Source organism: Lepisosteus oculatus, chromosome 8, assembly GCF_040954835.1.
Source record: "Lepisosteus oculatus isolate fLepOcu1 chromosome 8, fLepOcu1.hap2, whole genome shotgun sequence".
NCBI classification, from domain to species: domain Eukaryota; kingdom Metazoa; phylum Chordata; class Actinopteri; order Semionotiformes; family Lepisosteidae; genus Lepisosteus; species Lepisosteus oculatus.
In genome coordinates this window covers 8,290,340-8,573,720 of record NC_090703.1, presented here as the reverse complement: position 1 = coordinate 8,573,720, position 283,381 = coordinate 8,290,340, and the positions used below count along the sequence as shown (strand labels likewise).

Below are 283,381 nucleotides of genomic sequence, written 5' to 3'. Positions count from 1 at the left end.
ACATGCAACACGTACTCAAACACTGAAGCGCTTTGAATGAGAAACCCACTTTATTTTGGAACCAAGAAAAAAAACTATGAAACCCCTTCTTTAAGACGGGAACTCGCGTTTGTGTTTATTACAAAGGGCGAGGACATAGATGGAAAATGGTTTTGAGTTTGTCATTTCTGGAAAATCTCTACCACGGACTCAACCGCAGGTAAAACGCACGGTAAGACGATGCACGACTCTGCGAATCTGTGCACCGTCCTTTGCATGAGAAAAGATCTTTAAAAAAAAAAGACATTGTTTTAACCAAAACATTCGCCCGCACACGCTGTTCTCACACCCACTGAGCAACATTCGAGGAATACGACTGGAGACTGTGGCTGATCCCATCTATTCCAGAACTACACAAAACAGCTTCTAGCTAAACGGGAGAGACACCCGGGTATCTAGCACTGGTAATGAAATGGATGCAAGCAAGCAATTGGGTTCTAGATACAGACTTTAATTGTCTGCTCAAATACCGTCTAAAATGGAAAACAAAGTCGCCGCGTAGATGGTGCTTACTGGCTGGCTAGCTGCCCTTGTACAGTACATTCTTTGTGTCTCAATATCGCTTCTGTGCAAAGAAATGTTCGCAACACGCCGCAAAAACACTTAAATAGAATCTTCTCACGCGTAGTTTGTTGAAATGTTTTGAAGTTCCTAATCCTCCCCATGAGTGTCTTCGCTAGGCGTGCGACTGTACCTCCTGCGGTCTTCACCTGGAAGACAATCGATTACCGTAAGCGCACGGTCTTCAGTTTCAAATTTTTGACGAACCCCACATAACATGCTAACTAGGAATCTACGCTAAAACGTAAGAAAAGCTTATGCTCCCCTCCCCCTCTCTGGAGAAAACTATGTGTCACCCAAAATTCCTAAGTCTGTAGGTAGGAGTCAGAAAGCTCACTCTCTCAATCACACCGAAAAGCTATGCAAATCTCTTCAAACCGTGAGGCTTGCACTTCATCACTGAGCTGCAAAGCCATTCCCAGGCTCCGAGGATACATCAACTGCCAGAACGACAAGGCAGGCAAAGCTAAGGCCTTTGTAACCTTCACCAGTAGCATTTTTTTTCATTTTGGTATCATCAAAGTGCAACGCTGAGATGTCAGAGCAATGAGATGTACAGGTTTGCTTTGTAGTTATGAAGCTGAGCTCTTATCAGGACCCCTTGAACCCTGAGGGCTCCTGACATGAGATCCCAGGATCCCCAGATCTGTTCGGAGCCTCCCAGAGAACCTGTAAGCCTCTGACAGCAGAACAGCGGGAAACAAAAACGACATTGAACATGTCATGATCAATTCCGTTTGAGTGTTAGAAACCACCTCCAAATAATGATTGTTTGGAACCTTTCTTATGTTTTATCTGTCACTCTCTATTAAGAAGTGCAGATTTTTTACAACAGAAATAGTGCACTGCAGGCAGTATCCGTGGTTAGTAATGGCTAGCAGACAGCTCCCCAGCTTGAGGAATCTGAGGAAATAAAAAGAAGAATCCTGTGTTCTGATCACTGGCATGCTTGCTGTTACGTACTGGAGTAGCCCACACCGCCATTAACCAAACGGATCTGAATTGACGGTAGTTCTATTTTTATAGCAAACTATCACTGTCAACACTTCCTTCCTTCCTATCTGCTGCTTTCCTTCCAGAAGCACCTAGACAAAATAACTTCCTTTCAGTGTGCATAGCGTCCTGTAAAAATCCCGTGTGCAGGTTAACCTTTCACTTTAAACTGCATCCAGGACATGTGTAACAATAACCCTACGGACGCAGACAGCAGCCTTTTCTGTCACCCCCTTCAGTTTACCAGAAAAACGTTGCAACAAAGGTTCACAAATAAAACACGTGTCATGGTGTAATTCTGAAAGTGTACAGGTTAAAACAGTTAATTGCTCAGGGGGTGGAGAGATGCCCTTACAATCTAACACTTTTGGTGCAGGGCACTTGAAAGCAGACAGCATCTTTCATTTCAGGTTAGTATTTTGTTTCACGTTTATTATAATGTTTGCAACATGCTAGTGAAATGTCATGTTGATGTCCCCTCAAACTAAAACACAGGATTGCTCATTGCCATCTGTTCATCTTGAGGAATTTACATCTTCTGATAGACTGAACATTGATAGCTGTTCAGTTTGACATTTACCTTCTTGATTTATTGGTATAGACTTGAGTGCTAAAAAGCTCTCTGGGCAAGCTTTTCATGTTGTCTTTTTTGTAATACCATTTTTTTGTAAGGCTCTTGGAGGCACATACAACATTTATGAAGGTGGTCTGCAGAAAGAGACTGATTCCTTTAGCACACGAATGAAGAAAGAAAATGATTCAATGGTTGTACACCGATATCATTATACACTGAACAATGCAATGTAGAGCAGAGCAATTGCAGTCTGTGTTAACCGGTGTCTTTCCACTTAATTAGGGTTTATTAGTTAAAAACATGTGCCGCCCACTTTTAACCACCAGAGTGTGACATCACTACCTGCACAGCGGAAAGTTTAGGGCCAGCCATCAGCCGATCCTTTGAAAAAATCCCTTCACGACCACTGACATTTCAAAGCAGGAAAACACGACAAGACCCAAACCAGAGCTGTGCAGCAGCACATACGCTACAGTGACACAGCTATGGTCTGAAGGAAATAAATCCACTCACTTTTAAGTCTATTCCCCTTATCTGTACATCTCACAAGAGCCACAAAGTGTCTGGTCTCTAGAGCAATACTTGTGCTTTTTTCTTTGCTTTCCGTTTTACAAGAACAGTACAGACTGGCTGCAGTCCTGCTCAATACTGGGATGGGAGACCTCTGAGGAAACTCAGGTTTCTGCTGCTGTAAGTGGAGCAATGGCAGCGCTCTTCAATCTGAACCAGAATGTCCAAACTAATTCCCTAGCACAGTGACAAGGTCCTGACTACTGGTCTTTTAAGATCCTATGGCACTTTTCATGAAAGCCAGTCCGCTTTGGGCATGTATGACCTGACCTCCTTGAATTTCCTCCTTCTTTGGAGAATGAAATTCCTTTCTTTGGAGAATTCTTACTTCCCAGCTGATGTGCTGTGTACTGCTGCTGATACAGAATAACTGCCATGTGTCCCCTAAGTCGGTGCTGCACTTCAATGATGGATAAAGTGGGTTCTCTCCTATGTGGGCAGTGGTTTGTGAAGTAGAAAAACACTTATATATATTATTGATGGGATATATATATATAATTTATCTGTATTCAACACTACAGTGTTGGTTCAGGCGCATTGTGTAATATGTCGGCTGTTTTAACATATCTTAAGCAGCTCCAACAATTACAGCTACACATCAAAAGGACAAGACTTGGGACAGCACTAGGTCAACTCATGTTACATATCAAAGGACAAGACGAATACACATGAAGCGGTGAAACAAAACATCTTCCTGAGATCATATTGTATATAGGAGCTGGGAAACCCTTGCGGTTTGTCTGTCCTGCAGGGCAGACCCAACGCGCGTTGATGTCATTATTGAGCTCAATAAAACAACTGAATCCACGCAAGACTGTGTCCAACTCCTTTGATGAAGGATTTCCCACAACGTTTGTAATCCTTTCAGATGAAAAGTACAAGAGCAATACAAGCAATTCTTGGTATTGGAGTAAGTAATCAGACATAGTGGCTTTTGACAAGTGCTTAAGGGCCTTCACAAGCCCTTAAATCCTGTTGTGCTGAAAACTGATATTGGGGAGACAAAGACGATGAAAACTACTGTTTTTGTTTTCTAAAATTAAAGCTTAACTCGCTGCAGCTTGGAGGCATTATTGTAAATAAAGGAGGATTTGAAAGAAACCCAAATGGGGTTTCAGCGTCTTCACCATCACAGGTAATGTGATCGCAGTTAAGTGTGGTAGCAATTTAAAAAAGTCATGAAATACAGTTAAAATTGTAGAATTTAAATCAGAGGATGTTAATCTTGTTCAATAAGCTAGTAAGACCACGTTTAGAATATCGTGTGTAATTGTGCCCTCCTCATTCCCCACCCCACTGGCTCCCTGTGATCCTGATTTTAATGAAGCTGTTAGAAAATGTGTTTTCTATGTATTACATGTATTTATGTATTTGTATATGTATTTATAAATGTATTATAACAAGGATATTGCTACTCTGGTATCTGCGCAGAGAAAACTGAAAAGATACCTCCCCACATTTAACCAAAAGTCCTACTCTGACATGCTAAAAGACCAGAATCTTTTAAGCTATGAACTTCAAAGGGGACTAAGTAAAGTTTTCAGTATCCTCAAAGTCATCGATAAAGTCAACCATCCTTCCATTTTCTAAGCACTTCTTCCAATTCTGGGCCAAGGGGGAGCTGGAGCCTATCCTAGCAAGCAACCCTGCACAGGGTGCCAGTCCATCGCAGGGCAGACAGATGCAAACAGGGCCAATTTTCCCAGAGGCCAATTAACCTACTAGTATGTTTTTGGACTGTGGGAGGAAACCAGAGCACCTAGAGGAAACCCACACGAACATGGGAAGAAGATACTAACTCCACACAGACAGCACCCCAGAAATTGAACCCAGGGCCCCAGCACTGCACCACCATGCCACCCTGAAGTCAACTCAGTGGACGTCTATAGAATCAACAATAACTGACAGACCAGGGGACACAAGAGGAAGCGATGAAAAAGTCTTGAACACATTCCCTAGCCTTGCTATTGGAGCAGATACCATCTGTCAAGAAACATCTGGATTAGATTCTAATCAATCAATTGATGAAGGGGGATTTGATTCTAATCAATCAATTGATGAAGGAGGATCTCTCTAGATGCAAAGCAATTTGAAATCCTTTGGGATAAAAAGTATAAAAAATGAATATATATAAAATGCAAGATATTAGTAATTAGCTCGTTGCAACCAAACAACTGGCTGATTTTTCATAGATCATGCCTTCAGGCTGTTAGTATGTGGAGTCACCTAGTGGTTATACTGAACAAAAGCACCCGCATACCAAAGTACAGTCTTCATGCTTCATGGGTTGAGTGTGAAATGAATGAAATGTCAGACGTAACAGTTCCTCTTTAATAGTTCAGGTGGGGAGCTGCGTCAGCGTGCGTAGGCTGCAAAGGAACAAGTCAAGGTTTATTCCAGGCTGAAAAGAGAAGAAAAGAAACACAACCTTTCAGCTGTGGAGCCTTCTTCGAGTGTGTGTCAATGGCTTCTGCATCCTGGAGATAATCTTGAGTCTTTCCTCTGTCTCGTCTAAGCTGGTACTGTTTAATATGGGACTTGTCTTTGCAGCCCGAGGTATGTTCTTTCCTTAGTGAACGCCTGAGTGAAATACTTTTCAATGCATCAGTCCCCTTTCATTGTCTAGTATTTAACCACTGTTGTCTCTGATACATTTTGCTTCACCCTTAATGCTTCACCTTTTGCTGTTGTAGTACTGCAAGCACATTTTAATATCTTAGACCCCCCTTGCAATATTCCTTTCCATCTCTCTTGGCCTTTCCAACATGTTTTGTAAGCTGAAGTTACAATTCTTTGTACAGCTTTTCTTTAACTGGATCCTGCTGCGCTTTAACCCTCAGAGTTTTCTTTCCCTCTATATTTTTTCCTAATCTGTTGCACTATTTGGATACTTAGCTTCTGCTGCTGCTCAGTCTGTTGTCATCCATTCTCCTCTGATTCCATGTCTCTCCCGTCCCAGTCGGCTGCTCGCATTCTCTGCCTCAGCCCTTCAGGCTTTCCTGGAATTGCAAACGTTTGATTTGGGCTTCACTCTGTCCAGCTTCAAAACATGCTTCAAAGCACAACATATTATGATTACAGTTCCCTGGTGAGTCTCTCACCTGTGTCTCACTCTGTCTTGGTTGTTTGAAAAGACAACATCAGTACGAGCACTTACTCTACTGTCTGCTCCAACTAGCTGGATAAGAAGGTTCTTAACCTTGTCTAACAAGTCCCATAAAAAGGATGTCTTCCTCTGCACATTATTCTTCATTTTAAGATACAGTTGATTTATACTCAACATTTGCATTTGGTGATCTATAGCATACCCTGGACTCTATATATTTGGTCTGACCATCCTCTAACAGTGTGTATCTGCTACATTCCTTTCCATAGCTTTCAGTTAGCAATGTTTCTGTGGTCCCAGTGATATCATAATTGCCTGCTAATGTGGTAGCTTCTATGTCATGTATTTTGTTTTGAATTCTTGCACTATTTAGGTATTAATATTCCCTGTTTCCCCTTTGGTTCTGTCGTGGGATTTTCTTTGCCTATTCACAAAACAAATAAAAATAGAATAATAGCAGCCATATCACCCTGCAACTCACAACTGGCAACCCACTGAAGCTAAGCAGGTGTGAGCCTGGTCCGTACCTGGATGGGAGACCTCCTGGGAAAAACTAAGGTTGCTGCTGGAAGAGATGTTAGTGGGGCCAGCAGGGGGCGCTCACCCTGCGGTCTGTGTGGGTCCTAATGCCCCAGTACAGTGACGGGGACACTATACTGTAAACAGGCGCCGTCCTTCGGATGAGACGTAAAACCGAGGTCCTGACTCTCTGTGGTCATTAAAAATCCCAGGGCGCTTCTCGAAAAGAGTAGGGGTGTAACCCCGGTGTCCTGGCCAAATTTTCCCCCTGGCCTTTACCCCATCATGGCCTCCTAATAATCCCCTTCTATGAATTGGCTACATTACTCTGCTCTCCTCCCCACTGATAGCTGATGTGTGGTGAGCGTTCTGGCGCACTATGGCTGCCGTCGCATCATCCAGGTGGGGCTGCACATTGGTGGTGGTGGAGGGGAGTCCCCATTACCTGTAAAGCGCTTTGAGTGGAGTGTCCAGAAAAGCGCTATATAAGTGTAAGCAATTATTATTATTATTAATATGGATTTATTCAAATAAATATAATTAATCTCTAATTAAAAGATTAGTTTACAACCATTTCTTGTGCAATATATGCCAGGGACCTGTGCAATACATTTATATTTATATCTATATTTATATTCATATGTGTGATACGATTTTTCTGTGTACTGTTCTGTACTAGTTTGTTCTTTGTGTGTCCGGACTGTGAGTAACTCTTGTATTGCATTGTATGTATTGTACTATTATTATATAATTCATCACACTGTGGCTGTGTTGTGTGTGTTAAGCTGCTGTTGCACTGCAATTTCCCTCACGGGATCAATAAAGTATCTATCTATCTAAAAGCTATACTGTTCTATTATTTTTCACTACGGCATCCTTGCCCAACAGTGTCTCCTTGTGGATCTGCTCAGCACTGCACTTCACAAAATATGTTAAGAGGATGAGTCCAGTAGGGGGCAGACAAGCAAAGCGCTAGTAATGCGGGTACCTCGGAATTCTGTACATAGTAAGGTAAATATTATTCACATATAACATTGTGTCGCGCTGTACAGTGGGTTAACAACAGCAATCTAACCGGTGTTATTGTTTTACTATCTAATGCTGTGATTTTAGAAATTCACTTCTAATAAAAAAAACTATTACAAACGCGATTATTCCCAAAACAAGGCTGTGCGTGTGTTTCAAAACTCCAAAAAGTTTTATTTTCACATTTTGAAAGCAAAAGACTGAGTCCCGCTATATTGCTCAGGCTGCACTGCAGCGTCTATTCACAGGCGCGATCCCACTACTGAGCGGCACGGGGGCTTTGGCCTGCTCCGTTTCCGACCTGGGCCGGTGCACCCCTCCTTAGGCGACCTGGTGGTCCCGGGCTCCCCCAGGAGCACCATATCGATACCGAACTTAGTGCGGACACCCGATCGGCATAGTCCGCTGCAGCTCAGAACTCCTGAGCTCAAGCGATCCGCCAGCCTCAGCCTCCCAGTAGCTTGGATTACAGGCGCGCGCCACCGTGCCCGGCGAGAGAGAGCTGCGCTTGTAGAGCTCTTCACTTGCCGCCACCCGTGACGTCACAGGTTTCAGAATGCATTGCCTAGCGCTGCCTAGCGGTGGAAGATTGAACTTAAACGTACTTTGAATGTAACAGCTTAATTTTCCGCAATATTTTAACGAACACTAAGTGTGTTTTGATAATACATAACGGTAATTGTCTGATAACAACACTAATCATATGAAATTCTCTACATTTAGTTGACTTCTAAAGGGTTATTATAAAATGTCCGAAATAATCACAACGGATTTAAATGGTTCTGTTGATTTCCGATTACGTGGAAAGTTATGTATGTATATCCTAGTGACACAGGACTTTTATTTCGTTCTGGTACTCGCAAAATATACTGGCAGACAACAGTATTGAGTTCTACTGCATGTCAGAAGAGATTTAAAAAGGCTACCACCTAGAACTTGGTGGACAATCACAGAGCCTGCAGTTTCATTCCATCACACCTCTAAACGACTTAAATCATATCAATCCTTATCAATTGTCCTTATGGGATCAATTTAACAGCATTTCTCAGCTCTTAGGGAGCTTGGGCTTTGAAGAAATGCATTGTGCAGACACACTGACCTCTCCAGGAGCGGGACTGGACAGCCCTGCTGCAGGCACACTGACCCCTCCACGACCGGGACTGGACAGCCCTCCTGCAGGCACACTGACCCCTCCACAACCGGGACTGGACAGCCCTCCTGCACGTACACTGACCCCACCAGGACTGGGACTGGACAGCTGTGCTGCAGACACACTGACCCCACCAGGACTGGGACCGGACGGCCCTGATGCAGGCACACTGTTGTTGATTTTGAAGAAATTCACTGGATTGACCATCAGCGGCTTTGAGGATTCTAAATACTTATATCACCCCCAATAGTCTCTGCTGTTCAGTATGATAAGGTTCAGGTACTCTAGCCCGACAGTGCAGGACACTCCCTTAGACCCGGGCAGAGCTCTAGATTCTTGCTAGTTTAATAAAACATCACTTGATTTCTATGCTATGCTTCACATTCACCGAGTCCCGAGTGGCTCCTTCTTAGGGGTGTGTGCAGAGATTGCAATGCATCCTGTAAAGCCCTTTGAGTGGAGTATCCAGAAAAGCACTATATAAGTGTAAGCAGTTATTATTATTATCCCGTCTTCGTGTCTTCTGCAACCCTCACAAGTGTTCTGGGCCAGAGCCCTGACCAGGGATGACAGGAACTCCAGGGCCAATGGCACATTCCCTCTCCCTTTCCAAATGCAGCAGCGAGATGGGGAAACAGTCAAAGCCTTACAACTTTACTCATTATTAACCCCTCAGTATGCAAGAACGCCCCTACTGGTCACATCCTAGTACCACAAGTTACTGATTTTCAAATTCAATAACAATTGTAACCGATAGTCCAAGTACTGTGCTCAAGTTTAAATTTTACACCAACTAGCCCTTCTATATTTCCCCAACATATGCCTATACCAACTACCTCAGCTTAAGCCAGCATCTATCCTGTCGGAGTTATGCAGAAGAGCCCACATTCCCACTGCTTACCTGCAGGTGGCTTCAGAAGACCCTGGGAACGTCAGACTTCCTCTCCGCCGCATCAGCGCGTTTTCCAGAAAACGTGTTCATTTACAACAAAGACACACACACCTTTAGTTTTTTTTAAAATAACATTTAATTAGTATGGAACAGGGTAACCAAGACATACATGTTGGGGGAAAAAAAAATACAAAAAGGAGAGATCACAGAGCTCCTTCGTAGCCCCCCAAAAAAAAAAACGAACACTAAAAATCGGACACACAACACGGAATAAAAAAAAAGCTATATCTGTTCGTAACAGAAATGTAAATTGTATCACATCTAGTGATTACACATCATATATATTTTTAATATATATTGCAGTATAAAAAATTCATAAAAATACATTGTAAAACTGGAAGTAACAATGATGTAACAGCAAGACTGTAAACAATAGATATATATATATATGTGCTTTAATGACGCCAGCGCCAATAGAGCCGGTTCAACCGGAGATTGCCTTACTCAAGGGCAGGATATAATCAATATTATAAAATACTACAGCTGTTATTTAAACCAGTATACATTGGCAAAAGGAAGGAAGTTGCTGTCTGAGTACCTGAGACCAGGACAGATCTTCTGAACCTCGTTAGAGTGTTTCGCTGACGGACAGACATGACTGTTTGTTGTGTTTGTAGTGACGGCAGCAATAATCTCGTGGACTGAATCCGAGGGACGGGGAAGACCAAACCAGCCCCCCCCCGCTGCCAGCCCCTAGTCTCGCGCAGCTAACCTCAGACCCCCAGAACTCGCCAGGAATCTCAACTTCCTTCAAATCCTTCTCATGCAGATCGCAGTGCTGCCGGCTCCAGCAGCTTTTCGTTTTGTTTCGTTTGTTTTAAAGTCCAGGGTGCGAGAGGGTGCCCCCAGCAGCCAAGCCAGTCCCCTCACTTGGCAGCCAGCTGCTCCAGCAGGGGGTTGGCCTCGCTGTCGGGGGTCTTGACGCTGTCGGTCCGCACGATGCAGGTGGGCCGGTGCCGGTTCAGCATGACGATGAGCTGCTGCCTCTCGTGCTTCAGCTCCTCGATCTGGGCCTTCAGCTCCGCGTTCATCACTTCCAGGCGCTCCGACTCCTGCAAGGGAATTCCAGACGCGTCACACGCTGGGAGTGCCCAACTCTCAGGGGCGGCGGCGATGAAGCTGGACCAAAGGGATCTCTTTTTAAAAATTGGACCTCAAAGGGCACCCATTTTCTGATTTTCACCCCAGCTTTCACGTTTTTAACTGACAGTCTACGTCTGTTATTAATTCCGCCCAACAAATGATTTTTAACAAGATAATTAGTCTAGTTAAGCATTTTAAGCATGGCCAGCAGCCATATCACCCTGCAACTCACAACTGGCAACCCACTGAAGCTAAACAGGTGTGAGCCTGGTCAGTACCTGGATGGGAGACCTCCTGGGAAAAACTAAGGTTGCTGCTGGAAGAGGTGTTAGTGGGGCCAGCAGGGGGCGCTCACCCTGTGGCTCATGTGGGTCCTAATGCCCCAGTGTAGTGACGGGGACACTATACTGTAAACAGGTGCTGTCCTTCGGATGAGATGTAAAACAGAGGTCCTGACTCTCTGTGGTCATTAAAAATCCCAGGGTGTCTCTCAAAAAGAGTAGGGGTGTAACCCCGGCGTCCTGGCCAAATTTCCCATTGGCCTTAACCAATCATGGCCTCCTAATAATCCCCATCTATGAATTGGCTTCATTACTCTGCTCTCCTCCCCACTGATAGCTGATGTGTGGTGAGTGTTCTGGTGCACTATCCATCATCGCATCATCCAGGTGGGGCTGCACATTGGTGGTGGTGGATGGGAGTCCCCATTACCTGTAAAGCGCTTTGAGTGGAGTGTCCAGAAAAAGCGCTATATTAGTGTAAGCAATTATTATTGTATCATATTATTGAGGTGTCAGATAACAGGGGAACAGAGGAAATGTTGAAAATGGATTATAACTTAGTTATCAAGATGTTAATTTTAATGTTAATGTTAATTCCTCCCTGCACAGCCAGGAGCTGGAAAGGGACAACTGTACATGTCAAGCCTGCTCCTGGCCTTTAAACAAGGCCTCTGGGCATGAGCTGGCTGGGGCGTGATCCCAGGAGGAGTGGGTCAGAGTGCTGCTTCACCCTGGGAAATGAGACCGCTGGGGCACACAGCACCTGCGCCGAGCTCTGCACGCACTTTCCGAGAGTGAGCCATGGGGAGCGAACCCCCACCCACAGACCCCCAGAGCCAGGCCCACACATCGCCCGCCCCAGCGCCAGCGCTCACCCGCTGCAGAAACTCCGTCCGCTCTTTCTTCTTGTTTCGACAGCGCGCCGCGGCCACCTTGTTCTTCTCTCGCCTCCTTTTCCTTCGCTCCTCTTCCTCGTCCATCTGCGGGGCACACAAGGAGAGGACGCGGTCAAGCCAACGCCTCGGCCCAGGGACTGGGCCTGCAGCCGCCCAGGAGAAGTGTGTGCGAGTGGGGAAGGGGAGGGGGGTTTTAAAGAAAAGCCCCCCAAAGTTGGGAAACTACAGGTTTTAATAAAACACTACTTTCTCAGTACCAGCTGAAAGCCTTTGACTGCTCATAAGGGGGAAATATCAATTAAAGGTGATATTTTGTTTGGTTTCCAAAACTGCCTGTGCCCAAACAAACAAACAAACAAACAGTAAGTGCTCTATGGAAAAGATAGTACGTTGAGTTTTCGAGAAGATGGAATTAGAATTTGACATCCCCCCACCAAAAAAATAACGACGTAGTTCTCATTCGGACCTGCAGAGGGCGGTAGTAGCTAATGTTAGCTAACTTCACACAGCGCGTTAGAAAAAAAATATGTAGGAGGAAAATGTCAGTTTTTCCCCAAGTGCCAGAAAAAAAAATTAAACCTTTTCCTTTTCAACGGCCCTGCCTGCTTATTGAAATTTATTTTAAATATGCATGGTCTTGTAACACCCTAATTCACAGGTCCACAGAACAAAGCAGGCACCTGTATATAAACTGACACAGTATTTCTAAACACAGACCTTTGTGCAACAGTACCTAGCACAAGGCCAGACTTCTGAGAAAACCCCTGTGCACTTTCCTCTCATACGACACACACAGGGTGGACTCCTGCGGGCGCAGAGCTTGTGCCAGCTCTCTCCAAGTGTCCAACAGCCACTTCTGCAACAGAGTTTCTCTTTGAAAGCATACGAGACGAAGGTGCCTGTGCCTGGAGGACAGGGCCAGTCTCACCTCTCCCTTGATGGGCGCCGGTCTCTTGCCCAGCTTCACGCCCAGGAAGTGCAGTGGGGACAGCATGGCGCCGATGTTGCGGAGGTCGGCGTACTTCAGCTCGTCGGCCGTCAGGGTGGCGGCGGCGGGGATGCCGGCCAGCGGCCCGAGGCTGGGGAGGGAGCCCGCCGTCAGCGAGGGGTCGGGGATCTGACCGGGCATCATGTCAGGCTCAGCTCCACGCGCAGCTGCCGGGCAGAGGAGGGGCAACAGAAACCGTTACCAGGGGGGCTGCTGCCGCCACGGCGACCGGCCCCACCCGCGTCCAGCTCTGGACCCAGCATCCCAACACCCGACGCGAGACGCCACAGCGACACAGAGCAGAGCCGGGGTGGGGAGACTGGAAGGAAACAGCAATCGCGCCGTCCCACCTTGGAGGGAGCAGAAACCGCGCCGCAGCCAAACCTGCTAGACACACAGCAGCTACAGAAGCACCAAGGCCTTCCTTCCAGAGAGCCTCCTCCTGCCATTTCTCCTCCCACACCCAACCCATCCACCGAGCCAAGCAGCCCCCATCACACCAGCAACATTGCAATATCATCATTGACTACCTCTGCAACACTAGAGGAGACACGACCTGCCAACTTAAATTTTCAGATTGCCCTAGTCTCTCGAGCAACTGCAATGGCCTCTGAGGCCCTCTCTGTCTGCGGTGAAGGGACCCACAGCAAGGGATCCGTTTTTAGATGAGATATTACAAACGGAACCGTCTCTGAAGTTCAAGAAAAGCACTAGGTACCCATGAGGTGACAAAGATATGGCTTCTCAGTTTTAGCACAGCTGACCCTTGTCGGTGTTAAGTTTAATTTTAAAAAGACAAGATCATTTCTGAATTTCTTGTAAATACAAGAGACCGGTTGTATTTGCAAGAAAATGCTTGTATTTAAATGCAAAAATTTACAGGATGTTATTTCACTGCAGATATTTTTTTTCCCCCCACAAAAGCAAAATGTGAAATAACTTGTGAAGCAAGCCAGGCTTTGATAAATCCACCCTACAGTTTAAAATGTAAAAAAGAACAACAAATTGCATTAAGTATAATTTAGGGGAATGCAGCTTTAATGCACAGAGGAAATAGCTCAAGAAGCAAGGAATCTTTGTAATTATCGTAAGAGAAGGTCTTGGTAAAGACTATCGGTTAAATTAAAAACAAATGTTACAAACGACATAATACTGCAACCTGAGACCTACTCTGGGTATTCCACCCCTGCACCAAGAAGAGAAAAAAAAAAGTTATAATGATGTCTTGGCAAGGCCGGACCATCATTGCAAAATTGATTAGTGAAAAGCTGCAATTGAATCATCTTAATAATGGCAGTAAACTGCCTGACAGCACTGGGCAGGGAACCAAATCTGGGACAGCAGGTCTCCAACAAAAAAAGTAAATGAAGCTTTTTCCCTTATTACCTAATCGCGCTTTGCTGCAGCACATTATTAAAGAATACAGGGTTATGCAACCTCTTTTTTTTTAATGTTAAAAGATACCACCCCACACTCCACCCCATCCAGTGCTGTTTTAATCCGCGGGGAGATCCCGGCTTCAGTCTTTTCTCGTTACAGAGTCTCGTCGCTGCCGGACTGCACGGTGGCAGAACCAGTCCGTTTCCCCGAGCGCTCATCACGCAGACACCCTTGTTCAACACGACACTCTCCCTGGGTCAGCCGGGACCGAGCCAGCAGCAGAGGCATGAATTGTTGGCCTGGGACCGAGTGGGAGATCCAAGCCAGTTTCCAGCAAACCACTTTATTGTTATTAATTTTTTATTTTACAGTATCTATACTTCCATTTACAGCGCTCTTGGCAAAGCAAATGTGTTTTTACTGGAGCTGTAATGAAGAGCTCGACTCACAGGCAGACACAGACGCATTCCCCATTTAGCCCAAGGAGATTTGTGGAGAGCAGTGCCAAGAAACATGCTCTCCCTAGGTTTGCACAGTACAAGGTTTTCTGTGTGTGCAGGTCTGTGTGGGTGGCTGTCAATGTGAGGCGGACATACCAGCCTCACTGTTTTGTCCCCATCCTCAGCTTTCAACATCCTAACAGCCAGATCAGCAAAATTGACAATCACAGCGAGTTAGGCTGTTCATCTTAAATTTCACAAAGCTCTGCCTTCTCTTTCCTCAAAGTTCATTGTGCAGAGGGATTACTACAAAGGTTTCTCCTTGCTCATGCGGTTTTTCATACCTCACCTGTCCTGACTTGCCAAGCAAACTCAGCCACTCATTATCTGTCTGGTTTAAAGCCTAATTCAACTCCAATTTCAAGCCACAGTGCTTCTAGAACAGGATATTATGAAACAAGCCCAGTCTGTTTACCAACTGTTCCTCGGTTTCAAAAGTGCCAAGTCTGATTTCCAGAAACCATCTTAAGAGCTTGTGTGTGTATAGTACACAAAGTCAATAACGATACAAATTTCACAAATCCACCTAGGGAGGTAAAATTCCTTAGGAAAAAAAACAGACACCAACTTGAGACCTCTGTGGTTTTTGATAACTTCTGTTTCCATGCCAGACACGGCATTATCAAATCACTTTGAACAGATCAACTGCCCACTGGAACCACAAGGTTAAGGACAGGTACCCTAAATCCCTCAAACCTCCCCAGAAAACATTCAGAACTATGGTTAGTCTACAGCAGAGCTTTTGTATACATTTATCATCTCCTCCCCACTGCACTCAACAGGCTGGGCTTTCCTTTTTCCTCTTGCTGGCTGAAACATGATTGGAGCAGGTTTTTAAGGGCACAGGTACCTCTGGAGTCATTCTACTAGACATAACAGATTTCTCACATGCTCATGTTCTTGTTAGCCAAATGCTACTGAAATAAGTTGAGACTCCAATTGAAAAGCCAGCACAGACCCAGCACTGAGGACAGATGTCAGACACCCTGATCCCAATTGCTAAGAACTGGCCTGCTATAGCATTGCATTCTCATTACAGACAGTCCTGTCCTGACACCAAAACACCTACTGACTGGCCAGTATGGGCAAGCAGGTACTCGAGCAGTAAAAATAAAAAAATAACAACTTTTGTGTGTTGTTTTTACAGTTTAAATGGATAAACAAGACATCTTCACTGAACTTTGTTTGCAACCTATGAAACAAATGCCAGACTGGGAAGGAACTGACTGGGAGGCAGCTGGGGTGTTGACGCTCAAGATCTCGAACCTAAAAGCTTTCCTTACTGAGGTTAACAGAGAATGAGCTTTCATTTTGATGACGCAACAGCCCTGCTATGTTTTTGCAGCGAAGCAGAAAAAGCAATGCCACTGCAGAGGCCTGAAGAATGTGCCTGAAACAAAGAGTCTCACTCAAGAGGTACTAGGCTTGCAGGCACTGCTTTCTAGGACTGAGCAGTGGCAGCAGTGTCCGAAGTCTAGAGGGGAACAGAGCGGAAATGTTATGTACTAGTTATGAAATAGAATAAAACTGCACTCAAGAAATTCTGGCTGCTTGCCAGAACAAGCATACTTGGGGTTTTGGCTTTTTTCGGACATGTGTGTGCTTCAGAATTTTTTTTTATTATTTTTCCTGCACATTTTCTACAAAATACTGCACAAGCCTTTAGATCACTCCAGTTGCATAATTCATCTATGTCTAAACCCCGCGCCTGTCGAAATGGGACTATTTCCTGCTCCATTCCTCCAGGCAATTAACAGCTCCAGCTCTGAAGGAACCTTTAGCATAAAGAGAGCATTCTGATTCTTGGAAGATGAATGTTAAAAAACAACATTGCTAACAGGAGCAAGCTGAATAAAGGGAGCAGGCACTGAGTTTCCAGGCTCTGTTTAAATTCCTCTTATGTATTCCACATTGCAGACCCTGAATAAGTCAAATAAACACTTAAACTATCAGCATATCAATTGAGAGCTCATTAGGAAGAACATAAATGCACCAAAATTATTTCCACATCGTATGTTTAGAAAAATGAGGGAAACACTGGAGACAAAGGCAATGAACCCAAAACCCCTCCAAAAATGACTTCTTTCAGCAGCGAAAGGCTATGAAAACATAGCCACAATTTATTCTCGCTATTTATCTTCGCTCGTCTCCATTTCAGGCCTTTCTCGCACCAGAAGAGACACGGACATCTCATGTATCGATTTACTGCTGCAGAGGGAGGGTGAACTGTGAATTTTTCCCCTTTTTTTGTAAAGGGGCAAAAGATCACAACTGAAAATTGCACCGAATTTAAAACCTGTTATCAGACTACAATCAAGCCTATGATTTGTTGTACCCCACTTTTAGGAACTGTTCTGAGTGGAACGGTTTTATAGCACAAGCAAAATCTAAAAAGCTACAAAAAGAGACTTAATTAAGTGTGCAACCAATAAATGTTTTCCCATCAAAATTGTGGCAACCACATTTTATCAGAGACCCCAACAGAGGGTATGAGGGGCACCTCTGGAAACAATTGCCCCACCCCCAAAGTCTGCAGCACAGCTTAATGTCCACAAACCCAAGTTGTTCTGGGAACAAGAGTATATTTTCTGTGGTCTTAATCCTCCTTTCCTCTCTTGTCCAGACAGACAGAGTCTGACAAAGATTATTCAGCTCAGCAGCTGCAGAGCCAATGGCGTTCCCTAGCAAAAATAGGTTTTTTATTAAGCAACAGCAACTTGTTGGCCACTGTAAATTGTGTACTGACCACAAAAGACTCTCCTTTGTCCCTTTTGTCTCTTCCACACTGGTAGCTTTCAACACCAGCAAAGACCCAGCTAATGTCTACCGCTGGTGAGGCACATTTTAATGATATCCTAGTCTTTCAACTAAAGAGCGTTAGAAACTGTAAGAATTCAGAATTAAACATCTGCAGTGCATGCAGGCGTCACTGCTTCATAATGAAACCGGACTTGGCAGACATCACGTCTGAAAGGGTCGTTTTTTTGGCGTTGGAGGGTGGTTCAAATTCAGCTCTTAGTTTGCGAATCTGGAGAGGCTTGTACTGTACATGCAGCCTGGGTTCGTACATTTACTCACCACCAGCAGTCTTACAGAGGATTCCCCTGAGCGGGATCACTGTTCCACGAGAGCAGGAACCAGGGTGTACACTGTTTTCTGCCCCGTGCAAGACTTTGAAACTTCAACCAAGATCTTCTCGTGCCAGATTTACAACACCCATTCAAAAGTTTATTTAAGCTATCCAGGCAACTCCATGTCATTCATGGGAGTCAGTCAAGTTATTCTGGTGCATTACATTGCAAAAGAGCTGGCTAAGGAAACACCTTGTGTCTTATGTAACACACTGAACAGGTTTACGCAAGCAGAATGGGTTTCATTAACAAGCAACCAGCAGATCTGAAAAGGACGGCATGGTTTTGTTTAGGAGTCCATATGCTGAATACACACAGCATACGAAGCCAACAGATGAAACTACTATTGAGCTAAGAACCTGCGCAAAAGTGGCGAACCTGGTAAAAGCTCACAGAGACATCTTTTTTGGAGAAACAAATCTTTGCTGCATTTCGGAATGTTCTTTTTCACACTTTCCTGCGACAGAAGAAAATAATTGTATCCTTCAAAAACAAACAAAGGCATCCGGGCTATATGGATTGCCTTGTGATAAACAGGGTTTGGCATCTGCCATGACACAAACTGCACGCAGGGCAAACCTTAACACGGGCAGGCAGCCCCCGCGGGGTTCAGAGAGGACTGCACTGCTTTGTGAAAGCAGTCTCCAGGTTCCAGGTTTCTATGACACTCCTACTCCTCGGTGCACCCCTGAGCAGATAGGGGTTCGACCAACCATTCAAGAGAAAGCTATGTAGGGAAAATTAACATTGCATGCATCACTTTGGCAAGTTTAAAATTAAACTTTGTTCACAATCTGTTTAAAACAAACACAAGGCCTGAAAATCTGGAAGACACATGTGGGATACAATTTAACCTGCTTAGCTGTGCAATTATATTAATAAGCCAAAGTAATAAAGGCTTTAATGACTTTGACCTTTAAGGCATCTCAAAGCTGTTGTAATTTTATATACTTCTGAAATATCACCAAAACGATATCTTAATAGGCGAACTAACGAATGTTTGTGGCTTATTGTTGGATTGCTAGGAGTGTTCCCTTTAAAGACATGTTGGGAAACAGTTTTCAGATTAAGGCACTGAAAGTATTTTTGTTGGAATGACTGGAAGAAATCAGGAGCTTAACACCTTGACTTGCGTCATGAACCAAGCTCAACCTGCAATATCGCTGATGCGCAGGTGAGGTGTCAAATTCTGGCAATTAATCATTAATTGCTATCTTTTCTGGTTCTTGCCTGAAAAAAACAACAACATAGGACTCCTTAACATTACCCAAACATAAACACAAAATTACCCAAAATATTTTAAGTCTCTTCTCCTTAATTAAGAGCAATGTCATCTTTTTTCACAAAAATACAACAGATGGCTTTTAATAGCTGTCCTTGTCCCTTTGAATAAACCAGAGGCTTCAGGGTTTTGAAATATTTTCCTACCATTTATGTCCATTGCTTCCTTTGTCATTTAGAGGCTGACCGTAACATTTTGGGTGTACACCTTACAAGTTCTAGAACTGGAATTAAAAACCTGAAAATGTTCAACTTAAACATTCAATTCCTATAGATGTTTGTTTTCAAACAAAATCACTCATTCAGGCCACAATGGAATAAATACATAGGCTAACTACAGTATACTGACATCATATTGAAACTGTTGAGGTCTCACTTAAATAAATTGATGGGGTTTCAATGATAAAAGACCTGACAGCAACAAGATCATTAATAGGGCCCATATGACTTTTGTAACACCAATTATTTTAAACCATTTTGACTTGCTTGGACACCCACAAAGAGAACGAAGGGGGAAAAATCTTAAAGCAAAACATCTTATTTCACCATCTACTGAGGACATTTTTTTTGGTCCTGCTGGTACATCTCCATGACTGCATTTATTAAGCTTCATGAGTTTTCTGATCCTTTTCTCTTCAGGTGTTGCCAGAATGCTTAGTAAATAGTTTTAGTAAAAATCTGTTTTCTGAATTTGAACTGATCAGACACTTACACCCAAATAAATAAACTCCATCTCGTTTTCCACAAAGACATCTAATTTAAAAAAAAATGGTTTTCTTTTAGGTACTTATGAGACGTTTTCTTAGGAACACCTGTCTTTAAATATTCAAAATGTTTCCCTGGAAGAGTTAAGCAAACTCTGCACTAGAGCACAAGGGTTTCACCATTATACCGTAGTTTTATTAGAAATATCAAAAGAAACAACAGTCTAAATCACAGCCCTCAGCTATAGCATATCATACTAAATCCCAAATGTTAAGGTAAATTCAATTTGCTGGAATACTCCGAGGAGGGATGGATCTTTTTTTTTTTTTTAAATCGCTTCGAGGCAGTCAAAAGTATATGAAGAACACATGACGTCCCATAATCGTTAAACTTGTACTTGTCCTCCGTGATCGTGCAAACAAAAAAATATAGTGTATTAAGTTTTCTGAGTGCAAAGTGTTTTAATATAACATTGGGGAAAAAACATACGCACGTATAGTACATAACACGATGTTACTAGACCTCCGTGACTATGACAGAAAAGCGTAATTTCAGCATTTTTACAGGAAGCCATGTTCATGAAACTCGGTTCCAAGGGGAAATGCTTTCATTCCAAATGAACCAAGTGTGACAAACCCAGTTATTGATACATAAGCAGTGCCACACTGTAGAAAACTGCCTACTAGCACAGACATGGCACATTAAGCTTGGGTCATCGCACCGCACAGGAAATATTTCTGAAGAATTCGCCGGGAAAGCAAGTTGAGCTGCACAGATTTATGTTCCATTCCTGCGTTTCACGGGGAAAACGCTTCATCTCATAGCAGTTCATCTGCGTTTAGCCCCGCAAAGGATGCATCAACTACAGAACGCCCACATTAATTCGACCATTTAAAATGTGTATATATACACATTTTTAAAGCTGCGGCCCTTTGATATCAAAGCATGAATCATGTGTTTCACGAACACCTACACAAGTAATACCCAAATTAATACCTGCACGGAATTCTCATGTTCCTGCTGTGCATTATTTTTCACAACCACATCTGTTACAGCTTTCAGCGATTCAGCAGGCATGTAGCACATTGTCATTTTTTGACAAACATTAGTCGAACAGCTAAGTTGAATTCCTTATTATTGCAAGTGCAAAAACGATTTACTTCTGTGGTCTTTAAGTCACTTATTAAACATGCTTCCTACCCTACTCTATTCGCTTTAGAGGAGTTCCAATTTGTTTTTAGAGACAATCCTCACTTGAAAAAGACACATTGTGTAAAGACAAATTTGTAATAAGTTCTAAGAACTAAAGAATTGCAAAAACCGAACGTGTAAAAAGAATGATGAAGCAGTAACAACTTTGAAGTACTTGTGACATTTCATCTCAAGGCAAATTAACTTGAAAATGTGCTCAACTCAAATCATCATCTGCTCTAGAAGGGGCAAAACGTTTTCCTCCATTTGTGGATAAACGTTCACAAAACCCATTTTTAAAAAACTACACCAAACAACTTCCAAAGCGGAAGTTGTTGTTCAATTAGTAATGTTCTCTGTCTTACGTAACGTCGTGTAACTTCTGTAGCTAATTAAACGCCGTTAACTTTAATGGTCTAACAACAGAGCTCACACTAATGCAAACAAGTCTACGTAAAAAAAAACCGGATCGACACGCATTTTCATGTTTCATCTGACTCTCATTAGTTACTTTTCTGTCTCAAATCTCTAGTTATTATTGCTGGAAAAAAGCAAGCGAAAGTGCCGAGTACTCAATATTGTGCAACATATTGCAAAAAATGTGCAGACGAAGAAAGGGCACCCAGCTACACAATGCATGCAAAACAATAGTATTGCTTACAAAAAAAATAGATAATATAACTGACAATCCTACACCCAGATAGGCATGACGCTTGTTCTGTTCATACACCAGGCACTGCAGTCCGAAACCTTGTTTTAAAAAAAGTGGCCAAACTTTATTCAAACTCGGTGCGTGACTCTAACTGATAGATGTCCAATTATAATATTTTTTGTCAAAAAAAAAAAAGATCTCTTCTATTTACCTGACTTTACTCCTAAATCCGATAGACGTTCTTTTTTCAGGTCAGCTGAAGGTCGGACGTAGGTTTTAAAGAGTGGAAAGCGTTGCATCAGCCCGTTTTTATACCGATCCCTATCTGGGAGGGTTTGGGAATGCGGAACCGACTTAAGCCTCCGCCATACGTAAGCAGGGATGTAAAAATACAGTACAACGCAGAAGAGAGGGAGAAGAAGAGAGAAAAAAATCTGGGTGGCTCCACCCCTAGCGACCAGAAAACAAACAACACGGCAACTGTTTCAGCTTCCAGCTGGAGAGACCTCGTGCAGTCCACCCACGCGAGGCACACGGGAATCCCTTGTAAATAAATGCACCACACCTGACGTACGTAACGTGTCACCACGGGACCGAAAAAGAAACTAAACATGATGCAATTAAATCAATACTAAAACAAAGCAGCGCCGGTATCAAACAAAACTAAAAATCTTCCATTTTGCCGTCGTGCATCCTCCACTGGTATTGCAGACCTATGACAAAAATGAGAAACTCACAAAACGAAAGTGGTTGTTCAAAATAAAGCTGTTAGTGAAGCCATCAGCTGTCCCAACAGGACAAGCATATTAGTAATACCCTGTATGTAGCAGGGACACCGAAGCTACACACTAAAGTACTCACGCACAACGTCTAACGAGGTCTATTTCTCTGCGATAGCGGTTTGTGGTCTTCCTTTTCTGCCCAGATGAAACTGACATCGTGCACGAGGTTCTCACTACAACATAACTTCTGCGTGTGTGATACGAGCTCGCTTGCGATTTCACACTCTCCTGTGTCGTGGTCGCTGGGGGGTGTGTGTGTGAGAAATAACTCCACGGAAAACGCTGCCCTGGCGCAGAGAACGCAGAAAGTCTCGAGTAAGAAGCAGCTGGAAGCCAAACGGTTATGTTTTAATTTTCAAGGAGCCCAGCACCTTCATTATAAACTAACATTTCGATCCCGGAATCCCTGAATTCTCTATTTACACATGACTGTGTGGGCTAGATTTAACAGCAACCGCACCTGTGATGACACCACAGTAAACGGTCTTATCAGCAACAATGATGAAACCGCATACAGGAGCGAGGTAGCAGAGCTGGTGGAGTGATGCCACAACAGCAACCCCACACGTAACATCGGCAAAACAAAAGGGATTATAGTGGACTTCAGGAGGCGCTGTGGACGTCGGACTCCCATCATCATTCACTGGGCTCCAGTCGAAACTGTCAGCACCTTCAGGTTCCTCGGTCTCCAGATCACTGAGGGGCTGAGCTGGCCAGAGAACACTGCTGCCATCCTCACTAAAGCCCACCAGCGCCTTCACTTCCTGAGACAGTTAAGGAAGTGGGGGTTGAGCAAGACAACACTCACCAATTTTTACCGTAATACCATTGAGAGTGTCCTGACCGGTGGTATTACGGTGTGGTGTGGTGGAGCCACAGTACAGGAGAGAAAAGCCATACAGAGGGTTGTGAGGTCCGCGCAGAAGATCACTGGGACCGAGCTACCCTCCATCGACCAGATATATCTCGATCGCTGCCACAACCGGGCTCGAGCTACACTTCGGGACCCAATTCACCCTGGCCACGATCTGTTTTCACCCCTGGGTTCTGGTAGGAGGTATCTCAGTATCAGAACACTGACAAATAGATGCAAAAACAGTTTCTTCCCCCAAACAGTCCGCATCTTAAATAGCTCAAATTGGCACCTGCACATATTAGCACCTGCACTTTAAGGTACTGCACTGTTGGCACTATGTCCTGTCTTGGCTGTATTATCATGTCTATTGTCTAAACTTATTTTCCATGTCTGTTTGTCATTTGTGCCTAATTTTTTTTCTCTAATGTTACTGGGTACAGCTGAACGAGTAAGCATTCCAATACACTTGTTGTATATGGCAAATAAAGAAATCTTAAATCTTAAATCTTGAATCGTGAATCGTGAATCGTGAATCGTGAATCTTGCCAGGTTTCTCTTCAATTTGAATTCTCGCTGAGTACTATAATGGAAGTCCCTTTTTCCCCTCTCATCACAGAGTCTCCAGTGTGTGCTTTTAACGGTGACTGGACTGAAATTCAGCAGCTACAGCTGAAGCAAGCCCGATCAACTACTGAGGGGCAAGAGACACAGCTTCAACCCGCAGGAGATAAAAAGGGGGTTTTACAATTCAGTATAAAAGGCACATCCAGAGAAATAAGTACTGTGACCTTTATTTCTCAAAAGAGGGGATAGTATCAAACTTCTATAATATTCCTGTGCAATTATCATCATTTACATTCAAGAGTTTCATTATTACGGTTTTTGAGGATGTTAACAGAAACTGCACGAAAAGGGAGAAACTGGACAAACAGGCCCCTGTTGTTTCCTTTATAGATGCAGATGTAAGACCGTGGAAATATTGATATTTTTATATATTAAGAGGGATGAAGCCAGGTTTTATGCAATTACTATATAACAATCTTTTATCCTTTAACGCAGCATTTGTAAGATAATATGATATTAGAGTGCCATGTTTAAGGCACTGAAGAAAGGCACTGAGTGTTTTGGAAAGGGAAATACTGGGTATTATAAGAAAGGCCCTATTACTGATGCCGTGCCCATATAGTGCAAGTACAAAGACTGCACTATATGGGCCAGCACGAGGTATAAATCACTTAGGTCTGCTAAGATGCAGTTTATGGAAGGAACCTTCTCTCAATGATAGCGTGAGAGAGCTGGACAATCAATCACTGCAGTATTTATTTTCCTCCACATAAATTAAAGTAAGGATATAAAGGAAGGACTTTTCCACGAGGTTACAATAAAATAATTCGTCTGTACGGAGGGCAGACATAACAGTAACATTTAAACTCATTTTTGTTCTGCTTTAGGTTTAAAAGCACTTACTCTGGAAGAAAATAAGAACCTCTTTGTGATGAAAAACAATTCTAAGATACCCTGACAGACTTCAACCAACACTCAAAGTTGAGTTATTTTTTATCTGATTTGTTTTCCAGTAACAAACCAAAGAGCGTATTTCCTCAGCACTGAAACGGTTCAGTGGCCTGAAATGGTTGAATCTCTGGTGCCTGCTGAAATATTGGAGAATGCCCCTGGACTATGCAAAAGCCCTTTCCACCCTAAAACTCTGTGCAGTAGAGCCAGCCTTCTTGTCTCTGGCTATGGAGGCTCTTTCTAAGGAAAGACAAAGAACTCATGTATACAATGATTATCAAACTACCTTCTACTGCCATACCTTGGACTGCTGCCACCACAGAACTCTACTAATTTTCCAAATCAAACGTGGGCATAAGTTTTTTCTTGCTCCCTGCATGAACCAATTTCCTCTTCAGAATTTTGTACCTGTAGACTCATCTTAGGACCATCTGCACCAGTGACTGTGTAGCAAAAACGCAAAGACTGTTGCTCTGAAGAAAATTACAACCAAAGCACTTTTTGATGAATCTGCTTGCATGATTCACAAGCTAGCATTAACAAATGTGGATTTAATTTAGCGAAAAAGTCCAGTCTAAAGTAACAGCCTTGTTATCGCCAAGTTGAAGGAACGTTTTTTGATTGTGAGAGTGTTAGTCAGCAGAGCTTTTGCTTAATCTTCCAGACACATGTCCTGTATTCACATCATCATCTCAATGGCACAGACAGTTGTGGTGTCTGCCTGGGCGACACACCACAGTACTCAGACAACTGCGGTTTATTATCCACACCAAAATACACCTATAAGTTGTTCTCTAAAAAAATTCTAAACTGGGGCCATCAGTGATTTATGTCCTCTTCCTGGGAGAATTGATGCGTCAGTTTATCTAAATATAGATAATGATTTACGAAAGAAACCAAAGAAAAAGCAGAACAGCAATCTATAAAAGTTGTGCAACTGTTCGAAAAAAAATTGATTTATCAAAATCACTTACACAAGCCCTTCAGCTGTCAGGGGATGTTTTCAATTTCATTGTTTTTGTAAAGGATTTTTCATTTTTCAGACTTTTCAGATTAATCCATCAGCCTCAAGGAATTGTTCTTCACATGATGTGTGAGCAAACCCAGACGTGATTGTATAAGGAAGGCTACAATACTCACTAAAAAACAATCATCACTTTGAATCAGGTTTTTGTGAAAATATACAATGTTGTTTGAAGCTAAGCGCAAAATATGTAATTAATATAAATGAATGTACTCTATTTAATCTCAATATCATCAGCACAAAGCACAGTACACCCTTCAGCTGTGTGCTCAGATTATTTACATTACAATGGAAAGAGCCAATTATCTCTTTTGAGTGCAGCCAGAACAAAACTTGAGCTGTTTCTACTGAGGAAACATGGAACCTTCTGATGAGAGATTTGTCTATTTTAACTGGACTCATTTGAACATGAGAAGCAGAGTGTCTCAGGCATACATCACTGTGCACAACTCAACAAAGCCGGGGTTGACATCTTTCTGCAATATGAGGAAGATAAAAGCCAGAATTAATGTTCACATTATTGTGGCTAATAGGCTGTGATTGCATGTGTGGTGCATGTATTTCAATAACCTACAGCTTTCAATAAGGACAAATGTGAGATGAGCACTGTGCTGAATTGTTCTTACTCTAAATCTCAGATTTCAATTATTACTGCATCTTTACTGAACATGTTTTTTTTATTTTTCATGTGACTGTTTGCATTCATTTGGCCATTTTCACCAAAGGCTTTAGGACCCAGTCGTATTTTTGTAGTGGTTCAATCCAGTTTCATTAGTTTGATGAACAACAGTAAGAATGTCGATATGCAAGGCATCAATGTAGTATCATTGGTTCCAGCTACTTTTTCATTGAATGTTCTTGCATTTTCTGTGAACATTTCTGATTCTGATAAAACTGATTTGATTCTTTTGGTAGAGGGGGGGACAAAGGCTTTTAAGTGTGTTGAGAAATCTTTATTGATTGAACACTTTCACTGTGACTCTACAACTTCTCAATCAAATAGTCAAATCTGTTCTCTGGAGCCGTAGTTGAAGTGGAGATGAATACAAAAGCCTGCACACCAGAGGAGGCCTTTCAGCCAGTGTTTGAATCGAATTGGCCTGAGCGTCTCATCTAACCCTCGAAAGAAGGCAGGGCTTCAACAACATGGCAGGTAGCGTCTCCCACGCTCCCACAACCCCCGGAGTTTTCCCTCAGTCCATCATGAGAGACGGGTTCTGGTGGTGCTCAACAGATTTCCACAGAGGCTTGTGCTTTTCCAGTGGGCAGAAATGTAGTGTAAAACGAAGTTGAACAAAAATGTACACAAAGCGTTTCAGTGGTTTCATGTTGTTTAATGATCTTACACCTGATACTCGTTTGTTCTAGTATTTGTTACTTGTTAGAAAGTTTAGTTGTGTTTTTATTTACTTATAGGAATGTTACTTAGAAACGTGGACGTTTCTTTTTCCACGGTGGGTCTAATGTGAGACATATTCAGGTTAACATGTTCAGTGTTTTGTGTGTGGTAATTTGTTTGTTCTCAGACCTAGTGAAAAGCGTGGTGTGGACGGTTTGAGGAGAGAATGCAGGCTCACGCTGTGTCCGTTATTCTACTTCTTCTTCTGGCTTGGTCGGCTAGTTCTGTTTTTGTTTTTATCAATAAAGTTCGATAATCGGCCAGTGAAAGCCCTGTTGTCCTTCACATGAACGCCTGAAACACTATACCGAACCCAGGATTTTACAGTGGTGTCTGCAGATCTGGACAGGCGCTAGAACTGTGAATGTTCAGGAGAAGGGAAATACCCCTGGAACAGGTCTTAACACCCAGCATTGACTCACAGGCCGTCTGCCCACAGCCCTCAGACACACCATTATTAGCAATGTATTTTTAACACAATAGTTTCCTCCCACGGCTTCCACTTTAGCTTAAAAATACCTACACGAGTGCCACGGGACTGCCATCGCTGTGATTTCCTCCTTTCCGGTTTGTCCAAATTCCTCTAGTCCCGTCTTTTCTGTTGCATTCAATTGGCTTTTCTGTCCAAGCTGTCCTTTGCGTTGTCTGTCCCTCGGCCTGTCCCGGCACACGTGACGCGGGGAGAAAAACGGAAACACACACCTGCCATCCAATCCCAGTCCAGTATCGCTGAGACATCGACTGCACCTGTAACTCTGCCCGGCCTCACTTTGCCCTCCACTCAAAGCCACACACGTGTCCCAGCAGTCTCGGTCAGCTGTGACAGAGACAGGAGAAACGCACCTGTGAAAGAGGATGTATTCACAGGTTGAGGGAAGAGTCCTGGAAAGTTAGACATGGAAAAATAGGGAGAATTAAAAAAGGAAAGTGTGATCATTTGGCATAGCCAGCCGTTTTTAGTTAGTGGTAAGCTGAATTTCCGACACTGATTGGGTTGGGCTACGGTTTGAAGCCATGGTCCCGGAGAACCACGGTCCAGATCTTAGTTCACCGTTGTGAAGACTTGGAACACCTGGGTTTTGATCAATTTAGTGAGTCGATTGGTTCTGTTAAGTCAGGGATGGGATTCAAGTTCTTTCTTAACAGTGCAATTGAACAAATCCTCCAGTTCAGTGTTTCATGTCTTGGAGAAATTCACAATTTAAAGGTGACTCATGAAACTTGCTGGATTGTGGGTTTTCCTAATATTGTTGTTGTTGTTGCTGCTGCTGATATCGCTCAAACACTGACACGTTACAGGATAGGTTTTCATTGGGAAATAGACGCATTACCAGTGAAGAAATCAAATCCATACCCATATCCAATTGCAGGGAGTCTAATCCTGGTCTTGGAGGGTCAGGTGTTCATTCCAACTCACCACTTAACAAACAAGCTAAACCATCTAGTTCCTGTCTGAACTGTCCAGTTGAACAGCTTCTCCCAGCTCTGCATGTGCTCCTTCTGTAACGAGACCTTGAAAACCGTTAGGAACAATTTCCTCTAGAAACAGGACTGGACACCCCTGAGTGAGCAAAATTCCAGTACCAGTACTGCAAATGATATACTGTGAAAGACTTGAAATAAAGGGTTTTATTGATGTTTGCTTTTTTGTTTCCTTACAATAATATTAGTTCTTAGATTTACTGCGTCTCTGCCAGGAAAGACGAAAAAAGAGACAAAAATTGGGAAAAAAAACAAGCACACTCCCAGTATTAAGTTGTCAAAAACACATGACGAAAACCAGGTTCAACAGTGGCATCCAAGAAATCATTATGATAAAATTCCACAGATCTAGCTCAGTGCACAGTGCAGAGCTCAGGCTCTAGAAAAAGAGTGTCATTGTGTGACGCTGTTCATGTGTCCATTTATACCTTAGCCTTGCTGAAGGTGGGTGAATAGGTAAGAATCTGCCACTAATGGAAAAACTGAAAAGTTGTCTGCATTCATTGAAAAATTGATTTTGCAGACATATAGTAGTTGCTTAATGATAATTAAAACCTCACAAGCCTTTGATACCACCTGTTTCTGTAATCACATTTTGTGAGAATATTCTTCTTTTCTTTCTTTTTCATTTAGTCGTTAAACAGAAATGAAAAACTCCACAAAGCACCTTCCAGTGCAAAACCAGAAAGTTCAGCACCAACATTGACAAGAGAAGTCCTGTGTCTTAATAACCCCAGAGAGGCCCAGGACTGCACTCATCAAGAGTATGAAGGCGTTTTAAAATGACAGAGACCGCATGCTACAGACAGGAAACAGTGGCTGGAAGGTAAGGCGCTCACAGGAGCTTGTCTTCGTGTTTTTCCTCTCTGATTAAGAAGTCATCAATCATCACTCAGATCTTATGACATAGCCTGGCCATCTGTTTAATACACCGCATGAGGAATAAATGAGAAACTCTGGAAAACTTGTGATGTGCGTAAATTTGAAATTAATTAACCAAGCAATTAGTCTTACCTGACACACGCATACTACAGGCACATTCTCACTTCTACTGTACATGCACATACTGTATGTAAAGTTCTGAACAGTGTAAATCTTCCTGGCATAAGATAGGACCTGACGTAGTGTCTGGAGATGTTAGTTGTTCATGGGGCTTCTGTTTAATTTGTTCTTTTCCTGCAGGTGACCTGAGGAATGATGTAATCTATGCAAACGTTCCTGAGCCTGGGGAGGGGGAGCCTCTCTGGGATCTGACACCTCCGTCCCTTGGCTGCCTCCCCGCATTCCACCAGCAGAGCTGGCTGTCATCCGGCCCGCTCAGCGGGTCACTCTCAGGGAAACCTCAAAACAAACAGACGGCACCACAGCACTAAATTATCAGCAGCCACCTTATCCACATTCCCCCATTTAGAAGGAGATTTTCGAAACTGGCGGAGACGAGGAGCGCCAATTCCGCCCCATCGGGGATGCAGGCATGGTAGAAGAACACTTTGCAGCGACGAGATCATCTTTAACATGTGTCTAGGTAGTGGTACACACTCTCAGGCAAAGACAAATGAAAACCAGTACAAATTTATCAGAAACAGTCAAGATGATGTAGATTAGCTGTGCTTAACCATCATCCATTGTGGAGAAGCATCCACTGCCACAGCCTTTGTATTTTTTAAGATCCATGCTGAAGCTGCAATGTACAGCCTGCCGAGTTTTATTCGGGTTCAGTGGTGTGTTTCAAGTTCTAACGAGTGGATCTAGGATCTCTAAGAAGACTTCCAATCATCCCTTGGAAACTGTAAGTAGGATTGACACTGCTTGACACTGAGACCAGGAGATCATATGCTGGAAAAGGAGAGTATCCAGGAAAAAAAAAAACAATGCACATCAAATTTTCCTGCAAAAAGAAACAAATAACTTAATGATAAAGAGTATGATGAATACGATTCAGAATTTTCCACCCTAAGTGGAAATTGGTGAGGTTACAAATGCATGTGTAATGAGATAATAAATTGAAAGTGTGTATTAATAGTTGAGCAGAAGTCCGCTCTTTCAGTGCAATGGGTATTTATAGATATCTACAACTCAACAGTAAATTCTGACAGCTGCAGTGATAGTATATGTCCCATAAAAATGGGTTGGAACACATATTTTCGATTCGAAGTTCACTTACTGCCCACATCTGCTATTCTGAAGTGCCCACAAAGCTCCACCACTGCCCTGCTCTCCTGCACTGAACCCAGCTTGAGCACTCTGCAGAATCAAATCTTCTGGAAGTTTTTTTTTTCTTTCGGTACATTTAACTATGTGTATTGTTAATGCTGTAAAATGCTTTTTTGTTCAAGCTTTGAGTTGAAAACTTTCCAAAAGGTGCTCCCCAGCAAAAGCCTACTTCAATATTGATGACTACAATTTCAAAAACCCCAATGCTGAGATTTAGTATCATTTTCAGTCATTCTAAGAAAATTATGCATATTCTATGCGAGGACATTTTTAAAATAACAATATGCATATTTCTGTTAAGGTTTAGGCCTTAATATTAACTCAAACCTCCAAACCTCAATTTAAATTAGAAATATCATTCTTGCTTAATAATTGTGCCATATTTTCATTTAAGTGCATTTTTCATGATGTTTGTATTAATATTTCTTTTCATGAAAAGTATGTTTTATTAATCAGTTCATACCCATGCAACATTCAGGAGTCCTAGAAACCTTTAGCTAACTCTAAAAATATAAATTGTGATGGTCCTACTGTTTTATATTTCACAGGAACAGAACCTTCTATATTTTTACCTCAGCTTGATTATTTACCCTTAGTTTGAAGAAATATGAGAATTTTGACAGAAATCTGAGAACCTAAAGCCAGAGGCAATTAAATGAGACATCACTAAAGGTACGAGCCCTGCTGACCACTGTATCGCGTACAGTTATGATCTGTCATTATGATGTCTCATTTTTTGAACATGCCTTTGCTGGCGGTAACATACACAACTATGCACATCCAAGTCCACTTGAATGTTTTCAGCTTCTATGATCTCTTGGGTAGCGCTAGTTGTCTCAGCACATATCGTTCCTGTTTGGAATGATATGGGAAACGGAAAACTGGAGTACCGTTCTGTACACTTACAGTATCTCGCACTTCGCCAGGACTATACGTTTATAGCCCTTTGTGCTAGTCTACATGGGGTTTACATTATCCAGGGAGACTTGTTCCAGCTTTGTGTTTTGCCCGCACATAAGAACCAAGACAACGAACTCCACACCGAAGGCTTCCCAGTTCAGAGGTGAGCCGGGAAAACGTTTAGCTATGTTTATAAAATGTGATAACCACACATTAATACATGGCTCCACAGCGTACAAAACGCAAACATGTTTCTTTGTTCACTAAGAAATTAAAAGTCAGTGTGTATATACAATGTCCTCCGCTGTATCTATGCAGTTATTCTTTTACTCACTAGAGAAACATGAATCACAAGGGAATTTAAGAAATAATTAAAACTAACATTTACTGAGGATATTCAGCTATTTAAACATTACAGTTCTAAAATTAGCTACTAGCAAGATGCCGTGGTCTGCAAACTCAAAGTTACTTGTACTCCATTCTATAGGCAAACTTTGTGCTTATTTATTTTATTCACTAAAACATTTGTGATACTTTTAACTCGGCTGGAGACCGGTAAATATTGTGATTCCATTTTAAGAGTCTTTTTAAATCATTTGCTTCCCGTAAAACAAGAACAACGATCCCAGCTTTCCTATACTGTTTCCGGGAAAACATCCCATCCCTACATGCCAGCAAACGAGAACTCCAATCCAGAGAGTCTCCATGGAGACAAAACAGCTATTCAAGAGCTCAGTTTCCCGGAGGATCGGCCTTCCCAGGATTCCAGAACAATCCAGGAACAGAAGCGCGCAGCGCAGCCCACGACAAGAAGCCAAGAACTTTCCAAATATGGGCACGGAAGTAAGACGTAATTACGTGCCATGCCGCACCAAGACAGCAAATACGCCGTGACGTCATGCTCTGCACGCTACGTGCTTGGAAACTAAACAAGCAAAGCTGCGCGACATCTAGAGATAAAAGGGTAGGTTTTGTTGTGGAAAACAAAAACTAAACAAAAGCCACAAATACTTCACGAAAATATTAAATGTCTGTGCGCTTCACTGAGAACGTGTATGTTCTGGGAAAGTTCATGTATCTAATGTATGTACATATTACGAAGGTGTACAATGAACCGCTTGCTATATGAAAAGATAAAAGCGGGATTCAATTGATTTTTTTCTGAAAAATGCAAGACATTTTATATTATGATAATTTCCCTTCTTGAGATTGTGCTGCATTACTTTTGTAACACTCAAGAGTACAATCGCCCTGAGTATAAATGTGAAGTGTAAAAGTAGTGGTATTCTGTTTGTTCGAATGTTAATTGTCTTGTTTGAGAGTCTTATGTATAATGTCAGAGTTTAGGATTAGTGGTCAAGTCCATAGAAGATCTTTTTAAAAATCTAATCCACAGATTTGTAAACTGTTTGCTGTGTTTACTGCAGTCATGCATGAGTACGACAGTTAAAGCAAGTGCAACTGTTTCAGTGAGAAGCCAGTATGTTCTTTAAAAACTAAATACCCAAGACGGAAATAAGACAGAAATACCTATATTATGCACTAATATAAAACCTCAACAACTGACCTTTGCCACTATAGATAACATGTAAAAGAAATAAATGATGCAATGTTATGACAGCTATGCTATTAAGTAAAGCTATGTCTGGGCATGTCTGTCATGTTAGCACAACAGACACATTGTTAACATTCCGTACACCTGCACTTAGAGAGTGGCAGCTGTATTCAACTTTATTATTTTTTTGAAAGGCAGGGTTTGAAACTGGGCATGCTTTATAGTTACAAATGGAACATTATCTTTCAATCCAATACATTCAGAATGGAGTCACAGTGAATATGATATTGAAATGTTTGCTAGTGGATTTAGTGGATATACTCCTGGATATGGGTGTACAATACATGTTGTACTTGGTTTTTATGACATTTAAGAATAGTTTTGAAAAGGAACAATTATGTTGAAAGTATAAGGCAATGAAAGGGCAACAGTAGTGATTTTCTTTGAAGTAAGTGAGTGTTAAAAAAACACAAGGCACAAGGCATCAATTCAAATATATTTAATGAACATATTGTTTCAATAAGCAATCAATGCTTATGATTTTATACTTGACAAACAAGTCAAAACTCTGAAGGTAGAAAAATAAACTATATCATAAAATACATCTTGATAAATAATAGCACAGTAGATGTTTTCATGGAAAACTAATTAAATACAGTAAACCACTTTAAAACAATGTCAATCACAGGCAGAACAATGGAGATTGAGGTATGCCAGTACAGTACGTCACGTATATATCTAAACTACGTTATTTTTAGACAGTAACATACTATTGCTATTAAAACACAAAACGGCACTCAAACTGTCAATAGCTCCACAATACATTGTTTAATCTAGCACCAGGGAAACAGATAATGCTATTTTCAATTCATTAAAATAAATGGTACTGCTCAGCATGCTATTAATACCAGACCATAATTAAAATCTCAGTCATTAACATGACTACCCATGCTTTAAGCTACATAGTGTTTCTGGAAGAAGTAATACTGGTTTGATCACAGTAAACATTTTATGGATGTAACCACTGGATCTAGATCATTGCCAATATCAGATCCAGTAGAAAGTGGTCATTATGTTGTCCAATTAGTAATCTCTATGCATTACAAGGCTAAAAGGGTCGGAGAATTGAGAATATCTAATGCAGAATCAGTCTTGCCTATTCCACCTTTGTGATTTTCTCCACTGTCAGCAAAAGAATCAAACTCTGGGTAGGTAAATGCAAAAGCAGATAAGTAACTGGCACACGTTGGGGTGGAAGTCACTATAGGAGTGCTGAGGGGCTCGAGGTCATTTGAAACTGATTTATAAAGGGTTTCCCAGTCTGTTATTCCAAAGGAGTTGGTCAAGTCTATGTCTGGAACAGATCTGGCAGTCTCTGTGGAGTTTTTCTCCATGGCGGGAAGGAGATCTTCAAGGGGCTCTTCTTTTAGATCTAAAGAAGGCTCCAAATCGCAAACATTTACTTCAGCACTGGAACACAGCAAGATGTTCGAATTCCCTGAAATGACTGCATTAGGAAGGCTGGGAATCTCCAGGTCCTGCAGTGTGGAAGCTTCTCCCGCATTTTCTTCCTGGACTTTGGAAGTCTCCATATTTGTGACGAGTTGAGGGGAGCCCATAGGCTCGTGGAAGATAGTGTCTAGATCTTCTGAGATTTTGCAAACTGGTTTATGTGCAGCAAGGATGAGCTCCAGCTTTTCCTTCTCTTTCAGAAGATTGGCAATTTCGGTTTGGAGAGCTGCCTTGTCATCTTCCAGTTTGTCTGTTTCCTACGGAAACATAAAACATTAAAATGTGAACATGCTTGGTCTCTTTTACACATGCACATCTTAGGAATCTTAAATGCCAGTTTCTTTTAGAAGGTGATAAATCCGTACTTACAGCTTGCAGGGTGTCCGTGAGTTCTCTCCTCCTGTTACGGCACTTTGCTGCAGCCATTTTATTCCTCTCCCTCCTGATCCTTTTTTTCTCTTCCTCTTCTGGGGAAAGCTGTTTGACGGAAATACAAAATGATGAATTAAAAACAAAAACTTTTATAAATTCACTTATTAATCCTTTCCTTCCCTTATCAATTCATTCTCTTAGGAGAGCAGCAAATCGGTCTTTCGCTGCAGTGCTTCTAAAAATAGAGCATTGTTGCAGACTCTTCATGACCTGAATTTAAATTGGGTACCTCAGCAAGGCATACAGCCAATACCAGGCTGTTTAGCGCATGTACTGAGATGCTGCACTAATGGGAAACCAAACAGGCTTTTTTTTTTGTTAAAATAAGATATGCACATCCAGATTTTTTTTAGAAAACAATAAATGATTTATAATGTTTAACTATAAAAAAGGACAATCACCTGCTCAGATTTTCCTTTTCTGCCATTGGTTTGTCCTCTGTTCCCAGTGGATCTGGGAGTAGTCTGGACAGAATTCCGTGCTTTGTAGGGGTGAGTCCTAGCCTGAGAAGGAGAAATGGATGTAATCACGGCTGGTTGAACCATCCACTGGAGATCTGGGGTCGTTGAAATTGCAGTTACAGTAGGGACAAAAGGAAAGGCAGACGCATCCATTTCTGTGCAAAACTCCTGCAAATAAATAAGGTTGCATTTTACAAGGAAGCCCTCTATGGGCATTTTAACTTTAAAATACTAAGACCAAAGTGGAATAGTTGTGCGTGTCTGATCTTCCATCACCGTTGAAATGTTGGACGTTATGGCATTAATGTTAATGCAAAATTACTTTTACATTCTGTGAATAGCATTTTATAAATACTAAATCCGCATTTAGCCCTCTTTCCCTCTCAATATTGGGGAATATAAATGCTGCTGACGTCTGTAATGACGCAAGATAGCCGAGGAGTCTCCTGAATGATTTTTCATCAATGAACTGCTGTACAAACACGCACACTCTCCCTGTCGAGATCACAAGAGTAAAAATAGCTATTCTCTTGTTCTTTTTTATTATTCATAGCTGCAGACTGAAACTTTGGTTTTGTGTGTGCCTTTCTCAAATACTTATTTTCTTATTACCGCGACCCCTTGATACAGTGTGTGAAATAAACTATTTCAACAATAAAGGGAATATTTAATGGGTTTTTTTTCTGCAAGCATACCATTCTTCAAATGTTACGTACCGATGTCATGTCTTGTCCTTTAAATATGCATAAAAAGGTATACATATGAATCCCCACGGAAGCAAGAAGCATTGAAAACTCAGTGTTGCATTGCTCAAGGTGCGAATTGGGCAGCTGCATGTACAGTACAGAACATGTTTACGCTATGCAGGTCATTTTAAGAAGTGCTGGTATTTACCTGTCGGTTGTTCATCGGAGACGCCGAAGCGCTCGAGAAGGAGCCGGCGGGAGACGGCTGGAAGTAAGCTGGGGTCTCCCCGCCGGGAGAAGCCGTACTGCAGCGAGAGGAAGAATCGTAGTCGGTGGCAGAAAAGTTGGGAAACATGTCAGTACACAATTGCAACAAGCGTCTGGCGTTTCAAAAAAAAAAAAATAACTGTAAGCCAGAATTCCTTCAGGTGGATTTTGCTATTCGGCGAAGAGTCCGTCCACGTATAATTCTTCCTATTCCTTCTGCCGGTTTACAAACCCCGTAACTGCTGGATTAGTTTGCTAGCTCCTCCTTTTATACTGTGCCAGAATTTTATGAATGAAATCTGTGCGGTAAGACTGTACCATTCACAGTCCGGGGGTGTGGTAGCTCCGATAAAGCAAACCCTTATCTGATGGACATGTATACATAGGGAAAGTGTGCAATCGATCAAAACATTCTAGTACGTATGTTTTCATTTCATCTTAAATGGCAAAACTATCTGTAATTTATAATTGCGGGATTCCCCCTCTTGAAAAAGAATAGTGTTGGGGATTGTCACGTGAGCCATGTCAGTCTTAAGAATACTGTATTTACAGATATGACACCCACGCACGGCAATAACACAAACGTTATAAACCATCTCTCGCATCTCTTCTGTTGAACGTTAATTTTTTAAATAAAAACACGCGCATGCGAAATTGTCGCATACAAATCATCGAACCTTGTGCAACTGTTAAACTCGGCGTTTATCAATGACATTGAGTTACAAAGCACGTCATGACTGACCGCCCGAATAAGAGAAATATCAAAACGGTGGGGGGAAAAAAGAAAAAAATGTCATTTATCTATCTCTCTTTACCCCTGCGTGGGTATATCTCAGGTGTTACAGAGGAGAAAAACGTAGTCTAGCCACTTGACATTTCAATGTCTTCATGATCCTGCAGTAGTCATTTAAAATGGTCTGAGTTTATGTTATAGCCTTTATTCTTAAGCGCTTCTGAGCACTTACATAAATGATTATTTTTGCATTCATTACATTTTATTACATTAACACATTTGGGTGATATTAGTACAATTCCGATGATTTTTCCCCCAATATTGCATGTTGGGTAACGAATATGGGATGTTCTATAAATACATTACGGAGGCGCCCCGCGGGAATGGTGTTTTTTTTTTTAAACACCCCCTCATTACGGTCATTTGAAGTCAGATTTTGGGAACAACTGTCTTTATGCCTCCCGTCCCATTATCTTAGTTCATGCGTGAGATAATCGTCCGGCACAATTAACTCTAGCAGGGTGCAAAGAATGGAGCCACAGCAATTTACATAGCGCTGACCACCCAGCCAATCAGAAGGCAGACACTCCGCACCATATATGGCACATCCTGTTCACATGGCTTGGAGTTGCCGGGAATTGCATTAGCTAGCGGTCAGAGGAACGTGTTTGATCTTTTTGTAGTACAAAGGTCATTCGACTGCAAACTGCAACCCCTGTTATTTAATTCAGTATGACCTGTGTATGAAACCATCATCACATGAGTCCATTGATTTCACTGTCATATCAAAGAGCCCCCAGACAATGCCGGAGAAAGCCTTTTTTTGTAGTCGTTTCATGCTACAGTGCACGTATTAATCGTTCGTCCCTCCGGTTTCTAAGATGTCAAACACAGTGGCACAAGAGTTTCAAAATATTTAATGAGCTCTAAGATAGACAACCAACATTTTCTTTTTTTAAAAAATGTTATCGATCTTTTACATAAGGATTATACGAATTAAAAAAAATGTCTTTACATTTCTTAAACAATCTCATCAGACAACGTTATTTTTAGTGTCACATTATCTTGATCACGGGTGGGAGGGGACGGCCGTGGGTTAGAGGAAAGTTATTTTCAGTGTGTTTGCTGCTTTCTTGGTGGATCTGCCTCTTGTTTACAGAACAGGCGAAAATAATCATGTTTGCTCGAGGACTTCTCGGCAATGACGTTCCGGGTCAGGGAACGGAATTCCAGCACGGGACGGCTCGCGCTGGAGAGGAATGCCTCCCGTCTCTGCACACGTGTCCCGTTTATTGATATAGATTGTTATGTCCCATAAAGATTATAGACGACAGGTTGCGATAAACGATCGTATGTTGTGCGGATCCCGGAAACGCACCCTGGGGAACGGGACATATGAAGTACACGGGCCAATAAGATGCGTGTGTTTAAATACTTGTTTAGATATACGTACGTATTCTTTGATGTATGTAACGCGCATAATTATCCAGTTTTTATAATGACCTCCTTTTGCTTCATAATAATAGCATGGTAACAGTTGTCCTGCTGCGAAAGACTGTACATTTCCATGTGGGACGTAACTCAGAATAAGCAGCTTCTTATTGTTATTCTGAAAGGAAATGTTAATGTATTTTTTCCTATTCGATGTAAGGAATCATAGCGGGACATAATGACATTTACAATAACCATCATTCCAAAATATTGTGCATGCATCATTTTTTTATTTCTCAGCTCTCATTTATCTACATTTTCCTATATTGACAAAACTAAAATGAAGTTTAGGAATGAGCACCTCGGAACATCGTCTGCTCTTTGTGGGCTTTTCCTCCTGATTCTCTATTCTTTGCAGGTTATGCACGTTTGTGAAACATGAATGATTAATAATATTCTAATGAAAAACAGATAACCATCCTCATGAAGTGGCTTTTTTTTTTGCTTACATATTAGGAACCCCGAGCTGAAATGAAACTGTGCCATATGGAAGTTCAGAGCAACACTTGAGTTTATTAAGCCGTAAAAGTATGTAAAACGCTGTGCTACAGCAATCTCCAAAGGCGGACAAAGGCTCCCGATTCTGTAGAGTTTATTTACTATCGTGTTTTTAGGGGGGGGAAAAAATGAAAAAGGGGAAAAAAATATTAGTTCTGTACTTCATGCTTTCGGCTCTTGCGCCTCTTCACGCTGTTTACGTTCCGTCGCAGAGCCTGGTTACTGAAACGTCATTGATGCGAAGGGGGTGGGGCGTTACCGTGGCAACCCGCAGCGTTTGGGCTAAACACAGACGAGGCAATACCAAGCGCAGCGCTATCCAAGTATGAAACACCACCCCTGGGAACCGCTGAGAAGACAGATTTAACCCAGGCAACAAATAAAAGAAAACACTGCCGCTTGTTTGACTTGAAATAACGGCCAAATAAAACAATAAACAAAAAAGAAAAGGATGCTTACGCTAAAACAAAAATGCGAATAGTTGGTCGTGGAATGGAAGACGGACGTTTAAAATTTCTCCCCGGTTTTGAAGGAATTCCACTCTTCAATTCATTCAAAACCCCGTAAACAGTGAATAAGAAAAACACCTCAACACTATCTCGCTTTCTGTCGTTGATTATAATGCAACGCAGGAGTCTGAGGCCCAGACATCGAGGGTCGACGTGTACGAAAGATTTGACAGTTCCGGTCTATTGTCTTCTGCTGCTCATCCATTCGAGCTCTGGGTTACATAACTGGTCCACTTCTTGCCTTTTTAAACTGCATATTTGTGATACCTCTAAACAAACGTGTTTTATAGGCAATATTGCCTTAACGAAGGGAATGTTTTGAGTAATCAACAGTAAAAGCGCTTTAGAAACACTGTGTATGAGGGGCTAAGAAAACAATCGCCAATTATTTAAGTTAGATTGGAAGAAAACCTAGAAGACAGCAGGTCATCCATGAATTGAGTCTGAGATACCTACTGTCACATTCCATATGTAAACAGTGCTCCTAATTTCAGGTTTTATATACTAAATACAAAAACCGTGTCTAATGTCAAGCTGTTGAAAGAAACTCATGCCTTCCAGCTAATGTAGGTCAAATGTCCTATACTGTGATTCCGTCATAAGCAGTGATAGAATATTTCTGCGTAAACACCTCACGAAAACAAAAGAAAGACATAACCAAAGGGGGGAAGACTGACATCGGCAAGTTTAGACTGGTTTGCAACAGGTTTGCTTTTAGCTGACGGACACACCCACTTGCCTAGGTACAGGGACAGCCTTAGGACTGCACACCTGCTTCTCTTTTGCATGAAGACTCAACTGGTTTACTCTTGTCAGCTGCTGTAACAGAGTGCTATGCTATGATGAAACATGGGTTCGCAAATATACAAACCCGCCGGGTGAAAGAATTGGCTTCCAGGCCTGTTTCCCAGAGACTTCACTCCTAGACAACGCGGTGAAGAGACGAGTCAGAATGCACAGCCTGCAGAAGGAAGTGTAGTTTCTGAGCTGAACGTGATAAAAGCGGGGTTCTTTTTACTGAATCATAGCCAAGCAATTCCAGTTTTACTGTTATCCAAAGTACCAAATTACCGTGGTCAACATTTTTATAAAACACGAGCTTTTAAGATCATATGGAAAGATATTCATTTCCTTTATGACTCTTACGTGAAAAAAAAAACATACGGATAATATTAACAATTAGGTTACTGAAGACCTTTCACACGCTTTACAAAAAAAATCAGTTCCTTCAAATAAACATCTAATTCAAAAATGTATACTGTACTGTATATTGATATAATCTAAATATTTGAACACGAAATAACTGTGGCGGGTCTTTTCAACGTGTATGATACCTTTTAGTTTTAAAAACGTCTATTTCGGTTAGAAACGGTGCAGAACAATGTTAAATTTTGTCTTGAAGAATCAGCTGCATATCAGTTTTAACATACCTCAAATAACGAGTAGGGTTTTATTCTGTACTTATGTAATTTCTGAACTGTGCCCCTGTTTTCATATACCGAGGCCTCTTGTGTATACGTATTTAAAAATATCTTTTGTTAATAGCGATCAGCTTTGGAGCATATTCTCAGGGGCAGTTGCTCTATCTTCCCCCCTTCGATTTAATTTTGCAGTTATTACGCCTTCCCCGTTTCAGCCAATCATATCAGTCTGCAGCCCAGTCTCTGAGGCAGGGTATGATTCCCATAACTGACCCGCCCCCTGACAGGATGCATTCCATATAAGGATAATTACGTATGGGGATCCCCTGTTTTTTTTTTTTCGCGAGCGAACTATAAAAGAGCTGCTGGCTGTTACCGCTGTCATACACTTCGAGCTGGGAGTCGCAACGCGTCGGAGAGCACCAGAAAACTAAGGGGGCGTGAGACGACAGCCAACACGGAAACATTCTAAAGAAAGAACAGCCTTAACATTTACATTTCTTCAAACATTCCTGTTTTCTCGGCAATCTTGAAAGCGGGCTTGCTTTTAGATTCCGACCACGATGATGTACACAAGTTTCGGGACGGAGTGCGACTCCTCTTCGCGCTGCAGTACCGCTTCGCCAGCGGATAATCTCGCCTATTTTCACTCTCCGGCGGACTCTTACTCCAGTATGGGCTCCCCTGCAAACAAAACTCAGGTAAGAAGCAGATGCAGAGTTAACGCGATCATGTGCTATTTTGTTTTTCTGAAAAGCTTTAGATGTTAAGTGTATTTACAACTTTTGAACTTTCACTAGAGTGACAGTTCTCGGTAGCGACAACAATGCAAGCTACAATAAATGTGCTTATGGTTTTATTTTCCACTACATCGTACAATAACACTTAAATCTATCTTCTCCAATCGATTTTTTTCCATAATGCTGGAATTACACGCGTGCCTTGAAATATTGCATTGAGCATGTGTGGCCGTTTCTGACTCCGATACGGCGATAGTTTTGTACCGCCTGTCTGAGAGAGCCAGTCTGCTGGAGCACTGTGCACAGCGGTTTGTAGAGAACGTGTTTCATTCAGGAGACTCCAGAGCAAACTCCTGCGTCACGACTGACATCATATTGAGTTTTAAATAACTCGCTCCTTGCATCGTACACAAGTGCCTTTGAAATGTTCATTCTTAATTACAGCTTTTGGCTAGAAGAGATCAAACGCCTTCACAGCACGATACAATCAAGCTTAAAGATTTAAATGATTTGTATGCTTATTGGTGCATTTTTTCTTGTTCTGTCAACAGGATTTCAATGACCTGACTGTCTCAAGTGCCTCTTTCATCCCGACTGTCACGGCCATTTCTACAAGCCCGGATCTCCAGTGGATGGTACAGCCAACCACCCTGACTTCCTCTGTGGCCCCCTCCCATAGCAGAGCGCACCCTTACAGCGCCCAGGGTTCGAGGCCCACCTACGCTCAGAGTGGGATGTTCAAGACAGCTGGAACCAGAGGCCACAGCAGTGGGAGAAGAGGCAAAAACGAACAGGTGATTAGAGATGGAAACCGTCTAATGCAATTCGAGAGGGCATCCCCACCAGTATTTCTAAAAGCTGGTGAATGGAGGTTTGCATTATGCAGCATCGCTGTCTCCTGCTGAGACTCCTGTTTAAAATTCAGGTCGTGTAGAGTCTGCAATAGCTATTCTATATATAGCACGGCTGCAGAGACCTGCAGTCAAGTCCCTTCCCCTCTAATGGAATTGACTGGAGCAGTGAGGTTGGGGAAAAAGTGCTCTAAAAAGTGTTGTTTTTTTTTTTTGCCATCTGTAGCTTTCCCCTGAAGAAGAAGAAAAGAGAAGGGTTCGCAGAGAAAGGAATAAAATGGCTGCAGCCAAGTGCCGAAACAGAAGGAGAGAACTCACTGATACTCTGCAAGCAGTAAGTATATTTCAGATCTTTCCCAATTAAACTGGGGAGGGAGAAATTGCAATGTTGATATGTGATTAGCTGTGCAGAAATTCTCAACCTAACGATATTTCTTTCTTGGCAGGAAACTGATGGTCTGGAGGACCAGAAGTCGGCTCTGCAGACTGAAATCGCGAACCTCATGAAGGAAAAGGAGAAGCTGGAGTTCATCCTGGCTGCTCACAAGCCCGCTTGCAAGATCCCTGCCGATCTGGACACGAGCTTCCCCGAGACTGCAGTCTCCCCTTCTCTCAGCATCCACGAAGATCCGGCTTCCCAGATCCAGAGTCCTTTTGCAGGGGCTTCCAACCTCAGCGAGCCTATGCCCGCCTCTTCCAAAGCATCCCTGTTTTCTTCCACTTCTGCTCCAGACGCCTGTGCTCCAACAGTGCAGGTGTCCGATCTGGACAGCTCCTTGGAGTTGAAAGACGACTCGTTCGATCTGTTCGCTTCGTTCAAGAAGAACCCGGCAGAAACAGCCCGATCGGTTCCTGACATGGACTTGTCCAGCTCCTTCTATGCACCTGATTGGGAACCCCTGTACACATCGGCCGCTGCCGACCTGGAGTCCCTGTGCACCCCAGTGGTGACGTGCACCCCATCTTGCACGACGTACACGTCTTCCTTTGTCTTCACCTACCCGGAGGCCGAGCCCCTGCCTAACTGCGGAGTAGCCCACAGAAGAGGAAGCAGCAGCAATGACCAGTCCTCCGACTCACTCAGCTCTCCAACGCTGCTCGCCTTGTAATGGACTTCCAGAGCACTTTCTTGTCTAATGCAGGTTAAATCATCTTAGGGCTATGGCATGGACAAACCTAAAAGGCTTTTATTTTTATCCTTTAAGCGTAAAAAAAAAAAACCCATACTTGCCTCTTCCAAGTATGTAGCAAAAAAAAAAAAAAGAATTACAGATTCTACCAATTCTGTCAATTGTTTGTAGTATTACAAATTTAGACTTTAAATCTTCTTGGTGCTAGATATTTGAAGTTGTGTTAGTGCAGCTGACTTTGAAGTGTTAATGGCAATAGTGATAACCCAATAAATACTGGTAACCTTTTTGTTTTGTTTATGGAGTATGTACTGTACACTATTCTGTGTCTGTGATACTTATAAATGCTGTGCTTTGTCAAAACAAACCATGGTCTGGGTGGTCAAAATCTGAGTTTGAAAGTTTTCTGTGAAAACGTTTTTATTGTTTATTTATGAAAACTAACTTTTTTCTGATATTTATATTTTAGTTTTATTTTTCTACTTTAGAAGTTATACAATGTTCGTCAAACTAAATGAACAATCCAAGCTTGTTTGGTTCTTGTAACAGACAATAAAGATTATAACGGTGTTTTATTTTGGTCTTCGCTGGGTTTTTAATGTCTGGTCATAGTGTAACACTTGCACGTTATGAAACGGTTTGGATTCTAAAATGAGAGAGGGATAATGACTATAGCTTTTATATTTTTCCTGGTTATTTTACGATGGCGGTCTCGTTTTTTTTTGTTTCTCTCCAAAACGAAGCTTAAAAATCGAGTAGACAAAAAAAAACGCGTTTGTTTGTAGAAGGTGCATCACACGTGAGTCGATGCTTTTTTTGAAAAGTTGCAAAATCCAAATGCGTCCCATCCTTACACGACAATCTCTTCACGCTAAACAAACGTTTTGGGGATAAAAGAAGTTTGTTGTGCCTCTCTGACTCAAATGCCATACTTTGCTCTAGGAGTCGTACCATCGATATCCTTTTCAAACACAAAAAAATCTCAAGACCGCAATTGAATAACTATTATAGATTTACAAATAAAGGTCATTTCTCTAATCTTCACCTTATCAACACCCTTATAGACAAGAAAGCCTAATCATTCATCCATTACATTCTCCAGAATACCCTACAGCTACTGCTGTTTACTGTTCCGTTTCTATGGCTGTCCTAAAACGTCAGAGCACAAACGTCAATGCGTGTTACCATTTTTTCTCAACCCCTGATATGCGAACGCCATGACGTCTCACTTCCGTGCCCAAATATAGAGAAAACCAGTTAACTTCTACCGTGTTGGAAAATTCTGGAAACTCGAGACGCAAGAGTACGGAAGGACGGCTCTCAGTTGCGTCTGGCCAACCAGTTGCGCCGTTTCCATGGTGACTAGAAAAGTGTTTTCATCAGTTGCTACAGGATATAACTGTGAGAAGATGGTCAACGTCTCGCGCGAAACACGCGGGCGCGATAGCAAGGGTGGAGAAACGGAGATGTTATCACCTATCTTTTATAGCAAGCGCGAATTGTTATTCTTCTTACTACATTATTTTAAAATGAACCTTTCAGTAAGTTGCATGAATTATTTCCATGTGTAAGTCTCCGTATTTGTTGGTATGACCAAAGAACTATTAAACATTTCGTGAAGTCCTGACAAAATATCCCCAGCAAATCTGTCATCGTCATGAAAAGTGAGTGCATTTTCATTGACAGTGCAGTAGGTTTTAAATGTTTCCCAACACAAGAAATAAACCGATTTAAAAAAACAAAAGGTTTTGCTGATACTGCTCAAGTTATGATGAGGGGTTCCTCTGTCCTTAAATGCCCCCCAGCTAGCACATATCAAAGAAGTTCAAACAGATTGTATATTCTATGATTTTACAGAATTGGGATAGGATGAATACTATTTTCAGCAACGGGGCGCAGCTTCTTGGTGGATGTTTAGTAGCAAGAAGAAAATAAAAGGGATGGCAAACAAGCTATACATTTTAAAATACATATATGTGCAATTTCAATAGCACGTTTATACAAGGAAAGAAATATGTTATTTCAAAAGAGCATTCCATCGGCACGCCATCATTATGGAAACCGAAAATATATGTACAGTACGAGCCGAATGATCTGTAACAGCTCTTCTGAATGCGACTCAATGCAATGGAACAAGCGGGCCTTGTGCAAATATTTGCATACAGAACGCTGGGTATGACATCTCATCCTCACTATTGACGACTCGTGGATCTTTCCATGCTGTTGTGTCAACCGTCTTTAAAAGTTTATAGAACTAGTCTTTCCTACCGAAAGAAACGCGCTTTTTACCGGCAGCTCTTTGAAGGAAGGCTATACTTCATGCAGTGTTTCTAAGTATTGTAATATACCTCTGCTCCTCCCATTTCTTTTTCTTCGGTAGAACACGGAAAATTTAATTCCATGTATTTATTTGGTTGGAAAGTTGTTGTGGTTTTTTTTTTGTCGTATATATATTTAATTTTCTCAACATTTTAAACAATTTTCTCAACAATTTTAAAGCCTAAATCTCGGATTCTGGCGTTTCTGCCATTAAAATCTCATTTTCATTTGGGTTTTGGTTTCGAACCATGTCCATGTTTGTTGGTGTCTGATGTTAAGAAGCTTGAATATTCTTTCTCTAGAATCGATTATTGTAAAAGCTTTGCTGGTCAGCATTTAAAACATAACGGACATAACGGAGGATCACTTGTGACTTTTGCCATCACTCCAGTGGTTATCTGTAAAATTTACAGTGGATTTAAAATTATTATATTTTTAACTTAAAAAGGTTTATATAGCCTTACTCCACTGGATCTAAATTTCTACCATACGACAGGTTGAAAACAACAGGTAACTTTTTTTCTAGGTACCACCTCTTGTATCTTTTTGTTTTATTTTAACAGATATTTATTTTTTATTATACATGTTTTTGTATAGCACTTCAAGACTCAATAAGGCATAAAAACAGCCCTTAGAAATGAGACTTTATTTGACTTACGTGTCAGTCATGTGTGAACATTATGTTTGAATTATGTTGGACCCACACCGAGTGCCTCTGAATCCTGAACATTGAATCGCAGATTACAGTTTTGAAGGTTCAAGAAACCCAAAGATTACTTGAAGGGCAGTTCCTCACCCTTGGTTCTGACATGTTGCCCACTGGGAACCAGCTGACTGTCTCCATGCGCTCTCTTAGCTGTGCGGTGTAGCCCAGCTCTTCCTCAGCGGGGCCTTGTTCCAGGGGCTAACGACGTCCCCCTCTGCTGGAGCTCCTAACCGAGCTTAAGGGAGGTGGGTTTGGACTACTGGACCACTGAGCTGCAGGTGTGGAGCAGAAGGGGCAGTTGCAGATCCCAGTCTTCTGAGTGCTGTGCAGAGACCAAGGACCAAGGACCAAGCTGTGCTGTGTGCCCAGCTGTCCCTGGAGTCTGTTGCAGTGGGGGTGCAGGGGCATGGGCCGAATCTCTGGCATGCCCAGACACTCAGCCTCTCCAAGGGGGCTGGGGCATTACCTTAAACTGCCACAGCCCATTCCCTGTGGAGAAGGCTGCCTAGGAGTGGGAGCCTGGTGCCAGCTGCATGTGCCAATACCAGCTCTTCGGGTCGAGGGACGACCTCTGGTGTACGAGGTAGGAGTCTTTCTACATTACAGCATTCAGGTGCTGGTAGTCAACACAGAACCTCCAGGTTCTGTCCTTCTTGGGCAGCATGACAATTCATTATTCATTATCATACTCCAGGGTTCATTATCCCTGTGTGCAGTATCTCCTCTAGGGCCCTCTGGGCAGCCTGTCTTCACTGTGCCCACAGGCAGTGGGGCTGGTGCCCGATGGGGTGGGCATCACCGGTGTCAATGGGGCGCTTGCGGCACCCAGCAGAGGAACTACAGGAGAAGAGTCCCAGGATGCTCACCTTGGCTGGGTGACAGGTCCTTGGCTGGTTCTTTCCTACACAGCTCTGAGCACAGCCTTGAGCGCTCCACCATACCTGCTATTGAAGATCTGCCGTCTCCTCCAGGTGCTTCCTCACCACGGATGAATCCACCCTTTCTTCGGTGCCGGGTTCCACGCCAGGTGAAGGTTACCCCACTCTGACACCAGTGTGATGTTGGGTGTGCTTGGGCAGCGAGTGGAAGGAAGGAAGCTGGTGTTCGGGGTCGTGAGGAAGCTTTATTGCCCTTTCTGTTTCCAGCGAGAGTGCTACTCTCATGTGGGGGGGGTAGGAAAAGCAGAGATGCTGCTCCTGAAAGATTCCAGGCGGGAAGAGAGGGTCTCTCAGTCCTTCTATAGGCGGGAAAGGGGGAGCCAGAGGGTAAAGGGGTAGGGTTACAGAAAAACACCATGTCAGAGAGGAGCAGATCTCTACAATATGAAAGAGTTACATTTGGGTATTATGATATTTCCACAATTAAAATGCACGGCCTCACTTTCCCTGGTTTGTTGTAAGCATCAGCTGTCATTTTAATGTTAATGTGCTCTTTTCAGAAATGATACGCCTGCAAATGATATGAAATATATGCAAAACAATCATGATGCTGACTGTCCTAACTCAACGCTCAGAAACCACAGATCGGCACTGTGGATATTTATGGAACTTAAAGCAATATGCTTTGTGCTGTGAGCACAACTTAAAGAGTTGTTTCTATCATACCAAGGGAGAGCTAATGCACTAGATGCGGGTATTTTGAGAACCTTTCGATCATATTTTATTTATCGCATTGTGGATTCTAAGTGAATATTCGGGGTTTTGTTGCGCAGTCGGTGTAGTACGTTAATTGAACTTACTGGTGAATGACGTGTGCCCCCGCGCATTTATAATTATTTACTGAGCGAATTAGCGCTCAGTAAATTTAGAAAAAAAAGTACCGAAATTAAAGACTATGTCTAATAAGCAAAATACATATTTCTATAATAACTAATTGCATTTATTATAGCACTTGTTATCACCATGGATTATGCACTATCTTGCGTGTAGGAGGGAGCACTTTCCTCCCCCGATCTCAACTTGAGGTGCAGAAGTCAGGAAACACCACATGAATTCGGAGGGAAGGGAAGTCACACTCTACAAATTCGGACTGGAGTTTATCCAGGACACCAGGATAATTCACTGCCAAACACTCCTACTCTGCTGAAGTGTCAACAGCATGTTTCAACAACCAAGAAATCAGACGGTTTTCCAGGCTTGTCGCTGGAGGGCCGGTGTGTCTGCAGGTTTTCAGTCCCAGCGAGCTCTTCACAACCTAACGCAGCCCCACCATTATACCGTATTGTCCCGGACATGTCCTCCTTTTTGGTTCGTAATTCTGCGTCCGGGAGGAATTTTCAATGATATTAATGACGATTCTTCCTTTTTCTCTTGTTCGAACGCTAAGCGCACGGGTGATTAAGAGAGAGAGAGAGCTGACCATCCCAGAGAGAGAGAGAGACTGTGTTGATGATAGTGCTGGACCGGTCCAGTCTGCTGCCCCGTTGAATTGTCTAAACAGGTACAGGTTTTCCACAGCCTCTACCCCCGGCTCGACCACGGCGCTAATTTCACTGTCCGCTTACCCGATCCCGTCCTGCGCACAGTAGCGTTTCTATAGGAGATCTTTATTTAATACTTTATTTTGCTGTTTCTAAACAAGATTCAGAAAGGCTAAGAGCAAATCTTACAGAAGAACGGGAAGCTGAGTGCTTGTATGTAGACCAAGAAGAGGTACTTACAGGTACCTGTATGTCTCTGTAATATATTGTTACATATTACATACATATATGCAACCTACTGTATATATACATAATGGCGAATTATATCTCACAAACACAGCACTGTTCAATAGATATTGATACAAATCCCTGGCTCCCCTGTGACCCTGTACTGGGTAAAGCGATTCGAAAATTGATCTGTTCTAATGACTCCCCTTTCAACGAAGTGTCATTTTTTTAATGTTCTCATATGGCAACCTAACATTATTGGCTTAGTCTGTCAAGTTTAATAACTTCAATGGCTGGGGCTGTAAAGAGCTCTAGAAAACCTAGATAGAAAAACAGGGATTTGACATCCCTAGTTAAATTTGCCACCTGCAGGAGGGCGCCCCCTACAGGATGGTGTACCCGTTTTCCTAACTGGGTCGTTGGTTTGGAATATCTGAGACAGGCTGAAAAGTATCACCCTCTGGTCCATTGTGTGTAGATAATATATGCTTATTCATTCACGAAATCTGAATGTTCTCACCTGCTAATGTATTTTCTCATTTAAAAATATTTTTTTTACTACCCCGTGACATTTATTCCTAGCTCTTTCATGTATTTAAGCCCAGAGAAGATGTGTTCGAGTGCTCAATGAGATGGCCTGTTATCCACTTATTTTGAGACGTGTGTTAGGCTGCTGGAGATGAAAACAAAGCTTACACACTTAATGAACTGCACCTTGTGTGAAAAAGATGAAAACATTTGCTTAAAACAGCTTATTTCCAGAAATGGCCGGATGACATTCTCAGATCAATTAATTAGCTATTAGCAACCTGTTCACAGGAGCTTGTAAATGAGTTTATGTTTTTTTTCTTCCTAACCTCTATTACTGCCTAGTATGGGTCATCAGATAGACCACTGTATTAACTTCAGCATCTGCTGCATTTGTTGTAGATGTAATATCAGAAAGTGACACATTACATATCAGAAAGTGACACATTACATATAATCTAGAAACTTTGTCAATATCGATGTTTACACCTTTGTATTATTTTCATATTTTCTGATGTGTACTGTCAGTATTTAAAACTGACTTAAGCAAAAGCAACATATTATAAACATATGATATGTTGACAAAAGAGAAATCAATTTCTTTAAATCATATTTTATTTATCATATTAAGGGTTCTAAGTGTAAAATAATCAATGAGAGAGAACATACACACAGCAGCATTGCTTAACTGTTAACATTATCTGCACTCAGTCTTATTAATGGGCAAACATTCCTAAATCATATTGGTAACTTTCCAATATTGCATCATTCACAAAGGCAATACAGGATGTTTAGACTGCTAGGTAAAAATTTTCACAGATGTAAAAAGCTCCTTACAGATGACATAATTGACATTTCTAATTTTCAGTTAAATTCAGAATGACAAGATAAAAATGTGTTTCTTTCAAGTGTTTACAATGAGCAGGTTTACAATGATCAGGGTCCATTAAGGCTCATGGACCTTGTCTCCAAACTACTGTATTTCAGTTCCTAAGCCTCTACTTGTAACGCTGGTACTGTACCTCTGCGACAATTTGAACTCGCACTCACCAGTTTGGAACATTAACACACATTGAATATCAACATTGACTGGCAAGGGTGTTGTCCTTTACCATGCATGTAGTACTGGAGTTAAAAAAACAATTACATTGGGCTGGTATACGTCTTTGGCTGATATTACTACTTTAAGTGGGCAGCTGCGTCAGCGTGCGTAGTCTGCAAAGAAACAAGTAATAGGTTTACTCCATGCTGAAAAGAGAAGAGAGAAGACACAATGTTCTGGCTTTGAAGAAGGCTTCTTACGCCTGAAGAAGGCCACAAGGGTGAAACGTTGTGTCTTCTCTCTTCTCTTTTCAGCATGGAATAAACCTATTACTTGTTCCTTTGCATTACTACTTTAATGTTAGTGAATGGTATTTTCGTTTTTATTGTGATTAATACTCCCAAATATTATGATGCTTTACTATAGTGAATCCAGATCCTACTTTACATTGCTCCTGTAGCAATATTTAAAATGTAATTGCATTGCTTTAAAATGACAATATTGCTTATGCAAATCAAAAGCTAGAATTCAAAGTTGTCTTAAAGATGTTCATAATGATCAGCCCTGTAGAGCAGTGAGTTTTCAATGGTGCTGTAGGTCAAATACATGTTTTATTTTTTAGGCTAGGTTGCAGAGTGAGACCCTTATTTTTGTTTATGGTCTGGCTGTATTTTTTTGTTTTTGTTTTTTGTGTGGTTTTTTAATATGTTTTTTTTGTTGTTGTTGTTTTTGTCGTCTTACAAATTTCAAAACTCCTTGAATAAAAAACAAGAGCCCAGGCAGCTGCTTCAATTGCTATTGTACCTAAACTATAATGTAGGGTGAGGCTCTTATGTTTTCAGTACTCTTCTCTAGTATTCAGGATGGTACATCTGAGCTGAGACACAGCTATATTCATGGAAACTGGATGTTTCCCTTTTTCTAGTGATCAGACATTCCCTCAATTAAATTCCAACTTCTTAAAAACACACTGTAGTGCATGAAGCTTCTTTCTTCAGCTGTGTTTTTCGAAACAGGGAAGTAGTGGCGCAGGGTGGAAAAGGCATGACTAAATATTTTGCTTGTGAAATTCAGGTGTAGCACAGAACATATTTTAAACAGAATCTTCTTGCATATTGCTTATATTGCTTCACCGGAACAAAGTGAATTAATGCACAGAAGACAGCTCACTCAAGTTGTCAGTACAGGTTCCAGCTAGTTCTAGACTAGACATGCCCTACTTGTACAGAGTGTATTGGGCTCAGACATCTGTGGCTGATTGCAGAACATGACTTACCTCCCAGTTGATAAAAATATAACACGAATGCAATCACACCTCAACTCTTGGGTCATAAACCTGTCAATATGAGACAATATTTTGTAAAAGATTTTAATCTACAAGAATTAGGCTGTTGTTTTTATTCTTTCAGTTGTTCTGGTTGTGAGTTTTGTTGAAAGCCACATAAGACAACATTCACTCTTTGTGTGATAAAAGAAGCAGAGATTGACTCAGTTGGTCAGTATGATGTCACTACCTATGTTACGTTAAACAAATGTTTCCTAAGCTGTGTACATGTGCCATCTGTCTGTTTCTTCAGGTATTTATATCTGTTACTGATAAAGCTAAAGTGCATTTATGACTTTGCTCATGATGTAATTCTTCTTTGCTGTCGTGGAGGAAAAACTGAGTGCATGGATAATGTTTTTATGTTTCTGTCTTAGACAGGCTATTTATTTATAAATATATAGTATCTTATTTTCAAGTTCTCTCCCATACATATTAATCTTTGTGTAGTAAGCTGCACAGTTCACATTAACATCATTTTTAGCGCTGAATTTCAGTCTACGTCTCTAATAATACTCAGGAGTACTTGGGAACTCCATGATTAGTATCAATAAACAACAAAGTGTGTCCTCTTTAGCTGCATCACCGGATAATGACTTCATTGTCTGTTTTATCAATCTGTGCTGAAGTACAATTCGATATAGTTCAAGGCACGCCTTACTTAGAAAGGGGCAATAAATAAGACTTTTGCAAGAACAGGACAAATCTCTTGACTACTCCGGCATTTAAAGGATTCAGTTTTGATTCAGCGTGCTCCCTTGGACTCTATTTACAGTGAATTTTCTCAATCAGTAAGCAGAACTCCGACACAGGAAATGCGTAACATGTGCGAGATAGTTGTGTAGAAGCAGGCGGTAAACCTTATCCAGAACGTTGCAATATCTAACTTGGCTCTGTTGTAATCAAACAATCAAGTAATGAGACACACACCCTGTGAAGTGTTTTCCTGACTACTGAGGTCTTGCTGACCTTCAATGACTGTAGAAATACTATACCTCTGTTTGATGGCTGTGTGTCTTCCATGAATTAAAGTCCTCTAATATCTCTTATCTTTGCATGTCTGAAATTCTAGAGGAAGCAATTTATCAGCTTCCACTAGTCATGTAGCAAGAGCAGAAACATTCAATTCAAGGAAGAAAATAAATGCTGTAATAATTTAACATGTATTTCACTCATTTCATCCCGATTGCTCCAAACTGAGCCCGGTAATGAAAAATGGGACAATCACTACCTTTATGTATACATGACTGAAAAAAGTTTTGAAAAAGTACAGATCTCTGACAGTGATGAGGAAGCCAACTGTACTGCAAAAACAACAGACCGTGAAACAGACCACATTAACAAAACTAAGTGTATTGGAAAACACAAAAGCATTAAAATGCGTTAGTTTTTAACCAAAACATAGTTAATCCTCTTAACTGGCAACTGGACATTTAATAGCACTTGAAGCCATTATCTGTTCAAATCCCTCTGCTCTGTTAGGAAGGATGAAAAAGCACAGGCCCAGCATACTGTTTTACCATCCATCAGGGCTGGGCTTGAAAGACTGACCAAATTGCATTCTATTTTTTTTTAAGTGTGTGCACAGTGTGATTTGATCATAGTAATTCCATTCTTTCACACCGAACTCTGGTGCTACAATCCACTCTGGCTCCCGACTGTGAAATCATGCAGCGTAAAATTACTCTTTCTATTTATACCACCTGCCAGCCCCAGAGAGAGATGGAGCCGCAGAAATAGCAGGTGCCAGTAGCTTCTTTTAACATCAGCATCAACAGCAGTAAAATTAGAACGGTGACGCAGACCTGCGTCTGCACTCAAGCCCTGAGGGAGGAAGCAGACAACGTCTGCCTGGAGAAAACAAATTAAAAGTCGGGGGGAAAAAAAAATCCTGGCCTTTCAGGTGAGCTTGAGTGGGAGGTGGAATTAACTTCTCTTTTGGATGCCTGGGAACGTTACCAAACTTTAAAATATTCTGCAGGTTCCTTCTCACCTCTGAACAGAGAAGCAACAGATCTCCACACAGAGACACTCAGTGCTCGGGATATTGACCATTTCCTTCCCTGACGTTAGATAGTGATTAATGCAGGTGCACCTTTCAGGACACTATCTTTGTTCTCAACGCTAAAAGCTGACTATAATGAAACAGATGTAAGTGAGGATACACTGTATTTCACATGTGCAGTATCTTGTCATGATTTGTCTCAAAAAAACTCCATTAACAAAACAATTAGGTGGCCAGCGTCTTATAATCCTCTGTGTCTGAAACAGATCAGTTACCCTTTTCCGTTAACAAGAAAACAGGAGAGTCTGTCATTCCTCGGCCATGTTTTCTAATACGCAATTAAAAGGGAGCTTTGGTATGGTGAGAGCAGTAAGTCATTTTACTAGTTAATATGGTCTGCAAGAATCAGGGTGACTGCGGAACCAATGGAGAAAAGCACAAAGCGGGGTTCGAGCAGTGATTTCTCTGGGGAACAACGGACTAAGCAACACTAATCTGTGGGAGTGTTTGGATTTCATATCGGTTTGTTTCTTAAGCATCTCAGGAGGGAGGTATCCCTGGCAACAGGACAAATCAGACTTGATGTAACTGGGTAATCCATAAAATAGCAGCAGAATACCACTGTGCTTTCCTTTAAAAATGAAAATAATAAGATCTTCAGCTATTATTTACAGAGTACTTACAGGGCCAGATGTTATAATCCAGAGAGCTCCCTCTGAATTGGTTGGATTCTGTAATCTTTTTGATCATCTGTTTCACAAGCCAGTTTTGCCATTTCTCTCACGGGATCAATAAAGTATGTATTAATCTAGTTTTTTGAAATACCAATTCTGAAAATACAATTGTCTTAATTAAACAGGATTTAAAATTCTCATTTAAATAAGAAGTTTTTTTTACACTTATTGCCGGTCAAAACATAGACTGGGTGTTGGATCACTTGTTTAAAAACCTTAGAAATATGACAAACCCCTTCTGCTGTTACTAGGAATCAAACCACCTATTTTCATAGATCAATATTAATAAAAAAAAAAACAAAAAAAAAACAGTATTCATCATCAATCAGAAAAAAATGATCTGCAAGGCAATTCAGACAGAAAGAAGGAATCGATTCTGCACAGGTGTCTTCAAGGCCAGTACACAGCAAAGACACAATTTTACATTTTACATGACGATACATTATATAATGTGATAAGGAATATACAATCACATCTCAAATTGCAACCGAACACTAAGTATTCCGCATGCAAAAAATGTACATGATTGTACAATCACGATCATTTGTACATTTGCAAAAATATAAAATTGCAAAACTGTCACGGTATCTTTAATTATTTTTGCAAACGTCTGATGGCAGATGATGATTTCGAGGCATATCTAGATGATAATAAGTGAATTTGCCACACTGGGCCGAAATAGATCGTGTCTGAAATTTGTAAAACTGTCGCGTATTCTCTGATGACATTTCACCCTGTCTAAATAATGTTCGACCAATCCTACTAAGACGTTATACCAGACATTTATGTTAATAAATGCATTTCGCCTCCCAGTCAAAGTCGGCGCTGTTGCTGGTGCATTTTGCTGTTAGTTGAGCCATTAAGTTTAGCATTACGCTGCATTAACTCGCCCTTTCGGTTTGGTATCCGGCTCTCAGTAGCCATGGTTCGGGTTTCGGCGTTGCTGTTTCTCCCGGTCCTCTTTGGATCGGCTTTATCCATCTCTTTCTATTTACCAGTAAATTCTCGAAAATGCTTGCGGGAAGAGATACACAAAGACGTGTTGGTCACCGGTGAATACGAGGTGACGGAGCAGCCCAACACCAAAACCAACCTGAAGGTGAGCCCAGTTGGGCGAATGCAGATGCAGGAAAGACCGAGGATGTGTGTGCAGGCCTGGGTGGGGGGGATAAGTATCTCTGTGGCTTAACGGAGGAGTCCTGGGCAGTTAAATGATCTTTTACAACGGTCTGGGGGGGAAGTCTGCGTTCAACAGTATCTTGTGTGTTCAACAAAATGAAAAAAACAAATCGTAAAAATGCTGAAAGTTAAGCTGTCGTGCTGGCTGACAAGGCCTCGTACGTTTATTATAGATAGTCCCGATTTTTTTTTAAACTTGAGTAGCGCGATTGCACTGTACGTTTTAGGATGTGAAATGCAAAAAAAAAGGAAGAAAATGGTTACATTTTATTTTGCAATTGCAGTGTGGGTTTGGGTCGTCTGGTCTCGGTACGCGAGTTCCTTTCATTCAGATAGTTACACGTCACTTAAAACGAGTTCCACGTACGGACAGCACTTCTGGTTGAAATTAATGGTTCACCCTCCTACGGTTAATCTGTCCACCCACGATGAGAATGCCATTAACTTTAGTTACCTTGTATAAACATTTGGATGAAATAATTTTAAAATTCTGTGTTTGAAAGGTTTACTACAACATCGACTGGTATGTTTTGCACTGTGGGGAAAAAAAAAACGTTTGCAGGAATGTAATGAATAGCGCCATGTATCATTAAAAATACTATCTTAAATTTAAGGATGTGAATACACCTCAAGGTATTGTTAGAAATCCTCCCCCAAGAAGCGTTAAGAATATTGTTTGATGCAGAGAAATAGAAAGATGATTGCACTTTTCTTGTTTTACTTTTTAAAATATTTTAACTTAATCCTCACATTGACAGTTGTCTCTGCCGTCTGAAGTAGTTTCATTTGTGAAAAGTGAAATCAACGTTGCAGAAACGTTTGATTGACACATTTAGTTTGTTCTTTATTAGCATATGTTGGAATAAATCAGCTTTGTTTTATATAGTGCCTTTAAAGGTGGATTCTCAAAGCACTTGACAGATTTACAACAAAAAATACTCAAGATGTATACAATGAAACGATAGAATGAGAGGAAACAACAGATGGGTACTGAATATGGTAGGAGCAAAGGGGTATATAACAGAACCAGTTAGATAAAAGCCCTTCTAAAGAAGAAGGTTTTGGGTCTGGATTTGAAGGTGTTGAGGAGGCGACTCTCTGATATCCTTGGGCAGAGAGTTCCAGAGCTTTGAGGCAGAACAGGCCCTGTCACCCCTAGTGTTGAGAAGAGTGAAGGTTGTAAGGTGGGGAGTAGGACGATAGTAGCTCAGACAGGTACTGAGGTGCCACGCCATGCAGAGCCTTAGAGCTGAGCATGAGGAGTTTGAAGGATTTGTAACAATATAACACTCAGGTCACGTCTTCTTTAGATTAAAAAAAAATGCAACAAAAAGGTGGAGTCTACAATAACTGTGTTTTTTTTTTAAAGTGCAAAAACCCCATTCAGGTCTTGTTCTGTTGCTTATTATGTTTGCTGGATGTGAATTTAAAGTTTGGTTGATAAATGACCGTGCTCTTACCTCACGTGTAAGGAAATCAAACATGCGTGTTTGCCTTTTGGTTTTCTTTAAAATAATTCACTATCGCTTTTCTGTACTTGCATGTTAAATGGCCATATCCTTTACACAGGGGTGAGCCTTGAATTTTGCTGACAGGTGTGGCTGATTGCTCTTGGCTTCTTCTGTGTACGGGTATGGGTTCAAATTCAAATTGATTTGCACGTGCTGCGAATCGCGTCTACTACTTGCTATCCATGATTGCCAGTCAGACTTGATCTTCTCAGCTCGTTTGCAGAAACTGTCATCCTTCAAGTCTAGGAGGATCACAGCCATGGGATCTGGAGTGAAATAGACAGCAATTGATAGAGGGGGCGATGAGCTGTATCCTTATGATCCATTCAGAAATTTTGTTGGCAAGTACCTGCAGTCTTCTGTCGGTTTTGTAAACAAGTTAAAATGGCTGCAGACTTCGAGGGAGAAGAGGATGAAATACGGTCAGTGTAGCAGTTTACAGCATCGAAACCTGTGACTTCTGTGGCGTAACTTTCTGTGTTTCTATGCAAGTAGAAAACTGATGCATAAGCAGAAACGCCGCTTTAGAAAGTACTTTCAGTTCTGTTGAGGTCTTCTGAAAACGCAGTCATCGTCAATGCACGAACAATGTGCTGTTCCCTTTCCTTTCTCCTGTGCAGATCACCGACTCATCCGGCCACATCTTGTATTCGAAAGAAGATGCATCGAAAGGGAAGTTTGCCTTCACCACAGAGGATTACGACATGTTTGAAGTTTGTTTTGAGAGTAAATTCCCCATGGGTACGTGTGGATCAGGCTCATTTTTCATTTTGTAGTTTTTTTTTGGGGGGGGGGCCAAGATGCCCCTGAAAGTTGTTCATGCTGCTCAATTGTTAATCAAGAGATTAATAAATCTATGCAAATAAATATTTTGAAATTGGAAAAAATGTAAGGGTCAGTGTAGCAGTGTGGCTGTTGGGTGCAAAACTCAGAAATGAGATAGCTGGAATTGCTTTTAAACAAGACATTGTGCGTGTCTTTTTTATTTCCTTCCCTGTCTGCCTGTCCAGATGTAGTTTTCCTGTTTTGAAATTCAAATTAAAGACCATAGTGAAGTTTAAAAAAAAATGTGGAGGACTTCCGATCCATCAGATCAGTCCTGACTTACTCAAGTTTTACTTGCATACATAAAATGATGTGAGTTTTACTATTGCAAATCTGACCTTTTATTATTTCCAATTGTATCTGCTTTGTCGCATATTCGGCTCTTCGGAGATTTAGAGAGGGTGTTTGCTGAAAGGGTGTTTTCCAAGTGTGCTGTTCTCCTGGGATCAGGCCTGGCTGTGTCGAGTGGGGCTGCGGAAGGCAGGGTCGGGGGATGGGAGTGGATGAGCAGGAGTGGGAGCTGGAGGCTGGGATTGGGAGAGAGTGGGTGGGATACGGAGTGGGGGTTAGATTTAGTGGGGGTGGTCATTTCCCGGAATGCTTGGTGCCTTCACAATAAATCTTTTCATTCTGGTTCCAGGAACTGGGCGGGTCCCAGACCAGCTGGTCAATTTAGACATGAAGCATGGCGTGGAGGCTAAGAATTACGAGGAGGTAAGTGATGAGAGAGGGAGGGCCAGCGCAGAAGTGGTGGGTATGGGAACTGCCAGGGTTGCTTGCTCTTAATTCTGTTGCCTTTTGATCTTTCTGCTTTGGTCTGGCATGGATTTATGCTAGCGTTCTTCCCGTGCAGCAGTCATGAGCAAACGGGCACATGCCATTTTACACTTACTTTAGGAACGAAAGTGCTCTGCTGTAGCTTTCAAGGCAGACATCCAGTTCACCTGAGTGAGCGTAATCTTCAGAAGTGCTTGTAATCTTCTGCAGCGCTGTTACAGAACAGAAGATGCCCTCCTCCTCCGCGCACTTATTTTATGTTCACAAGAAGATCTTAAATGGTTTCAGCTGTGACTGTGCTAATCAGAATCATACGTTTCAGTGGCAAGCAGGATATGTAGCCTCCCTGGTGATGGAAAATAAACTGTAGCTTGACCAGCAACCAGTATGGTTTTTACCACTTCAGTGCCTATTTTTTCAATTAAGTCTGAGGCTTTAGAAGACTTTTTTCTGCTTTTTGGAAGGTGTTCCAAACGTTAGTATAATTATGGTCTCTTAACATTTTTTTGAGACTGAAGTTTCAGTTTTTAACAGTTAATTTTAATATCGTACAGTTTGTTTTCCTCTATCACACATGTAATAGTAGGGCATACGTAATTGGAACAAGGTGTTTTTTGAAGGATTAGTATTTCAGAGTGAAATCTCTGTAAAAACAGCGTGATGAGGGGCAGTGGTTACATAGCAATATTAAATACTCCTAACAGAAAAAGTGATGTGCTTTTGTTTCCAGAGTTGCGTCAGTGTCGAAATAGTTTAAAGTCCTTTACGCTTTGTGAGTTTATTAAAAGTTTTTTTCTTTTTGGACAGTGCATTGTTTGACAAAGTTTAAATTTTAGGTTTAATTGTTTTTAAGTGTTCTCCTTGTACATGGGCAAGGAAAAAGGTCTGTAAAAAGGATAACACAGCTGTTGGTTCTCTTCATTGTTTACATACCAAGTCGAAATGGAAGGCACGGACTTCTTAACTGTGTTTAATACTTTCTTCAATAGTTGGAATATTTCAGTGGTCCTCCTGCGTGACTAAAGGCTGAGTTACGTGATCAAGGGAGTCAGATGAGAAGCCTGTATTGTGTCACTGGCCAATTGTAATTGGGATTTCCCAGGTGGAGCTTAGGGCAGGTTTTTTGTACCTGAATGTCCCTGGGGCCTCCCAGGTGACCCTTCCCTGAGGTCGCCATTTTGCCCTTTGATATGAGGCGCACATCTTTCCTTAAAACATTGAACAGCGAAGGGCTGTTCCAAATCGGGTGGGTACGACAAAAACAATTGGTCATTCTACATTTTAGGAAATACTTATACTTTTATGTAAGTAATATAAACTTTTTTCACATTTATGTATACATCTCAGTGCTTTAGAGGCTTTGTGAGGCGTTGTAGGCAATACCTCCAGACTTAAGGAGAAAGAACTAATCTTTTTGAGCTATGTTTATTGGCATTCATGAAGAAACACCAGCGACTTCAGATTTGAACATGTTATAAATTATTATACAGGCAACACCTTGAGATTCTAGGTAGCTCCCAGCATGTGTGGGGATGTGTTTTTTAATGGGTAAGAGGCGCTTAGTGGTCAGTGAGAAAGGTGGGAGACTAATTTCAGGCCAGTAACACCTTCTGCCTCTTTCTGTTATTCAGTTCGTCTCGCTCCTCGTTCCTGGCAGTGATAGGTATAGAATTCTTCTGCAGCATTCTTCAGGCCAAGTTAATAGTTGGCACTGAGGTAGTGGCAGGACTAACGAACCTTCCTGTCAGCTCGCTGTATGTGTGTGGGGGGGCACTGGCGTCTGCATACCAGACGAATTGTGTTAAGCGTGTCTGCTAACAGCTGCAACGTGTCCGTTTATATTTGTGAGAAACACTGACATCTGCTGGAAGGATTTTTTTCAGCTTGAACATAGATGTAGCAGACATTTTTTGTGTTTCAAAACGTACTTAGTGATTCTTTTTTTTTTAACGCTACAAAGGCATTGTCTGTCCTGTGACAGTCTGAACCTGGCAGCAGGTGTTTGGAAAGCGAGGTGCACAGGGAATGGGTTTGTCAAATACAGTCTGTGCCTCTGTCTCCGCCCTCAGATCGCCAAGGTGGAGAAGCTGAAGCCGCTGGAGGTGGAGCTTCGTCGGCTGGAAGACCTGTCCGAGTCCATCGTGAACGACTTTGCGTACATGAAGAAACGAGAGGAGGAGATGAGGGATACAAATGGTAAGGATCCAGACGCCTGAGAAATAAAAGCATGAAATCCAAAATGTAAATATAGTCCCTGATCTTTAATTCTAGGTGATCCTTCCAGACAGGATAATGCGAGAAGCAGAAATATTGTGCATAGCTCAGGCTAACTACACCCGTGTTAAGTAAATAGCTAACATAGTCATTTGATCACCAAGTGCCATAGGCCTTTACTTTAGTTTCACATTGTGCCTGTATTGTATGTTTCCCGAATGGTAAAGGATAAGTTTTTAGTACCTCTGTTGCACTGAAACAGATTTCTGTGTATCGCAAAACGTTTTATTGTTCAGTTTTCGAATAGGAAAAGACCATCGTTGTACGCCACAGAAATGGAGGATTGTATCTTATTGCACGTACTGTTCGTTTTTTGCAGAGTCCACCAACACCCGGGTTCTGTACTTCAGCATCTTTTCCATGTGCTGCCTGATCGGTCTGGCCACATGGCAGGTCTTCTACTTGCGACGCTTCTTCAAGGCAAAGAAGCTCATCGAGTAACAATTTTCTGCTTCATTTGGGAACAGGCAAATGGATGGGCTCTTTGTCGATTCAACAGGAGAAGAGCTGGAGTATTCAATAATCTAGTATGGGGAGATAATTGAAGGGATTCTCAAACAGCTGGTGTAATGTTATTCTGAAGAGGATTATACTTACCACTGAAATGCTTTTTTTCCACTCTCTTGTCATGTCAGTGTCACAGAGTAACATCATTTCAGACATGATGTTTTATACATTTTGTTTTGTAAATATTGTTTTCAGAAATGTCTATGACTGAAAGAAAATGACTCCTGGGTATAAGGAATTTCTTAAAAGAAATTCTCTTCAAAGTTATCTTCTTTCAAAATTAAAATTCCCATCAATGTTTTAATCTAGTGTCAATTGCAGGATTTATTGTGAATACAAAAAGGTCATATTAGGGATTTGTTATGCAATTGGACTCATTATCTGTACTATTCCTTTTTTGTGTAAAGTACTTTTCCCCCCTATATATTGACCCCTCCCTAGAAGTTTACATTTGTAGACTCTTATTAGTGAGATCCAAAGTCAAATCAAACTAGAACACTTTTGTAGTTTAAGTACAAATTTTGGAAGCTGAATGTTGCTAGAACTGTTGACAAAATTCAGCCCTCTGACGTTCTCGGGAACATTTTCACATCGGGGTTTTTACTTGTTTCAGAATAATTGTACATAGGTTTAAATACTTTACACGTCAGATGATTCAGCATAAGTTATTTGGGTTCTTGGGAGGTACATTATGCTTAATTGTATAATTCTTGCAAATGAAGCCTAAAACTTAATTTAGAATAACCCCTACCCAATTTTTAAGTCCTAGATTATAATAGCGAGACAGAAAATGCATCTTACAGCTATTATAGGCTTGTGGTCTTTTGCTCCATAAAGGGTAAATTGTCTTTCTTGGGCAGAGTTTTCTTTTCCTCCCTGTGGCTGTGGGAATCGGTCCTGTGGGTAATTCTGTTTTAAACAGTGAAGGATATTTTCACTGTGGATAATTGATTGATTTGATTTGACCATTTTAAATAAAAAAATCTTAAACTTTGTTTCCTTGTTTTTTTCTACATGAAAATGGATTTATACTTTTTAAGGATTTTCTTTCAAGAAATGGATTGCCATTTCTATACAAATAACATTTAGAAACATTAGCTTTTCTGTTGGATCTGAGTAAATTCATAAGCTTACTGTACACTAGAGCTAGCTTTAAAAATAATGCAGAATCTATTATCACTGCAGAAGAATTTCAGATGGCAGAACTTTCAAATATATCTGGTATATATCTTGCCCTTTTAAGTGTTATATACTATAACAATGAGCATAGACTGAAATATAATTATAATTGAAAATATAATTTGTAATGTGGATTTTGCGTTTTAATCATAGGCGAAAAGATTAAACAAGTCTAAGTGTTTCTATATGACTCACTATGCATTTTAGATATCGCATCTAACGAAACTGCCATTGATTTCGTGACATCTGTTGAAGAGATGTCACGAACATGTCAGTTATCTTCTGCAATTTTCATTAAACTGCTAAAGTTTTCTATTTCAAAGTTTTACAACTAAGCGTTTTCATAAATAACCATGTTCCTCTGCTGTGCTGAGCACGAGTAAAGCAAAACAAGATGCTTGTCGACTTGGTTGCATTAGCCTGCTCTGAGATAGGTTGCTCTGCGCTCAAATGTTCTGTAGAAAATGAGAAAAGTACACAGAAGTAAAAAAATAGCAAGAAGAACATAATTTTCATTATTGTGTCAGTTAATGCTGTTAGGGCCAGGCAGATGATATGCTAAATATGAGGTTAACGAAGAGCAGTCGTGACTTCCGGTACCCGGTAGTGACATGACCTGGAAGTGTTCTCCTGTATTTCATTCCGTGCGGTGGACAGTTGTCTGACGAGAATAGTTCCTACCACTTCCCCTGGTGCTTAGAAAGTTAACAAGCGCCTCTCGTTGCAACTGCGGGCGAAGAAGATGCCGAGAGCGGATAAAGAAACCGATCTTTCCGAACGGCTGGAATCTTTCCTGTCGGACCTGAAGCGGGGAGGCAGCGGCTCTGGGCCGCCGCGGGGATCTGGAGAAACTGCCCGAGAAACAGCGGCTTTGCTCCGCAAGATAACAGCCCAAGCCCGCTGGAGCAGCGCAGGTCAGAGCCCGGAAAGCAGAGCGCTGTGGCAGGGAGTAGCCTGCACGGCTTATCGGGGATTTGGGGCCCGGGTTGAATAAGGATATTCGTTTTTTTTTATCACACATAATATTTTTAATGCGAGAACGATCCCGAGGAGTTGATATTTCAGACGAGTTGGATGCGTCATTCTTAGCGTAAACGTCGAGGCACAACGTGTATTGCATCTGTGTTACACGCGCTCTTGTGTCTGTGTATTTTTCTTAATCATTGTAACACATGCGTTTCTAATGTGTGTAGGCGATCTCATGGAAATCATACGCAAAGAAGGTAGGAGGATGACAGCTGCCCAGCCTTCAGAGACCACCGTGGGTAACATGGTGCGGAGAGTGTTAAAAATCATCAGAGAGGAGTACGCCAGGTGAGGCCGGAGGAGGGTCGTAGGCTCACTAACAGCCCCCGAGTTGCGCACACAGGTGGGAGCTCGCTGCAGCTGTACATGCATGGCTGTGCGTCATCTTACGAGGCGTTGGGCAAAAACTCTTACACAACGAGAGGGGGGAGAGAGTGTGCAACTGACCCGCGAGGAAACGTGGAATTCTGTACACGACGAGTTGTTCGTGACGGAGCGTGAGTGCAAGGCAATGGGAAAAGTCAAGTTTGTAGGATGGATTCTCAAATACCAAAACAAAGAAATACATTTTGCCCAGTTGTCGCCAGAAGATTCAATCTGAAACAGGTCAAGTGCATTAAGTAGACACTGACATTTCCAGGGCAGCATTTTTTAACAATGCAATGAGAAAATCATTTTCCCATTAGATGATTCATTGAGAATCTTTAAATATGAAATATTGTGTAAAATCATCTTTGAAGTGGTGCTAAAAAGCAGCAGAGAAAGAACATGTGGAGCGATCAGTTGTCCCGCTTAAATTTCGGTGCGTTTTATTATGTTTTATGATCATATGGATATCACATTTCAAGCATTAGAGCGCAGCTGGCACCAGTGAAGTGGTATTTGACTTAAGGCTGGCATTGTGCTACAAATAAGCCACTTCACTCCGGGTGTACTTAGCACAATATTTCAGTTATGATTGATGCTGTTGTATTATACAGTGAGCCGGACACTTAAGATGGGCTCCCTTACACAATGAGTAGAATATTTGTAAAGTTAAACCTTTTTCTGTAAACCTGATGTGCATCCCTGTGTAAATTCTGGGAGCAGTGCCCCAAACATTATGTCCTGACTTGCATTTTTCACCTGCCCTCCTGTGGGAAGGTGTGTTCCAGCACGGATGAGACCCTTTTCTCCCTGTTCTGTCGTCAGGTCCCGTGGCAGCAGTGAGGAGACTGACCAGCAGGAGTCGCTGCATAAACTCCTGACCACGGGCGGCCTGAGTGAGGAGAACTTCAGGCAGCACTTCCCCCCTCTCAAAGCCAATGTGATAGAGGCCATCAACGAGCTCCTCACAGAGCTGGGTAAGGCAGCTTGTATCAGGGATCTCCAGCCGCAGTTTGTTGATCACCACTAAATCGCCAGTTCTGAAAACTGCGCGCATTGTCCAGGGAGCTTTGTGGGGACTTCAGTACACGTTGTATGAATTTCCAGTCTTGGAAACAGGTTTTGTTGTCATTATCAACTTTTCTAATCGAGAATTTCCTTACTGTCCCCATGCACTTGGACTAAAGGATAGATGATGCCTCTCGCAGTGGCAGAAACAGCTCTGGTTGGCTGGTCTTCTCTGGGAAATGTTGGTGCTTAGTTGGGAGCTTCCAGCATCCCCTGTCCCAAGGATCAGTGAATGCTCTCCTCTCTCTGTAATGATTATGTGCAGTTTTGTGTTGCCGAGTTCCATGGGGCTGGATCTGAGCACTAGGTGGGCTTGGAGAACTGCTGCTGAAATAGTTAAACCCGTATTTCCCCGATATGCCTGTGCCGCAGTTGTCTGATGTAAGGGTAAGGTCCTTTGGGTGGAGACTTGGAAACAGTAATGATGAGGGGGGGTGGAGGGTCTGTTGTATTGTACAGTTCCATTATGGTTGTTCTGTTTTGGGGAGATTTGAAACAAAAAAAAAAAGAAAAGAAACCTCTTGGCCTTTTTAAGTCCGGTGTTTAAAATAAAAGAAGTGAGAGCAAGGCCAGGAATCCGGGCTTGGTTGAGAAAGGACCTGTGTTCTTCCTCTTGCCCAGAGGGGACCACGGACAACATCGCCATGCAGGCGCTGGAGCACATCCACTCCAACGAGGTCATCATGACGATCGGCCGCTCCCGCACGGTGGAGGCCTTCCTGAAGGACGCGGCGCGCAAGCGCAGCTTCCACGTCATCGTGGCCGAGTGCGCGCCCTTCTGTCAGGTACACCGCTCCGGGGCAGCGCGGGGCCGCCGCGTGCGGTTTCCTTCTCGAATTCCGAACGCTGGGGGCAAAGCAGAAGCTTCACCTGTCATCTCTCCCTCCCTCCTGCTTTTCCCCAGGGCCATGAAATGGCAACCAGTCTAGCCGAGGCGGAGATTGAAACGACCGTCATTACAGACGCCGCAATATTTGCTGTAATGTCTCGCGTCAACAAGGTAAAAAAAAGATGACACTGAAGACTGAACACCTGCAGTGTTATAGCTTTATTCTTTCATGGTTTATAACACTGCTTCAGCCAGTTCCTGGCAGTAGTCTTTAATTCCACGCGAGATGTTCCCTCCCTGTGTGGACGTGTGAAGTGTGGTGTTGTTCTTGCCAGGTCATCATTGGCACACAGACTGTGTTGGCCAACGGCGGTCTGAGGGCGGTCAATGGGACTCACACCCTGGCTCTCGCGGCGAAGCACCACTCTACACCTCTCATTGTGTGCGCTCCCATGTTCAAGCTGTCTCCACAGGTACGGCAAAACCGCAGGTCTCTAGCTGTTGGTGCAAGGTCCAGTGAAAGTGTTTTCATTCTGTACTTCCAGGCCTGTTTTTAATCAAGCCCCCAAGTGAATGGAACACATCGGCTCCATTATCAGAAACTTGCTATTTCCTGAAGAGGGCTGATGCAGCCCGGAGCTTGTTCCTGAGGTTTAGGGCACAAGGGAAGGACTGGTGCTCAGGACTGACCCTCCCATCTCCTTCTTGACTGCCCTGGGCAGGACACTGGCCCCCTCGCAGGACCACGGAGAAAGGGGATAATTTAGATTAGCCGGTCAGTCCTATTCAGCAGGTGGGAGGAAGTTGAGGCATCAGGAAAACACCCATGTGAATACGTGGTGAACATGCAAGCTTCACATAGACAGATACACAGGCCAGACCCCAGAACCTGCAGCTGTGAAATTCACCACCATGCCACACAAGAGAATTAAAATGTTTTTTTTTTCCAGTTTCCAAATGAAGAGGACACATTCCACAAATTCGTATCTCCACAGGAGGTGTTGCCCTTTACAGAAGGTACTTTTTACCGTTTCATACACAGTATGAATGACGAACAAAAGGTGAAGAATAAGACAAAAGTAGAATGTTGCCACTGTCATGCTTTTATTACAAATTACTCCAACCTTTGAAATATCTGTCTAGAAGGCCCTATAGACTTGTTTTTTATATCAACCGTTTACAAGTTTGCTTTTGTATTGTTAGAGAGGCTGAATGACATAAGCATAGCATCATTTGTTTTGTATCATTTGGATTTTTTGCCTTATGGTAGATAGCTTATGTAGTATAAACATACAGTATATTAACCATTTGTTAACATTATTCTCATTTCAAACACTATTAATAATCATTATTTGGCATTGCTACCCTATAAAGTAGCATTTGCATTATGTCTAATTTAAAATCTGCTTTTGTCTTCCAGGTGAAATTCTATCAAAGGTAAATGTGCACTGCCCCGTCTTTGACTATGTGCCTCCTGAACTCATCACTTTGTTCATTTCCAATATTGGGGGGAATGCTCCATCCTATATCTACCGCTTGATGAGTGAACTTTACCACCCTGAAGATCATGAACTGTGATGTCTGACATTATTTAACATTAAATATTTAATCAGTAACTCTGTATCCATGTCTTGAATAAGATCAGTTCAGATGTGACTCTGATGTTTGACCTGGAGAAGTTTTGGCATCGGCTTTGTTACAAAGAGGACAACCATAGAAAGTGGTGGCAGACTGTAAATTTATTACAGAAACTGTACATCTAATAAATAGTATATGTTTAAAATACTTACAAATTTATATTTAACTGGCTTAGCATAAATAGCTGTGCAAATATCACTTAAGATTACAGTTTGTTTCCCTGTAAGTCCAACTTATTGCTTTCCAAAGAGTTTCCAAGCACGGTACATCTTTCGGAGTTTCAGTAGGTTTGGTTTTGGAGGCTCCTGTAAATAAAATTAGACATGAATTTAAGATATGAAAATGCTCTAAATTCTCAAGTTCTGGAGAAATTTTGGTAGGGGATTTAATTTTATTTCATTACAAGCTTTTATTGAAGGAGTATATTAATAAAGTACAGAATGATAATGTGGCAACCAACCTGTACTGTAAATTAGTTTCACGTTAATAATTACACCCTTTGCTTAGTCACAGTGCCCACTACCCTTAGGTTATTTGTAGAAAGTATCTTGCTCCACCTATGATACTTAATAGTTTAAGAGTTAGATTTATCCTGTGATAAAGTGTAAATGTGATACCCTTACTCTAAAGCCTGCCTGAAATTTTACTTCTGTACAGAAAATAAACTGTAATAAACTCACTTGTACAGAAATTTGAATTTTGAATTTTATCAGCTAAATACCTAATTCTTGGATTTCGGCATGTAAGGTAAAAATCACACTTGGTGAGACTGAGCGTCATAAAGATTCAGTTCATTTTGGGTCACACAGTTCAACAGAATGAATTCACTTTGTGCTTGAACAATTTGAACTGAAATATAGAACTAAATAAAAAGAAACATTGTAATTAATCACTGGGACCAAAGCCCTTTCCGAGTGACTTTACGAATGGGAGCAAATGCCGAGATTCCCAAAACCTAGTGTTGTGCGTTGGGTCCTGCTGGCGCACATACATACCCGGATCTCTGTGTCCAGGTGGTCCAGGTCAGCCAGAGGCAACATGGAGGGCCTGCCATGCGCACACTGAAAGGGCAGCTGGCAGGTGGAGAGAGATTCCACTAAGCTGCAGCATTCCTCCTTACTCAGGCTGTCGTTGAATTTGATGGCTCCTGTCAATTTAACATAAGTAACGTCAGCTCGCCAGAAACCTCAGACAGGTTAGTCTTGGGCAACACTTTGGAAGGGCGTGTGGATAAATTCAATCCGCTGCTCTGAGAGAGCTTCCGAGACTTCTCTCCAGCCTGCCATCATGAGTTTCTGTAAGCGCTCTACAAGCGCACGCGTGTTCTGTGTACAGTTCCTAGTTTCAATCCCAGCTTCGTGACTCACCGTGGCAAGCCTGAGAAGCAAGAACTTTCAACACTGTCAGGGGCAGTGTTCCTCTCACTCGGCCTGTGGAGCGCACCAGCTATGACAAAAATACACAACTGTGAAATTAGAAATACTGTAGTGGTCAAACAAATGTATTATATAATGTAGTATCGCCACCTAGTGTTTAATTACGGAAATACAGACAGAATTTATACAGCTAAGCTACAATTATGATATACTAAAGGACAGTGTTTTCAAAAGTTGTTCTCTGAACACTTTTTTTAGTCACAATAATAATCATCAATGTAACAAACAGCATAAAACTTACCTCTATCTGTTCCCTTATATATTCCTGAAAGAAACAGGAATAATTACATGAAAAACAGACTGTATATTGACCATTAAATCCTGATTTAAATTAAAAAGTCTTTCACAATTTAGCCATCTTAGACTAAGTTATTTCAAGGTGACAGAATGAAGCAGCCTCAAATCAGATTTTTTAATAAAAAGGGACATGTCCGGAATAAAGCCTGATCAGCTACTCAAATAAACTCAGTAAAAATAAAAGATCAATAATTAATCACTGTAATGGATATTTAAATTCATGTTGAACATTATGAAATTGACCTAATGAGAAATGAACATATAGGTATAGGTGTGCAAGAGCATTAGAAAATCGGGTAAGGTTCCTGGCACCTCAGTTCTGTCTTCGTCAGGCTACTGGGGCTCCTTCCTCACCTCCACAATGGCTCTGGTGACAGTCTGCCTCCCCCGGCGCAGCTCGTTGGCCTCTCTCTCTAAAAAGCACACCGGCACTTTCCCCACCAGAATCCTGGGGGCCCCCGTTTCCACAAAAGTCACCTCCAGTCCAAGGTCTCTCAGGAAAGGCTGACAGGATCTGGAGAATCCCAAGGTTTCCGAAGTGAGCAAGGTCTGCCTTTGCAACATCACATGATGTGCAACCTCATGTTTTGCCACACACGAGTTTTATAAAAGTCGCTTGAATGCCCTGATCTTTTTTGACACATGGTTTAAATATTCTATTGAGACTGAAAACAGTTATGAGTTTTGTGGCTGTAAAGTTCTGTACGCAATTTTGTCTTTTTCCTCTCGAACTGGCAATGAAGTAACTGTAGTGTCTTCTCCTGCCCAGAAGTGGTTCCTGGGTGGTTAGAGGTGCGGTCCAGGGCCGCTGGAGCCCTGTGCCCGGTACTGACCGCAGCAGCCGGAGCTCCTCCTCGGTGACGTCAATCTCCAGGGGTGGACACACTCTGGAGGAGCACAGCCGTCTCTGGCCCGGGGCCTCGGGGTGAACTTCGTAGGAATCTGCAATTTTGCAAATGTTTGCACTGAATGCACTGTACTCCCTCATGAGAAGTTACTTCAGTGAATTTGCAAGACATTTTTGCAGTTTAGCATGGTTTGATCATAGTAATGCCAAGCACATAGCGTGTCATGCTGCTGTGCCCTGTGATGGACTGGCGTCCCATCAAGGGTGTATCCTGCCTTAGGCCCAACACTTCCTGGGATAGGCTCCGCGCCAGCATGGCCCTGAAATGGTTGAGCAGTTCATGAAAGTGCTGCAATGATGTCATGCTGTCCTATACCTCTCTATGTTACTCTGCGAGATTACTACGATTTCAGTATGACCTAATCTGTGTTAACCTTGCTAAATCCACAGTGAACTTTTATAAGAATTGAAACAACCACAGTTCTCTTAGGAAAATCCAATAACATACTGCAATTCTCCCGACAATCCAAGCACAGAGCTGACAATTTCAGCCGTGAAGGGTCCCAATCCAGCAGGTTTATCACATGCTTTCAAGTATCAGCAGTTAAGACCGTGGAAATGGGACAAGTTAACAGAAACGATTCTGTAATCAGTGAATCAGAGTGAAGATCAGACCATGGATTTCAAGGTCCAAAACTGTGCATCCCTGACATGATACAAAATAAATCTGCTGCAGTGCAAACAGAGCAACTGTGTCAGTGAAAGGACATTACCTGTAACAAGGTTCTCCAGACGGATCCTCTCGTGAGCTGCGTGCTGGTCCACCAAAACAAGCAGATTACCCTCTACTGAAGAACGCACACGCAAAGTTAGTTTCTGGAGACCAGGGTCCTGCTTTCACACACATACGTACTCTGTATCTTTACTTAACATACAGTATTATACCACAACCATGTTGAAATTTCACAAAGTCTAGCTTGTAAGTTTGTAAAAGCTTATTTGAATTACAGTGAATCAGAATTCACACCAGAATTAAATTAAACTAAAGGTATTCCTAGACTCAGTAGCAATAATGTTATTATGTATTTGTAGCCCATCCCTCCCATAAACAAGCAATTTATATTTGTGTTGGCTTTTCATGGGTTCAATCTCTATTATTACTTACTATTTCCAAATCCATGAAATGAAAGTTCATAGAGGCAACAGACTTCATACAAATGTTTGGGGCACTTCTAGAGTTCAAAGAGAGTCCTATATGGTTTATATAAAAAAAGTAATCACTTTGTGTGTTTATCAGGACTTCCTATGTTTGTGGGAACATTTACTCAGTTCTTGGCTAGAGAAACGTGCTGCTGCACCGCTCTCAAGATACGTACACACTTCTCACCTGAACGCAAAGAATACAGAACAGCTCACCTGCAGAGTCTGTGCTTCCTCCATCCCCTTTGTCTTTTGTGTTGATAAGGCAAGCCAGGAACTTCTTATCCACTTGCTGGACAATCTGCAGAAAAGGTACGTAATCAGAAACACAAATTCCTGTTCAGTCTTCCTGGTCACTACATGATCGGGCTTACTTGTTAGGCTGTTAATGTATGATACATTAACCCCTGAGAGTTGGATCTCATTTGCTATTTATTTTTGTCTTATATATTACCAGCAACATTGAACAGAGCCGCACTGTGTCTGGATAGTAATACATCAACTCATTCTAGGTGTCAATATGAGGAAGATATGCTTGCCTTCATAGAGTGGATCATTTCCTTTGTGAAGCGGTAGGGGTAGAGAATGCTGTGGATCTTCACAGCCAGCCCTTCAGCCTGCCCACAGCTCACATCCAGGCCAACCTTCCAGACAATTATCAGAGAGCCATTACATTAAGAAACTGTACCACTGGGCACTGAGATCCTCTCAAACTACCAGATTAGTGTTTTTAACCTTTGTCACACCATTGGTAGCAGCCATGCTGTAGGTAAACCAAATATCAGACTATGTCTATCTATAAAGCTCAGAAGACCAGTAGAGATGTAAAATCAATAAAATACATGCCCAATTGAATGATTTTAGAAAACACATATATTTTATTCCAGAAGCTAATAATTAATTACTTATTGTCTAATTTACCTCTGGTTTCCGAACAAAGACCGGGTTCTCCCACTCGGAAAACAGAGACCAGACTGACTCGGCAGCGCTGGGATCATCTGGAATCAAAAATGATTAACGTGAAGGAGCACAGGTACCAAGGACCACCTTGAGCTGCAGGGAGCAAGTGCAGTAACGTCAGGTCATTTTCAGCCTGGGCTAGTGTACTGTATGTGACTCCTCACCTGTGCCGTCTCGCCCTGAGCTAACTCTCTCTCCCTTGGGCCGAGGCAGGAAAGGCAGAACGGCCTCTGTCTGAAAGGGGTAACACCTGTACTCAAACCCTACAGGGAAAACACACTCAATACAGACTGCCAGGTACACACATCATCATCCTAATACTTTATACCCTTTACTAATGTGCCACCTTTTCAAATGCATTTTATTCATATTTAACCTGTTTATACTTCCTAAACGAACTTGAACAGTTATTTTACTTTCTATTCACAATGTTACAGGCCATAAAAAGGCAAAACACAGCCCGACACGTTCTATTTGAAACAAGTTTGTGTTTTTAAATGAGGAAAACCCTACCTCTTGGTTACTTTGCAACTGTGGCCACTTACCTTTGCTGGAGACCACGTTCACTGCCATGGTTGTGATGTCTGTGGTACAGAGTGCCTGGGGTGCTTCAGCTGGAGGAGCCTCATACTTGCTGAGTCCTGTCACTGGGTTTATGTAGACCATCTTCCCCACGCACTCATCGAAATGCTCCACCCAGTCAGAAGAACCTGCTGCCAAACCTGGACTTTCATTCTCCTGCATCCGTCCTGGAGATGTGTCTGCCGCAAAGCGATAGGCGTCTCTCGAGACTTCTTTCCCTGGGCTGTCCACAGCCTCACAGGAAGGCTGGTTTTCGCTGTGGCCTGTAACGGCTTTGTCTGGGCGGCCACCTTCACAAAGGGTATCTCCATTGATAGTGACAGAAGAACACGATTCTTTGGAAGTTACTAGAGTGACTTTCTTTAATGGGTTTAATTCAACAGTTGTATCACCTGGACAACTCAGAGTCTCTTTGCATTTTCTGACCTCAGTTGTCTCCGTATTTGGGTTGATGTCATCAGGGGAAGGAATGTGAAAGTGGGAAGGCTGCTTGACTTCACTGCCGCTCTTCTGTGACTCTGTGTCTAGTCCGAAGTCACTGATACGACTGGTGTCTGCGCCTTCCATCAGTTGCTCCTGTAACACCTTGCCCTTGTCCTCCTTCTGCTGGTTTCTTAACCGTGAGAGCTTGGTAGCAAGTGTTCGTTTGCTGTGTGCTAAAACTGGTTTCATTTTAGTAAACTCCAAAAGACTAATAGGACTATCATTAAGCTGCATAAGTGAAATTCTATGAGTGCCATTTGCTCCACAGCCATCAGTACTGCAAGGAAATAGTTTTTCAACATTGGCAGTCCCACAGATCTTCATACGAGATGTGATGGCATCTGGTGAATTTTGATTGTTGTTTGCATCTTGAGCCCGGAAATCTTTTTCTATGGGGTGCTGCTTTCCATAGATCCTTCTGAACCTGTCTAAAGATCCAGTGTCTGCTGGTAAGGACAGCTTTGGCCGTGCTGTCATGTTGGAGATTTCTGAAGCACTGCCAATGCTGAACTCAGGCCCCTCACAGCTGCTTTCACTAGTGTCTGTAGACTCCGGCAAAGATATCTTTCTCTTTGGTGCTTCTGAAGAGTTTACCTTAACTGTAAAAGTAGCAATCGTATGTTCGTGGTAAATGTCAGGTTGTTGCAAAGACTTGCAAGGCTCATTTGCTGTGGTTTGAGATGCCTCCTTTCCTAAAAATGAATATTTGTGTTGTGTACTGTTGCACTGCTTCTCTCTGAGGATGTCCTGGTCACTGCTTGGGCCTTGTCGACAGAATCTTCTCAGCCCCTCTTGGACTTCACTCTCATTTTCATTTGCACGCAGTTTAGGTATCACGTGCCTTATGAACCCTGTTGAACCCAGCTGAAACTGCACTGATCTAGAATCATTTGCTCTTTCTGTTTTATGTCCCAGGCTACTTCTGTCAAATGGTGTTTCTTCTTGGAATTTGGGAGGCATTTCAGGGGGCACATCCCTGGAAATGACACTTTCTGTGTTTTTCTCAGGTTCTTTGCGATTGTCTATCAAGTTAAGGCAGTGATTCTCAGGTTCCTTTGCTGTTTTTGTATTTACACTGAGTTTTGCTCTTTTGCTATTGGAGCACAGAGAGACAGAAAGCCCCAGCTGTGCTACACCACTGCACTCTTCCTTCAAGTCCCTGTCAGAAACGTCCGTCAAAGATTCATCATCTCTTCTGGCTTCTGTCGGTGTGTTAGGTGTCACTGATGCAGAGCCAAGCATTTCAGTGATTTTGATTTCTTTGCTTTCTGAACTTGAGGAGGTGACTTTGTGTGAGTCAGGGGAAGCAAGTGTTTTTTCACTTTCTGGGGGGCATGTGGATTCGGGGTTCCTAATTTCTGTTTCACCTTGACCTGCTGTGTCATCTTCATCTCCTGCCTGCCAGACACTTCCTGTCAGATTGAAATCCACTGCCAATGCTCTGTGCACATCTTTAGACTGCAGAGTCTTCCCCTCACCTGGGTCCCTAGTACAGCTTGAAGCGGGTTTAAGACTGCCAGCGCCAGGCCCTCCTTCAGTACTGTCGGCCCAGGCCGATGGGTCATTGAAGGTGTTCTCATGGACAAATTCACTCATGTCCTCAGGAGACACCTCAGCCACCAAGTTCTCCTTCACCAGGAACTTTTTGACTCCTTCTTCCACGCAGAGCAACACACCATCCCAGTCCCGAAACTCAATGAGTGTTTTTGCAGGCTCCATGCACACATCGTACTCTGAATAATGGCACTTAATATTAATGACATAAACCCCATGGAGCTCTGAACCACCCCTCTGCTTTGGACTGTGCACAGCGATGGACACAACGGGGATGCTGTTCTGCCTGCTGGCAACTCTCACCTTCTTTAGTAAGAAATTTAGGAGTTTATGAATCCGCGTTCTCAAGACTAGTCTGCTGTTTACGTAGAGAAACTGCATGCTGTTGTTGTAGTGACCCTCACGCCCTATGTGGCCACTCATTTCAAACTGGTTGTGGCAATGACTGATCTCCCCAAGCTTCTGAGCTCTGCCCAGTCCGTGAATCTGGGTGAACCTATAGTACGTGGCCCGCGACTTGGAGAGCTGGAGCACCGTGCATCCGGTGGAGTCATTTCTCAGAGAGAAGGAGACGGAGGGGTGCATGAGGGAGACTGCTTCGATCCTCTGCCTGATCCGCTCGCATTCCAGAACCGGGTCGAGCCTTTTCCTCCTCACGGGCAGATTGTGGAAGACGTCGCAGGCCACCACCGTCGTGCCGGCTGCGGGCCGGGTGGTTGCTGCCTCGGACACATCTAAGCCCCTCCCGTTCTTGAACACTTTCACGAAGGTCTTCACGGACTCTGGGGTCCTTGACGAGACCTCCAGCAGGGTGGCTAAGCCGGCTATGCTTGCCAGTGCCTCCCCTCGGAATCCGTAAAACCGCAGGGCTTCCAGATCATCCAGAGAGCCGCACTTGCTGGTGAAGTACCTGTTGCCCACCTGCTCCAGGTCTTGCCTGTCCATCCCAGAGCCATTGTCCAGAACCTGCACTTTTCCCGCCTCAATGTCCACTCTCACAGCCACGCAGCTGGCCCCAGCGTCGATGCTGTTGAGCAGGAGCTCCTCCACACACTGCGTCAGTGAGAAAATGGCTATCCCAGAGCGAAGCTTCGCCTGCACGTCCTCGGACAAACGTCTAATCATAGTTCTGACGCTATCGGAAACCTAAACCGCCTCTTTGCTGTAAAAATTATCTCAGCAAGCGCTCCTAGGCCCGTCAGACATTTCTGCACATTTAAGAGGAATTCGGAGCTCCGTCCTAATGGGACTTTTCTGCAAATAAATACTTCCAACACATTTTACTTAACTCCCGGTCTAATAAATTTTACATTCTACATCAAGGGTGCCGTTTCATAACAGTTTCTACTGTCGCCATCTACTATAATTTGAGATTCCCGGCTGCCGCCGGGAACAATCGCAGACTGACAGCTTCAACCCTCTTATCATGTTGGGAACTATTCTTTTAACAATGACGGTTTAAAAAAAAAGTTAAAAAATAACATTCTGACGAGTTTGATAAACAAAACTACGCACTACGGTGCTGGACAAAACGCACGCTAAAACCTATTATCCAACCATTCAAAACTACTACTCTACTTTTGAAAGAGGGGGAAGAAAAACGGTGCTATAATTATCTTAGGGGAAACGACATTCAGCCGTGACATCGACAAGACCGTATTTCAACTTTGTTCTTCTTCATATTTAAAAAAATAATTTACACTGACTTTTTTCTAGCTGAATGTCCTTCCAAAGTGTCCGTTTCCATGGCTTCCGGTTACTATGGTGATGCGCGAATTAAAAGCAGCATTCGTGGACAGTGAAATGCAGGCCATCTCTAATTTCACTCTAATTTCTAACATTCACAGAGCAAGAGCAATCCTAATCCATCCTGCGTGGTATTGTTTGTATGTCTTCACATCCGCATCCGGGCCCGAGCGTTTGTGTTCAGCTCTTTGCTGCCCCTACCGCAAGAAATACAAATTTCGAGTCTCAGGGTTTTTTTTTAATTATCGGTATCCATTTCTTATGTACGGTTTACCTTACCAAAATAAAATTCATAATATAACATATTTGAACAGTTTTTGACGTTTCGGACATAAACGTATTGAGAAATATCTCGAAAGACTCAATTTTGTAATGATGCATATTTTATTGACCAATTGTTGAGTTGATGATTACATCTCAAAAATAAACATAGGGCTAGCGTATTTTTTACAAAGTACCGTCATTAAGCTGCCCTCTCAGTAACTATATTAACAAAATTAAACAGTACACAAATGGTTCTTCAAAATAAATAGGGATTTAATAAACACACAGAGGGAACGTAGAATGTTCAAAACATCCTCAAGCACTTATGTACAAGATTCAGATTTGGAGACGGTATGCGTATTTAGCAGTTTAAGCCTTCACTGATGTTATCTGCAGTACATTTACAAAAAAGCATTCCAACACAGTGACATCTTGAAACCAAATGACCAAACATCTTGATTCTAGGAAGATGTTTATGCCTTTTTTTTAAATAATAATAAAAAAGAAAACAGAAAAACACATCACATTTGGGAGGTTAGGGCCGGACGATCCTGAAATCCTTGTGATCCAGACTCTCCACTTTCTTCTCGTTGGAGAACTCCGCCTTGGCGATCTGGGACTTGGGGCTGCCTTTCTTCCTCAGCCACTCCTGCATCTCTCGCACCCTGCTGCCGGGTCCCTGGAGCTGGCCTCTCACTGTCCCTTCCCTGGTGTTCTGCACCCAGCCTGTCAAGCCCAGCCTCTTGCCCTCAGCCTGGGGGAAGGGCAGCCACACAGAAATACAGCACACTCCTGCTACCGGACCGGCTGATCTGAGATTGTGCGCGCACGGAGACCCAGGGCTGTCGAACCCAGCTCCAGGTTCCATACCTAATTCTCAGCGACTGATTACTTCATTAACTGGGAAAGAGAGTGGTTCTATCCTGTACACATTCTGTACTTTGACTTGGGTACTGTTAATTTCTCAGCTCGGCACAAACACTACACAATGCCCACATGTGCCACAAAATATTTAAATGATAGTCATCGAGAAGCAACAGCAAAACACAACATATATGTATAGCATGCATACAAAGAGATTGCAATCTCACATGCACATTTATAGCAGACGGCTGTTCTGTGGTTGCTATGGCAACTCACTAAGAGTGCCCAATAGGAAGTATATACTGTACTGCCACATAGGGAAGCACAACTGAATGATAGCTGTCCACGCATTTTCAATGTCTTCATCCAAGACAGGGCTGGAGAACAGCCAATGAGGTCAAGACCAGATACATCCTAGACAAGCTGCCAGTCCTGAGCAGGAGGTATGTGTATACACACAAACTCGGAGGATGATTTCCATACTCCAAAAAATCTGGACAGGATAGATAAATCTGTACTGTGGGGGGAAACAGGAGTCCCAGGGTGAAAACCCAGCAATGGGCAGAACATGCAAACCGGGCACAGGCATACTGGGCAGGAAGCAAGCCGAGGGCTCAGGAAGTGTGGGGCAGCACTGTTAACTGCATTGCCACCGTCACACCCATCCTTAAAGGGCTTTACATTCCCAGGACAATCATGCCTGTGCTGCCTCAAGCCTCATTTTCATTTTCCTGTGTTGGGTGGGCGAATGAAATCCGAGTTTCCGATCGCCGAATTTAACTAGATGTTCTATAATTGAGAAGCTGGTATTAGTCATAAATAAACACACACAAATAAAGGAAAGGGCTCTACCTGAGTGTACTTTCGGAAAAAAACACCCTGCACTCTGCCATAGATTTCATAATCCACTGAAATCAGATCTTCTTTACCGGACATGGCAGAGACCTAGACAAAATAATGTAAAAACACAGCGTCAGGAACAGTAGAAGTACATTTTAAATATTTCAGCGTGGACTGAAGTCTTTCCAGATCAACTTTTATTTTGCATTTTGCGTTCGAAATAAAAAAAAAACAAACTTGTTTTTTCAAAACTAAAAGGATGTTTGAATTCTATATCGCTCTTAAATATCAGGGGGCAGAGCTCATTAGGGGCATTATATCCGAAGCTTCGTCTTCATCCCAGATCAACTAAACGCTAGCATATTCATCATATGTCTCAATCTATTATCCAACATAATTAAACATTAGATATAGCCTCATGATTTGCCCGAGCTATCCCTGCACATTGGAGACGAAACATCATATACTCACATTACGATAAATAGCAACCACGAAAGACAAATCACGCACACACATTAAAATATCACTAACCAGTATTAAAAACACCCATACGACAAATGTGTGTATGTATAGCGCATCTCTTTCAAAACGAAGGGCTTAATCCAGACCGGTACATCCGGGGCATCTCACAACTTCCGGATGACTTTCCACGTGGTTTGTCTGCGCCCAATCACAAACAGAGCCCCTTGACAACTGAATGTTACGATGCCAAGGAACCCCGTGGCGTCTCCCGGTTTCCAGGCAACGCATGCCAACAAACCCTATTGTTAAACTCTTACCGGAGAATACCCTCTGATGACCGACCTGCGAGGACAAAGGGCTCGCCTACTGTGACGCTGGGGGTGATGTTGTGAAGGGCATCACTTTAGCTCGGGGAAAAACTCGTCACTCTCTGTGCCTTTGCAGGCTTGGTGACTGTATTTCAAGGGGAGACTGTAAAGTTTCATAAAACCATACGAGGGGGGATTTTCTCCTACTTTTTTTTTGTAAAAAGCGCTGTTTAAAGTCGGCTTTCTATAACAGTTTTAACTGCAGGTTTAAGATACCAGTGAACAAACCCAAAAAGTTAAGGAGAGAAAGAAAACCCTGCCACGCAAGTGTTTATTCATGCTTTTCAAAGGACGCCAGATCGTGACAAACTCCCCAGAGCTCTGACGAAGGATTAGAGCAGAAATCTGTCGACAAAACCAAAGAAAGTTTTTTGGTGAGTAAATTATGATGAACTAGCACGTTTTTTTGGACTGTCGTGTAAGTAAATATATAATGTGTCATATACAGTGACTTCTGAATTATTTATAAGGTTTTGCCCAGAAATATATGTTGTTTTTTCCTCTTCCACGTCTGCAGCCGAAGAAATGTTGAATGAACGACCAGTGTCACGTCTCACTCGGGGATGCTGGGAAATAAATACAAACGAATTTCATTGGCCACGGGGGTGATTTATGATCAAAACTGAATATAGATTTCCAGTTGAAAATAACGGGCATAATGCTTGCGTTGCATCCAGCCTGCGTTTTAAGCTTAAAACTCAGTGTGCAACATTTAGTCGTTTTATAGTCTTTAGGAGAATCTGCAAACAGGATAATTACATTGTAACACAAATGGTTCTTCTGCCAGAAGGACAGCTACCTCATTTTTATAGTTTCTTAAAAGTATGATGCATGTATTGTTGTTTGAGGTGAAGAAAATGTTTAATATGTAATATAATTTTTTTTTGTGTATGTGGTTTTTTCAAGAATAGGCCTTTTCCTGTATTCACTGTAGGTATACATTAATATCATTACATTTCACTCCCAATCAGACACTTGGAAGAAAATAACCTGCCTGTCTCCTCTGCAAATGGTACCACATCTTAGACCTCGAGCTCCCCCTTCCTCGGTAAAAAGATGCAAACCGATAAACTTCCACCCCTGAGGCCCGGTGGACGGAACCCAGCTCTGCACCCGTCCAAGTTACAGCTGCTGCAGAGCAACTTCCAGCAGAAACTTGGGGAGGAGAAGGAGAAGAAGCTGATCGCTCTGTACCGGCAGCAACAGCAGGCCGTGCTGCAGAAAGCCAGGATTGGTTCCCAGCACGACCAGCAGTCTGCATTGCAAACCATGGCGAACAACAGGGGTGGAACTGGCCTGCACAGGGAACATAGATCTGCTGGGAATCTGCCCAGAAATGGCCATCTCCATCACGTTGCCCCTGGAAAGAAGACAGCTGGGGTGGATAGGTCCTGCCCACTGAAGCCTGTGTACCACAGGAAAGCCTTCAGTCTCAATCACATCTTCAGTCCAGGTGATGTTGAGGCTGTGAAGCCTATAGGAGCACCGAGGAATATCCCAGTGGCTCCTTCTCTGCCTGCAGATCACCCAGAAGGGAGTCATTTGCAAGTGGACAGGAGACACCCTAGAGCACGAATCCCCAGGGATAAGACATCCCCTCTAGATGTGGCCCACTCCCCAGATGAAAACTCCTCCAGGGTGAATTTAAGTGGTCTCCACTGGCTGCAAGGGGAACAACGAAGACTAGCAGAGGTAGAGGCCAACCTGGCGGAAGAGATAAGGAGGAAGGAGCTCCTGCTCAGGGCAAAACTGAAAAGGACCGAGGAAGAGCTGAGGAGGATTCAGATAGAGATGGAAGATTCTGACGAAGAGGAGGAGTGGGAGGAGAGAGGAAAAATGGCCCAGCAAAGGAGAGCTCAGGAGAGACAGCACGATGGTGCTCCAAAAGGGCACCTGGGCAGTGCCAGTGGCAGGGGTGTGCCTGCAGAGCCCTATAGTTCCTCAAGACACTCAGTTCAGGACAAGCAACCGGTCGATGCAAGAAGAAAAACTCAAGTCCTGCCTCTTATTGAAAATAACACAGAGCTTCACACTCAATCTCTGCTCAATCACTCAAGTTCTGCTCCATCACACTTCAAGAAACATGAAAAGGCCTCTAACGCCGGCCAGTCACAGGATGTGCCCTACAGATATGAAACACACGTCAGGAATCGAGGGAAGCATGCCGAACCAATTCCTCTGGACAGCCGCATTCCACAAGCAAGCTATGAAATGAGCAATGGAAATTGTGCTGAAGAAAGGCTGCCTCAGGGGAGCGGAGACTTATCACCAAGACGTTTTCCACTCTCTGTCGAAGAAGCACCCCAGGCGGAGCAGAGACCGACGTACAATCAGGAAGGGAACTCGCAGCTGTTGCCCTGCACGCTCTGCAACAGGACATTTGCAGCAGAAAGATTGGAGAAACACCGTAGAGTCTGTGAGAAAATGCAGAATTCCCGCCGGAAGGTGTTTGACTCTTCCAAGCACAGAGCCAAGGGAACCGACCTGGAGCAATACATCAACTTAAAGAAGAAAAGTACAACGCCAGAGGTAGGAAGTGACTTTAGAATTCCTTCCCACAAATAAAACGAATGTGTGAATATGATTGTTACCCAATCCAGAACATAAAGCAGCCCTTAAAGATCCTCCGAGTGTGGCAAAGGGGTTCCAGGAATCAGAGGTTTTCCCCAGGCAGTCTAGTAGTGTGTAAAACCTTACACAGTGGGTCTGTTCACCAGCAGGTTTGGCTTTTAAATCATAGTAACAAATAGCACCATTTTGGCAAACAGTTGCTTATGCATAAATTTGGGTTCCTTACAAGAAGGGATTTATTGAAAAAGTGTCCCCCAACCAGAAAAGGCTGAAAACCCCTGACATAAGAACTCAAGGAAAACCTAGGAAATGAGAGGAGGCCATTGGGCCTCTCTAGCTCATATGATAATCAATAACTAATCGATCCAAGGATCTCAACCAGTTTCTTGAAGGGAACCAGTTTCTTTATTGGTGTCCACAACAGGTTTTGTGGTTGGGTGGCTTGTTCCATACTCTCACAAACTGTTGGGTAAAGAGGTGCCTTCCTTCTCCGTTTGACTTGCACTTGTGTCCTCTGGTTCACCGTTTGCTCTGAAGAGTTCTGCTGGGCCCATTCTGTCAATGCCCATGAGGAATTTAACTTGCATCAGGACCCCCTGTAGTCTTCTCTGTTCCCAACTAAAAAGGTTCAGGTCCTTCAGCCCGTCATGCAAAACCCTGCACTAGTCTACGCTAAACACCACCGGCCCGAGGTTTGTCCAGTCTTGAATTTCACCTAGATGTTTTTTAATTTAATTTTTTGCTATTAAGAGTGATTGCTGATGCTCCTAATTTGGTATCATCTGCAAACTTGAGTTTACCTACTATACCAGTATCTAGTTGATGGCTATAAATGAGGAAGAACGGCACAGAACCTTGTGGTACTCCTTTAATTAGATCATCCCAGTTTGAGGACTCACCCCTTATCGGTATTATTTTCTATTAACCAATTCTCAGTCCACTTGCTTTTCCCTGAATGCCGACTGCTGGCATTTTGAGAATGAAACCTTCATGAGCAACGTATTTAAAAGCTTTCTAAATATCAAAAGGCACCATTATCGTATACCTTGTGTTTCCATTACAGCTGTTGCTCTAACATGTTGGTTAGGCAAGACCTACCTTTCCTAAATCCATGTTGACGGTTCTGTAGGATATTTCCCACAAAGGTTCCAAATTGGATCCAAAATTACATGGTTCAGTTTTCTTAGCCTCCTTATTGACGTACACTCCATGAAAAATTTCCCCAGTCCCTGGGTACGAGTCCTGTCTTGAGTGACTGCTGGAAGAGGCCTCAACAGCTTCTGACGTCTCAGAGCTGTTGGGACTTTATTTGATCACCACCACCACTGCCGCCTCCAAAGAAAACAAGGTTGTAAATGAGCTTTTTTACCGAAAAAAATCTGTAAGGAAAAAAAAGTTTCCAGTGATTTCTAATTCAATTTAAAAAATGCAAAACAAATGGTTTGAAACTATTTTGGGATGAGTTCCCATTGTGCCAGCTTCTATATTAGTTGCTGCCAGCCTGACGGGCCTGGCCCACAGGCATGCGCGTACTGCGGACACGTGGCTCATTCCGGGCGTCTCCCCATCGCTCTCCCGCTTTGCTCCCCTCCCAGCCGAAGAGGAGCACCTGGCGGCAGAAGCACGAGGACTTCGTCCGGAACGTCAGGCAGGCCAGCGAGGTGCAGGAGGACCTGCCCCCGCCCCCCCCCACTGGCGACAACCCCGACTACGTGCCCTGCCCCCACTGCGGCCGGCGCTTCGCCCCCCGCCCCGCGGAGAGGCACATCCCCCTGTGTCAGAACCTCAGGAGCCGCCCCCCTCCTCCTCCTCCCCGGCGGAGGCCGCGATGAAGAGCCGGGACCCGCTGGGGAGACCAGCCTGCTCCCAGACCTTTACACCACAGTTACTTAAGCTACAAAAAGCAAAAAACAAAAACTGCCTTTCTATTAAAGTATTGCCTTTGAGCTGGCATTTTGATAATCCTGATATTTTAAATGAAAATAAGTTTACTTTCTACACTGATGTATAGACAAAAATGTGCAATGGCCTGAAATCATGAAAATGTAAATGAACAATCATTAACAATGCTCCTTACAAGACAGACCTTGACATAGTGAATGTATCATCTCCTGGAACATGTAAACTTTTTATTGAGTAATTCTAAGTAGTGGCTCACAGAACACTTTATTCAAGCTCCTAAACCACACAGTCCACTCCGGTGGTCAATTTTGACATTAAAGACCATACATACCATTTTAAACAATTTTCTAATAAAAGTACTATTGTCATTTTAAGAAACTGACCACAAGTAGTAATGTAAATAAAAAATCATGTGGGTCTTATGCCGATTTACTACTGAAATCATAAAATATTGGGTGCGTGATGTGGCATTGTAAAATAATTGAATTCTAACCTTCATTATAAAATTATAAATTGTTCAAAACGCAATTATAACATTACTTTTTTGACAACTAGCATATTCCTAGAACTATAACGTTTTTTCAAACATACATTTCTCTATACATAAACTTCTGAAAAAAAAGACAAACTTATCCTTTAATGCTTGATAGAGATTTGCAACAGATTATAATCTTTAAGAAACGTTTTCCGTGTGTTGGTATGCTCCGTTTTCTTTAAAATAAAATAAAAATCCTCAAGGCTGTTTAGAACTTTATTTCGACAATAAGCACACAACAATAAAAACAGGAAGAGATCTGTAGTGTTCAGGTGAAGTTGCAAGTCTTGTAAAACGTTTAAGCTTTGAACCGTGGCACTATGATTGGCAGTCAGAACGCTCATTTTAAACAACAGGATGCAACTGCTTCCCAAAACTTCGCAGACAATTTTAAATTTCAGTTGGTACGGGCCAACAGCACAATATAACTGAAAACAAAAATGGGCAAGTCCTTAATGAAAACTGTTCAAAATTAATCTTGCCAGGTTATCCTTGCAGAACAGGACACAGGAACATTTTCTGTTTGAACTCTTTACGGTTCAAACAGAAGATGTTTGCATGCAATTCTTTGAACTGTCAGTTCAATTTCTGGGCCTGCGGAGTGGGAAAAGACCATCATGTTCCATTGGACTGGATGGATATAATTTAAAGGTTTTTGTTTGGCTTTCATTTAGTACAGTCCATAACAGGAAAAATGGCACTTTAAATTAGGCTTTATGACCCTTTACTCATGGAAGAAAAAGTCCCTTATCGTACAATTCACAAAATATGTTAAAAAAAGAGATGTCTAGCAAATGTCTTAATCTGTATTGATCTGATTGTAAGACATTTTTAACCAGAACAGGGTAAAGTGCGTCTTGCACCAATGTCTCATAAGCACCAAACCGGGAAACAGGCACACTTGAATTACACTAAACACTAAAACAAAGCCGGCCATTAAGGAAATACTAGTATCATGAGGATGAAAAACAGATGGGGCAAGAAATAACCCAAAAAGTGTTTTGATTCTGTGAGGGTGCTTTGTTACACACAGTGCACAAAGAAAATAAGTTAGGTTCCTATCTGTGAGCCTCACGCTGGCAATGAGGGGAAGTGCACATGAAGGAAAAAATAGTTGTTCATTATACTCTCGCTTAATCAGCAGCCCCTTCCCAAACCAATACAGGTAAATCCTGTGTAAAAGAACTCCAGGCTGCTGCCTCGTCATTGAAGTATCACACTGTAAAACCACAGAAAGACATGCACTACCATCTGTTATCATGTCAGTGGGAAGAATTAAACCTCACTGCAATCTCTTTCATCCATTTCATTACTCATTAAGGCTGGTTACTGCCATCCTCAAGACCACAGGAAAAAGAAATACAATTTCCCCAAGAAAAGTAAATAAGAACAAGAGAAACAAACAATAAAACAAGTATTTATCAGTAGTACAACAGTGGCATATCCTTGTACTAAGGTGCACAAGGCAGGCAAGTCTCAATTTCTTTCACCCACACCTAAACAAATGTGTATCTGGAGTGTACTCAGCACAGTAACTGAAAATCACACCAACATACATTTGGTTGTTGGTTCATAATATAATCATGGTTTATTTTTTTTAAGTGTAAAAAAATTGCACTGTTACTATAAAAATCCATTGTTCTGCAAGCATATTTATGCTGAAAATGTTATGCATACTTACAAAATAAGAACGTTCATACTCTGTACTTGCCTTAGCAAAATGTGCTTTATCTTCACAAAGTAAATTAAGACACCTTTAAAATACCTCTCTTTATACATATATGTACTGCAACCTATGTCTTTTAATTCAGTTATTTTGGGAAATCTGCTCATTTTATCAGTTTAGGGGCTGCTTTCACTTTGTTAAATTAAAAACCGAATGCTGTACCAAGCTCCTTGAGACTGCAGCCAGCAGTCTGCTCATCAAAGGGCAAACTTCCTTCTGCAATTTTAAAAGTTCCTTAAGAACAAGTGATGCATGGAGTGGGACAGAGAGTTGCTAGGATGTTGGTCAAGAAAACATCATCAAACTATAACAGGTAAAGATAACTTATGAGCCTTGTGCAGTACACCGAGGTAATAATAAATGCATGTTTTAATTGACCGGAGACAAAGCAGCAAATTACCAAAAGACAAAGCATGCATTGCTGAAATTCGAACATTATGCAGCTTTATAAATACTAACTGGTAACCACTGCAACTCGCAGTCTGGAAACAAACCATTTAAACAGTAGCAGGATATGATATAATCTACACGCAGGCTTTGGCCATCAGAAGAATATTCTCCCTCAACCAGATGTGCCGGAAACACTCACTTTGAGTCATGCAAATATAAAAAGGCACACAGTAGCAGCCAACTCTACTTTCATCCTAATGAAAATCTGTCATCCTCGATCTTACATTCCAGACCGATACCAAGTCATGGCCAGAGGGCTCTATCTCAATACAGAATTCTGCCATTAAGCTATTAAACCCCTCAAAATGACAAAATCATACTTCATCAAAACCTCTGGAGAAAGGCACGTTTGTTCAGTTAGACTGTAACAGTGACTGTTTGCGGATAAATCTTCTCTAATGCTACTCCCGCATAACCCAGTCAGAGAGCATGTATGGCTTCATTTTTCCTGTGTATATTACAGTTTTATGTAATTCCCACATATGCTTATAAGAAGGCGTAGCAATTTTAAAACAACTATCATTAAGGAATTTAAACGTAAATTTTGGTGGTTAGCGTGACAATCCGAACAGGTGTTGATATTCAAAAACGTTACTCTGAGTCCCCTCTGGAATTACGACTATTTCTTACCTGACACAACCTTTAAACTTGCCTCGCCATCCCTAGTTGCTGTGTCCACCTCTCCACAATATCAATCCTTCCAGCTTCCTCATCATCTAACCTCCTCCTGGCATGCACTAGCGCAACGTTATCAGTGACTCGGAAACCCCTGTGGATTTCAGAACATCCTTTCCATGTGAACCCTCCTCCTGCCCTGTAAAAGAATCCTCTTTCCCCCGGAGCTGACCCACATCTCGGAAACCTGCACCGTAGGAATGCGCCGAGATGGGACAGCGTCCGGAGTCTCTCAATCTGCATCAGGCCAGTGGAAAGGAGCTCCGCGTTACTGGCTGGGCTCTGCTCCATCACCCTCGGTATCGGTATCGCCTTGGCGATAGTTCGTTTCGGCCCCCGCGGTCCGCAGCGTCAGACTCTCGATCGCCGCCCAGAGCCTCTTGTTTTCTTCCAGCTGATCGCTGAACTACGAGACGTACAGAAAACCCACAAATGTTGCGTCGGCACATGTTCAGTTTATTTGTCATATGCACAAACTCAATGATATACGCAGATTTTCTTTCCCCGATACAAAGATATTAAGGAATCACCAAAACATAAACACAGAACAGCTGCAGCAACAACAAGTGAAATAACATACAACTTTAAAAAAATACAAACACAAACAGATGCAACCCACCTGCTTCTGTAACATCTGGATCACTGCTTCCTGTCGACTGACCGTCTCTCTTAGCTGTAAAACAAAACCATCTGAGATTAGGCTGAATGTGGTCAGGGGAACAGCTACTGAAGCACAAGGCCTCAACATGCAAAACCAGAAAAGTGGATGGTAACAACCATCTATCCTTCCTCTCTTCCACGATGCCCACACCTGTGCCAGTTCGGTGCCCTCTGTGCCCGCGCTCTGGTGCCCAGCACTGCAGCGGGCGCTCACTGGCTCGTTGGACCCGCCCTCGCACTGCAGCCCGCCGTTCGTCTTGCAGTCGCCGGGAACCGCGTCCACCCCGTTCACCGCCTCACAGCCCACCCGGGCGGTCTGCAGGGGACACAGGACGGACCCTTACAAAGTGTCTGACGTCGGCTCTTCATCGCGCAGATGTAGACAAACCCCAGGCTCAGGGTTATTGAAGCATCAAGTGACAGGAAAATCTCCTCCGCGGCGGCGGACAGTACCGGGAGCTCCTTCTCTGCGGCGGCGGCTACGGCCGCCGTCAGCTCCTGCAGCTCGTCGTACGGCAGAGTGGCGCTCTCCGAGAAAACGGCGTTCGCTGGGATGGGCGTGGAGTCCCCAGGGCTCTGCGGCATAGGGATGAACTCGGCTTCCTGGAGCTCCTGCGGGGAGAGAGAGAGAGGGGGCACTCCTGCCATGAGCACTCGAGAACAGACCGGGAGCACGGCGCCTCACACTGACACTAAACAGTACTGCACACTGAGGAAAAGCAGAAAGGAGAGATCACTCTGCACTGAACAATCATTTCGCACTTTCCACCGATTTGTTTTTTCCCCTTCTTTGTTTACTGATGTTGTTTTTTTGTTACCAATACAATTTAAGCAGGGCAACAGCAGTTCGCTGCAGTAACTGGCAATGACAATAATGAAGAGGAGGTTTTAATTTCTCCACCCACGAACAGACCTGGCGCAGCCAGAAAGGGCAGGAGCTGTCGGTCGGGTCCTGGAGGGACATCATGGAGGTCCGGATCCCACGCACCCCCGTGTCCGCCTCCACCGTGCCCCCCGAGCCGCCGTCCCGCAGCGGGGCCTCTGACCCCTGCTCGCTGTCCAGGCCCACGGTGGACGTGGAGCCCTGTCCCACTGGACACACAGAGAGGTGCTCGTCAGGAGCTCGTCTGCGCTTTGCAAACCCACAACATCAGACCAGAGGTCCCCCAGGGGTCCCGAGTCTTAGGAACAATTAACAGGACAGGTAAGGAGACTGTGTCTGAGGCACCAGGGTGCCAGTCCTTGACATCTCTCCTTTATTAACTATCTCAAGGTAAAAATAAACTGGCAAAAGATATAGGCGGTGGATAGTTTTCATGAACTACTAAACCCCATACAAAATTCTGGAGTTTCTCTGACGAGTTGACCCCCCCCCCCACACACACACACACGCAACACGCAACACGCAACACGCAACACGCAACACGCAACACAAGCAATCGCACCCACTGCACGTGTTACGGCTCCGTCTGTGCTGGGCTGTGCTGCTGAAACTCAGTTTGAAGCCACTCGGCCCTCCTACACCTGCGACAAGAGTCATGTGCCTGAAGACGTAAGGCGCTGTGTCTGGGGAATGAAAGCAGCACCAAGGCCACTTTCAACAGCACGAGCCAGCACAGACAGAGCACGAACGAAGGCGGCGGGCTTCACCGTTTCTGCTGTTTGTAGTGGAAGCAAATTGACCGAGCCCAACTACGTCCCCAGGGGGAAGCCATTATCTGCAACGCGGCCTTCCCCATCACTGGGGTCAATGTGGGATGCAGACCTCTCCCAGGTGACCGTCCTCCCCCGCTCCCATCTCCCAGTAACTGGGCCCTCGACGAGTGACTCAATCACACAATTGGGGATTCATTTAAACTCTGCGATTTAACAGATAACCTTAATCTTGACTTCAAAAGACAGAACAGGATTTGAAAAGGTTCCAATCAAGCAGCCTGCTAGTGGGACCAGGGTGTGAAGTCCTACACTAGACGAAAGAGGTTTGTCTGTGCAGGGGCGTCATTTTTGCACGGTTCAGAAAGTCTGGATGAGTTTGAAAAGCAGAGTGGGTGGGATTGGGCTCCCAGCCCAGTAATGCTATTTTCATTGTTGTGACATCTCCCTGTGCCTCAGGGCAGTGTCTGATGTTGCGGTTGTTGTTGGAATAATTTCCATTTTAAATGAAAATCATGACAGACTTTCCTGTTCCTTAGAGAACAGCCACATCTGTTCCATCTTTAGCTTGATCTAGCTAAAGAGAACGGAGAGGGCCTGGCACAAAACCACCATCTTCAAAAAGTGGGAGCAAACTTTTTGCCACCATTTCAGGTCCTGGTGATAGCTCGTGGTTTCTCTTACCACTGCCGATGGAGAGCCCGCTGCTGTTTGACCGGATAGTCTTGGAATTCAGGACTTTTTCTGAAAAGTAAAAAGGACAGAGGGAGAAATAAAGGTTCCATTCCCAGTTCGTGGCGACGCTGCTTCCTGGCACAGCGTTGGCACGGCAACCAGAACTGACAAAGACGCACCCACGATCAGGATGGTGTGCCACCCGCGGCAGGACAGGTCGGGCACGTGGTGCAGGGAGCCGAAAATGGGGCGGGGCAGAGAAGGGCAGACTTCCGAGCCGTATCCCTTGTCCGGCGGCATTCCCAGGCGGCCGTTCCCTGCGTTCCCCCAGGCGAAAATCTGATTGTCTGGGAAACATAAATACCAGCATGCTTTGCTCTGAGCCTCCAGACGTGCCATCAAGATGAACAGTCGCCCTGTTCACCAGTGTCTGCACTCCTTATATTTGCCTGTGCAGGAACTTCACCCAAATTCCCAAAAGAGATAAAACATTGGCCCGCACAGAATGTCTCCTGGGGTCACATTGGCAACAAAAGGAACAATGTATTATCTTAAACAAAAGCATGTCAACCTATCGGCACATTCACTTGTAGCTGAAAGTACTGCGGCTGACCACAGCCTTGAATGATTTCTGAAACAAGTGGTAACACACGAGCATGAAAGACTTCGATAAATATTTTGCAAAAACACATTTCGCTGACATCAGAGCGCGCTTCTGATGAGCTCCTGAAATAACTCCACCTTTGGCTTGTGAGAAAAAGACACGGCCTCGCTTACCTTCTGTAGCAGCAATCGTGAAGCCATCTCCACAGGACACCTTGGTCACCGCATTGCCTCCGAACGGCCCCACCAGCAGGCTGACGCCCTGGTGCTTCTTGTAGTCCCTCACGCCCAGCTGCCCAAACTTATTACAGCCGAAGGTCAAGAGCCGCCCACGTTCTGAGAGCCAGCAAGGGGAGCACATGGAATAAATCATGGAAATCGTTAATGTGCCTCAAGCAGTCTTCCCATCCATTATTCCCAAGCCCTCACCCTGTGCACTTCACCATCATCTTGCTTTATCTTCTACGAAAGCTGATATTCCTGATCTACGCGGACTGGCGTCAGAATAAAACTGCCCCTCTCTTTAACGCACCAGGCTTCGTGTGTGCTTAAAGCCTGCTCTCTCACACTTCACACAGTGCGTTTTTACGAGCGCCAGGTGCCCTGCGCCCCGCCAGCCGTCTCTCGCCCTCAGCATCGGGAGAGGGGCTGGCGTGGAGCCGCGAGCTCGCAGGCCCTGCCTACCGTCGATGGCCGCAGTGTGGGTCTTGCCCGGCGCGATGGTTCTGATCTTGAAGCGGGCCAGCTGCTTGACCAGTGTGAGAGACGTGGTGTAGGGGATCTCCTGGTACACCTGGCCAGGGGCGGGAGGAGAAAGAGCCCTCTGTCAGCTGAAGTCAGCCCTAGCACAACATTCTACTGCACAACTAACCCGTGTGGTCCCCAATTTCACACCCGTCATAAAACATCTCTATATGTACTTGCCTTAAATGAATCCATCTTAAGTTACGGGGCAAAAAAAGTATTTTCTCTCTCAGACCTTCGGTACTGCGGTCTGCAGACTGTCAATTTAGAAATGCTACTGTAGTCCTCCAGGAGGTAGGATTCCTCGCAAGGAGTGTGCGTGGATTCACAAAAGCCCTTGTGAAGGCATAAATCAACACCACGCTTAACCATAAGCACCATAAAGGGACAATCTGGCAACCAGAGCTCAGGACCTTAGGCTACAGCAAGGAAAAACAAAGCATTCTGCCCCCTAAGTACCAGCTTACTCTAGTAGTCAAGTCGGTGCTCTGTGGGGGGAGTACTGCAGTGTTATCATGCAAGTACGTTTCAAACAAACAACTCACTTGCATGTCGTTATCCCTCAAAAGCAACAAATTAAAAAAATAATTCCATTGAACTCTAGCACAGTTAAAAGGGCCAGCGTTAGATGACCTTGAATGTTCTACTTCTGCCCAAGGACAGGCCTGGGGTGCTTCAGTTAGGTGCTCTGATCCCAGTTCCGGGGCATGCTGCCGGCCTCCTCACCTCTCCCGCGTGGTTCATGATCCCGGAGATGCTCTGGTTCAGCCCCAGCTTGTTCATCTCGTTGCTCCCGCACGCCAGCACCTTGCGGGTCTCCGTCAGGAAGAAGGTCCCGTCGGCGCCGCAGTGAACGGAGCCGATGCTGACGCCCGCCGGAACGCGCACCTGCGACCAGAGGCGGGCGGGAAAGCGTCACCCTGCGCCCCCCAGCCCGCTGCTGCCGCCGGCACGAGCCCCCGAGACCCCTCCACCGTGAAAGAGCTACGCAGAACGATAACCGAACATCGTTTTCCTTCTCATCAAAAGAGTTCTGATCTCAGTGACGACAACGGCGCTTTCGTGGCCTGACCCTGAAACATCAGGACACCACTCCCGTCTACAGCCCTACAGAGTACAGACGTCCTGACCTGCTGCGGAGAGGCCCAGTCATCCTCCGAGTCCAGCCCAAGGCGACCTTCACAAAGGAAAACACAGACAGGGTTTTGCCAAGCACTAACAGAGACCAGGGACTGGTTTAAAAAAAACATCAAGTAGAGGCAGAGATGCGGTGTTTAATCCCAGACATTGGGATCGCAATCGAATGTGCAGGTGTTGTGGTGCAGGGAGACCAGTGGGAAGCCCAGGCGAGACTTCCTTGTCTGGGGGCGCAGTCTTTCAGTTTTGCACTCTAACTAAAAGCACCGATTTCTTTTTGCGGAGCAGAACTTCCAAAAAATTACGTTGTGCTGAAGCAGAGGTGCTGCTCAGACATTCAGCAGTGACCCACTAAACGGCACCAGAGCATAAACACATACCAATTACTAGACCATAACAAAGAGCCAGCATGATTTAAGAGCCCCATTAAATCAAGATAGGGACATCTGCCTTTTGCCAATTCCAAACATGGCAAGAGACCAAAGCTTTGTATTTGTCTGGATGTTCGCAAGTCGTTTCAGAGGACAGTTGCCATCAGTCAGGCAGCGGGTTTGTTATTCTCATCCGGCGGACAGGTTAAACTTGTGATTGAATCCTGGCTTTAGTTAACAAGGGTAAACGTCGGCGTATTGTCAAATATGCACAGATGTTGCGTTTCCCATTTATTTTAGTTTATGATCATAAAAAAACCTAACCTTTGATAAATTATGTAGCCGCAGTGGTCTGCAGTACATTTAATACTGAGAACAGAAGAGAGCTCTTTACACAAAGGGTTGTGGAGGTGTGGAACAAGCCACCCCGCCCTACTGTTGAAGCTGATGCCCTGCTCTCTCCGAGACCCGCCTGGCTGACAGCCCGCACCAGCCTCCCCTGCTCTGCGGCGTGTACTTGCCGTGCTCTCCGCAGCCCCACGCGTACACCTCCCTGCCGTGGGTGAGCGCCACCACGTGGTTGTCCCCGCAGGACACCTGCCTCACGGGCCGGGACAGGAAGAAGTCCAGCAGCACGGGCTCCAGCACCTCCGCCGCCAGCTCGTTCTCCACACCGATGCAGCCGTAGTAGTCCGAGCCGAACATGTACATCTGGTCTTCGTCTGCAACGGCCGGGAGCACGCGAGAAATGCAAAATGAAAAAAAAAAAAAAGGAATGACCAAGATGAAAACTAAAGATGAAAGAACAAAACCTACCAAACTGACAAGGGTGAGAACAGTCGGAAAATATTTTCATCTTTACATTTACAGCTCTGGGGTCCTAAGCTCAATTCCTGGGGTGATACCTGTATGTTCTCCCTGTGGTTGTGTGGGTTTCCTCCCATAGTCTAAAGGCACACTGGTGGGTTAATTGGCTTCTGAGAAAACAGGCCCTAGTGCGAGCGTGTCTGTGTCTCTGTGATGGACTGGCGTCCTGACCAGGGTGTACCCTGCCTTGTGCCTGTTGCTTGCTGGGATAGGCTCCACCTCCCCCATGACCCTGTACTGAATAGAGTGGTCAGAAAATGGATAGATGGCAGGATTATAAAGTCTTGTGATTAAATTTTTTTTCTGTCTGCGATACCATTATTATCCTTTTCACCACAGTGGATGGTAGTATTGGATCTGAAAAGGCTGATGGGGATACTCTGGCTGCACCGGAAAAAAACCAAACTGAACTGCAGTTAATTCCTCTAATCATGCCGCTATGATTGCGATGTAGACGAATCGCGTCCTCTGACTCACTGATATTCCCGAGGACTGCTGAGAAGCTAGCGTCACCGATTGCTTCCTGGAGAATGCAGGTGGAGAGTAACCATCCACCCATTTTCAATCACCGCCGGGTCCTCAGAGGCCGGAGCCTACCGCAGTGGGCACAGGTGGCACCACCCTCTCGAAGGGACACCGGCCGAATGTTGGATGCGCGACGCGGGCTGCGCCCCGCCCCGGGAAGGGGGACACCCCGGGGGAGGGAACCCAGTCGGGGTGCAGACGGGAGCCGCCAAGAGCCCCCACTCACCGGTGACGCAGGCGGTGAAGTCGGCCCCGCAGGCCACCTGCCGAATGGCCTTGCCCTGCAGCCTCTCCACCCTGCGGGGCTGCCGGTACGAAGCCTGGTCCCCGTGGCCCAGCTGGCCCACCATCTTCGCCCCGCCCTGCACGCTCTGCACACCAGGAGGGAAGGAAGAGCGAGGTCAGGGCTGGCACTGCGGACGGCCGACTCGGGGCCAGGATGAGCACGGCGCTCTGTAGCACGTCACCAGGATCATTCGACAGGCCTTTGCTTTAACATCTGGAGGGCACAGGTGAAAACCACTGTTCTCCCGCTGTGAGAGCAAGTACTGGCTCTGAGGGAAGCGTCTCAGGATTAACCTACAGGAATCCATGTTTATAGCTCAGAATAGGGGCTGAACATCATCCATCTGTAACTGACACTAAAGGGGAACTGCGGTCCCAGTTTCTCAGACCGCTTATTATATCTCAGACTGGCAAGACTTACAAAAACAATTCATTAACGTCATAGAAGAAATCGACATATTTCGAATTAAGCATTGTAAGAATTGTGAACGTTGTGAAAGTACCGAGTCGCCATGTTGTCACAAACTCGCGTTTCAACCGTATGCAGTCCTTCCTGCTCACTAGTCCCCGTAAGGACTAACGTGCTGTGATGTACGAATGAATAAATACAGGTTGTGCAGCAGATGTTTCTCCATAGAAATGTTCCAACGTGATTTGCATGCAGAGTTAGCAGGTATGTAGTATTTGTCCGCAAAACCATCTCAAAAGTGAAACCAGTATTTCTATTGGATTAAAAGAGATGTATTCACAAGCCTGCTTGTTTACAATGTAATAGGGCTGCTTCACCTCACCAGAAGTTTTGTTGCCTTGTTCTGAATCCCAGAACATGGTGCTGTGCATACCTGGAAACTTAATCTATTTTGTAAATTACACATAACTGTGTAGATTTTCCTTTTAAATCTGTGTAGATTTTACTTTTGCAGTTTGAAATGCACTCATCAAAGCCGATTCTTTCTAACCCTGAAATATAAAAATGGCGTCGCAGTTCCCCTTTAATGTTTGAAGGGCGCTTGTGAAAGCCTCTCAGGATTAACTTACGTGAATTCATGTTTACAGCTCAAAATAGGAACTGAACACCATCCGGCTGTAAACGACATGAACACTGCTCCGACTCTTGGGACGATCTGCATTTTGAATGTCTCACAGCCACAGACACCCCACCAACATGGCTGCCTGCACCTGTTCTCTGCCTTTATCCCAGAGCGCATAAGGGAGGCGCCGGTACTCACAGCCCAGGTGTACAGCTCCTTCTCCACAGTGACCACAGCGAAGTGATTCTCCCCAGCGCACACGTGCTGGGCGCTGCTGCCTCCCTTGAAGGCGTCCAGCTTCTGGGGAGTAAACTTCCCGCCACCCCAGAAATAGACCTCTCTGGACCGAGTGGTCACCACGGCGACGGAGCTCTCCGTCGCTGTGCTCAACCTGGCGGCAAGTTAAGCCACATGAGCCTTTTCTCCTTTGGTCAACATGATGATAAACATTTTTTTTTTACAGTTGATACTTTGGCTGGTAGAATGTACTGGGTTTATTTTGGACATTTAAAGGCTCTGTAAGGAAACAAGTGCCAGAAGTCACCTGCCATGCCTTAGGAGTTTCCTGGAATGACTATAAATGAACATGCAAATAACTCACTTGGGTTTTTTGTTGGCCAAATTGAGCAGTGCAACCTTCTCTTCCAGTTGTCTGAAACAGAAATGCAATGTTTTAAACTTCATAAATAAATATCAGCACCTCAGGAACGTCTTGTACTGCACTGACTGCCACAACTTTCATGGAAAAATAAACACGTTGTGGAGCTGTGGCCGATTACTGCTGGTCTCGTCTTTGTCGAAACGTGACCTGGCTGGCGTGGGTGTTGTGAGACCCTTCTCCCCGCCCACTCAGCTGTCTGCTCCAGCAGCAGCAGACCCAGGGAGGCCACACTCACTGCCGCTTGCAGGAAACGATGGGCTGCTCCAGGATCTGATCTGCAGTGGGCCTCTTCTCTGGGTCCTGGAAGACAGAAAAACAAACGACAACTGGGGTCAAAGTTTGCACCTCCATGCTGTGTGGCTCCGCCTACGAGCACAAGCCATCAGTCGGGGAATCTGCACGTGCACTTTAATTTTGTTTTAACACGACATCGAGAGCAGGTTACTTCATTTGGCCCAAGTCTGATACCCAGCTGTTTCCCCACAGGAGCAGGTCATTCAGCAGATCCTCTTTCCATGTGAATAAAAAGATAAGGCGGGGTCTAGTATGCAAATTAGCCATGTGCCACACCTTGCTTGAGATAAACAGTGGAAGTCCGGTGTAATAAATCTGTGATTTGTAACACAATTGTGCCTGGTTGTTTAAAAATGTGTCTCACTACACATGCGCTGCTTGTGTGGCATAAATTGTTTTAACTGAACCATAACCCATTCACTCCATGACGTTTTGAATGAAAGAAGGAACGAAAACATACATTCATTCCCAAAGGAATGAAATGCAACTTCCAAAAACCTGAAACCCAGCCGACACAAGTCAGATCCTCCCACACAAGCTCCTGAGGCACCTATAGTGCAAAACAGGTGTGGATTTTCCATGTCATGTCATGCAGGTGGGAATGATATTTTACTCGTCCATTTCTGTGGCTTTTTTCCCCAGCCACAGATCTGAACAATTTCCCCCAGATCGAGCCCACGCCTCTCCAGTTCGTAGAAACACTCCCGGAGTTCTTCACAGATCCAAACCAGGACTTGCTTTGATGTGCAAAGCACGTCTTCGCAACTAAACAGCTGACTGGCAGGTGCAAGGCTAGTTTTACACCCAAATTTTAGTGCAGCTGCTACCCCAGAAATCTCAAAATGGGGTGCTGCAGGGTTCTGCCCAGAGCCAGCCTTCTCCAACAGTCCCTGAGCGTTCTGGCCTTCCTATACCCACCTGATCCAGGCACTCGTACACCAGCTTGATGAGCTCCGAGGAGTACACGTCAGAATTCACCTCCATGGTCCAGTTGCCCTGAACGATCTTCACACACAGGTTCAGCGGGTTCTGAACAGTGGCGATAAGAGACATTTACATTTCCTATAATCAAGTCACTCCTGGTTTCACAACTTTGTGGACTCCGAGGTAATTATGAAAAGGGCACTACAGCCGTGCCAATTATTAAGGGGTAGTGAAAGATACAGCGGATCGATGGTATACACCGGGGATCGCTGGCCCTGGTCCCGAGGAGCCCCAGTCTAGTTATTCTTACAGGTCACTCTAAGTCATTTGCTATTTAAAGACAAGGTAAACTCGTTTCAGCAACTGATCAATTAAACAAGTAATGGCTCAATGAAGGGAACAGTGCTCCTCGAGAGCTGAAGGATATTCTGAGCTTTGTAGCAAATGACGTCTGAATTACTTCACTGAACACCCCACTGATCATTATCCGGTCATAGCTAAACTGTTCCAGTGCTTTAGAAATTGCCACCTTTAAGTCTACCGATAGAAGCCGCTGGACCGGGGGCTCTGCAGGACCAGGGAGAGAGACCCCCTGCCGCGCACGGGGGGGATTCAAGTTTAAAGGGTAGTACCGTAGCATCGAACGTCCGGGTCAGTGTGAGAACCTCAAAGATGACGCAGCCCATTGCCCAGATGTCCGATTTGAAGTTATACTTCACCCCCTGGCACAGCTCTGGAGACATGTAATATGGCGTTCCCACACACTGCAGCGAGAGGGAGAACTGTCAAACGTCAGCGTGTCCAATAAAAAAGTCACTGCACATATTTAAACAAGGAAAGCCATAGACTTTCTTATAACGGGCAATACCATTTTCTCTATGAGCACACGTACAGTATATAGTAAACTTTCTACACTGGGAAGTAAAAAGAATCAGATCTTAGTCGTATTATTTATTATTATTATTATTATTTGATTGTCTTTGATCCTACTAGCCCTTAATCATATAATTTAATATTTTACATGGGAAAGACCAGCAACCATTTTCTCCCGCAGGTCATAGTCAAGATGAGGCTGGTATGAAATACTGCCATTAACCAGGCGAAAAGAGGAAAGGTTATGTTGTTAATGCCTTACGCTTTCTTACTCCTGCACAATAAATGAATATACACGCAGAAGAGTTCTCGTATTTTGCTTAGCCCTTTGTAACCCACACAAAGCTGCCGTTGCAGTTTTTTTAATTCTGGTTTTACAGCCAGAAAGCCATAAGCAGTGCGTGCCGAGTGCCGAGCGCCGAGCTGGAGAGGGAAAGAGGAGATGGACTTTGTAGACACACGTCGCAATTCAGGCCGTGAGATACAAAGCCTGGGTGGCTAAAAATAGCTGCAGGAGAAATGAGGGCTTCGCCTCCAGCTGTTGCCCTGGACCCACAGGACACAGGAATAGAACATGAAGTGGTCAAGGACAATGGATAATGAGGCCTCTACAGCCCCCCCCCTCATTACTGCACTGCACCTTCAGAGGAATGGCTTTTGTCAGGCACAAGCCAAGCGGCTACAGTACGTCACAACAAAATCCCTCGTCAACTGCTGAGCTGCTCGGGCAAACACAACACCGAGCGAATAGGTCACTCTGACCGGAACGAAACGCACTCAAGGAGCCAACAGCAGTTCGAATTTGACAGGCATTTGTAGAATGCAGCAACACAAACACTAGAAAGGTTGAGCGCGGATTTGAGTTTACAGAACAATATGACAGACTTAGCTTTATATAAACAGAGATGCTGCACGTAAAGGTACAAATATACACATGCACAATACACAAATATATACTCACAGTCTCAGCCATGGAATACTGAGAGTCCAACTTTTTGGCCAGCCCATAGTCTCCTAACTTAATCAGGTTTGTTTTGGTGAGGAAAATATTCAGGGTTTTTATATCCCTTTGAAAGAGAAGACAATAGCATTGAAAAAATGACATGAAGTTGAGGTGTTTTTTCTTTTTCTTAGCAAAATCAGCTTCAGGAAACTGAGGACGTTCTGATTAATGGACTACTGAATTCCACAGAAAGTCGTAATTAATGGTCTACTGAAGTCAATAGAAATTCATGATAAATGGACTACTCAAAGCACTTGTTTAATTACCTGTGAAGAATTCCTGCTTTGTGAATATGGGCTACAGCTGAAGCTATCTGGTACAGGTACCATATCACAATCTGTAAACGTGAACAAAATTGATCAGATTTTAGCAAAAAGACAACACAGTTAAAGGAGACAGGACAAAAAGCTATACTGTGTAAGGGTGAAAGTTTTCATCCTGTTACCGAATTTCTTTGTGAAGGGCTACAGCATTATGACAGATGCAACATTGTATTACTGCATTTTAGAATGCTGCATTTTTCTAAAAAGACTTAGAAATAAAACCAGCTCTGTTTTACCTCTTCTGAAAAGAGTTGTCCTTTCTGTTGGTTTATTTTGTCATACAGGTTCCCACCTGGGGAAAAAAAAACAAACGTTAAGATTTTACAGTGACAGCAGTTCACCATCAAGACCCACGCATGAAACATCGCTCGCTGCGGTAACTAACTTCCCCTTCCAGAATGATATCCCGTGCGGAAATGCAATAAAGTCAATATGCATCCGCAGAGAACGATTTCTGCATCACAATTAATGAGGTAATTAAAGATGATGGGAAGTCACATCAAGGAACAGCAACAAGCCATTTTTCATCTGTCTCAGGGCATCCTAACAGACTCACCATTGCAGTACTCCAACTCAATCAACAAGGTATCCTTGTCCAGGAAGTGGTTGTAATAAGCTATTATATTGTTGTGCTGCAGAATGGACAGGATATTGATCTCGTTCATGACATCACGGCGTTCCTTGTCCGAGAGGCAATTCAAATCCACTTCCTTCCACACCACGAGAGAGTTGTCCTGGAAAAGAGAAAACAAGCCAGCATTTTCTTTTTTGCTTCCAACACATGGCCTGGTTTGCTAAACAGTACTTCGTTTTTTTAATTATTTAATTGTATTGTGACAGCGCACACCTAAAAAATAACAAGGACGTGCTCTACACAGAAGGTTAAGAATGCTTTGCAAAGCAGCACGTTTCCTCTCTAGTCGATATAACCTCACACCCGGATCCTGGAGAGAGAGAGGCGTCTATTTTATGTCTTAATTCAGCTGTCACTTCATCTTAAAAAAGGAAACACCTAAGCCAGAGTTGACAAGTTCAAAAGGCAGTGTTTTAAAACAACAACAACAGGACCTGGTTGGACAAGCAGACTGATTATTCTGCTTCTCGAACCCAAATACTGTATATTGACACCCAGAAACGCGCTGGGACATCTTGTGACATCAGTGCATACGTCTATTTTAGTCCACATGTCAAATATAAAACAGGTCAACCAAATCTGAGCACCACTCCGGATCTACAGCCTGAAGTTCATTTTGAGGGAGGTTCCCACAGTATGAATTAAAAAACCTAACACCTCAAAGCGTCAGCGAGTTCGGATTCATCGGGGATGTGACTAATGGCCTTTGATCCGAACCTGCCGAAGGCAATGCGGGTTTTTTTTTTCCCCAATGACTTGCCTCGGTTCTTCTATATAAAGTCGCTTCTCCGAAGGCTCCCCTTCCGAGTATTCGGATAGGGATGTAGTGCAGCTTCTCCTCCTCGGCGCTGCAACCGCCGGCCGCAGACCTGCCCTCGCTGCCGCCCAGCTCGCTACCGAAGTCCGAGTTCAGGGAGCTGTAGCGCCTCTCGTAGTCTTCCAAAGACATCGCGTCCCCCACCCCCGCAAGGCCAAAACTAAAATCAATCCTCCTTTAGGAACTTCCCAGGTAGCCGACGGGGATCCAGGCAGCTTAGAACAGAAGAAAATGAAACAATCAGGATGGTGCTCAGTGACGTTTTTAAGCTCGTTTTAGGGGAAAAAAAATAAAGAACATCCCCCCCCCCCATCTATCTTTTTTAGCCCCCAAAACGCCAATGAGACCTGCATATGGTAATTACGCCTCAGGTGTGATTATTCTTGTTGTGGAAACGTTTTTACAGAGTTGCAGTGAAAAACAAAAAGTTTTCTAGCAAGTCCCAGGAGGAGGGAGATCTGTGCCTGGCCAACGGGAAACTAGCACCCAGACGCAACATCGTCCTCGGCGTCCCCCTTCACTCGCGAGGTGCTGTCTCTGTGCTCTCTCGTTTCCACTTCGCCGAGGTGTTGGAGAGCGGCTGCATGCCCCAGCAGAGCTGGGATATCTCCATTCACGTCCCAGACTGCGCCGCCCGCTCCCGTACCCTACCCCCGGCCCGGGTCTAAATCCTCGGCGCTCCGCCATGTCGCGTCCCCAGCCGCACTTTCAGCTGACGTCTTACCAGGTCTGTTGACACTTCTGGAGCTCAGGCTGCCGCTGCTAACTTTTTTCACGGCCACCTCGCTCCCCGCGGAGACTCCATCTTACCCTGGCCGAGTTCAAGACCCGGAAACACTAGCTTGCATTACTGCAGCGCACGGAGTGTCACCCCGGTACGGCACGGATTGTGCTGCTTTTTGCACAGATTCAGAGCCTTGTACCTCGCAGAGCCCCACCGCTGAAGCAGACGTCTTTGCACAAACCGCCGCGGCTTCGTTTTATTTTGAATGCAAAGTTGCACTTCTTTTTATTAGTAACTGCTACGACGACCCGTCATGTCGCTCTTAAGTTGTTCTGACGCTCAAAACAGTCCAGGAAAGAGGTGAATGACAGACGTAACAACTGAAACTTTGTTTTGCAGTTTCGCCAAATACGGTAGAAAGTATTCAGGTGCGAGACAGAACGTAGAGAACTCCTGGACATTTAATGCATCTTCATTTTAATTAGTGTTTAGTATTAGAAAAAAGTTTTTAAAATAATGAAACTATAATTCTTCGTAATCAAATCCCCGTAGCTATGCTCAAAGATCGCCCCCTTCTGCATTCCTGTATAATTACAATTTTTATTCGGTTGGTGTAGCACTCTTACCCTTAGGCGGCACTGCAGTTACTGATTTGGCAAATCGTTAGTGTGAAATAACATCAATAACAGTAGTAATAAAAATAAAATCCCAAGTCGAGCGTGAACACTGTCTTATTTTCAAAGCAGGAGCAAGTTCTAAATTCATGTAATCAGTTTAATTTTCTATTCTCAGACTGAGAATCCTGTCTCATCGGAGGAGTCATGCGATGCCCGGAGAATGAGCCGAGTCCTGCCCAAAGCAAGGCGCAAGCAACTACATTCATTCGTTTTAATAATTCATTAGGGAATTTTGTTTTAAAACAAAATTAATTTCACTTTTTTTCCCCACCTTTGCAAAAGACTGAGTCCCGCTATATTGCTCAGGCTGCACTGCAGCGTCTATTCACAGGCGCGATCCCACTACTGAGCGGCACGGGGGCTTTGGCCTGCTCCGTTTCCGACCTGGGCCGGTGCACCCCTCCTTAGGCGACCTGGTGGTCCCGGGCTCCCCCAGGAGCACCATATCGATACCGAACTTAGTGCGGACACCCGATCGGCATAGTCCGCTGCAGCTCAGAACTCCTGAGCTCAAGCGATCCGCCAGCCTCAGCCTCCCAGTAGCTTGGATTACAGGCGCGCGCCACCGTGCCCGGCGAGAGAGAGCTGCGCTTGTAGAGCTCTTCACTTGCCGCCACCCCTGACGTCACAGCGCTTTTCCAGCGCCCACGCACTGCCACCTAGCGGCGGAATCTGTCACTGCTCAAAGATTGGTCTCGTCCAGGACAGAGGAAGGCTTGACGGTTTCATGGCTTCATGACAACTTTAACATCGATTTTTTTTTCACGGAACAAAAAAAAAACACAGTCTGTTACAGCTTTAGGTGACTTAGAAGTGTCTCTTAGATTTGAGATAAGGTTTGTGACACTGGGATTAGTAAATACTTCTAACTTCAAAGAAGAGAGGATGTTTGCTGAGGTCTGGGAGGTCCCTTGAGCAGAAACAATGGAAGAGTTTACCTTAGTATATCCAGGGAAGTTGTGGATTTATGATTGGCTAGGAGCAGTACAGATACACACACTATAAGATCACTTTAAGAGCAGGGAGAAGAGACAGGCGCCCAGAGGAGTTGGGACTCCCAGCTTGTAACAGATGAGAGCCCCTACTTCTTGATCGTTCAAACCAAACCTGACTGGAGCTCAGTATTCGAACCTTGTTAGTGAGAGCATGCTTTTCTGTGTTTTTAGGGAACTTGGGTTTCCTGGGTAAAAGATACCTCAGAACGTCTTTCCTGATTAGGGTGCATGTTTATGGATAGGGATATAGGCTCCCATTTATGTTGTGGCATCCAGGGTGCAGAGAGAGAGATTGAACTGCAGGTTGCTCTGTATTTAGTTAGAAGGCAGCTCATCTCTTGTGTGGCCTCTGTAGGCATATTAAGAGTTTAGTGCTTAGTAGCAGTCTGGGTTTTTCTGGGTGACTAGAATGTTAGGCCTCTGAAATTACTTGTCTGTAAATACTGTATATAATGTAACTTTGTGTGTTGAATGTTTTGTGTCTTGTGTAGTTTATTGTAATAAATATTTGTTTTCGCCAAGTGTGCCTGTATTATTAGTCCTCTCAGTAAAGCTGTGTCAGCTGTGCCTCTAGTTATACGAGCCGCTCCGGTATATCGTTAGAAACCACGTACAAGTTGGGGGTTACGAATAATTATTTAACTGATTGACTAAATCGCTCAGTCAATTCCTGATTTTCACCTGTTTCATAACCCTCCATTTGTAAAAATAGAATATTTTCAAAATTCTACAAGCATGACACTCAGAAAATTATTTTTCCCATTTGTAATGAAGTTAATCTATTTTGCACATTTAAGAAAATCTGGTTAGAGATTATACTAGTGAACTTAAAATATAGAACGGTCTTTTGGCAGGAAAAATAGATGCACCTCTTGTACTGTATATCTTTTATGCAGAAAAATCCATGGAACTGTTCATACTTACGCATTAACAACATAAGCAGAATTAACCTTTAGGCTCAATTATTCATAACTGTTGGTAACATGACCAAAAAAAGACCAAAAGCTTTTACAGCTTTCAAAGGCTACAGATCCTTTATTCTGGAATTTTTAAATACCATATACAACATGACAATACAGACACATATTCAATAACTCATATGCTAAACATACTTTTTTCCTATAGTAATATAAAAAATAAAATAAAAAAATCAAAAGAGTACCTTTGAAAAGTTAATTTAAATCTAATGAGTTAAAGACATGCACTATTGCAACATACATTTATTCTTTTAGCGCTAAAGTCTGTACAAAATGTTTTAGACCATCAATAATATATAAATATATATTTGTAATCCATCATAAAAAGAGACATAAGTATTTACTTTACACAAGGGGCAAAAAAAAGTACTGTATCAATTTGAGGTTCAGAACAGCAGATCCTTAAGAGGAACATCTGAAGACAGAACTTAGATCTTAAAGACAGATCTTCCATAAGCGTTTTGCCTGAAATGCAAGCTGCAGGTTCACAGCATGGCAAAATGTTGCCGAAGGTGCTTCAGGATTTGCTGCGTGTCCACATGGTCTGGGAAGGCTACCTCTGACTTCTGAGCAGCAGTGTAACTGCTCTGCAGATCTCCCACCTGCAGACAGAAACAGCACACAGGAGGAGTTCAGTGTTCAGTTCAGTTCAGTTCCAGCAGCCATATCACTCTGCAACTCACAACTGGCAACCCACTGAAGCTCAGCAGGTGTGAGCCTGGTCAGTACCTGGATGGGAGACCTCCTGGGAAAAACTAAGGTTGCTGCTGGAAGAGGTGTTAGTGGGGCCAGCAGGGGGCGCTCACCCTGCGGTCCATGTGGGTCCTAATGCCCCAGTATAGTGACGGGGACACTATACTGTAAACAGGTGCCGTCCTTCGGATGAGACATAAAACCGAGGTCCTGACTCTCTGTGGTCATTAAAAAATCCCAGGGCGTTTCTCAAAAAGAGTAGGGGTGTAACCCCAGCTCCTGGCCAAATTTCCCATTGGCCCTTACCAATCATGGCCTCCTAATAATCCCCATCTATGAATTGGCTACATTACTCTGCTCTCCTCCCCACTGATAGCTGATGTGTGGCGAGCGTTCTGGTGCACTATGGCTGCTGTCGCATCATCCAGGTGGATGCTGCACACTGGTGGTGGTGGAGGGGAGTCCCCATTACCTGTAAAGCGCTTTGAGTGGAGTGTCCAGAAAAGCGCAATTATTATTATTCAGTGAACACAGTCAGTCAGTGCCTGTGAAAGACGAACACCACGTGTGAGCAGTTCACGGGATTACAAGTTGCACATTTTCAGGATGGCTTCTTGATCATTTTCAGCAGGCATGGGTATGTGTAATTTTAAAGAAACAATACTGTGATTAAATAATTGTAAATGACACACTACATTTACTGGGATTTTCCAAGAAATGGCAAATCATATCCTTTGATCAATAAGCTAATTGCAGCCAAATATTAAAAATGGGCCAGTTGGTCTCCCCTCGTTTGTGGTCTTTATGATGGTTGTAACAGTGTTTTGTGTTTATTAAGCACAAGACTAAGGCTAATGCAGCCCAGCTCCACTCCTGAACTCCCGCAGTGTCTGCATGTGCTTTTAACTACCTGACTAGCCTAATTATGGGCTTAATTGGGGCCATTTTATGCCCTTCCTGAGTTCTTCATGTGCTGGGGATCAACAAGCAGGTGAGGAAAGCAGAAAGACAGACCTGCTGCACTGCTCTCCTCCAGACCTGAAGCTGTGCAAAATTAGAAGCAAAAGGTTTGTTAGGTCGTAAAAGCTCATTACCTTATCAGACAGTGCAGCAAAGTTAAAGTGAGGCTCGTACATGTGAGGCGCCAGAGAAGAGGCCGTCTGCAGAAAAGCTTTTGCCTGAGAAAAGAAAAAAAAGGGGGAAGTGTTTTTCCAAGTCAGATTTGCTTTTTGTATTAAACAGTAGAAAACTATGTAGTTCAAGTCATTCAAATTCTAGCCCAGATAGTCTTATGCTTATACTCAAACATTTACTTTTTTCTCCCCTATGTACTATGGTATAGGTACAGTATATACTATGCAGTCCTCAGCTCTATTCAAAGGCCTAGAGTCTTTGATATAGTACCTTCAGTACAATTAACACTTTATAATTTGAGTGGTTGGTGAACTATGTGGTTGAAATAATAAAGGCTGAGAGAGGCCTGCTTTGTATCCCCTGCCCAAATCTCACCTGCTCCACACGTCCCTTGCGTAGTTCTAAGACGGCCAAGTTATTGTACGCTTCAGCGTGGTCATTGTTGTTCGCCAAAGCCAATTTAAAACACTGATAGGCTAGATTCAGATCTCCGATTCCCTGTTCAAAACAAGGATGACATCCTCAAAAATGGGTAAATTTCCAACTGTCAAACAATATTTCAGAACTCATTTATGTTCTGAGCAATGCTACTTATAATCTAATGGTTACATAGGTTTCTTGTAGAATTTGACCAATGACATGTTATTAAACAAAAGACTAATAGGTGTTCCAAAGTTTGTTCTTGCAAAAGACGATACATTTCCAGCTTAATTAACTCGCAAATGCGTCAGTATCAACTTAACAGCTGTTACAAAACATGTTGCCCTGCAGATATCCAGTACACGTCAGGACAAGGGGTGGATGCTAACGTGATGATGATTTTTATAAAAGAAAAATTAATTGCTGCGATTATTGATAAGACTTACTGTCTGATCTACAAAACAAGGTATGTATCAAAGTCTGAAAGCACAATATGAATTTGATAGGAAAATACATACAACTGCCACATGGCCCAGGTTGTACCAAACATCTGCCAATTCTTCATCATTTGCTACCAAGGAAAGAGCTCTTTCAAACGAGGTCAGAGTCATGTCATACTGCTGGGCATAAAAGCAGCAGAGTCCCAGGTTGTTGTAGAGCTGGCAGTTGTAAACTCCCATTTGCAGTAGTCGTCTGTTTCAGAAAAGAAAGGATGTGGTATATTTAAATTGTGCTAAGTGGCAAGCAGATCACATATTTCTTCTTTTGCAGTACTCTGCCAAACTCCTTCTCAGATTTATTAGTAGCCGAATGGCGTTTGTGGTGATCTGATAGCACAAAATCCCAAATGCTTAATGAAAGCAGTCTGCCAAGTTTTTTATGTGCTGTTTCATGGCTGATCTAACCAAAGGAAATGAGTAGCTGTCCACAAAGAGCAAAAGAGCAATTACATTTAAGATGGCAAAACACATCAATACCAAGAGGCAAGCTGTACTTCTTATGTCAAGATGTTTTAAGGGGGTGATTTTTCATCAGAACATAATGCAAGCATTAAGTAATTGGTAAGCCAGGCTCTGTGAATGATGGAAGGTGTGTGTATATACAGTAGCTGTGTGGTTCTTCCTGGGATGCACCGTGCTCACCTGTAAAACCGCAGGGCAATCTCAGGCTGGTCTGTGTAGAAATGATTACTGCCGATACAAGCTATAGCTTCCACATGGGTATTGTCCTGCTTCAGAACTTCCTTATAATACTCTGTGGCTGAGGCAATATTGTTCATTTCCTGTTAAACAATGAAAACAGCAGTAGCAGCGCGTTCCTGATCAGATCATTCATTAGAGCATGCAGACAGGTTTTAAATGACAGTCATTACACATGCCTCGTGAATCCGAGCTATTCCCGTAAGAAGAGTGACCTCGCCAGGAAAGCGATCCAGACCTTGCTTGAAAAGGTTTAAAGCTGTTAAAGGCTGATCCAAACGTTGATAGACCTATTAAAAAATGCAAGGCATGCAATTAATATCTTGGTAACGATCAAAGTAAGCAAACAATTCAAGTGACAATCTTTGTTATTTTAAAAAATCCAAGCAAAAAAAAGTCAGACTGACTTGGTTTCCTATACAGTTCTTTCAAAAACTCAAGACAATTTAATTCTCAAGGATCAGTAGTATTATAACACCTGCTCTGAATAAGCAACTTTGAAAACAAAAGAGAAAAATGTATATTTGATTAATACTTCTTAGGGAATTGTTGCCTTATGCTACAAAAATGGAGAAACAGTGACTTTATGGGAGGGGTTCTTAGTCTCCAGTGGTACACTACCTTCGCTAAGTAGAGGAATGCATCAACCATTTCCTGTTGACTGAGAGCAGATTTGAACTGTTTCTCTGCTTCACGGTGCAGACCCAGCCTGTGAATACAGATCATTTTAGCTACCTCAATACATTAGCAGCACCTATAAGACTCAGTTACATTGTTACTAATTAAATACTGATCACAATAATTGTGTAAGAATAAACACATATTCAATTTTTCAGTTACAGCTTTATTTGTCATGTTTATGCTTTAAGAATTTGATAAATTTATAAATGTGATCCACTTTTTACCAGGACAATGTTGAAAAATAATGATAGGCTATTATTGAATGAAGGGCTCGGGCTCTGCTCGCCAAACCCCTAACCTTGAACTTGCAGAAGTGTAGCTCACTAACAAGCATGGGAAGGATGTACTATCAAGAGGCACATGAGATAGGCAGGAAAGAAAAGACAAGGAGAGTGTAATTGGGAAGTACAAGACAAGGTGCACTTGACTGGGTTCCTGGGATATGATAACGTACAGTAAAAACATCTGTTTGAATGAGTAGTTTTCTTGGAAAATGAACAAGCTTTGTGACGCAGATAAGATATCCTTCAGCAGCTGTCTGCTTCTGATTTTTGAGAATTGTTCCTGTGATGGAGGTTTCTGTTGCTGTACAATCTCCCTATCTGCACACTGGAAAAAAAGCTGACTCTGTTGAACTCGCTCTCTGAAGATTTTTATTTCTGGTTTGGATTCTATCATTGCAATTATAACCTCAATTTACAATACAGCTGTAAATGCGATTTTCAATTAACTATCAAGTACTGGGTTACTAAGTGATCTCCATCCTGCTATGTGATAGTCCCTTCTGACATAAGTACTGTAGCAATCTGAAGACTATACTTACCCTTGAAAAATGTATGTAAAACTTTATTTTGTTGCCTTTCTGCACCCATTGCTTCGCACAATTAACATGCTGACTCTACAATGTTCTGTGCAATACTCTAAATGTATAGAATTAGCATAAAAGTCCACTGAATGAAGAAAATCACACTCTAATATATCTCAATATAACTCAATTATTTTCAATAAGGAAATCATGTATACATTATACTGTATGTTTAGTTTAAATGTCTAAAAAATAGTCAGTGTAGATAAAATGTGCAGTGACTGGAGAAAGCAGAGTTACCTGTAGTAGCATTTTCCCAGTTGGACTTTCCACCACCAGTCTTTGAACTGAGCATGCTCAGTAGCAAGAGCTGCAAGATCTGTAGCCTGCCCCCCCAAAGACATAAGTAGATTACAACCTGTGTTTGAAGCCTGCTTCCAAAGGGCGCTTATACTCATTTATCTTAGTATTTCAAATAAATATATATGTTATGATAGGAGACAATGTCCAGCACTTTCTAATCCTAGATCAAACATCATATCAATCTCAATACAAAAAAGCTCAACAATATCCGTATTTCTCAGGAATAGTATGTCGACACGCTTCCTGGGTTTGCTGAGAAGAGTCACGGCAGGGGTTTGCTTCCCAGTTATACTGTCGGTAAGTGCAGTGCTGAGGTCCTGAGGCTGTCAGGCTCGCTGCAAATGGAGCAGTGCGCACAGGCCTTCTGTGGACCAGAGCCCCTCTCACAAAACAACCTGAACTCAGAATTAGTTCACCAATGAGCATTTCATATGGAGCTGTGAAATACAGGAGCATCACGGTCAGTCGATCCTTCTGTTTTTTGTAATTTATCGCCCATTTATTTTTTCCTGACCATGTTTTGAGTAATTTGGAAAATTGAATTGCATCATTTCACAGCAACCTAGGGCACATCTTGAACATCCCAGCTGTTCACTCTAGGAATTCATTTTTGCATTATGCCCCTGTTTTGGCAGCAACATTTATTTCTGCTTTCAAACCGTTCTCTAGTCCAAATGTGTGAAATAACAAGTACATTTTCTATCCAATTATCACAATTCGGTTCAATGGCAAAATCACATGATAAACACTGAGACATCAGTCTGGTTTTCTATATGTATAAATCGTTGTATATGTTTATAATTGTATATATGCTAAAGGTTTGAAAAGAAAACAATACTCACATTTTTTATATCATTTTCATGATGGAAGATATATTCAAACAAAGACTGCAGGAAAGAATATTCGATCAGTACAATAGCAAATACACCTTTTACGATGCTACCTCCAATATACAACCTAGCCTACCTGCACATGTGAAAATCACAACAAGAATGATGCTTTTCACAACATATTAGGGTGATATTGGTGCCTGATGACATGAGTGTAAAAGTGAACATACCTTTGATAAATTGGGCATCTGGGCATATTTTGACAGGTTTAATCTGGACATGTTTAGAAATGGGCCCTCAGGACTGGTAAGCATGGAAGCCTGAGGAAATGCAGCACAAATAGACACAGGCTTTTAAAATAGGAAGACAGTTACAAACAGCACAATACAGAGCACACTCGTCCGCAATGCTTCAAATTTAAAACCCCTGATTCCTATTAAAGTTTTACCAAAATCATCTGAGCATTGCAACTGCTTAGAAACGAGGACTGCTTAGAAAATCCTAAGAATGCAATGCATTTCCATTTTCATGAATTTAAAATCAATAGTTTCTTCTACAGCTGCTTTTGGCAGAACCACAGTTTTCAATCATTTACATTGTATGGTACCTGTAAAGGTCTTTGACATTATATAATGAATGACTTGTCACAACTACAGTAGGTTTAAGCAGATCCGCGAAAACTCAACACTTGTAAAGGGCAGCAAGTTGTGCTGGACCTTTTATTTGTCTGTACTAGCACTGAGCTCGTTAACATGCACACACACTCCTGCTGGCACACTTAAAGGCTGAGGAATGGATTTGTGTGAAGAAGCAGAGGAAAGGCCTACCGTTCCCAGCCTCACGTATCTTCCAGACGCGCTGGTGACAGGGCGAGCCGTGTGCCCGGTCCGGGGGGTTTTGATAGCCTGCTCCATTGTCCCGGGTCTGCCGGACTGTGTGCTGGGCCGAACAAACCCAGTAACGGGCCGCCCTGCATGAGTCATAGGCCTATAGAGACAAGCACCATGTGAACATTTCCACACAGTAACCCACTCACATGAGGGAGAGTGAAGGTGAAGATGAACACTCCAGACCAGAACAGCATTGAATGCAACCTGTTTCTTCACACATGATTAATGTGTTATTAATTATTAATGAACTATTTAATTGATTGATTGACTAGAATTTATACATTAAAGAATACCTGACAGATGGGGTTGGACCTCCTCCTTGACTTGTACCTGGAAGCTTTAATGATGTTCCAGGACCTGAAAATCAGACATTATTCTACTTGGGATTTGTAAACAATAAAACGTTGTTATGTTACGTGTTAAATAATACCATTTCTAAACAACACAATATTATTTCCCTTGCAGTAACGACCTGAACACTCCCATCAGAAACACCACACAGTAGGGAGAGCATTTGGCCATATTTTGACCTGCACAGTTAGTTTTCAAGCACTGAGAACTTTAAATATACTTAATTTTCTAAAGGTCTTTGAACTCACTCCCAGTGAAAAGGGATCTGAAAAAAGTAGAAATCATCAGTCAGACAAGCAATTACCATGCCTTAAGAATGGACTTCAGAGCCCAGCAGGTTGTTTTTAATGACTATTTTTTGTAGTTCTAAGTATAAAACCAAATGCATCAACTCTCAGATGAACAATTAGAGCTGCATTCGCAGCTCAACATGGGTGCATTCTTATCTCGCTAATCTCAGCATTTGATTTTTGCAAGGCCCTTTGAAGCTATTTTGCTCCCCTGGTTCTCTCTCCGTGATCACACTAGACAACACGTACGTGCAACCTGAGCAATCGCGTTTTCGTCCAGGATTTCTGCTATTCCCTCATGGTCTACATCCACTTCGTCGATGTAAACCGTCTCTGTCAGAGCCCGCGTCTTCAGACTCCATGCAGCCTTGGATAGAGAGAAGAACAATAAGCACCCAGGAAATTCAAGTTTACCAACTGTTACTCCAGTTCAGCAATAAAATGACTGTGGTATTCTCTGTGTACCAGCAATTCCTCAGAAGTTCAGATACATGTAACACACAGTGCTTGAAGCACAAACTATAGGAGCAAGAACTAATATTGCTTTGAGATAGAGAGCAAGCACACATTAGAATTCCTGTGATGTATTTGTTACAAACCTTGCAGAGAAACGTGAAAGCCTGTGTAGAGGACCTTTCAATCTTAACTGTACCATGGCCCACCCTAACTGCATACACGAATGAAAGATCCAACCATAGCCCTCTCATAGGCTACAGGCTGACCCAGTTTTCACTTGTAAATTGATAGCACGCATGTTTCATGACACCGTATGACACCTAGTGAGGAGCAGGTGTAGCATTCCTGCTTGCGAAGGGTGATTATTTCATAGCCACTCCAGAGTTTGGGAGGAAATCCGATCCAACCGAAGTCACTGGCAAATGCCCGACGACAACACCATTTGTTTTACTTTCAGATCTGTGACAACACCGATGACTGATTTCTGTTATGGCGGCTCAAGAGGTATCTAGCCAAATGCCCTGCCGATGTCTTCTTATCTAAAAAGCTGGTGAAAGGTATACAGGCAGCTGCATAATAGGCTTTAAGTGTGAGCTCTCAGGAGTGGAGGTAAGGGGTCTGTTACACAGGAAAAGAACTAAATACCTGAGAGAGCGTGGTACTCATGGAATAGTGCAGGCAAGGCAATGACAACGACCTTTACTTCTGTGAATAATTGAACACAGAAGGGACAAGCTAGCAAGTCCCTAGACTGAAACTCTGGGAATATGAAAATTTCCATGCTGCTGATAGCATACTGGATTTCATGTGAGCATTTTTCTATGAGCATTCCCTTCTAGAGCACTGTGCTGTACTTTTTGTACAAACTCACAACCACAGATTAAGACAGACTAATATAACAAAGCATACATTATACAAATATATACATTTTTCCACATGCATCTTCAACAAGTAAGAAGGAAACAGTGGCTTTATTTAAAACACAGTCATCTGTGTTTTTGTTAAACCACTGGTATTTAATGGTATTTAACAATATTTAAACAATGAGATATACACTGAAATATCAAGGTAATTACATTATTACAGTAAATCATGTCTAATCTGTTCTCCTGCCAATTGTAAGAGGTGAACAAGGTCTGCTTGCCATCATAACTGCCTTATAAAAATTAAAATATTAAATGCTTCAAACACCATTTATAGTGATATAGTGGTATGATAATACAACAATGTAGAAAACGAGCAGTTACTGTAATAAGATATGATCACCAACAAGTCGGCTTGCTTGTAAAAAGTTAATGTAGGTTTCTGATTTCCTATACTGTACTTTGTGACAGAATGTCTCCTACTTTCCCAGAAACCGATCTGTGCTGAAAAGAAAAAAATCATTCTGCACTGCTCAGGTAACACATTATGAAATTTAAAAAAAAATATTCCATACACAAAAGTGTTTTTCTAATGATTCACATTGTATCTTGCTGTGCAGACAGCAAAGAGAAATAAAACAATGACACTAGAAGATATCATACTTAGTGTTCACAAGTATGACCTGCACCTCTCCAGAACACATATCGATGCTGAGCACAACCCATTTCAGCCTTTTCACTGGGCACATTATTGTTGCTGCCAATAACAGGAGCAATCTGAAAGGTGAGCTGCAACTTTGCATCTGAGGGTGTTTTAGGCTGGATGAGTAAAGCTCTTCTGACAGACACTGGCACGTCTTGTCATGATGTATTGATTGTCCTTTTCCTTATTCTGTCTTCATCGTCTGTGTGACACTGGTTTACACTTCCTGGCCAGGTCATCTCTGTAAACGAATATCTGCTCTCTATTTGATTTATTAGATTAATTGAAGGATTAATACTACCAGAATATTTTATGTGCATACAATGCATTAAGCTTATAAAGCCTTGAAAACACAAAAAAAGACTCCTACAAAATCCTTCCAATCACCATGACCTGGCACAAACGAGAAAACAAAGGATAAGAAATAAGAATTGCAAGTGTGGTCAAAGGGAAGGAAACTAGTTACCTCTGAAGCAAGAGAAGTATTTTCAGCATCCTTCGTAAGCAATAGGAAGGAAATAATGACAGCAAAATGAAAGTATAGCCATGCAAGAAGATGAAGACTTCCTAACACATGCAAAACCAAAGATTATATAAGAAAGATGTGAAATGGGAAAGAGAAGCGATTACATTGTACATCCATCCATTTTCACTTCCGCTTTTCCTGGTGAGGGTCGCGTTGAAGCCGGAGACTACCCAGCAAGCTACGAGCGCAAGGCCAGTGTACACCCTGGACGGGGCGCCAGTCCATCGCAGGGCCAGTGCAAGCCAATCATACATGGGGACAATTTGGAGGCCACGGTAATGCCCTAGAGGGGAGATTTGCCCCGGACAAAGGGATAACTCCCCACTCTTCCCGAGAAATGCTCGGGGATCTTTAATGACCACTGAGAATCAGTACCTCGGTTTAACGTCTCATCTGAAATACGGGATTACTGTACATTGTACAGGAAACTGAAAATACCCAATCTGTGGATGGACAGCGTAAAACTATGCATAAAACAAAATATACTAAAAGGGTATTATTCCCCGTGTAAAGCTCATATATAAATATAGTAGTTATTATATGAAATAACATTACATTTCAATACAATTCGTTAGTATTTAGACAGTACACATCCAGGCTTTCTGAATCTTTATACAAAAATGCCACTAGTGTGCGAGTACACATTTACGACTTCGCTAAATTTCCATGTTTATGTTTCAAATACAAAGTTTAGAGCATTGACATGGTCACAATTATAAACAACATTTGTCGATCTAGTGTCATGGGGAATGTCTGTCTTGCCTAGGCTGAGTCATAACCATGAATCATATCACATGAATTTATCAACACAACAAAGACAAATGAGGTTTTAAGACTGTCACATCCAAATCGGTAACTTACAAAAAATATGACATAGCGTCTATGTCACAGTAAAGCGTGTGACTGCGAGGAAATCATTTTTACTGTAAAATATGTACTATTAAACATCCCGAAAGGACTGACGTCGGCAAAATAATTAATGCATTCTGTGCGATTTCACCAGACTAATTTCTGTTTATTTCTCCGAGGCCTGATCATTACCGCTTTTAATTAGATAAAACACGTCCTTTCTATCCAGTATGTCGAAAACACTTCGTAAATTTTAAATTGTCCGTCGCAGTTTTTAGTAAAACGGTTCGGGGTAGAGTTTATATTGAACAGCTGGCGCTAAACCACAAATCCAATACAGCAGGATTACGAAGACTGAAATAATACCTGATCGAACGGATTTTCCTCCAGTATTTTAGAGCACACATCAGCACAGAGCTGGAATTTACGTCTCCTAAAATAGCTCCATGCTAAAAATAACGGATCCATATTGATGATAGTTTTCTGTTACTCAAAAGTGTATTAAACTTAAATCATATTAGCATCTACACATTCCCAAAGAGTTCCAAGCGCGACTACAGTAAACAGATCACGGCAGTAGCGTCCCGTCACTCCCAGCAACGGAGCACGGGGTCCTAATCGACCATGGGGGTCCAGAAATATGCCTGATAGCAGGGATGCTACAAACCGAAACGCCCGCCCTTTACCAGAGAAATATTCACATGGACACCGTGTATTCTCTAATACCGAGTTTTTAAAATGTGCTCTGTCGATATTTCCTTTGCCTTGGCGAACATGGAAATATCATTTTTGAGGAGGGCCAGCGAAAAGCGTCTCTTTCTTCTCTCAGCAGAAGTTAAACCCTTAATCCTCTTTTTAAAATAAATTCGGGTTTATACGCGAATAATTGCGCTTGTGTGTTGTGACGTGTATGTTTGTCATTGTGGTTGTAATTCTTTACCTGTAACTTGCATTTATGATTTATATTCACCCTTTCTTGTAGCAAAAAGAAAATACTTGACACATTTAGGCTGTATTTGCCATATCAAACGCTTAAGAATCAGGATTGAGTTGTAACATTTTTCTGTATATAATAATGAAATTGCCCCGGTGCTGAATGCGTTTTGTAGTATGAGTCTCCTAAATTGAGAGGGGGAAGAGACACATTTATTCTATTCGGCGGGTTTAATGCATAATCATTGTGAAATGTTTTGGAAAAGTTCGTTATTGTATGTTGTCAGGGACTGCACAGAACTGCAAGTTGTGCAAGTCTACAGACTGGGTTCGGAGTCTCTAGCAAGTCTGGTGAGGGCAGTGATTTTACGATGCAGTCATATCTGTAACTAGTGTACAACAGAGACAGGGCGCCTTGCGTGTCGCTGATTAAAGCAGGATTTAAACGCACTCGTGTAAGTGGCTAAGCTTTCGAATAAGTTGCAATAACGCCGAAGACTACAGAAAATTGGAACTAGAGCTTATATATCCCGGCAGCGGGGGGTGTCCCATAAGGCACTCTTGGTATAGCCCATAGTTATTTTAGCCATACCACGGCGACCAGCGTATCAGCATTTACCTTTTCGCCAAATGTCGTTATTAAAAAGTTCACATGTCACCGAATTATCACCGCAGGAGGCAATTAGTCTAACACGACTGCGGCGGGGCGGGTAAATAGAGACAGACGTGTGGAAAACATCAGCAACACGTCCTTAGCAACAGCCGTTACTACGTGCCTGTGTGTGCCGCCTCCAGGTAACATTTGCTAGCACGAACGAGGGGCGTAAAATGCAACAACAGTAGCAACTGACATGGTTTATAGACACTGACTAATCGATTGCTAGTATCTAGGGGGGGGGATGAAGACATTTAGAGCATACGGCAGGGTTATATAATCTGGCTGTCGTTCCTAGCCTACATACAGAGACATCCACAGAAGGTACCATCCCTTTGGCATCAATTGAAAGGGTTCACAGCCTCCCGTCCGCTCCCTATTGGAGAAAGACGAAGACGAAGGGGGGGGCGTTAGGCCCCGCCTCTGATGGGCTGCTATTGGTCAGTCGACCTTCCCTTATTTGCCTCGCGGTTCTCTGGGGACTTGATTGGACAGTTCGTTAATCGGTCAGCGGTTAAGATGGATTTGTGGGCGGTGCTGGAAACTAATGCGAAAACCCCATGTTTATAGGATTTGACAGGAGCTGGAGTCTGCCTTGAGCTCAGCTGCTCACACAGGTTTGGAGTGGTCGGGGAGTGCGCCTGGGCTGTACTATTAGAGAAGTGTTTAGGTATTCTAAAGCACCCCCTACCCAAAATAAAAAAAAGATGCAGTGATGACAGTGTATTTGAAAATATAAACCGCACCTTAAACTGATTTAAATAGTGTTTTATTCCGGATTAAATGTCGTTTTATAAAGTGCAAAAGTGCAGGTGCACCAGCATCAGCAGGGAAGGGTCAGAGTAAGGACTTGAGAGTGTGTTAAATGAAAAAATAAGTTCTTGCGTCAGAGAGATTTAAAAAAAAAAAGAAATAATTCACCAGGACATGGGAGACAGAACAGCTCCAAATGGTCACCTCCGGCTGGAATGGGTCTACGGCTACCGAGGACACCAGTGCCGCAACAACCTGTACTACACGGCGGCGAAGGAAATTGTCTATTTCGTCGCCGGAGTGGGGGTAGTTTATAACACAAGGGAACACAAGCAAAAATTTTATTTGGGACACAACGATGACATAATCAGGTAAGCCTCGTTCGAGATTTTTTTTTTTAAAAAGAATTCTTATGCCTCTGCCGTGTATAACTGGAAAAGGAAAACAAAATACTGCCCGCAATCACTATCCTTCTTTTATTGAGATACACCGGGGAAAAGCAAGGTTGCCCACCTTTACTGTAACTACGTATGTAGGTGTTTGCGTTGTAAGCTAATCAGATACTTGATAATTATTTTTTTATCTCGTTTAGCTGGGGGGAAAGTAATAATTAATTCCGCAAATATAAAACAAAAACGCCGAGGGTTAATCTTAGACGGTATACAAATTCTTAGTTAACCTTCATGAAGTACAGAAGCCTTCCTTTGTGGAAAAAATATAATTAAATAAGGCCTTGCTCCCTGCGTCTGGATGTTAGTTGTCCGTGTTCGCTTCTGCCCAAAAGTACTGTACGTTCTTCAAAAGCCCACGTCTGTTCATTTTTAAGAAAGCTTTCTGTAGCAACTTCCTATCACTTTACCAAGACGACGTTATTGTGAAACTACAATAAACAGTTTTAATGCGATGACCGTTACAAACCTGTGTTCATCTAATCTCATCATCTGCGTTTGCTTTATTTAAATAAGCGTCGACACATGACTGCTTTTAGAATAACAGGCCGTTACAGTATCAGAAGGCAGATAAGGTATCACATTCGAAAAACATTTCACACTTGTTTTCTCCTCTATGTCTCTGATGGCTTTGCCGTGTTCTTCCGCTATGATGGCTTTATGGTGGTGTCTTGACGGTAATTTAGCAATGTGAACCTAGACATGATGTACAGTTAATGCTATACATTATTAACATGAGATGGAGATGGAGATGGATTGGGCAGATCTGCGAACACGGTTGCTGACATGAATATGTTCTCTTGCTCCCGGTACCGCAGGTAAAATGATCGTTTTCAAAGATCCGTGTTGTAACACACTGAGGACTGCTTCGCATATTTAAGGGGTCAGAGTCAAACTGCTCATCAGTCGGTAGTCGTTGTAGTTAAGAAGAGGGAGCGTGTTTTCTGGGACGCAAAGAATATGGTGTGTAATTTACTCAGAGTCCTTGAAAGTGCCCTGCACACCCTCTGTTTGTGTGGGTTCTGTGGTGGGTTTAATGTGGGGTTTGGGTGCGCGCTGTGTACGTGAAAGTGAGAGTGCCCGGCGCGCGAGTGTCACACAGAGGCCCGAGACCGGACTCTGAGCTGTAGACTGCCGCACGTGCGGCTCTGGAGGAGCGGGCGGGCGGGGGGGGCAGCGCGCTCGCGGTCAGCGCTGCCGGCGACAGCAGCACCAAACCGTGTCATCCAGATTCCCTGTGCCGTTCGCGTGCGCTTGTGTGCCCGTGCGCATGTTGTTCTCTTGCACGCTTTTTTTTAAAGTATAATGTGGTGCACGCTTGTGTAAATTCTGCAAGATCACCATGCAACTTGGCATTTGGAATTAGAGAAGTCTGTGCCCATTATCTTGGACGCAAGTCATTTCCATTGGATAGACATGGTGCTTGGCAGTCATTTTCAGGGCGGCCCCGTGAAAGAGTGGGGTTGATACTGTCATGTTGGACACAACTGCAATGCCACGTATTGAGTAGCAACCACTGCATGGCTGTGGTGAGCTTGGCTCCTCCTGTCCAGTGTTATTCCCACAGAAGATGACTAGGACACAGTCCTATAGCACACCCCGTCCTCCTGGGCTGGACTCCAATTTCAAATGTTTATTTTGTTTACCTCCGTAATTCTTGTTAAGACTTTAACAGGTCAAAGGATGTCCGTTTTATGGTACCAGAAAAAGCTGCAGCATCTTGGAAACTGGGAAGGATGCTCAGACAAATTTAATTTCTTGTAATCGCATTATTGGTTACATCGCCCATAATTCATTATATTTAACACAATCCCCTTGATTTATGAATGACTTAGGAATAATAAAGAGCTAATCTTGTTTTGCCTTTCCTATTTCTAAAAGAGTTAGGCCTAATTTATGGCTACTGTATGAAGGAACATGCCTTTCAATAACAACCATTTAATGTTGTTTTTCCATACAAAGACCAGAACTGCAGTAATAGGGAACAGATCAATTGCCATCCTGCCTTGAAAGATAAAACACAGCCCTTTTCAATGCTAGCAGCACTTCTGCAGGCTGTGGAAAACAGACTTGAAAAGGCAGAACAGTGTGATTAGTGAGGCCTGTCCAGCCTGGAGTTAATTGTGGTGCACAGTCCTGTAATTGTCTGTACTGCAAGATTAAAAGAAGGCCCAATAAATATGGAAATTGGGTTGAATGTATACAGTGTGAATCCAAAAAGGCCCTGTGTAATTGTGCATGTTGTGAGGTGTAATTTTGGGCTTTTTAAAAAAAAAAAAATCAGGATTTATTTTGGAAAATTAATATGTGACCCTCTTGGGATGGAAAGTAAGCAAGGAATGCTAATTAGTTTAATTAGTAAGTTAATTAGTAAGCAAGGAATGCTAATTGTACCAGACTGACTAGAAGTGCTTAACCAGAATACCTTTGTTTTTTCTACAATTCAGAATTGCAAGTCATTTTGTATCCTGCTGTGTACCCACACAGCCTGGGATCCGGTGTGTCTCCACATCTGGGCTCGCAGGATAATAATAATAATAATAATAATTCCTTACAATTATATAGTGCTTTTCTGGACACTCCACTCAAAGCGCTTTACAGGTAATGGGGACTCCCCTCCACCACCAATAATGTGCAGCCCCACCTGGATGATGCGACGGCAGCCAGAACGCTCACCACACATCAGCGATCAGTGGGGAGGAGAGCAGAGTAATGTAGCCAATTCATAGAGGGGGATTATTAGGAGGCCATGATTGGTAAGGGCCAATGGGATATTTGGCCAAGACGCCGGGGTTACACCCCTACACTTTTCGAGAAACGCCCTGGGATTTTTAATGACCACAGAGAGTCAGGACCTCGGTTTTACGTCTCATCCGAAGGACGGCGCCTGTTTACAGTATAGTATCCCTGTCACTATACTGGGGCATTAGGACCCACATGAGCTGCAGGGTGAGCGCCCCCTGCTGGCCCCACTAACCAGCAGCAACCTTAGTTTTTCCCAGGAGGTCTCCCATCCAGGTACTGACCAGGCTCACACCTGCTGAGCTTCAGTGGGCTGCCAGTTGTGAGTTGCAGGGTGATATGACTGCTGGCTACCGGTACCCATAAGGGGAGAAGGAGGACGTAAGGACAGGCTTCTCCACCTCACCTATCTGTCACTTTGTTCACTCATCTCCTGACACTGTAGGTTCTTCAGCAGTGTGTGAGGTTCAGTGCCCCCTGTAGGAGAGGGGCATGCATTACTGCTCCACTACTGTGCCACTGCTGGGGTGAACTGGCAGCACAGCACTGCTGCCACACAGCATTTCCGTCCTGGGTCAATTACAGCCTGGACTGCCTTCAGTACGGAGTTTGCACAATTCCCCCTTGTCTGCACCTCTCTCCATTTCCTCAGAGAGAAATCCTGTTTCCTCCCACAGCCTGAATAATCAGCATCTTTAAATTTTCCTCACTTGTGCACGTGCCCTGTGATGGACCAGTGTCCCATCCAGAGTCTAGTCCTGCCTCGTGCCGCGTGCCTGTCAGGTTAGGCTCCTGCCCAGTGATAAAGAGGTTTCTGAGAATGGAAGGATGGGCTCGTGAGAAATCCCAGTCACAATTCGGTAGTGAAGAGGACCCAGGCTTGAGGTTGTGATGTCTGGAATGTAGACTGAAACGTACGTTGGGAACAAACGAGCGTTAAGGAAAAAAAAAGTAATGTACATCTTTGCAAGTTATGAGAACATTTCCTAATTGTCACTAAAATAAAATCCCTGTTGCATCCACATTAGGCCACATGCAAACATGCCCAAGCTGATATCCACAGGCCTGTCTGTAACATGCATTATTGTACACTTGCCCTTTAACTATTTTGACAGCAAAATTCAGAGAAGGTCTTCCAGCTGAAGTCTGTGGCTCTTTCACAGAGACCTCTCACTGAGGTTTGGCGCCTGTTCTTACCATTGTGCTGGGAGATTCTAAATTGCTAAGCTTAAGCCTTGGCATGTGGCAGCCGGCTTCCCTCCTGTATTATTAATGTAGCGATGGGAGGATGTCACCTGGGTTTGCCTTATGGCCTGGACCCCTCTGTGCGAACACCACTGAGCTCTCGTTACACATTCGAAAACAATTCCTTGTGCTTATGAGCACAACACAGGGACCAGTATACTGCTCAAGTGACTCCTGATTCTGTTTTTGATTGCAGAGCTTTGGCATTTGTAGGTTTTGCGATGAGTGAAGCACATTTGTCTTCTTATTAGTAGAGTCACGCAAGTCAGGACTCTAATCTGACAGGTATCGTCTACCTAAATTTCTAGTCTACCCACAGTACAAATCTATTTTGTTCTATTTTATGTGGCCCTTGCAGCTTCTGTAACATGTCGCGTAAGTCAGATATCTATTTTTTCTGCTTGGTTCCTATAAAGTGAGGTGTCTCGCTAGGTAAACATGAGAGGTGAGATCATTATGAAAATGCAGATGAACATTACTCTCTACGGCAAGATGACAGGTAGTGCGTTTTTCTTTTCTACTACCCAGCAAGAATTTAGGGACATATGTCATGCGCACCTATCAAATTACGACATCAAGGGTGGATAATTTCTCTTTTATTCACATCTGTGCGTTTGAAAGAGGTGAGCGTGTGAGCTGCACAGGAACAAGCAGAGGTGAATTCCAAATAGAGTAGAAGAGAAAACTCTGCGCGCTGGCTGTGGAGCCTCTTCTGTGTGGAGAGAGAGCAGAAACAGGAGGCAGGGAACCAGGTTAGAGATAAAAGACAGAGAATTGGCAAAGGGACGTGTGATAATGGGGCTAAAGAAACAAAAACGTGTTGATTACACAAAGGGCTCTATGCTTAACATCCCAGCTGGCCAAGCAACACCACTTCTCCTTCAAAGTCATTTCTGGTACATCAGAACCACAGCTGTGTGGCTTTTCTGACCATCTAGGTACGCTTTACAACAGCGTTTTCTTAGTATTGCACACACAGTATCTACTGCACTAGGTATATTCTTTACTAAAAAAAATGAAGAAACGCTAGATCAGTGAGTGGTTTTCCTCCAGCTGAAAAAGCTTGTGTTTTGGAGAAAACAGTTTTGCATAGATCGCAGAACCTGATACCTGAACAGGCAGACATCCTTGCACTGCAGGCAAACAGGTGTGATGGCTATAGTGACTGTATAAGCTGGGAGGCAGCAGAGGCAGGAACTGGACTGAACCTGAGATTGTTCTCAGTGAAGCTGGTTCTGCACAAAATCATCAGGCTCTTACAGGCCGTGTATCTGTGAGAGCTGTGATCACCTTTAGGGCAGTTGTAGTTCAAACTGACCTGTTATTGGTTTGTTTTTGGTCTCATGATGATTCTATCCTTCAGTTTTTAAAGAGATTTCAAGAAGAGTATTTTTTTTTCTTTCTGAAGAATTTTGCATTTTACAATTCTTTTAAAAAATCAGGTGTTTCCAGTATTTAAATAACACCAATAAACAGCTTGAATAAGCAGATTACAGTTTTTGGCTAATCCCTCTGTATCTTCGAGTGAGATTTGGTCCACTCTGTTTTTAAATCAGTTTATATAAATCATCCATGTTGTGGTTGCCTTAATAATCAGTATGTGAATCACTTTTTTTACATTGCTTTGTAATTAGATTGTTACATCTGTTTTTTCCCCCCACAGCTTCTGAAATGAAAATTAAAGCCCAGCATTTGTAGAGCAGTCTCTCATTCTGTTCTCCAGATTTTATGTGAGAGATCACTTTGTTTTAACTCATGTGCGAAAGACAGGGCCTTCGGCACAGATACACTCAGGTAATTCATGCTGGTTTTCTGTGCTGATGGTTTCCAATTTAAAGAGACATGCCAGTATGGCGGTCAGGTCAGGTTATTGATGATGCTCAACGATCTACTTACACAATGGTATTGTCCATCCATTGTAGTGGCATCTTTTCATAGCTCTGTTTCAGTGTCTTTTGGACAACCTTTCATTGATTTACCTCTGTATATCTTAAGGTGGATTCAGAAAGGTGATCTTGGGAGGTAGTGAGGGTCTAGCGATATGATGCAGTGAACCCAGTGAAGGAATAAATAGGATATTCTTATGTTTTAAGTCATTATATTCTGTAGAAAGCAGGGAACTGGGAAAAGATGTTTGGGTAAGAGGGTGGTAGGTGTAATTTAAAAATATATCAATATTTGTCTTAAGTTAGCCATCTGTTTCAGCTTTCAGGCTGAAGTATTTTTGCACTTTCCAGACCCAGAATTACTTAATGGGTTAATCCAAGGTTACGTTATAAACTCACATCAGCATAAGAATTTATTTAAACATATACTGAACTTTTCTATAGAGATAAGTGTCTCGGGTTACCGTTTGTTCATTTTGTAAATGTGTTTGGTCAATTTGTTTTTGCTGCTATATATATATATTTATTTTTTGTTGGTCTACTTCTTGCAAACTATGAAAAAAAATCCACAGGCATGAATTGATCTTCTTTTCTCTGGCAGATTGTTATTTGCAACCCTGTGAAAGCTGTTGGCTGCCACCTGGGTTGTTATTCTTGAAATTGGACCACACGGTCTATACTGTATACGGACAGCTGGACTGAAATCAAGGGGCTGCGGATGCTGTTGTGTTAAAAAGGTCTTTTGTCAGGAAGGATATATATACATACAACAGTTAAAATACTATAACCTGAAGATACTGCAGATGTGCAATTACTGTATATGTGTACAAAAATAATCCTAGATCAGGATTTTCCCAGCACAAGAAGGTGAGCAAGTTGACATTACTGTCACGGACGTCCAAAGTGACAAACCGTGGGGAGCAGGAGAGCAGAAAAAGACCCATATGCGTAGGGGCGAGACGGGAAAAAGGCCCGGGCTCATTAGTGCAAAGAGTTCAGGAATGCCGTATAGAAACCTATGCCCTCAGGGAGCGGACGTGGGGCGCCCTGGTGCTAGGCGGGTCTCAGGACATCCGAACCTCAATGCTGAGCAAGGACAGAGTGCAAGACCCGGAAATATATAGCCCAAGGGAAAGAGAGGGACAGGAAGGACAGCAGACCGGAAACTAGGGACAGGACAGAGAAGGAGCGCCCTCTGGCTGCAGAGGGCGTGACAATTACATGCTCCAGTCTGTTGGATATTCAGCAACTTGAATGCAAAGTTTTGTGTCTTAGACTTTAAGGGGCTGTTTTCTGAACTACTAAACGGCATTTTTCTGTGCAAAAGCATGAGGAAAAGTGTGACATCAGGACAGCGAGGAAGCAAACAAGGTTGAGTTGGACGGTAGGAAGCCTGAAGAGGAGGAATGAGTAGGATTTCATTTACGGGGAGTCATGCACTGTGTTTAATTAAAGTGTGCTTCATTTTTCTACTATTACATCAGCTGTGTGCTCAAAGCTTTTTTTTTTACATTTTTGAGAGGAAGGGGGAGGGGGCTAGGCTTCATTTAGCCACAGGATCTAATCTGAGAAGCAAAACCCATCTCTCTCTCTCTGCAGCTCATTCTGTTTTATGATCCATTGCTGTGCCCATCTGTAAGCCATGTGTGCTCACACGCACTCATTTCTAATGTAATCCTTAATCCTTTGTGGCTCCTGATGCTCTTTATTCTAATAGTATCAATGAGGGTCTGCAGTGTGTCTGCATTACTTGCTGTTTCTGGGGATGCCTCAATATTCCAACACGGCACTGTCTGTTTGCATTACTTGTCCTCCCCCTGTCTCTTTAACAGCCTCCTTATCTCCTTTAAAACCTCAAATAATTTATTGAATGCTCAATTTTTTTTTATTAATTTGTCCACAACATTAATTAACAGCCTTGATCCTGCTGGACTGTGTTATGGAATGACTGCCACGTTTATTTTTTTTTACTGTTCTGGTACTCCAAATCAGATTGCTTGAGAAGATGTGAATTTAACAGATCACCTTTGCCGGGATCATCTTGTGAATCAGCAGTGTCTTGTAGGAATGATTTCTGAAGCCTGGTAAAACTCTGAAATTCCCATTCCCCTCAAGCCTAGTCTGCTACATGCTATCAAACATCGGTGTTATTTATAGAGGCATTTAATGGCATGGCATGCTTACAATTTGCTCAAAGCTAGAGCTTTCAGGACCTCTTTCATTATGTTCAATGTGGGAGCTGTGAAAACTAAACACTGAAACCATGAACACTGTGAAAAATGCTAGAAAACATGCCAAAGGAAATAAACGTTTCCACAGCTAGGTCATACACACCATCACAGCCTTTCCAGTCACCTGAACTAAACCCATGACACCTATGGGAATGGGTGGTCATCCCCAAAATTGTGATCACAGTGTGTGTGTCTCTCTACTTTGCAAAGAACACGGATTCAGGTTTTGGTGTGTTTTAAGAGCATGCAGTTGCTATGAATTATGGGAACGAATATTACTACATTTTTGCCGTTTCACAACCACCATCTCTAGAGAAGTTTTTAGAGTAAGTTGGCCTGCTGTTTGTAAATGAAATGATTGGAAAGAAAAGGAAAACTGCAAGTTGCAGAGAAGATTAAAATGCTTTTTGAAAAAGGAGGTTTTGGACAAAATTCCTTCCTCGGCTGTTTAGATCTATCTATATGTGCCCCAGTTTTATGAAAAGACTGTTACTATGGAGATCAATTCCCATCTGGTTTTGGACTTAAGAAAGAACGTCAAAACGTGCTTTTGGGTAAAGCAGTCCTCAGTGTCTACTCAAATTAGATGTGACCCATAATTGTTTGATGTGCGGGAGCTATCATTAGCTCTGGTGGGAGTATTTGTATTCTAGGTGTCCTGGGACTCTGAAGCTTTAGCAGCTTTGAAGATGAAATGGAAAAATGTATAGCATGTACAACAACAGACTAGTTCTCTTTTTGTATGATGTGCGTCATTGCTATGTTTTAAATATGCCAAAGCGTATTTGAGCAATATGGATCAAAACATCTTTATATTTTCATTTTGGTCATACGTGAAGTAAAAGCAGAACTAAAGGTTTTCGTACCTTCGTTCAGAATATTTCAGACCTCTTTTCACTGCTATTGGTACCACGTTCTTAACTTTTCATTAAACGTATCGCAAAACAGTTGCTAGGTGCCATAATAATCCATTTCCTTACGGGTATTCTCTAAAAAAAATATTACTCTAAAATAAAATCTGTATTAAATGCTTTGCCTAGTTTTCTCAGTCCTTAATATTTAAGAAAAGAAATAGTACATTGCTGTTGTAAAAGCCTTGTAATCTGTTGCCTATTGTAAAGGTTCTGTGTTTCATGCTTTAAAAATTTTAGCCGCAGGACCAAGTGTGGTGCCAGCTGGGACTGAGAACACAGAGAGCTCTTTTCCTGGATGAGACCTCAGTCCATTGCAGACCCATGGCGGTTGAGAAAAGCTCATCGTTATGTCTTTGGAGGTGGGCAGAAACCGGAGCACCCGGAGGAATCCCGGGCAGGCATTCCCAAAAAATGCAAACGCCACACAGAAGGCACCTCAATCCACAATCGTACCCGGGACCCAGGAGCTGTGAGGCACCAGTGCTACCCAACACAGTACCAGTCCGCCTTGGAACCTAAAAGGATCTCCTTTATACATTAACGATCCTGCTGTTTTTACTCATGTTTCTCCTCAAGTATCTTAAAAAAGGAGAAGTGCTCTCTTTTGTTTCCTAAACACGCAATTACTTATCCTGGCTAATTGCTCACAACGTCTTGGTGGTGTTTCATTTCTGCAGTGCTCCGGTGCAGGATGACAGCGAACCTGCTGCCTTATCTATGAGTGGATTAGAGGTGCTTTATAGAAGCCAAGGGGGATAGAAATTGACTTTTAGAAATGTGCTAATCCTCCTCCTTCTTTATAATCCCCGGCAAGAGCAAGCAAGGTGAATACTGCTTTAGTGGGGATCAAGCCTGGCTTGCAGACTCTCCGTGGCTCGATTGAGGATTTGCTGTTGGTGGTGAGTGACTTCAGGGGCCTCCTCATGCAAAACTGGTTCCCTGCCACCCTGTGCAAACACAGGCACAGCAGCCAAGGAGTCACTGTAGACGAAGGGGCAGGCCCATGTAGCGGGACTGGAAAAAAATCTGTTGATTTTTATGGGTGTGGTGTAGAGGCCGAGCTTGCCTGAAAAAAACAAGGACAGAATATATTTGCTTATTTAGCTTTTTGATGGAACTGTCATTTTCTGTCATCTAAGACTAGAATTGAGACTTATTGTAACGCACAGCAGATGGGAGAGCTTCTCATCCCACAAACTGATGCTTAGTCAAAGTACAGTAAGACAATTAAACATTTGCTGTTCACAATAAATAAACACATGAGCAAATCAATTAACCAAGTGTTTTGTTTTTACACTGGGTGGAAAACTATTCCCTAATCATAAATACAGTAAGCGTCTGCATTCCTCACACATGCTGGACTTTGTTTCGTTTCATTTTTCTATTAGTTCTTCCATTTTAACCCCATACTTGTTTGCAGCAGCTGCACTGGGAGACAGTGGATGTTTCCCTTGGCTGTGTGCGGGAGTTCCTCTGTGGACCACCCTCTGCCACAAGACCGAACGCGATTCCACTGTCAATATTTAGACTCGAATACGAGTCGAGCAGATTTGATTGTATTTACTTTTTGACCGTGGCAAAGAGTTGCTTCTGGTTGAACACATGAATCTCTGAAAAGCACGTCATGTTAGCAGTTTAATCGAGACGCTGGGGCTGTCAGTAAGGTCCATTTAGTGCTTACTACAAATGAACCTGCGTGCTGGTGATGACAGTACCATGCACTGTGGTTGAGTGAAGTTAATTGTTTTTTGTTGTAGTCTTGATTTTGATGCAAGAAAACCTGAGTGCAGTGCATTCCTGTGATGTAGCCATGACCAATCTCCATTTTCCTTTTGAAGAAAGCCTTTTTCTCTGCAATATGATAACTTGGGTCGTGATGGGAACGTACCCCTACTGCTGTTCAGTTGAGTGTCAGAACTTGCAAAGAGGCAGTAGGGAGCAGTCCAGGAGGATTTCTTTAATTTGTTTAAAAGGATTACCTACTGTCATTAGCTCATAAATGTGCCACTGAAGCTGTTATATTATTGCGCCTAAAGGACTGCGAGGGGACAGCATTTGTTCTATTAAAACTGCAGACAAAAGATGCACTTGGTGGTCTGCTGTAAAAGGTTTAAAAAAGGAGGTCCCAATATTTTAGGAGCATGTGGTAATTCTAAATTATTTATAACTAAATGTGAGAATAGGCTTGATTTCAATAAACAGTCATGGTTTCAATAGATTTAGCTCATGTTGCTGCAGGCAGGGTATCATTTTGTCACAGTAGATAAAGGGTTATTGAAAGGGCAGTGGCTAGGTGGAGTTACCCTTTAGGTAAATAATTAAGCAATTTCATCTTCTTTGTGTCTTTCCAGTCTACTTTTTAGACTTGCTCTCCACCCCTTTATTTTTTTGTCATGTATTATTAAGCGGAGGTTCACTTTTTACTTCACTTTGACATTTTTAAGGAATTTATAATCAGTTATTTTTGATCTGGCCCTCCCGACTGGGGTAGGTATGTTGTGATTCCTCAGTGGCAGTCACGATTCCTGGACATGTCACATGGCGGGGGGAATGAGGAAGTGTAGGGACACTCCCCTGACCACGCCCACCCCCAAGCTCCTCCCATTTACCACGTGACAGACAGCACAGCCCCCTGCTGGAGGTTCTGCACCAACTGGAGGAGGAGCCAGCAACCGGGATGTGGCTGCTAGCTATGGGACCCTCTTCTCTGACTTTGAGTAACAGCCATTGGTGAGGATACTCTGAATCCTGCAGGGAACTGTTTGCTATTTAATCTGGTTTTTGCTGGGTTTTTTTTTTGTCTTGGCAAGAAATTCTTTTCTCATGAGGGCTGAGCCCAGTGTGGTGAAGAAAACGAATCTGGGACTCTAGTGCTCTTTCCCGAGCATGTGGATCAGTGAAGGGATCTCGGGAAGAAACAGTATGTCTTCCACCTTGTTACAGGTTGATGCTGTCTTCCCATTTCCTGCAACAGGGTTCTTTATAGTAAACAGGTGTGCTGTTTCTACATTGTGCAAAGCTCACAGCTGCTCTGAGGTTTTTTTTTGGAAGAGCTTCACTTGTAATTGTTTGGGAGCGATCTTTTTTTCAGTGACTGTCTTCAAACAGAATTCAGCTTGCTTCCCTAACCCAGGAAGGGTTAACCCACACCGTGCTCTCAGAGAGGTCTTGACAACAGCTGGCGGCTGACAGAAGCAAGCATATGCCCAAAATTAAGATCTGTCAAAACGCATACGAGAGGTTTAAGGAAACAGTAGTATCAAATCTTCGAAAAAGGGTTTGTGAAAATGTGCAGACCAGCCTTGTACTCTGTTTTTGCTGTGTTGGTTTCGAAGATGGTGCACTAAGGCCGTTCATTTCTGCAAACTGCATGGTGTCAGAGAGATGGAGGGGTTCAGCATCGCAGCTCAGGTATTCTTTGATCTTCTGAGTCAATGAAAGGCAGACGACAAGAAAAAAAGAAGTTCTTGAATTTCTTTATGTTCAAGGAAACACATTTGTCTACTGGGAATAACCTTTTTTTATACAGTGAGCACAAAGCCCCAGCAGAAGTGTAATGTGAGATGAAAGCAAGCGAAGAAGACATCTAAAATGTTTTTACTTATTTATATGATTCACGTATTTGCACAGCTTAACCATTTTTTTTTCAGGGAGATGGAATACATCTGAAGAGTGCGAGTTCAGTCTTCATTCTCTCCCCGTTAGTTTTTATTTTGCTCTGTTGCCTTAATCTTTTGTGTTACACACAGGTTTGGAGTCACATTGTAGAACATATTTCATTTCCTAATTAAAATGAGTAGAAGGGGATGATCACAGGATGATGGCTCTCTAGTATGTGCTGTGTGGTGTTTCTGAACAGGGCTAGCTGTTTCCTGTAATCTGCAGATACACTGAGAGAGAATCTGCTGGACCAGTCTTTTACGGATAGGGCCTCCCCTTGTTGTTGGGTTACTAGGAACCACCCTTTGATTACACAACAAAACTACCCGGCGGACAGCTGTGAGGTTCCTCTCATTATGCTTTTAAGTATAAATGAAGTTTGGCCCCTGTAATGACCAGTTTTGTGTGGCGAGGCAGAAATGTCTTGTGGTTCAGCATGGAAATAAATTGGATTGCAGAAGCATCTCCGCCATTCCTGCGCACTTTTAGAACATTCTTTGGTCACTAAACTAGTAAAGGTGAATTAAAAATGTCTTTCTAGTTTTCTGCATGGAATCACCCTTTATACCTTTGCAGCCAACACATGGCTGACCCCACACAAACGTCTTGAGTCACAGCCTCATGGGTCAGCAGGACATAGTACATTAGTGAGCCTCTTATTTTCCTTTCATTGCCACTGAAGATAAGGTGCTGGTTTTCCCAGAATGCATACAGTACTTGATGAAAGAGCTTTTCCCTCATATTAAAATGTTATCTCACTTGTTGTAGACTACTGAGAGAAACACACCAGTATAAAAGCCACCCAGTGTTTTGAATTCACAATCAAGGTCATTTCATTGAAATTTGCGTTAGTCAGAGTATCTGTAGTTTCTTTCCACCCCTGTGGTCATAATGATATTACTGAAGATTTGCCGCCTGGAAATTCTCCTTACAACCAAACGGTCAGCCTGTCCTCCTGTTCTCCTGTCATGGTGTGCTTGCAATCAGCAATTTGTCTGACACAACACCTGATTATGGAACCTAAAGTTTATGCTGCAGTGCCTTCAACACTCTTGTCATATTTCCACGCAAGAAGACAAACAAATAGAAATAATTCTTGAAGATATTGAATTATGTACTCTTATTATTTCACAGAGGGGATGCTCTCTTCCACTGCTTGCTAATTATGTTGGCTGACCATGGATTCTCAGGCAATGTGCACAGTTGACTGACCAATGCAGGCGTTATACAGAAGTCATTATACAACCGAAATCAAGAAAAAGTTATAAGCTTGGTCGCGGTAAAAACAAACTCTGGTCATCTCTGCAGTCATTCATCAGTCATCAACACGTGAAAAACTTGCCATGATCCAGTTTCACAGATACAGTAAGTAAGCAGACCAACTACATTTTGAGCCATTGTAGGACCTAGTGCATGAAGCAGATTTGTCCAGCTTAATACTTGATATTCCACTTATTAAGTGTTTTGATTTTCTGCTGTTAAAGTAAAAGGGAGGAAGGTTGTTAATAGTGCCTGAACAGGCCAGAGCTGCTTCAGGTCACAGGCATCCTTACTGCTGCCGAGAGGACCAGGTTAAGCTTTACAAGCCAGAGCCTTCAATTTCGTTTTGTGACTTTTAAAATAACTGATTTATTCTGTGCCAGTGAAGCCCCCTTACAGAATCACCTAGAGGTCCCGCCTGGGTGCCGTGCAAGATGCTGTAAAGGTGTACAGAGCTCACTGTTTGCAGCCCTGATGTGTCAGGATATTTTAAAGGGCACCTTCAGATATGTATCTCTCCATACATTTGCAGTTCCTGCAACTGAGACGTGACTCTCGTCAGCTATAGATAATGGCACATGTACAGTACATGCTGTCAATTGTGTGTATTTATAGCTAACTTTGGGGGTGGGGGGAAAGTACTGTAAAACAAAATGCATTCAGTCTTATATGTACCAAAAAATGTTAAGATGTTGGTGAAAGTCAAGGACATTTATGCTAAACGTCCTACAGACCAAGATGGCAGGAGAGTTAACCTGCTGCTTGTTACCTTTAGGAGAGCTGGAAACTCCCTGCTGGACTGCAGCCCTTGAGGACCACAGTTGTGTACAGGGAAATGCACTGGGAATTGGGAATGGGAATTGTGTATGAGACTCATTTCCTCAGGGTCTGCTTGAGCTATTGAGAGCAAATGGAACTGACCCCCTGACCCACACTGGTCTCACTGTGAGTCGTGTCCTGGGAATTTCTCCATGACCAGGAGGCTGTGTTTCCAACACTTACGATCAGTTTCCAGGCATATCCAAGGCCAAGGACTTTAAAAATTCCTCTCCTGTTTTATGTGGTTTATTTTTTTGCTGGTGTTACCTGTTCCGCTGTTTGAGGAAGAGACCTGTTATTAGTACCTGTTCGTTAAGGAGCATGAGTAAATATGGCAGCTCTGTGGCACTGATACTGAATTTCCGTCTCTGCCTTTAATGACTGGCCTTCACGCAGGAAACCCATCAACACTCATCTTCAGATTGAGTTTCACATATTAATTCTTGAAACCTGGCCTACTCATCAAAGACCATCTTAGATTAAGGAGGGCAGCATGGTCGTCTGGCAGTGGGCTCTGGTACCTCAAGGCTCTTGGGTCCTGGGTTTGATTCTGGGCTGGGACGGCTTCTTTGTGGAGTTTACTAATCCACGCTGTCTGTGTTTGATCAGTTGTTCTAAAATGTTCCTGTACTTTTGGGATAATCTCTGGGTTTGCCACAGGACTCACCAGGAAAAGAGGCTTTTTGATGACAGATGAGTGGATGAATTTTAATAAAGCAATGGTTATAAAAACAAAGTGCCATTGGAAGTACTTTACTTATCCAAACATAGCACATCTAATACCTTAGAAGCACTACTGGTATACAGGACAAACTACCACCTAATACAGTACATCTTTGCGAAATGAAAAACGTTATGAGAATATTCTTACAAAGAATCATCATTTTCATAGCCCAGCTATTTCTGTAAATTCTGAAAAAAACAGTAGGTGTCCATAAGACATTGAAGGAAATGGGAAATACTATTCTACTGGCTTGGTAAGATAACTATATGGTCTGTTGTTAGTCACACCCAAAGGGATAATAAGATGAAAGCTCTGTTACCTTAAGTTCAAAGCATCAATCTTTGTGCACGAGTTAAGACATATGCTAATGAACTGTGAGGTGGATCACCTTTGCCCTGCCTTCACCTTTTCTGTTTCTTTAGTTCAACCACACTGATTCCTCAGAGCACAAAAGCACAGTACAGACTGCTGATGGATTCCACCTGAGAGCTGCACTGAGCAGGAATCTCACGATGTGAATGCAGCTGGCATTCAGCACTTGGAAGAATATCCTTGTTCTGCCTCATCAATATACAGTACAGGCTGACTTATTCCTGTTGAGATTAATTCCATGTTCTGTGATGCCTTTATCCTGTAACTTTAGAAAAGGGCATTTGTTACATTAGGATTCCATAAGTGCTCTATCTTAAGTTATTTTTCCCAGAAATATTAGTTGCATGGCCTGTGTTTTTTTTTGAGAGGCATGCCTAGAAATTGGATGAAAAGACTCTACCTCTTTTGCAAGGCTGAATTAACTCCATCCATTATGTAAAAAAGCCAGACACTTCAGACCAGTGGCCAGTCAAAATTTACCTTGATTCAGCATATGGCTTTTATAAATATTAAAGTAGTGGTGTCTATTACAGCTGCCTATAATACATGGTACATGTGTTACATGTGACTGAATGGCCATTTTAATGTTGAATATAAATGCATTTGCAGGTGGAATAAGTCAATTGTTTGCAATGAAACATGGTAAGTGTTAGCGGACACAGAGGTGACTTGTCTGGCAGGCAGGTGCATGGTGCTTGTTTGTTTTTGTCCCCTGACGTACAGTGTGTCAGAGATTCCAGAGACGCTACAGTGCAGCAGTGAGTCTATAGTGGGGGAACTGTTTGTTTGTGACTCAGTGCTGGATATTCAGAAGAAGTAAAGGTTTTGCCTGATGTTGTTTACCGAGGGGCAGATTTTGTGTGTACCAGCTCAGATGACATTAATTTTACCCAGGAGGGTCAGACTGCATCTGTCCCATCTGTCCAGAATTTCCCCCTTTTTTTCGTAAAGGTTTCGAATTAATCCTTATTGCGCTCTGCACCCGTACAGAAAATGAAAACGTAGCTGTAGAGGTTGGGGGACAGCTGCAGGGATAGCTGTCAGTTCTGTCATTTGAAAAACTGGGAGAACAACAGCAGCACACAAGTCCTGGGTTTTCTGATATCACTATTCCTTACCTCATACCTTATGTTCTCTGGGTGTAATTCCCGAGGCTGTAATTAAAGACTTCTTTGCAGCTAATATGCCCACAGTGTAAGGGAGAAGTGAGACTTGCACATTAGGCCACAAAGCTTGGAAAGGATAGTTTTTTTTTAAATAGCGCAGAAACATTTCCAGCTAGAAATGTCACTGAGAGACCTTTCTGCTTTTTGAAGGAGAGATTCAGGTCCCATTGCTCTGGGGGTTCCTGTCAGCACAGGAAGAAAGGATGGGTTTAGTACTGCTGTGAAGAATGCAGTTCACAGCAAGCAGCTGAGCTGTTGAGAGAAAAAGATATTACTTTTATTGTTGTCTATTTTGAGATGTTTGTTCCTTTGATTTGATTGCCTTTAGTTTTTCCTGTCTAGGATAGAAGACCTAGGGGGCTTTCTAACCAGGTGAAGAGCCTGGTTTGAAGTGGAAACACAAGTTTAGTTGCTCATTTGCTTAAGCAAATAAGAGCAACAATTTAACAGAGCTCAGGAACAAAACACAACCCACTGAGCCTCCAGGAATTGGGTATTAGACCCCTGCTGGAACTATGTTTTAGACTCCCATCTTAATGAAAACTAGGATCTTGTACTTGAAATACATAGAACAGGGATTGTTGTTAGGGTACTTTTGTAAAAATTTTTTGTAGCGGAATGTTCCATTTGGCAACGACCTTTTTCATGCAAAGTTACAAACATTACATTTCTTTCTGCCATTATGGTCACAGGATGTCTTCTCTGAAAAAAAACATTCACTGGAAGACATGCAATAGTTCTCAACTGATTGTAGTGAAGTTGACATTGAGCTGGTTTTCATCTATATGATAATCTGGATCATTTTGCTATTACATTATTTTAGAATGATATTTAAATGATCTCCAATCCGTTGGACAGATGTTTGAAGTACCCAACCGGTAGCATGTTTTATAAAACACCAGTTGTGTGATTTGTACCTTCCTGCTCACAGCCACAATCTCTACGACCTCACACAGAGGAGGGAGTGTAAGCAGACTGCTCGGCCAGCCCCAGCCTCAGAGCGCCCCCCCTTTTGAAAAGTCACAGAGCCCCATACTGGAGAATTGAGGAGGAATGTGTTCTTCCCCCCACGGTACTGCAGGGGGTGTTGTGTCACTGAGAGCCCAGATAGGTCTGGCTGACTAATACCACCCTGCCTTTGACATGGCTTGGGGAATCCCCATCACAGACAGTGAGATGACCCAGGCTTGAGCTCACAATTATAGAACTCAACCTTTACCCATTGAGCACCTCAGGGGGTCCTGCAATTATCCAGTTCATTTGTACAACTTGTTTTCCAGTACTGTAGTTAGAAGGTAACACACCTGAAGGTGACACACCTGAAGAAGGCTCCACGGCCGAAACGTTGTGTTTTCTTTTTTTCTCTTTTCAGCATGGAATAAACCTATTACTTATTCCTTTGCAGCCTATGCATGCTGACGCAGCTACCCACCTGAACTATAGTTAGAAGTACCTGTTCAGGGCAATCAAGAATTTGGCACCAACCCTAAAAGTGCTCAGCAGTGGAAAAGCAAAGGCTTAAATGGACTGTGAATCTCAAACCTGAGCTCAGCCATCCTTCCGGCTGTAGGCTGGTTATCAGACTTAAAATTTGGAGAAGGCTTTGGCTGTGCCTCTCCTAGACACCTTAATCTGAAACAGCTGAGGAGAAGCCTTTGTTCTGATTTGACATTGTAAGGTCAGGCGTCCTCACAGGCCCCAGATATGTGCTGTTACCTGACAGCACTGTGTCCAGACACCTGGGAAATGAAACGATAACACAGAATCAGCTGTATTTGTGGAAGAGACAAAGATTCCCCTATAAATCCTCTTTTGCATAGATTACATTTGGAAAGGTATTTATGCACTAATGTGTTGTACAGAATGGTATTTTTTTAACTGATCAGTATAAAATTAAAAATATTTTATGCAATATTTGGCTTTAATAATTAAAGCCTGCTTAGAGCAGTTTAGTATTGTGTGGTGTTGCTGCCTTTTCAGTAAAAAAAAAGGTTTATACATGGATCATACTTCCTGTTCGGTTATGAAATGGGACCTTTTAACTTCAGACTTAAACAAGCAATGACTTTATTAAACATTTTTTGCCCTTTGTAATTGTTGGCTTGAATGGAAATACTGTGATTTTTCTACAGTGATTATTATTATTATTATATATTTAATAATTATTTATTATTTAAGATGGATCATTTTTATTAGGCATAAGGGCTATAATATCTGATGTATTAATTTACTCACTGTGAGTTAACGAATGTCAAAAGCTGGAAGAGCATGTAAGATGGAGATTCTCTTGATGCTGTACAGAACCAATACATTATCATAAATGTCAGTGTCCCTCAGCAGTTAGCAGTGAAATGCAGCGTCTGCTGTATGAGCAGGGTGTTTTAAGTAGATTGGCATTCTGGGCTGCACAGCGATGTGGCAGTCAGCACTGCAACATTACAGCTCTGGAGTTCTGGGTCTGACTCCAGTCTGGTGCATCTACGAGGGGATTTCATGGTGATCATGCCTGCATGTTTTTTTTCCAGGTGCTGCGCTTCCTGTATAATTTGGCTAAGTTGGTTTATAAGGCACAAGTAAAGGTTTATTCCAGGCTGAAAGGAGAAGAACAGAAACACGTTTCAGCTGTGGGGCCTTCTTCAGGTGTTTTGGAGTTCTGCTTTCTGGTTTGGGTCAGGACTGCACGCCGTAGTGAATACATGAAGAAGTCTCACACTTGACGCCTGAAGAGGGCTACACAGCTGAAACCTTATTGTTCTCTTTTCAGCCTGGAATAAACCTTTACTTGTTCCTTTGCAGCCTGCACATTCTGACACAGCTCCCTACTTGAACCAGGTTGGTTTATGTCGCTAAATTGCCCTGCAATACTGGCATGCCATCCAGGGTCTGGTCTCCCTTGTGCCCTCTGCTTCCAGGGCCAGTTCTGGGATTCCACACGGGGCATTCAGATCATGGATAGATCAATATATTGGCTTTGGGTGTGTCCAATGTTAAGTGGTGAATTCAAACTAGAAATGAAAGTTCAGGAGATTCCAAATAAAGATCAAGTTGCTGCAATGTTGTGACCCAAAAAAAAATATCAGTTTTATATTCTGTGTCTAAAAATATCGGCAACGTTTTTGATGCATTCATTTCATTCCGGGAAGAATGAGACTGTGATAAGAGTTTTTCTTCTCCAGGCCCATTGCATACAGCATGTATTGCCAGCAGCAGCAGGAAAAGATAAGGTTAAAACTGTGAATTAATTTTAAATCCAGGCTCACCACAACTGAACTTCAGCCTTATCGTCCAGCTAATAACCCTCTCTGTCTTTTGAGATCACAGTGCCTCAGAACAGTGGAGTAGCACTATCAGGGGACGTTCAATTTAGAAAGTTATCTTAATGTGGACTAAACAGCCATCATGCCATCAAGATAAAATACAAATATTCACTAATGCATGCAGTCCTGACGCAACCCAGAAAGCAGAATCCTTTCAGTATTTTATACCATTCTTGCTGGCTGCAGCCTACGAGCTGAATAAACATTGAAAGAGATTACAGCTTCTATTATGTACTTGCCAAAACAGTTCTTTTGATTATAACGGAGGGAGCTCTACTGCAGCATTAAATGTATAAAAGGACAAGGCAGGAAGACAAATTGCTTGCTGAAGCGTTCTGCCTCGCTCAGAATGAGCTGCACACAAAGGGCAGTAATATTGTGCATTAGATGCATCAAACGCTGCACTGTACTAAATCAGTGAGGTGGCTTAGACCACCTAGACATGGGTTTGCTGGGCTTGGCCCTGGCTGAGCCAAGAAAGGTAGCAGCGGAGCTGTCACGGCCAGATGAGAAATCATCTGGTTTATCAGTGGGCTTGGGCTCATTTCGCAAAGGTAAAGAACAAAGCAACCACAGAAGGGTTTGCCTTGGCATTAATGGGTCAATGTTTTGGGCAGAATTTACTCACCAGAGCTGTGGGAAGCACAGGGACATCCAGCAACCCCCAGTGAATTCCCCACTGTCTTTTCTTCATGTTGTTACCTCATCCACAGCGCCCTCAAGACAAGTGGCTCTCTCCAGCAGGATAAAGAGCAAGCATTATGTAACTTCTGACGGCTGTGAATATGTTGTGCTTGTGGATTGCATACTGAATAATTCAAGGATGAAGATGTTTGAGTAATGACATCCAACATTTGTTGTGACATCTGAGGATGAAAGCACTGCACCCATGTCACGCAGGCTTCCCTGAAGTGGTCTTGTCCACTTAAATTAAAATTAGTGAGGGTCACGAAAGCACAGAATTAACCAGTCTTCTGGTCATCTATGACCTGTAACAATGGGAGTCTCACACACCTAAGTCCTGTCGACTTTTCATGACTGTCATCAAATGATGGTGGTTGAGTGGTATAGTGCTCCCTGCAGCTGCCCAGACTAGACAGAGCTGAGACCGCAAACTCGCTGTAACAGGCCTGCAGTCGTGTTCATCTTGCAACTTTAATGGGTCCTAACGTGTCTAATTGTGAATCAGAAACAGATCAGTGATGATGGTTTTATGACAAATTTCCACAGTAGTGGCCAATAAAGTATCTATCATGTTATTTACTGCAAATGAAAAGCTTGCCGTGGTTTACCAAACAAAAAAAAGCTTCTGATAGAAGTCGTGGAAGACTACGTCGTGCAGGGCGAATCATTGAAAAGATGTATGTGTCCTGTAAGTGTTCTGTAGTTGAGCAACCCAGTTTTCTCTAAGCCATCGGGACCTTTCTTTATGCTGCATTTGCTGACAGTAAGTGCAGAGCATCTGGGTTTCCATGGGGTGGACACAGCTATGGGGCTCGCTAAATTGCAGCAAGCCAGGCACTCTCCAGTCACTTCCTATCAAACACCCAAGAGTAGTCTGCCAAATGTGTACTGTATCGTCATGACCGTGGTCAGTCAGTGCTAGCAATCTGCAGCCTTGGCTGTTCTATCCCATTTCACTCTCTTTGTTCCTGCCGAATCTTAAAAACTGAAGCGATTGCCAGCAGTATGGTCACTTTGGTCAGTATGGTCATCGAATGCGATCCATCTCTTGATCTAGTGACCAATCCAAAGCAGAGGGCTTTAATCTGATGAGGCACCCGGGAGCCTGTGCAATTCATGTTGATATTGGTTGCTTTGATATTCCTTGTTCTATGTACTCTTAAGCTTGTTTTTGTCCCATGGTGTTTGAAAGGTATGACAAAGTACTCTCTGCAGACATTCGAATGGTGTTTTGTGTGGGAGAGGCTGGGATGTTAATAGAAGTGTCATCACTACCATACATCAGTAATACACAACTGTCAGATCATTTTTTCACTTGTAATTCGTAAAAGTGATTGAACATGTTTAGCTTGTATAAGAACAGTAAGCTCAAATATAGCCTGACTGTGACTCCTGGAAAAATGGTTTTAGAAAAAAAAAAACATAAATCCTAAGCTTCTTCTGTTAAAGATGACCCTTTTCGCAAGAAATTCATTTCAACCTGGTCTTTGACAAGCACTTCAAAAAGCACTCCAATTAAAACTGCACCTAATCATTTATGCTGTTAGTTCTGGAGGCTTAGTGTCACCACTTGCAGTAGACTCAGAGCTTAATTTATGACATGTTAATTTATCTCTATGATTTGTGAAATAATTCAAAAAAATTACTACTAATGTGATTGAAAAATGTTGTAGCATGATAGCTGGTCTTGAAGTCTCTTAGGTGAATTGGGGTGTAAGATAATGGAAATATTTTAACAAGGAACATTTAAAGTGTTTTCACTTTGTGCAATATTGCTTTCATATGTGAGGCATGATGCCAGGCTCCAGCATATTTTCCATGGTATCTATGGTACATTTTTAATAACATAATCCTAAGGAAGAAAACTGCACAATGTTAGGGTTGAGACTGCATCATTAAATGCAGCAGTTACTTTTGCTATCTAACTAAGCCTTTCTTTGTGAATAATCCACATTTACTGTAAAGATCAGGATTTAAATCTTCTAAACGTTTATACCTTGGTAAAACAGAGTGAATTGTATGAGAGCACAGTAAAAGCATGGTGAAAACAATGCAAAGCGCACATAACCATGAGCTTTCCATATGACACAGCTATGAGAAACCATGGATTGCAAGCGTAGGAAAACAAAGGAAAGTCAGCACAAATATTGAGCATGTTCATTGTGGTAGACTTTCAGAAGGAAGAGGCTGTGGTTCCCATTTTCTGTAACAAAAAAAAAACACACGCCTTCACCTTGTGAATTTGCATCGTAGGCTAGAGGAGAGGATCCAGTCCTGCTCCGGGAGGCTCACACACCTGCGGCTTTTCATTCCAGCTGAGATGAATTACCTAATTGCAGCCTTAATTGGACCGACAAGTTCCTAGATTGATGTTTGTGCAAGTTCTAAAAATATAAATAGTTCCATTTTAATGTGAGTTTAAATACAGCTAGCTAAAGATTCTGATTGTTTTTTTCTTCAGTTGTATCTGCTGTTTTCTGCTTCATTACTTCCTTAATCATGTTCAGAATGACAAAGTTAATGTGGGGCTAACAGCCTTATGAGTGTCTGAGTCCTGTCCTGTCTCACTGGTGATCTCGTTGGTGCGATTTAAATCGAAGCTCTTTTAACGACCCCACCAAGTGAAAAGTAAAAATCCTGGAGCCCTTTGGCTAGAAAATGTCTCCGTCAGACACTGGGCTTCTAATTCCTGGTTGCTGAGTGAGTTGAGGCCTTGTCCTTAATTTTTTTTAAATCCCCTTAATTTTTTTCTGCTGTTTATTAGCGGTAGTTTCCCCGATCGTTTTTTTTTTTTTAAACCTAACTATGTAAAATTTGGTGTTCAATGTTCCTAGTAAGGACCGAAGAATGTTGCCTGAGAAGTTTAGTGCTCATTGACTGTGATTCCATTTCTCCTGAGCTGCAGAGCTGCAGAGCTGACAGAGTCATTTGCAAGCACCTTTCTGTATTGATGTCCAGAATGTTTATTGCATTTGTTTTCTATACAGTTTAGCTCTGCATCCTGAACGAGTGCTGGTGGCGACTGGACAGGTGGGAAAGGAGCCATATATCTGTGTGTGGGACTCCTACACCGTGCAGACGGTCTCCATTTTAAAGGACATCCACACGCATGGGATTGCGTGCCTGGCCTTTGACCTGGAGGGACAGGTAGGGATTCCCCGAGGAAGCGTGCCTTCCATCTCAACTGAGGTCTCCGTTACCTTTTCCGCATTGCTTTGTGTTTGCATTGTTTGGCTGCTCGGGTTAGACTGCAAAAAGCGTTCGCAATAAGTACTTGATAAGAGCTGAATGATGAAAACATAAGAGTTTGTCCACCAGGTTGACTTTGTCCAAGAATGCCCTATCAAGCTATAGACTGTTGTATCGGATATACAGTAATCTATGCTGATTTGCTGGAAACACGGTGCAAATCAACAGTTACTATTTGATTAACATTTGCTTTCTGTGTGGTTTATCTATTCTGTATTTTATTGCGTCTTGGGAGAGTTGTATATTACTTCAGTTTTACCGATATGTCACCTTAACAAATGTCAGTGTGAATGCACTTTGCTTATTTGTCTTCGCAGTGTTTAGTATCAGTGGGTTTGGATTCGAAAAACACGATCTGCGTGTGGGACTGGCGGAGGGGGAAAGTACTTGCTGCAGCTCCAGGCCACACAGACAGGGTATTGTGACTTTCTCATTTCTCACAGAGGGTCGTGGTGAGACAGAGCCTCACCTTGTAATCACAGGGCTCAAGTCCCAGCCCAGTGCAGGGCACACACACGCACACACACGTGGGGGTGGGGGAACCTAACTTGGAAAGTACGTCTTTGGACTGTAGTGGAGAACCCGAGTACCCAGAGATCCAAAGCGAAGACACCCCAGGCAGGTATTGAACAGAGGACTCGAGGGCTGTGAGGCAGCAGCTCCAGCTGCCCTGTCATCACCTCATCGTACTTTCCGAATGAAATATTGATTTCACAGCTTGCCGAATTGGTACCATGCCCTGCACAGAAGAATAAGAATCGCAGGAAGCTATAGATAGATGTGTTTGAGGTTATTGATTCCAAGCACTTAAGATAAATGCTTATAAAGTGCTTAATTAAATGGAAAAAAAAAACAAAGAGTGGTTACAATTTTTCATAAATCCAATTCTTTAGAGGCAAGTATTTCCCAAACCACAAAAGGCTGTGTGTCTAAACGCTGCTGATCGAACAGGGCAACAGATGTGTAATATACAGTCGAAAAATAATAATCTGGGGATGATCTTTACAGCACAAAGGAACAGTGGAAACTGGCAGGTCAAAATAATATCCTCGACCTGCAGAAGAGTCCACTAGCAATTAAGTCAACTGCAAATGTTCAAAACCACCGCGTGTTCATCGATGATTTTTCAAAGCCTTACTCGGGATTCTTTACTGAGAGATTATGGTTGCGTGCTTCATGGCTACTATAGAGTCCATCTTATACGCATTATTGCTTTTTGACAGCTTTCATGTCACTGTGGGTTGGAACCTTTTGAAGATTTATAATCACAAATTGTCATCGGGTAATTGAATTCTGTCTCTTCACAGATATTTGACATCTCATGGGATTTGTACCAGCCAAGCAAGCTAGTGAGCTGTGGAGTCAAACACATCAAGGTACTTACAAATGGAGTTCAGTGTTTCAAGGCTTCATTGACTTTTCTTAAGAAAAACTGTAATGTAGGAATATGGCAATCACAGACTGTTTCTGAAGTTAACTATTATTTTGGGTCAAGGGATATCGTTTGAATATCCGGGTAGGGATTTTTTGTTGGTTTGCAAGCAAAGCGAGAGTTTTACTCAGGTTCTTAAACACCAGATGTAATGAGAGAATTATGTGACTTTTTCTTTAAGCTTCTGTAAGATTTCAATCTGAACCAAGTCCCTCTGTGGTTTGATCCATGTGCAAACTTTTCTACATTATAATTAGCTCATATTATGTTTGTTGTCAGCTGAGAGCTCGTAAGTTTGAAAACATTTGAAAGATTTGAATACACAGTTCAATACTTTTTGGAAACTGGATATCAGTAATGACACCTAGCTTTTGGAACATCAGTCTTGTCTTGAACCATGTGTGATCTCAATGATGGGGATAGTGCCTGGTGGTGCTGCCTTTTATATTTTGCAAGACAGTCATGAATTTAGGCCTCTGTAGATTAAGTCAGTTCTCAAATAGTTAGTAGTGAAATAGAGCCCATTCCAATGGAGCATAACCTTTTTAAGAAATGAGTCTAGCACTATGGTTGTGAATTTGGTCTGGTGACCGGCATGTAACTCCCAGTACAGTACTGAACAAACCGGCCCTCTGGTGTTAGATGTAGGTCTGTTGGTATCACACACTGAGGCCAAAGTGAACAGTCTCTGTGATGAACAGGGAAATATCACCAGATGTGTATACTGTATAGATGGACTGTATGGCTCCACACAGTCATCATGAAATGTATGAGTATCAGTGTTTTCTCCCTTTTCTACTTGCAAAATTAGCTAATTCTGCTGACATCTTTGTTTTGTGTGCTACAGATGGCAATGTTAGAGACTTGCTAAGTGCACCCTAGATACTGTATTTGCGGAAAATAAATTATTAAAGAGAAATGGCTTTTTAATTGGGGGGATGGAGGCTGGCCCCAATTTTGAGCCATATTGTATGTTTTCTAAGAAAAAAAATTGTCAGGGAGAAAACATTCTCAAGAGTGATGCTGGCTTCCTCTGGAGTTTTTTTTTTCTGTTAGCAACCAGCAGTTGCACAAAACACTTAATAATTCCTGTGTGCAAATCCATAACAAAGAGCATGCTGTTGACCTGGATGGAGAATATTTCCTCATTTTAATTTACAGCCCATTCTGTACTTCTGTTGCTATTAATTCCATAACTTCGGCTGGGGAGGCGAAGATGATGACTCATAAAAGGAGTCTAAGCCTAATCAAGGAACACAGTCAATTTCTGGTGCTATGAAATGAGAAAAATAATTTAAAAATGCAGGTTTAGCCATGACTGTCTTTACATTCAGAATGATGTAGCCTAAATACAAGCCTGCAAAATGATGATAACATTTGAAAGCCTACTTGCAGTGTTTTAGATTTTTTTTTTTTTGCCTGTCCTTGTCACTGGAAACTGTAATTTCATTAAACATGCTTCCCTTCCCAGTGACTGGCCTTGCTTACTTACTTTAATCCGTTTTGAGATTTTCTTTAATAGCACATGAAGACTCATGCGGAAATTTTATGTTAAGTTCCACGTGTTTAGTCTGCGTGGAATATATTTGTCACTGATATATTGCACGTGCTTGTGACACTTTTGAGTGATTGTTTTTTTTTTGGAACGATTAAAATTACTTTCCACTTGTAAATTTCTCTAGGGAAGATGATGCATTAAGGCACGATGTATCCATCGTAAAAGCATAGCAAAGAAGGTTTGGACAGCCTGTATTGTACATAAATTAATGGAAATAATTTAAAAGATAATCCCAGATATAAACTGATGGACAACTGTGGCAATGCATGAAAAGGCATGGTGTAAATCTGCAAAAACTTTGAGGCCCATGAAAACGTATCATGTTTAACATCTATAAAGGGTAGCTCAACTGCCAGTGATGTTCTGTCCTCTGCCATGGTAAATATCTTCAGTCAGAAGTGGCACCACTGTATGCTGCAGTATCTAGACTACATGTATTGTTCGCTGGCTTTTATGGTTGTTTTTGAAATATCTGTTTCAACTAACTCATCAATCCTATCAGCCCTTACTAACCCTACTCAGAGCCCCATGCAGGTCTATGTGTTTGCTGGATTTGCTGAAAACATCTTAAAGCAAAATCCTTTCTCATGAGGTGAGCAATCAGAAAAGCATTGTAATATAGAGTAGTATAGTGGAAACAACAGCACACTAGATCTACATCAGTGTGAACAACAATAAGGAGGCCTTTTTGTGCAGTCTCCTGTTTGCAGAGTCTACAGTTACGTGACAGCGATATTAACCTTGAACTGTCAGCTGTGCTTCATGCAGCGTTTCAGTTCATAGAGTTAATAAGCAGCTGCAGAATATGAAGCACAGTGGTCATGCATGCTAGTTTTGGGCAAAAGTTTTACCGAAAAACCCAGTTGTATTTTTTCCCTGTTAGAAAGCGGTGTCTGTTTCCAGTCAGTTTTATTTTTTAACCACCTGACTGCAGAATTTTAAAAACTGTGTTCGCCGTGTAGAGTTGAGATCATGTAGCTTTCAGACAGACATTCCACATCCCAACAGCTGGCCCTCCTAATTCCAGTGCCCCTACCCTCTAAACCATGTGACAGCCGCTTCAGGGCACCACACACTGCTAGCGATTATAGCATTCCATGCATCCAGGAGATTTGGAAATATTAATCCCCCAGTCATAGAAAACTGTCAGTGATGTGTCTTCCACTTATTGATTTAGCTAAAAAAAATCGAATAAGAAAACTGCACATGGTTGAAATGAACTGGGTTTTTTTTAGGTGGGAGCTTCTGCTGTTCCTGACTCTACAGGGCTGACATTCTGATAGTGTGGATTTTTCTTGGCTCCCTGTTTACTGGGAAATGACCCTGATCAGCCACATCTACTGTGTCTTATTGCTAACCCAGTAATCTGTCCAGCCTTTGTTCCCTACAATTTGGTGAAATTTTTCAGCACTTCCTTGTTGCTCTTATCCTTAAATAAAATGGGACTTCAAACAGGTTTTACCTCCAGAAACAAACAGGATAACAGGATTCTTTGATACTTAATTATGATACACTGTGAATGTGAATTAGATCCACTCCAGGTGGATTGAAATTAAAAGGTAGTATCTTGAAATTGTGATTTGCTAAAACACTTGGTCAACTTACAGTCTGAAATGTGTATTTTGACTGAAAATGTACATAATTACATAAATCTTATTGTTGGTATACCTTTCACTGGAACTGAACTGGGTGTGGTGTGGGAAAGAGCTTCGCAACATCTGTGGAATTAAATACTGTAGTTTAAAAAACGAATTAAAGACTGAAACCAAGACCTGGCAGAAATGTTAGTAAACCCCAGTAAATGCTTCTACTGGCAGTTAGCTTTTCTAGTCAAACTGAGAACTGACTGGGTTAAGGAACTAGAATTCTCGTACAATATTAGTGCAAGGTGTGATGTTTGTATTAAACAAAATCTCATTTGAAAGCTGTCCTGGCAAACCGAGAATCCTGCTGAAGCAAGGCTATTGATTCAATATTTAAATGAGAAATTGGAAAAGGTGCAAAAAGAAATGAGAGAAAGGAGAGCCACGTCAAGCTCTTTTCTGTCAGTGATTAATAGTGACTCCCCCCCAATCCTGACACAGTGGGATTTTTAACCTTCATTGTCCATTATCTCTGTAATGAAAGTGGTTCAGCGAAGTCATTCATTTCCTTAGGAGAGGTTGTTTTTATATTTATCGCAGCTGAGATGATGTCTAAATATATCCCTCAGGCCTTCTTAGAAAGCCCTGCTCTGCCCCCAGAACGGAGCAGGGGTCTGGCACAGTGGGATTAAACTCCCCTTTTCTCCTTATCTGCCACAGATGGGGGGGTCGAATCCCGGCACACATCCTCCCCGCTTTGAGATGACAGTGATTAGGCCTTGTGTGACCATGTGTGTGGCAGTCGTGCTGTTCTAATGGCCCTGCCTTATCACGCCCAGCAAGGCCGACGTGCTTTTCTGCGCAACCAGAGCGAGTGAAAATCAGAGCAACTTCCAAAAGTTTTCCGGGAGAGCGACGTCTGTAATCAAAGACAAGCGTTAGTTTAAATTATGCCGTAGGTGTGGAAATATGACCTCCATGTGTAACTCAATGTGGGTTTCGAAAAAGAAGACTTTTCTTTTAGGTGAATGAGTAGGAGCAGCTTAATTAAATATAGAAAAGGTTAATAAAACACTTAAATAACTGACGACAGTTACATTTCACAACTGTGTTTTCATTCATTTCCGCATTTGTAGAATTCTGGTTGTGTAGTATATACCATAGGAAATGAAAACTGGCGCTCATAGCCCAGTGAGTGGGTAAGACAACCTGAGCTGCAGTCTTGTAATTTGCTGAGTGCTGTTTTGTTATGCACGCTTAAAACAATTACAGATGCAGTGAATGAACAGACAAAATGGTGATTGGAATGCCTGGGCTGTAGTGGTAACTGAGAGCTTCAGGCATGGGCGTGCATTTAAATGACCTGATTCCAAGAGTGGACAGAGAGGAAAACATTCATCTCTGTTCGGCACCAGCACGGCTATCAGTGTATAGCTCCTGCTGAACCATCCATTAATGGAGAAAGAAGGCAGATAGAGGATGAGGATTAGACTCCTACAATGAGCTGGGAAACACAGATGGCTTTAGCAAAGGAATGATTAAGGATTTGTGGAGTCCAGAATAATGGAGCTGATGGCGCAGGTTTGCAACCAGCTTTGTACCGGCGAGCAAAACAAACCAGTCAAAGCTGATGCAAAATTGCCACTCAAAGCATTTAAGGCGTGGAGTCATTTTAAAACCCATATTGCTGCGAGGCAGTGCAATGGTGGACATCAGGCCCAGTGAAAAGTTTGAATGTGTGATCAACCCAGAAGCTCTTGCGTTAAGCTTTTAAAACTCAACCACAACGCGAACGGGGTTCAGAGTTAACTGGCATTCAGCAAATGTCACGGTTTTGTTTTAAATGATTAAATTAGAAGATTGTGAGGCTGGAAGAGGTCTTCATTTGAAATGTCACCACAGCTCTTCCTTGCATCAGTGGCACTTGATAGGCTTCATTCCACACTGATCCCAAATACACGCCCTCCCAGAACATTTCAAAGCAGGACCAAAACTCCACAAACACTGCTCAATGAATCGCAGTTCAAACACAAATATTTCTTTTTGGGATCTCTCACAGCCTCAGGATTCTAACCCTAACCTTGATACAGTCCTTAAGGCACCATAGGCTACTTGAACTTCACCTTCAAATGTGAAATGAATTGCTTTCTCAAAAATATTATTCTCCAGAGGTTTTCAGTGAGGGCCTTGGCCCCAAGGAACAAGACCGGAAAAACTACATCTTTCTCTTTTTAAAGTGTTAACCTTAATACTCATTTTCATAGAATTGTTTTTCCTGGATTTATACATGGAAAGCAGTCAAGAATGCACAGTACTGCAAAGTGCAGTATTGTGCTTAATTATTCTTTATTTTTAGATTGTTACATCTCTGTAGTGCACAAAAAAAATGTAACGGCAGTCGGTTCTATAAAAACGTGGCAAGATTAAACTGGACCAAAAACTGCAGTGATTTCAGTCATTGTACTTTTGTTTGTTTGTCTTCAGTTTTGGAGCTTATGCGGCAATGCTCTGACCCCCAAAAGAGGAGTGTTTGGTAAAACCGGGGATCTCCAGACGATCCTGTGTCTGGCCTGTGCTCGAGATGAGGTCACTTACTCAGGAGCTCTTAATGGAGACATTTATGTCTGGAAAGGAATCAGCCTTGTGCGAACTGTGCAGGGGGCACATGGGGTAAGTACTATTACCTGTGAGTAGCCAGCAGGTTTTATTCTGGCTGGGCGTAATTCATCTCAACACCCCACTGTACCAGTTTCAAATGCCAGTGCACCAGATCACAGGAGGAGGAAGACGCCCTGCGTTTTAGACATACTGTACTGTACCGATATGTTTTTTTTTCTCCGTTACGTTCACACAATTAATCTTTTCTGGAATTATTTGAAAGCACGTCCTTCTTCTACTGAACATTTGGAAACAGAACGGCATTGTGAGTTTGTGGTATACTTTTAGAATAACATGCTTCTGCTATTATGTGTTCACACTGAGGTAACAAACCTTGGTGTGTGCAAATGCAAGGTTTAAGACCAAAACACTTTTATTTAATCAGAAACTGTTGTCTGACACATCAAAGCAGTCACATAAGTCATACCACAAATCATAAAGCCATATTTTCCATTTTCCACTTTTTGATTATATGGCATTCATGTGCTTGATGAATTCTACTTTTGTTTGCCCAAAAATGTCATACTTCACATTAGAAACTAGAGGATATGAAGTTTGCTTGTTGTACTTTTTTCTCATGGCTTGCTCATTCATTTTCCACACCTCTTCTGTGTTAAAGATTCTTTCTTGTTGTGATGAAGTGCATTACGTTTATGCAAATCTGAGTGGAGTTTTTCTGAAAGCTGCGTGCTTAGTGTTGCCCTTTTTTGCACTAGCTTGAAGCACAAGTTCTTATTTTAGACTCCGGGGAGTCAGCACTGAGGCTGACTGGGAGCGAGACGGAGCCGAACTCCGGCTGTGGACAGCTCCCACTGACGGCCGCGTTCCTCCAGTTCAGGCCACGCAGAGCAAGATGTTTTTTCTCTGCTTGGCCGTACATGTGATTCATGACACTCTGTAAAGTGAACCCTTGCTTTGGTGAGCCAGTTTTGAGTCGGGGCATGTAATTCTGCCGGCAGCTGTGCACTTCACATGCTGCGCGTGCCGAAATATAACCACCCACACACTTACAGTACAAGCACACTCAGCCATGTACACTGTACTGTACACACAGTCTCACCCACAGCAGCATATGTATTCAGCATGTGGATGTGCGCCTCCTCATTTTGTGCAAGCACATTATGTAACGGCTTGCACTGCATGTAGATGAACATGCAGAGTGTATGTGGGGAGCCGTGTCTGCGTGGGGTTGGCGGAACTGCAGGCTGTCCACATGAGCTTGAAGGAATGTTTTGAACTGAATTCACTGGCTAGAAACAAGGTGATGGTGAGAGAGGGTTGCCTTCCCGTTTTCACATGTGCCGAGGATGAGCCTTCTCTACTAGGGATTCATCCACATCTGTGATCTCAAGAGCAGGCTGCTGTCCCAAGGGGGGCAGGCTGCTGTAAGTAGGAAAATGACCGCGGAGCGCTGTTAAATATGGCATCTATTTCATTTGGTTGAGCACTGTCTGGCAGCAAAATTCCATTAAAAAGAGCAGAATAACTATTTTTAATTTTACTGCTTTAAAAAAACAAAAACAGGACAAGTCACAAGACAATGATTCCTGGTTTTAAGCAGTGCTTCTATTGGAATTGCAAAATTGAAAATAATTGCAGCGCAATACGAAACCTTAGATGTCAGGCGGACATTTTTCCTTGCTCTGCTCTTTGTGTGGCGATGATGGCTACTTGGTGTTGTTATGTGGTAAAAAAACCTGACCTTTTAATTTCTCCAGTCAGGAATTTTCAGCATGAACGCTTGCGAAGAGGGCTTTGCTACTGGGGGTCGAGACGGCTGCGTCCGCCTGTGGGACTTGAATTTCAAACCAATTACAGTGATTGATCTCAGGGAAACAGACCAGGGATATAAAGGTGAAATATTACTCATTGCATTCATCTTTTCAGAGATCAAGCAAACACCCTCCCCTGCTATCTCCTCAGAAAGGGACTGCTGTGATTAACAAGCCCGTCTGCTAAAGAGTAATGACATCGGACGCAGACCTGAACACCAAACTGATGGTGTTCAGGGGGGACTTATGCCATGATTCACCTGTCCTCTTCAGAACTGTTTTTTTTTAAAGACCACCGTCTTCGTTAATGAGACACCTTTCTTTTCATGTTTGAGAAAGGGGATTATTAGCTGGATTAAAAGGGCAATTCTTTTTCCCACTCACTAATTGGTGGTTTGTCTTTCTTCTTCTCTATATATACTGTTTGAAAATGGCACCCCCCCCCCACCAGTAACTAGAGGTGAAAATTGCAGAGGTGGGTAAAGATGATGAGGGTAAAAAAATGGCTGTCCCCACCATTTTGTACATATTAGTCCCTGTATGCTGTATCTTTTCTCAAAGCGTCTATATATATTTGTATGTAAATATATATGCATACCCTCATCCTTGTTCTGCTTTTCCTCACCCACCCCACAAGTGCCGTTATCCCGGAAAAGTGTCTTGGTGTTGTTGTTTTTTTTTGTAGTCTCCCTCCCGTTTCAATCTCAAACCAGCCGAACCACAGCAACCAGAAAGACATAAAAAAAAAACCCAAACGAACAGACTGTGGTCTTTGAAAGGGGGGTTGGCGGTGTGTGTGTGTCACCCCCACACCCCCACACCGGCTGCGTTCTCGTTGTTGTTTCAGGGCTGTCGGTGAGGAGCGTGTGCTGGCGAGGCGACCACATCCTGGTGGGCACGCAGGACAGCGAGATCTTCGAGGTGGTGGTGCACGAGCGCAACAAGCCCTTCCTGATCATGCAGGGCCACTGCGAGGGGGAGCTCTGGGCCCTGGCCGTGCACCCCACCAAGCCCCTGGCCATGACGGGGAGCGACGACCGCTCCGTGAGGTCGGTACTGCCTGGCCCTGGCCGGGGGGGTCGGGCCGCCGGTCGCGGTGACCTGTGCGTAATCACGCTGCCGCCGCGCTATGGCCAACGCCGAGGGAATCGGCGTTTCCACGCTAGCTTTCCTTTTCACGCCCTGCGTGGGGGGGGGGTCTCCGTAGGAGAACACGCACAGACAAGACTGGTATGAAATGCAAAAATCCACCGCCGCCCAAACAGAGAAAGAAAAGTGCGGAATCGGTACCCTCGCACCGGTAACAGAGCGCGTGAGCTCGGCAGGCGGGGTCACTGCAGGTCAGGGTTGCCGTGCAGAGCCACGGCGCTATGTCTCGGGAATGAAAACCGGCACAAACGCAGCCCTGACGAGTGAGGTGGGTTTCATCATTTGTGCTGTTTGTACGGGAGCTGGACACGCATCAATACAGCACGCTTGGAACAGGATTCAAACGGGCTTCCCCTCCCTTTAGGGCCTGCAGCTACCGAAGCGCAGCTTAATGGGCAAGGATGCGTTTAATTTTCTAGATGGGCGCATGAACGCAACGTGAAAAACGTTGTGTCGAATCACAGAGCACGACTCGCATAAAAGGAAGTTAAGTGAGCGGTTCATGATAGAATAAGCCTGAACATTTGTAGGACCTCACCGCATAGTTGTAGCCGCTGGAAGCTTGGTTTTCCCGACAACAGACGAGAGTGTATTTGCTTTACGTTTTCAGGAGTTAAGACATCTGCAAACCGATGTTTTTGTCGGTGGTTGGTCTGCGGATTGTGCATAAGATAGTGTTTCTGTTTTCAAAATCCTAAATCATTTTGCCTGAAAGTCATAATGTTCAAGAACCTGTGTATACAAGACTCCGAAAGGTTCCCTGGGTTAACGTTTGAAAAGCTTATGGAAATTCTTGCTTATTAAAACATCCTAACCACATCTTTAGGGCACTGCTTTGCAAAGTAACAGTAGCAACAGAAAGGCTAATGTCTGTCTTCTGCAGGTGTTCCGCTTAGGAGAAACCTTTTCTAGCCTTCATTTGTAATTATTTACAAGCCTCTTGGGGATTTGGATGAAATTACACTATTTCTTTTCTGCACAGTAAAAAAAGAATCTTTCTATTGATTTCTTTTATGCGGTGTCACGGTGTCATTCTCCTGCTCTAAATTACTGGGTGCCACAAGTGTCTGTTGCTCATGGGAACAAAACAAAAGAGAAATGGAGAGAAATAAATTCCATTTGGCAAAAACGAAGTTGATAAGCCAGTTAAAATCAATTCTTTACTCTCATACATGAAATGTATGTTTTCAGAATTTCCTTTTAAAATGAAGTGGTGAAAATAAACAGACAATCACGTCTTAACATAACTGTTCCAAGTCCTTTGTTGATTCAAGTTATTCATTTGGAATTAAATTTTTGAGGTCATGCTTTACTTGAACGAGGCTAAAACCACAGTCAAAACTTCTTCATGAGCACTCTAACACCCATAACACACAGTATAACACCCGTACAGCCAAATAACACTGCACAGGAATAAGTTCTGACTGGTTTTAGCCTCATTCATGTAAAGCATGACCTCAAAACAATGTTCCTGAGCTTCATGACCAGGAACAATGTTACCGAGCTTCAGCTGCAGAAGTCCTTGTCGGTCCTTCACGACTTCAAGACTTCCATGATTTTCACCTGTCTGAGTTCTGCTTCCGGCTTTAAACTTTCGTCTCTGCACGAACTGTTACAACATATCTTGTTCCTTTGTTTAATGCAGAAATTGTTGTCAAGGTAATGCGTGTTGTGTTATATGATGAGGAGGTTATCACAGTGTTTTTTAGCCTTGCTCAGTTAAAGCCTTCCCCCCCTTTGCTATTTTCTATAGCCTACGTGCGTGTCTGGGCTTCTCTTCTTCTCCTGTCACTTACGCTACTCCTCCTGCAGGATATGGAGCCTCATTGACCATGCATTGATTGCCCGCTGCAACATGGAAGAGCCCATCCGCTGTGCTGCCGTGAGTACGGATGGAATCCATCTTGCTCTCGGAATGAAGGATGGCTCTTTCACTGTCCTGCGGGTCAGGTAGGCAAAACCTGCAGCCTTGTGACCTCGGTGGCCTTGCCTGCTGTGGTGTCAGGAGTCCATCATCTGTGCTTGTATTCCCTTGTATCAATGCATATATTGTCACATAAGCCTTAGAGCCTGTTAATGCTGCCGTCTGTACACAGTCGAAACTGTAATGTCCAATAAAGTGAAATGTCCCAGTTTCTAAATTATTTTCTTTAAAACTGATCTCCTGGTTATCGTCCGTTAAACTGAATTTCCTGCATGTAAAACACCACGGTTCTGATCAATTTTAGTAGTCGTTGCTCCCGAAACGATCTCACGGAAGATGAGAAGTATCTGTTTGATGTTAGCACCCACGCAGATCCCATCCCTCAGCATTGAGTTCACCCCGCAAGGGGACTGCAGGGCCTCGGCCTGTCGAGGCGTCGGTGGCGGCCGCCGTGATCGCCCCGTGAGGGCCTGACGGTGCCCTGTGCTCTCCCCCGCGTCCAGAGACATGACGGAGGTGGTGCACGTCAAGGACCGCAAGGAGGCGATCCACGAGCTGAAGTACTCCCCGGACGGGGCCCACCTGGCCGTGGGCTCCAACGACAACGCGGTGGACATCTACGGGGTCGTGCAGCGGTACAAGAAAGTGGGCGAGTGCATCGGCTCCACCAGTTTCATCACCCATATGGACTGGTCCGCGGACAGCAAATATTTGCAGACGAATGACGGGAGTGGGAAAAGACTGTTTTTCAGGATGCCGGGTGAGAGAGTGCATGCTGGGTAACAAAAGATTGTGTAATAACCGCAAGGTTATGATTTTGATTAAATACCCTAGTGGGAAATCCAGCTTGGACCAGTTTGGATTCTGAGCTCAAATACACCTACTGTATTTGCTTCTCAACTGTCGACGGTTCACATTGAAGAGAGCACAGGCAGTCAGTTTGCAGTGACCAGCTGACGACATCATCCAGTGAGTAGGCCCAGGCTACCCTTGATGGCGGCACACTGACTGGCCGCAGTTGGTCTGCGTTAACGGTTTCAGTGACGTATTCTCACTCAAAATGTGAAAAATCAGCTGCAGCTGACGCAAGATAGACAACCATGCTGATACCAGCCCCAACTGGTTTTAGATTGGCTACCAGCCTGACCAGCTTACCAGCTAGAGCTGGGATTTCCACTAGGGTCTGGAGCGGAATTTAGTTTTAGACAACGCGTGGTCCTGTATGACTCTTGTACATCGATACTACGATGGTGATGAACAATAATGCTAATAAATCCTGGCTTTGTGTATGTAAGTGGTTGCTCTCTTATTTTTCTGCTTTCCTTCCACAGGCTTTTTGATTGAGTATGAGGCTTTAATGTGCTCAAGGCCTTATTTCTTATTTATTGCAATCTATGAATAGTGACTTCAATGCTTTTTTTTTAAGTGCTTGCAGTTAGTGCAATGCCTTTTTTTAAACGGTACAGGATTTGTCATGTTTGTTGTGCTATTCATTTCTGCCTGCAAGGCTGCTAAAATAAAAGCTCTTCATTCAGGCTGCCTACAGCATTTCATTGTGTGTTCTCAGAACCTCATGGGACTGTTTTAGCGTATTGATTTTGTTGTACTTTGTGATCACATTCCATAACGCTAATCGTCGGCCTTGGGGTAATTGGAATTTTCTCCTATTTGTTTAGGTGGGAAGGAAGTCACGAATAAAGAAGAGCTGAAGCTTGTTCAGTGGTCAACGTGGACCTGTGTTCTGGGCCCAGAAGTGAACGGAATATGGCCCAAATATTCCGACATCAATGATATAAATTCAGTAGACGCAAACTTCAACAGCCACGTTTTAGTTACGGCCGATGATTATGGATTAGTAAAGCTTTTTCGCTATCCTTGTTTAAAGAAAGGTAAGATCCCTTTGTTTTCTTTGCTAAATTCAATTTAGCTTGACCTTTTTTCTACTTGGATCGCCAGTAAGTACTTTCCCGCAGTTCGGCTTTGCCCTCGTCCTGGATCATTCCTGCAGCCCAGCGGGAGGATACAGAGAACCGCATGCAGTGATCTCTCTGGCCACCTGGCAGGCAGGGATGCCCCTCACTGACTGTCCCACTCTGTGCCCCTTCTGGACTGCTCAGGGCTGGTGTCAGGGGGGCGCAAGTGCGTCCGAGCCAGGGTTTGATGTTGGTGCCAACCGAAAAGTGAGAACACTGGCAGGAGTGGCCTTTACATTGTGCCCTGGAGCCCTGGTAAAGATAGTGTGAGATGTGTCTCTGCTAGTGGGTGCCTTTAGGCACTGGTGAGATTGTAGGAGTCACACTGCTATCCGCGCGGAGGAAGTGTGCAGTGTAAATGTATGTAAATATGTGGGTGCAGAGAAATTAAATGGAATATCTTTGACTTCTCTCTCCACTTCACTATCAACAAATCATTCCAAGCTAAGTCATGCACAAAAGGATTTTTGTGGCATTGCTAGCGCAGGGACACATGACGTTAACACACTGTGACTTCACCTCCGTGGATATGGGGAGTATTTCTGAAATCGAGGTAATTGGTCTAGCTTTGTCCTGGAGAGTATTTCTGAAATTGAGGTTATTGGTCCAGTTTCTTCCTGGGGAATATTCCTGAAATCCAGGTTATTGGTCCCGTTTTTTTTTCCTACATATTTCCATGTGTGTTTCTTTTGTGGGGCTGCTTTGGGTGACGTCCTTCATTGCTTTCTGTCTCCTAGGTGCAAAGTTTAAAAAATATTTAGGCCACTCTGCTCATATAACAAATGTGAGATGGTCACATGATTACCAGTGGGTTATTACTATTGGTGGAGCTGACCACTCTGTGTTCCAGTGGAAGTTTGTCCCTGAAAGAAAAGCAAAAGATGCTCTTCACATAGCTCCTCAAGGTAGGTCAGCATCCCCTCAGTGTTGCAGCGTGGTGCTTTGTTGATGGTATTAAGTAAATGCAGTACCAGTTTACACTGTGAAAGGTACTGACCAATGTAATAAGAAATATGGCTTTATTTCTCTCCCTTTAAAATATCTCGGTTTGTGCAAGGGTGAGAGGATAAAAGACATAAATAGGAAGGAGGGATCCCAAACATGAAAATGTAATTGTTCTTATGGTTTAAAAAATCAAAGACGATATCATAGGAATATCCCTATGAGGGTCTGCACTCCACGATGCAGGTTTTTAAAAGAAATGTGGTCAGAAACAGATGTGAAGTCCAAGTGTGTTAACAAAAACCTGAAAGGACATGATTCTTTGTTTCTTTAAGTTGAACTTGTCCATTCGGAAAATAAATTCAATTAGAAAAGACACTATTTGTGGAGTCATGGTTCATTGGACCTTATTCCACTGGAGGCCAATGAAACTGCAAAGTACTTTTCTCTAAGTATCTTTCTTCCAGTTTCTGCGGTGCTTTTTATAATGGGTCATGTTGTGAGCGTGTTTAGCGTACAACAGTCCAGTGCTTCTGTATTTCCGTGTATCAGCAGTTCTCAGTGTCAGCTTGAGTAATGGTACTCTGTGAACTGCGTTTGCCCATTTGCACACTGATGGGCTACTTGATGAATTGGAGATGCCATTCAGGCAGGATCTCATCTGTAAATGACTCTATCATGGCTGGATTTAACTTTAGGGAATTTGGCAACACTGTCCCTTGAATGAAAGTATAATGTGGGTGTTAAAACCTTAGGTATGAAAACAGTGTGCATTCATAGTATATATAAGCTATGGATACAACATCATCAAGTGTGGTATGCGGTCTTTCAATAAATTGCTATGTTACTTTTTTCTATCCAAAAAAAAGAAAGGCTGTTCTGAAGATGTGGAAAGTTTTAATAAGATGAAAGCTAAGACATAAAGAAATCAGCATAAGTCTCAAGAAGTAATTTCTCAAGACGAAAATCCTCAGGACTAGACTGGACTTTAGATGATCTCGCTTACAGTATTTCAAATCTTGCAAAGTATCCATTTCACCCGTCCATCCATTTTTAAACCACTTCTTGCAATTCAGGGTTGTAGAGGAGCCGGAGCCTATTCTGGCAAACAGTGGGCACAAGGCAGGCAGGGCACCCCCTGGACAGGATGCCAGTCTGTTGCAGGGCAGCAAATCAAGCTAGAAATTTAAAAATGTAATTTCAAATTTGATCTGAAAGTGTCAGAGTCAGAGAGTGAGTGCAAGACAGCATAGCATGTTGGAAGAACAGTCAACCTCTTGCTGGAGAAGTTTCATAACGATTTCTGCTCCCTTACAATGAGGATGTCCGTCCGTGGTGATAAGAGCCTTGCCGCGCAATGCAAACATTGAAAATCCCAAGCAGAAGGGGTTTCGAATTTGCGAGCTTTGAGTTGGGTTTAAGGCGTGTCTTGTACTTTGCGATCGCAGAAACCTTAGTGGACTCCAACAGCGAAGAGTCAGACTCCGACCAGTCCGACGTGCCTGAGATGGACTCGGAGATCGAGCAAGAGACGCAACTCACATATCGCCGGCAGGTGCGTCTGCTGTGCCCCTAGGTCACTGGGCACTTTCTTGCATCTTCTTGCATGATATCACTGTCGTGCTCTCCATTCTGTACTGCTTCAAGACGGAACTCTAAACAGACCTGTGTAATCCTCCTGGTATGATTTTAGTACAGTGCGTTGCGTTGTGTAGTGTTACACCCCAACTCCAGTAGTTAAGACTATGTTGTTCAACAGCAGGACAAACTATTGATGTTTTTCAAGTAGTGAAATTCACTGCTCTCATCTCGCATTCTCCCTTCCTAGATACAGATCTGCCTCCTACAAGAGGCACCAGACCAGCAGACACAGCACTGTCTGAGCAGATCAGCCTTGCCCCAGTAGTCAGAAACACAGGCTGCTTTTTAATGAGCCACAAGGAGAATTCCATGGGCTTTCACAGATGCAGTATGATTAAGACCAAACGTGTCCCTTTTCTAAGAAGCGCCTGCTTCTGTAATGCTGTTTGTGATTCAGTGCAATTGCCCAAAGCCTGCCCTTTAATTCAGCCTGTCTTATAGATTACAAAGCTGTAGTAAAAATATATATATGGGCTTGTTATCATTCCATTAGCCCTCAGTCTTGAAAATTGTATCCTCTCATAAAAAGATGTGACTTAGAGTAGCCATGATTAACTCTTTCCCCTAAAAGAACAAAGTCTTCTTGATTTGGTATGATAATCTCACTAAGAAATCTCACTGGTAAAAACAAAAATATATAATGTTAAACTGTTGCTCGAAAATATTGATCTTCTTTCTGGTCATTAAGGTGTAGCGATACATTTGAAAATGTGGAATATACTGTACCGCTGTTGTCTGTGTTTGACAGAAGGTCCGTACCTAAAAAAGACGGACATAAATATTTGAATATAAATATTCAGTAAACGGAGAAGTGTGCGCTGTGGTTTTTTCCCCCATCCAGGTTTACAAAGAAGATCTACCTCAACTTAAAGAGCAATGCAAAGACAAACACAGAGGCACCTCAACGAAGAAAAGGGAGAGAGCCCCAGGCAGCACTGTCAGACTGCACTTTGTGCACGGGTGAGAGGAGAAAAGACATCCCAACAGGAGGCAGGGACCGTGGTCTGGCAGGGAGACTCAAAGCTTGAAAAATACTCCTTTGAGCCTTTTTCCTGAGTAGGAGCTGGCCTCTTGCTGGCTTCAAAGCCTCTGAAAGTCTTACAAATGACTTGAATTTGATCAGTTTTTGTTTTCCCATTTTTATTGATGTTTCCCTCTTCTCAAATACTAATCTTGGTTCATATTAATCAGCATTAATTCTGGTTTAAATTTGTTGTGTCAACTTTAAATATAAAAATAATGTACTATCAAAATAATCCATGTATATTATATATGATGTATATTTTTTTCCTTGCTGCTAATTCTCCTCAATGTGAAGAAAGGCTTGGATGTAATGAACAAATGCTCATTCTGCCCGGCAGAACTGAATCTTTCCTATATTATATGGCAGTGTACTACTGGTTTAGTGCTTATCTTCTCCAAAAACTCTGCACATTTGCTATTCTTTTCTGTGAACTGCTTTCCTATATTTTGCTGTGAATGTCAATAGTATGATGGTGGAGTACAACAGATTTGTTTTGGAGATTGCAAATTAAAACCCTGCTGGGATTTAGGGAAAAATGACTTTTTCAGAGACAGTGAACAGCATGGCCCCAGAAATTTACTGCATTCCTCCTTTTGCACAGGTCTGTGATCAGCTTTTTCAGGCAGCTGCTGACTTCAGTGATAGGAGCTAATTAATTCAGCACTTAACACTGGGTATTAGGTTTCCTTTAGATTGTATACTGTATATAATGCTTTAACTGCCTAAAGGGGTTTATATATACTCAAAAGAGAGTGAAATTAGGTGAGTTTTCTCCATCGATCGGGCACGAGTCAATGAAAGCACTCTTTCACGCTGATGTAAAAGAAATGGACTAGTGTTTGCTTTTTCTGCTTGTGTGCTCCATACTGCACTTAGCCTAATCCTACACAGCTAGAGTCACTAACAATCTCCAGTCCAGACTGAACAATTCGACACCTCTGTAGTGAGCTGCTCTGATAGACTGCTCTAGTGCACGTCAATGTCAAAGCTTCCTGAGAACGGTCATGTCGGGTTTTAGCAGTTATTCATCGGAATTAGCGTTTACCTAGCTTCAGAAACCTGGATCTATTGCTCATGAACGTTTTCTGGCATATATTGTGGTACATGTGTTGTAATAGTTCAGGTGGGTAGCTGCGTCAGCATGCATAGTCTGCAAAGGAACAAGTAATAGGTTTATTCCATGTTGAAAAGAGAAGAGAGAAAATACAACGTTTCATGTTTCACCCGGCACCCAAAGAAGGCTCCACAGCTGAAACGTTGTGTTTTCTTTCTTCTCTTTTCAGCATGGAATAAACCTATTACTTGTTCATGTGTTGTAATGCACACTGACATCATTATCGATTTACGGTAGATTGTAAGAGCCTTGGAAAGCCCCGATACAGACTTTGTGAAACAAAGTGAATGGATAGTACACCCTGTAAGCATTTTAGAGCTATGGAAAATACAACACAGTTCTATTTTGGTAACTTTTGAAAGGCTGCTGTACTTTGAATCAGTGAACAGAGAGTTTTCTCCTTAGTGTCTTAAAGGGAAACTGCTATACTATTTTTATATTTCAGGGTTAGAAAGAATTGGCATTGATGAGTGCATTTCAAACCACAGTGAAGTAAAATGTACCACAGTAACTTGTAAAATTTCCAATTTACATCACAAAATAGACAACATTTCCAGGTATGGGCAGCACCATATTCTCTGATTCAGAACAAGGCAGCCAAAATTCCAGTGTGGTGAACCAGGCCCGTTATATTGTAAACAAGCAGGCTTGTGAATCCATCTCTTTTATTCTATTAGAAATACTACTCTCGACTTCGAGATGTTTTTGCCGACAAATACTAATGTTGCGTCCGCATGCAGATCACTTTGGAATATTTCTGTGGTGAAATTTCTGCTGCACAACCAGTGCTTATTCGCTCGTGCATCACATTACATTAGTCTTTGCAGTGACTAGTGAGCAGGAAGGGCTGCTTCATGTCTCAGTTTGCACAAACTCAGTTTGCTCTTGTCTGTGGTGAGACTAGGGGTTTGTGACAATATGGCGATTACACAGTACTTTCACAAAGTTTGCGATTTTGTGCTCATTCCGGAATTTGTTAAATTTTTGCGATACTGTCAGTTCATTTATTTTGTTACCAAGATTTAATAACCAGTCTGAGAAATTAGGACTGCAGTTCTCCCTTAAGTTAATAAAAGCACTTTTGTTCCGGGCAGCAAAAGGAAAAGAAAATAGCGCAGGATGTGTTATCATTCTTCACATGAATACCAGCATGAGAGGTTACAAAGGAAAAGAGGCCATTCAGCTCATGTACTGTAGTTCATTTGACTGCTGCAAAGTCGATTTGACCTTTTCAGGGCATCGGCTTCAACAACAGGACTGGGTAGATTGTTCCAGTCTCCGCGTCCCTTCTGTAGCAGGTACCTCAGATTCTAATTTCAATTGCACCTCCCTGCAGTCCGTGTTTCCCTTTCTCATTCTGAAGAAGTCCACTCAGCCGACTTTGTCAGTGCCTTCAGGGATTTCAAATCCTTGACTCGGGTCCCATCAGAGCCTTCTCCGTTCAAGACTGAAATGATCCAGCTCTTTTAGGCCGTCAGTGCAGGGCACGCCTTCAAACCTGAGGATGTATGGGCTCACTCATCTCTAAGTATATTCCATAGAAGGAGTATCTTTTTTGTCATGCGGTGATCAACATTGTGCGCGGTATTATAAACGAGTGCACTGTGTGTCGTCACAAGTCTGATCTTCAGTGCCTGCGGGTTCTCTTTATTGACTCTGCATGTGTGTGTTTTTCCAATAACCCAGATACCGGGGTTATGACTGCAGGAGTAACCTGTTTTACACGCAGACTGGAGAGATTGTGTACCACGTGGCTGCAGTGGGGGTGGTGTACAATCGACAGCAGAACACACAGCGTTTTTACCTCGGGCACGATGATGACATCCTCTGCCTGGCAATCCACCCTCTCAAGGACTATGTAGCAACAGGCCAGGTAAGACTGCAGTAATCCCTAGCAAAGCCACCTGGTAGCATTTAAAATATGCAATGAAAAAGCACACTGTGTTTATTCTGACATGCATCAGTGGGAGATACTTTTCGTGTATTTCAGATAAGATGTATACATTTTCCAGTGTTTTTTTTTAACCAGGTGGGGCGAGATTCTTCTATTCACATATGGGACACCGAGGTGCTGAAACCCTTGTCTGTCCTGAAGGGATATCACCAGTATGGCGTTTGTGGTGTGGATTTTTCAGGTAATGCATTTAAAACAAAAAATGGCTTTTTCTCCCTGTAGTTGACTTGTTGCATAATGGCGTTCGGGTTTGCTTATCTTTGTGGTTTACCATGGCTAAAGAGAAAGGGCCAAAAGAATAGAAATACTTCTCTGGTAATCTGCCTGACATTCAGGCTTTGCTTTTACTGCAACGAGAAGGGAAGAAATACATTTGATTATAATAAGATGTGATTCAGGCCTTCTGTGTGATATACTGTATGTTTGATTCAGGCCTTCTGTGCTTTACAGAAGGGCATTCTGAAGCTTTGTTGTGTAGTTGTTCTTGTAGGTTCTTCTGTGTCACCAATGTGATTCTTACTTCTGAGACAAGCAAGATATTATTTGTCGCTCTACACGTTTTATCTGGCAAACATATCTGAAGGACCTATAGTGACATCATGTCCAAATGATGGAGCTAATGAAGAGACAAACAATCCCGTGCCAAGCTGTTGTTAGTTAAGATTACCACAAATCACCACAGAAATGCTGCCTGAAGCGCAGATTTTAGTTCGGGCCAAAATAGATTGTGCCTTCACCCATTGTGTGAAAACAGAAATTTCATGTTTGAAACACTCACTACGGTCGGTAGTATGTTCACATTTAACGAGTACGGCCCTGTGCTCGCATGTTCCTGGGGCTGTGCGGCGTGTCTGCTAACAGACGACTCTGGAGCTGCTCAAGCATGTTTTGAAGAGCGCAGTTGACGAACATGACACACGTTCATGACTGGTAGTTTACTGTTCGACCTTGTCCAGGCCTGACGGGGTCTTCACAGTCAACGAACCAAAAGCTCTGACGGTATGCCGGGCTCACTGGTTTCAATTTCACTCAAGAACAATAGGTCTTTTTCCCATTACCTTTTTTTCTTTTTTTTTTTTTAGCCATTTACAGGGCTGCTGTGACAGCAATGTAAACGAACGGAGGCTTTTTATGGGGTGTACTGTAACGACCCCTTAACAAGAAAGCTGAACGTGCTCCTTTGGGTGAGCGCTGGAAGGGAGGGTGTGTTTTGAGTGCTGGTCTCACTGTATGACGTGGCTGTTTGTCCTTAGCGGATGGCAAGCGCTTGGCTTCAGTGGGGCTGGATGACAACCACACTCTTGTTCTGTGGGACTGGAGGAAGGGAGAGAAGCTCTCGGCAGTCAGGTGGGAAATATACCTCTTCACCCCTATCGTCATGAGCGACATTGTTATTGGTCATGGCTGAGCTTCGTTGTTCTCCAGAGTTACTTCAGTTTGGGAGTTCTCTTATGTGTTTTATCATCTGGTGGACTTTGAAATGTACAATTATTGCATTTGCATTTGTAATAGGTGTATAATTGATTTTGTTTTCATTCACTGTGTCCCTAAACCCTGAGCTATTTGGAAACTCCATCGTCTTCTGCTTGACAGAAGGTGTTTCATTCTTAAACGGACTATGGGTTATGAACCGTTATATCATTGTACGCGAGAAAGAATGAAATATTAATATTTTTTAATGAACGCATCTTTCACAACCGCTGCCTGCGTTCACATTTAGATCCTATATGACTGTCTGTGGAAGTGGCTCTTACTATGCTGTGAGAAATATTATCTACTTAGCACCACCAAGTTTAACGCCATAATTTATCCACGGGCTGCAAATTGAGTATCTCATATGTGCTGGTGATTGATTAAAAGGAAGCTCCCTGCTGACTTTCAATCCATTCTTTCTAAGACAGCTCCACTTAACTCTGCCATAACAAAAGCTGAAAGTTTAATTCTGCCGATCTTTCTGATCTCTGACAGGATGTGCCCGGATTTGTTCTTTTTTGGTGGCGTTTCCTTACTGCATATCATTTTTGCCAGTATTACACAGCCTGGAGTGGGCTGTCATAACCAGAAACATTAAAAGACAGGTTCTGATAAAACAGACACACAAAACAGCTGTAGGGTAAAGAGTGTGTGTTCTTTAAATAAACTGCAAGGAAACTAAACGACGCTACAAAACAAAAAACAAATGTCTGAGCTCCTTTTTGAAATTGAAACAAGACTTCTTCAGTTTCCTCTATGGACAAACAGGAAGCTAAGCAGTTAACTAGCAACAAAACACACATGTCAAAAACATACAAAAAGTCCACCAGTCATTCTCTCAGTTAGTTGTTTTCTTCCTTCTCTCTCTCCTTCTCAGAGAATTTGTTCTCGGTCTACAAACGGCTTGTATTGACTTACTCTGGAAGCCTTAGCTTCTTGGTTCTTAAACTCTCACCCTACATGTGAACTACTTCTGACAAGAATCTCCATCTTGCCTTAATCTACTTCCCTCTCACACCCAGCTTGAGAGCTTTTAGGTATCCTGTCACAAATCAGTTTTAAATTCACAAAGGAAGGTGGTCTTTACGTCTAAAGCATTGACCAAAGAGATCATTAAATTGCGTAGCTATGCATGGATTATTTAATTGATCAAGGAAGTAAGTAAAACTCTGAAAGTTTATGTTTTAAAACCTGTGTTCTGTTGGTCAATTGTATTGTACAACAGCTGCAACCAACACAATTCATAAGGAGCTGGAAGTTTTAGTAATCTGTGTTACAGACACCTGTTGGCAGTAGCCTGATGTGTTCAGTGCTAAACTAATCAGAGAGACTTGTTGAGCACAAAGCAAGCTGGAGTTGGTACACTGAGGAGCCCTGTAGATAATTACAGAGGGATCTATCCCCAGGATCTAAGATGCAAAACTGCAGGCATCTCTCTTACCTGAATAATTCCTTTGGCACTGATTATAGTTTTGCCAAATTTGCCATTGAACAATCATAAAATTGTACAATTATGCTCTGCTTCATTATTTAAAGTGTCATCTGACTGTTAATTTTTTTTTTCTAGAGGGAGCAAAGACAAGATTTTTGTCGTTAAAATAAATCCATACATGCCAGAGAAGCTCATCACGGCTGGAGTGAAGCACATGAAATTCTGGCACAAAGCAGGTATGGTTCAAATAACATAACTCCGTATTTGATTAAGTTGATCTTTTTTTTTTTTTTAGAAAAGCAGTCCACACATTCTTACTTATCCACAATAAAGAATGCAGTCAGATTTGTCCGATAACAAACATGCCTATCTAAAAGTGGGGAGCTCTGTCAGCATGTATTGGCCACAAAGGAACAAGTTAAACGTTATTTTAATTTTGATAAAGGGGCGCTGTAATATCCCATTGAACGGCGAGGGTCTGTGTTTTGTTGCAGGCGGGGGGCTGATAGGGAGAAAAGGCCATGTGGGGAAGATGGAGACCATGATGTGTGCTGTGTACGGGTGGACAGAGGAGATGGTCTTCTCAGGAACCTGCACTGGAGACCTCTGCATCTGGAGGGACATGTACCTCATCAAAACCGTCAAGGCTCATGATGGGCCTGTGTTCAGCATGCATGCACTGGAAAAGGCAAGAAGATTCTCTTAGGCAAGGGTGTGAATGAACTGTTCTTTTTTTAAATACCTCTGAAGGTCCTGGTACCACCTTCTCCTCTTGCACTTGTCCTGTAATCCTCGTGCCTTAATGTGGCGTAACCTTCGGTTTTTGGTCAAGACCTCCTACTGGCTCTGGTCCTGTGGTCCTGAAGTGTTGAGATGCTGCAGCAGGGAAAGTGCGGTTTAGCCCTGAACATCCGCGCCCCTTGTCTTTCCCTCAGGGGTTTGTCACTGGAGGGAAGGATGGAGTTGTCGCTCTCTGGGACGACACCTTTGAACGATGCCTCAAGACGTATGCCATCAAGAGATCTGTGCTTGCTCCGGGTTCCAAAGGTACAGTGTGTGCATGTTCGCCTAATAGGACTCATTTATCGGTGGCAGTGGTTGGAAGGCACAAGTCGGTCAGGAGTATTCTTTTAAATCTCATTCACAGATATATTTTGAATCTGTCTGAGCAAATGCCAGGACCAGTTAGGATTTCATTTCAGCTATTGCAGCTATATATTGCAATACTATATATTTATTTACTGCACTATCTACTGTATATGTAGACTTTATAGTTTATATCTAGTATTTTGTAAGGTATTATAAAGAATTTGTAGCTTGAACTGGTTGCTAACTAATTCAAGGCATGTCAACAAGTTACACAGCTAATTGGGGGGAAAAACCCCACAAAAGACTCTTTTCTGAAGTACAGTGTCAATACCCAGCCTGTCCGAAAACCTGCCTGAACAGTTTGTTTTCGTGTTTGAAGCGCTGCAGTCTGGAAATTGTTCGGAAACCCTCTCCTCTGGTGGGCTTGCTTTCAGGTCTGTTGCTGGAAGACAACCCCTCCATTCGAGCCATCTCTCTGGGTCATGGCCACATACTGGTCGGCACCAAGAACGGGGAGATCTTGGAGGTGGACAAAAGTGGACCGATAACACTGCTGGTTCAGGTGAAGATGAAGATTAGTTTGGAGATATTTCCTTTTTTCCTCCTGTGCATCATCTGGTGCATCTTTTAACTGAAGTCCAGCTCGATTGCTAAGCCCAATGTAGCTTACTACTGGAAACATTGTGGCACTCCACTAATAAAAGGGCTTCAGATCAGGCCAGGCTGATATGCTTCTAGGACAGCTTTGGTTTATACCTGAAGTCTCAGATCATACAAAAGGTAGCAAATCTTGGACAGTTAAATCTGTAGATTTACCACATTCCGGTGAAATAATGCCTGGAGGGGACAGAATAAGGAGCCAGCTCTTGGTCTGATGATGGGAGGGTTTCTGTGCTGTAATCCAACAGACCCTCTCAACAGAAAGTAGAGCACTACCCTCTTCCTGTCCCGGAATGTCCTTGGCCTGTTATTGCCCCCTGCTTGGGTAATTAATTGCCCCTTCAAATGCTTTAGGGCAAGTAACCCACTTTTCATGAGGTAAACCAGTATGATTGTATGCTTAATTCCAGCATCTGAGTAAGTTTTAATGAAGCAGACCGCAGTTGAAAATGTTGAACATTGAACATGAATTTTTATACATTTAAGCATCCTTTTTTTATCAGAAATATATATTTTTAAATTTGGTGCAGCTGTTTTCATAAATATTGTACTTACCTAGTGCCTTATTTATTTTATTTTTTAAAGAATCTAAATACAGTACTTCCAGCCTGCTGCTGCTCATAACGTTTTATCCATTGAAAGGGCACTAAGGTCAGTGTTTCAAATTAGGAGTGACTCATCTGCAAAGGATTTCATTGCTCAGGTCTGATTTTAATGCACTAATGCACTTGACTGGTGGTCAGAAGCAACTATGAGAGACTCATTACTATTTTGTCTATGAGTTTCTTGACTGAAATAAACCCGTGTGCGGGCATTTTACAACTTGGCCCCCTGAGAGACCGTGTCTATCCCACCTGCTCATGGGCCGCCTGTCTCTGCCGACATCATCCGACAGGGCCACATGGAGGGGGAAGTGTGGGGCCTGGCCACTCACCCCCACCTCCCGCTCTGCGCCACCGTGAGCGACGACAGGACCCTGCGGATATGGGACCTCTCTCCGAGCCACTGCATGCTAGCCGTACGGAAGCTCAGGAAAGGTAAACCGAGTGTCTTTCAAGGGATCCGAGCAACGTCTCGTTCGAGGCCTTGCCCGACGCGTTCGCAGTTCTTCAGCACCACGTGGAGCGCTCAGCAAGCGGAGGCGAACACGTGGGGTTTGTCATTCCAAAGCGCTAAAAACCTGGAGGGGCTGCCTCCCCTCCTCCAGGAGGACAGTAATGGAGTCCTCCGCGAATGCTGCTTCCTTGTTCCACGTCTTTCAGTCTCGCGCCTCCTGCTGCAGCTCCCCTGTAATGGCGGCACGCGGGCCTGGTCTTGACGGCGCAGGTAAATGCAGCGGCCCGGGACCGTGTGGCTCCCTGGTTCCCGGAGAGGGTGACCGGTGGAGTGTCCTGTGTCTTTCCCAGGGGGGCGCTGCTGCTGCTTCTCTCCCGATGGCAAGGCCCTGGCTGTGGGGCTCAACGACGGCAGCTTCATCATCGTCAACGCCGACACGCTGGAGGACCTGGTCTCCTTCCACCACAGGAGGGACGTCCTTTCCGAGATCCGGTTCTCGCCAGGTGAGCAGGTCCGGGGCAGCGTGTGCGCGCAGTACAGTTCAGCGGGTCGGCACCCTCGAAAATATTACAACCGGCCACAAGTATGGCCTTCCCTCTGCTTTTTATTCTCCTGACAGGAGTTTCCAGGTTTTCGGAATATAAAGTGGGTTTAACTGTAAGCTGACCCGCTTGCCTGGTGGCTGATGGTGAAATGAAGATAGGGGTGGGGTGGGGGTGTTAAAGATTGCAGTAAGGGGAGGGAAGACCCCCGAGGCTAAATCTTCTTCCTTGTGGAGCAAAGCAAACCAGAAGGCTCTCCTCAAATACGCAGCAATCCTGTTCGTCTTGCTACATTAAATCAAAGCAGTTACTCCTGAAACTTATTTCTCAGCTGACCGTCATGCGATATTTCAAAGACTGATTTAAGCTTTACTTCCTTGACCTTTATAAATAACGTCCTCACATATTTGGTTCAGCAAAGCTCCCACTTACCTGCTACTTTAGACCTCTGTAACAAGATTCCACAGGTTTGCAGCAGGTCAATATTTCTCAGTTTGTTTTTGAATGTGACTAACATACACTGTCAATACTCCCTCATAAAGACTCCACAACACAATAAAACAGCCACACAGCAAAGCAACATTTCACATGAACATAACCAGGACCACTGTTACTGAGGGGCACTTACACAAAGTCATGAACTCTCAAGTCCTTAATGGTGTTTATCCATCATTTCCACCTGATCTCTCCCTACCCGGAGCTCTGCTCTTAGCCTTCAACCAAAATGATATCTTGTTAGGAACTGTTACAAATAATCATGTAAGCCTGTAATTGCACAAATGGTGGGAAAGAGTTATACATATATTAGGGCGGAGTGGTGGCTCTGTGGCTTAGGATCTGCGCCTGTGGCTGGAAGGTTGCCGGTTCGTATCCCATGGCCAGCAGAGGAATCCTATTCCGTTGGGCCCCTGAGCAAGGCCCTTAACCCCAACTGCTCCAGGGGCGCTGTATAAGTGGCTGACCCTGCGCTCTGACCCCAAGCTTCTCTCCCTGTCTGTGTGTCTCATAGAGAGCAAGCTGGGGTATGCAAAAAGACAAATTCCTAATACAAGAGATTGTATATGGCCAATAAAGTGATCTTATCTTATCTACATGTTGTTATAGTGTGTATATTAACCAGTAGTTGTTACACACTTTGTTTGTTTGCACTTTGTTTTGTTCTTGATGCACTGTTTGCACTTTATTTTGTTTTTTACACTTGTTTTACAATCGAGAGACTTTCTGTAAATAAGAATTACATTGTACCAGTACCGGTTACATATGGCAATAAAGTTCAAGTTCACAAAGAAGCAGCCAGATGAAAACTCCTTCGTTTTCCGCAAGGACGTTGCGTGTTGTTTTTGCACTCTCATGGCCGCGCCGCTCCGCTGGGATCGTACTGTCGGAATGCCTGAGGGAAGGAGGCTCTTGTGTTTCGTCAGGTGCTGGGAAGTACCTGGCTGTGGCGTCCTGCGACAGCTTCATCGACATCTACAACGTCATGAGCAGCAAGAGAGTGGGAGTCTGCAAAGGGGCGGTGAGCTACATCACTCATCTGGACTGGGACAAGAGAGGTGTGTGACTGAACAGTCCTTCCCTACCCTACAGCAGGGGGACGTGCGCGAGTCTCCAGTTTCTTTTTCCCCGATGAATTTGTTTTTATACGAATTTTAAACTGAATCTATTGCTGGAGACGTTCTCTCCAAAATGAAAAGGCAAACGTAGTACCTGGAACTACTCATCCTAGAATGTGCTTTGTCTGTTCATTTTTTTATTTTAACAGGGAAGCTTTTGCAAGTAAACAGTGGTGCTAAAGAACAGTTATTCTTTGAAGCCCCCCGTGGCAAAAAGCAGACGATTCCAGCATCTGAGGTAGGAACAAGCCGAGAACAATCTGGGTGCAGCTGCAGATAATGCGGTTGTCCTACTTTTAAAAACTCCTGAGGACAAGGGTGGGAAAAAAAGTGGTTTGGCATTAGTGCGTCCTAGTTTTGAAAAGGTTTGATAAGTCTAATCTTGTCAGTTTTGATGTAAGAAGTTACCAGAGAAGGGGACCTCAATTATACTTTTAAACATAAACTGCAGAAACAGACACAGTCAAAGGCACATCAAGCTAATATTGTTAATTTGGTTTCTGGAAGCTTATTGATCCGAGTCTCTTGTTCAGCCATTTTCCTGAAAGAAACCAGGATGTCAGGTGTGACCGTATGCCTGCACAGCTTGTTCCCACACCAGTTGGTGTTCCTGCCTGTTCTCACTTTTTTTTTTTTAACTGCACTTCCCTGTGATTTCCACTTGTGTCCATAGCATTGACCTCGCCTTGTCATTTTCCTTATAGTCACTGTTCCAGATGAACAGGGATTCAAGGGATTCTGCCCTGTCAGTGTAGAAGCAGTCAGGGCATTTCTTTACAGAACGTATCCTGCTGCTTTTCTCTGCACTCTAGAGCAGCAGTATTTCTAATGTGACGACCAGAGCTGTACAGAATATTCACAATGAGGTGCTACAAGTGCATCACGCAATTTTAACATTGCTTGTCTTGATTTAATTTCTAAGTTTTTAACCGTAATCCCCACATTCTGTTTGGCAAGGCGGTGTCTAACTGGCAGCTAACTGCCTTTCTCTATGCAGCTTATGTACACATTCCCTCTTAACCCACCTTGAAATCTTTCTGTTCCGTCCGTGTTCCTGACCTCTCCGCAGGTGGAGAAGATCGACTGGTGCTCGTGGACCTGTGTTTTGGGCCCCTCGTGTGAGGGCATCTGGCCTGTGGTCAGCGACGTCACAGACGTGACCGCTGCCTGCCTGACCAGCGATAAAAAGGTCTTGGTCACTGGGGATGATTTTGGCTACGTCAAACTGTTCAGGTATCCCGTGAAGGTAAGAAATGTCCATGTTTCCCACTAATGGGGCTTCTTCTTTGTAGTAACTGATGTGTTGAAAGGCAAATACGTTCAGGTTACTGCAAAAAAAAAAACCCAAGAAAAACAGGCCAAAGCAACAGAGGAAGGAAATTATGAGCCACAGAGAGAGGAGGGTTGGTTTACTCGTGGCACGTTTTTTTCAAATTCATTTCCTTCTCACTTTCTTAAAGAAAAAAGGCAAAACATTGTAAGTCATTGATAGCAGCAGTGGCTGGATTTCACATGGAAGACGGTTCTGTTGTTGTGGCCCCAGGGAAAGTTTGCCAAGTTCAAGAGGTACGTCGCTCACAGCACGCACGTCACCAACGTGCGCTGGACACACGACGACGCCCTGCTGGTGACTGCGGGAGGGGGGGACACTTCCCTGATGATCTGGACCCACGAGCCGGAGGGCCACCGGGAGAGTCGGCAGGGCGACAGCGAGGAATCGGACATTGAATCGGAAGACGACGGGGGTGGGTGTCCGGAATTGCTGAGCTGACAGAGGAACAGCTGCATGCTCTCTGAAACAAAATATTCCTGAACAGAGTAGGCCCTTGATGATTAATATCATTGAAATTGTATATATGGCAAATGGAATACAGTGTGTTATATCATCAGGTATATGTGGATTAAAGGGTTTTGATGTCCAAAGTGCAGTTTCAATCTATGCACTAGGAATCTGAATTTGTCCTTCTGAATTTGCTCAGATTGCTCGGACACCAAAGATCCTATTGGCGGCTGTGTCCAAGCTGTCAATAAGCATTAAGTCCTGGTTTATGAAGATGCTTGTGCAGGGGGTCTTTCCCCCAGAGGTGGGAGCCCTACTCTGACCAGTGTAAGTCAACTAGTGAGACTGGCAAAGCTGAAAGACTACCTGCAAGGAACAGTGAGCTGAATAGGGACTTCACTCTTTATTACTTGGACAGCTGTGGAGCTGCTACAACACCCCTGTTTCTCTTGCCACCCGCTTAGGATACGACAGCGATGTGACGAGGGAGAATGAAATCAACTACACCATCAAGGCCTTATCGACCAACTTTCGACCAATGTCAGGGATCAAGCCACATCTGCAGCAGAAGGAGCCAACTGTTGACGAAAGGTACCTGCAGAAATTAGTATCAGGAAACAGTTTCCTTGAAGAGAAATCCAGAGCTAAGATGTGCCGTATGTTCCTTGGAGAGGTCTTAGTTTTCCAAACTCCAGTTTTGTGGTGACTGATGCATTTCCTACATTGTTCTTGAACCTTAGGTGTTTGGTTCCACGTGAGCCACACCTTTCCACCAGAACACTTCGGCTCTGGCTTCTCTCTTTCCTTTTATCTGACTTGATCAAAATTGACAGTTAGAGAAGGTCTGTGCTGCTTCTTCCTGCTCTTCTGTAATTTTCTCTCTTTGCTTCTTTCTGCTGTGCTGTCCTTTGTTTCCATTGAAGGCAGGGAGTAGTCAGGTAAGGTGATTTCTACAAAATAAGTAAATAAGTCAGTCGCACACATTACCAATCACACTGCTGATTTATTTGCCTTGGACATTCCTATTTATTACATTAAAGGGAACGTTTTCTTCTTCCAGGCTCCTGAAAGGCAAACTGCAATATATTACACATTATTTAATAGACCTCTCAAGTCTGCTTTTTTGTAACCTAAATGGGATTTCTCAGTGCACCCTGGAGGATCAGTTAAGATGAAAGAAATAACAGGGTCTAAAGAAAGGTCTGAGAGAAGACTTCTTCCTCTTTCTGTCAATATTCATGTTAAAGAAGTGTTAATACAAAGTGAAAAGAATCAATTTCATTCATGGGGCAATTTTTAATATGCAACTCTGTAGTAATACAGTAAGGTAAGAAATAAAAGCACTTTATAAAGTAGTCATTGATCTTCCTGGATGATCAATGAAACTCTATGCATTCACTGGGTATTCCCGTGATGATGATGATTATTATTAATATTATTATTGAGATATTTTATATTCAATTGAGCAGTCCAATACAAAGAGTACATAGAAACACACATTTCCCCATTATGCAGGACACTGTTCCAGCAGTAGTAATAGCACCACTGGAATAAGTGTTAAATGCATTGATATTAGGTGTAGTTCTACTGATTTAATAGCACAGCTTTGAGCTTTAAGCCAAAGAATGTAACTGTTTTTTGTTCTGTGTCTCCTGTGAAGGAAGTGTTGTGTTGTGGTGTAAACAGGCAGGACACTGTATTCATGTAACTCTCTTTTCTGTTGCCTGCTGCTGGGAAGAGGGTCCAGGTAAGCAGAATTTCATAGTCCTTTGCCTTCACCGTTAGAACCGTAAGGAAAAAAACTCAGTTCTCAGTGGATCTCATCCTTTTGTGGGGGCAAACAAGCATAGATTCCTTCACACAAGTTAATTACACCTGACAGTTTTCCTACTGTTTCTTCCCCCTGCACTTATAGCAGTCAACTTTGCACATTTTTTCGACCAAGCGGTCTGAAAGGCAGGATCTCAGTGGATTTGGCAGGCTTGCAGCAGCCATTAGGGGCTGGGAGTGAGGGGGAGAGGTCTTTCAGAGCCTTTTAGCTATACAGGGTCTGAGGAAATAACTTTATTTCAGTGTTAGAATGACATCATCTGGTCTTCTTCCGAAGTGACGCAGTTTAATGTCATGTTAATGTTCAATGTACTGCTTAATTGTGATCCTGTAGTCATTATGGGAAGTCTGAGGGATCTGACTGGGCCACAGACACTCGAACTGCAGCACTGCAGCGTGAGATAACGCATCCTGATAGGCTATCGCATCAGAAATAAAAATGTAACACGCCTCCACAGCTCTTACCTTCTTGTCTAAAGTTCAGTCATTATTTGATGAATTAGTAATGCTCTATGGCTACTAAGATCTTCGAATTGTTGATGCTGTAAAAAGTGAACCTGCTGAATGGCACAGTTAAAAGGTCCCTAGGGCTTCAACCAGGCATTTTCATGCACATAATCCCACTGGAATGATTGGAAATGACTTTCCAGACAGTTATTTGCTTTTGTAAAAAGTCTGGTTAATTTGAACCTAATATAATAGGTATGCTTTTAAATAGCAGTTGAACATAATGGTGTAGCTGCTTATTTTCTGTTGTGTAGGCTACAGCCGTAAGGATTATGGAACAGGTGATTGTAATTTTAAGTATGATGGGACTTTTAGTTCCTGCTGCAAACTAAAAATAGCAAAAACCCCATTCAGGGTTTTTTAGTTTTGCATTATAACATTAGAACTTGAACGGTGGTCAGATATTCAGATGCACTGTGCTTGTCAGCTTTGTGTTTCTAAGTTACATGCCGAAGCTATTTTGGGGCTAAATAAAGCTCAGGGGAAGATATGAACTTTGGATTAAAGCCTGCTGTTATGTTACTTCAACCAGGGCCCTGGGATCAAAATATTCCTACAGAGTGGTTGGGTTTTGTGGTTTACATTCGTGTATACAATTAATCCTGAATTATCTTTTACGGTGGCTTGCCTGCACAAGGTACCCTGTGCTTAGAACTTAGAGAACTGAGCATATGACAATTTGATTACAGGTCCTTAATAGAGTGGCCCTCGATGATTTATATTATTGAAATTCTATATATGGCAGATTGAACACTGTGCATTATATAATTACGTCCTTAATTAGGTATATGTGGATTATATATGGATTAATGGGTTTTGATGTCCAAACTGCAGTTTCACTGTAGCTCAGGTCGTATACTGCAAATCACTCAGCACTTTCAGATCCTTTCTCAAAACTGCTTTAAACTTGGGCTTTTAATTCTGTTTAATGTGCTGCTTCATTTGTTTTGTTACTATTAAATGAATTTAATTGAGTATAGGTGTATCTGTTGGTTTTTCTTTAGTCTTGTTTTGTTGTAAAACACCTTAAGATCCTGTCCCGAAAGGCACTGCACACAGTAAGGATTAATAATACTGTTATCACCTAGAGCTGTGAACACACGCAGCAGTAAAGATTTTACCCTGCTATGACGCAGTCTGTCACTGCAGGTTTCCTACGTTAAAAAACTGTAAAAAGAACTGAAAAGCATCATACACGTACATGCAAAGTTGTAATTTATTAAACGGATTCCTTCCAGTCATTCCAAAACACTGTGAAAGCAATTCTGATGGACTCGTGCGATTCATTCTGCCTTTCCAGAGCACAACCGTTTTCCTTGTGCTTGCATAGAGAGAGCTCGGAACTCGGCTGCTCTAGTCTGGAACGGGTGACAGACCAGCTCTTCTTATTCACAGTTCTCTGTTTCAGACCCCCTGTAAGTAGGGCGTTGCCGCAACCTGAGAAGCTGCAGACCAACAATGTGGGTAAGAAGAAGCGCCCCATCGAGGTGAGTGAAGCCGTCCGAGCCCGTGCTTACTGGACAAGTGGCAGACACCCAGAATGTGCTCCAGACTGGAAGCTTAGTGTTGATTTTTCTATCTTGCTTCTTGGTGTTCACTAGAATGATGCATAATAATTCCTTACGCTTGTATAGTGCAGCCTGTAAAGTGCTTTGAGTGGAGTGTCCAGAAAAGCGCCATATAAGTGTCAGGAAGTATAATTATTACCACCAGTGTGTAGCCCCACCTGGATGATGCGACGACAGCCATAGTGCGCCAGTACACTCACCACACACCAGCTCTCAGTGGGGAGGAGAGCAGGGTGATGGAGCCGGTTCATAGATGGGGATTATTATTATGATTGGTAAAGGCCAATGGGATGTTTGGCCAGGACATCAGGGTAACACCCCTACTCTTTTCGAGAAACACCCTGGGATTTTTCATGACTACAGAGAGTCAGGACCTTGGTTTTGCATCTCATCTGACTGGCGCCTTTTTACAGTATAGTAACCCTATAGCTATACTGGGCCATTAAGACCCACAGAGCGCAAGGTTATCGCCCGCTACTGACCCTACTGGCAACCTTAGTTTTTCCCAGGAGGTCTCCTGTCCAGGTACTGACCAGGCTCACACCTGCTGAGCTCCAGTGGGTTTCCAGTTGTCAGTTGCAGGGTGATAAGGCTGCTGGCCGTCACAACAGTGAAAGGATTGTGAATCTACTAAAAGGAGCTCTTCATGGAAAAAAATAAACCTACAATAACCAATACACCCCCGCTTTGAGAAGCAACGTTGTGTCCCGAAGTGGAAATGGTGCTTCTCGTCTGGGGATTGGGGAAAGGGCGAGGAAGTCTGGAAGCCGGCAGCAGGTCTGGCCCGGATTTCCGGCGGGCTCTCAGTAGCCTCTATCCTCCCCCTCGCAGGACCTGGTGCTGGAGCTGGTGTTCGGCTACAGAGGCAACGACTGCAGGAACAACGTCCACTATTTAAACGAAGGAGCCGACATCATATATCACACGGCCTCGGTGGGGATTGTTCTCAGTCTGACTACAGGTGAGGAAGTGGCCTGCAGTTTATTACGCCTGTATAACCCCTGAGGCTCAATGGAAGCTTCTAATTGCTGGAGGCTTCTTCCTTTCACACAGTGAGCTACTGGAATTGGTTCCTCTTTTACATCCAAGTCTGAATGAAACATACGCCCAATTTTGTTTTTATTTACCTCGGTTAAGAGGACCCTTGTCAGCATTTTCTGCTTGGATGAGTGAGGTTATTTCTTCCTATTGAAATTTGCTAGTCGTTTGAGAGGAGATGTGCTGACTTGTGTAGCAAAAAAAAGGATTTCTTATTTCACCGGTTCAGGTTTGAAGTCTATTTCAGAACATCCTTTGCATGTTGAATTCCGTTACAGAATTGTAAATTAAAACAAAAATACCTATAGCGTAACTATAATGCTGAATTATTCTGTTTCTGCTTGTGCCTGTGGCTTGCAGGGATAGGCTTTGCTGTCCCCTCCCCTGCGACCCAGAATCAGAAGCAGCAGTTCAAAAATGGATGGATTGTTGTTTTAGGAAAGAATTTCTTGTTAGAAGTCATGATTGTTGCACATTATAATTAATCTGCATGTTAACGTATTTTGTTCTTTTGCTTGATTTGGTGCTTTTGTATGTTTGATCACAGCTTGTCAGAGTTTTTACATGGAGCATACAGATGACATTCTGTGCCTGACCATTAACCAGCACCCCAAATTCCCAAACGTGGTGGCAACAGGCCAAGTAGGTATGTTTGTGAAAAATTAACAATAAATCACATTTACTTGCGCCTATGCTGTAGGCATTAAATAAAATCTAACATTTTGCATAGTTCCGTGTGGGTACTTTGAAGCATGAAACACATCAGGAGTTACCAGTGGATCTACGGTATTAAAGTGTGATATAGTTTCTGTGCTTCAATTCTCTTAGACATACAGTATTTAACATCTAGATGTTTTCTCTCTCCCTTTTTGCAAATCTTGCATCCTTTAACTTTTGCTTGGTCTTGAACTAGATTGCAGTATCGCATTTTATACACTAAATATTTGCACAAAAACATAAAAATGAGTGTTAAACACATGATCTGCTTTCCACACAAGCCCTTTAGACTCGACAAGCCTTCTATGTGTAGCGAAATTTAGTTATTTTTTAGATTTTACTGTATGTTAACCAATTTTATTTTTAAATTTTAGGTGACTCTGCAGACATGTCAGGTACTGTGTTGTTAAATTTCTAATTACATATAAGCTTAGCCATTTTGCTCATGAAAATTGAATGCATTTAATTTCCTTGACATTAATTAATGCATTCTCTGCCTGTGTGAAACCTGATATTTTGTTTGATTTGTTAATTTAGATGATTTGTCTGATGCTTTCAAAGCATCTTACGTTTCTACACAGCTGGAACTTTAACTGATGCAAAACAAACAAGTTCACTTGCTTAAGAGTACAAATAGTCTTGACCTACCCAGCACTTGAACCCAGAACCTGCTAGTTCTGAGTCCAGAGCTCTAAACACTGCAAAATCCTCATTACACAACAACAGAATGCAACTTCTGGTAGGTTATTTTCATATAGCGCTTTGCCACAATCCAAAATGATAATAGATTTAGTTTTGGCAACATACTGTACCCAGGTAATGGTTTTTTCTTGCTCCCTTACTTTGTTGCAAACTACTGCCACCTAGTGGAATAAAGACGCCATGCAAAAGTCTTTCAACCACAGTACAGCATTTCTATTACTGGGTTTGGTTTTCAGGTTTTAAATAAATAATCCTTACATTTATATAGTGCTTTACAGGAAATGGGGACTCCCCCCCACCACCACCAATGTGTAGGTCCCATCTGGAAGACAGAAGGGCAGCCGAAGTGCTCCAGTACTCTCACAGAAGGAAAACACTGAATAAATGAATCCAGTTCATAGATGGTCATTATTAGGAGGTAGAGGCCAGGGTGAAATTTGGCCAGGACATCGGGGTAACAACCCTACTGTTTTTGAGAAACACCCTAGGATTTTTAAGAGTTGGGATCTCAGTTTTATGTGTCATGCGAAGGATGGCAACATTGTACAGTAGAGTTTCCCCAGTTATACTGTACAATACTGTATATACTACACCTAATGCCCCACTAATACTGAGAGCTCACTGGCCCCATTAACACCTTTTCCAGCAGCAACCTTAGCTTTCCCAGGAGGTCCCCGCTCCTGGCGCTGGCCAGGCTCACACCTGCTGAGCTCCAGTGGGCTGCCAGCTGGGAGTTGCAGGTGATAGAGCTGCTGGCTATTTATTTTTACTGACACTCCTTTCATTGAAACAAGGATGTGTCATGTCACAGACGGTTGCTGCTAATCTAAAAAACCGCTAACTGGATAACTGCAAGAGGAAGGAGATGTGAAGGGACGTTTTGACAGATGAGTGGTAAAATACACAAGGCCTCCATCTGCCTTATTCCCTTGTGGGTGGGAGGATTAGACAAAAATCAAGAATAGCGCACCAGCAGGCAAGCTTTACATCTGGAACAATTTAGGGGTAAAAATATTTGCTTGTTGGAAAGGTCCGTAAGGAAGTTTATCCCAGTAATCTAATAAAGGTGACGAACGAAGAAGAAGCCGTCGGCCCCAAGGCATTCTGGTCGCTTTCCTTCGGTCTGACCACACGGGCTCTCCATCACTCTTTCACTGTGATTGGGCTCTGCGCCTTGGCTGTTAAATTCTGCTCATCACCATGCAGTCGGGGGATAAGCAGCATCAGAATGACACAGGCTGAGTCACCGTGGGGCTCTGCTTCCTCTCCTCAGCCACCTCTCCCTCCATCCACGTGTGGGACGCCATGAACAAGCAGACTCTGTCGGTGCTGCGCTGCTTCCACACCAGGGGCGTCTGCTCCGTCAGCTTCAGCGCCACGGGGAAGCTGCTGCTGTCTGCGGGGCTCGACCCGGAGCACACCGTCACGATCTGGAAGTGGCAGGAAGGTAAGGGGCCCCTTCACTGCGCTCTCCTCATTCGCCGTCGTTGGCTGTGCGTCTGCGGTGGTCTGGCGATGCTCTGGAGCCGCTGGTGTGGCCCGTGAGCGATCGGTAAAACCGTACCGGAAAGGCAGGCGAGCCCAGTGTCAGACGGGAGAAAACTGCAGTTTCCGCAGGCCTGCCATGTCTCTCGGGCTAGAGCAGGGGAGTCCATTGCCACCTGTACCTGTACATTGCGCTGATCTCTCAGGACATACAGTACACAGGACAACAGACAACAGGACACAAGGTGGACGTTACATGACGAACATAATAAATGATAACAACCAGAACAATTCATATATTGTAGAGAACAATAAATATGTAGTACTGGAAAAAAAACACAGTAGACCATGCACAAAGTGCATAGTGCAGAGGTGCATTGAGTCGGAAGCACTGCCTTCAGCTGTTAAGGATGTGCGCTGCAGTAGCGTGTGCAGAAGAGCCACAGCTCTACTGGACAGACTGCGGGAGGCTTGACCCGTGCCGTGCGGCCGAGAAGGCTGCCTGAAATGCAGAGGTTTGAGAGTGTCTTCAAACTGCTGGGCACAGAAAGCTCTGTGAGGCGGAAAAGCCGTGCCTGAGCCCCGACACGTTCCGAAATCTTGCCGGTGGCGTGAGGATCACATGGGGGCGGGGGCCCGGCTGCCCGCGTGGAGCTCACGGGCGGTCTGTCTGTGTCCCGCAGGTGCCAGGGTCGCCAGCCGGGCGGGCCACACCCAGCGCATCTTTGTGGCGGAGTTCAGGCCGGACTCGGACACCCAGTTTGTGTCGGTGGGGATTAAGCACGTGCGCTTCTGGACGCTGGCTGGGCGAGCGCTGCTCAGCAAGAAGGGCGTGCTCAGCTCCATCGAAGAGGCCAGGATGCAGACCATGCTCTCCGTGGCGTTTGGAGCTGTAAGTTCAGCACTTTTGGTTTCCTTTCACAGTCACCAACAGTCACCAACAGTCACCAACAGTCACCAACAGTCACCAACAGTCACCAACAGTCACCAACAGTCACCAACAGTCACCAACAGTCACCAACAGTCACCAACAGTCACCAACAGTCACCAACAGGGACTATATTTCTGTGCCTCATTGCTGGAAAATGTCCTTCTTCTGTGTCCCTCAAAAGTTGTAGAAGGATTTTTAAAAACAATCAAAGGGAGTCTTCCGTGTGAGCTCTCAATTTGAAACACTTCATAAATGAGATATTCTGGACACAAAATAAGTCTAATTTATTGTAAAGGGGCACCATTTATCTCCAGAAATATCACTGAACTGACCAGTTGGGTTTCACTGGGACTCACTGCTCACTTTCAAGTGGCTCTGGGTGCTTCACCGCGGAGTGAATCCAGATGTCATTTAATAGCAAAAACATAAAAGGCATTAATCTCCATCTCATTAATTCAGCTCTGCTCCTTTGAGCGTGAGGAGACTGGAGAAAGCTGACTGGAATTCATGTTGGGGAAAGACAAATGCGTGAACCACACACTTAGGATCAGCTGAGCTGGAGTCTAATTTAGAGCGTATGTTAAATTTCCAATGCCTCAGGATGAAGCTTCATGTAAATCCTCAGCCATGTTTTATGAAATGAAAGGGCTGTCACATACTTCCATGAGATCTGTCTCCTGTAGCACACTTGAATGTTTGTTTTTCTTTCCAGCATGATGGATGAACCGTTGTTTGCAATGTTTTTTTTTTCCTTAGGTCACTAGATTAGTGCAGGTTTGTTTTCTTTTCAGAATAACTTGACATTTACAGGTACCATAAGTGGGGATGTGTGTGTTTGGAAGGAGCACATTCTAGTTCGAATCGTGGCCAAAGCGCACACGGGCCCAGTCTTCACCATGTACACCACGCTGAGAGACGGGCTGATAGTCACAGGGGGCAAGGAAAGACCGTAAGTACCTGATGCCAGCTTCCCCGCTCTGGGGGCTCTGGCGCTGTGATAGCATGCAGCCTGTATGAAGGGATTACAAGTAGGGCAAATTCCTACTTCATGTTACAAAAATGATACAAGTCCTAAGATGGTATAAAAACAGAATATTTGTATTGTTTGGTAAAGGCGTTGAGATCCTGTGTGCTTCTAACCATCCAGCTTCATGTATTTCCGCTTGCAGTTAATAAAAGAGGGAAAGGGGATTTGGAAAGTGAAGGAAATGTGGACAATGCTTCTTGCAGGTCAAAGGAAGGGGGGGCCCTGAAGCTTTGGGACCAGGAGTTAAAGCGATGCCGGGCTTTCCGACTGGAGACCGGCCAGATCATCGACTGCGTGCGCTCCGTGTGCAGGGGCAAGGTGAGGCCCGACCGCTTCCTCCAGAAACCCGCTTCCTTCCGCCCACCCTCCAGTCCGTCCGTCGTCTTACCACTTCATGCAGTTCGGGGCCGCAGGGGAGCAGGAGCCTGTCCCAGCAAGCAGGGGCCCAAGGCAGGATACATCCTGGACGGAATGCCGGCCCATCGCAGGGTATACACACACACAGACGCACGCAAACACACACACACAGGGACCAGATTTCCCAGAAACCGGAATACCCACCAGCACTTATTTAAACTGAGCACCTGGAGGAACCCCCAGGCGAACGAGGGGAAGACGTCCAAACTCCACGCAGACAGCAAGCCAGGGAGTTGAATTCGGGACCCCGGCGTCGCTGTACCACCCGTTTCCTTCTGTCCCCTTGATCCAAGTGAAACCCGACAATCCGACTAAGGAAGGCGTCTTTCACAGGCTGTCCGGCTCACTGCGTGATAAGCAGTCTGCATCTGTTGGCGTTTGTGAAACACGGAACAGACAGCCCTGAGAGAGCTTCCTGAGAAGGCAGACTTGTGCAGTGAGAGGGAGACACTAAAATACCAGCATGAGCAGTTTCGGTTTCACCAGGCCATGATCAAAGGGTTTCTACATCGTGTTAAACATGTCCCTGCTGCCAGCTGGAAGAATACCATTCATGTTTAACGTGTTATGATTTTAGGGCAAAATCTTGGTCGGCACCAGAAATGCAGAGATCATCGAAGTCGGGGAGAAGAATGCGGTGTGCAACATCCTCGTCAACGGGCACATGGACGGGCCCATCTGGGGCCTAGGGACCCACCCCACGCGGGACGTCTTCCTGTCTGCGGCCGAGGACGGCACCGTGCGGCTCTGGGACATTCCCGAAAAGGTGAGCCGGGGGTCACTTGAGGCGTGAGGTGAAGAACGGGAAAGCAGGGCGCCTCGGTCCGGTTCTTGAAGTAAAAACTGTTTTATATAATATGTGAATTAGTATCGTTAGAGGTGGAGGAGAATAACACTTGTTTTATAGCTAACGGATCTAGGAAACCTGAGAAATTGCATGTTGAAAACATGACAAGGTCCAGTCTGTAAGCAGATACTATGGGACTTTAAGGGTGTTCTCCTTAGAGGAGGATTCGCCCTGTTGAGTGTTAGTGGAGTTCTTGTCGAGCTCTGATGGGACATGAGTGACGGATTGTTCTGCATTCTGTGTTCCTTGCCAAAACAGAAGATGCTCAACAAAGTGAACCTGGGCCACGCGGCCCGCACCGTCAGCTACAGCCCCGAAGGGGACATGGTGGCCATCGGCATGAAGAACGGGGAGTTCATTATCCTCCTCGTGACCTCGCTGAAGATCTGGGGCAAGAAAAGAGACCGCAGGTCCGCCATTCAAGACATACGGTGAGAAACCGGAGGAAAAATCACACCGTCCAAAGGACGAGTGGCAATGGCAGTCTTCCACTGTAAGTGGTGTTGGAGGGGCCTGTAGGTGGCGCTCTCCCTTCTGGATTTGAATTTCCAAACCTGCTTCCCACTATGGTGACCAGGGACACTGATGCTGAGAGGTGCTGTCCTGGTTTTAAACCGAGGTCCCGACTACATGGCCATTACAGATCCCATGGTACTCTTCCAAAGAGCAGGGGTGTTAAACCCAGTGTCCTGACTTTGGGCTTGAACTGACTGCCCCCCTAAAAGCTGTATTTTAAATGGAAAATAGAAAGATGTTTCCCACTTCTGTGCTTTAAAGTGCTCTGGGATGAAAAGCACTATAGAAACACCATTTTTTTAAATTGGGAAGCCCCTCTGATGTGTGTTCTGTGTGCTTGTAAAAACATACAAGTGACAAGAGAAGATACGAAGAGTTTAGTGTACATTTGGATTCTGATTTGCACTACTCTCTCGGGGGGCTTTGGAGCTCGTTTGGCTGTTAGTAGCTAGTAGAGCCATGGTCCTTGTTCAGCTGTTTCTTGAAGAAAGCCTGGGCATCAAGAGACTCTCCCCCACAACCTTTTTAAACTGCAGCTCCAAGCGGTGTCCTCTGGTTTATATTTCAGTGTCACTTCCTGTGAGAATACTGCTTTGTGTACAGCACACAGTAGCACAGCAGCTGTCGGGTTTGCCTGTTTCCGGTGAACTGACCCTGGTAATCAAATTACTGGTTCAAATCCCTCAGCCAGCAGAGGAATCCTACTCCGTTGGGCCCCTGAGCAAGGCCCTTCACCCCAGCTGCTCCAGGGGCGCTGTACAATGGCTGACCCTGCGCTCTGACCACAGGCTTCTCTCTCCCTGTCTGTGTGTCTCATGGAGAGCAAGCTGGGGTATGCAAAAAGACGAATTGCTAATGCAAGAAATTGTATAGGGCTAATGACGTGATGTTATGTTATAATTGCTGTCTCTCTAGGTTCAGTCCCGACTCTCGCTACCTCGCTGTGGGCTCCAGTGAGAGTGCTGTGGATTTCTATGACCTGACTCTGGGGCCGGCTCTCAACAGAGTCAACTGCTGCAGAGACATCCCCAGCTTCGTCATGCAGATGGATTTCTCCGCCGACAGCAACTTTATTCAGGTGCAGCGTGCGGGCCGCCTTCGTTTAGGTTAATTATCTGTGCAGTTAAACTTGCTGGATGGAAAACCATCTCCTTTCCTATATTCTGCTTATACTTAAACCTCAGCCATTTCTAAGTCTAAAGTGAGGATTGCACAGCGTTTTAGAAACCTGGCTACATCTCTAAACCAGAGCGAACGCTTCCTTCCCGTTCAGGTATAGAATTAAACCGCGCAGTGGGCACCTTCCTGTGCCTGTGTGGAAGATTGCCCTGTCACAGGCTCACGATCTGCTCTTCCTCTTGCCTTTAAAGTTGTCGACTGGAGCCTACAAACGCCTGGTATATGAGGTGCCTTCAGGAAAGCAGGTTACAGAGCAGGCAGTGATCGACAGGCTGACATGGGCTACATGGACTAGGTGAGTGTGAATGTGTAAATGCTTGGGGGGGAAGGGTTTTTTCCCCTCTGTTTGTGTCAAAGTATTGCTGTTTTCAGCATAGAAAATAACCGTTTGAGTGATTTAGAAAAATGCCTTTAAGAAGCCATTTTCTGAGTGCCACCCCCAACTACCAACTCAGACAGATATTTCGCTCCTTACAAATATACCCAACTCTTAGCCTCTTTTGAGGCTAGCATATTAAGAGGTTGCCTTATCTGGTCCTGGAGAGCCACCTTCATTAACCATCTGTGTGCGAAGGGGCGTCTGATTAAACCATGTCCTGCGTCATGAACTCAAAAGCAGACAGAGCTGGTTTGAGACTGCTACATGCTGTTCGTGTTTTTTTTTTTTCCTGAAGGATCTCCCTATACCTTCCATTAAACAAGAAATGTGCTTAAGTAGCTTGCTAATTTGTATCTCCTAAGATTTGCAAGAGTGTCTTGTTGGGGGAAAAAAAACATTTTTAGATTGTGTCTAATCCAAGGCCAGGAAAGAAGATGGGCAGCCATGGCCTTGTAGTGTATCAATCACACTACATATTGAGTATTACATATCATATATGTGTATTACATTTATAACATTATATAGTGTTTCAATTACTCAGTGAATTGTGTATACTATATGTTATATGTGATATATAATCTATACCGTGTATTATATAATGTATCAATTACTGCTTATTATATATTACTTATATAGCGTATCGATTACTTTATGTATTGTATATAACATACACAGTATATAGATTATATATAACATGTACAGTATTATACAGTGTATCTTTTACACTACGCATTGTGTGTCGATCATTTCACTTGTTGTAAAAGCTGCCAACAGCAACAGAAAGCTGTACTTGCGCTCTGACTGACCACTCACTGCTCTGCTGGTTCCCAGTGTCCTGGGTGACGAGGTGGTGGGGATCTGGTCCCGCAATACTGATAAAGCCGACGTCACCTGTGCCTGTGTCTCGCACTCTGGTCTCAACATCGTCACAGGCGATGACTTCGGAATGGTAAAGCTGTTTGACTTTCCATGTCCAGAAAAGTTTGTAAGTATAATCTGTTTATGATACACTGGTTGTGTTTTCTTTGTGAATTATGCTGATAACTTTACCTCAGTAAAAGAATGTCTAAAAACAGTATTAAACATTAGTGTTCAGGATATGGACTTTTTTTTTTGCTATTAGGTTTCCTCCTTGCTTTGTTGTAACTTAAGTAAATGAAATACTGTATATTGTATATGTGGAACTTAAGATTTTAGCACTATTAGTGTATTTGTTTTTATAAATAAGGAAGACTAAAAATGTTACTCTCTATACCAGTTATTACATTGTAGGGGTTTTTAGATCACTGTTTCGATACTGATTTTGAGTAAATGATATTTGCAGTTGTTTTCACCACTGTTATACATGTGTACTGTTAAAATTTACTTTTACCATGAATCAGTATTAACATAAATTTAGTTTAGAGCTAGCATTGCAAAAAATATTTTTTCCTCCTGTGTTCCCTCCCTTTCCAGCCTGTCAGCTCTTGGGTTGCTTTCTGCACTGTGCACGTACAATATTTACAGACTGGTTTCATGTTCCTACAGGCTAAACACAAAAGGTTTCTTGGTCATTCCGCTCATGTGACAAATATCCGATTTGCGTGTGGGGACCGGTACGTGATCAGTGCCGGTGGCGATGATCGCAGGTAAAGTGTCGATTCGTAGAGTGCCCGTACTTCTGTTTCAATCAATGGTATCCCACCAAAACAAAAGCCCTTTCCTTTTTAACCCTCACCCAAAGCGTTCAGAGTGGGCACGCCGTAGGGACCCTGCTGTTTCTAACTCCTGTCCCCTGTGCCCTCTGCTCCTGTCTGCAGCCTGTTTGTGTGGAGATGTGTCCATGCTCCTCACTGAAGGCGGTCCTTGCACAGGGGCAGCATGGGGAGATGTCAGCATGACCCAGGAGGAGGGGAGCTGTGAGAGACGTCCTCCTTCAGGACAACTGCATGGTTTTTTTTTTTTAAAAAAGGCAAATGAGAGTCTGGCAGCTAGAACAATGTAACTCAACTTACTCACTGCCCAAGATCCACTTTTTCAAAAAAAGGTACGAGAGGTGTGTGTCTGAGATGCTACAACATACAGTACACCTCCATGAACCCAATTCCTGTGCATCAGACACAACCTTCTTTTTCTGTGGTACACAAGGAGAGCCTTTCATTCAATCATGAGGACTCTAAAATAGCCACCAGCTTCACCTTCTTTTAATTAAAAAAAAGTTTTCTTTAAAGTTTTTGATATTTTTTGGGGGGCAGGATTGTACCAGTGAGATAGATGCAGATTGTAAAATGCCATTTTTCATAGGTGTAGCAAACATGTTGAGCCTTAAATGAACTGTTTTCTTTTTTGGAACATCTGTAAGGCTTAGGTGAAACATTTCAGGTTGGTTTTTATATTTTGAGATTTTTTGTTTGCTAATGAGTGTTTGAATGAGGAAAATAAAGTATCCCGAGGCCTTCTTCCTGAATGTACCATCCGAATTATGTCCTGGATGTCAGCATGCCAAAGCATACTATGCACTATATACTTGTACCAATCACTGTGGTAACCCTGATGGTTTGTTAACGTAATTGTGCTGTTTACCATTTTAACCCAAGAATATTGTGTTAATAACTTAAAAATGTGATCCTGTCAACCATAACGTAGCACTGACTTGTGCAAATGATCTGATACCTATGTACATATTCACTGTGTGTGTATGTGCGTGTCTGTTTGTGTGGGCGCGCGCATGGCTTTAATGAACTAAGAACAGACAATCCCTTTGAACCAAAAGAAAAAAAAAATCAGAACTTTGGCTTTTACTGCACTTGTTTTCCTTCTCCCTGGATCACTATTTTAAGTGTGCTGCTAAAACGTTTTCTAAAATCATATCAATGGAAAACTGAGGTATTGTACTGTAGCTATTTTTTACACAAAAAACCATAACAGCTCTAATCTTGCTCAACAGGAATGTCTTACTGAACTGAGAATCCGTCTAAGTGCAAAAATGTTTTTTTCCTGATTATCATTATTTTGTACATAAGTTTCATAGGTACAAGGTTCAGTGCTACTGAATATTAGTTTTCCTGATATCAATATGTATAATTTGTAAAGACATTCTTTTGTATATTTTTTGTGAAATGTTTCTTAAAAAAATTTTAATAAATCATTTTCGGATATTTTTTTTAGATTATTTTTAAAAGGAAAAGTTCAAAGTTTAATATTGCTGAAACCACTTGTAGTGCGGGGAAGTCAATGAGTCAATTCATATAATTATGGTTAAAGAAAACACTTCAGGCGCTTGGAAAAGTCATAAGACCTTCAATGAAGCAACATGACAAAGTGACTGAAAACAGAAGTCAACTTCTATACAGTACAGTTATAATGCACGTTTTTGAGAATTTAGTTTACAAAAACGGATAAATCTTCTTTAAAAAAAAAACAGATCACAAAGTTTGGAATCTTTTTATGCTAAAAACCTGGGACCCAGAATGAAATTAGAAATAAACAAAAATTCAGAAACCACGTTTTCTTCAGCGCTGTTGTCGAGGGAGGACTGTCCATGCCACATGATCTTTAACTGATGGGAAGAAAAAGATAAATATGTAAGTATAGAATAAAGTAAAGTTCAAATCAACAAATTTGATAATACGTCTGGTAGTGGAAATGATGAGATATTCTTTAATGAACTGACCTAAAGTTACTGGCAATTGGGAAAGTGTCAATGTTCTTTTTTTACAGTCACAATTGTTGAGATTATGCATTTTTAAAATGGCCTGAGGTTAATCATCTACAAAGCAGATTAAAAAGTGAAATACCTGTTTTGGGCTTTTGTCCATTTCAGTGCGTGTCTTGGAGGTAATGAAACAGATGGATGGTAAAAATTACAGTCTGGACGTTTACACTGGGTTGTAAATCGACATGGCTGCAAAATCAAGAAAATAAATTACAGGGGCAACATTTGGTACCATGTAGAAGAGTTCTCCACCTTACAGAGGAACATAGAAATTCTTATAGGGTAAAACATTTCTTACTTTAGGGTGGTAAAACTGGCAATCCAACTTCCTGCAGTCCGGGAAAAAACGACAGATGTTGCCAGATGACTGAGGCACTGAAAAACAAGAGACGCTCGGCCATTCATACAGAATTTCTCTTTGCATTTCGAGCAACATAAACCGAGAAGAGAGACCATGAGCTTTGCAAGAGTACAAATAATAACGAACCGTTCTCACACCTGTAAAAGTCAAAAGCAAACTAAGATTCAAAGCTAACAGAGATTCTGACTGATGACAGGGGGTGTTTTTTTAATTCTAAAATAATCTGAGCCCCATGAGTCAAGGGTTTGGCCCTTTAATCTAAAGCCTCCCCAAGCAAAGAATAATCTTACCTGGCTTCACTGGCAGAGCTGGGCCTCTCCTGCTGGCATGAGTATACGGACAGTCTGCTTTGGTGCACTTGGCATCATATTTACAATTTGGATGAACAAATAAACATTTGTCACCAAACTTGCAACTGGGAAAGGTTCTGCAAAGGATAAAAGAGTAGAAAAAAATGAATCATAAGATGTTAAGACTAATTCCTCATGTATATTTGGGTTTTACGTCCTAAAAGCATTCCAGAGTATGTAGAAAGCCATTTTTGAATTTTAAAGCCAGTTTTAAAGCAGAAAGTGCCTTTTGTGGTTTTGTTTAGTTGATCTACATTTCTGAAGCAAAGGCATACCATGAAGGCTTAGTAAATTAATATTAAAACACTTTAATAAACATATTTTTGAAAGCATTAACTGAAAATAACCTATGAAAGTATTAATTGATAATGGAGTTACATATCTGGAAAAAACAACTGTGTGTTGGAAAGATCAGGCCAAGTACTAGCAAGAGCACGACAATCGGGGTATGGCTTTACTCTCCAGCTTACTTGCACAATGTGGTGGGGTGATGGTACACACACTCAGCCCCGCTTTTGCAGACTGGCCAATACTTGCAACGTTCCAGGACCTTCTGCCGTTTAATGGGGACGACATCCGTTTCCCCTTCATCTACAGAGAAATTTTGACAACATTTTGAAAAGGCACAAAAACGACCTTATCTCTACGTGGAGAGGTCATTTAAACAGGCTTCCAAGTTGTCTCCACTGGTGAAGGCTCTCGCCCCTATGGAGGTTAGGTTCGATCATCTCGGTGTCTAGTCAAGTCACTGGCCGACTGTAACCAGGGTAAGATGGGAATAGTCAGCCAGGACTCTCGGATTCCAAGACCCCTGTGGCTTCAAGAATTCTTCCACAGTCGAGGTGTTGTTCCAGAGGGATTCTCCTCTCCTCCATTAAGGGCTGAGCCTCCTGCAAGGGGCTGGACAGCCAGCAAGGTGCTACAAGTGGAGTGGCCTGAAGGTGGGCGGGTCAGAGGAGTGTCTACACTTCCTCCTTTTCCCGTGTGCGGCTGCAGGGTTCACAGCCCAGACACGAAAAACACAAAACTGGTGACTCTAAATCGGGTGGGTAAACATTAAACCGCCGGTGATCGATAAGAAAGTTATTCTTTATATATACAAATGTTACACAGATAAAGATATGCTTACGATGCTCAATGTATATTTAAAAGGAAATGTAAATGATGTCTGCAATTATGCCGTTTGTGTACGGGATGCTAACACCTCTTATTAAAAGAGTATAATTATTTAAGTGGAACTAACAAAAAAGCTAAGAAATCTATACAAGTTACAATTACTATTCATGACACATGTACATGACATCATTTCAATAATCTTTAAATTAAGATTCCTCTAGACATAGAACTATTCGTATTTATATTCCTAATATTCTCAAATGGTAAAATAGTTATGGTGGATAAAGATAGTTATTTTTACCATCAGAATAATCCAATTCACGTTCAAGTCGCTGGTGCACATTCATCTTGGGTTTCCTATCCAGTTGTCTCGCTGACAACTTGCTCTTAATTATTTTTACATTTTCCTTTAAGACAGTGTCCTCGGCGTCCCTGTCCTCCTCGTCCATGTATCCCTGGGGACTGGGAACCCCGTCCAATGTCACAATAAATTTAGGGCTCGGACAGTGTCTAGGCTCAGATGCATCCCTGCAGTAGGAAGAAAAAAGTACAAGGAGTGCACAAGAGTGGATGAAAAGATCACCACTGTTATACAGCAGTATCAGCTCAATAGCAAGGTCTCTCAAAAATAAATACGAGTCATTTATACCTTGTAATTGCATAAACCAGGTTTTTCATTTCACATATTCAAATTGCTTTAACAAAATTCCAAAACAAAGCCTAAAACATTTTCATTAAAAAAAGACATTTAGTGTACACCAGGTGTTTCCAAGAGCAGAACCACTGTGATTCAAGTTGACAGCCATGTATTGCATTTTGCTTTCTGTGCAAGTATTTAACTGCATTCAGTGAAAACTCAAAATCTCAGAGTTGTAAATACCTCGTCTGCGCCACGCTAGTGGACACCTCTTTGAACTCCACAGGCACCAAGGTGCCAAGCCTGCTCCTGACTGACCCCACATCTTCGAGCTGAGACCTCTTCAAGATGAAGGAGCGGGTGTCATTGGGCTTCACCGCTGACATCTCAGACACCCCAGCTGGTGCACAAACACAGCCATCAGCACCATACACATGCAATCCTCATGTCTTATCAAACACAAGTGTTCAATCATCTAAGAAAAGGTCTTGCTTTACACTGCAAGCAACCAACGGCACAAATTAATAACCTATATGTACACAAATTAAGAAAAAGACCAGTTTGTTTGTTATACGATGCAGCTCAATGCATATAAAGCTCCCTCCCTGGTATGATCAATTCTCATCACTGACCTTGAAGTCTTCTCAGACTTTCTTCTTGTGTGTCAGGCTGAAGCCGGGAACCCAAAGACCTTGTCTGCACTAGAAGATCAAAGGATCTTGTAAAGCAAGTAAAACTAAGTGGAATGTACTGTAAACTCTTGAGACCACAGCAAACCCAAGAAAAGTCCCTGGTGCCTATATCTTCCGCCATTTTAGTTTTTATCAAACGAAAAGGAATGCTGGGTAACAATGATGAGCAGCCATGTTCATCTGAATTACCGGGCACTGGAATCCCGCAGGTAAGTGTTGGAGGTTAATGCGGGAGAAGATATTTAAGAAGTCAAGACCACCAACCTGGCCGTCTCTCTGAAACGGTTTCCATGGGGGCTCGTGTCTGGAGTGAGAACTCCGCAGACCGAAGGGACTCCTGGACCTGCTGGACAGCTGCACCCATGTCTTCACTGGCAGAGCGAGTCCGGGGGGCTACAGGGACCATCTGCCTCTGGGGGGCTGCTGCTGCAACAGGATGGAGCAACAGCAGAAAAAGGCTGGTCAAAGGACCTGACTCGTTACAGATAACCAGAGTTTGGGTCTAATTTTGGGTTTCATGTTCGTTTCTTTCCGAGAGGAATGACACAAAACATCCCAATGCCAGATAGAGAGATGCCCTTCAAACTTGAACCTGGGGCATTTAGTTTGCTCATTTGAGGTACAGGGATGGTGGTGCCACAGATGGCGGTGTATAAAGTCATAGAAGGAAAGCACATATCTGTGGTACAATCCCTTACACACTGGTGCTTTGGCTAAGGGTTACATGAACATGGTTCAAAGACCGCAAAATCATTTTTTAGTTGTCCTAATAATTACTGCACACTGCAGTTTCTCTATAATTCTGCAATGAAACAGAAGCTTTCTGAACCTCGGTTGCCTAGAACACACAGTATACACATCATATCTGTTACCTGTAGGATAATTAGTCGTTTTAGAGACAGACTCCTGGGCCTCAGAAATGGCTTTTAAAATCAGATTCTTATTTGCTTGCTTTGAGGGTGGAAGAGTAGGCCTGAAATAAAACAGAAACACAGCTTTAGACCCCACAGTTCGCTTCAAACCAGGTGGGCTAGGATAGCTAGAAGAACTGCTCAAGGCAGACTCTTCAGTGGCCAAACTGAAGCTCACACTGGCTCTAGTATGTTTTCTACACGCAAATATACGTATAATCTTACATTGCACAGCACATGGAGAGAAACGAATATTGTGTAGTAATGGAGGATAACACAGATGTTTGTGATCCTCGTGAATGGATTCATGAGACAAGGGTCTCCAGTACTCACAAGCAACCCCAGAGGTGTGTGATGTTTTATGTTTCATGCAAAGGAACGGGGATGAGTGAATGAACTGTGCTGTACAGATCTATTAGTGTTCGGATCTCAGAAAGACAGCAAGCCGGGTCCAAGCCCTGTGCAAGTAGTGGCGAGGCATGCAGCACCTTCGCTCGGGTTTAGAAGGCAGGGAGACGCTGCTGGAGAGGCCGCCACTCCGTGCACCATAGTTCTCTTCTTCCTCTTCCTCTTGCTCATCGCTGTCCAGGTCTTCCTCCGCGGTCTTACTCACTCGGACAATAGAGCTCACCACCGGAGCCTTCCTCTTCCAAGACATGTCCTCCTTTAGAAAGACCAGGGAAGTAAATCCTTCTTACTGCCCGCTGACTCAACCCACTGCACCCACTGGCGTGAACAGAAGATGTAACAGACAGGTTTCTCAATGGGGAAACCAACTTTTAAAATACCAGTTAATTCAGTTATCATACTATGCCCCCTTCTCCGAAAAAAAATAAAAAGAAAAACCGTAATGTAAAAAAATCCTAAGTTAGAGACAAGAAAATTAGTTATATGCTTCATAGCACACAGAGAAAAAGAAGCCATTACCAGGACAAACTTATATGGCTCAGTCTGAGCTTTAGAAGGGGAAACAAATTCTTGCAATAGGTATTTCTCAATAACTCCTACTCACTTCTCTGGGAGCTCTGTTGATGTGTAACTTGGCTGATCTGATGCTCTGTCCACTGCTGTCCTGCAGCCTGCTGTAGAGTCCTAGGGATGTTTCTGTGGGTCCAAGCGCCTCTGCAGGCCTGTAGCTGCACGGCCTGCCTTCGTCTGCTCGACCGGCAGGCTGCGAGCTGCTGTCCGACATGCTGGCAGATTGCTGGCTGCCCGGCGGAGGCCTGGAAGGCTCTGCTGTGGGTCGACCAGAGCTGTAGGTCAAGGTGACCAGGGGTCTCTTCCGCAGGCCCGCGGAGGAAGCCGCGTCTCCCGCAAACCTCAGGTCCTCATCGATGAGGTCATCGTCAGGCTCAGGCTTGATGTCAATAATGGCCTCTTCAGACAAGGGCTCTACGAGGGGCTTCACCGTTGACATCAAACGCGGGACATTCCTCTCCGTCGACCTCCTGTAACGGGGACATGAAATTGGCGGCGTCTGACTTTGCATGGTTCATTCCGGAGTGCAATAAAATCCCCTAACGAGGCAAGTCATTCCACACATGCAGCGCATAAAACACAGCTTAGCATACACTGCGCTTGAACGGAATATGTTCTAGTCTTCCTGAATCTATTCCATGCTGAAAGGAAAAGAAAAGAGACAACATCTATTACAGTTAAGACCGAAAAAATAGAGACTGAAACAGATGAAGACTAAGTGATAGTATTAGCACCCCTACTAAAAGTACTAAGAAAGCTTAATTTAATTTGACCCCTGAAGCAGCTCTGTAAAGCCAGGTCTTCACAGTCTGGCGAGGAGATAACCTCTCTCTTCTTCCTACACAAGGACACGTTAGGCTCCTCCTACCTGCCGCTGGAGACCTGGTGCTCCTGGGAAGAGCTGGTGGACACCCAGGAGTCCGTGCGGTCTGCGCGAGAGCTGGACACGGCCAGGCCCCGCGGCTCCTCGTCCCGCCGGTTGGCGCTCCCGCCGCAGGGCGGCCTGCCCTTCCCCGCCAGCAGCTCGGCGCTGGCGTCCGTGCAGGCGAGCTGTGGCTTCAGGACCGAGGGCTCTGCTCGCACGAGAAACAAGACGAACCGCAAGTCAGCTCCGCACAGGAAGAATACACCTCCTCCTTTTAAAACTAAACTATAAATCTGATTAGACTGGCACTGTTAATTTTACTGTAGATTACATAGTTTCCGCAGTATTAATAATAAGAAAAGATCACTTTATTAGCCCTATACAATTTCTTACATTAGGAATTTGTCTTTTCGCACACCCCAGCTTGCTCTCCATGAGACACACAGGCACACAGACTGGGAGAGAGAAGCTTGGGGTCAGAGCGCAGGGTCAGCCATTTATACAGCACGCCTGGCGCAGCCGGGCTTAAGGGCCTTGCTCAGGGGCCCAAAAGAGAAGGATTCCTCTGACGGCCGTGGGATTTGAACCGGCAACCTTCCAGCCACAGGTGCTGATCCTTAGCCACAGGGCCACCACTTCGCCACATTCCTCACACACATATAGCACAGGCAATGGGGATCCCCACCAATGTACAGCCCCACCTGGATGATGCGCTGACAGATATAGTGCACCAGTACTCTCCCCACACATCAGCTCTCAGTGGGGAGGAGAACAGAGTGATGAAGCCAATTCATAAATGGGGATTATTAGGAGGCCACAATTGGTAAATGCCAATGGGAAATTTGGCCAGGACATGAGGATAACATCCCTACTCTTTGAGAGAAACGCCCTGGGATTTTTAATGACCACAGGTCAGGACCTCAGTTTTACGTCTCATCCGAAGGACGGAGCCTTGTTTAACAGTATAGTGTCCCCATCACTGTACGGGGGCAACAGGGTGAGCGTCCCCTACTGGTAACACTAACATCTCTTCCAGCAGCAACCTTAGCTTTCCCAGGAGGTCTTCGAGCTAGGTTCTGGCCAGGCTCACACCTGCTGAGCTTCAGTGGGCTGCTAGTTGTGAGATGCAGGGGGATATAGCAAATGCAATACATTTAAAATATCTGGTAAAAAAAACAGATTTCGTTTTTTTTGTCAATGGTGTGAGCTTCTCAACTGTTAAGAATTCAAGCTAATGTGAAACCTAAAATGTGAATGAAAAGGAGTAATTGGTGAGGGGTTGGGAGCTGGGAATTATTTTATTTCTTACTTACCAACAGCAACTGATCGCAGTTTTTCTAGAACACCGTGTAACCTGGAAGAGAGGATAAGGGAATGACTGTTTCACCTGACATAAGCCAAAGCTCCTACAGGAGAACCGACATGAGTATGAGTCAATGAATGAATGAAATCCACAATTCTGGACAAGAACGCCGACATAAAACTGCTCACAAACCTACCAAATGGTGAATTTGATGGTGTTGTTCCCAAGGAACAGAGAGAGATCATCCGCCATCTGTTGGGCATTCTTCTTATTAGCCACCATAACCATGATGTAATCGGGAAGTTCTTCATCTAATGAACACAAATAAAGAGACCTTGTTTAGCAGTTTGAGCACCACCCCTACTAAACACTAGTGTCATCCAATTCTACTAAATGATACACCACATATAAGAATGAAAAGACTCAGACAGCGAGAACGGTAATTGATCTTGTGGGGGGAAAAAGCAGTATGCGATTTAGTAAAATAACTTGGAAAAAGTTTATTTCCCTTCTAATAAAAGTCTAACTTACCCACATAAGCGCCCAGTTCCTGCAACTTCCCCTTAATTGCAGCCTGGAAAACAGCATAAATAAACTGATGATTAATTAAATAATTCATTTCCGTTTCTCTCGAAAAAGAGGGGAGTGCAATTGTCGCTTTTCAATCGGGCATCAAGCGTGTAGAAATGAACTCGAAACAATATTTGACCCCAAAGGTTCTGCTCAGTTAATTACAGATTCACCTCTGATCCAAATCTTTCGAGGAGATACTATGAAACAATCCTTAACTTCATTCTAAAACGGTGTCTTCGAATACAGTATTTCCATCATTATTTTATTGAAAAGCATTAAAGCACAAGTTCGGAAATGGCGTTTTATACCTTTCAGCGAAAAAACAAAAACCGTACGTAGCAGATGGTAGCTACACCTAGGAACACATCACATACTAAGCACGGAAGCAATAACAATGTTTTTGTTATTGCAAGGTATTTTGTTTGGAGATTTAGTTAGAAATCTCAGAATGAGAGTGACGGCTTTTGTTTTAAGCCAGTCTAACTTAAGCAAGCGTTTCCACTGAAATCTCCTGAAAGAAACACACATCGTAAACAAGGCCCCGAGCGCCCCGGCTCACTATTTAGGACGTTTTAAAATGAAAGACAATGAATGAATTTACCCTTATTTTCTTGCTTATCTCCGTTCCAATCTCCATGATAGTTTTAAAGCGGTATTTCAATGTATTCAATGTCGTTTTGAAATATTACTCGCTTATCTTTAGATCGGCATTGCTTCAGCCTTGGTTTAACAGACACAACCGCTCTAAAGCAAGCGACTCCGCTTCCTCTCGTCGGTCCTCGGAATATTTCGGGTGTTTCCGGCTCTTCGTGGCCGGCGCGGGGGAGCCGCAGATGTCGCGGTCTTATGTCGTCGATTCCTGCAGCCTTGCGCAGATCTGCACAGTTGAACACAAGTTCTTCGATGGCTGATGGTAGATGCAGTATTTTAGGAACAGATCTCAGAAAATCATGACAGTTTTAGAATATATTTAGACTCCGTAGTTTTTAACTACCTCAATTAAATACCCTAAATTCCAATAATTTTCTGTACCTTATGTGTATTATTAGCAAACGCGCTTATTCAACTCAAGCTACGTTAATGGCTTTCATAAAATGTACTTTCGGTGTGTCACAGCAATTTAATTTTACAAATAAAATAAGGGTAGAACAAAGCAGAAGGGCAATGCAAACGCTGGACAAAATTAAACATACTGTTTCATTTAAAGCAATGTATCGTCTATGGATAATAAAAAGCAGTGAGGCAGCCTAGTGATTTAAACTCCATGTCTCACATTGGCCATAGGACAAACACACAGCTGAGAGTCAAGGACACCCTGCAGAATTACACTGAGAGCTGAGAGATCGCAGGCCCTGTCCAGACAGGTTCAATCCTCTGAGAGCAGAATGGAACCAAAAGGTGAAGATTACGATACCGGGAGCTGAAGGCAGGCCCGATGTCCTTTATGAAAATGGACAAGAAAAATAAAATCTGGACCAAACCTGACCAGACTCCAAAAGCATGTCATGTCCTTTTTGGAAAAGTGTTTTGGTGATCAATAACGGGCAATTTGTAGTAATCTACATTGAAACACAGAACGAAGTCCTCCAGCCCTCAGAGGACAAGGGTTGCCTTGATTGATAGATATTTTATTGATCCCGTGAGGGAAATTGCAGAACTAACTGAAAGAAACGAAAAGACCTTCGAACATGCCTTGCACAACTGACAAACAAGGCCTCTTTAAAAATGAATGATTTAGAGTCTGTCAGACTGGTTAAGGCAGGGGTCTCCAGTCCTGGTGGGCTGCTGTGTCTGCATGTTGCACAAGTCTCTTTGAAGTGCCAGCAGCGGAAAATTTGGAAGAAGGTGTTCAACTTCCTAAATACGTCAGGACATCTAAGAAGAAGAGTCATCCCCTTTCCTATCGCTAGGGGCCGCGACCGCCTGACTAAAACCTGAAACACCAGCAACCTTAACCTTGTTAACCCTATGAAGAAAGTCTAGCATGTCCTGTTTCAGGGTTTTTTTTACCCTCAAAAAACAAGACGCGAGTCCTCTCAAATCTATAACAGGGCGTCTTCAGTCTCGCCCCGTTGATGGAATCTCTTAGCAAGGAAGGTCTCTCAAAAAAGGACCCTGAATGTGGGTGTAAAACAAGATTTAAATCTGTTCGTCCTCTGAGCTGCAGGCCACACAGCTTTGTCATGTCCATGGTGTAAAAGAACCGCTTTTTTTCTACCCCACCAAAAAGTTGGGATAAACCCCAAAACTCGTGTTAAAAACTATACATTCCCTACACAACACTATTCCCGCGCCCATCTGCTGCCTGCACAGCCCTGTGTCACCGGCCACAAGCGCCTTTACTGGGAGGAGCCGGGCTGTACTTGTGCAGGAATAGGGGTAGTATCGAGAAAATAACACACAAAGCGACGTCAATACATGCATGAAAAGATAACGTGCTGGTCACGAAAATAAAACTCTACAGTTAAGTGCCGTTTCTTCTGTGAAATTTAATTTCTATGTTAACAAAATCAACCTATAAAATGTATTTGCAGGACCCAGCTCCCCCTCCGTGTAACGTCTAGTGAGACACTCTGTTGTGAGCGCTTTGTTAGGGGCACATGCAGCCGGGAGAAGCGGTGTTCGTGTTATTTAGAAGCTAGGATATGGGTTTCAGACGGAAATACGCGTATACCAAATTGCTTGAGTTTTTATACTTAGTGTAGTAATATTCATATAATTCCAACAGTGCGCCGCGGTGCAGGTTAAAGCAGGGCCCTGGATCAGCGGTAACAGCCTGGGAGTTTCCTGCTCTACCGACGCGGACGTTGTTGCTCCACGGTGGGAGAGAAGAGAGATTGCACCTTGGAAACGGTGCCTGCCCTCCTCCGGGTTAGTTTTCCTCATGTTTGCAATTCGATGCGCGTATGAATAGTGTTTCTTTTTTCTTTATCAAAGAACGTTTCAATTTATTGCAGTTAAGTCATTCGAGACTATAACCAAGCAGACGTTGGTCCACTTGCTGCTCGCAGGTGATACTGCGGCGGTAACCACTGCTAACATCATTATAATTAGTCTCCCATTCGTTTCTAATGAGAAAAGTGAAGATTCGGAACTATTTCAGCGAAGAGTGTAGTTGCTTTTTGTAATTTCAGAAGTTGCCGTATTCTGTATAGTACTGTAAAATCGTTCACTTTCGCCATGAGTATTTCGTCTTCATGTGGCGAAATGTTCCTTCCCGAATAAAAAAAATAACCTCTACAAAACACAGAGGAGCCATGTGCGGACCTAAAGCTCAACGCCTCAGTTTATCCAGCTGAGGAACCAGGTGACCGTGAACTTATCTGCACGTTCAAACGTGCTCACCGCATCGAAGACTGAAGTCGAAACGTTTGCTTGGCCGTTTCGGTGCTCGAGACTCCCGGGTTACCTAAGATCTGAGTTCTGTTCATTGCACTTTTGTTATCCTGTCATCTATGCGCACGTTAATCGTCGGATTTTGTTTTCGTGGCCCCCAGGAGAGCGCTTCTCCGGGCTAGAGGAGGACACTTTCCGTCCTCTGTCCGAGGCTCCCCAGATGAGTTCCCGCGTGTGCAAGAACTGTGGGTGCACAGACATCGATATCGACCAGGCCCGGGGCGATGCGGTGTGTACGGGCTGTGGGTCTGTGCTGGAAGACAACATCATTGTGTCTGAGGTCCAGTTCGTGGAGAACAGTGGCGGAGGGTCGTCAGCTGTCGGCCAGTTCGTCTCCTCCGATGGTAAGTGAAGCCTGTATCGATTTGGAAGTGTCACTTCTTGTGTCAGCTGGGGCGCTCTCAGTGCGTACTGTCGCGACTGTCACACCTGAGGTTTTGGAAGTGTTGAGGTAGCTCAAATGACTCTCATCCTTTCGTTTTTTTTTTGTAATGTTAAAAGTGCCAGTTAAGCATGAAGTACATTTTGCCAGCAGCTGAATCTCCCTGCAGCTCCCAGCCGGCAGCCTACTGGAGCTCAGCAGGTGTGAGCCTGGTCAGTGCCTGGATAGGAGACCTCCTGGGAAAAACTAAGGTTGCTGCTGGAAGAGGTGTTAGGGGGAACATGAATGTGTGGGTCCTAATGCCCCAGTATAGTAATAGGGACACTATACTGTGAAAAAGCGCTGTCCTTCAGATGAGATGTAAAACCGAGGTCCTGACTCTCTGTGGTCATTAAAATGAGTAGGTGAGTAGGCATTTCTCTATAAGAGTAGGTGTGTTATCCCGGTGTCCTGGCCGAATTTCCCGCTGACCTTTACTAGTCATGGCTAATAATCCCTGTTTTATGAACTGGCTTCATCAGTCTGTTCTCCTCTCCACTGAGAGCTGATGTGTGGGGAGCGTTCTGGCGCACTATGGCTGCCGTCGCATCATCCAGGTGGGGCTGCACATTGGTGGTGGAGGGGAGACCCCATTACCTGTAAAGCGCTTTGAGTGGAGTGTCCAGAAAAACGCTATATAAGTGTAAGCAATTATTATTATTATTATTATTATTAATAATAATAAAATTATAATATCTAAATTTGTAATGAATTAATTGGAAGCTAGCATTTAATGCAAATAAATGATTTGATAAATGTGAGTCGGTATCCAAGTCTGTAATAAAGTGTAACTGTGTTATATACCGGTTAAAGATATGATGCTGAATTGCTTGATGTATTAAACGTTTGGCATCAACATAGAACATAGGAGTTTAGTATACTATACAGGTATCGTACAGGAAAATTAAAGCAAATGTACCTCTATGGGTGGGGGAAACTGCATAGTTAAGTTTTCCCTTCATTTTAGATTTCAAATGGAAATTTAGCTTAATAAAATTCAAATGGACAAATCATTTCCCCAAGTACCTTTATATTAGAGGTTTTCCCTTTATAAGGCAAGAGCATAGTTTTCAATATTTCATAAAACTTTAATAGGTAATGCAGTTGCCTATAGTATCTCCCTTCATGAAAGTGTCTATGCTCATGAAGTTATTTAGTGTTTTGTCCTGCAAAGATACAGCCAATGCAATCTGTAGGGAGGGGTAGTAGCTGAGTGTGTGATGTCAGAGCATCAGTGTGGCTGAACCTGATAAGCAGTGATGATGTCATCTTTGTAACAGATGGAGATAGTATTTTAAAAAAGTGTTTTAAGGATTTATCCAGGTTGCGCAGTACTGTGAAACCCAAACTCTTTAAGGACGTCCCCAAATACTGTAGTAATGTTGTTAATTCAAATAAGGATCTTTCTAGTCTTGAGTTTTCAGGAGAAGTGAAAGTTACACCTTCTGTATGAATTCAGATTTTTGGTCAGTTTTCTTTAAAAATGTTTCAAACTGTGTCACTTCTTGCACAAAAAGAAAGGAAACCTGTTTAACACCTATTTTAAAGATGAACTTTTGAATCCATTGATTTTAAACCATATAGTCTGAGTACAAAGAGTGTAGGATCATTCTTTAATTTCTTTTGGTGTACATTCTTGACTAATTTGAACTCATTTCTTATCCCGTCTGCATGTGAATGTCATTCAGGAACATACTAAATCCATTTAAGCAAGTTTCTTTGGAACAGCTGTGGTTCACATACAGACTTAAGAAGGAAAAAGTGAAATGTGGGAAAATCAAGAATAACTGGTGGTTCCCGTTAGCTGACAGTATTTTTAAAATTAAAAAGGTGACAAGGTGGCATTAACATTTAGCTCTGCTACCCCACAGCTCTTGGGTCCTGGGTTTGATTCCAGACAGACGTGCTTTTTGTGTGGACTTTGCATATTATCCTCAGATGTGCATCACTTTGTTCTCCACCATTCAGATACTGGAGTGCTGGCCACGTTAAAGGGAAACTGCAATGCTGTTTCGGGGTTAGACAAGTGCATTTCAGTCCACATTAGAAGTAAAATGTGCTCAATAACTTGTAAAAAATTTTACATCACAAAATATATATATTTAAATTTCCAGGCATGCAAAATGCCATATTCTGCAATACAGAATGAGGTAACAAAACGTCCAGTGTCGTATGTGGCCCTATTACATTGTAAACAAGCATGATAGGATTTGTTAATACAGCATAATAGCTTGTGAACACATCTCTTTTAATTCAAAAGAAATACTGCTCTTGACTTCGACACCGTTTTGCCGACAAAAACTACTTGTTAACTCTGCATGCAGATCACATCAGAACATTTCTGTGGTGAATTGTCTGCCGCACAACCTGCACCTATTTGCTTGTACATCACAGTACATTATTTATTACAGGGACTAGTGAGCAGGAAGGGCCACATCACGTCACAATTCGCGCAAACTCTCGCTCTTTTCCATGGGTCTGTGACACCATGGCGACTTACAATATTTTCACAAAGTTCACAATTCTGTGTTGAATCGATTTTATTTCTGTATTGTTAACTAATTTATTTTGGTACTGAGATTGAATAATGGGTCTGAGTAATTGGGACAGCGCTTTAACTGGTGTCTCTAAGTTAGTTTGGGTGTGTCTCTTGGGATGGACTGGTACCCTGGCCAGGACAGAAGTCCCTCCTTGTGCCCTGTGTAACTGAGGGGGTCGTGGGTTACAGTGACTCTTGAAGGAATTTTAATTATGGATGTATTTACGGATATTTATTTTATTTCTTTAATATTACTGATTAAGCAGCAGGGGGCAGTCTTCCTGTAAGAAATATATGCACACTCCACTGTAATCACATGAGGGTGGATGCTTTTACTTCTAATGTACATTTCTGTTGGAAACAAGCTCAGTCCTTTGAGGTCATATTTTTTAATAATAAATCTGTTCTTTGGGAACACTGGTCCAGTCCTACACCAAAATGTTTATTCTTGTACAAATTATTTTCTGCTTCCTCAACCAAACTCTCAGATCCTAAAGTAATTTATAAATTGTAAAATGTATCAGAAGTGTAATTATAACTGATCTGGACTTGTAAAGTATTTGTTCTATAAAGTTATTATAGTTATATTACAGTTATTATAGTTAATTATTGTAGTTATTTTCAGTAAAGGTTTGCTCAACTGGGTGCAGTACAGTGTTAAGCACACTAGAAGGTGCTGCTGTTCTTTTTCCGATTGAGGAAGTATTGACCAAGAAAATAAATGAGTGAGTGTGCGGTGTTATGGGTTGAGGACTGGGAACTGGCACAGCACACAGTGGATGTCTGAGTCGAGATGAAGACGAAAGAACCAATCAGAATGTCACAACCACAGATCAAGTTTATCTGCTTTAATTGCGATAATGCATAAGACAAATCCCTCAAGCCTAGTTTTGTTCTTTCTATGACGTTAAACCAATACAGATTGATTTTTGTTGCTAATTAACTGATGGATAAAGTGACCCAGCATGACAGTCAGTCTTATCAAACACCAAGACATCAGACATACTGTACAGTGCTAATTAATCACGCTTTCAGGTTGTGCCGAACAAAAAGCTTTGAAATGAGGATTCTGTCTTGGGATTGTCAGAAGGGCTGTGTGAGTCTCTTTCGAATTCCTCTGATTACCTGAACATGGGTTTTGGGGTGAGATGGAATTGTTTCTGATCGAAAAAGAAAAACCCAGGACCATTTATTTTCAGTTTCTGAATTGGCAAAAAGACCAGTTCTTTGCTAATTTATTGGTGTAGAGAGTTGAGACAAACGTTTCCTTAACATGAAAGTTTTGTATTCATGTTGCATGTGCTAAAGCAAGCACATTTCACACGTCACAGTCTTTGTTTTATTACTTGTTGCCGATAATCTTTGTTTTAATAAAGACTTCTCTTTCCCTGCCTAGACAGCTTGGCTTTAAGAAAGCAAATGATCTTTTTTTTTAACAAAAGCTGTTTGTTTCTTATCTTTGGAAGAAAAAGTAGGGCTTTCCTATTTCAGTCTGTGTTTTAAAGCTAACTAAATTACACAGGACTGGGAGAGTATTGTATTGTTAATAACAGTAAATAACAACAGAAAAGTGACTTTGTCGTGCATCTTTTGCAAGAAGCTGTTTTCAAGAGTATCAGTGAGATCTTCCTTCAGAGGGTGTGGTTCTCATTCAACAGTTCATTTTCATCAAGAAAAATCATTAAAATGAGTGAACATGACCTTACCACATTCAGTATCAGGGTAATAAAGATGTGAAAGGGTGAGTTAGTCATAGTCAGGGCTATGGTAGAGAAAGATGAAACTTTTTAACTTTTAACACGACCAAATTAATGTACCAGTACAGGTGTCTGTACCACAGGTTGATTTGCTGCCCCAGAGAAGTCAAGAACTAGTGCTGTCATGGCAACCACTTTGCAAATAAGTGATATTCAAATGCTGATCTCTTGAGGAAATGTTTTGAGAAGCTGGGTTATGTTTACTAAACTTAAGTGGTTACAGTCCTTTCATATTCTCATTATAAAAGGTGGTTTAAAGTTGAAAGTTTTTGTAAGTTGCAGCATCTTTTTTAATTCTGACAAGTATCAGTTGTCATCCGTGGATTCTACCCGGTCATTTCAAGACCTGTTTGCAAAACACATTCAAAGTACAGTGACACTCTTCTGCCTTTTCAGGTTCCGGGAAGGCGCCAGTCCTGGGAACAGGGTTCCACACTAGTCTGGGGAAGGAGTCCAGAGCACAGACTTTACAGAACGGTATGTCAGATTAACCAAATCTTCCCTGCTTAGGCCCGTTAGAGTTTCCATAGTGTAATGTTAAGATAGTGACTTAAGTATGTTAAAAGTAACGTTAGTTGCAGCACGACTGTGAGGTAGCAGTCACCCTTGGTGCAGTTTATTAACAGATCTTCTGTCTCCATTGGTTAACTTCCTGAAGGCAGTTTTAACTCAGTGTGACCCAGTATTGTGCACGGTTTGTATTTTATTTGTTCCGCTGTTCTGTGTGTTTAGGTTTCTCCTATCCTGACAAACAAAGCAGAGTAAGACAGTGCACTGACTGCAGGGCATCTGCTGTCAATCAGTCTAAAGTAGTTGTATGAATTAAATAGGAACTTTTTTTTTCCCTGGAGTGTGCAAATGGTTAGCATGGAGAAACACCAAAGGGCACGTGGTGACAAAGCTGTGTGTTCTGGTCATTGTGCCTCCTCCATTAACCTCCTGCTAGCTGTGTCAAGTACAAGTACAACTTTATGGGCCTGATAATCCCATCTTGATGAGTGCCTGCCTTTAAATCCTGTAAAATGACCTGGGGAAGGGTCATTTATATTTTGTTTCCTGATGTAGCTCACCTGTGTCTCATTGTTTCGCTGCATAGGCCTTTTCCAAAAGCGGGTCAGCTGGTTCTCCTTGGCGGCCATCTTGCTCAGGTCTATATCAAGTATATTAAGTGTTTCATTCCAGAAATAGCGGTTATAAATGACCCTTCCCCTGGTCATCTTACAATCCACATACATTATTTACTTCAGCTCTTTTTTTCCCTTTACTGCCTTGTAAACAATCTTGTTAAATCAAGACAGTCAGCGGATATTTTTGTACATTATTTTTTTTTCATTCATTCCCCTACACCTAGCATAATATTACACCATGACAGATTAAATACCCTTTTCAGTGAGGTATGTGAAGATGGACAAATTTCATAAAGTGTAGTTTGGCTGCTCATTAAATGGAAAGGCTATATAAGATGAGTCATGCAATTGTTATTACTTATTTTCTTTTTTTTAATGAAACTTCTAGAGTTAATGCTTAATGTAAGGAGTCTGCTGCTATATTGCTGAGGTTTCCAAGAAGAGACGTTAATGTGATTTGTTATTGAATGTCAGAGCAAGCAGACTAATAAAAAAGGCCTCTGAAAAGCAGATTTTACTGGGAAAGGAGAGAAGAACCCTCTAATGGTAGTGCTATAATGATGAGTGTCCACCCACAGTCTAGTTTATTTGAAAAGTCTTGATTCATTAATCCTTTGTGGTTACCTGGTCTTTTGCTTTGAAGTATATAGGCAGACATTTGCAAGAGAACCATGCCCAGCTGCAAAAGCTATTTAGTGTACTCAGTTAAGAAGCAGTATTAAGGCAGTGTCCATTGGAAATATGCAGTGGGTGTGCCTTGGGTATTGTAAATACCTTAATAAAAGGTCAAATACTATGATGCAAGCTTGTTGATATTTATTTCTTGTCTGTAAGATCTGGTTGGAATCAGGTGCTAGCCGACAGATATGTTTATTGTAGCACAGTAAACCAGTGCATATTAGACATGCAGGAGACCAGAGTACATGCAAATGGTTGAGATCTCTAAATGGCATTTGTATAATTCCCAGAGTTTTATTCTCAGAAGGGTAAAGAATATCACGATGAGCGCGATCAAAGACAGATTATCTGCGGGAGACATTTCCTGGAGAATTAGATGTTGTGCTTCACCAATCAGCTTGAAGAAACAAGCTCTATAAGGGATATACGATGACTAAGAAGGCAGAGGGTCGGAAATAGCCAATTTTCTATTTTTTTTAGACTGTGGTGGCTGCAGCATGAAAATCCCTTGGGTAAATAACCCACTCGTTGTAAAAATGCCCATAGCTCGCTATCTGAATGGATACAATCAGTGTGTTAGCGGGTCATTCGGTCGTAACACGTCTTGGAGTCATGGACAGTAACATTCATGGCTGAGAGACAAAATTTAAAGAGTCTTCTGTGGGTCAAAGAACATCTGAGGTGGCAGCTGAGAGAGTAGTGGAGTGTTTAATTTTCAGCCAAACGTCCTTTTGGCCTTAACAGACCTGATGGGAAAACGATGTTCTGGTGAACTGTTACAGAAACGTGAGATGGCAAGGGGGCTCTAGGCACCTTTAACACAAGAGTGCCTTGGGTGCAAAAGCTTTAAAATCACACATTACAAAAGTCCTTGAGCCAACAATCTTTCCATTCCTACAAGCCAGTCTAGGAATTTTGAGATTTTTGTTTTTCAGTAGGACAATGCAAAACTACAGTGCTAGGATTACAATTTCCCTCACGGGATCAATAAAGTATCTATCTATCTATTACAGTGGCACAACTTCAGGTCCCGGAATGGAACAGCTTCTGACCAGAGTTCTGTAGCCCAATCTGTGGATGTTTGTCAATACCGTCAGCTGGACACCGGCTGACCAGTTAGGTACAGCTGTGCAGGAGGAGTGGCACAACATTAGAGATGAGAGGCTGTTCGGTTCTGTGTGTCAGTGCTGCCAGGGTTGTGTTTGTGTTTGAGGAGGTTATACCAGACACTCACTTCATTAATTTTTTATTTTGATAGCGTGTCATGTTTCAGTCAGATAACGTGGACCTGTGTTATTGTTTATATTTGATTAAATGAATTAGTCCTGAGTGGTACATCAGTGTATATTGCTCAGTAAAGCTTTATATTAACTGCTGAAAAGAGAAGACACTCGGAGAAGACTCCACAGCCAGAACGTTGTTTCTTTTCTTCTCTTTGCAGCCTGGAATATACCTTTACTTGTTCCTTTGCAGCCTGAGCATGCTGACGCAGCTCCCTACTTGAACCACTTTTTATCAAGTGCCTGGGCTGATGAGAATTTTCACTTACTGTCTTAAGTACTTTTTTATTTTGGGACTGTATGAATTGTTTAAATAAAGATTAATTCATGTATTTTAAAACGGACATTTATGAGGTTGACAGGGTCACATTTCACTTGCATCTAAATCGAAATGTACTTTCAGTTCCTTTTGTATTATTTGGTACGTAATACCAGTGTTAACTGCATCTTCATTGTGAGGGACGTTGCATGTGACAAGAGAGTTGCTGAAACTACAGCAGTGATATTTGCCTAATAACGTTATGCAATGTGGATGTCGCTCATACTCGCAGGGCTAAATGTGCACCTGTAGTATAATCTTCCTGTACGGATTTAACAGACTTGGGATTACTGTTCCAAGAGTTTGGAAAGAAGTCTGGTGTAGGAGCTCCAAATGGAAACATTATGCTCTTAAAAGCTTTGTGTGTTATTTCTGGTTTTGCATCTTATCATACGTCCATCCCTAAAGCTGTTTCCATGTTGGCTGTTAGATTTTTCCTGTGATTGCACAGCATGTGTGCACTGATCTGGCATCTAGCATTAAAAAGATGTACGGTACGTAGTTCCAAAGAGGAAGTCAGTGTTGTAGTGCCTTTGATTCATTGCTTTAATTTCCACTATAATCATAGACTGTATTGTTAGTTCAGTGATAAATGTGCATTGCTAACATTCTGATGGAGGTTACATCTTTTGGGATTTTTTTTCCTATATAAGAAAGCAATAGTCTCGACTCTCAAGGGACTTTCTTTCTGCATACAATATTGCACCTACCAAAGCTTTCGGTGTTCATAATGTAACGTTAGAGTAGAAGCATTTGTGCATTGCTTATTTGGCATATGGTTTGTTTTTGGTGTATGAAATTCAAAGTATGGGCTGATTAAAAAGCGACAAGAATGGAGAGAGGACATGTTCTTGCTTTAGTTTTTGTATGGGATCCATGTGGTTTCATATGGGGTGGAAATGGAGATGTATGTGCTGGGAAAAGGCTGTAGTACTAGTAATACTGGAATCTCAATAGCGAAACAGTGGAAACCCGGATCTGGGTTGCCCTTTTATAATTTACTCAATCAGCTTATATACTGGGAATGAAATGAAACTGCAATGAATTCAAGAACTTATCAGGAAAATGACAGTATTGTGTAGTGGCTGTATTGACATTTAATTGAATGGACATGACGTTGGTAAATTCATTATCCAGCTTAAAATATGTCATCACTGTGCAACAGTGGCTCTGCCGTGAAGGTTCCAGTCTCGTGGTATGTGTCCAGCTTTGCAAGAGCTACAAGCTGAACATCTGTGGCACCAGGTTGGAGATGGTGCCTCATGAGATTCTGAGCCTGAACAAGCACGTTCACTGGTCTCTGAATCCTAGACGCCACTTCGTCCCAGTTCATCTTGTGAACGTTCAGTGGTGGTTAGTAAGGCATCTGCAGTATAACACTGTCCACCCCGAGTGTGATGTCGGAATGAGCCCGGACGAATAGCAGCGAGTCCCTGGACTTGATCAGTGCAGCGCTGTGCAGTCAAGCTGACCTCGTTTACAGCACACAGGTTTTTGTAGCTGCAATACACTGTTTCCCAGGCCGTCGCAGTTGGATGATGTGATGTTGACCTTGGAGAACTCCAGATCGCGGCGCATCTGTTGTGGACTGTGTTTGGCTGTAATGTCCTATCAGAATAGAAACTGTTGCCTTCAATATACCATAAATAAATATAAGTTCTTCTTGATTTCCATCAAGATTAACCTCCAACAGGTTAACGCGCCTCATTGCTGGTGCCCAAGTTGGTCTGGAGCTGGAGCAACAGCTGGAGCCACTTGAGTGTAGCGCAGCCAGTCAGAATGGTGCCAGAAAGTAGGATTAGTATCCAAGATCCACATACTTGATGCTTCTAAAAACACATTAACACGTGGAGTGTTAAAATTCTTTTTAACCTCTTTTTAGGTAAAAATAAAATTCTCTCTCCTATTGGGCTGAGACTAAACAATCGGAATATTTCCAACAAATCAAACTTAAACATTTTCTGCAAGTATCGTTTCGATCTGAGTGAAGATAAGTGCTCTTAAGATCTAAACGGAAGTCTGTTTTCGTTCCAGTTGTGTTGGCAATGCGGTGAAGAAACCCTCTCCCGAGTTTTTTTTCTTACTCGAAAGCGTCACTTTTCCCGTATGAACGTTTTCCCACTTTTGTCCCAGGAAAACGGCAGATCCACAACCTGGGGCACCAGCTGCAGCTGAATCAGCATTGCATGGACACGGCCTTCAACTTCTTCAAGATGGCCGTGAGCAAGCACCTGACGCGTGGCCGGAAGATGATGCACGTGATCGCGGCCTGCCTCTACCTGGTGTGCAGGACAGAGGGCACTCCGCGTATCCTTTCCTGGTGACTCCGGCAACACGCCTTGATTGTGGGCATGGTTTACATGGCCAGCGTGTACCTTCCTGCTGCTGGTATCAGACACCTTGATCTCCAGCTGCAAGTGAGTGGCGTTTCTGAGTCGGACTGGTGCCTTTTCTCAATTAGTAACAACAGGCACTTTTGTTTTCTGTTCAGACATAGGACCTCCAAGTACAAAAATGGGTTGTGGTATATATGTACATAATTATTTATTCATGGTGAGACAATGTCACATTTTGAGGATTCCAGAAAACGATGGTGGTTTTAAATCCAGAAACAGTACAGTTACCATTTGTCTTGGGCATATTGCTTTATGAAGCTTTCTTTCATCTTAGATAAGAGTCCAGGTCTTGATTGCCTTAATCCCTTTGTATTTCTTTGTCATGTGCTTTGCAAAAGCTGGAAGTAAGAAATGAAACAGAACTCGGGGTTTGGGGCTTAGCAATGAAGAGGTGAGATGCTGAATTAATCCAATCACCATTGTGCTCGATTTGGAAATCGATTTCCTCTCTTTTCGGTCATCTTTATTGACGTGTGTGGACCTCATGGCCTTCAGCAGGATGTCATCTCTGACGTGTGCGTATAAACTGAACTTTCATCTTTTCATTTATGAACTTGTAGGTTCTTATTGTAGAACATTTTAGTTTGTGATGTCAAAGGCCTTTTTGGAGTTTATTTCTCGGACCGTTTTTCAAGTTGAGACATTTTGAAATTTCAGAGTAGCGCCACTGTCAGGCTTTCTTGTTGATTAATGCAGGAATACCATTGTAAAAAAAGTCATAGTTGTTTAAAACCACAGGATGTGAAATATGAAGTTTGGTTTTCATTGGTGGAACGGACTTTGAACCGAATCAAATTGGGGGCAGCGTTCCCGTATTTCAGTAGCACCATTTCGATATGTGAACTGATTGTGGGATCTGGTACTGATCCAGATGGGTGTAAGTGTGGGTGCTCTGCTTTCCCATTGATATAGATATGCACCATTGATATAGAGGCTGGCAAGACATGGGCCGTGATAATGATCCTACTAGCAGACTTAACTCTTAAGGGTAGCTTGAGGAGAGGAGCCTCCACAAATCCTAGTTCAGGTCCCAAATCCAAGAGGATTTCCTACTCTGGAAGGCCATAGCCCAAAGTTTCCCATGTCGAAACATAAAGCCGCCATCCCTCCAGGACCAAATCCCTGGCCTTCGGTGATACCCAGTGATCCTCTCTCTTGCCGTGACTTGATTTTGTCAGCTATAACTGTATGAGCTCCCTTACAACCCTGGGTTTTCACAAACTGTTATGAGCCTCTCTTCTTAACCTTTGACCCTAACCCCCTGCGCAGTTGCTTGAGCCATGTAAACCCCTCTCAGTGTCAGTTACAGCAGGACCTCGATTTCTCAGCATCTCAGTTGTGTTGCCGCCAGAATGACGAGCCTGGAGTAAAGTGGCCGAATAGTTTGTGAACGGTTGTCGGTAGAGGCTTTGTTATGCTGTACCTAGAAGTTAAAAACCCATTGTGGACGTAAACATCAGCAGAAGCAATTGGTGAGGCGAGAAATCCGCAGCAGGCTTTGGGTGTCGATGAAATCGGTGGAGGCAGCAGGTCGCAGGGTTTTGACGTTCTGCGTCCTGGTCATGCGTGACTGATGAAACGGTCACCTCTTCGCAAGGAGAGGCAGGTGCTGTACTGCAGGTATCCCTTCTGTGTGTGGTAAACAGCAGGGATGGGAGGAGGGCTGTGCTGCTCTCTGGAGCCTCGACACAACACGGAAATTTGGAAGGGTGTGCTTCACCCTGGGGGTTAGGAAGGTTTTAGTCAATTCAATTATTTTTAATCCGTGCTGAAAGGAAGTCTGGCAGCTTGTCAGCAAGATCTAGAGCCACTCCCAGCACAGAAAGGGGGGGGACTCTTCTCTGTTATTGCTGCCAGCTGCAACTACTGTTGATGACCATGAAACACGAGCAGCGCAATGAGCTTTTCAATATTCAGATCTTCTTCGGTTTTGAATCCTAATGACGAAGCTTGATTTGACTTTTATATTAATTAGATCTTAAAAAAAGAACTTCAAACCACAGCAAAAGTTTCATACGAGCTCTGTAAACTGCATTACTTTGAATGCAGGAGTCCTGCAAGACAAACCATTCTGTAAATGGGCATTCTTAACCTCAATTTTCGGTAAAAGATATGTCAGCATATTTTGTTTCATGGTATGTTTATTTTCAATGTGTCCATTTGGTGTCTACAAAATCTAAAAATTAAAATTGAATCTAAAAAGATTAAATGTGGCCCGGTTTTTAATTGCATGCTCTTTAGGGAGTCTTTAAATGTTCAGAAACTGTACTGCCTTTTTTTTAAAATTGTTTTTCATTTGAACCTACTGCCTCATTTTTACTTGTCTGATTTGTTTGGGCTTCATCTGACAATAGTTTGTTAAATTTAAAGCCTCCTTGAGTAGATGTAAACACTTTTGGCTGAAAATGCTCTTGGTTTCTATTGCAAGCATGTTGGGAGAAAAATTATTTAAAAATATTATTGTCTGGCGGGCATAATTTAATGGTAAACCAGGACTGTGTTGTTGAAGAGGTTAATATGGGGAAAGGGTGGAACTAACCTTTCTCAGCATATTGTTTACTGTGCCTGATTCCCTAAAGGCAAATTATATATAGCTTCACTGACTTCCTCATCCTGGAACCCACCAGCTGGAGAAAATTTTAAAGTACCACGGAGGTCATAACTTGAAGCTGACAGTATTTCAGAACGTTTTTTTATCAGATACTCCTAACAGGGTGTAATGGTAGCTGCCTAAATGCACAGGAAATTTAGCTAATTTAAATGAGATATTCTGCAGGGACTGTGCTGAAGAATCTCATCTTTTTTTCAACACTGTAGAGAACTAGAAATTTAATGGAATTTAAGAACGGGGTGTTTTTTCTAGTAATTATTGAAGTGGAGAGGATAGCTGGGAAAGGAAAAAATGCAAATATGTTTCCCAAACATCTAAATCACAATTGAAAGTTACAGTGAAAAAGGAAGTAATTGGCTACTGGTGCTGTTCATATGGAAAGGTATACAAATAATTCTCATTAGGATACGATGCATGTGGTTATTATTAACAAGTAGTATGGGTACTGACTTTGGGAGGTCTGGTAGTACTGGTAAAAGAAATATACTTTTTATTCTGATTTTAAATAATTGTATCCTGCTATTAAACTAATTTGGGGGGATTGAAAATAAATTGTTTCTCTCTTTGATTTATTATTGACCACTGCTATAAAACCTAAGTTTATGCATTAGTAATACTCTGAATATATATATATTTTTTAGTCTTTTTGTAAAATCTCTGTACATTTCTGCTGTGAAGTTACCTTTAAAACTCGTTATGCAGTTGGGCTTTGCTGTTTTTTCAGCTACAGTGCCAGTGCATATACTGTCCCTTGAAGATGCGGATCATGCTCAGATCTAACCCTGGTGTCCTGGCCTGTACCTGGCCAACAATCCCACAATCCCCACTACTAATTAGCTTCATTACTCTGCTTCCCTCCACACAGATAGCCGATGTGTGGTAGTCGTACTGGCACACTTTGACTGCTGTTGCATCACCCAGATGGGTGCTACACATTGATGGTGGTGGAGGGGAGTCCCCTATACTTGTAAAGCATTTTGAGGGGATTGTTCAGACAGTTGCTATATCGGAGTAAGGAAATATTGTTATTATCATTATAACCTTTTTTGCTTAGCTTGTTGAAATGTTGAGAAGAACGACGGTGGACAGGTTTCTGTTCTTGACTTTCATATTGGAGCCACTAGTGCCTATCAAATCATGGTCAAAGAAAGAATTAGTATGTTCTCTTGCCTTTAAAAGCATTTAAAGCCCTACTTGAAGATTAGGTGGGGATATTCTGGTATATATGTATGCCTTTCTTGTTGGACCAATCCAGCTAGTTATTCAAGGTTACCTTTTACTTTCTCGGAAAGAATAGGCACATAAAAGATGTAAACAATGCAGATGTTGAATGTGCGTACATATCTAAATGTCTGACACTTTCTTATTTCCAACTTCGACCCCAAAAGGTCAGTGTTCTAAAGTCTTTCCTTCTGTTTTCATGAATGTTGTTGCCTTTGCTTTTCACTTATGACTTATAAACGCTAATAATCTTGCATTTATTTGAGGCCACAAGTTCGCAGTTTCTCAGAAAAAATACAGTTCTTGTTTGGGCAATGTTTTCTTTTCTTGGAGGAATGGTGTTTGTCAACTGAGGAAAGGATTTCTGTGATGAGTGCTCTTGTTTTCTGCAAAAGCATTGCCTTTTTGTTTGGCTTTCACCCAGAACATTAATACCCAAGACTGTAGATGCATACCTGCATATCTAATTCCTTTTTGTTCTTGTGCAGGTTCTATGTGGTGTGGTTGGGGAGGCATTCAGTGGGGAGAATGTTTAAAGAACAAATTATGTTGTAGGAGTTTGTGCAAGGAAATCTTTGGACATTTTTATGTGAGTTTTAAAGTAACTTTGCTGTTTAAGGAACAATTATGATCTATAATGATCTATGATTATTGAATAACATTGTGCGTTAGTGGCAACTGAGGACTGTTGGTTGGTGAATGAATCAAAAGGTATCTAAACCACAGATCTGCAGAGAAGAATCTTTACCCTTGTACTTGAAAATGAAAAGTGAAATTGTTTAAGAAGAAATGACTTTTTCTTTAACCACCCTACAGATATGCTTCTTGACCTCAGTGATCTTTTGCAGGTAAATGTTTTTTATTGCTTATTTTGTTCAGATGACAAGCAGTGTTGGACGTTATGTGTAATATAACTGGTTACAGATGAGAGGATAACATTTGAATCCTCCTTTTCAAGTAGTGATCCAAGAACCAAAAAATTCTTGTATCGCAAAAGTGATCAGGACACAAACGACCTAAACTGGTCACCCCATGTGCAACTGCACTGTCCTGTAATGTTTCTTTTTCCTTTGTTTTTAATCATGCTAGAATTGTTTTTCCCCCCCATGGATACACATTTAATGATGATTACTAAAAAGTAGTCTGTGATCCCCCATGGCTTTTAACTGACCATACAGCTGCTTTCCATCTGAATCTCCCCCTTTAAATGTTCTTCCAGTGAAATTCTTTATTACGACAGATTGTAAGTGCACTTGTTTTTGATGATTTTACTCTGTCTGCCATTGCAATTGAGCATCTACATTTCATGTAGTTTCAGATATATCAGCATGTAATCTCTCCAGTCTCATTCAATTACCTTATTTTCTGCCTTACTCTAACTCGTCTGCCCCTTTGGTGTTGATACAGCAGCATCAAGGAGTATCCATCATTGTAAACCAGCTATGAGGGGGTTGAACTCTTAAGACACGGTCTTTGCAGCATTTTATCTATCAGAGTTTGACACTTATAATCCACTGCCAGGCTTCCCCAGTATGTTGGCAGCGATTACGTGTATTTGCAATGAATGTAATTAGAAGCCTGTAGGCGATCCTGCTATCTAGCGGTGAGAAACGGGAAAAGAACTTATTTAAGCTTATTTATATTCATGGCTCTATTACATTAACTAGATCAATATATCTTGCTGCTTTAATATGGACATTTTCTGATTTGTTACATCTGCGTTGTCGTACATTTGCGGGTGTGAATCTGGCCATATATCCATATCAGAAAAATTATTTTCACGAATGGGTTGTGCTTGTGTAATGGCAGCTGCGAATGTATATAATTGGGTTTACATTTGTTTGAATTTAAAATTTGAATAATTCAGCACTGGGACATTTTTAAAAAAAACCACAGCTGGTGCCTAGTTTATTTTTATACTCCCAGCTGTCCCACAGAAAGCAGCTCCCTTTGACTCTGGTATTTGGATTGAAATGCATCCTTCATTGTAGCCAAGTAGCTCAAACTTCATATATAGACCATAAATACTCCACAAATCCTCAGTGACTGGAAACCTACAAAGCCCACAGAGTATTGTCCAGTGGCATTTTAATATGGGCATTGCGACTGCTTGAAAGAAGCAAAACTCCAGGGTTATGACCTCTGTATTCCCAAAGGTCTCCATTCATGTCCGGGTGGGATTAGGACAGGAATGCCAGCACCCTGAGAACTCCAGCGTCACCCTGCGCTGGCTGATGACCCAATCGGGGGAAGAAAAAAAACCCTGTCAGTGCTGCTTTGTACCATTCTGGTCAACATCAGGAATACACAGAAAAGAAAGCCTCTTTTGGTTACCGTAGGGTAATTTTCAATTTCACAGCCCACTCCAAAATAGAATTCCTCCTACTTCTAGTGTAACCAGCTGGGAATCCCTGTGAGTGCATTTGCTCTTGGTTCTGTTATGCTATTGGAGAACTATTACAAGAACTTCATTTTCCCCAGGCAACACATGCAGTAGATAAGCCGTCTTGGCTTGGTGAGAAAAACATGCAGATTTGCTCATTAAATGTCTTTTCTTTACTATCTCCCTACAGGTGAATGTGTACGTTTTAGGAAAAACATTCCTTCTGCTGGCCAGAGAGCTCTGCATTAATGCTCCAGCAATAGGTAATGTTATATTTACATAATCTGTATGTTCTCTTACATTTTGAGTGACCATGGCTGTGTTAAAGGTTTATTTTACAATAGTGAAAATCTCTTCCGATGGTCTTACAACCCCGTCCAAAAGGATTTTTATTTAAAGGTCCCTTAAATGAAACAGCGGAAGGCTTTCTCAGATGATGTTTGATCAATTTGAAGTATATGCGCTAGGGCCAAAAATCTAATTTCTAATATGAAACTTGAGATAATGTAATAAGGGGGTGGTTGGTGTGTACTCTCTATTGACTTGTAGTACAGTGGATGCTGGCTAGAGGGCACTATGTAACTGTCTGGAAATTCAGGTCCTTAGTGTCCTACACTGGGACTTCTCTGTAAGGAAATGGTCTTTAAGGTTTACCATCTCTGTTTCCTGTATATTCAAGACCTTCAGTTTATACATTGCCATGAAATTTCCGAGTTGTATTTTAGCTACTGTTTTCTCCTTATCTCTTCTCGTCGTCTCCTTGGTTTAAAAGTAGTCTTTTTGCATTTTATATCACGTTTGTTTGTTGTCCTTAGACATGACAATCAAACCTCTGCTTATAACCTGTTTGCATGGGTTTATAATGTGCCAATTCGTGGATTCTAAAATTTCTTGCTTTGCCTTAGTGTTTTCCATCCCTGCGGTTATAAAAAGCAATAACACCTGAAATTTTAGTCACAAACCTTCTTTTTATATAATCTGCAGATTAAGTAAGCTGCGCTCTAATACAGAACTTTGTTTGTTGATCAGCTTCAAGCTGTAAACAAAACAGCATTATTTTTATGTACAAAACCACAAAGCACTACAGGCAATCGCCCGCTGGCAGTGCCATACAATTATTATTTTTTTTTTACAGACAACTGCATGCTGCAGTATTAATAATTAAGTCAACCGTTTTAATAAATAAATCCGAAGAGCATTCCTTCACTTAAGGTTGGACAGTCTGTCGAACAGCTAACAGGCTTTTAGTGTCGCGTATTCCTCGTTGCTACATTATTAGAAGGCAGAGTTTGCTGGACTCTTCCATGTGCTTGACTAGCAGTAGTGGAATGCAGTTAAGAGGCGGGTGTGGAGCTCATGCGTAGAAGACGAGTTCGGGTATCTGCCCCCCCTGCACGCCTGTGCCGTTGGTGCTGTCCGAAGAGCACTGGAACTGGAACGTCACTTTCCCGCACTGAACCTCCGTCATCCCCTCCTGCCCAAAGTAGCTCAGCTCGTTGCCGTCCAAGATGGCGCTGACCGTGTAGAAGGTGTCGTGCTCCACCTGCACGGGGTGCTCGAACCACACGGGGAAGGTGCTGCTCGAGCCGTCCGAAACGAACTTGGTCAGGTTCTGGGCCAGCGTGGCCCCCTGGCGCTTGAGCTCGATCTTGACGCTGTACTCAGCCTTCCCGCCGCTGGAGCCGTACAGCCCCAGCCCCGCGATGAAGATGCGCTTGTCCACGGCGAACTGGATGCTGTCGCAGCGCCCGCGGTATCTCCACTGGTTGCTGCGGTAGGCGGAGGACTGGAACCTGTGGCACCTCTGCGGCGCCAGGCCTTTCCTCTTGGTCAGCGGGAACTCCAGCTTGGGCTTGTTGGAGGCCGTGTACCACAGGAAGATGCTGTGCGTCTCTTCCAGCGTCAGGATGTCCGACTGGGCCGCCCCGTTGGCGAACTCCTCCAGCGTCATGGTGGGTATCCTCACCAGGTACAGGGCCTTGCCCAGCACGCCGCGCTTGTTCCGCGTGGTGACGCCCAGCCCCTGCCTCTTGCACTCGGCCACCGCCCAGCTCAGAACGGCCTCGAAGACCACCGCCTCCTTCGTGTTCAGCGTCTCCCGCGTCAGGATGATCTCCAGGGTCTGCTGGTCGATTTCGCAGAAGCCCTCGGATTTGAGCGCCAGCTCGGCCTGGGCGTCGATGACCTCCCAGCAGCGCTGGGTCAGCTCGGGCTCCTCAAACAGCCTGCTCTGGGACAGCAGCACGCAGGCGTTCTTGGCCTCCAGGCTGGTCTCCAGGAAATTCACACACGCCTTGGCCAGAGCCGGTACGATGTATTTCTTGGCAGCATACAGAGTGGCCAGCACCGTGTCAGCTTCCAGGTCAATTTCATCGCTGTACATGTATCTGAGACGAGAAGGAGAAAAAAAAAAGAGCCGCTTACCTCCCGCGTAATTTTAACGGATCGTTTCTTTACCGCAAGGTCGTGGCCCTAGAAGGGCTCAAAAACAGAAATGGCGGGGCACCAGCGGTACATTTATATCCCCAGCTCCACCGCGCTGTCGAGCCAAAGCGGTGCTGTGAAACTTACTTCAAAAGAATAAGGAAAGCAGCGGGTTCCACGTCTGGGATATGAATTTCTGATTTTCCTTCGGCGAGGTCGCCATAAAACATCGCGCAGAAAACCGAGCTGCCGACTGCCAGCACGTACTGAAGGGGAGGGAGGGGAGAAAAAGAAAATCGCGTTCAGTTCGCCCGGTTGGTAGTTCGACGCTTATATATATATATGTAAAAAAAAAAACCTTCAGGTTTTAAAGACGCTGAACCTCACCTTGTGTGCAGGCACTCTTTGCGAGGCACCTGTAGGTCCAACTATAAAATGTACATCCGCCATGAGTTCGTTGTTGAACATTAAGGCATTCCTGGAAAGGAGAACCACAACAAATCAAAACCTAACACCTCTATCTTAAAAGCTCTCACACCCCCCCTACAATTTAATGTGTTGCGAATCGCCAGTGACTCTTGAACACCACACTTCCTCTCAGCCCTCGGTACCCTCCATGCTACGGGCTGTGTCAAACTAAGGCTACATCTGCACTGCACCTAGGCCCGGGATAAACGCACAGGACTCCTCGCACCCCCCACTTTCTCGGTTTTACTTCTCCGTTTTAAGACGCGCGTTTTGGTTTTTAAATGGAGAAAATGCAACACACACACAAAAAAAAAAGGCAGCGGTGGGACAGGGGGGACGGGGGTTGGGTTGGGTGGGGGGGTCTGATTCTCGGTCTCTCCCGGGTCCAAGCTCTGGCGGTTACCTCTCTCTGAGCGTGGGGTGCGAACACTGCCAACTCGCCGCCTCGACGTTGTTGTTGCTGATGTTCTGCTGGGTGGCGTGAGTGGCGGAGGCGGTCACCGCCTGGCAGACCTGGACGACGCTCTTCTTGCTGGGGGCAGTCACCGTAGTGCCGTTGCTGTTGGGGATATTGGTGTTTGCGCTGGCAGGGTACAGTTCTGCAGCCATCTTCTCCTTGAGCGAGAGGGTAACGATCTCATAGCATGCTGGCAGCCTGCTGGGGTGTTTCACACTCCTCTTTGACTTTTTCAAGGTTTCTGGAAGTAAAAGGAAGAAAGTCAAACACTTCATGATCCTGCCATGAAGGCACTCTGGAGCTTCTGGCATCAGCAGATCAATCGAAAGAAATTTTTTAAAAGGCGTTTATACGTGACGTCTAATGGACCTTTTTGTATCGAACGAATCCAGGTAACTGCACCCCGAGGACGTAGTTTCCCACCCCAGGGATGTAGCTCTGCGTATTTCAAAGCAAATTATATCCTTGCATTTCACAGTACAGTAAGTGGGTTACCAACCCTGTATGTAGTTGAACAGCAACATTAAAATAACCTTCCAGCGATTATTCCGGCATTCATTTACTTTAGAGCGGGGTTGTCCTTTCCGTTCTCTCCGTGATTTCTTTTTCCGAAGCGAAACAGTCCGGTTTTGGAAACCATGTTTTGCTGCGTGTGGTTTTTTTTTTTGCTTTTATTTTCCTTCACTCCTCCGCGACTCCTTCCTGCTCCTGCTCCTCCTCCTCCTCCTCCCGTTCCAAACTGGATCTCTTCGAGAAAGGGGAAGAAATTTTAAACGAGAAGGGCTCCTCCGCCGGTATCCTGCTTGAGCGACAGATGTGCGGCGAAAGCGGATGCTGCATATCCCAGGAAGGAGGAGAGGGGAAAAAAAGACGACGACTTCGGACTCCGGCCGCCGTCCCGCAGATAACGTTCGCGAATAAACAACAAGAGCGGGGTCTGTGGCTTTTTCTCTCCGTCCCCGGTAGTTTATTTCTGTTTAATCCGTGCGGACGCCCAGCCTTTTCTGTTAACAAATCAACTTTCCCGATGCCTTTCACGTCAGTGGCCCCCCAGGGCACCTCCCCCAGCCGAGCCGGGCCGCCTCCTCCTCCTCCCAGCACCACAAGTTGCACCGAGAGAGAGGGAGGTATAGGACGCACCGGGTAGCTCTTTCTCTCCTCCGCCCCGGAGTTTTAGAAACGCAGTTTCGCGTCGTCACCTCCACAGCCGCCCGGGTTCACAGCCAGAAACTACCGTCATTTTTATTGCTCTCCCTCTTTTTTTTTTGTGGTTTGCAAAGTATATACAGAGGAGAAGGGAGAGGAAGATGGAGGGGTCTGGTCTTGCCTTTCAAGTCTATTATTTTTGCGCCCGCGTACCCCATGAAGCTTTTAAAAAAAACATATATAAAACCGATGTTTAGGATGCTAGAACTGTAATTCAGGATCTGAAGTAGTAAAAAAAAACCTCTACGGACCTCCCACACACACACACTTCTTCGAAGACCCCCAGTTCCTCACCAAGCCAGTTCGGGTGCCAAGTCGTTAACTTCCGCCACCTCATAATATATAAAAGTCCAGCTCTAATTACATAATTCAGATAACTTCCACTATCTAATCCGTGCTCCAGCTCATTTTTAAACGCGTTTCTGTTGAAACGACTCAACCAGCGGGCGCCTTTTAATTAAGGATTCACGAAGTAAACAGAGAGGCGAGCAGCGGTGCGTAATTATTACGCGACTTTATCTTTTTTTTTTTTGAAAGAAGCGCCGATATTGTTTGACCTGACATTGCATCGATAGTTGGCAACTACTCGCTAGCTTCTGAAAAACACATCTGAAGCTCAGATCTAACAATACGAGGACATCCGAACAGTGTGTGTGACGAAGTGCATACAGAAAAGACATCGCATCGCAGGTCGCTTTCCTAATCTGCTCAGCAGCTGGACCCCGGTGGTCGCCGAACCGCGAGGATTAATCCTCAGCGATTTCGACTCCGTCGAAAAACAAAAGGCCGAAAACGCGTAGACAATTACCTGGCTGCGTTAAAGGGTGTCCGTTTTACACAGGAAAAAAAAAAGACGTTAAGTTGTGTTGTGGGAAGCCTCCTTGGAGCCAGGAGCCATGTTAAATCTGGGAATGGGAATGAGGAGAGGGGGCTGGGCTTAACGCAGGAGTCGAGTTTCCAGGCTGGACTCCCGGCTCCCCAGCAGAGGGCTCTAGCGCCGCGAAACGCAGATGCCTACTGTCTCATGGTCCTCCTCGGTTCTTCAAGGTTTAATGCGGTAAAAAAGGCAATATATATTTGTCCCCTTGTTTAAACGTGTGTGGGGTTTACTAATTTAATCGTGCAGCACCCCCCACCCACCCCAACTTTTGTTGCTGGCTGTTATTCTCTCATTTTTAGGCGGTAGGCTTAAAGTTATTTAGATATGATTTGCCTGTTAGTTAGAAAGCAGTACGGTGTGACCAAAACGATTGCTTGGAACTACGTACATAACCAAGAGCAGCGGTTCATGAGGACAGTTATCGAGAATTTATTCATTTGTTTCTTAATTGGTTTATAGTTCTGGGTAAGAGTTGGGTTTTCTGCTGTGGTCTAAAGCAATGTGCGTGTTCCACTCAAGCCTTCGTGACGCTACGGGTGTCCCCTGCTGATAATTGATAGCCTGCAAGGGTGATGGATTTACTGAAAAGCCTTTCATTATTCTTTGTGTCTGCACTAAAGAGCTGTTTAGCCCCATTTTTTGTCACTGCTGATTTTTAGAGCTGTAGAGCAGCATATCTCTTGCTGCAGGCTGCTATGACTAACCTCTTTAACTGGGAGTCAGACCTGGATTTCATTAATATCTCAGTATCGAGTCCACATTTTGGATCTGTGGTAAACTGTGAATCAGACTGGCACGGGACACCCTACGGAGAATGCTCAGATGGTGCCGCCGTCACCGTCTTAAAACTTAACAGGGGGGCTGGAGAATTAAAATGCAGGCCGGTTGTTTCAGTGCTTGTTTAAAATCATTTTGATTTCAGAGAGGCGATGCTGAGTCTGTGTGATACCTGTTTTTTGTTAGCGGAGCAAAGGTTTTATTTCATCAGCTAGTTGCTCGTTTATTAATAATACGTTGAGTTTATTTTACTAATGTTAAGAATCGAATGAGTTAATAGAAAAGCTGCAACTCATGTAAGGATGCATTAAGGTGCATGAGCCCCTTATCCATTGCTTTAAGAATAAGTTATGTAGCTACAGCACCTTCACTGCACAAGTTCTAGCTATACAGTGTAGTTTGTTGGCCCAGTGTCTCAGTAATATCACATCCCTCCACAGCAGGTCATGTTTCAAGGTCAAGAGGACTTTTTTCCTTAATACCGTGTTAAGATGTAGAACTAAGACCTGTGGATCTAAGCTTCTTTTGTGAATTTCACCATACCTGAATCTTACCTGATTTGTTTACTGGCTAGAGAGACCGTTCCCAACTGAAGTTGTAAAATGATAACAGTTTGATTGTAACTGCTTTGAGGAAAAAAACGACTCCAGAAAGAGGGTTTCCTTTACTGTTTGTAACCTGTGTCAGCATGATCTCTCTGTTCTAATGTTTCAAAGTTTGCCTTTGGAGTAATATTTCATGATCTTTTGATTGAAATGGGTTGAATCTGACAGCCAGCAGACTGAAGGACTTTATGGCACAAATTGAGTACTGAATTTAAAAGGCATTTGTTTCCCATGACTTGTAGGAATCAAGAGCTTTTGAAGATTAATGTCCATTAAAGCACTTGACATTTGTTTCCCCACTGTGGGGCTGTTAAACAGATTGTATCTAAATATGTTGAAACAAGACTTTAGTAAATATTGTTTTTAAAAATCAAGACGTTCATTTATCTTCTTTATAATGTATATAAGGATTAAAAAACATTGGAGTATTTATACGCAGACTAATAGATTGTAAAGAGCACAGCATATACATAAATCTTCAAAAATAAAAGTGGTGGAAACTACATAGAAGTGTATTTAGGCCCAAGAACAGGGGGCCGTGTCTTCACCCAAAGAGTTGTGGGAGAAGGGAACAAGCTACTGGGCCATGTTGTTGAAGCTGAGACTCTGACTTCTAGGAAATGGCTGGGTGAGATCCTTGGATCAGTTCTCTACCAAAAGGGCCAGAGAGGCTGAAAAGTCTCTTGTTGCAAATGTTCTTGCGTTCAAATACTAACTAGGAGGTGCGCCTTTGATGACCCTTTTACCCCTTTTTTGATTGTTGTTGTTGAAAACCTTGGATGAGATTTGTCATTTGCAGTTCATTAGGTGTTTATTCCCCTTTCTGCAAAAAAACCTGTACAAAATGCAGTTTGTGAAGTGATATAAAATCAGTTAAAAAAAAAAAACACAGCACGGAGAGTACTTTTGTCTTGCGCTACATATTTATATAGTATGTTTAGACTAACTGCTCCTATGATCACGGGCAACGTGTAACCCTTTAAAATATTTCTCCACTTAGACTGTTACATTCTAGCTTATACAGGTCCACACTCATGCTTATATATACATTTGTGGGAAAAGAGTTTCTCTGAAGGCGCCAACCAGGTTGAACAATGCATCTTTTGTACTGTTCATTTGGGGCTCAGTCTTGTGCTGGGTTTTCGGTCAGGTCTTTTCTTCCTTTTACCACTTGCCAGGCCACTGAATAGTGGCATTTCCTGTGAAGCTTGCACCATCTGGGTATTAATTGGGCCGGGTTTTGTACATTTCAGTAATAGCAGTTCTAATAGGAATTCTTCCTGTTTTCTGACTTTTGCCTAGGAAATACACTTGGGTCTGAACAGCAGTTAATCCTGAGTCCTGCCAGTGCAGTTCTTTGGTTAAGCAATCAGAAAGCTAGAGAAGATGCTGAAATTGAGAATTAGTGAGGTGACACTGGGAGGTTTTCCATCATTAATTGTTTTATAAGTCGGCGCCTGAAACAAGCAAAGAAACGTAATAGCCTAATTTTGCAGATAGGTAATGGGTGTTTCAAAATGCTTTCTCTGAAGATTTTTCAAATATTAGTCTGTGGTGCAAAAGATTTAGATTACATCAATTTAGACATTAATTTTTTGAGTGTTGTTTAACACCATGAAATTGCTGAGAATAAATATAACTTGGAATTTAATTTTCTTCCGACAGAATACCCATTCTCAATGGTGCAAGGCACATAAAAGCATTGATACTGTAAGTAATAGGTTTATTCCATGCTGAAAAGAGAAGAGAGAAAACACAACATTTTGGCTGTGAAACCTTCTTCAGGTGAGACACCTGAAGAAGGTTTCACAGTTAAAAAGTTGCGTTTTCTCTCTTCTCTTTTCAGCATGGAATAAACCTATTACTTGTTCCTTTGCAGACTACGCATGCTGAAGCAGCTACCCACCTGAACTAAAAGCATTGATAGCGTGTACTTTATTTAAGTGTTGAAATAGTTTTTTTTGGAACACCACAGTGTTCTGTATGTCAGGCTGACATTGTGTGAGACAGAGCCCCCAGTAAGTAAGGGTGCTCTGTTTTTTGTGAGTTCATTTAATCTCAACCCAGATATTCAGGGTGAAGGTTTTATAGTCTGGGCGCTCTATCACGAGTGCTTTGTATCTGAAGTTATGCTTTGACTTTCTGCCTCGGAGACCAAATACTCTTTGAAGCGTTCTTGTTTGTAAATCTCCGTGGCGTGTTTCCCGACTGGGTGCCGTGTTAACCCACAGCGGCAGCACCAGCGAGAGTGGCCGAACGCCTTCTGGCTTATTTAAAGATGATCCTTTCCATGGTTCCCATTGTGCCGTTCGTAACCGCGGCGGAGGCGAGCCGGTTCCCCCGTGAATTGACTCCCCTCCGCTGTTCCGTGCCTCCAGACCCCTGCCTGTATATCCCCCGGTTCGCCCACATGCTGGAGTTCGGCGACAAGAACCACGAGGTGTCCATGACCGCGCTCCGGCTCCTCCAGAGGATGAAGAGGGACTGGATGCACACGGGGCGCAGGCCGTCGGGGCTGTGTGGTGCAGGTACGGTATCTGCCCCCGCTTCACCCCGTTTCTCCTACCCCCCCCACCCCAGGGGCAACATGTGACCCCTTAAAATAAGTCTGTCATCAGTCAGATATGAAATATTAGTTAATAAGTCAGATATTAACATCACTGCTACATATTTATTGTTCCTGTTGTTATTATTTATTCTGTTAAAAATAATAAAGTACTGCCTACATTGTGTGGTGTTGTCTGCTGTACTGGGCATATCCTGAGAGATCAGCACGAATAAGAATTCCAGTGTACAGGTACACATGGCAGTAATCTCCTCTACTACCCTCCACCCTCTGTAGAGTAGTGGAGCAAGATTAGATTTTAGATGTCGCCTAGCCTGGTCCTGTTGTACAATGGACGTAATGGAATATAGAACAGATACAAGCGTACACCTACCAATTTCCTAATCCAACTAAAAGGTTTGTTTTGCTGTTTTTTGTGTGTTGTGGAGTGATGCCCAAAATAACCTAAAAAATGAGTTTGTCTGGACAAACAAACGTCCTCAGTAGAAGGGCTTTTAGACTGCAGTAAGGGCATCTTGGGCTCTTTGTAGTTCAGTGTGCTTACAAACATGACTAGAATGCAAGCAGCTTATGTAATGCATTAACAACATGAACTCCTTCTGGGGATAAGGAAGGGACTGATTTTTAAGTTGCAAACAACAGGTTTCAGCAGCCACAAAATAACTGGCCGCATTGTTCCCTACACCCCCTAACCTTTGAGCAAAGATAGGCTTCCTGTTCTCACCCTGCAGTTTAGTTTCCATTTACGGCCCCTGGTCATGGTCAATAGCAAATGAAGGCCAAGTTTGACTTTGATGGCAAAATATTACACTTAACAGGAAATACATGCTTTGTTTCTATTACAATTTAGTGGTTGAAATGCATATATCATTAACTCAGCTCTATGCATTTGTTATGGAATCCATTGAACTCAGTGAAGAGTTTTAATTCAGGCTTCTGTGTTTCTGTTTGTGATTTTTTTGTTCAAAACTAAGCATTTCGGGGGTTGTGCCGGGATTGTTTTACTGTTGTGATATTGGCATCAGCAGCTAAATCTCTCTCGCTTGACACACTTGCTACATATTAGGCATCGTTAAAGAACTTGACTGAGTGTGAGGAGACACTGGAATGTGGTCAAACTCCCACTTCAGAGGGGAAATGGTCAGTATTTGAGGAAGCACTTGAGGGCAATAGGCATGCTTCCAATTTGATTTAGAAGTGTGAACATTGAAGCAGAAAGTGTGCAGGCTTACATTAATACCATGGTTCCATTGAAGAAGTGCATTGTCTTACTGATTTTAATGGGCCCATTGCAAATCAGCAACAGGAGACTTCAAACCAGGTTCTAATCTGATGCATCATTTCACTAACGAGTAAGCGCAGATGAAGATGTTTTAGAACACTCCATAATCAATGCGTTAATTAAGAGTTCACTGCTCTATCCCAGTATGAAGACACTTAATAGCCAGACTTAATACTAGCAATCTGTGTTGTGCCTGTGGCGGTGCTGAGGTTTTGCGAGTGTGAACTCCATTTCAGTCTTGCTTCTTAAATAAGCAGTTTCATATGCTTTTCTGCAGAAAAAAATTTATGGTCACAAGAAAATGCAGTTATTAAGGTTGAAGTTATTTTCCACATGCGAGCTGCTGGCCAAGACAAGGATGTCTTTTGATTGTAAAAATTAGGTTTAACACATGAAAGAGGGCAGGCACACTTAAGTAGAAGTTGCAGTGTGATGTGCAATACTCTACTCTCAAGCGCATTAATTCCAAATAAACTCTGGATGGAAGGGTGCAAACGTGCTAATTCCTCAGACTAATTTATTTCTTAATGTTGTTAGTACTACTGGAATTTAACCTGGAATTCATGTTCTCATCAGTTTCAGGTCTTTGTGATGTTAAGTGTAGTGTTTGTTACTAAATGATCAATGCAAAGCATTGCACCACATGTATTAATCCTTTACCAGGAAGTTGTTTATACTGTATTTCAAGTTGCTGTATGGTAGTAGATTCTGGTAATATGTGTAGATTTTCCTAAAAAAATGTTGGTTTTCAAAAGGTTATTTTAAATGCGTGTAGTGTTTGTGTGAGACAGAAGCTTAAAACGTGCTGTTGGGTTTTTTCCTCAGCCCTCCTCGTTGCTGCCAGGATGCATGATTTCCGTCGCACAGTTAAAGAAGTCATAGGAGTGGTCAAAGTCTGTGAGGCCACACTACGAAAGAGGTAAGAGGGGCACGGTCACATTGGGACAGACCCACTAAACCTTCATATTCATTTTTGGAGCGAGTGCTTTACAGGGGATTGAAGCTACCTTGAGCAATGTGTGTGGCAGCTCAGGAAGTTTCAGGTTATTCATTTCTGTGAGTTGTATACTTCTCATTAGAAGTATTTTCTGAAAATTGTCTGTTACTGGCATGACCCTCTAATATTGTTAATTCACTAATGGTCTTCACGCAGCGGGTGTTAGAGTTACAGGCCCTATGATGACAACAAAGAAAAGCAAACAGTCAGAGGCAGCCATCCATGTAGGAACAGGATCCAAGTAGGCACCCCGTGTTTCATATCTGTTTGTTTTGTTAGGTCCTAGACTTATACCATAAAGCCTTGAATAATGAACAGTTTTTGAGCAGGAGCAGTTTATGTGATGGGCCATGCTTCTCCTGATACGTTAGGGCCTGTTGCTGGTGTAAAAATTGAACAAGCTTTGGTTGTTGACAAAATATCCCCGGTTCCACCTCTGTCAGAGCAGTAGCTCATACGATTTTGCCAAGGGTCAGGCCACCATGTTAGTTGATGCAGGACCATCATTTTTATCAGATGTACAATGGCCTGCCTGCCCCACTATACCTTATAGTGCTTGGTTGCCTGTTCTCCGAACACAAGCAGCAAAGCCTCCTCGATTCACTGTAGGCCGTCACCTTTTGGGAAGCTAACAGAGGGGAAGTTCATTTATAATTGAGAACAGGAGGCAGGTTGTTACACACCAGGTTATGGGACTCTGCAACAAGCCACACAGCCCTGTTATTGAAGCTACGCCCTGGTTGCTCTCATTATACGGCTGGACGAGGTCCTCAGGTTGATGAGCCACTAGCTGGCGGACATGCTAGGCCTGGACGCGGAGGGCCAGGCAGTCTCCCGTTGTCTGTACACTTCCTTGTGTTTTTGTGCGGGGAATACCGAAGTGCCCAGGGACAAGGAGGACCTTCCTTCGGGAAGGCCGGCCGGCCAGCCCAGGTTGGCTGCCTTTGCACGGTCGCTCCGGTAGTTCTGAGCGGCCGACTGAGGAAGCGGAGATCCATGCGTTGTAGCTCAGCGTGAATTTGCTGGAGCCGTTTGGAGGCACCTTCTGGTTTGGCACGCCGGGGGGGATGGTGTATCGGTTTCCTTGTCAGCGTAAAACTTCTTCCCTTGATGGAGGCTTGGCTTTCTGCCCAGGTTCTCTCTTTGGCCTTCTTTGCACATTTTTTTGTCACACGAAAGTGACAGTTGTTTCATTTAGGTGCCAGTATTAAATACTGGTGTATCATATGTCAAGCCTTTGAATTATTGATTTTAATACTTCATTAGGAAAAGAAAATGTCAAGGGGGAATTCTTCTGTTGCTGTCATTAGTCCTGTAATTTACTTGCATTTCTGTGGCAAAACTGAAGCTCTGATTTGTTTTAGTTCAGTTCTGTATGGGTAGCTTCTTGTGAGTCTATACTTGATCTCAGTTCTCTAATAATAATACATATATTTTCTTCTCGCAATCCTGTAATAACTCAGTCTTTCGTTTTTGCTGTGAGATATCCATTTTGAACAAAAAGCTTCAGTGTTTGTGGGCTGTTTCAAATGTAATAAATGCATCTTTTTAACATGCGAGTTTGTCTTGCTAAACAAAGTGGCTGGAAGACCGAGTTGATGGTCATTTTTGTCTTTAAAATTTGTCTCGAAGGCTAACGGAATTTGAAGATACTCCTACAAGCCAGCTAACCATCAGTGAGTTCATGAAGGTAGACCTGGAGCAGGAATGTGATCCTCCTTCATTTACGGCCGGACAGAGAAAAGTTAAACTCCAGCAGGTATAGTATTCTGCTCTGTGCTCGCACAAGTATTTGAGGTGTCTGAACATGCATTGTTTGGGCCCCTCAAGTCTATCATTTAAATTACTGCTTTTTTTGGTTAACAAAAATCAGCTGTTTTCTCAGTCAGGAATCTCGGGGGGGATGGAGAAAGGACAGTGAACTGTACAAGCATGCCTTCCAGCCATCTTCATACAAAACAGAATTCAGTCTGATTGCAATTTTATATATTTTTTACAGTACAGTGTGACTTCTCTGTATTATATAACCAGCAGCTACAGTATATCACCAAGCCACTAAAACTAAGCAGGAGTGAGCCTGGCCAGTACCTGGATGGGAGACGTCCTGGGATAGTTGGGGTTGCTGCTGGAAGAGGTGTTAGTGATACCAGCAGGGGGCGCTCAGCGTGCGGTCTGTGTGGATCCTAATGCCCCAGTATAGATGGGGACACCATATCTGTAAAAAAAGGCGCCGTCCTTTGGATGATACTTAAAACCAAGGTCCTGACTCTCTGTGGTCATTAAAAATCCCAGAGCATTTCTCATGTCCTGGCCAAATTTCCCCCTGGCCTTTACAGCTCATGGCCTCCTTATAATCCCCATCTGAGTTGGCCTCAGTACTCTGTTGTCCTCTCCACTGAGAGCTGATGTGTGGTGACCGTACTGGCGCACTATGCCTTTTCATCATCCAGGTGGGGGTGCACATCAGTGGTGGTGGAGGAGGGGAGTCCTCGTTATCAGCAAAGTGCTTTGAGTGGAGTGTCCAGAAAAGCACTATCTGTGTATAAGGGTTATTATTACCAGTTATTACCATCAATGCTAGACAAACTGTTAGGACAAACCGTTTGTGCTGTTTCTTTTTTTTTTTTACTGTTTCTTTTTACTGTTTTCTTAGCTTGAGCATGAACTGGCGAAGAAACTAGATGAAGTGGAAGGTATTTATTATTTTCCATTTAATCTTGTGTTCCTCATTGAAGCTAATTACAAATCATGTGCAAGTTTGTGATGATGGGCTTCATTATTCTTTTTTTTTTTTAAATCCCGCAGGTGAAATATCAGGTTACCAAGATGAAATTGAGACAGAACTTGAGAACAGCCGTCCCAGGTTGAAAGGGCTCTACGCATCATATGCGAAGGAAGGTACAGAGAATTTACAATCTCACTCTGTTGAGCACCTGCTGTTTCTTTAAAACATCCCTCAGTTTACACATAAGGAACATGATGTCATCAGCTAATCACTGTATCTGATGGGTCTAGTCTGGAATGACCTAACTCTGTAGCAAAATTAGTTCTGCATTTTTAAATTGTTTATTGTGCATCTGTCTCTAAAGTGGAGTCATTTTTTTAATTTTAAGCTTTTGTCTATGATAAAACATTTGTTTTACCACCCCAGACTGTCAGCCTAAACCAAGAATATGCATTAATTAAAATAAACATTGCAAAAACAAACCCCTAAGTGATGAAACGTCACGTCATGCCAGGCTCCCCATCAGAGGCCGTTGTACAACACAATAGCATCTGATGAGGCATTCAGTGATGCAATTAATAAAATCCCCTCTCCTTGATTTTAATAAGTATGTAAGTATATCTTTTGAAATATTTGGAATGCCCTTGTTTGGATGTCAGTTTATTTTTTCTAGTGCAGACAAAAACAATTTAGTTTGGTTTTTCTTCCTATTTTATCCCCTTTTGCCACCTATTATCACCCCATCCGGTCAGAAAAGATCAGTTCTTGCAGGAATTTACTGGATGGGACGCAAATAAAACCTTTTCTCGCTCGTCAAACTACACCGAGCTATGCGTGTGCATTTTGACATGTTCGGCCAACATGCAGGATGTCTATAACAGAGTAGAGTTTATTGCTGTCTGTACGTTCATGTATATGTACATTGGAGTTCTTGTTTGCGCACCATGCAGTATACGGCACAGGACAACGGACAACACCACACAACATAGACAGTCCATTACGAACATAATAAGTAACAACAGGAACAATAGATGTGCTGCGGAGAACAATAAATATGTAGTAGTGGGGAACAAAACAGTCCATGCAAAAAAGTGCATAGTGCAGAGGTACATTGAGTCCTGAGGCACTGCAGTCAGCTGTTAAGGATGCGCACTGCAGTAGGGTAGGAGCTGTTTTTGAGTCTAGTGGTTTGTGCTTTAACAGCGCGGTACCGCTTGCCAGAGCGCAGGGGGAGAACAGTTTGTAGCCAGGATGGTTGGGATCCGGAGTGATGGACTGGGCTTTATTGCGACAGCGGATGGTGTGAATCTCACCGATGGATGGTCAATCACATCCTATAGACCTCCGTGCCGCTGCCACAGCCTTGTGTAGTGCATCCTTTGTCATGCATGGTAGTACTGCTGTCCCACAATGGTCATGTGAATTCCACAGCCTCGCCAGACCCCGGACACAGCGGCGCGCGGCGCGGCACTAACCAGCTGTCAGTGCTACAGCGTGCGCCCTTGTGCCGTTTCAGACATCCAGGACGACAGCCTCTCGCTGGCCTCCAGCAGCCTCGCCGGGGACGACGAGCGCGACGACGAGGAGCTGGAGGCGGCGGCGCAGCACCTGAGCAAGGACTTCTGCCACGAGGTGCTCCCGCAGTCCGGCGGGCCGGGCGCTGGGGGCGAGCCGGGCCAGGCCTCGCCCGCCAAGCAGCCGCTGCCCCTCGCCACGCTGCTGGGCCCGCTGCCCACCGCCGCCAGCCTGGGCCTCACAGAGTCCCTCAGGGAGTGCATCGCCACCGCGAACGAGAACGGTGAGGCCGTGTGAGCTCGTCACACTTGTGAGGCACCAAGAGGAAATACGCTCTAATCAGTACGTCCTTTAAGGGAAAAACACCCATGTTTTAAAAAAACTCAATATACTTCTGTTACCAACTGTAGCACTGACAGTTGGTTATAATTGTGATGCAAGCCCACAATCAGATAGAACCGAGGGTGTTTTACCTCAGACGTGAATGTGGAAGAGCAGAGCCCACAGCTCACTGGTACCCTGTGTCTTTGTTTTGCTTCATTTAGCAGTATCGCTACCTGTTACATGCGTCTCTCCCCGAGACTTGTAGTACGCCGTTGCTGTTTTGTACTTGGCTAGCGGCTGTGTACACATAGCTTCTGAATTGCGGTGAAGCGCGCCGGTACACCTGTGACATGCGTGTAGCCCGTGCTGTAAGTGTCCGCCTTCTGCCCCGGACTCTGCTCGATGAGCTTGATCCTGCACGCTTTCCTGAGGGGGCCTGGGTGGTGAAGAACGCCACGATCTCTACACCTCTGGAAGATGCAAAGGAACAAGTACATTTTTTTATTCCATGCTGTAAAGAGAAGAAAGTAAACGCAATGTGTCGGCTTGTGGAGGCTCCACAGCCGAAGCGTTGTGTTTATTTTCTTCTCTTTTCAGCGTGGAATAAACCTTTACTTGTTCCTTTGCATGCTGACGCAGCTCCCCACTTGTATCTCTGCAAGACGCTCTTTAATGCTGCCTACATCGTCTATAAAAACGTGCTTTTAAAATCAGATTTGTTGTTGCTAGACTGTCCTTTGGGTTGTGCCTTTTTTTTGTTAGAACATTAGTGTTAGTGTTCAGAGAAGTTGTCAGATGTAATCAAACCAAGGCTGTTAAAGAAGTGTAGGTTTGTAGACCGGCATTGCGCTAAGGCGAATTATGCTACCTTAATGTTGTATGTTTTGGGCTTGGACATCGCTTTTGCCTGTTTGCAGGTTAGCGCTGTTTTCTGGTTTTGCTTTGTGGGGGGCTGTGCTGAATGGCCCTGTGAGTCCATTGCTATCTGCTGGTGAAGGTGCACAGATCCTGCTTGCTGTGGAGAGCCTAGTTTTGCTCCACTGGCGTAGTGGTGGGAGACCGTTGATTGAACAGAGCTGATAGGAAAACTCTCCCCCCCTGAGCTCTCCCCTCGCTCCCGCCAAAGTAGCAAATGCTGAAAGATGTTCTGGCAGAGTCTCAGCATTCTTTTGTCTACAGGCTTTAGGAGGGATTAAGTTGGAAAATGTTCTCTCTCCATTAATACTTCAGACCTCTGTATTCAAATGTACTGATTAAATTAAATTTACTGATCAGTTATCTATAAGCTTGTTTCTGTAGTTCGTAAATCAGAGATTTTAGTTTGTTTCTTTTTCAGAGGAGCAGCTCTGGATCAGAAGGAGAGAAACAAATTCTCAGTGTGTACTGTTCAAGGGCTCTCCAAAAGTTTCTTTAGGAATCTGTACGTCACCGTGGATCTCTGCCCCTAGACTTCCATGGGTTTTCCTAATTGAGGGGGATTTCAGTTGTGGATGTTCAAAGCACCAGCTCTGTCTTTGAACCTCTGGTGCGCGTTGTACCTTGTCATTAGCTGTCCACTCTGCCAGCTGTGTAATTTGTGCTTGTTGAATCTGGGTTGAAGGCACATCTGGACCAGAAGATCATGAGGAAGGGCCTCTTTCAATTCTGTTTCTTTCATCCATGAATGAGAGCTGTGCATCTAGTGTATATTTTTCATGGTTTCTGTTAGAGTTTATTTCTATTTCTATTTCATTTTATTTTCAAATGCTTTATAGATATGGCTTAATCAGTATGTATGTATGTGTACAAACATACACAAGAGGTTTGTATCTCTTGGTGCAGTCAGTGCTGCTGCCACATGTCTCCCTCAGAATGACTAACAGCATTCTCTGGGGTGAATAGCGTTACTGACTTTGAGTCCAGATTACTGTAAAGAAACATTGATGGTCTCCGGCCTTATGTTTAAAATGTAAGACTTTTTATTTAAGACTTTAAAGTTTAAAGTCTTAAGTAAAAAATTCAGTTTTAAGGCACAGGTTTAACACACTTTTCATTCTCCCCTCTTGATGCTTTATATCCATTCCTTATCAAAAAGGTGCTCTTCCTGGCAAAGGTAATTGTGGATTGAGCAGAAAAAAGGTTTTTTGTTTACTGTTATTTCACAACCCTATCATGTTATTGAAAGAAAACCGAGCCAAATCATACTTTAATCAGGATCTCCTCTACGGCAGTACTGGGGGAAAAAAAAGTGCACGAGTGGCCAGCTGATTAAGGATAATCGCTGTTGAATTGGAATTGTAAAGATGGTTTTACCGTTTTTGGCCACCAGCATCACTCTGCACTTGGTAATGGCTCTTGCAGTCTGCTGCAGTAACAGAGGTCTTTAGTTCGTGCCTGTAAGGTGATGTTGACAGTAATTGCAGAGCACCTAGTAATTAAATGAACATGCACTCTTGTTGACATCCAGAAAAACCAGCAGCTTTTCCAGACTTCAAAGCTCACTAAAATAAGAATTTAATCTTACACCAAACACATTCGGCAACGGTCTTTTTAAAATCCGAACACCTTTTAAATACATTATTTAGTGTTATTTGTACATGAATTAAGATGCTTTTGATGTCTTTATAGTGTACAGCTCGGGGAAAAAAAACCTTAGTCACCAAAGCATAAGTTTACTTCATGAAAGGTAACTTTTTGTACCATACGTTAGGGATTTCTAGTTTATTCTCTAAAGTTATATTTGTTTAAAAAAACTCTATAAACATTTGAAATAGCCTATATTTTAACAGAACTGTGAGGAAATTTAGTAGATTATTAATCTAGGTATAGCCTAGTAGAAGTATTGTCATCATAGATAATTAGTCGGGTAATGTTCTGTTCTTTGTGATTGCTGACCTTTCAACAAGAATAATCTTTTTCTTTCAATGCTAGATGATCTCTGTAAATATAAAAACTCTTTACAGAAGGAATATGAGAATGGAGTTATTTCCTATGGCAGATTGATCAGTATACTTTAATGCCCTCTGTCTGCACTTACTGTAAGAGAGGCTTTGTCAGATGCAGGCTGAGGCTGTCACGCTGACCTTGTGTGGGCTGCTGTTCATCAGCTGGAAATTCCCATCTTGCAAATCAACAAGGAAAATGTATCACAAAAATCCATAAGCAAAGCCATTGCTGACGTTTAACATGTTCCTAATCCGTTTAATTGCCTAACATAATTGCTTATGTTAACACTCACCTTCTGAAAGTCTGACTATGCTCACAGGATAACGGAAGAGTTCGAACCTGAGCTTTATTGTTTCTCCACTGCGTCTCACAGCTTAGTCTAATCTCGCAGTGCCTCTTCCAGTTTCTGAACTTGGTGTGTACAAGAAGGATTCATTTTGGGCCCAAAGCCACTGAAAAACATTACTAGCGCGCCTAATCTTGTGCCTCTCGAGTGGGGTCGTACACACAGGATAGCAAAGTTGCTTCAGCAGGACCTGTGGGAATTGCACAGGCGTGTTTGTAGTAACATGAAGCACATCAAACATGAGAGCCTGAGCAGTGTTTGATGATTGAGTTCCTAGCACAAGGTCAGAAAGGGCAACACAGAGAAAGTGCCTCAGCCCCAGCTGAGGAATGTTGGCAAGTGCAAAAACAGATCATAAGACTACAGTTACGCTGGGAAACTTTTGGAGCTCTCTAAATAAGAACGTATTTTTTTTATCTGATTTGAAAGATGTCGCAACTTTTTTCTAAAGGGACAGTGCAATGCCTAAGGCTTAAGTCTTTGATTGATATTTTGTTTTAGAACTTGGAGCAAGTTTATATGGCCGTATATGAGTCACTCACAAATATGTTAGACATATGGCATATTCAAAGAACGACCTAGAAAGGGCTGAGAGTATGGAGCCTTGTCTGATTGCGTGAAACATGTTTCAAGGTAGGCATCGGCCAGAAATGCCAAAAGACACTTTCTGTCATGTGTGGACACACATTAGAGTTCCATGCTTGTTTCTCAGGGCCTGTCTTGGCAATTTGTTCTGGGATGGTTAGAGTTGTAGATAGAACAAAGTAGGTGCTGTAAGAGCATCAGACCTTGCTGCAGGGCTGTAATAGAGCGTATGTATGTATATGTTTATGCACCCTATTGCACAACACACTTGTTACTGAACAAACACAAGTCGGCACAATACAGTATGTGTATTATGAGCTTTAGTATTTAAAGCTGCCTAGTTTTATTAATGCAGCTTAGTTTTAGATGAGAAGAAACCGGCCTCGTCATTTGTCTGTCTTTTAGTTCACGTTGATCGGACTCTTCAGAAACTTGATCTCAATAACTCACACGAGCACTAATTAATCCTTCACATTTCCCAATCCATGCGAATTGGTCTCTTTTTGAAGGATTGCAGATTATCAGATCCACCCCAAACATGCAGCCCCCTTTACCCCCTTTCCCTGCTTTCCCTGTCCCCTCCCTCTTTCCTGAAGAAGACTCCACGGTCGGAATTTTCTTCTTTCTCCTTAACATGGAATCGACATCTCCTAGTTCCTTTGCAACTCCCTGCTTATAATCTGTTCACCTGCCTCTGCATTTCTCTGGGAGTACTGATTTTACTCTTGCTTAAGGTTCTGATGCTGTGCCTTGGATCACCTGACTAGAGAAATTGAGTCTGAAGCTGATGCCAAGATAGTGACTTTCTGAGGTTTGTCTGAAGACCTGCAGCTATATAATCAAGAAAGCAATGCAAATAACTGCATGTGCATTTTGCTCTCTTTTTCAGCCCTTTCCTGACCATTCAAACTTTTAAATGATTAGTTCCTTGACCAGAGTTAATTAAGGATTAAACCTCGTTGGAGACTTTGCATGGTCTGTTCGCCTTTGCTTAAAAGTTGCATTGAAGATGATAACATGCAGATCTTTCCTGTAAGGCTGTGCTGGCCTCTTGAAGTCTGTATAAAAACTAATACCGTAACTAATTTTGTAACTGATGTCTCGATGCCTTCTGATTCTATTTCTGCTATAAAAAGCTGGGCTGTCAAAAAAATGTTTTGCCTCTTAATCGTGTTAAGATTGAGATCGTGTTACTAGGTTGCTCCCATCAGTTATGTACAAGTAGTGCTGTAACCTAGACCATTGACAACATTATTCCACAATTAAAAATTTGGGGATTTTTGTGTTCCTGGATGAGTAGCCATTGAGCCCCATGTGCAGAATATTGTCAAGATGTCATTTTATTTTAGAAATACTGACGAGCCACACCGGCTGTAGCAGAAACAATCCACACAGATGTGGAAGTATTGAAGCATACATTTAGAAACGTATATGACAGCTGCTGCATAAATTAATGTGTGTATTTCCCCTTTTATGTCTTGCTAAATGTTTAATTTATGAATGTTAGAAATTTAACGTACAAAAATGCATGAACCAGTTTTTCTAATAGATTTGATACTGGTAAAGACCTGCTTGCAGGAGTGTCTTGTACTACAGTTAACAAGCTGCAGTCAGAGTGTTAGTGAGAATTCGGCAGCAAGAATCCTGACAAGGATCACACAAGTGACCACAGCAGTCCTGCCTTGGAGGAACAGTTGGGCATTTTGCGGAGTGAACAAAGGTTGATAAAAAGGACTTATGTTTTTTTTTCCTATTAAAAAATGGTGAGCATTTTTTTAAAATGGGTGACCTAATAAAAATTAGGCCGATTAAACACTATACCAGCCTTTCAGAAGATCTCCATAAAATCCTGCTATGTTGCACTCTGTTTTACAGCTGCTATTGTCTTTGACCTTGCAACAACATTGCAGGTGATTCTGCACACTATCGTTACACTTAGGAGAGGACAGCAGCAGAGCAAGAACTGCTTTCTAAATACGTTTGTCAAAAGCTTGCAGCATGATTTTATTGCTTGGGTGCAGTGGAAGTTAATGTTTTTGTAAGTGTCCGCACATTTTTTGGTGTTCTATATAAGAGAAAAGCATACGTTAAGCATTGTCGGGTTATTATGAAGCCAGGAATGCACTGTGTTGTGTGGGCTTGACTAAAGTTTCTGGATGTTGACAAACTGACATACTTAGAGGAGCGTTTTATAGGTCACTTGCTGGTGGATAAGAGGTTTATTTCAGGTGTTAGTGCTGCCCATGAGGAGAGAAGAACTAAATGTGCTCGGCCTGAATACAAATCCAGAGAAACGAATAGTGTCTGAATAGGTGGCTTGTCTCACCTGGCACCTATTTAAAGGATGTTTCTTTCCTGGGGTAAGGCCTCACTTAAAACAGAAAGCGGGGGCCCCTTTTTAAAGAAAGTTACAACAATACAGTTTAAATTACAGTGGGCGAAACCAAAATTTGAAGTGAGGAACATGGGGAAACAGATCTGCTCTGTTCAAGCATCCATTCAGAGATGTGCAGAGACTTTGGAGAGTGATGTTCAAAAAGTGTGCAAGCAGGAATGTTTACTTGAGACCTACATCAGCAACAAGAGCAGTGCTCGCTGAAAAGATCCTAGACAAGCAGAAACAAATGTAGGTGGGATTTGTAGGGTTAGACTTTGCTACAATGGGTGCAGTAGTACACTAGAATATTGACTGGCTACTCCAGTTCTTTATATTTCTGGTTATATTCTGGTTAAGGTTAGGTGTTCAGCATGTCGCCTGCTGGCAGGGCGTGTCTCCGGCGTGACGCTGGCGTGTTGAAACAGCACATCCGTGTGTCCAAACAAATGGGCAGGCTTGCCTCCCGTGCAGTTTGGCAGTTGACCACTGGTAGCGAGGAGGCATGAGGACCCAAGATCCTTTGCCAGGGGGGTCAAGAGTACCCCTCCCCCAAGAACCCTGCTGATTTGACTTCCTTGTTTCCAGGAAGTATTGGAACGTATGTGTACTCACCCGTATCCATAATACCGGTGGGTGTGATTGTTATTTATAATGTTGCTGCATGATGTATTTTTCCCCCTTTCTGTCTTTCTCAATGCTTAATTTATGAATGTCATTAATCGAACATCACAGACTAATAAGTAATTAATAACCTGTTTATTAATTTAGGGTTTGTTTCTGATATTTCTCAGCAGTCTTCCATGGTAAGCTTTAAGAAGGGGTTTCTACTTTATAGATAAGCTGCCAGACCACCAGTTTTGTCTGATGTAATATCACATTAATGTGGCCCTCCTGTTTTCTTTCAGCTGACTGCTTTAAATAATGAAAGGAGACAGCACTTGGAACCCAGTCTTGATTGTATCATACTCTGTCTTTATTAACTTTACCAGCAATCCTAGAAAAAACGTGAACCTTAAGATTCTACGTAGTACTTGTCACAATGTAATCACCCAGGACGAGTCAGGATAAATAAGAATACGTTAAATATTCGATGACATGTTACGCTTTCTATAATATTGATGTAGCATACAGTCACTGCTTTCATTTGCTCACACACTGTACAGTAAGAAAGCTCAGAAGTAACTAATAAAACTTGATGCAGCTCTGTGTTGTCTATAGCAGCTATCTAGGCTTGGCTCTTTGCAGATATGAGGAATCTATAGTACGCCTACCATTTTTTTAAAAATCTGTTCCCATCAGGGTAATAATGCCCAGACTTATGGTTATGTACTGTACATCTGCTTACAGGATAGCGTATTATGAGAGCGTCATGTAAAGACCTCTGGAGGTGTTTCGAGAGTTAATCTGTGATGCAGGAAAGATTGCAGGTACAGTATATAGGGAGTGTGGCAGAAAAGGCCTCCATTGCTTCCTGGGGTCAGACACACAATTAAATCCATGAACCGAACTGAGACTTGAAATATAGGTTAAAATGAATTACATTTGTTCTTACCTGAAACATAAATTATCCTTAGTCTTTTGAAAACTTGGTGCGTGCCTGGATATATACATTGCGAAACATGCACCTCTGTAATAAAAAAAAATCTAGGTATTGAAACATTTTATCTTGTATAGATTTGAAGATGTTTAAGTGATCAGTGGTGTACCGCTGATTCAGGTCCATACCAAAGTTAAATGTGATGGTATAAGTATTATTGGTAAAATAAGAAATATTTCAGGGAAGTATGGGGAAAAAAAGAGATTTATAGGTATGGAATTTTCAGCGGAACAGCTGCAGTCAACCACTGTCTGAGCCTTTCATGATGTAATTAGACAGCTGCTTTAGAATCACTTTGCTACCATGACATCACAGTTGGACCAAAGCCATTTCTTCTGTTTTGTTTCTGCCTCTAAGAGAAGGACAGTGTTCGTGCCTGTTCATCCTTCTGTGGAACCAGACAGTGTTGTGTTGGTGAAAACTTGTGGGAACATGAATCATGCTTTTTTTTTAAATAACTTATTTGGTATAGCATCTATGCTAAATCCTTTGCATGGCCTTTCTAGGAAGAAAATACCCCAAAGACAAAAATAAAAAGCTGTTCTTGGACTTATTTCTTTCAGCACTATAAAAACAGCAGTGTTTTGTGATGTGCATAAACAGAACAGTACTGATATTTTCAGGGCTGTTCTAGAAGTTCCATACGTGGAATAATATTTTGATTAATTAACTTTGTTATTGCCCAGCAATGGCAGCTGTAGGCTTTTAAATTATGCATCTCAGATGCCATATTGTTGCCTTTAACAAAGCCTGCAGCTTTACAGTAGGTGTGGGATAGCAGATGGTATGATGGCTATTTTCCCAGCTGCTCTATTAAAAGCCTGTATGTTGGTGTCCACACTAAGCACTGCTGGCCACATGCACACCCCAAGACATCACTGCCAGGCCCAGCTCAGCACCCAGACACACAGTTAGCTGGAAAAGTTATTTCTAGGTCATCCAATCCCTGGAGAGACAAAAAGAACACAAATCCCATCCCTGTACCAATCAATCCCTGAGCCAGGAGAAGCCCCAGACCCGGGAAATCGGTGCATTTCCAGTCAGGATCCCGTTGCGTGACTGGATATGCAGACAGCCCCCAGAACTGGTATACTAATGGGGAATTATGCGTTGGAAATGTGCAGCTGTGATGTGTTTGAGTGTAAGAACACTTCCCTCCCTCTAAATGGCGTTTGCTTAAATCTAGAGGTTTCCATTACCTCTACAGCTGGTGTTGCGTAACCGGAAGTAAAAGGTGAACTGTCTGCAGGTGGAGAAGCTTTGTCGGAGGATCCAGGAGAGAAGGGTTTCACCCATTTAAGACTGTGCTTGTTGTTAATAGCTTGTGTATTGCAGTGAAAGGTGAAGAATTGAGCATAGTTATTGAGGATGCATTGGATCATGAGAGGAAGGTGCAAAGGTTTTCAGAGCGCTAGCTGGATTGCCACACAAGCATGCTGACAGAGGTATGGAAGATTACTCTGCCTTGTGGAGAATCAAGTACTTCAGTATCTTCTGTTCTTTAGTGTGTGTAATTTGATCGTTCCTGTACGTCACTCTTGGGCAGGAAAAAGTAAATGTCCTGCCTCTATTTAAAAGGATTAAAAGCTACAGTATGCATCTATTGGAAATAATGCAAAAATAACTTATTTTGCTATAGCACAACATTTCCATCTTGCATAACCACTCAGTTTTGTTTTTCTGTTTTTTTCATTAGTGGCTAATAGTTTCCCATAGTTTTATTTTCCAAGGATAAAGGATCCCAAACTTACATCATCAGATGACGTTTAAAAAAAAATTAAGAAATTGTGAGATTTGCATGCATTGCAAATGTAGAGAAAATATTTCAGATATCGAGTCTGCACAGTACATTGAATATATGTCTCTCAGATTAAAGAGAGAAAAGGCTAACTCGATGATTTGTTTAGTTCTTCTCCAGGACCAACAGCGATTTCTGTCAGAAGACAGATATACCAAGGTTTTTAGCATAAACAGGTTGTTTGCTGTGTCAATGAAGATTGACAAGCTGCATTGTATTTAGCGTGCCATATGATTGTATGTCATCATTGTTCACATCTGCATTTTTCTTTGCAATAAATCGTTTGGGTTTTTCAGGAATTGCTAAAGTTGACTAACTGGTGATGCTCTCCTTTTCTGAATTGTGACCACTACTGCAAATGGAAGTACTGTATACAGTGTTAACAAAGGGTCACTGATTCAGTCTTTTGATATAGTTGCTTAAGTCTTTAGAAGAAGGTATTTTTTGGTGAAGAACAAAACTACTTGCAAATTAAAGGCTTGTATTAGAAATCTGAAGCGTGGTTGCTTTCATTAGCTTCTCTTCTCAGTTTGTATTTTAAATCCAATCTGACAATGTAATTCTTTTTTGTCCCGGCGTGTATTTTTAGTCCAGTTCTTGTGTGGTTCTTCAAGTTGCAGCTATTGGCTGAAGACCCAGGAGCATGCTGGTGGGTCTGCCAGGAGATCGTGCCCAGCCTGGCAGCGGCTGGCTCTCTGGGGGAGCAGCAACATTGAGTTCGTGTACATCGCAGAACTCTGTCTGGAAACACAAGTGACTTGGAAGGGTGGAAAAGTACTGCAGGTTTTTGTTTGCCGCAAGGAGAAAGGTTTTGTCCAAACGCGTAAGGAGGAACATAAACAGAGGCCCCTTCCTTTCAGAAATTGCTGCCAGTTCTACCTAGACCATGCAGTTTTTTTTTTTCCTCCCTTTTAAAAATCTGACATGCAATACAGCACAGGGAGCACGGAAGCCTGTCTTTTCTAAAACCTTCAGATGTCACAAGCCATCTGTTTCTGTTTATGCTCCTTTTAGTTAAATGTTTTCAGCGTTTGTTTGCTGCAGTATAATACCTGGCTGCAGGATTTGATCATGAGTCAGCTTTCCTTTGCTTGGAAGGTGAAAGAGCCTGTCAGTCAGCCAGAGACTTCATATTGAATTCTTCTCCACCCCGCCTCCAAGTTGTCGAACTTGTTAGTTACGGCTGCTCTGTTGTATAACAACTTGTGGGTAAGATGTTTGTGTCAAAGTGCCAAACCTACAAGAACGTTTTGTGGAAAAACAGCTGAATGTTGCTGTGAACAAATATTACATTTTAAAGGTTTTTTTAAAGGTAAATTTTAAAGTTTACAGTCCTCTTCTCAATGTCTTTTACTAATTGCATGCTTCTCTTAAGAATGCTTAGAAATTCCAATTAGTAATTCTGATGTTCAGCCTGTTGCTGTCAACCTCCACAGAGCCCTGTTTCCTAATTTAACTGTGGAGAATCCAGCGACTGGAACAAAAAAAAATGAAAAACAAACCTTACCAAACACGTGAGGGAAATGGCATGTTCTGGTTACAGAGGATAAAACGTTTCTCAAAATATAAACTTTAGTTTCAGATAATACTTGTGTGGTTTTTACAGTTCTTAGCTTTGCGGCATTCTGTACCGTGTCCATAGAGTAGTTTGGATTTGAGCTTTTAATGGGAAAATTGGATTTTCTGAATTTTGTTTAGGTGAGTATTTGGCATATTTGAAAATGCCCTAAACCTCGGCCTCAATTGTATATGTTCGTGCAAACCTGTTATTTACATACCTGATTATTTTGTCGAGCTGTACAATATTTTGAATAAATTTGAAATGAACAGTTATCCCACAGAAATAACTGCTCTGAAATAGAATGTTGTTTTCATTTTATATTTTCACTGCTTACTTTGTGCTGGTTAAGGTTTGTTGGGGTTGGTGCTTGTAATTCTTGTTGTAACACCCAGAATTCTAACATGCAGAGTTAACAAGTAAGTAGCATTTGTTGGCAAAACTGCCTGGATGTTGAGAGCAATGTTTCTATTGGATTAAAAGAGATGTATTCACAAGCCTGCTTGTTTACAATGTAATTGGGCCGCTTCATGTCACCAGAAGAAGAATATGGCACTGTGCCTACCTGGAAATTTCATCTGTTTGTGATGGAAATTGAAGGTTTTATTCATTAATGTGTACATTTTATTTTCATTGTGGTTTGACATGCACTCATCAATGCTGATTCTCTCTAGTCCTGAAATATAAAAATTCGCTGGTCCTGTGAGAGGAATTTGTTACAGATCAAAACCAGATTCCTCAACAAAATGTGGAGCTGATTGTCACCAGTTTCAGCTCCAAATTACAGGTTTTAAACCCCTATAACAATCGATTGTCTCAAGACTGCCAGGACCTGAAAGAAACAAATAGTAAAGAAAAAACAGTTATATTCCCAGGGCTACATTCAGTGTAATGCAAATCCTAGCCATTCACACACAATACAGAAAAGGTTTTTAATGGAAGGCCATTTGTTTTACATTTATAATAGCATTAATTCAGTTCACAGCTGGCCTAAGCCCTGCTGGCTGGGTAATGCACATCTTCTTAAGTGCTTTATTCTCCAGACACCCCCTCCCCACCCCTCCAATAGTAGAATCTTCTGCCTCACATCTTTGTGTTTGTGTTGTGCCAGGTTTTACATGGTATCAGGATTATGTTGTCTGTTGTACTGGACAATTGGCTGGAAGCGTTAAGGCTTACAAATGCCGAACGTTGACCCCAACTCTCTCTCTCGCCTGGCTGTGAAATGTCAGAGAGTTTCCCATGGTTTCTTTTCCCTTGTAACCGAGTCGGACTTTAACAGCCTTTGGGTGCCCAAAGAGACTGCTACCTTAACCCGGAGCGGGAGGTCAGATTGTTCTTATTTGGAGCTGCCTCTTTCATGACAGGCTGTCGCAAGCAGGAGAAAGCCGAGCTGGACCTCGGTCAACGTCTGGATTTCTTGATTTATCCAGCTGTGCATGTCCTGAGGTTATTATATTATTCCAGATCGCTGTAATTCAGTCAGCCAAATTTGGAATTTGTGTCAAATTCCTTTCCGCAAAGCAGATCGGGAGGCTTTAGAGTACAAAACTGTATTTTTCTTTGTATGCTGCTTCAAAACCTAGTTTATTGTCATAACGAACAAGAAATCAGCACATGCTAAAAGCTGTTTTGGTTTGGAGACTTCAACTTCAAGACTTCAAGTTTTTAAACGAAATAAGTTTCTTTGCCTTATAAGTTGCTCTGCTGGGGCTGATTTGCAATTTGAAACCTAAAGCTGCATCTACGCTGCTTGTGTGTTACTCATGTGGTGTTCCTCACACATCTGGCTGCTTCTCCAGAGTGTATTCAGTTTTCTGCTGCCTACTGCGTAGATAAGAGATCCTCAGCTTCATCAGCATTTCTTTCTTTGTCATCAGCAGTTTAGTGCTGAGGAATACAATGGAATACAGTACAGTGCCAAGGGAACTGTATAACCAAACTACATATTTAATAACTACACAAAATATTTTACTGTTTCATATTTTGTGTTCTTAGATGGGAGGGTCAGCACCCCTGTAAGCATTCTATAATTTTGTGGGAAGATGGGGTGGGCTAATAGGTCATTGGGTCACTATTGGAACGGTATGACAAAAAAGTAAAATAAGTTCACTGTAAGGTTCATAAAACATTGGAAAGGGATGTGGAGCCTCTTGTCTACTCAGCTGCTGATATGCTGCAAATGCTGCCAGTGTATATTGTAGTGTTGGCTGCAATGGGACAGGCAGACATCAGATATGCATAAAGCACATCACAAACATGGCTAATGTAGGTTAGCCATAAGGTGTGGCGGTAAATCTCCAACACTTAAGTTTTATGACAACGCCTAAGTTTTAAAACATACACACCAAATTACAGTAGGACTGTAATTCCAGTAATTATAGTGTCTTTGCCTTAAACAGAAAAATTACAAACCTATGGTAAAATTTAAACTGTGCACCCTCTTTTCAATGTCATCCATTTCCTTGCATGGCAAATTTTATTCTTGGTTTGAACATGCAGATATAATTGGTTGTATGGTCTGTGTTATTGCCAGTAGTACTTGTTAGTGTTTATGTATTCCAGGTATTATCCTTACTGCTCCTCATCAAAGGACATTATGAGATCTCTATGGATAAGGGATTATAACCCCTTTTTGTGACTTTTAAAAGGTTTAAAAGACACTTAAGAGTTGCATTGTAATCTACCACACATGCTTTTTCATGTTGATTCTTCTTTGAGTGGCAGCTATTGCAATTTTCCAGATGAAACAGAGAAATCTGTGAAGGCATATCCACAAGCCTTCAATAGAAGATCTTATGAACAGCCTTGCTATTAACATTCTAGTAATGAACATCTGCTCAGGTGCAGATCAGTAAAAGCTGCACTAAACTTCAGCAATATTTCATCTCTATTCCCCAAAGCAATAAACTGAGGGATTTTAGCTTAGGGGCACCTGTCCACACTTAATTGCCACTACTCTTCTCAAAATAAAAATTCAAATGCTTTGAAGTTATTTCTTGGATTGAATTCAAGGTTTGGTATGGGTACTTAAAGCTATCAAACAAAGAGGCTTCTGCAGTTTGAAAGATGGTACATAACCTTAATAAATATTTGCAAGACAAGTTTTCTAGCATATAACGGTCTTTATTGTTTGATTAACTGTTTTAGAGAAAATGATGTGACTGTCCATTATAGGCACATCAGTTGCTGTTTGGTAATAATGTTCCTCTGTAAAAAGTGCTTTTTTAACAATTCATTTTAATATACTATATTCATCCCCAAGCAGCAATTTAATCAGTAATCAGTTAAACGTGCAACATATTACAAATAAAACTGGCAAAAAAACATGGTATGACAACACTTTTAAGTAGAAAATAGAATAAAAATAGCAAAAGGTCCAAAAATGATTAGAATAACAGAGTGCATGTGCATTGTAAGACTGTCTTGTACTACACAATAAAATAATAAGTCCATTAGATATGTATTAAATTACATGTACATTTGCAGAGGGGGCTCTATCCAATAGCAATCATGTTGATAAAACTGTCTTGCATTCATTGTTTGTGAGCCTGATGGCCACTGGAACAAAGCTATTTTTTTTCCTATTTGTCTTGCACTGTGGTCTTTGAAAAAGTGTTCCTTAAGGTAAAAGATCTAAAGACTGAGGAAGAGATGAGTCTTCATTGATGGCACAGGACTTCCTCAGGGTCTACTGGGAACAGAGCTGTGGCAGTGGTCTTAAAGGCACACCAATGACTAGAGAGCTGAGGGTCACAACATTCTGAAGGCGGTCGAGGTCTTTTTGTCATTTGAGCGATGTGAACCAATAGATAAAAGAAAAAAAGGTTAAAATATTTTCAATAAAAGATCTATAAAATGTTGGTAGAATTATTTTTTGGTCTCCAAAGGAATATTTTCTGAAACTGTGTAAGCGTTGTTGGGATTTCTTCACAGTGCTATCAGTGGTAGAGGCAGTAGCCACATGAAGCAAAATTAAGCCAGTAGAAATGATCCAAAAACCATTTATAACCAATAACCAAAAATGAGTCTCTGAAACATGACTAAGTCAGGTGATTAGATATTTTTATTTATTGTGAGGGTTTTTCTGCACCTCAAGCTGGGATTTCAGTGCTCTTGTCTTCATTTTTCTTTTTTCTATCTGTATTGGTGCTTTTTTAAACATTAGTCTATTTGCAAGGTTAATATTTCAGACGAGGATATTCTGTACTTTTGTTTAGTAACCCTACAGTCTAGTAATCTAGTAATCAACTGAATATTTAGTTCATAATTGTCAATACTCAGTTCACATCTTCATAGAAATGTGAATTACATTTCAGTGACACCTCCAATTCATAAATAAACTTTTTAATTTAGTGCTCTATAAACCTGGGGTAGTCAAATGTGATTAATACAGTGAATTATCAAAATAATTTCCATTTTAAAGCTCTGTTAAGCATATCAGTCATAATTGTTGGAGGTGTTAATAAAGAAATGTGCCAATAAACCTCATCAAGCATTTCTGTGTATTTTAATAACTGAAAATAGACTGTGTTCAAATCATGCAAGACGGTTCTTAAATTTTGTATTAAAATATGGATTCTAATGGATTACCTGCCAGGCCATTATGTGTGAAATCTAATGCAGCAGCTGTTTCATGATAAAGCTGCATGTGGCTTCGAAAAAAAAAGATAAAACTCATTTAACTGTGAAACCTTCTCCTTATCTTTTTAGATGGAAATCCTGAAAATGGGGAATTAGATCTGAATGGTATTGATGATGATGAAATTGATCGGGTGAGTCCACACCTCCAATGTCTGTGCATTACTTTAAATTGTATCTTTTCCGTAACGGTCTTTGCTGGGACCATTCATCTTTCCTTCATGATGGACCTTTCCAAATTGGATACTTTTGGTAAACTGGAATTTTACAATAGCATGTTTGTCAGCTAATATTTTAGAGATATTTTTTGGACTTTGAGAAAACTGTAGATGGGAGCTTAAGGTGAACCTGTTTCCTAGTTAATGAGAACAGTTCAAAGATCATCTGTTTTTATTGTGTAATCAGTAGTGTTTTGTCCTCCTAGTATATCCTAAATGAAACAGAAGTAAAAATTAAGACGGAGCTTTGGACAAGGGAGAATTCTGACTACTTAAAAGAACAGAAAGGTGAGCTGTTGTAATCTAATCACTTATCATTCATTCTGGCCAGTGCTTTTTCATTAAAGAGAAAAAAATTGCTTCACAGAATCTAGTTAAAATCCGTTATCAGGGTTCTATACAGACTTTGGATGGATTTATTAGTTTTTTTACTCCAGAAATCCAAAAGAATAGTTTTTACAGATTTTCATTTCAGCAGTCAGATGTCAGTAGGCTCTCGCTCTCTGATGCCTGATGCAATGTTTGGACCATTTACTCTTGTGATAAATGATGCTAATTACAATTTAATTATGTCTCTTTATATTTTCTTTTTAGAAAAGGAAGAAAGGATAGCAAAAGAGAAAGAGCTTGGGATCTATAAGGAACAAAAGGTAGTGATTCAAAGAATTGACCTCCTTTTTAAAAACCAATTTCACTCGTTAAATCCGAGATGTGGAGCTTTATATGAGAGTTAACGATGACAGATGATCACAGTTCCTACTTTTTCTACTGAGCTGAAAAAATTGTTAACCCCCTAGGTTGTTCCTCAAATGTATTTAGACCTTTATACCTCAAATGTAATTAGATCTTCATTAATGTCTTGGTTAAAGATTCATGTAACCCAATTAAACATATAATACAATGATATAATATGTATTTGGGTTATTTAATTAGTCGAATGACCGCACAGTACATACACTTGTGTGAATAAATATGTGCAGGTTCAGTAACTAGTGGCACCTCCTTGAGCAGAAATGACTTCCACTAGACATTTCCCAGGACTGTTTATCAGTGCCACGCATTGGCTTTTATGAATTTCGGTCCATTCTTCCTTGCAGAACTGCTTAAACTTTGTGACATTTGGGGATTTCCCTGCGTGAACAGCTTGCACGAGTGTGGCTGAGTCTGGACTTTGACCATCTGAAATGCACAATTCCTTTTTCATCAGCCATTCTGTTGTCTTACCCACGCGCCGTGACTGCCCGTCTTCTACACTTGAATGTTTGTGTTCATTGTCTTGCTGCATGATCCACTGCAAATGTAGCTAAAAGAAGCTCAGTGTTAGCCAGATGTTGGAGCATCTGTGGGAACAGATTCCTGAATGAACATGCACGGTGTCGTTTTATCTTCTGATAGCCCAAGAGATCCTTGAAGAAACGGGAGCCCATCCGAGCCAGCACGGCTGGGGAGGCCATCGAGAAGATGCTGGAGCAGAAGAAGATCTCCAGCAAGATCAACTATGACGTCCTGAGAGACCTCAACAGCAAAGGAAGCGGCTCCAGCCCATCGAAGCGGCAGGAGGACAGTGGAGACAACGGTACCGGAGCCAAGAAAACCAGCAGCCACAGGAAAACCACAAGCACCAGCCGTGCCCTGGCCACCCCAGTGAGCAGCGTGGGGAAAAGGTACAGTCGCGGCACATGGCATGTGAGGAAGAGGAAGAGGCGCGGTCGCGGCGTGCGGGGAAGAGGGAAGAGGCGCGGTGCGGGGAAGAGGTGCAGTGGAGGAAGAGGGAGGAGGCGCGGTGAGGGGAAGAGGGAAGAGGCGCGGTGAGGGGAGGAGGCGCAGTGAGGGGAAGAGGGAAGAGGCGCGGTGAGGGGAAGAGGGAAGAGGCGCAGTGAGGGGAAGAGGCGCAGTGACGGGAAGAGGGAAGAGGCGCAGTGAGGGGAAGAGGGAAGAGGCGCGGTGAGGGGAAGAGGGAAGAGGCGCAGTGAGGGGAAGAGGGAAGAGGCGCAGTGAGGGGAAGAGGGAAGAGGCGCAGTGACGGGAAGAGGGAAGAGGCGCAGTGAGGGGAAGAGGGAAGAGGCGCGGTGAGGGGAAGAGGGAAGAGGCGCGGTGAGGGGAAGAGGGAAGAGGCGCGGTGAGGGGAAGAGGGAAGAGGCGCAGTGAGGGGAAGAGGGAAGAGGCGCGGTGAGGGGAAGAGGGAAGAGGCGCGGTGAGGGGAAGAGGGAAGAGGGAGGAGGCGCGGTGAGGGGAAGAGGGAGGAGGCGCGGTGAGGGGAAGAGGGAAGAGGCGCAGTGGAGGAAGAGGGAAGAGGCGCAGTGGAGGAAGAGGGAAGAGGCGCGGTGAGGGGAAGAGGGAAGAGGCACGGTGAGGGGAAGAGGCGCAGTGAGTGGAAGAGGGAGGAGGCGCGGTGAGGGGAAGAGGGAGGAGGCGCGGTGAGGGGAAGAGGGAGGAGGCGCGGTGAGGGGAGGAGGGAAGAGGGAGGAGGCGCGGTGAGGGGAGGAGGCGCAGTGAGGGGAAGAGGGAAGAGGCGCGGTGAGGGGAAGAGGGAAGAGGCGCGGTGAGGGGAGGAGGGAAGAGGGAGGAGGCGCGGTGAGGGGAGGAGGCGCAGTGAGGGGAAGAGGGAAGAGGCGCGGTGAGGGGAGGAGGCACGGTGAGGGGAAGAGGGAGGAGGCGCGGTGAGGGGAAGAGGGAAGAGGCGCGGTGAGGGGAAGAGGGAAGAGGCGCGGTGAGGGGAGGAGGGAAGAGGTCCAGTGGAGGAAGAGGGAAGAGGCACGGTGAGGGGAAGAGGCGCAGTGAGGGGAAGAGGGAAGAGGCGCAGTGAGGGGAAGAGGGAGGAGGCGCGGTGAGGGGAAGAGGGAGGAGGCGCGGTGAGGGGAAGAGGGAAGAGGCGCGGTGAGGGGAAGAGGGAAGAGGCGCGGTGAGGGGAAGAGGGAAGAGGCGCGGTGAGGGGAAGAGGGAAGAGGCGCGGTGAGGGGAAGAGGGAGGAGGCGCGGTGAGGGGAAGAGGGAAGAGGCGCGGTGAGGGGAAGAGGGAAGAGGCGCGGTGAGGGGAAGAGGGAAGAGGGAGGAGGCGCGGTGAGGGGAAGAGGGAGGAGGCGCGGTGAGGGGAAGAGGGAGGAGGCGCGGTGAGGGGAGGAGGCGCGGTGAGGGGAAGAGGGAGGAGGCGCGGTGCGGGGAAGAGGGAGGAGGCGCGGTGCGGGGAAGAGGGAGGAGGCGCGGTGCGGGGAAGAGGGAGGAGGCGCGGTGCGGGGAAGAGGGAAGAGGCGCGGTGAGGGGAAGAGGGAAGAGGCGCGGTGAGGGGAAGAGGCGCAGTGAGGGGAAGAGGCGCGGTGAGGGGAAGAGGGAAGAGGCGCGGTGAGGGGAAGAGGCGCGGTGAGGGGAAGAGGGAGGAGGCGCGGTGAGGGGAAGAGGGAGGAGACGCGGTGAGGGGAAGAGGGAGGAGGCGCGGTGAGGGGAGGAGGGAAGAGGGAGGAGGCGCGGTGAGGGGAGGAGGCGCAGTGAGGGGAAGAGGGAAGAGGCGCGGTGAGGGGAAGAGGGAAGAGGCGCGGTGAGGGGAGGAGGGAAGAGGGAGGAGGCGCGGTGAGGGGAGGAGGCGCAGTGAGGGGAAGAGGGAAGAGGCGCGGTGAGGGGAGGAGGCACGGTGAGGGGAAGAGGGAGGAGGCGCGGTGAGGGGAAGAGGGAAGAGGCGCGGTGAGGGGAAGAGGGAAGAGGCGCGGTGAGGGGAGGAGGGAAGAGGTCCAGTGGAGGAAGAGGGAAGAGGCACGGTGAGGGGAAGAGGCGCAGTGAGGGGAAGAGGGAAGAGGCGCAGTGAGGGGAAGAGGGAGGAGGCGCGGTGAGGGGAAGAGGGAGGAGGCGCGGTGAGGGGAAGAGGGAAGAGGCGCGGTGAGGGGAAGAGGGAAGAGGCGCGGTGAGGGGAAGAGGGAAGAGGCGTGGTGAGGGGAAGAGGGAGGAGGCGCGGTGAGGGGAAGAGGGAAGAGGCGCGGTGAGGGGAAGAGGGAAGAGGCACGGTGAGGGGAAGAGGCGCGGTGAGGGGAAGAGGGAAGAGGCGCAGTGAGGGGAAGAGGGAAGAGGCGCGGTGAGGGGAAGAGGGAAGAGGCGCGGTGAGGGGAAGAGGCGCGGTGAGGGGAAGAGGGAAGAGGCGCAGTGAGGGGAAGAGGGAAGAGGTGCAGTGGAGGAAGAGGGAAGAGGCGCAGTGAGGGGAAGAGGGAAGAGGCGCGGTGAGGGGAAGAGGCGCGGTGAGGGGAAGAGGGAAGAGGCGCAGTGAGGGGAAGAGGGAAGAGGCGCGGTGAGGGGAAGAGGGAAGAGGCGCGGTGAGGGGAGGAGGGAAGAGGCGCGGTGAGGGGAAGAGGCGCGGTGAGGGGAAGAGGCGCAGTGAGGGGAAGAGGGAAGAGGCGCGGTGAGGGGAAGAGGGAGGAGGCGCGGTGAGGGGAAGAGGGAGGAGACGCGGTGAGGGGAAGAGGCGCGGTGAGGGGAAGAGACGCGGTGAGGGGAAGAGGGAAGAGGCGCAGTGGAGGAAGAGGGAAGAGGCGCAGTGAGGGGAAGAGGGAAGAGGCGCGGTGAGGGGAAGAGGCGCGGTGAGGGGAAGAGGGAAGAGGCGCAGTGAGGGGAAGAGGGAAGAGGTGCAGTGGAGGAAGAGGGAAGAGGCGCAGTGAGGGGAAGAGGGAAGAGGCGCGGTGAGGGGAAGAGGGAAGAGGCGCAGTGAGGGGAAGAGGGAAGAGGCGCGGTGAGGGGAAGAGGGAAGAGGCGCGGTGAGGGGAGGAGGGAAGAGGCGCGGTGAGGGGAAGAGGCGCGGTGAGGGGAAGAGGCGCAGTGAGGGGAAGAGGGAAGAGGCGCGGTGAGGGGAAGAGGGAAGAGGCGCGGTGAGGGGAAGAGGGAGGAGGCGCGGTGAGGGGAAGAGGGAGGAGACGCGGTGAGGGGAAGAGGCGCGGTGAGGGGAAGAGGCGCGGTGAGGGGAAGAGGGAAGAGGCGCAGTGGAGGAAGAGGGAAGAGGCGCAGTGAGGGGAAGAGGGAAGAGGCGCGGTGAGGGGAAGAGGCGCGGTGAGGGGAAGAGGGAAGAGGCGCAGTGAGGGGAAGAGGGAAGAGGTGCAGTGGAGGAAGAGGGAAGAGGCGCAGTGAGGGGAAGAGGGAAGAGGCGCGGTGAGGGGAAGAGGCGCGGTGAGGGGAAGAGGGAAGAGGCGCAGTGAGGGGAAGAGGGAAGAGGCGCGGTGAGGGGAAGAGGGAAGAGGCGCGGTGAGGGGAGGAGGGAAGAGGTCCAGTGGAGGAAGAGGGAAGAGGCACGGTGAGGGGAAGAGGCGCAGTGAGGGGAAGAGGGAAGAGGCGCAGTGAGGGGAAGAGGGAAGAGGCGCAGTGAGGGGAAGAGGGAAGAGGCGCGGTGAGGGGAAGAGGGAAGAGGCGCGGTGAGGGGAAGAGGGAAGAGGCGCAGTGAGGGGAAGAGGGAGGCGCTGTTAGGGGAGGAGGCGCGGTCCGGGGAAGAGGGAAGAGGCGCGGTGCGGGGAAGTGCTTTTAGGCAGAACGATTGTGTTTTCGGTGTAGTAAGTGGCTTGTAAAGTAACAGGATCTTTACTTTGCATTTGCTCTGTTGCTCTTTCTTTCCTGAAATGTTCCGATTAGCAGCTATGACTTTGTTAGGTATTTTGGTTGTTTTTTAAATTTGTCTGCATTTTTCAGTTAAAAGATTATGCAGTGCCAAACAATTTCAAATATATATTTTAACTTTTCACAACTGACAGAATGACTGAAGTCAAGTTTTTTCCCCTAGATACCACGCATCCTGTTATTTCAGTGTGCCATAGCTGGTTGTGCTGGTAGCGTTGCTCTTGAAAGGGAAATTAGATTTGGACTGGAGTGATTTTAAAAGGATTAATACTGCACAGGGCCACGTCAGCATACCCTTTTAAGCCAACGGATGATCTGAGCCAACCTACAGTTTTTCCAAGTATTTCAACATTAACATAACAACGATGGTCCTGCACAGTTTAGTGATAGCTAATCACCCCGACATTTATCTCGTCAGCTTTTGAAGACCATAAAAATACATTAAATTAATCTGTGAGGATTTTTTTCAAATTTCTTATTGCTACCCACTACCTCTAGGATTTTTCATTTTTGTTATTGCTTGGGTTCATGTTTCTGTTTGTCAGCATTTGTTAATCCTGTGCCTGGGCAAAGTCTGAAAAGCATAGCTGTCTATCTTGTGTTATCTAGTCTTACATATGGTTAGAATTTGTAGTCTAATTAATACTTCATTCCAGCTCTTAAAAGGTCCTTAGTGTGATTTTGACGAACAACGAGCAGAAGAAATTCAAGATAGGATCAGAGGAGTGAAAAGATGTAATGCACCCATCAGGATATGACACGTCTTGTAGATTTCAAGAACCATAAGTGGGTTTGTGTTCTCATTTTATTTCTGCTTCACCCATCCTTGCAGACTCTTGCTGAAGTCATGAGCAATGCCAGAAACAAGCTGCTGTCCTCTAGCCTCTCTGTCACCAAACTCTTGTCACTGCAACCATGAAGTTGCACTAAATGACAGATGTTCTTTGGCCACCATGAAAGGATTGTTTTCTGCCCATGTTGACTCCTAACTGGTACACATGTTATAAATCGCAAAGGAGAATCTTTTCTTGAGACGACTACAGCATCCTTCCCTTCAGGTACAACCAAGAGGTCATTGCTGTGTTCAGAGACACGCATTTGCCCATCTGTAACCCACTGGGGAAAGTTATACAGCCATGGAGATTTCAGAGTTAGCATGCATAAATTCACAGGGGGTATTTGGACGTTATTTGCTTACAGGAAACTAAAGGTTCCAGAATGTATACGTATATAATGTGTCTTCTACTTAACCTGAAAGTTTGTGCCAACTCACACTGAGGTTATGAGGACGAAAGTGTCTGTGGGAAAACTTTTAACCTTCAACGTCACACAATCAGTTAACAAGCAGAGCCAGCGTTGCTGTCATGCTTTATGGGACAATTGTAATAAAGCCTACCGGCCCTGAGCTTAAGCAGTTTTAGAACTCTAGTTCAATGACAGTGACATGTTCGTGAAAATATTTATGAATGACAGGTCAGTGCTGTAACACGTCAGTCACAGTGCTCATCATACTTGTGTTTGAAAAGGCATAGAAGACTTGACATTCTGTCAGTTTGTGAGCTAAATGGATTGTGTGAGCTAAGCTCCTCATCTGATTTTACTATTACTAGTTTATAGATGATGGCAGTGTAAGAAAAGCTGAGTATTGATTTACTGGGTATGTACAGTTTAAGTATATTTATATATTTTCTTAATAAAAGTTATTAGTTTTATGGTATTGGAACACACCTGTAAATGGGAAAACGTGAACGGAAAGGAAACAAAAAAGGACCACAGTGAAAAAACAAAAAAGGCATAAATAACAGAGTATCTTGTCTTAAGAAAAGTCTTGCATTTAATGAATGTAATGAAAGCAAGTAATTTAACTCTCAAACCAAAGGAGCAACTTTGTAGGAGTTTGCTTTGACTGGAATCCATCTGGTTTTAATTTGGTGTTCCCTTGTAAGACACAATTCAGATCAGAACATTATAGGCAACAACGTCTGTATGTAGACCTTGTAGAGCTGATTTAAAGTAGCTGCTTAGTGTATTAGGATTAAAAAAATAGTGTCTCTCTGTCACACATCAGATGAATATACTTCATTACATTTCTGCACTTAACTCTGAACCTCTTTAAAATATTTTACTCTCTTTGCAAATTTAATTTCTGCCAGTCATGGTGTGAAAATCATTGCTTTTTAGAGAGCATCTCGGTTTTATTGCCTGAAAATGAAATTCATGAAATGGTTTAAAAATGTGCAGACTGTAAGATTGCTTGCGTTAAGTAAGTTTTGATATAGCTAGCACGAGTGCATCTGTTTAAAATGCATGAATCTTTTTAATGTAACCTGGTTGTTTTTGGAGGGTGAAGCCATGCTTTTTGCGTCGTTTTTATCCTTTTAGTTCTTTTCAGAGCACATTTATAACAATGAATCATTGATGCACAACCAAGGTTATTGAATCATTTATAACAGTACATGTGGGTCTTACTTTTACTGAATGAGAGCTGGACCCAGTGCTTTTTAAAGTTTTTACCGTGATGTTAAAAAGTGAAATCTTGCATTTCTGTTCTTTAGTTTCTGATAAAGGCTTTGTCATATTGAAACGTTGAAAGTTTTATTCATGTAATTTTAACAATGCTTGGTTTTTAAGTATGTTCAACTACTGTGAGCAACAGAGATTGTCCTTATTTAACTTTTATAACCTCTCACCCATGTTAGTATCTGAATGAAGCAATAGCTGTGATTATGCATACAGTATGAGTGTCATTCCTGAATTATGTGCATAGTTCTCTTGCTTCAACCTGGATGGATTTTTTTCTTAGGCAGTGGCAGAAAGGTAGTGTATTGTTTTATAAACTAGGGCGATGCCAGGAGGAGAGAGGCCAGGCAAGTCGTAAAGCGATAACCTGACAGTAGATCCATTGTATCCAGTGTGTATCAACTGCCATGCTAGAGCTTTATATGATTACTGTGGTTTATCATGAAGGGCTGGGCCTCTCACAGCTAACAGAATCTCTTGCAGGATAACAGTGCTGTAGTATGTAGTGAGGGGCCCTTCTGCCTTTCCAATAAGCTGTTAAACAGAGGTCTTGTGTTCCTTCTTTTTAGCCAACATGTAAAAGCGCTTGTCCAGAAATAGCAAAGATAATTACCCTCAGTTTTCTTCTGCTCGTTCCCCTTGAGCAATTTGCATTCTCCATCCCTTTTGAAAAAGTAATATAGATGTTTCCTAAGCAAAAATATTTACTTTTACTTATTTGAAGTGTAAATTAAAGTCGAGTTTGGCATAAAGACAGATTTGGCAGTCCTCCTCTGTGTATCTTGGTTTCTTTTACTTATCCACATTAATGTTTTAGTTTAGTCGGGATTATCTGAAGACAGATTGTTCTTTGATGTAGGGTGTAGTGCGTTGTTATTTGTTAAAGGCCAGGCAGTGAAGTGTGCTGTTGGCTGTTGTGAATAATGCTACGGTGCATTGTCTCCATGCATACAGGTGGCATGACTGCAGCAGAGTGATTTGTTTTGAATGGTACCCTCAGCTGTCATATATCAAGGCCTGCAATGTAACAGAGTCATACTGCCTTTAAAATGTTTACCAAAGGTGTCTGAAGCAACATTTATTCAGATGGGCTGAGGTATTCAGTAGATTCCCTGAGCACAGCCTGCCATTGAGATGTTTTGCTAAATGGTATGGTGAGGTAGGTTTGTCTTTTTGTCACTGTGACCTTGGATCAGTGTGTTTTTTTCTGGGGGGGGGGGATGGGGTTGGTATCAAATGGGGTTAGCCTCCTAATTTAAAAATATCCTTTTGACTGCTTATTTGTCCACCTCTGTGCTAGGCAGTTTTGGGTTTTTAGCTAGATAATCCAACAGAAAACCCAGCTGTCAAAGCTTCCAAACATACGTGCATTATTGAAGTTCACCCTGCTTTCTAGTACTGCTAAACTGCTAGTGGGTAATATCTGTTTCTTGTGTTGATTGTGCTTTTTTTACAGCACACTATATTTTTTCTTCAAATCTTGTAATCTTGCCTACAGTGGTAATTGCATTGTTGTTCCGTGTACAGCGGTTTCTCTTCCAGCTGGTCTTTAAAACTCTGCGTACCTGCGGATTCAGAACCTAACTGTGGATTTGTGCTTTTCCGAGCGAGAAAACAAGGAGGGCAGAAAGTGTAGCATGGGTGATACATGCAGTTGGAAACTTTAGCCCAGGGGAGTCTGGCTGATAAGGCTGTTGCTTGGAGAGCAGTCCTTCTGTCTACTGCCTGAGGAGAACAGCAGCGAAAGAGGGAGATCTCGGCGTCCCTGAAGGTCCTTTGTTTTCCCCAGTGATTTATCGCTGCAGCGTGGCCAGTCTGTCTGCCTGCTGATGGGAACAGTGCACCCCCACGTCCTGGGCCTGATCCATCCCGTGGGCAGCTCTGTCTCTGTCGAGACCCTGACTGTGTAGGCACCTGGAGCTGCACGGGGCAATCGGTGCGGCTCTGTGGAGCAGTAAATCGACTGAGGACTTGATTTAAATTGGTAAATATTATCAAGGAATGTTTGTAGTTAGATGAATTCAGGGATTTTACATCTTTTGCTTCATATTGTGGGACAAGTGGAAAAACGTTGAACGTTGAAAAACAAGCAACGTTGTAAAAACATTTGTTTTTTCACCCCCAATTAGTTGAATACTGCATGGCATTGTGCTGTTTCACATGGTTCCTCTTTTGATGTAGGTTTCTAAATTTAAGAGTGAATTCCTAGTGTAATATCGCATAACTGTTACCAGCCTCTAAATATTCTTGTTCAGGAAAAAGGGGTTATAACCAGTCTTTAATTAATCCATTTGTAAGTAGTTAGGAGGATCTAATGTTCTTTTAATCCCTGTCTCTGTCTAACGATTTGCATAGAAATGCGAGACATTTTCATCAGCACTGAGTTCCAGGTTGTTATTATGCAAGCAAAGACTGTTTGAAATTACTGGGTTTTTGAGAGCTTCCAGTGCTCATTACAGCGCCTCGTAGAGCTTATAAAGATCACATTCTCTAGCTTTGTTTCCAGGGGTGGCAGCAGCAGAACAAAATGAAAGAGCCACTGAAATGATTCAGTAGTGAGAACATAAGAATTAACTACCCAGCAAACTGATCCACTAAATACATGTGAATAAATGGAAGGGAAAGTGTATTCCTTATATACAGCACGCTCTTAACACACAGATATGAAGCACAGATTCCAAAAACCAACTGCACAAATTGTGCCCTCATCATGACCCACTATATATTGGGGAAAGCGTCCCAGAATGTTTTGAAGTCTTGATTAGATTAAAAGTAAAAGATATGGATAGATCCACTAAAGATGAAATGCATAAGTATAATTTGATCATGTATTTTGGTTATGTAGACAGGCCTTCAAGTATTTGAATTCTATCATTAATTACAAGTATTGTACTTAGAATCACCTGTTTTCTCATGAGGGTCCGGGGTCATGTTGTTCTTTAAATTTATTCGAAGGCATTTACAGTTAGCAAAGTATAGTGAAACAGGTAATATTTTCAGAACACCAGAGGGATGTTGAGACTCCATATTCATTTACTAGTCAGTGCTATGAAGTCTTACTTACCATGGGTTAATGTCTTTTATTTTTAAAATTGCTTCTGGCTCCTAAAAGGTTTATTTGTACATGGTCCAATTTCTGAGCTTCTGAAATTTCTGGATGCAGGGGTTTGACTTCTGTTGAAGGGGAAAAAAAACTCATTGTGGGAGTTTGATTTGTCTGTTTACCAAAACGTAATTGCCTATTAAAAGCTGTTGAGTTCGAATTTAGGGAGTAAATTCTTAAAAGCAAGTTGAGCAGAGACTGCTGAAGGCAACGTAAGCTGAAGTTGTTAGGAACAAGACACTTGAAGTAGTATGTTCCTGAAACCGAAGACCAAGAGCACAAAGAGCTAAACAACTAAGCAGATCGATTAAAGGCATCAATTAGCACCACTTATTTAAAAGGTCAACTGAAACAAAAGCCAGCAGACAGAAAGGTCTCTCTGGAGCAGGGTTAGGAACTGCTGCTTTTAATTGTTTATCCGAACGATTTCACTTCACCCAATTATAAATACAACACTGAAAAAGCCCTTTTAATTTGTAAAAATGGTAATAGTAGAAAAAGTCTGCAGGAAATTCCTACAACTTTAATTTTCCTTAAGGTCTTTACCACATGATTCTGATAATGGTTGAGTAATCTACAGTTTTTTCATTTATGCGTTTCTGTTTGAGCAGTTATAGGAAGAAGAAGGAGGTGATCAGATAGTCAAAGATTCCAACGTCATTGATGACAGTACTTGTGATTGATTGGAAGTGGCAGATTTATTTCAGCATGAGCTATTTCCATTAGCTGTTCCATTGACCATCTGGCTGTAGGATGTGTGCGGTGAGGGACAGACAGGACGCTCGTTAGGAAATTAAGAGTTCTTGAGGTTTCTTGCCCTGTGCCTAGATGAGCCATAAAATTGCTGGTCTCAGTGCCCCATGTCATCCACTGTAGTGTGAAATTACTGCCAGTATCATTTCCAACTCCTGCTAATAAAATAAATCCATAAATACATACAAAAATGCATGCTTGCTTTCTTACACACGTGTATGTATACAAGAGCTCTTTAAACTTATTAAGGGAAATTTTCTGCTTCAGGAGATTGGCTTATGAGATCATATATGATTGGCAGTTGTATCTAATACTGAGAGCGGTTTCTTATTACTTTAATTTTTCTTCCTGGCATTGCTTTAGTATTAAGAAGGGAGAATAAAGCAACATCATTCTAACTTTTTTTTTTCTTTTGGGTGGGGTAGATAAAGCCTTTTTTAAGTAAGTGTCCAGTCAAGTTGGTATGCATTATTAATGCAGTGACATATGGATTGCTTGAGTAAGCATGGGTAATGAAGGAGAAGAACGGTGTTGTCCTGGATGACCCTTTTGTGGTAATATGAAAACATCTGAACCTTTTGCTGTATTTTCAGTTCCTCTATTTTTACATGTTCCTCTGCCTTATATGTTACACTGGTGTGGTTTTAATGTTGCCAATTAATGACCATTTATAATAAAACAAATAACTTCATGCACTTCATGAAGTGAAGATTTTTTTGGTCTCTGTTTTGTGACTCTTAGAACGACTTGCACTGCTAGTCAACTGAATTAACCTTGAATGAATCAGTAGACTTCCTGTTGGTTATTCATAAAGTAGTAACTTAGCCTTTCTGAATACTTTCAGTTTTCAAGGTTATTCTTCCCTCCTTGAAAAGGCAAAACCTCTTCAGTCGACTAATTGCATATTCGTAGATCCCTTAATGCAGTGCTTTTCAGGGTGTTTTCTTAGATGCACTGATAAGGCAGAAATCAGGTAAAATAGGGACTGTGTGACAGATTGAGTTGAATAGCTTTAATGATAAAGTCCAGTCTAAAGTCTATAGAAAAGGAAGGCAGTACTGAGAAAAACAATGTAAGTACGGTCTAAAATTACCTGTATATTAATTGTATATTACAAAATAAATACAGTAGATGTGTTTCCTACTTATGTGTTATTTTAAAGCCAGACATTCAAATGCTAGAGCATTAACTTTCAGAGGAATTCTAAACCTATTGGAAAAAGTAATTTATTGAAACATAAAACTCCTGAGCTGCCCTGGAAGTAGGATTTAGGATTCCCCCAAAGTGTCTGCTGTCTGTCGGGTCCCCTCCAGTCCCCCCCGACTCCGTGCACCCTCCCGTCTCTGTGACCAGGGGATCAGTGGGTTGGCTTCTGTCAGCAACGCCAACGCGTTTTGTCAGACGCGAACTCGATCTTTGTTTTGCCTCCGGCAGCCTGCAGGTGCGTGCCAGTGAGTGTAGCCAGTGGCAGGAGCAGGTACTGGGGTTAAGACCCAATCGGGTCCCACAGTCTGATCAAATCATCCCTGCCACAAACTGGCAGGCGGCCACAGCTTCAAATAATCCCTCTTCTTTTGTCTGCGCAGTGGAACTGCCCGCACAGTGCAAATCTCCACGAACGCTGCTAAATCTACCTTCATTTAGTTAACAAAGCAGCTTGCCTGTAATGTCTCTCATTTACTCCCACCCTTGTGCTGCAATATGCTCGATTGAGACTTCACATGCTAAACGTTCTGTCATTTCTTGCTCGTTAATGCTCACATTAGAAAATATTGGAAGTTTACAGGCATGTGTACAGTTTAAGGAGGACAGCTACTCGAGAATATTGTAGCTAGTGTCATGCTTTACATATGCTTATACTAAGAAAAAGCTTGATTTTTTGTATGAATACAACTAGTCTAGATGAAATTGTACTAAATAAAATATTTTTACAGTAATGCTCACTGTCCATGGTCAGTATCTTCTTTAAAACTCATGATTGAGGTTCTGTTGCAGTGACAGTTTCTTCTTGAACCAGCAGTCTCAGACATTTCACTTTTTTTTGGATGGGAAAATTGGAGCCTTTTGCAGTTATTCAAAGTTGGAAAATGACAGTGCGGTGTCAGTCTGATCCCGATGGAGAATTGTTCCATCATTTCTTGATTCAACATTTCCGCTTGACATGGACTCAAGACATTTGCAGTCTAAGGATTTCTCTAAAACAGCAGTATATTCTGTAATATAAATGTACAAATCCTGTCCCTACCAGACAACATAAAGTGATGTATTGTTGCTCTGTAAATATGGCCGGTTTCAGGGGGTGCTTAGTTTTTGACTTGGCTACCTGAGTGCTCTTCAGCAGTTGTACCACTGTCCGCAGGGAGCCCAATAAAACAAAATGGCAGCATTTGACTGGATAGCCGTCACTGCTGAGAAATTAAAAGTGGAACCCGCGTTCTGCCGATATCCCTGTCTGGTTAGCGCTATGGCAGACGATGCTGAGAGTGAAGAGGAGCTGCAGTAAGTCCTGTGCTGCCTTGGCAGCAGAAGTGGTGCGTTATTGATCTCCATTAGAGATTTCTGTTCCTGACACTGGCAATATAAGAAGGTGTTATTGGAGCTGTCCAGTAAGCTAGGTATCTCTCTAGTTGTTGACATTGAGTAAGTGACTTTTTAGTAATTGTTTTCCAATGCTCCATCTGGCTTCACTTCAATACACTTTCCATGATTAACAGTTGGGTTCTTGGAGACTGTCGCCCTCCTCGATGGCTTAATAAAAGCGACAGCCTGTGGTTTGCGTTTTGTAGATGAAGTTCTTGCTGTACGCGCTCTTGTTTTGTTGTGGAAATATTTCACCAAAATCTGCTACTTGACCAAAGGGGAGAAAAAAAAAATCAATTGTTTCAGCATTTCGTTTTGTTAAATAGACTGGGATAATAGCAGGGGGATTTCTAGCAGTCAATCCTTTTGGCTTCAAAGGGGAGTGTGATGCTGCCAAGTTTTGTGCAGTCGCAGAGGGTGATACTGTGTGAAGAGGGAGGTACCTCGCAGGGCATGATTGAAGTGGTGCTTTGAGCTCTACTGCCAAGAAGGAAGTTAATGGAGAGAAAAGCCTGGCTGCACAGAGAACTAGTCTTCTGATACCATAGCGCCGTTAGACGGCAGAATGAAATCTTCATTGTTATTCGGGAGTTTATTTTAGCATAGGTTTATAATATTTGACACTGTGTGTGATTATTTGTGGTGGTAGTAGAATTACTAGAAAGTGAAGTAGCATTCACGCAACAGGTATGTACGTTATGTGTTAAGAGGATACTGTACGTGTTTGTTCGTGTTTTTTTGTAAATCACAAGCCCATTAGTATTAATTACTGCTGCGTTTGGAAGAAGTACTGGAAGATTTGGGAGATTACTAAATTGTATCGTGTTACAGTACTGTATGTGTAATTTGGAATAGATGTTTATTTTTTGTAGACTACTGAAAATGTATGTCGTGCATTGGAATTCCCAATTAGGGTAAATGATAAAATTCTGTTTTCTGCAGAAATGTAAATGTACAACTTTGGTGATATACTGTAAGATATAGAGCTGAAGACTGGTATTTGCTGGGATATTAGCTTTGATAAGTTCTCAGAAAACATATGGTTTCTCTGAGAGAAGTGTTTATTCCTTTTTTTTTCTTAAGGAGAGAGTGAAAACGGATAGAATTATTCATGACTGCTTTGCTCCAGTCATTTCTGTATTTTAATGACAAAGCACCCTGTGAGCATGACTTGCCAGATGGTAAGTACTGGATACATTTTTTAATGAGGTTTGACAAAAGGCGAGGAGAAGCCTGTGTGCTGAACACATCCCTCCACCTAAGCAGATTAATTATGCGCACTTTCTCATATCAAGTGTATGAAATACTTACAGTAAGACTCGAGGGAAATTATATCAAGGAGTCTAGAGATAAATGCTGATTTAAAGAATGTCAGCCCTCTGTTTTGTTTTGTTGTTTTTTTTTACTTTTTCTTACATAGTACTCCAACAACCCCATCATCACTGTGAAGCCACATTTTGTCACATCTGAACTAAGTAGCCTGACAATGCAACATATTTATGCCTTGCAGACATGAGAGGTGTCCCAAGAGAGAGATTAATCTGCCTGCAATGGACTAGTGTCCCTTCAAGGGTGATCCCTGCCTTGTACCCTGTGTCTTCCAGATTAGGCTCCATCTTTAATGTCCAAAGTACTGGACTAGCAGCTGTTGAAAATGGGTGGATGGGATATTGATCTGATGCCAAAAACGTAAATCTTTACTCTGATCCTGAATATCTTAAATTATTTCAGCACTTCTTTGCAGGGATTATATTTAGTTTTAAATGAATCACTCTTCTCTAATCTCTGGGATTTTGCATAGAGAAGCCACGTGGTATGTACTCCACCCATTTTCTGACTGCTTCTTCCAGTTCAGAGTCATGGGGGAGCTGGAGCCTAGCCTGGCAGGCAGCAGGTGCAAGGCAGGGCACACCCTGGAAGGGACACCACTCCCTCTCCGGGCACACACACACACTCACGCCAGGGCCAATTTTCCCAAAAGCTAATTAAGTGGAACCAGAGCACCCAGAGGAAACCCAGATTCACATGGGGAGAGCCTGTAAACTCCATGCAGGTAGCATCCCAGGAATTGAACCCAGGGCCCCAGCACTGTGAGGCAACAATGCTGAAAACAGTGCTTCCCATGGTATTTACTTCACAGCTCAATTGGTATATATACTAAAGGCATTAAAATACAACAATAATGGTAATAATACTCAATTTTTATGTTTTTATTGTCTCTTACTATAACAAAAATAACAACATTGTCCTTCTAACAGTTTCGTCTGTAGATTAGAAAAAAACAGTAATTAACCTTAATTACTCTGAACTCTCTGTTGGTGTGTAGATTACTATTGATTTTTTTTTAAATTGCTGTAGCATACAATTCCCCGACAGCACTACAGGCTTCAATACTTGAGTAAGCAATGGGGTATGTACTGTATGTTCTGATAGTTGGTTGCAACTTGGTTTTGTAGCCAGAAGACCAACATTGTTCACATTGAAAATGGGAAGGAAGCAAAAGGCTTATCGTATCCGATCTGAATTGTGCCCATTGTCCCATTAACAAAGCTCACCGGGGTCAAGGATGTGTTCCTCTGGAGGGAAGAGGTTGAGGTGAAGGCGTAAGTCTGAAACTGATAATCCTAGTAGTCTGTTAGATTCATCTGTGACAGAAGGCGCCAGAATTGTAAATTCACATACAGGTTATCTTTGCATGCAGGGGGCAGCTATCCAAACAGTTTACTACATCATAGGTCCGTGAGGAACTTCCCCTTCTGCCTCTGCCTTTTTTTACTTTGGAAACGAGTTAAAAACGAGAGAAGCTGGTAAAACACGATGTGGTTGTTTCCTGTAGAATTGCCTGAGTAAGAAACTCATGCCTAAGTCTGAGCTGCTGGTGATATGCCGTCTCCCTGGTCAGGCAGGACAGTGGGTAGGAGTCCTTTTGACAGCTGTTTAGTTTATGACAGAGAAACCTGATGCAATAGGATCTCTAAAACTGTTTTCCATGGCAATACAAGATTCACAGGACTGGTTTTGGTCACTGTGGAATATCCGTCTGTCTCTGGGCTTATTAAAACCAACAGTATTTTTTTTCAAATACACCACAACAAAGCAAAAATAGCATAACTTCAATGCTTCTGCTGAATATCCAGTGTCAACACTTTCTCTGTTTCAGGTGTATTTAATGCATCTTTAGTGATATTACCCTTTTGTATTATTGTTTTCTTTCATTCCAAAGCACCACTGTGCCTGTGGGCATTATCATTTTACAGAAAAGACATTGTTGGACTGACTTAACAGAAAACACACCCCTCAGCTGGACTTCAAAGAACCCTGAGCGAAATGATATCCTACATGCTTACTGCAGAGACTGACTTAGGACATGACAAGGACAAAAATGCATCTAGGCCATTTTCTTGACAGTTTTTTTTCCATGAAAATTAATTGACTCTTAAAATAGGCTGGAGTATGAAAAAGCAGAATTCTTAAAAGCAGATTTCTATAAAGATTAATTTTGTCAGCAAGTGGTTTATCAATGCTGGAGGGCAATTTAGCCTCAGAAGTCATTTCACGAGAATGAATAGGTTTTCAGTGTTGAAGAAATTTTTTTTTAACCTAGTCCCAAGCCTTTCAAGTGTAAATCACCGATTTAAATGCATCAAGTGTAACACTTGCAGTTTTCTATTGTTCTTACTCTATAATTGTTTTTTTTTCTCATCTTCCAGGTTACAGCCGTTGATTTCAGCTCAGCCATGCAAGAAACGTGCAACTGAACAGGTAGGTCCCTTGTAGCCTATTGTGAACCACAGTCCTTCTAAACTGCAGTCTTAATTGTGCTAACAGTTTGACACCTTCATTCCTTGACTGGCATCAAGGTTAGACATCTCCCTGCTCCAGACCTGCAGTAATGTAGCAGTTATGACAAGAGGCGTTTAATGAGAGGAACTGGAGATTACTATACAGAAGGTGTTTACTGTACAATGACTGTAAAGTGACCTATAGCTCTTACAAATATGATAATGACTTACACTGTGCACAGTGAGCCACGTGATTAGTAACCGTACGGACAGTGCTATCTCCCAAACCTTATCCTACATGCTTACTGCCTGCCTCAGTGTGTTTTAGTACTGACTCATCTAAGCCTTGGAATACTACTCTGGTTAGCAAATGCCATTATCCTGGATGAGTTATAGTCTGTACAACAATACTTCACATAAATGCAAAAAAAAGATTAATTCAAATACAGGAGAAGAAAAAAATAAAGAATACAAATGACAAAAATAACCATGTCAGGCAGGCGTGTTGTTGGAAGTGCAGTGCCAGTAAGGACACTTACCCAGGTGCAGGCTGACCTCTATGATTAGTTCGAGTCTGGGTCCTGTCACTAAGGCACAGTGACTGTCAGTGAGGCACAGACTTCCTCCAGTTGGCTATGAACCTCCAGTACGGGGTTGTGTAGCCTGTGATATGTGAAAAGACAACTGGCTGAAAGATGGGCTTTATAGATCAAGATGATCTATAAAATTTCTACACTCACTCAGTTTCCCCTGTGTGCAGCTGTGGGAATTGTAGCTGAAAACTGGGATGTGAACAAAAACACAAAACATCGGTGAGTCCAGTTATTGGTTAAATGGTCATCCATTTAAAAACATACAGTATCTGTTCAAAGCAGAGTGAAACCCAGTTGAGCAGTAAATAAGGAATGCCGTTGAGCAGAGTTGGCAGTATCGTTTGGTGGTAAAAGCTCATGTCAGTGCATCACCAGTGTCCTCCGAAAAGTATTGAGGGGATTGCTGAAAGGCGGTCGGGGAATGAGCAGTTCTGATTTCGACGGGTCGTTCTTTCCATCTCTGCCGATCCCGTGACAAGGCTGAGCAGTCCCTGGAGGTGGGAGAACGGAGAGGAAGAACACAGAGGAGGAGTAGGAGCAGGCGGGAGGAGGTGTAGGGAGAGATCAGGGACTTGAGACTAGAACAGTCTGAGTGGTTACAACAGCAGTAGGTAAGAGTGTTTTGAAATGGATGAGTGCACCTGCAGAGAGCTAATGGAGGGAGTGAAGTAACAGCATGGCATGAGTGAAACAAGGGAGATAAGAGTCTAGGCAAGCAGCAGAATTCTGAATTAGTTGTAGGAGGTAGAGTAGTCCAGGTAGGGAGCACCAGGGCCTGAACGAGAAGCTGTGTAGATGAATAAGTAAAGAAGGTGGAACCTGTGGATGTTGCTCAGTAAGAAATGGAAAGAGTGGGGCTGGTTACAAATGTGATGGAAATAGGAGACAGAGGGAGGATTTGGGAGAGGGGGAGGGGCTGGTGGAGTCGAGATGATTATCTTGGTTGACAGAACAGGAAGGTGAGGAAGGGTAGTAAATAAGGTCAGACTTAGAGAGGATCAGTTGCGTTGGTGGGAGTGCATCTGAAGAAGAAAAAGATAAGAATACTTGAGCATCATCTGCATCAAATGGGGTATTAAAATGTTTTGGAAGCATGTCAGGGGACCTAGAGAGCTGCTGTAAAGAGAGAATAGCAGGGAACCCAACATAGAGCCTTAAGGGACACCAGGGGAGAGTGAGGCAGTCTTGCCAGGAGTCCCATTGAGTGTGATCATTGAGGCCAGAGGAGAGCCAGGTGTAAGTGGTGCCAGAGATAGCCAGGTCAGTGAGTGCTGACAAGAAGGATCACAAACGTGTGCGCTCCCCAGTGTCAAAGGCAGAAGAGAGGTTAAGGTGGATGAAGACGAATGAGAGAGAAGAAGAAGCACAAACGAATGACAAGGGCATAGGTAACTGAGAAAAGAGCACATCCAGAGGAGTGCGTCGAGCAAAATGAAGACTGGTGGGGGTGAAACAGTGAGTGCAGGGCTAGCAGGTGGGATTTCAGGGTTTGGGAGAGAAGGGGTGGAATAGAATCTTCAAGGGAAGAAAGATTGTGGGTGGGCTTATTTTAAAAGAGAGGTGTAATGCAGGATTCTGTAAAGGAAGAGAGAAACCATTCTGTGAGAAAGAGGCCTTGATGGAAGTGGACTGGAAGGTGGCTGGGTGGAGTGTCCCGAATACACTCGGTAGGTTTATGACCCAAGAGCGAGGAGATGAACGAGGAGAAGGGAGGGTTAGTGGAGATCAGAGAGGGTGGGGAGTGAGGTGTGAGGATGGAGGTGAAGTGGTGAACGTGTAGTTAATAGTAATTAATGCCATTCTGGTGAGCCTGCATTGAAATTTGTGCTAAATTTGAAATGTGAACCAGACTAGCAATATTGGTCTTAACTTCTATAATAAATCTAAATGTAAATAAATCAAGGTAAACACTTTGGAGAAATATGAAGGTAAGCTATTTGCGGAAAGCAGTTTTTATTAAAAATAATGCAGTTTTCTCATTAAGAAACTGTAAAACGCACAAAAATAATTAAGGTACCCTAACTATGTGAAAGTATATTACGTATACATTGTTTTAACCTTAAATTGCAAAGTGAATAGCATAATTATATTTCTGTCAACATGTAGGTTAAAAGGAGTGATTTAGTGCCTTTTCTTTAATTCAGTTGGGGGCGGAAAATGTCTTTTCTCTCCTCTGCTGTGTATTTGCACTGGGGAGCTGGCAGTTATGAATGGGACTTCACAGCAGATCAAACAGGAAGAAAACACTGCCATGAGCTGGGGGGTCAATCAGTCAGTTGCTAGGCAACACCTTCTCACCTCCGATTGGCTGGAGCTGAATGAAAAGCAGCTCCATGTTACATAAGTTTGCCTTTATGCTCCCAAGGAACGAAACAAAAAAAAGAAACAGCTGCTTCTTTGTTGCTTGGTAGTATTTAAAAGAAAAAAAAAACTGCACAATATGTAACCTTTACTTTTTTTGTTCTGGTGGAGACGAATCAGGATGTCTGATAGCTGAATTTCAGTGGGTTTTTGTCAAACTCACCTGGAGTTCAAGCTGGATTCAAATTGCTGCACTCAATGTAATTGCCCAATTTGCATTACCAGTAATGCACACTTCATAGAATGTATTTTAATCAGTTAATTAAAATTTCCTAACAATCATTTCCCTTTTCAGATATAAAAGCTTGAAATTATTTCCTTGTTTGTGGTAAATGACTTTGAATACACTTCTAATCCCAAACTGTAATAAAATGTACATTGATTGTAAGAAAATCTTGGTAGACACTTCCTGATCCTTCATTATGAACACTGACTTCATTTGGCCGACTGTGACAGCCTGAAAAATGCCCTGATAATTACAGGGAGGTCATGCTATAATTACGTTTAAGAGTTTTCTTTACATGATAATTAATTAAGTCTACTTTCTTTTCATTACATCATTTCACTTCAAGAAATGTAAAAATGTGCAGCCCAGCTGGGTGTAGAGAGTTTTTGGCACTTTCCAGTACTGATGAACTCCTGCATTCAGCGAAAGCTATATAAAATTGCACCCGGCTCGAGCTGCGTGCGCTGAGGATCGGATTATTGAACAGTTTTTGGATAATCCTGCTTAAAGGCTTCGTGAATTTTGTTTTATTACTTTGGCAAAGTTCCTCTACCTTTGTTTCCCCACTACATGTGGTTACTTAAACAGTGATTTTTTTTTTTTGGCAATGACAAAAATACCAGCATCTAGTGCCAGTGTTTGTATATACTGAAGTTAGATGGATAATCAATCAGCCAGGTATATTTTTTATGGGTTATTAATTACAGCGCTAGGGTTGTAGCGGACCACCTCCCAGATTCCCCAGTCTCAGCTCTTCAGTTCTCTACCATCTGCGTTCAGTCTTTTGCAAGTATTTTGCTAGACCAGTTGTGTGTCGTTGGCTCTTCTGCCTCTTTGTGCTGCCAAGGGGGACCCTCGGAGGCTGGAGGAGTATAATAATAATAATAATAATAATAACAATAATAACATCACTTTATTAACCCTTTACAATTTCTTGCATTAGGAATTGTCTTTTCGCATACCCCAGCTTGCTCTCCATGAGACACAGACAGGGAGAGAGCCTGGGGTCAGAGCGCAAGGTCTGCCATTGTACGGCACCCCTGGAGCAGTTACAAGTTACAAGCAGTTACATAAGCGCTACAAGTTACATGTACATGGTTTCTGCTGCTCTTTGCACCAGACTGCGTGTAGCAGCAACCCCCCTGCGCCCTCTGACCCCTCACAACCGGTGGTGGTGGAGAGCGGCCCTGTCCAGTACACGGAGGAGGATGTGGAGGAAGAGGAGGAGGAGGAGGAAGAGCCCTGTGTCAGTGCCCTGGAGCTCATGGGGGCCAATGGTGAGTCACTCTGGCACAGAAAAGCTCTCCTGTCCCGCCTCGGTCTTGTGCGTCTGCAGGCTTCTCGGGTGTACCTAGCTGGTAGAAGGCGTTAAACTGGTCCCGTTAAGCCGATAACTAGCTGATTGAGGTCGTGATGAGCCCAACTGGACTGAAAACCAGTAGACAGACCAGCTCTCCAGGACCGGGGTTGGGTGTAACTGCACAGAATTAACCAAATTTAAGGCAACTATACATGGCAAGAGACTCTGAAGACTTATGCAGATGAATGTTTTTTTTGTCATGCATAATTGTGTAGATTTAATTTTTTTTAAAATGAGAAACAAAAAATTAAAATAAACGAACCTCCGTAGCAAGGTCTGCGGTTCTAGTCCTGGAGAGCCAGGATGCCTTTTACACCATAATCTTAAACACAGTGGAGACTTCAGGTCATTAAAGTAAAAGAATGAAAAAACTGAACTTTGCATGGAGAAGGGCTTCTTGAAATCGTAAATGGCTGTTTTGGTGATTGTTTAAAAAAACACTAGGTCATAACACAGCATGTTACAGATCGCCAGGCAAAGAGAAAATCCTGAATTGTAATTCAGGGTCCCAGTGAGTTTATGGACCTGAGTTTAGAGAAACTGTCAGTCCTACACTTTTTCTTTTGCAGATTATGGCTATGAAGTGGATGATGAAGATGGATATTAGTGACGTTTTGTCTTCTCTGTGGATGTGTAATACTCTTCTGCTGCTTGGAAAGCTCAGTAGATCTTGAGCTCAAAGGAATGAGCACCATGAAACCAAAGGAACCTTTAATCTGAACTCCACAGACTGCGAATGTTAAAGGGAATTTGGAGGCCGGATCTCAAGAGACTGAAAAGGAGGGTACAGCTACACTCACCAATGTCAGGATCTCATACTTGAAATAAATAGTCTAGAATAACTTGAATTAAACTTCATATCTCATAACAGCCAGTGCAGCAGAAGTTGAATCCTTAGGGACTGTTTTTTTAAGGAAATGGGATGGGAAGGCATGGCTCCACGATCAAAGCAGGAGCAGTATTAATTCCTCATGAATCTTAAAGACTGTGTGCTGACAGTGTTAATCAAGATAACGGCAGAATAAATAAATTAGTAAGTAACCCAGCCATGTTTAATTAGCGAGGAGAAGGGATTCTGGAGTCGAATACGCAGGAGTGATTAACAACCTTTCACTGTATGAAACTTCAACATTCTGCATTTTGCTGTTTTGAATAATGTATATTTAACATGAAAAGGACACAAAAAGAAATTGAACCTCCTGTGAAGAAATGTTATTGAAATGATATGAACGGGTGTGTTTCAGCCCGCGGAAGACGATCATGTGCAGCCCGGATAAAAACAGCAAAGGGCTTCCCTGCGGTGTTTTGTTTAGACAGGGCAGAAAAATGACACTGTATCGCCCACCTTGTGCTATGAATTTTATAGATTGACTGGCATCAGTCCATTGTGACTGTTTCTGGTAAAAACAGCAGTGTAACAGGCTGTGTGGTGCTGTGTGCACCCTTGTCCTCCATAGAGATACTGCTAGAAGCCTGTCTGGATGGATGCAGATACTGGATTCCCTGTGGGATCAGAGCTCATGCCCTGCCTCTCTGTTGTCTTGCACATTTCACTGCAGTGAGAACATTATCCCAATTTCACTTGTGCATCTTCATAATACCAGTTATTCAGCTAAAATTATTTAAGTTACTTAGAACCACTAAAAGGCTAAACTATAACCCTACAAATACCTTATTACCTAAGGTTTCATGCAACTGTTGAAATGTTTAGGTGTTTGATGAATAATTCTAGTGGATATATAAATGGAATATCCGTCCTCCAGTGAAGGTTTATGGGCATGAAGAACCTCAGTTTGAATGACAAGTACATTTTGCTCACTAAATTCTCACTGCTGTCAGAGTAAGAATCTTGAGAATGTACTAAACACACATTTGAATATAGACTGCATTACAGTAAGTGAAGCTGTGTAACCAGACTACATCACAGCCTTACATTTTTTTAATTTTAAAATGAAAACAGCTTCAGTTTTGGCCTGAATATATAATTTTAGTTGATTTCAATCAATAGTTCAAGATTTGGTTCAACTGAAATACTGAGCTTTTCCTCACTGCAGTGTATTAATTTTTGGTGTTTAAGAAACCGCATAATTATTATAAGAGTAATGATGTAACTGAGAAATCTATTTTACTGTGTAATTATTTTTGTAACAAAAACTCACAAGCAGCAGGACCGAAAATGCTGTAAAGTTGTTGGTGTACAGATTGTACAGAAATACTTATGTATATATTGAATATGTAATTGTGGGCAAATAGTAAGTGTAAATCTATGAATCATGCTTTCATGTCAGTTGTAGTTGAAATTAAATATTTGCCAGTTAAACAAAAAAAACAACAAATATGTTTTTGAAATGAAAATCTGTTCCTGCTGTTGCTTGTTTTCTTACAGGGAACATAACATTTTTCACTGTGTGGTACTGACAGTTTAGTGGTGACATGTTTGGGAGCATTTCATCAATCTCTTTTAACTCATAAAGCTAGCTATGACTCCTATTTTCATTTTTTAAAGAAAAAATGACACTTCCATCGGGATTCCATCAGGATTGTAGTCAATTTACCAGTAGTACCTTCTTTAGGGTTCATTTTCATTGAAGCTGGCATGCTTTGGAAGGTTGCACATAATTAATAGTAATAGTTTTTATAGGTTCTAAACTTTCAGAAACAGAATAAAATAGTGTAGCGCAACAAGTCTCCCCAGCTTGCCGATGGTGGTACCCTATTCAAGCTGCCGATCAGAGGACCCAGAAGCAAGACCCAGACAGCTGCATGTTCATGGCATTAGGATCTAACTTGTTCAGACTTCACTAGTGGAGAAACAGTCTTGAGATCTTGTGCAGAACTGCACCCCTTTAGTCTCCAACAATAGACAAGAGGAGGTTGTCTGATTTACAGCTGGCATGTAAAAATCTCATGGTTTGGGGAAGGGAACAACCCACAGGACTAGATAAATTCCAACCACTGACGGAGGACCTGAGGTCAGAGATGGGTTTCTTCCCAGACTGAAACTAGGACAGACTGTTGTATGCAGAGAGCCATGGGCGTGGGGAACAAGCTGCCCAGCTTTGTGTTTGAAGCTGTTTCTCAGTCATCCTTCAAAGAAACTGCTGAATAAGACTCAGCAAAATTGATTAACCGCTGGCAGCTCAACAGGCCAGGTGAACTGAAAAGCTGCCTTTTGTTCCTGTGCACCAGACTTTCCTGTTCATCCTACTGTATATCCACTGTGGTGATCGTTTTCTCTCTTTCACTTCTCAATACACATGCTCAATTGAGCAATGTCATTTCATATGAAACTGTTAAACCCTTTATTTCATAACCGATGGTCTGAAGGTTCAGATTTAGGCCCATTGTAAAACTGGAAGTTAAGTCTTTCAGCTATTTCTCTAACCCGAGCTGCATGTAGGTGAGTAAAACATTTTCTTTGAAAATCGTATTTGCTCTAACATCGGTGGTCCAACTGTCAGACAAGTTTAACATCTTAATATCTGACTAGAGAAATATTTGGATGCTAAACCTTTGATGGAAAATGACATATAATTATGTCTGTTCCACAGATCATGTTGGTTTCACAGAGTGAGGCAGCAGTGAAGAATATAAATAGGGAATCTAATTTACAGCCGCACAGAGAATCATTATAAATCTGGGAGAATAAATTATGTATTATTCTTCATGCAGTATTACAATAGTTATTCAAGCATCGCTGACATCTGGGAAATGGAATGTTTAAAGCATTTAAATTTCACTGATTTGCCACGTCTTTCATTGCAGATGGAGGGGATGTCAGAGTAGTTATTTCTTTATAATAGCGACACTTAGAATGGTTGTCTCATCATCAGATTATTTTGCTTTTATGCAACAGAACACTCAAAGCTGTGTTTTTGCGTTATACACCTACATGTACAAGAGTCATTTTGCTCAAGATGGTGATAAAGCAAATGCAATTTTCTTTAAATTACAGGGGGAAAAAACTTTCAAAAAGATCATTGGAGAGGGTTTTTTTTTGTGTGATTGTAATTCGCTGAAAAACGTGTCGAGTGTGCTTTCCGCATAAGTGGGGCACATTTGTGTTCTTTTAGCTGGAGATGCAGAAGAGGAACCTGTAGTGTCAGCGAGTAGCAGTGGTGGTTCCACAGTAATGTTGCTGTCCTTCCCGTTAAGAAGTCCTCAGAATCGCTGTGTAGAAATACACCTCTCCGTGCTGAGAGTAGAGGAACTATTTCCACAGAGTGACCAGCCAACAAGCATGCTGTTACGCTTGCTCAGCGTGTCCACAGCGTCTCGCAGAGATACAGGGCGGGCAGGATGAGCTCTGTACCAGCAGGACCCTGCTCCCTGTTCCCTGGACAACCCTCCTGATCAGACACGGGAAACTCCAGAGGGACTGAGAGATCAGGGTGGGCCAGGCAGGCGTGTGAGCTGGCAGTCTGAATTCTGTCTCTGGTGCATTTCACACCTGAGTGCGATTTCCATTACTGTGCTAAAAAACAGTCGGTCTCCACATACAATTGTGTTTTACACTATCGATTTCCTGCAGCTGATGTAAATCTTTAACATAGCCGAACGGCCTCCTTCACTCCTGTCTCTCAGTTGCACTCCATTGACCCACTTTAGTTCTTCAAAGTACTACTGTTTGAGCACAAGTGATCTAGAAAAAGCCCATTGATCCAGCAGTGACCGTTGTTTACAAAGACTTCTGGAGACAGCCAGACCTTCAGAGAGAGCTGTGTGCCTGCAGTGTCCACTCTGGATCCCATTGTTGTAGCCATGACAACTTGCATTGTTTTTCCAGCCCTTCTCCTCTTTCAGTTCTCAGTCATTGTCCTGCGGTGATCTGAAGGACAGGACAGTCATGATCATTTTTTCTCCTAATTGGAGACTTGTGTTCTCCCCCGCCCCCCGCCAAATACATCTGTTCGCATAAAAACGCAATGTGCAGTGTCATTTTGGAGCCTAGCTAATTTGATCCACTCAAAGATAACCCAGTCTAGCTTCCCAAAAACTCTGTTCTTGAGGCTGTTCAAAGAGAACTTGTGTATTTGATCGGCATGGTTTGGTTTTTAGCTCATTCTTCTCCCTTCCTCCCATGTTCACTGAACACCCGCATATTCCTCTGCTTAACTTTGAAATGAAACACAAATCCCTGTTTCTGAGCCATATTGTAATAAGCAAAGAAGTTTCATCTTAAAAAGGCAGCAGAATTCCCCAGGTGCCTCAGGGATATCAGGGTTTTGATGTATCTCTTTGTCAGCAGAAGGTGCTTTTCATCTGCCTTATCGGTTCAGTTACATGGGCGGGACTGGGGGCAATTATTCATCACTGAAATGATTCTGCAGTTGCAATATTTTTACCTCAAAATATGCCATTTCAAATTGGTTGGATACTTAGCCAACTTTTAACTGCACTGATTTGTGTTGTAATTGAATCGCCATGGAAAGAGTGGAGATTCAAAATCATATTTTTTGAGGCAGGAATTAAGACGCAGCTGGCTCGGTATTTCCATTTGTGGATAAAAAACATCACTAGGGTTTTTATTGATCACTTTGTGGAGAGAAGCCATCGTTGGAGATATTAAAGCTCTTAATGTTCCTTTCCGCAGGTCTGCTCCTGGGAGAGGGGTGCTGAGAACTCGGCTTTAAGACTTAATCCAGAGCAGATATGGGTTCATAAAACTGATTAGAAATGAAAAGATGAGCTAAACAAGATTTCAAGATCCTTTGAAAGGGACACCTTAAACAAATTAAAAACAGTAAAATTGGCTATATTACCCACAGTATGCCATTACCTTAGGACTAAAAGCGGATTTAAAACTAATTCTTTAAATGTAAAAATTTGAAATTTAATTTTTTAAAGTATTTTCACAGTAATAGCCCATATATTTCTGGTTGAAAAAAAGCACATTTGTTTGGTCCTAAATTTTCAAGACTATCCAGTATCGGTGCATTTCTGGGGTTATAAAACAGGTTCAAATTACTGGCACCTTAGGATCAAATGGTTTGAAACTTTAAACTAAAACTGACTGAGCAATAGTATCCTGCGAGATACAGGTTCACATTTTTTTATGTTATACAAATGTAATCGATATCCTAATGCAGACACTTTTCAGGTAACTCTTGGACTGGTATTGAGTTTCTTTTGTGGTTTTATGGTTTTCTTCTCATTTGTTAGCTATGTTGTTTAATTCTGCCTGCCTCTCCTGTGTACAGTATATGATCCCTGCAGGCAGAGCGCTATGCATTGCTGAATACACATTGAATGTTGATGTGGAGATGTTATTAAATGACAAGATTTAGTACCAGAAGTTCTAAAATATAAAATAATACAAGTTGGTACTCTAGTTTTCTCATTAAGGATTGAGAATCCCAGCAGGAGTCAAATTGTTTTCCAATCACTCTAATTACTTTAGGTAGATGTTGCTGACATCCAACTGAGAGGTATTAAAAAATGTACACTAGTTGTTTGCTGTTTCTGGCAACACTAAATTGCATAAAGTAACAGCATCTGTAATTAATAATGTTCTCTTGGTTTCCAGGTTGCACTGTCACAAGTGAGCAGCCACCATGTATGTTATAGGTGTACAGTATGTATGTCGGTGTCAGGTTCTATTTAGCGGATGCAGCCTTTATATACAGGATGACCCTGCAAGTTGTACGGTAAAATATAATGTATATATTATTCTGGTATTTTTTACTAGGGGACAAACGGTTTAATTTACAGTTTTACACATTTTCAAATGTTTTCTTTAATCCTGGTCCTAGAAGATTTAAATGGATTAAGTGGATTTAAATTATTTGTAATTGAAAATATCTTTTAAAAAAATTAACCCCCCCAGTTTGTGCCTGTATTTAGGGACACTGTGATAAATGTAATCTCCCCTCCCCATTAAATTGTTTTAGAAAGCGTTTCTGTAGCAACGAACTCAACTTGTCATAGGTCAACAGTCAATTTTTGTTTTACGTGAAATTGGTCCCATAGACACCAGTGTCTGGTGGTACTAGGTCTCAGGTTTCACTTCTTTTCATTGAACACACAAAGAGACAAACGAGGTTTTGCTAACAGTAGGTCATAGACATTTCTGACTAAGAGAATTGGTGGCATGTGAATTATGTTGCACGTCAGTCCCCTCTAATAACTGTCACTGTGTGCAAGTGCTCACAGCTAAGGAGGATTTTATCCAGTAACAAGAGCGTAAATTTAAACATAAGAACAGGAAGCACCTCTACTCTAAGGGTTTTGCGATCTTTACTCTGTTCCATTGTTGAGGACAGGTATTCTGACTTTATTCAAGGGGTAAATGAGTTCCTATGATCAGTTAATCATTAAAAATAAACTATGGAGATGGACCAAATGACTTCCTCTCATTTGCAAACTGTTCTTATTAGTATTTGCCTAGTGGATTAAATCCAGGGCTTTTCAGATCTGTCTTAGAACCTGGGCCGAGTTTAGCTGCAGTTCGAGTGCAGTGCTTGAGATTGTTAAAAACGACCCCCCTTTGTTCACGCTGCAAATTTAAAGGGAAGGCACACAATTCTGGCCAGTGTCGAATAGAGGTTAATGCTGTGAACTGTGAAAGGCAGTCATGGGTTCGAATCCCAGGTGGGACTTGGTGTTGTACACTTGAGCAAGGCGCTTCAGTCAGACTGTTCCGGGAAACTGTAGCAATAGTACTGTTCAGGGTGTTACTGTAAATGCAAGTTTTCTGTCTCTTGACTCACCTGGTTAGTTGAAGGATTTTAGAAAATGAAAATGCCCCTGAAGTTAAAAGGAGGAGACTGTGTGGGCATGGAGTGAGTTGCTCTCGAATGTGAAGTGAGTTCGATGCAGCACAGATAACCCAGCGAGAAAAGAACAATGTCTTTAATCTTTTAAACATATTGCCAGTTTATACATATACAGCATGCTCCGTGTGCTTTTAACACATCAACCAACAAAGATCAGTTCGTTGTTAACAATTGCTTATATAGTTTAAGTGTAATACAGAGTTTTCATCACAAAGTTTCAAATTACCCTTACCCTGACTTATCATTTTTGCCACACTCACTCCGTTTTCCCGTGGTTGAGCCACTAAGTGGTTTTCTGGTGACGAACTGTAGTGCATTGCTCTGCCCGACCGGCAGCTGCATTTCAATTCAATTCAATTCAATTCAAGGTGCTTTATTAGCATGACCGATGGGTACAATCAGTGTTGCCAAAGCAAATAAAAATAATAAAATTAACATAGAACAAAACAAAAAATAGAAGTAAAATAAAATCTACAGACATGTTACAGACATTTACAACAAAGACATATGAAGGCGGATTAAAGTCTGCTGTGAGATGGCAGCACCTTGCTAATTAGAGTGTTATTTGGGCATTTCAGTGAAGGACTGTTGATTCGGCGTCAGTGTTACGGCTTTGTTGTAGCTCTTTACAAGTCTTACACAGCGAACCGTGTGCAAATCTAAAAAAAACCTTGACACGGGGAACCCCCCCCCCAAAAAAAAAAAAAAAACGGGGCTGCCACAGACACCTCAGTCAGGACGGGACGCTGGGAAAACTTGTAACACTCAAGTTACAAAAGAGACTGCTTCGAGCCGCATTCAAATGGAGCAGATGCTTCTTACAGACTGAATACTGATTTTCACACGCGTTGCAGCAGTTTGGAAAGGGCCGTATTAGAGTCCAGGAAAAGGGATCCCTATGAAGGCGGATTAAAGTCTGCTGTGAGATGGCAGCACCTTGCTAATTAGAGTGTTATTTGGGCTGGTTGTGCGCCGTTTGGCACCTGAAGTTAATTAACAGCCCAGGTTCCCTGATCATCAGTTACCGATAATGAAAACCAGTGCTAAAAATAGCCTGTTGTTTTTGGCACATCTCTAGGGCGAGAAACTGGTGGAAGGAATTCTGAATAATTGTTAATTAAAGTTAAATGTTATTGATTTTTGAGGAAGAGTAAGGTGATAATCTTCTCCTTTCATTGAGCGGAGACCTTAATGTCTGATTAATGTATTATTTATGTATTTTATTTTTGTCTTTTGGGGGGGGTCTTCTTATAAATATTCACTATAAAAAGAAGCACTTAAATTGTCATGCAACCTCAATTATTATACTATCATCTTGTCACAAAAAAAGAAAATGTACTTATGCCAATGGGGGAAATTCATCATACTGAGCTCTGGAATACTGAAAGAAATAGCCTGAAGATCATCTTTGAGCAGTACGATAGATCCAGACAAGAAACATGGGCTGAACACCCCTTCTTGTATGTAACCTTTCTCATGTTCTTACGAATGACATCTTCAGATACTGAATA

The 283,381-nt window shown here is 42.9% G+C and overlaps 14 protein-coding genes and 1 long non-coding RNA gene across 35 annotated transcripts; 7 read left to right on the top strand and 8 right to left on the bottom strand.

Annotated features, from left to right (window-relative positions):
• Nucleotides 1–9,550: 9,550 nt before the first annotated feature.
• On the bottom strand, nt 9,551–21,991 carry jdp2b (Jun dimerization protein 2b). Its single transcript, XM_006632200.3, has 4 exons — nt 21,790–21,991; nt 12,679–12,905; nt 11,730–11,834; nt 9,551–10,542 (listed from the first exon to the last, which is right to left on the bottom strand). The coding sequence occupies exons 1-4, from the start codon at nt 21,875–21,877 to the stop codon at nt 10,357–10,359; spliced, it is 606 nt and encodes a 201-aa protein (XP_006632263.1). The 5' UTR covers nt 21,878–21,991; the 3' UTR covers nt 9,551–10,356.
• A 9,630-nt stretch (nt 21,992–31,621) lies between these two features.
• LOC138241020 (uncharacterized) lies at nt 31,622–35,573 on the top strand. Its single transcript, XR_011190213.1, has 2 exons — nt 31,622–31,913; nt 32,366–35,573. It is a non-coding gene; the product is annotated as an uncharacterized lncRNA (long non-coding RNA).
• LOC102691085 (protein c-Fos) lies at nt 33,790–36,899 on the bottom strand. 2 transcript variants are annotated; one of them, XM_006632199.3, is made up of 4 exons: nt 36,605–36,899; nt 35,651–35,878; nt 35,187–35,294; nt 33,790–35,074 (listed from the first exon to the last, which is right to left on the bottom strand). In XM_006632199.3, the coding sequence occupies exons 1-4, from the start codon at nt 36,749–36,751 to the stop codon at nt 34,406–34,408; spliced, it is 1,152 nt and encodes a 383-aa protein (XP_006632262.2). In that variant the 5' UTR covers nt 36,752–36,899; the 3' UTR covers nt 33,790–34,405. The 2 variants fall into 2 exon arrangements, with proteins under 2 accessions (XP_006632262.2, XP_015205571.1); XM_015350085.2 differs by having other exon boundaries at nt 35,651–35,752.
• A 4,794-nt stretch (nt 36,900–41,693) lies between these two features.
• Nucleotides 41,694–44,611, top strand: fosab (v-fos FBJ murine osteosarcoma viral oncogene homolog Ab). Its single transcript, XM_006632198.3, has 4 exons — nt 41,694–42,016; nt 42,607–42,849; nt 43,133–43,240; nt 43,353–44,611. Exons 1-4 carry the CDS (start codon nt 41,879–41,881, stop codon nt 44,013–44,015), a joined length of 1,152 nt encoding a protein of 383 aa, XP_006632261.2. The 5' UTR covers nt 41,694–41,878; the 3' UTR covers nt 44,016–44,611.
• Nucleotides 44,612–56,197: 11,586 nt separating this feature from the next.
• On the top strand, nt 56,198–63,409 carry tmed10 (transmembrane p24 trafficking protein 10). Its single transcript, XM_006632197.3, has 5 exons — nt 56,198–56,440; nt 58,652–58,772; nt 59,497–59,570; nt 61,703–61,829; nt 62,227–63,409. The coding sequence occupies exons 1-5, from the start codon at nt 56,264–56,266 to the stop codon at nt 62,346–62,348; spliced, it is 621 nt and encodes a 206-aa protein (XP_006632260.1). The 5' UTR covers nt 56,198–56,263; the 3' UTR covers nt 62,349–63,409.
• Nucleotides 63,410–64,250: 841 nt separating this feature from the next.
• On the top strand, nt 64,251–68,498 carry eif2b2 (eukaryotic translation initiation factor 2B, subunit 2 beta). Its single transcript, XM_006632344.3, has 8 exons — nt 64,251–64,507; nt 64,787–64,907; nt 65,811–65,962; nt 66,675–66,838; nt 66,958–67,053; nt 67,218–67,355; nt 67,833–67,899; nt 68,303–68,498. Exons 1-8 carry the CDS (start codon nt 64,336–64,338, stop codon nt 68,458–68,460), a joined length of 1,068 nt encoding a protein of 355 aa, XP_006632407.2. The 5' UTR covers nt 64,251–64,335; the 3' UTR covers nt 68,461–68,498.
• Nucleotides 68,499–68,603: 105 nt separating this feature from the next.
• On the bottom strand, nt 68,604–77,799 carry mlh3 (mutL homolog 3 (E. coli)). 4 transcript variants are annotated; one of them, XM_069193162.1, is made up of 12 exons: nt 73,806–77,798; nt 73,425–73,523; nt 73,222–73,298; nt 72,840–72,944; nt 72,517–72,601; nt 71,874–71,948; nt 71,087–71,195; nt 70,608–70,767; nt 70,198–70,221; nt 69,888–69,966; nt 69,516–69,667; nt 68,604–68,825 (listed from the first exon to the last, which is right to left on the bottom strand). In XM_069193162.1, exons 1-12 carry the CDS (start codon nt 77,002–77,004, stop codon nt 68,754–68,756), a joined length of 4,236 nt encoding a protein of 1,411 aa, XP_069049263.1. In that variant the 5' UTR covers nt 77,005–77,798; the 3' UTR covers nt 68,604–68,753. The 4 variants fall into 4 exon arrangements, with proteins under 4 accessions (XP_069049263.1, XP_069049264.1, XP_069049265.1 ...); XM_069193163.1 differs by lacking the exon at nt 73,425–73,523 and having other exon boundaries at nt 73,806–77,797; XM_069193164.1 differs by lacking the exons at nt 68,604–68,825; nt 69,516–69,667 and having other exon boundaries at nt 69,906–69,966; nt 70,566–70,767; nt 73,806–77,799.
• Nucleotides 77,800–77,990: 191 nt separating this feature from the next.
• On the bottom strand, nt 77,991–80,227 carry acyp1 (acylphosphatase 1, erythrocyte (common) type). Of its 2 annotated transcripts, none has more exons than XM_015350417.2 (3): nt 80,125–80,227; nt 79,606–79,698; nt 77,991–78,643 (listed from the first exon to the last, which is right to left on the bottom strand). In XM_015350417.2, the coding sequence occupies exons 2-3, from the start codon at nt 79,687–79,689 to the stop codon at nt 78,425–78,427; spliced, it is 303 nt and encodes a 100-aa protein (XP_015205903.1). In that variant the 5' UTR covers nt 79,690–79,698; nt 80,125–80,227; the 3' UTR covers nt 77,991–78,424. The 2 variants fall into 2 exon arrangements, with proteins under 2 accessions (XP_015205903.1, XP_006632405.2); XM_006632342.3 differs by having other exon boundaries at nt 80,065–80,172.
• A 93-nt stretch (nt 80,228–80,320) lies between these two features.
• On the top strand, nt 80,321–84,945 carry LOC102685326 (zinc finger, C2HC-type containing 1C). Its single transcript, XM_015350416.2, has 3 exons — nt 80,321–80,797; nt 81,395–82,952; nt 84,590–84,945. Exons 2-3 carry the CDS (start codon nt 81,480–81,482, stop codon nt 84,824–84,826), a joined length of 1,710 nt encoding a protein of 569 aa, XP_015205902.2. The 5' UTR covers nt 80,321–80,797; nt 81,395–81,479; the 3' UTR covers nt 84,827–84,945.
• A 688-nt stretch (nt 84,946–85,633) lies between these two features.
• On the bottom strand, nt 85,634–103,433 carry LOC102685128 (serine/threonine-protein kinase Nek9). 2 transcript variants are annotated; one of them, XM_015350413.2, is made up of 24 exons: nt 103,286–103,433; nt 102,306–102,577; nt 101,468–101,645; nt 101,148–101,203; nt 100,855–100,925; nt 100,547–100,652; nt 99,345–99,476; nt 98,707–98,817; nt 97,730–97,794; nt 97,435–97,485; nt 97,032–97,224; nt 95,744–95,888; nt 94,647–94,847; nt 93,748–93,794; nt 93,344–93,505; nt 92,558–92,666; nt 92,048–92,209; nt 91,450–91,617; nt 91,280–91,339; nt 89,856–90,034; nt 89,396–89,554; nt 89,094–89,258; nt 88,902–88,955; nt 85,634–88,688 (listed from the first exon to the last, which is right to left on the bottom strand). In XM_015350413.2, the coding sequence occupies exons 2-24, from the start codon at nt 102,492–102,494 to the stop codon at nt 88,551–88,553; spliced, it is 2,901 nt and encodes a 966-aa protein (XP_015205899.2). In that variant the 5' UTR covers nt 102,495–102,577; nt 103,286–103,433; the 3' UTR covers nt 85,634–88,550. The 2 variants fall into 2 exon arrangements, with proteins under 2 accessions (XP_015205899.2, XP_015205898.2); XM_015350412.2 differs by lacking the exon at nt 103,286–103,433 and adding an exon at nt 103,087–103,217.
• Nucleotides 103,434–105,812: 2,379 nt separating this feature from the next.
• Nucleotides 105,813–117,398, bottom strand: ttc8 (tetratricopeptide repeat domain 8). Of its 2 annotated transcripts, XM_069193160.1 has the most exons (15): nt 117,155–117,398; nt 115,880–115,909; nt 113,641–113,758; nt 113,044–113,107; nt 112,688–112,847; nt 112,091–112,180; nt 111,873–111,917; nt 110,968–111,053; nt 109,803–109,890; nt 109,361–109,471; nt 109,125–109,264; nt 108,501–108,675; nt 107,938–108,060; nt 107,523–107,606; nt 105,813–106,337 (listed from the first exon to the last, which is right to left on the bottom strand). In XM_069193160.1, the coding sequence occupies exons 1-15, from the start codon at nt 117,254–117,256 to the stop codon at nt 106,221–106,223; spliced, it is 1,533 nt and encodes a 510-aa protein (XP_069049261.1). In that variant the 5' UTR covers nt 117,257–117,398; the 3' UTR covers nt 105,813–106,220. The 2 variants fall into 2 exon arrangements, with proteins under 2 accessions (XP_069049261.1, XP_069049262.1); XM_069193161.1 differs by lacking the exon at nt 115,880–115,909 and having other exon boundaries at nt 105,814–106,337; nt 117,155–117,397.
• Nucleotides 117,399–118,522: 1,124 nt separating this feature from the next.
• LOC102690474 (EMAP like 5) lies at nt 118,523–190,496 on the top strand. 6 transcript variants are annotated; one of them, XM_069193156.1, is made up of 44 exons: nt 118,525–119,500; nt 143,586–143,745; nt 144,165–144,263; nt 145,155–145,223; nt 150,905–151,090; nt 152,797–152,932; nt 153,698–153,899; nt 155,812–155,949; nt 156,427–156,683; nt 157,600–157,812; nt 158,634–158,801; nt 160,287–160,393; nt 161,321–161,439; nt 164,304–164,490; nt 164,647–164,752; nt 165,825–165,918; nt 167,612–167,712; nt 167,971–168,164; nt 168,412–168,523; nt 169,000–169,127; nt 170,121–170,262; nt 170,632–170,784; nt 172,245–172,376; nt 172,586–172,674; nt 173,506–173,682; nt 173,980–174,181; nt 174,681–174,807; nt 175,140–175,154; nt 175,955–175,963; nt 177,962–178,040; nt 178,953–179,082; nt 179,707–179,805; nt 180,251–180,271; nt 181,852–182,025; nt 182,747–182,955; nt 183,786–183,943; nt 184,225–184,339; nt 185,016–185,204; nt 185,544–185,716; nt 186,717–186,879; nt 187,172–187,275; nt 188,191–188,308; nt 188,887–188,987; nt 189,159–190,496. In XM_069193156.1, exons 1-44 carry the CDS (start codon nt 119,304–119,306, stop codon nt 189,193–189,195), a joined length of 5,889 nt encoding a protein of 1,962 aa, XP_069049257.1. In that variant the 5' UTR covers nt 118,525–119,303; the 3' UTR covers nt 189,196–190,496. The 6 variants fall into 6 exon arrangements, with proteins under 6 accessions (XP_069049259.1, XP_069049257.1, XP_015205769.1 ...); XM_015350283.2 differs by having other exon boundaries at nt 188,191–188,344; XM_015350284.2 differs by lacking the exons at nt 175,140–175,154; nt 175,955–175,963 and adding an exon at nt 153,302–153,325 and having other exon boundaries at nt 188,191–188,344.
• Nucleotides 190,497–190,622: 126 nt separating this feature from the next.
• zc3h14 (zinc finger CCCH-type containing 14) lies at nt 190,623–199,639 on the bottom strand. Of its 3 annotated transcripts, none has more exons than XM_015350292.2 (17): nt 199,441–199,639; nt 198,798–198,840; nt 198,463–198,577; nt 198,277–198,317; nt 196,967–197,171; nt 196,133–196,568; nt 195,609–195,784; nt 195,082–195,182; nt 194,474–194,635; nt 194,150–194,218; nt 193,761–193,917; nt 193,182–193,408; nt 192,235–192,355; nt 191,705–191,841; nt 191,352–191,428; nt 191,136–191,242; nt 190,623–190,897 (listed from the first exon to the last, which is right to left on the bottom strand). In XM_015350292.2, the coding sequence occupies exons 1-17, from the start codon at nt 199,474–199,476 to the stop codon at nt 190,894–190,896; spliced, it is 2,214 nt and encodes a 737-aa protein (XP_015205778.1). In that variant the 5' UTR covers nt 199,477–199,639; the 3' UTR covers nt 190,623–190,893. The 3 variants fall into 3 exon arrangements, with proteins under 3 accessions (XP_015205778.1, XP_015205779.1, XP_015205780.1); XM_015350293.2 differs by having other exon boundaries at nt 194,474–194,632; XM_015350294.2 differs by lacking the exon at nt 194,150–194,218.
• Nucleotides 199,640–201,414: 1,775 nt separating this feature from the next.
• On the top strand, nt 201,415–276,431 carry brf1b (BRF1 general transcription factor IIIB subunit b). Its single transcript, XM_015350309.2, has 19 exons — nt 201,415–201,710; nt 202,337–202,579; nt 207,349–207,429; nt 212,490–212,663; nt 217,401–217,432; nt 219,158–219,230; nt 228,163–228,312; nt 230,458–230,551; nt 232,262–232,388; nt 233,283–233,322; nt 233,435–233,527; nt 234,871–235,152; nt 251,093–251,154; nt 251,445–251,526; nt 251,833–251,888; nt 252,634–252,902; nt 269,484–269,535; nt 273,856–274,012; nt 274,665–276,431. Exons 2-19 carry the CDS (start codon nt 202,396–202,398, stop codon nt 274,700–274,702), a joined length of 2,046 nt encoding a protein of 681 aa, XP_015205795.1. The 5' UTR covers nt 201,415–201,710; nt 202,337–202,395; the 3' UTR covers nt 274,703–276,431.
• btbd6b (BTB (POZ) domain containing 6b) lies at nt 219,916–224,452 on the bottom strand. 7 transcript variants are annotated; one of them, XM_015350314.2, is made up of 5 exons: nt 224,331–224,421; nt 222,263–222,557; nt 221,779–221,869; nt 221,539–221,657; nt 219,916–221,354 (listed from the first exon to the last, which is right to left on the bottom strand). In XM_015350314.2, the coding sequence occupies exons 2-5, from the start codon at nt 222,466–222,468 to the stop codon at nt 220,322–220,324; spliced, it is 1,449 nt and encodes a 482-aa protein (XP_015205800.1). In that variant the 5' UTR covers nt 222,469–222,557; nt 224,331–224,421; the 3' UTR covers nt 219,916–220,321. The 7 variants fall into 7 exon arrangements, with proteins under 7 accessions (XP_015205800.1, XP_069049254.1, XP_015205797.1 ...); XM_069193153.1 differs by having other exon boundaries at nt 222,263–223,063; nt 224,331–224,412; XM_015350311.2 differs by lacking the exon at nt 224,331–224,421 and adding an exon at nt 222,816–224,261.
• Nucleotides 276,432–283,381: the final 6,950 nt, after the last annotated feature.

Bases quoted from the DNA above. Each gene is read 5' to 3' on its own strand.
- mlh3 (XM_069193162.1), bottom strand. From the start codon at position 77,004: ATGATTAGACGTTTGTCCGAGGACGTGCAGGCGAAGCTTCGCTCTGGG. The intron at 71,949-72,516 runs GTGAGCTGTTCT...TGCGTTCTTCAG, and splicing joins AGGAAGCACAGACTCTGCAG to TAGAGGGTAATCTGCTTGTT. The intron at 70,768-71,086 runs GTCAGTACCGGG...GGGATTCTCCAG, and splicing joins GAGGAGCTCCGGCTGCTGCG to ATCCTGTCAGCCTTTCCTGA.
- LOC102685326 (XM_015350416.2), top strand. From the start codon at position 81,480: ATGCAAACCGATAAACTTCCACCCCTGAGGCCCGGTGGACGGAACCCA. The intron at 82,953-84,589 runs GTAGGAAGTGAC...CTCCCCTCCCAG, and splicing joins AGAAAAGTACAACGCCAGAG to CCGAAGAGGAGCACCTGGCG.
- jdp2b (XM_006632200.3), bottom strand. From the start codon at position 21,877: ATGCAACGCTTTCCACTCTTTAAAACCTACGTCCGACCTTCAGCTGAC. The intron at 12,906-21,789 runs GTAAATAGAAGA...TCTGCCCGGCAG, and splicing joins GGATTTAGGAGTAAAGTCAG to CTGCGCGTGGAGCTGAGCCT. The intron at 11,835-12,678 runs GTGAGACTGGCC...TGTGCCCCGCAG, and splicing joins CGGCGCCCATCAAGGGAGAG to ATGGACGAGGAAGAGGAGCG.
- LOC102691085 (XM_006632199.3), bottom strand. From the start codon at position 36,751: ATGTTTCCCAACTTTTCTGCCACCGACTACGATTCTTCCTCTCGCTGC. The intron at 35,295-35,650 runs GTGATTGTCCTT...TCCGTCAAACAG, and splicing joins GAAAAGGAAAATCTGAGCAG to CTTTCCCCAGAAGAGGAAGA. The intron at 35,075-35,186 runs GTAAGTACGGAT...ATGTTTCCGTAG, and splicing joins TCACGGACACCCTGCAAGCT to GAAACAGACAAACTGGAAGA.
- tmed10 (XM_006632197.3), top strand. From the start codon at position 56,264: ATGGTTCGGGTTTCGGCGTTGCTGTTTCTCCCGGTCCTCTTTGGATCG. The intron at 56,441-58,651 runs GTGAGCCCAGTT...TCTCCTGTGCAG, and splicing joins ACACCAAAACCAACCTGAAG to ATCACCGACTCATCCGGCCA. The intron at 59,571-61,702 runs GTAAGTGATGAG...CTCCGCCCTCAG, and splicing joins AGGCTAAGAATTACGAGGAG to ATCGCCAAGGTGGAGAAGCT.
- fosab (XM_006632198.3), top strand. From the start codon at position 41,879: ATGATGTACACAAGTTTCGGGACGGAGTGCGACTCCTCTTCGCGCTGC. The intron at 42,017-42,606 runs GTAAGAAGCAGA...TTCTGTCAACAG, and splicing joins CCCCTGCAAACAAAACTCAG to GATTTCAATGACCTGACTGT. The intron at 42,850-43,132 runs GTGATTAGAGAT...TGCCATCTGTAG, and splicing joins GAAGAGGCAAAAACGAACAG to CTTTCCCCTGAAGAAGAAGA.
- acyp1 (XM_006632342.3), bottom strand. From the start codon at position 80,109: ATGTGTGTGCGTGATTTGTCTTTCGTGGTTGCTATTTATCGTAAT. The intron at 79,699-80,064 runs GTGAGTATATGA...TATTTTGTCTAG, and splicing joins TGGTTGCTATTTATCGTAAT to GTCTCTGCCATGTCCGGTAA. The intron at 78,644-79,605 runs GTAGAGCCCTTT...CCCTTCCCCCAG, and splicing joins TTTTCCGAAAGTACACTCAG to GCTGAGGGCAAGAGGCTGGG.
- LOC102690474 (XM_015350283.2), top strand. From the start codon at position 119,304: ATGGGAGACAGAACAGCTCCAAATGGTCACCTCCGGCTGGAATGGGTC. The intron at 151,091-152,796 runs GTAAGTACTATT...TAATTTCTCCAG, and splicing joins CTGTGCAGGGGGCACATGGG to TCAGGAATTTTCAGCATGAA. The intron at 185,205-185,543 runs GTGAGCCGGGGG...TTGCCAAAACAG, and splicing joins TCTGGGACATTCCCGAAAAG to AAGATGCTCAACAAAGTGAA.
- eif2b2 (XM_006632344.3), top strand. From the start codon at position 64,336: ATGCCGAGAGCGGATAAAGAAACCGATCTTTCCGAACGGCTGGAATCT. The intron at 64,508-64,786 runs GTCAGAGCCCGG...TAATGTGTGTAG, and splicing joins AGCCCGCTGGAGCAGCGCAG to GCGATCTCATGGAAATCATA. The intron at 67,900-68,302 runs GTACTTTTTACC...TTTGTCTTCCAG, and splicing joins GGTGTTGCCCTTTACAGAAG to GTGAAATTCTATCAAAGGTA.
- brf1b (XM_015350309.2), top strand. From the start codon at position 202,396: ATGAGTTCCCGCGTGTGCAAGAACTGTGGGTGCACAGACATCGATATC. The intron at 232,389-233,282 runs GTATAGTATTCT...CTGTTTTCTTAG, and splicing joins GAAAAGTTAAACTCCAGCAG to CTTGAGCATGAACTGGCGAA. The intron at 274,013-274,664 runs GTGAGTCACTCT...TTTCTTTTGCAG, and splicing joins GGAGCTCATGGGGGCCAATG to ATTATGGCTATGAAGTGGAT.
- zc3h14 (XM_015350292.2), bottom strand. From the start codon at position 199,476: ATGGAGATTGGAACGGAGATAAGCAAGAAAATAAGG. The intron at 198,841-199,440 runs GTAAATTCATTC...GCTGTTTTCCAG, and splicing joins AGATAAGCAAGAAAATAAGG to GCTGCAATTAAGGGGAAGTT. The intron at 192,356-193,181 runs GTAAAAATAACT...ATTTCTCTGTAG, and splicing joins TGAATTGGATTATTCTGATG to ATGAAGGGGAAACGGATGTC.
- btbd6b (XM_069193153.1), bottom strand. From the start codon at position 222,627: ATGCCAGAAGCTCCAGAGTGCCTTCATGGCAGGATCATGAAGTGTTTG. The intron at 221,658-221,778 runs GTGAGGTTCAGC...CCTCCCCTTCAG, and splicing joins AAAGAGTGCCTGCACACAAG to TACGTGCTGGCAGTCGGCAG. The intron at 221,355-221,538 runs GTAAGTTTCACA...TTCTCGTCTCAG, and splicing joins GCTTTCCTTATTCTTTTGAA to ATACATGTACAGCGATGAAA.
- ttc8 (XM_069193160.1), bottom strand. From the start codon at position 117,256: ATGGATCCGTTATTTTTAGCATGGAGCTATTTTAGGAGACGTAAATTC. The intron at 113,759-115,879 runs GTAACTAGTTTC...TCTCTATCCAAG, and splicing joins ATACTTCTCTTGCTTCAGAG to GCTGCATGGAGTCTGAAGAC. The intron at 112,848-113,043 runs GTATTCTTTAAT...TTGTCTCTATAG, and splicing joins GGTCCAACCCCATCTGTCAG to GCCTATGACTCATGCAGGGC.
- LOC102685128 (XM_015350413.2), bottom strand. From the start codon at position 102,494: ATGTCTTTGGAAGACTACGAGAGGCGCTACAGCTCCCTGAACTCGGAC. The intron at 97,225-97,434 runs GTGAGTTATTTG...ACTTGCCGCCAG, and splicing joins TTGGCCAACAAAAAACCCAA to GTTGAGCACAGCGACGGAGA. The intron at 89,555-89,855 runs GTCTGTTCGTGG...CTCTCCCCGCAG, and splicing joins GCCCTTTCTGGCTGCGCCAG to GAGCTCCAGGAAGCCGAGTT.